At 47.0% G+C, this 288358-nt stretch overlaps 1 protein-coding gene across 4 annotated transcripts; it reads right to left on the bottom strand.

The window, feature by feature from the left end:
• Positions 1-60721: 60721 nt before the first annotated feature.
• On the bottom strand, positions 60722-266184 carry LOC119952435 (oligophrenin-1-like). Of its 4 annotated transcripts, none has more exons than XM_038776185.1 (25): positions 265537-266184; positions 202990-203085; positions 190104-190165; positions 179969-180040; positions 169245-169346; positions 168481-168591; positions 166909-167013; positions 165798-165927; positions 164564-164664; positions 160873-160955; positions 159262-159340; positions 141922-141955; positions 141745-141807; positions 140764-140838; positions 136083-136167; positions 128474-128532; positions 124903-125008; positions 122347-122506; positions 119941-120088; positions 102951-103307; positions 99186-99348; positions 94802-94852; positions 76022-76082; positions 74553-74623; positions 60722-67452 (listed from the first exon to the last, which is right to left on the bottom strand). In XM_038776185.1, the coding sequence occupies exons 1-24, from the start codon at positions 265550-265552 to the stop codon at positions 74588-74590; spliced, it is 2355 nt and encodes a 784-aa protein (XP_038632113.1). In that variant the 5' UTR covers positions 265553-266184; the 3' UTR covers positions 60722-67452; positions 74553-74587. The 4 variants fall into 4 exon arrangements, with proteins under 4 accessions (XP_038632113.1, XP_038632110.1, XP_038632111.1 ...); XM_038776182.1 differs by having other exon boundaries at positions 265541-266182; XM_038776183.1 differs by lacking the exon at positions 94802-94852 and having other exon boundaries at positions 265541-266182.
• Between the last annotated feature and the right edge of the window lie 22174 nt (positions 266185-288358).

Raw genomic sequence — 288358 nt, 5'->3', positions numbered from 1 at the left:
TGGAGGAGTCCAACCGCCTGCAGGACAGGGCGGGGTGCCAACAACGCTTGCCACCCAGGCCAATACCGAATGGGAGTCATTGGCAGTGGAGGCTTTGGGTGCGAGTGTCACAGCCATGGGTCAGGATGTCCAAGGCCTGGGGCACTCTGTGCGGGCAGTGGCCAAGGCACGGGACAGGGCTGCCCTGTCACAGGCGGCCATGTACCAGGGCCACATGGACATTGTTGTGGCGCTGCAGAGTATGACCCGATCACAACGGGCCATGGCTGAAGGCGTTGAGAGCATTGGCCCAGCACTGGCTGACCTGAGCCAGTCACAGCGGGACCTGGCACGTTCCCAGAGGGACATAGTACAGTCCCAGAGGGATGTGGCCAGCGCCTGTGCTCCATGGCCATGAGCATGGAGATTCTGGTCAGCATGAGGGCAGGCCTCCAGGTCTGGCAGTGCCAGGTGACGGCAGACCCCCTGTAGCTCGCTCCAACCTCACCCCTGCCCCAAGGAGTAGTTGAGAGACCATTGACACCCCGAGGAGCTGATGAGGCCTGTGCCAGTGACTCCCGCAGGGGAGGTGCTGGCACACTGCAGCGCCTCTGAATTCTCCCCCCCCCCCCCCCCCCCCCTGTCCCTGTCCCTGGCACATCCAATGGGTGTCGGGCAGTCCAGGGTGGCACCAAGACACTTGTGACACCCGGAAAACTTCCAGACCCAGTCGTTCCAGAGGACGGCCGCCAAAGGGGACCGAGGTCACAGAGTGGGATATGCAGCGGGGCCACCTACACTCTGATGCACCACCAGGGGACCCACCTAGACACAGAATTAGGACAGGTAAGATTAGAAAGGTAGATGCCAGTTAAATTGGCATGGGCGGAGCACACCCCCCTCCCTCCCGTCACCCCCACCAAATACCCACACCGGGCATCCCAGCCCAATCGTGCACAAAAAATATCAGCTTGGCAGTGCCAGATGGGCAGTTCACATGCCAGCTGGGCACTTTGACAGTGCCAGGCTGGCACCCAGGTGGCACTGCCAAGGTGCCCAGGTGATACCAGCAGTGCAGATGGGGGCCTCCGATCCCCTTGTATCCATCCCGTCTGGTTCTGTTTGTGGCGACCAGTACTGAACAACAGTCACCTGAGATCTCTGATGTGAAGGGGTTGAATCCCAAAGCCTGAGGTTCCTCAGGAATCTGCACATTGCAGTGAGGCTTACTGTCTCGCTCTAATATGCAGATTTACCAAAACGTGATCCCACCCACAACGTCTGCCGAGATTGCATTGAATCCTGTGAGGCGTTGAGAGTGGGTAGCTCCCAGGAATGCAACTTGGCCGTAACATCGCACCCTAAGTCTCCCAAACGGAGAATCCGGCCCTCAGTGTTTTCTCTGGGACTGAATAGCGTGAGATTCACAGTTCCATTGGGAGGGATATTTGTTTCATGATTCAGGACATGCAAATGGTCCAGAGCTCTGCCAGCGCGAATTGAGAGCAATTCCTGCCCCAGCGGGCAGTGTAACCACTGGAATTAGCGCCAAAGAATCTGACAAGCTGGAACTGTTTGAAGTGCTCCACACACCACACACTCATTGTAGCCATGAAGGTAGTTCAGAAAAAACATGCCCCCCCCCCCCCCCCCCCCCCACCGATTTTGGGGGTCTGAAGTGGAACCAATGTTTGGTACCTGTGAGGAGTAGAGGGACACCCTCTTCCCCAAAGTAGGTCACAGGCTCAAGCTCGCCCACCGGAACAATGCCTGGGAGGAGGTGGCATCAGCAGTCAGTACTGCCAGCCTCACCAGGAGGAGACAGCTCGTGATCCTGAGGTGCGGGGGTTACTGATTAGGCCTCTGCCCTGAGAGGGGTGTGCTCTGCTAATTCCCTGCTTACTCTCCAGTGGGGCAGCATTTCTGAGGAGTGCCAACACCTGGTGGGCCCTTGATTCAGCATGGCCACGCCATCCCCTTGATGGTGCTGCTGGCGTATGAGGAGCGGCCTGGGTGGGCTCCCACATCACCAGAGGTTCTCTGAACATTTACAGGACGCAGTGAGCAGTCTGAGCAGGCAGGAGCCTAAAGGTAGCACCAGAGGCGTGCGATTAAATCCATATACTGCAGCAATGACGGCCTGAGTCAGGCCACACCGATCGTCAGCCAACACAGAACCTCCCCTCTATGTTAATCCCTTTAATTTTACCTCAGTCCTTCTCTCTGATTTCTATACCCATACCGTCCCTCTCACAGGTGAACACTGACACCAAGTATTCATTTAGAATCCTGCCTCACTCAAATTACCACTGTGGTCCTCAATGGGCCCTCCTCTTTTCCTAGCTATACTTTTACCCTTAATGTACTTGTAACTTAACATGGGATTTTTCTTTATTTTCCGTGTCAGTGCCCTTTTTGCTCTCCTAATTTCCTTTTTAAGTTCCCTTTGCACATTCTGTACCCCTCTTGGGCTTCTGCTGTTTTGAGCCCGCGATATCTGCCATTAACAGTGCTCAGAAGTTTGATGATAGAATTTAATTTCCAACTTTCTAAAGACTAGTTATTGTCTGGGTCAGTAGTTATTAGACAGGTATAAATACATGACTGGGCTGCAAGGTTACAAATAATTAGCATCCCTTTTACTCCATATCCCAGTCTGAATATCCCTCGATATCCATGATTCACTAGATTTGGTCATCCCACCGTTTTCCTTTGTTGGCCCCGCACTCTCCCCATTTCCTTCTTGAATGCTGTTTTGTCACAGATTTACCTAAAAGTGTCCCAGTCCATTCTGACCAAATCTTATCTGATCTTATTAAAATTGGTCTTCTCCAGTTCAGAACTTGGATCTCAGGCCCGTTCTTGGCCTTTTCCATAACAATCTTGAATCTAATTGAGTTATAAGAACATAAGAACTAGGAGCAGGAGTAGGCCATCTGGCCCCTCGAGCCTGCTCCGCCATTCAATGAGATCATGGCTGATCTTTTGTGGACTCCGCTCCACTTTCCGGCCCAAACACCATAACCCTTAATCCCTTTATTCTTCAAAAAACTATCTATCTTTACCTTAAAAACATTTAATGAAGGAGCCTCAACTGCTTCACTGGGCAAGGAATTCCATAGATTCACAACCCTTTGGTGAAGAAGTTCCTCCTAAACTCAGTCCTAAATCTACTTCCCCTTATTTTGAGGCTATGTCCCCTAGTTCTGCTAGTTATGATCGCCATCTGCAAAATGCAGCCCCATTGATACTTCAACCACTTGCCCGGCTTCGTTACCTAGACCGCCCCTCTCTTGTGAGCCCTTCTACATACTGGCTTGAAAAGTTCTCCTGGATGCATTGTAAGAATTCCACTCCCTCTAAATCTTTTGCACTGTGTTATAGTTGGAACGTTGAAATCCCCCGCTTTTACTGTTACTTCTGCACTTCTCTGAAATTTGTTACAAATCTGCTCTTCTATATCTCTTGGACTATTAGGGAGCATATAGAACACTTCCACCAATGTGATTGCTCTTTGTTGGGTTTTATGTTCCACCCATATGACTTCAGTTGAAGACGCTGTTTAAGATTTGCCCCTCCTTACTGCTGTAATTGATTCCCTGGTCAGAATTGTGACACCCCCTCCTCTTTTACCGCCTTCCCTGTCTCGTCTGAAGATCTTATATCCTGGAGTATTGAGCTAACAATCCTGCCCATCCCTCAATCACGTACAGAGACAGCAATGACATCATATTCCCATGTTTTAATTTGTGCCCTCAACTGACCTGAGAGGCAGCGAATTCAGCCTCAAACCTTTACTCTGCAAAGTGAAACACACGTTCTTATTGTGGTCTCTGAGACACTTTTCTAATGTCCATCTGTCTCTGTCCCAGCCACGGAGCAGTGAGACATAGTTGACTGTTGCTCAGGCACACGCTTGGGATTCAGATGGCCCTGACCTCAGGATAGCTGAGCTCCGGGATGTGTGGGTGCATTTTCAGCCTGGTCCTCCCTCTAACCTCTCTGGGAGGCTGGTCTAAGTGTCTGAAAAGACCAGTTATCGTGGGAAAAGCAACCTCTTGTTGTGCAACTGCAGCCAACTTTGCAGATAAGCCCACATTCAAAATGGTCACAAATCAGCGGATCCAACAGGGTCTGAATTTATTTGAGCCCAAAGCTGAGTGTGAACTTTGCGAAGTGGAGCCAAAGTGATGCAGAACAGTGAGGATTCAGCATTGCTGGACATTCGTCCCGCAGTTTCCAGATCAGAACTGGAGTGGAACTAGAATATAGAACATAGAACAGTACAGAACAGGCCCTTCGGCCCTCAATGTTGTGCCGAGCCATGATCACCCTACCCAAACCCACGTATCCACCCCATACCCGTAACCCAACAACCCCCCCCTAACCTTACTTTTATTAGGACACTACGGGCAATTTAGCATGGCCAATCCACCTAACCCGCACATCTTTGGACTGTGGGAGGAAACCGGAGCATCCGGAGGAAACCCACGCACACACGGGGAGGACGTGCAGACTCCGCACAGACAGTGACCCAGCCGGGAATCGAACCTGGGACCCTGGAGCTGTGAAGCATTTATGCTAACCACCATGCTACCCTGCTGCCCCCCATGCTACCCTGCTGCCCCCCATGCTACCCTGCTGCCCCCCATGCTACCCTGCTGACACCAATTGGAAAACTCAACACAATTCACTGATACGATCTTTTCCAATGTTCTTCTCTGCCCCTCACATGTTAAACAAGGACAGCAAGAGATACATATAGGAGGAAAACGAGGATTATGGTGGTGAGGATAAGGGCAATGATGCTGCTTATCCCAAGAGGATGGTGAGACACAATCTGAAGATCTATGGTCATTTGATCTGTGAATGTGCAGTAGCAGAAACAGGCGCTGTCACCCAGCCACACAGAGCTGGAACTAGTTGACTGACCTCACTGTGAACATCACTGAATTTTGTTGCCATTCCCCCCCCCCCCCCCCCCCCCCCCCCCGCCTCACGCTGAATGGACTGCTTTTCAATCCCTGTTAGCCTCACCCCGCCAATCAATGGCCTTTTCCTGGCCATTGTGTGTGGATTTGTCCTGGAACACTATGAACAGCAGCCAATGAAAGTGAGCCACCACAACAGACAACTGATATAATCATCAGACAAAACCGTTCATGAAATGCAGTGTCATGGGCTTGCTGATCTGTGATGGGCAGACTGCATTTCCGCAGTAATGTTTCTGAAGCCTCTTTCAATAATTCCTTTTATTCAGGCAGGCTGAGCAATTAACTTGTCCAAGAAAGATGAAATACTGAAGTCCAGGATCAATAGAACTTGAGTATACAGAAGAGATTAAGCAAACAACCTTGAAGGGGCGTGTTGACAATGGGCCTACTTTCTGAGGTTGCCTTCATGTTTTCCTTAAGGCGAGGATCATTGCCTTACGCAGCAGGTGGCGAAACCATCCAAATGACCCTCCATATGACTGAAGCTACTCAGTTACATTTCGACCTTCATAGAATCATTGAATCGTAGAATTTACAGTGCGGAAAGAGGCCATTCGGCCCATCGAGTCTGCACTGGCTATTGGAAAGAGCACCCTACCCAAGCCCACATCTCCACCTTATCCCCATAGCCCAGTAACCCCACCCAACACTAAGGGCAATTTTGGACACTAAGAAGCAATTTAGCATGGCCAATCCACCTAACCTGCACATCTTTGGACTGTGGGAGGAAACCGGAGCACCCGGAGGAAACCCACGCAGTCACGGGGTGAATGGGCAGACTCCGCACAGACAGTGTCCCAAGCCGGGAATCGAACCTGGGACCCTGGAGCTGTGGAAGGCATCTTTTTATTTTAAAAGCTAGGTTCCTGGTTTGGTTTTTTTTTGGACCTCTTCTCAGCTGCGCATGGAGGCCACCGCGCCCTCTGGCATGATGCTTCCTGATTCCCTCTGTCCACTTTCACTTCACTGGTGCTCAATTGTGGGCTGTGTGTGCTGCTGACTCAGTATTCCAGAGTGGGGGGCTGTGCAGGGTGCTTTGCAGAGTGAGATGCTCTGACACAGGGCAGTGTGTGAACCTGGAAAGGTTCTGCTGCTTCCTCTGCCACCACTGTTCAGACTGGAAGAGGCAGCAAGAGCCTGGCAATAATTTAGTGTGGAGCTGCCTTAAGACAAGCTACTGCCATGGTGCTGAAGGATTGGAGCAGGGTTATTGATGGATAGAGTAGAATTATCTTTGTCATGTGAGCCACACACTGGGACGTGGCAATCTGCTCCCCCAGTTCTGCCCCCCCTGGAAATCTTTGTTCTGCACCCAAGGAAATGTTGAAGCAAGTCAATAGTGGGGCAGTATTCACCATTTAGCCACCATTTAGGTGCCAGCTGCCTGCCGGTTCAGCAATGTCAGACACAGGCTTTGCTTTTAAAAATAAGTACAGTAAGAAGTCTTACAACACCAGGTTAAAGTCCAACAGGTTTGTTTTGATTCACTAGCTTTCGGAGCACTGTTCTTTCCTCAGGTGAATGAAGAGGTAGGTTCCAGAAACATATATACAGACAAAGTCAAAAATGCAAGCCGATACTTTGAATGCGAATCTGTGCAGGTAATTAAGTCTTTACAGGTCCAGACAGAGCAACTGGAGAGAGGGACAATCGCAGGTTAAAGATGTGTGAATTGTCTCAAGCCAGGACAGTTGGTAGGATTTTGCAAACCCAGGCCAGATGGTGGGGGGTGAATGTAATGCAACATGAATCCCAGGCCCCGGTTGAGGCCGTACTCATGTGTGCAGAACTTGGCTATAAGTTTCTGCTCGGTGATTCTGCGTTGTCGCGCATCCTGAAGGCCGCCTTGTAGAACGTTACCCACAGGGAGGGAAATATCCTAGCTTGATCTTGATAAGAATGCGTCCATGACCTGTTTTATGCAGTGATGTACAGTCGGCTGACTTTTGTTACTGATATACCTGCTGACCCCAGGAAGAACGTAAGATGAAAGATTTCAAGGCAGCTGTCACTTTCATTGTCGTTGGCAGCAGATGTCCTCGGCTTCATTCACATCCAAGTATTTCCCAGCCTGAGGAGCGTATGTGCACAGTAAGATTCTGAAATAGGACATCCAGTGAGCTGCTATAGAATGGTCAGGACAAAAAAAACTACAACTCCTAATTGCCGTTAAAAGTCACTGGTCAACGTCAAGCCCAAATGCTGCCAAACGTTTGAAATTTGCTTTACAAACAGCCCAGAAATCACTTTGCCAATCATGATACTTGTTATTACCTCCCTCGTCAAACAACATTGAAATTCAGGTCCTGTTCAGCAATTGAGAATGCACATTTTATAACTGGCATTAAAAGGGTAAATTGTCTTGAAGAGTATTTCTATTCAGCATTTTCAATTTTATACGTACAATGAAACAATAACAAACGACCCAGAACCGCCCCCCCCCTCCCTCCCAACCTACCCAACCCAAAAAGAGACCCCCAACAAACCCCCCCCCCCCCCACAACTCCCTCCTTCCCCTACCTCCTACCTAGCAACTAACTAACAGTGGCCAACTCTTTAAAGTAAAAAATGGCTGCCATCTCCGTAAATTGCCCTCCTCATGGTGTACTTGACTTTCTCAAGGTATAAAAACTCCTTCAGATCCCCCAGCCATACTGAGGCACTGGGTGGAGAAGCTGACCTCCACCCCATCAGCCTTCAAGCAATCAGGGAGGCAAAGACCAGAACATCAGCCCCTGCCCCCGCCTGCAGCTCTGGCAGGTCTGACACCCCAAATATGGTCCCCAAGGGACAGGGCTTCAGTTCAATTTGCAGAATCTCCGACATGGTGCTGAAGAAGGAGACCCAGAACCTCACGAGCTTAGGACACGACCAGAACATGTGCACATTATTAATCGAGCCGCTCCCACATCGCTCACACTTATCCTCCACCCCTGAAAAAACCTACTCATCCTAGACGTATGCATAACCTTCAACTGTATCAACCCGAACCTCACACACGGCGACATAGCATTCACCCTCCGCAGAGCCTCACACTCCACCCCATCCTCCAATTCCAACCCCAACTCTTCCTCCCACTTGGCCTTAACCCCCTCTACCGACACTGCGTCCTCCACCATAATCCTTCCATAAATCCCCGAGGTAGTAAGAGGATAAATGATGCATCACTTGTGTGTCTTTCAGTGGAAATTTAAATATTGGAACCTCTTTCAGCTGCTGGTGCTGCCCATACCATCATGTCTCAATGCATATGAAACACAAATAGGCCAGGTAATGGGTACGACTGATTTCAATCGCATTCTTCTTTGTCTAACACCTAGGAACTAAGACGCACAGACGCACTTTAAACAGAGGACGTCAAGGGTCCAGTCTGTTTCCGTATCATTGCTGTGACTGCTCCTTTATTGCTGCTGGCGTCGTTACCAAATATTTTGCAGACACGCTCCAGACAAGCTTTTCACGTGGCTGAAACGTATTCAAACTAAAATAAGACATTGATAAATATTGACTTGGCATGTAGATTATCGCTTTTGCCTGTTGAATCATAACCCCGTTATTGACCCCGTGGTTCTAAAATTGTATTACTTTGAAAACAGAAAAGGCACGAGCCAGCGTCCAGCTTTTCTCGTGCTCAGTTGTGTGTCAGTGAAACGGTTAGCAGGCAAAAAAAAAATTTGAACAAACAAGAGAAGCAGTACTTTTTTAATGAACCCTTAAGCCAGTCTGAAAGACCACGGTTGACAGCTGCACATTCCATTTCGGCCATGTGTTTGAATTAACTTATGTGCCATTAACAAATTCTGAAAGATAAATGTCAGTGCAGAGGGTTCAGAACACTAAATATATAGTTACAGAAGCAAGGCACCACAACGTACCCTGTGGTGTAAAAGCCAATAACAAAACGCAGTGCAGAGTTCACCCTTACCCAGCTTTGGTTATTTTGCCCCTTCTTTAATAAGTCTGCTGTTCCAATGTCATGGTAATTTTTTTTGTATCCAGTTGTTTAAAAATTGTATTCAGTGGTTTGCCGATACTGTGGAGAAAGAGAAAACCTCTGGAGGCTGATTTCAAGCTTCAGTGAGATCGAACCTGCAACACGTTTCTATACTTCCCTCTTCCCTCGATGGTTTCCATGGAAACTGACCAGTGAAGGTTGAATCGTGGAGAGGCAACTCTGAGCGAGATCCTCCGGCTGTTCATCCGGCAGGATCTTCCAGGCTCGCCGACAGCACACCCCTGCCGCAGGTTTCCCGGCGGTGTTGGGTGGATTCAATGGGAAATCCCATTGACAATGGCGGTCTGGTGTTCCTTGCGTTGCTAAATTCAGGATGGTTAGCGTAGTGTTCACAATGACCACAAAATAGCTTGAACAAAGCTATAAATTTATTAACACCACTAATTTGGATTCGACACGTACTCCTACAGAATGCACAGTTGATTATTAACATTTAAACTACACTCATCTACAACTAATCTTTATACAGATATAAACTATGATCTGCTCTTACTCACACTATCTGTGCTGACTCTCTCTAGCTAACTCCTACACACACTGTCCCACAAGGCTTAGCATCAATGCTTTATATACTTGTAACTGTAGCTCCCTCTAGTGGCTACTCAAGACACTTCATTAACTCTTGCAGTTCTTACATTTGTGATACTAGCACAGGCGTCATTGAAAGCCCCCCCGCCCCCCCCCCCCCCCCCCCCCCCCCCAGCGATTCTCCGGGCTAAGTGCACGCCGAGTTCGGCCGAGTGCCGCCGGCGTGGGTCACGTATGGTCCCACATGGCGGGATCTGGAAGTTCTGTCCTGGCCTTCTTACCTGAGGAAGGATACTCTTGCTCTAGAGGGAGTGCAGCGCAGGTTTAACAGACTGATTCCTGTAATGGAACCCGACGTACGAGGAGAGATTGAGTTGGTTAGGATTATATTCGCTGGAGTTCAGATGAATGAGGAGGATCTCACAAAAACCTGTAAAATTCTCACAGGATTAGAGAGGGTAGATAAAAGAAGGATGTTCCTGATGGAGGGGGTAACCAGGACTAGGGTTCACTGTCTATGTAAACCATTTAGGACTTGGATGAGGAGAGATTTCCTCACTCAGAGATTGGTGAGCCTGTGGAATTTATTTGTTTTTAAATTTAGAGTACCCAATTCATTTTTTCCAATTAAGGAGCAATTTAGTGCAGCCAATTCACCTAGCCGGCACATCTTTGGGTTGTGGGGGCCAAACCCACGCAAACACGGGGAGAATGTGCAAACTCCACACGGACAACGACTCAGAGCCGGGATCGAACCTGTGTCCTCGCCGCCGTGAGGCAGCAGTGCTAACCACTGCGCTGCTGTGCTGCCCCGAGCCTGTGGAATTCATTACCACAGAAAGCAGTTGAAGCCAAAACATTTTTTCAAAGCGGAGTTGGATATAATTCTTGGGGCAAAAAAGGTCAAAGGATGTGGAGAGAAAACGGGAACAGGTTTACAGAGTTGGGTTATCAACCATGAATGGTGCAGCAGGCTCAAAGGGCCGAACGGCCTATTCCTGCTCTTATTTTCTATGTTTATATCTGCACTGGTCCTGCATTCCTTGAGTGATAACAGTGGAGACTTCACGACAAATTACCTGTTCAAACGCCTACCCATAGGAGTGTTTGGCACAAAGAAATCTATGCAAGAAGCAAAATAGGAGGTATAGAACTGCTCAAAGAATGGAAACAGGTAAAATACTTTAATAATTATGCAGTCGGACGATTCCAGACATTTTGGATGACAGGCTGGTCTGGGTGGCTCACGCGCCATCTGGGTAAATGACATCAACTTATCTACCATTGAAGGAGAAAATCCATCTCCTGTGTCTTTTAAAGTTAAAAGCTGGAGGCTTCACCTTCCTTTCCGATCTCCATGAGATGCTCCAGGCCTTCTTGCTTCTTGCAGGTAAGTCTTACATTAGCAAGTCACGTTGGCCCTGACATGTTCTGAAGTGGCGTGAAAGCTGGCTAGTGGCGCGGGCGATTGAACTGGGGGTGCTGGAGAGGGAATACGATTCCAGTCAGGCCTTCATCTTCATCCCATCTCGCCTCTGGCGGGAATGGTGACCCGTTATGACAGGTCGAAGTGCACAATCCCGCCACAAGTTTACACTCGCGGGAAACTGATCCTTCCGTTCCTGCCACCATGGCCCCTCCAGCCGCTGCCATTAAACCCACTTTGGGACGTGGGTCTGGAAAGTGCTGCCCCCAGTAGCTGGGAGTGAGAGTGAGTAGTTTGTAGTGTAAATTAGAGAAGGGAAATGGAGAGGAGCAAAAGTTTCCAAAGCTTTGGCTAGTTTGAAGATACCATTCCAATATTTGAACAGGTATTTGAAGATTGTAATCTTCCTCGTTATGCTCATGGAATAGAAATTCAATTGTTAAAATTTCTGCTGGAGATTTATTCCCCCCTCTGGGGGTGTTGATTTGTTTTTGAAACCCCCTCTAGAACCTTTGAGTGACAGTAACCTTATGAACCTGGAGGGAACCAAGAGCGATCTACGTTCCACCCCTCTCCTCCTTTGCCCGCCATAAGCTGATTATCCAGCAGATTGTTGATCCAACAAGCCACTTAATCAATTTAAGCTGCAAACATGTGGTGTTTTTCCAGTATGTCTAATTTTCCGGCTTTCAATAATGTTCTTTCGTGCGAGGTAAAGTAATTCCTGGTGAGCTGGAAAGAAAGTTCAACTTTAGAATGCTCGTTTGGAATCATTCAGTCACATTTCCACGCTTTGTTATAATTGTACTTTGACCAACCTTTAACGTTTATGTGCAGATTGAGCTGTGGAATGTTTTATTTAGCGACAATTTGGTTTAAATATCAAAGCTTGCATTGGTTGGAAGAGGTGAGGTGGCAGAGGTAGCATCGCCATAAATAATACAGCTACTTTTTGGGAAAGAGTGTGCTCATAGCCAACAAATGGGACACAGCATTTCACCACCTGACTCACAATGTTCGACAAGCAACAGTTGAAAGCAGGCAGAATTCAATTAGAATCATAGAATAGAACCATAGAATCCCTACAGTGCAGGTGGGCCATTCGGCCCATCGAGTCTGTATCCTTCTTAAGCACACGCCTCCACCCTATCCCTGGAACCCAGTAGCCCCACCTAACCTTTTGGATGCCAAGGGGCAATTTAGCATGGCCAATCCACCTAACCTGCAGGTCTTTGGACTGTGGGAAACCGGAGCACCCGGAGGAAATCCACGCAGGCACGGGGAGAAACTCCACTCAGACAATCACCCAAGGCCGGAATTGAACCCGGGTCCCTGGAGCTGTGAGGCAGCAGTGCTAACCACTGTGCCACCCTGCTGCCCACCTGAGTTCACAACAGACACAATTATTTTGGCTGGAGGCTGCTGCTCAATCAATACAGGGGAAACAGAAGGTTGGATAAAATTGCTGTTGAAAGTACCCAATGTGCTGTGTTGTCGCCTCGTTTTGCTCAAAAATACTTTTCCATTTTAACTCCAGAGGTTTAACTTTGCAACATAAACATGTTGAGATGTTGAAAGGAATGAAGTTCTTTGGAATAGATGAAATTACTAGAATTTCAGTATTCCTTAGCAAAGGATCCACTGTTAAACTTGATGAAATCATAATATTTTTAAAGGAAAGGTATAGATTAGTGTTTCACTATTTTGGACCAATTGCAAAATTCCAATCCTCATGCGATCCAGGAGGAAACAGGCCGGTAAGATCAATTTTAGATCTGAATGGAAACATGGCTGAGGGGCAGTTTTGTCTGATGAAAGTTTTATGACTTTACTTGGATCATTTAAGAAAAAAAGGTTTACCGTTCTGCCTTTCGCAAATATTTTTCTTTTTAACCGAAATTGTAGAAATAAGCTCCATGCTCAAGCTACCTGCATCTACTAATGAAATGTCAGGTTTGTCCAAGTTCCCTTTGGTGGTCTTTCCTCACCTCTCGGCTGAAACCTGCCAGTGGCAGCAGGTTTACAATGACCCTCATTTTGATACTTCGCAGCAGCTCAGAAGTGGCTCAACCATTCAGCTCAGAGAAGAACAGCAGTGGCCAAGTCAACCTGCCCAAGGCTGGATACTCAGCTGGACTTTCTGTCAACTGCTAATGCAGGAAAGCACAAGATCCCCTTTCAGTGTTGGAACTCAGCCGACCAGTTGAAATTAGGACACGGGCGACTCAGGAAGGAATTCGCCAGGAGATCAACTCCTCAACTCGAAGGGGATTGGGAAGATATAAGAGCAAAATGTCACAGTCCAAACGGATCACCAAAGTAAGTGATTAGAATGAATGTGCATGGCGGACATTATGTCAGAAGTCCTGGAAGGGAGAGTAACACCCGAGTCCAGGGGGCCAAGGGGGGGAGGGAGGCCGGTGTCCTGGCCTTCTCCTCCCTGGTGGCTCGGAGACGGATTTTGCTGGAATGGAGGGACTCGGAGCCCCCGAAGTCAGGTGTGTGGGTCAGCTATATGGCAGGGCTTCTCAGCCTGGAAAAAAAATCAAGTTCGCCTTGAGACGATCAACTCAAGGGTTCGCCCAGAGATGGCACCCGTTCATTGACTTCTTCAAAGAACATTGAACGTCAGCAGTAAGGGTGGGGGAGGGGGGGGGGGGGGGGTTGGGGGGTGGGGGGGGGGGAAATAGTTTGGCGGGGAGAAAATAAGAGGCATGGCAGTGTTAGGTAGGGACAGGAACTCAGTATACGGGTAATTAGGGAATAGGGCGTGGGCAGGAGGGGACATTGTTTTTTAGATTTTTTTTGCGTGCGCCGGCCCACACAGGTTTATTCTTTTCTTTTAAGAAATGTTCTTGTGTCAAACTGTGAAAATTACAAATGCTTCAATACAATATTTTCTAAAGAAATAGAATTAAAGTGCATGGTCCATTTCAGCCTTTTTGTGCTGTGCATACACAATAGATTAAAGGGGGCAATTTGGTGTGCCAGTCTAGGCCGTTGTGGGAGCTTTTGGGTTGCTGTGTGGCTGCACTGCTTGGATGTAACATTGTTAAGGATGGTATATAGAACATAGAACAGTACAGCACAGTACAGGCCCTTCAGCCCACAATGTTGTGCCGACCATTTATCCTAATCTAAGATCAACCTAACCTATACCCTTCAATTCACTGCTGTCCATGTGCCTGTCTAAGAGTCTCTTAAATGTCCCTAATGACTCTGACTCCACCACCTCTGCTGACAGTGCATTCCACACACCCACCACTCGCTGTGTAAAGAACCTCCCTCTGACATCTCCCCTGTACCTTCCTCCAATCACCTTAAAATTATGTCCCCTCCTGACAGCTATTTCCACCCTTGGGAAAAGTCTCTGGCTACCCACTCTATCCATGTTTCTCATCACCTTGTACACCTCTATCAAGTCACCTCTCTGCCTTCTTCGCTCCAGTGAGAAAAGCTCTAGCTCCCTCAACCTTTCTTCATAAGACATGCCCTCCAGTCCAGGCAGCATCCTGGTAAATCTCCTCTGTACCCTCTCCAAAGCATCCACATCCTTCCTATAATGAGGCGACCAGAATGGACACAATATTCCCAGTGTGGTCTAACTAGAGTTTTATAAAGCTGCAGCAAAACCACGTGGCTCTTGAACTCAATCCCCCTGTTAATGAAAACCAACACACCATACGCCTTCTTAACAACCCTATCAACCTGGGTGGCAACTTTGTGGGATCTATGTACGCGGACCCCAAGATCCCTCTGTTCCTCCACACTTCCAAGAGTCCTGCCTTCAATCCTGTATTCAGAATTCAAATTCGACCTTCCAAAATGAATCACTTCACATTCATCAAAGTTGAACTCCATTTGCCACTTCTCAGCCCAGCTCTGCATCCTGTCAATGTCCTGCTGTAACCTGCAACAACCCTTAACACTATCTACAACTCCCCCAACCTTCGTGTCATCGGCAAACTTACTAACCCACCCTTCCACTTCCTCATCCAAGTCATTTATAAAAACCACAAAGAGCAGAGGTCCCAGAACAGATCCTTGCGGGACACGACTGGTTACTGGCCTCCAGGTGGAATACTTTCCATCCACTACCACTCGCTGTCTTCTTTCGGCCAGCCAATTCTGTATCCAGACAGCCAAATTTCCCTATATCCCATGCCCCCTACTCTTCTGAATGAGCCTACCATGGGGAACATTATCAAATGCCTTACTGAAATCCATATACACCACCTCCACTGCCCGACCTTCATCAATGTGTCTCGTCACACCCTCAAAGAATTCAATGAGGCTTGTGAGGCATAACCTGCCCCTCACAAAGCCATGCTGACTATCTTTAATCAAACTATATTTTCTAAATAATCATAAATCCTATCTCTCAGAATCCTTTCCAATATTTTGCTCACCACCGCGTAAGAATGATGGGTCTGTAATTCCCAGGGATTTCCCTATTCCCTTTCTTGAACAGGGGAACAACAATCGCCTCCCTCCAATCATCCGGTACTGCTCCAGTGGAGAGTGAGGACGCCCAGATCATCGCCAACGGCGCAGCAATCTCCTCCCTCACTTCCCGTAGTAACCTTGGGTATATCCCGTCAGGCCCAGGGGACTTATCTATCCTGATGCTTTTCAAAATTTCCAGCACATCTTCCTACTTAATATCAACCTGTTCGAGTCTATTAACCTGGTTCACACTGTGCTCATGAGCAACAAGGTCCCTCTTTCTGGTGAATTCTGAAGAAAAGTATTCATTTAGGGCCTCCCCCATCTCCTCAGACTCTAGGCACAAGTTCCCTCCACTATCCCTGATTGGTCCAACTCTCACTCTGATCATCCTCTTATTTCTCACATAAGTGTAGAACACCTTGCGGTTTTCCCTAATCCTTCCCGCCAGGGCTTTTTCATGCCCCCTTCTAGCTCTCCTCAGTCCATTTTTGAGTTCCTTCCTGGCTACCTTGTAACCCTCTGGAGCTGAGTCAGATCCTTGCTTCCTCAACCTTACGTAAGCTTCCTTCTTCCTCTTGACTAGAAGCTCCACTTCTCTTGTCATCCAAGGCTCTTTCACCTTACCATTCCTTCCCCGTCTCAGTGGGACAAACTATTCAGCACTCGCAGCAAGTGCTCCTTAAACAATATGAGCATGCAGCTGAGATAACTTTGTACGGTAAGTGAATGATAATGCAAACTATATTTCACCCCACGGAACAGCTAATAATTAAGCACTTAACAGTAGTGAACTTGAAGTACCACTGGTTTATTTAGAGGCCCAAATGGTATATAACAGTGAAACAAGGACTGGTGCTTGTTCTGCTGGGGTAAAGCAGAAGACGCTTATTTAGTTCAGGGTGAAGTTGTTGTTCTACATAAGAATAGAATCAGGTGAAGACTTTTACTTGAGTATTGCTGGTAAAGGCAACATGCTGTAGAAGTTCTCCGCTGTGCGCTCATAACAACAGAATTTGCAAGAATACCCACTGTAAGTTAAGCAACAATTTATACCGCAGACAAAGAGAGTACTGATTTGTGGACTTGATTGGTAGAGGTGTTGCCATGGAGAATGCACCTGCAAGCAATTAACTGCCGAGTTTTTATTTAAATTCACACCAGGCTGGTCGAAGTGATATGAGTAATCTGCATATTGTTAGGAAATAGTTTAAATAGTGTATATTTGTATTTGTGGGTATTATGAATAATGTATAAGTTTAAGTAAGCTTAATTTGAGTTTCTGTGTTTGTGAGCCAAGAAAGGGTTAAAACATCAGCTTAGCTTCATGTTAAACTAAGGTGCCTGCATATCTATAGCTTGGTTTCACTTTAAACTTTGCCTGCATTGTAATTGCAGTTTTATGACATAAAAACGATAAATGGTTTTAAATAAACTAAGCTGTTGCTTAGCAACCAGAGCCCAGAGTGAAAAATTTAAGAATTTGAGTTCAGTTTGAACAAGATGACCCAGAAGCAAGAGGTTTTCCACACAAACTGCCAGGACAATACGAAAGAACATAAAGCAAGTCCCAGAAGCTAAAGGACACAAAGTTCCAGAAACCAGGGAAAGAAAAAGAGGAAAGAATGAAGTCAGAGAGGTAAGGCACTGGAATCGGAACATGGTACGGTTCACTGAAGTTAAACAAAGTGGCAGAGAGAGAGTCTTCCGGTTAAAGACAAAGGTGAAAGGTACAGACCTGGAGATGTTGGCTAGCAAGAAGCCAGACATCTGAGGTAATTCTAAATTTGGTGATAAATAAGCCTGATAAATAATACAGCCTGTGAAACTGTGGCCTTCTGTTGGAATGGCTGGCTATCTAAGTAATTATGTGGAAGCTTGAATACTCATGGGTCTGGATTCTCTAATCCTGCGGCTATGTCCGCAGGATCCATCTGGTCTTACGGCCAGAAAGTTGGCACCACCCCTGCACCAATCCTCTGTCCGATGGGGGGCTAGGAGCCACGTAGCGTAAAGCCTCAGGCGGATACGGCCGGAGAATGGCTGGGTCTGTGGTTGCGCTTGCGCACAGCGGTGGCCTGCGACGGCTGTGCCGTACAACATGGTGCCAGCCACGTGTGGACCCGGCTTGCCAAAAACTGCCTCCCTGTGACCAGCCTCGCCACCCCCAGACCGCCCCCCACCAGTCCCCCCCCAACGAACGCCATCCTGCTAGCGGAATGGCTCCCTCCCCCCCCCCCCCCCACCGACTGTGGCAGCGTGGACACAGACCGCAGCCGCCACGTGAGGTCACCGAACGGTGTGTCCCACGCCGTCGGGGACTCAACCCATCGAGGCGAAGCACCGGGGGAGGGCCTCAGGTGACGTCCTGAGGCCATCCATACGGCGTGCGGCGTACTCCCCGCGGATGCCGTTTTTGAGGGGGCGGAGCATCGCAAAAAGGCACCGCCCCCGTTTCCGGCGGAAACGGGGATTCTCCGGCGAATTGCCGAACGGGATTTCAGTGTCGGTGATCAGTGAATCCCACCCTTTGTGATCCCAGGCAGAGGAATACTGAAAGGAGAGGTTGAATTCTTGGATGTGGGTCCTTGGTGCAGGCATCTGAGAGAAAGTGTTATGTGGTAGAAGATTCCACAATCAATTTTTGGAAAGTGGAGTTTGGAAACCCTTGTTTGGAGTTCCAGTGAGACCAGAAGGCTCACAGTGTGACAAGTTTCTGGGGAGATTTGATGAGAAATCCATAGATGTTGCTGTGGGTGGTATCTGTCACCTGGTGTCAGATTGTGGTGTGTCTGACCACATTTTACCGATTGGTATGCATGGATTATATACTTACTGAAAACATTAGAGTATGAGATAAAGTTGTAACTTGTGTTATCCTTATACATCTGTATGTATCTATAAAGGAACAGCAGGGGTGAGGGAGTATTGAACAATAGTTCATCTTTTCTTGTTTAATGAATGATTTATTATTTTGCTAAAAGTTAATCGGCAGTCCTGCAGCACTGTTTATCCACATCTCGAAACAAAACGATCTATCAAGCTGAGTTCCACTCTGCGAGGTGAGTGCAGTAACATCAGGCGGGAACATAACAATATCAGAAGGTGAGCATCAATCACGTCACAATTTGTGATGCATTCCTTTCTATATTCTTTGGATGGGATTTTCCGTCTGATACTCCCAGCGAGATCTTCCGTTCCCGCTAACAGCGACACCCCCCCCCCCCCCCGACCACCGGATGGTCCAACTATCTGCCAATGGCGGGTCATCCCTGCTGCCACAAAACACACTGAGGAGGGTCTGCAAACTCCCGCCCCAATGTCTCTACACGGGAAGATAAAAGCTTGGGCGCGATTCTCCAGAAAGATTTCTAAGTGTGGTAGTGAGCGGGAACTACCGCGAGCTTCCCTGCGTTCAGGTTGGCGAGGTTGGCAACGCTATTCAACATCAATTTGGCACTTTTTCCATCGGCCAGGAGATACAAAAGTCTGAGAAAACGCACGAACAGACTCAAAAACAGCTTCTTCCCCACTGTTTCCAGACTCTGATGGACTGACCTCATTAGCCCTGGATGCTTCACCCGATGCCAGTGTTATGTCGTTACATTGTGTACCTTGTGTTGCCCTATTATGTATTTTCTTTTATGTCCTTTTCTTCCCATGTACTTAATGATCTGTTGAGCTGCTCGCAGAAAAATACTTTTCACTGCACCTCGATACGCGTGACAATAAACAAATCCAATCCAAGACATGGACCTGGGGAGGCTCCTAAATGTGGTGGAGGCGAGGAGGGATGTCCTGTTCCCCCAAGGGTCCTGGAGGTTGAGCCACAGGGCAGCCAGTGCCACCAGGGACAAAGTGGCGGCGGCCGTGAGCTCAGGAAGTGTGACCAGGAAGACTGGCCTCCAGTGTAGCAAGATGGTTAACGACCTACACCGAGCTTCACTGGTGAGTAAACACCACTGCCTCCTCCACCCCATCCCCAAGACCTTTCCGCCGTCACGACAGCATCTCCTCCCAACCCTCCATTCTACACCCCATCCTCCCTTCAACCCCCTCCCCTCTTCCTTCAAACCCCCCCCCCCAAACCTTCCTTCACATCACACACCCAGTTGCCACCACTGTGAACCATGCATGCAGCTAATGATGCCCTCTCTGTGTCTCCGCAGGAGAAGCTCTCCCACAATCGCCAGGGGAAGGCTGAGTCTGGCAGAAGGCTGCCAGACCGAAGAATCCTCAGCACCTTGGGAGGAACGGGCGACGGAGGTGACTGGAGTTGCCGAGGACAGAGTCACCCAACACCGAGCACCAGCCCGAGTGGCAACTCCTTCAGGGACAAGAGATGATGGGGATGGGAAACACTGAGACAGGCCAGACACCCGTGTTGAAATGGCTGATAGGTGAACAGGTACAATTTTTTTTTTTTTAAATAATTTTTATTGAAAGAGTTTTTCCATACAAACATTTACCCCTACTAATTTTTAAATTATTTACAACACAATCCCTCTAGGCAAATGTCCCTCCCTCGCCCGCCCTCTCGCGCGCACCAGTCCTCCCCCCCCCCCCCCCCCCAGGCAACCTTAACAAACAAGGCAGCCTACAGTTTCAGACATGAGCAGCGAGCAGACTTGCCCGCGTTACAGTCGTGCATGTCCCCCCACGACCCTTGCTGCCCCCCCCTCCCCTCCCCCTCCCTCCCTCCCCCCCCTCCCTCCCCCCCTCCCCCCCCCCCCCCCCGGGTTGCTGCTGCCACGACCCCGAACGTCTATCTCTGATCTAAAAAGTCAAGGAAAGGTTGCCACCGCCTGGAGAATCCCTGTACCGACCCTCTCAGGGCAAATTTGATCCTTTCTAGCTGAATATAGCTAGCCATATCGTTAATCCAAGTTTCAACGCTTGGAGGCCTCGCGTCCTTCCATTGAATTAATATCCTTCGTCGAGCCACTAGGGACGCAAAGGCCAGTATTCCGGCCTCCCTAGCCTCCTGTACCCCCGGTTCTACCCCGACCCCAAAGATCGCAAGCCCCCATCCTGGTTTGACCCTGGACCCCACCACCTTCGACACCGTCCTTGCCACCCCCTTCCAGAACCCTTCCAGCACCGGACATGCCCAGAACATATGTACATGGTTCGCTGGGCTTCCCAGACATCTGACACACCTGTCCTCACCCCCAAAGAACCGGCTCATCCTTGTCCCCGTCATGTGAGCTCTATGCAGCACCTTAAATTGAATGAGGCTCAGCCTCGCACACGAGGAGGAAGAATTGACCTTCTCCAGTGCATCCGCCCACGTCCCGTCTTCTATCTGCTCTCCCAGCTCCCCTTCCCACTTGGCTTTCAGCTCCTCCCCTGATGCTTCTTCCGCCTCCTGCATTATCTTGTAGATGTCTGATATCTTCCCCCCTCCGACCCAGACCCCCGAGAGCACCCTATCACTCGCCCCCTTACTGGGGAGCAGGGGAAACCCCTCCACCTGCCGCCTAGCAAATGCCTTCACTTGTAAATATCTGAACATGTTTCCCGGGGGGAGCTCAAACTTCTCCTCCAGCCCTCCCAGGCTCGCAAACCTCCCCTCTATAAACAGGTCCTTCAGCTGCCGTATGCCCACCCTGTACCAGCTCTGAAATCCCCCGTCGATGTTCCCCGGGATGAATCTATGGTTCCCTCTTATTGGCGCCGCCAACAGACCTCCCATTTCCCCCCTGTGTCGCCTCCACTGCCCCCATATCTTGAGGGTGGCCGCCACCACCGGGCTCGTGGTGTACCTCGTGGGGGGGAGCGGCCATGGTGCCGTTACTAGGGCCCCCAGGCTTGTGTTGCCACAGGACGCCCTCTCCATTTGTTTCCAAGCTGCCCCCTCCCCTTCCATCATCCACTTGCGCACCATTGACACATTTGCCGCCCAGTAATACCCCGAGAGATTGGGTAGTGCCAGCCCTCCACTGTCCCTACTCCGCTCCAAAAAGACCCTCCTCACCCTTGGGGTGCCGTGCGCCCACACGTAGCTCATGATGCTACTCGTCACCTTTTTGAAGAAGGCCCTAGGGAGGAAGATGGGCAAGCACTGAAATAAAAACAGGAACCTTGGGAGGACCGTCATTTTGATTGACTGCACCCTCCCCGCCAGCGACAGCGGTACCATGTCCCACCTCTTAAATTCCTCCTCCATCTGTTCCACCAGCCTGGAAAAGTTCAACTTGTGGAGGGTCCCCCAGTTCCTTGCCACCTGCACCCCTAAGTACCTAAAGCTCTTTCCTGCTCGCTTGAAGGGGAGTCTCCCAATACCCTCTCCCTGGTCCCCCGGGTGTATCACAAAAACCTCGCTTTTGCCCAAATTTAGTTTGTACCCCGAAAAGTCCCCAAACTCTGCTAATAGTTCCATTATCTCCGGCATTCCCTCTTCTGGGTCTGCCACGTACAGCAGTAGATCATCCGCATACAGCGATACTCGATGTTCCTCCCCTCCCCTAGTCAGTCCTCTCCACCCCCCTGAACCCCTCAGTGCCATCGCCAACGGTTCAATCGCCAGTGCGAAAAGTAGGGGGGATAGGGGACATCCCTGCCTGGTCCCTCGGTGGAGCCCGAAATACTCCGACCTCCTCCCGTTTGTCACTACACTCGCCGTCGGGGCCGAGTAGAGCAACTTCACCCACTTAATAAACCCTTCCCCAAACCCAAACCGTTCCAACGTCTCCCACAGGTACTCCCACTCCACCCTATCGAATGCCTTCTCCGCGTCCAGCGCTACCACTATCTCAGCCTCCCCCTCCACTGCCGGCATCATAATTACATTCAGCAATCTCCGCATGTTCGTGTTGAGCTGCCGCCCCTTCACGAACCCCGTCTGGTCCTCATGGATTACCCCTGGCACACAATCCTCTATTCTAGCTGCCAGGATCTTTGCCAGCAACTTGGCATCCACGTTCAGAAGCGAGATAGGCCTGTAGGACCCGCACTGCACAGGGTCTTTATCCCGCTTCAATATCAGGGAGATCAGAGCCTGCGACATTGTCGGGGGCAGAACCCCCCCCTCTCGCGCCTCATTAAAGGCTCGTACCAGTACCGGTCCCACCAAGTCCACATTTTTCTTATAGAATTCCACCGGGAACCCATCTGGCCCCGGCGCCTTCCCTGCTTGCATCTGACCTATTCCCTTGACTAGCTCCTCTAGCCCTATTGGCGCCCCCAGCCCTTCTACCAGCCCCTCCTGGACCCTTGGGAACCTCAATTTGTTTAGGAAGTCCTCCATTCCCCCTCTCCTCGTCGGCGGCTCAGACCGATACAACTCCTTGTAAAAATCCCTGAAGACCCCGTTCACTTCTTGCCCCTTCTGCACTACCTTCCCGCCCCTCTCCTTCACTCCCCCAATCTCCCTAGCCGCATCTCGTTTGCGAAGCTGGTGTGCCAGCATCCTGCTCGCCTTTTCCCCATACTCATAGACCGCGCCCTGTGCCCTTCTCCACTGCGTCTCTGCCTTCCTGGTGGTCAGCAGGTCGAACTTGACCTGCAGGCTGCGCCGTTCTCCCAGCAGCCCCTCCTCTGGTGCCTCCGCATATCTCCTATCCACTTCCAATAGCTCCCCCACCAGCTTCTCCCTCTCCTGCCTCTCCTTTCTTTCTCTGTGCGCCCTTATGGAGATCAGCTCTCCCCTGATCACTGCCTTCAGGGCCTCCCAGACCATCCCCACCTGCACCTCACCCGTGTCATTCACGTCCAGATAGCTCTCAATGCTCTTCCGGACCCTTTTACACACCTCGTCGTCCGCTAACAGCCCCACATCCAGCCGCCACAGCGGGCGCTGGTCCCGCGCCTCCCCCATTTCCACATCCACCCAATGTGGTGCATGATCAGAGATCGCAATGGCCGAGTACTCAGCTTCCCGTACCCTCGGGATCAGCCCCCTGCTCAACACGAAGAAATCGATTCTGGAGTACACTCTATGGACGTGGGAGAAAAAGGAATGCTCCCTCGCCCTCGGCCTACCAAACCTCCATGGGTCTACTCCTCCCATCTGCTCCATGTACCCCCTCAGCACTTCTGCCGCTGCCGGCCTCCTATTGGTCCTTGAGCTCGATCTGTCTAGCCCGGGGTCCAGCACTGTGTTAAAGTCCCCCCCCATGATCAAGCCCCCTGCCTCCAGTCCCGGAATGAGGCCCAATAGGCGCCTCATAAAACCCGCGTCATCCCAGTTCGGGGCATATACGTTGACCATCACCACTTTCTCCCCCTGCAGCTTACCCTTCACCATCACATACCTACCCTCCTTATCCGCCACCACCTCCTCCGCCACGAACGACACCCTCTTTCCCACCAGAATCGCCACCCCCCGGTTCTTTGCGTCCAATCCAGAGTGGAACACCTGTCCCACCCACCCCCTTCTCAGGCGAACCTGGTCCACTACCTTCAAATGGGTCTCCTGTAACATTGCTACATCAGCCTTCAGTCCCTTCAGGTGTGAGAATACCCTTGATCTCTTGACCGGCCCATTCAACCCCCTCACGTTCCAAGTGATCAGCCGGGTCGCGGGACGACCCGCCCCCCTCCCCTGCCGATTAGCCATGTCCTGTTCCCTGCTCGCCCCGGGTCGACCCTCCCCTTCTGACCCGCTCCCCATGGCGATGTCCCCCTCCCCCCACCTCTCCAGTCCTCCACTTCCCGTTTCTGGTCTTTTCAGCAGCAACCCGGTGTCCCTCCCTAACCCCCCTCCCCCCCCCCCCCCCCCCCCCCCCCCAGGCTAGGACCCCTCCTAGCCGCGATGTACCCTCCATCGTACTCCCGTAAGTCAGCTGGTTCACGCTGACCCGGCTGCTCCTGCCACACTCCGACTCCCCCCGGCTCGGGGGGGGGCTTTCCCCCCCCTTGCCACTCCTCCCTGGCCCCGCTCCAGCGCGGGAAAGGTCGCCATTGCTAGCCACGCCCCGCACTCCTCCCCTCCCCCCTCCTCTGCCCCGCGCGCGGGAAAACAGAGGAAAGCCCGCGCTTTCGCCCTGCCACACCCCACCCCGCCATCTTCAGTTCCACCCCCGTCCCCGTCCATGCCTGTAAAGAACCCCCCCTAGGAGCCCATATCCCCGATCTGCTCTCCCCCCCGTCCCGCCTCCCCCACTTAACATTATAAATAACAGATAAATAACAAATAACATTGTACTTAACAGTCGCCCTCTACCAAACAGCATAAATAACCATAAATAACCATGAATAACCACAATAACAATAATTAAGGAAAGTTGGCAAAGGGGGAAAAAACATCAGAAGAAAAACCACAGCAAGAGTTCAAAATCCAAACAAAGAATTCAGCTGAAAGTACCCGAGCGGCTACGGCCGCCAAGTATCCCCTGGGTCTAATTCGAGTCCAGTTTCTCTTCCTGTACAAAGGCCCACGCCTCCTCTGGGGACTCAAAATAGTGGTGTTGGTTCCTGTAGGTGACCCACAAGCGCGCTGGCTGCAGCATTCCGAACCTGATCCGTTTTGCATGTAGCACCGCCTTCGTCCGGTTGTACCGGGCCCGCCGCTTTGCCACCTCCGCACTCCAGTCCTGGTAGACCCTCACCGTCGACTTCTCCCACTTGCTGCTCCTTTCCCTCTTGGCCCACTCCAGCACTCTCTCACGGTCGCTGAGTCGCTGGAACCGCACCAGCACCGCCCTCGGGGGCTCATTTGCTCTTGGCCTCCTAGCCATGACCCTGTAGGCCTCTTCCAGCTCCAGGGGCGAAGGGACGGCCCCTGCCCCCATCAGGGAGCTCAGCATTTCTGCTACATATCCCGGGAGGTCTGACCCCTCCAGGCCTTCTGCCAGGCCCAAGATCCTCAGGTTCTTCCGCCTCATTCGGGTATCCAGCTCCTCAAAACGGCTCTGCCATTTCAGGTGGAGTGCCTCGTGCACCTCTACCTTTCCCACGAGGACCGTGGCCTCCTCCTCCCTCGCAGTCATCTCCTGCTGCAGCTCCCGAATCGACGCCTCTTGGGTCGCCTGCGCTCCCATCAGCCTGGTGGTCGTCGCATTCATTGACTCCAAGAGCTCCATTTTCAGCTCCGTAAAGAAGCGCAGGAGAGCGGCCTGCTGCTCCTCCGCCCATTTCCTCCATTCCTCGGGTGCACCACCGGCCGCCATTTTGGTCTTCTTCCCCCGCTTTTTTTTGGGAGCTGCTGTTGCTTTCTTTACCACCCCACTCCGGGTACCGACCATAAAGTTGGTCTGGTTCTCTTCAGGGAGCCTTCCCCCACCGGAATTTGTCCTTACAGCGCCGTTGGGGCCCTCCAATCGGCCCGAAAACACCTTTGTAGCAGGAGCAGCCAAACGTGCGACTTAGCTGGTCATAGCCGCAACCGGAAGTCCGGTGAACAGGTACAATTGTGGAGTCTTGTCACGCTCTCCGTCCATCATCAGGCAGTAATATGGCAATCAGGTACATCCACCATGAGGGTGTGGGTAGCCATCCCATGTGTGGACACAGGCTCATGCCACACTCTCTGAACAGAGGCAAAGAAGCGATTGTGATATCAGTGTGTTTTCTGCATTAGTGAGTTTGACAGGAGAAACACTTCAGACAATCAACAGGAAGCCCTGCTTCTCTGAAGGGAGAATGCTGAGGTGAGATGGCATGACTCAGGTAGTAAACAATTAAAAAGCACAGTGAAAACAGATATACCAAATGCACTAAATGACCAAATGTACTACGACAGACCCCCAGCAACTTGGGGAGAAGATGGTAATGTCACTGGGCTAGTAATACCACACCCATATGCTCTGAGGACATGGATTCAAATCCCACCCTGGCAGATGGGGAATTTAATTTCAGTTCATAAATTTGGAATTGAAAGCTCACCTCAGTCATGGTGACCATGTAACTACCACTGATTATTTTTTAAAACCCATCTAATATCTTTTACGTTGGGAAATTTGCCATCCTTACCTGGTCTTGGCCCCACAGCGATGTGATTGACTTTGAAGTGACCCAGCAAACCACTTAGCTCAAGGGCAATTAGGGATGGACAACAAATGCTGACCGTGCCAGCGATACTCACATCCTATGAAAAAATTCAATCAGAAAATTGCCATCATGCACTTGTGCACTGGTGTTTTTGAGTAAGGTACTGGTTTCCATGTATATTATTCAAAACAGAAGCAACAATAGCACTTTATTGTTAAAGAGCAGAAAATAAATGGTTCTTCAAGAAGCAGTGTTCAGATTTGACTTATTTTTCAACTGTGAAGTAATTACTTGCGATGTACCAGTCGGGTAAATTGTAGCTGCCTGCGTGCATCTTCCTCATTGCAGTGGTATCTAATAGGAATAGGAGTAGACGATTCCTTAGAATTCCACCAATCAATTAGAATATGGTCAGTTTGCATCTTCACTCCAACTTGGTTCCTCGAATACCCCTGGACAAGAGAATTTTTCATAGAATTTACAGTGCAGAAGGAGGCCATTCAGCCCATCGAGTCTGCACCGGCTCTTGGAAAGAGCGCCCTACCCAAGCCCACACCTCCACCCCATCCCCATAACCCAGTAACCCCACCCAACACTAAGGGAAATTTTGGACACTAAGGGCAATTTAGCATGGCCAATCCACCTAACCTGCACATCTTTGGACTGTGGGAGGAAACCGGAGCACCCGAAGGAAACCCACGCACACACGGGGAGGACGTGCAGACTCCGTACAGACAGTGACCCAAGCCGGGAATCGAACCTGGGACCCTGGAGCTGTGAAGCATTTGTGCTAACCACAATGCTACCGTGCTGCCCTAAAGAGAAATCTAGTTACCCCAATAGTTCTATTATGGTATTATAACATTCCTCCCTGTTATGAACATTTTGCAGAATCTTTCAAAGGAAACGGTCCACCCCTGATGGTTAACCTTGGTTATATTAACGGTCCACCCCTGATGGTTAACCTTGGTTATATTAACGGTCCACCCCTGATGGTTAACCTTGGTTATATTAATATTGGGCCTTGGCATTGGTGCATTGGAGAGATAGATGCAAGAAGTCTATCACTACATATCTCGCAGTCTGGCTTCAGATCACTGATCTCAAATAATAAAAGAGTGGGTAGCAATGACAAGAAAGGGCAAAAACTAATCAGCTGGGTGTCCTGTTTCTCCACTGATACCAACTGGAAAGGAAATATAAGGGATACTTTCCCTCCCAAAGTTGAATACCCTGTGGATGTACACTGTCAATGGTGACATGGAAGCTCGCCAAAGCACATGGAACTAGTTTCAAACATAAATATCCCACCACGCCTTTGTACATTCCGGGGCAGAAATTAAGAGCAGCAGTAGTGGGAATCAGGATTTACAATGACATAGTTGAACAGTAAATTTTACTAAAGCAAGTCCAGTCTCGAAGAGATAAAGACATCTCTTACTGATGGGAAGGGTGAGATGAAAGAGGAGCAGATATGTTCCTGATGCTATCCTTTTGAAATCACGGCCGGGATTCTCCCCTACCCAGCGGGGCAGCAGGTCCCGATGTAAACCACTCCAGCATCGGGCCGCCCCAAAGGTGCGGACGTCTCCGCACCTTTAGGGGCCAAGCCCTCACCTTGAGGGCTTGGTGAAGACCATGGCGAAGGTGGAAGGAAAAGGTGGAAGGCACAGGCCCGCCAGCCGATCGGTGGGCTCCGATCGCGGGCCAGGCCACTGTGGGGGCACCCCCTGGGCCAGATCGCCCCGCGCCCCTCCCCAGGACCCCGGAGCCCGCCCGCGCCGCCTGCTCCCACCGGTAAGGTAGATGGTTTGATCCACGCCGGCGGGAGAGGGTTGACAGCGGCGGGACTTCGGCCCATCACGGGCCGGAGAATCGCCGGGGGGGGGGTGGGGCCCGCCGACCGGCACGATTCCCGCCCCCGCCGAATCTCTGGTGGCGGAGATTTCGGGACACGCCGGGGACGGGATTTATGTCGGCTCCCGGCGATTCTCCGACCCGGCGGGGGGTCGGAGAATCCCGCCCCACATCTAAATGCTGTGAGGCGGATTAATTAGCATCACTAAAATTAAGTCCGATAATAATTATACAGTGCGTGGTTTGACAGAAGATGAAGGCCGTGGCTGTGGTTCAAAAACGCCTACCAGAGCCCCAGGATCGCAGAGCTACCTAGGCCCCAGATAAGTAACATCAGGAAGGATTTTTAAGGTGAGCATCATTGGATGGGGTTGTAGGGGAGATGGCAGCACAGCTGGGTCTCAGCAGACAATCCTTTCCGAATGCCAGGTCCATCAATCGGGCATGGAGTGTTTTGGATTGAAGGGCCCCTCCCCAAACCCACCCCCTGGAGATGACAAGCAGCCTGCACAGGTTTTCTTGTCATTTACCCCGCATGGCAAGACCCATGTGTAAACTCTGTTTACAAAACTGCTTTCAACTTCCCTTCATCTGGACATTTGTCGGAGCAAGGGCAGACCTTCCTCGAATAAACTAAGATAGAAGGCTCCCTATGGCTTATACACTATTAACTCTGACCTTGAAGATAAACATAAGTTACGTTTTAAATGTAATCGCCCCAAACTTGTTGGAATTGTTTCTACATCAGAGTTAATACCAGTTTCTCAATCAGGATTTTCCATTTAGTTTACGTTTAACACTTCAATTCCTAGAGCTAGGACGGCACAGTAGCACAAGTGGTTAGCACTGTTACCTCACAGCGCCAGGGTCCCAGGTTTGATTCCCGGCTTGGGTCACTGTCTGTGCGGAATCTGCACGTTCTCCCTGTGTCTGTGTGCGTTTCCTCCGGGTGCTCCAGTTTCTTCCCACAAGTCCCCGTAGCCCCTGCCTGCTGGCTCTGCCCAGTAGGCGGAGTATAAATATGTGTGTCCTTCATTCAGCAGCCATTTCGCCAGCTGCTGAGGGAGGCCACACATCTTAGAGCAATAAAGCCTCAGTTGTATCCAACTCTAGTGTTTGTACAATTGATCGTGCGTCAATTTATTGGTCTAAGATTTCTAAAAGATGGACCTCCAAATCAAACCGGATCACCTCCAGCTGGATCCACAATCAAGCGATGCCAGAAAGGGCTTTAATCACGGGCTAGCTTGCTTTGAGGCCTACATCAACTCAGCGACCACTACTGTTCCGGAGGCTCAGAAGGTGCAGATCCTGTACTCAAGGTTGATCTCCAACGTGATTCCGCTGATCCAGGACGCCCCGAACTATGCCGAAGCCATGGCACTCCTCAAAGCAAACTACGCACAGAAAACAAACACACTCTTCGCCAGGCACGTACTCGGCACTTGCTCTCAACTCCCTGGTGAGTCCATAGAAGACTTCTGGCGGGCCCTAATCCCACTCGTCCGGGACTGTGACTGTCAGGCCGTTACGGTCACCGAACATTCCAACCTTCTTATGCAGGACGCGTTCGTAACAGGGATTAGGTCGGACCTCATACACCAGAGACTGTTAGAAGGGGCCACGATCGACCTAGCTGAAACAAAGAAGCTAGCCCTCTCCATGACGGTCGCCTCACGTAACATCCAGGACCACCCCTCATACCCCTTGTGGACCCCACAGACGGCCGCCCCAGCGGGGGCCTTACCCAGCCAGTACGCCTGCGCCACACGCCAGCCCGTGCACTCCGGGGGTCCCCAATGTTACTTCTGCGGCCAGCAGAAGAACCCTCGCCAACGCTGCCCCGGCCCGCGCTGCCCTTTGCAAGGCCTGCGGCAAAAAGGTGCAATTTGCCGCGGTGTGCCAGACCTGCGCAGTCGCCGCTGTCGCCCCCACCTATCTCGTCTACACACAATGGGTGCCGCCATCTTCACCTCCCCGGACCACGCGCGGCCAGTGGACGCTGCCATCTTCACCCCCCGGACCACGCGCGGCCAGTGGGCGCCGCCATCTTCACCTCCCGGACCACGCGAGGCCAGTGGACACCGCCATCTTCACCTCCCGGACCACGTGCGGCCAGTGTGCGCTGCCATCTTCAGCTCCTGGGCCACACGCGGCCAGTGGGCGCCGAAATCTTCACCTCCCCGGGCCACACGCGGCCAGTGGACGCCGCCATCTTCAGCTCCTGGGCCACACGCGGCCAGTGGGCGCCGAAATCTTCACCTCCCCGGGCCACACGCGGCCAGTGTGCGCTGCCATCTTCTCCCCCCAGTCCACATGCGGCTCATGGGCGCTGCCATCTTGTCTAACCCCCGCCAGGTGCAGCCCATGGGCGCCGCCATTATGTCACCCACAGGAAATTCAGGCACCGCCATCTTGTCTCCCCCACGGGACATGGACACTGACAGCATTCCAGGACCTGGGCACCCCAGGCTCCCCATCATCCGACTTCAGCGACGACCGACCACGACTCGCCTCAGTGACGATCGGCCAGTCTCGTCTGCACAACTTGGCCACCGCATCGACCAGTGTGAAAATCAACGGCCATGTGACCTCTTGCCTGCTGGACTCCGGGAGCATTGAAAGCTTCATACACCCAGATACGGTAAGGCTCTGCTCCCTCGTGGTTCACCCCGCCAACCAATGAATTTCCCTGGCCTCCGGATCCCATTCCGTCGCGATCCGGGGGTTCTGCACGGTCACACTCACGGCCCAGGGTGTAGAATTCAGCAGCTTCCGCCTCTATGTCCTCCCTAACCTCTGCGCTGCCCTGCTCCTAGGCCTGGACTTCCAGTGCAATCCCAAGAGCCTAACCCTCAAATTCGGTGGGCCCCTACCGCCCCTCACTGTGCGTGGCCTCGCGACCCTAAAGGTCGATCCGCCTTCCCTCTTCACCATTCTAACCGCGGATTGCAAACCCGTCGCCACCAGGAGCAGACGGTACAGCACCCAGGACAGGACCTTCATCAGGTCCGAGGTCCAGCAGCTGCTTCGGGAGGGCATTATCGAGGCCAGCAACAGCCCCTGGAGAGCCCAAGTGGTAGTCGTTAAAACTGGGGAGAAACACAGAATGGTCATGGACTACAACCAGACCATCAATCGGTACATGCAGCTCGACGGCAAACTCAACGAGCCCCCAGATGCCCTATTCTGAGGTACATGTGCCAGCGCACAAGTAGACCGATCCGGGCCCTACATGACAGTCTTTGTCACCCAGGAGTAACTCGTCTGTACTATTTTGTCAAGGCACGCAATCTGCCCTACTCCGTCGAGGAAGTACGGACAATCACCAGGGACTGCCAGGTCTGTGCGGAGTGCAAGTCGCACTTTTACCGGCCGGACTGTGTGCACCTGGTGAAGGCCTCCCACCGCTTTGAACGCCTCAGCGTGAATTTCAAAGGGCCCCTCCCCTCCACCGACCGAAACACGTATATTCTCAGTGTGGTCGATGAGTACTCCAGGTTCCCCTTCGCCATCCTATGCCCCGATATGATGTCTGCCACCGTCATCAAGGCCCTCAACACCATCTTCGCTCTGTTCGGTTTCCCCGCCTACATCCACAGTGTCAGGGAATCCTCATTCATGAGCGATGAGCTGCGTCAGTTCCTGCTCAGCAGGGGTATCGCCTCCAGCAGGATGACCAGCTATAACTCCTGGGGAAACGGGCAGGTAGAGAGGGAGAATGGGACGGTATGGAGGGCCATCCAACTGGCCCTAAGGTCCAGGAACCTCCCGGCCTCTCGCTGGCAGGAGGTCCTTCCTGATGCACTCCACTCCATTCTGTCACTGTTGCCCACCGCTACTAACAACACACCCCATGAATGTCTCTTTGCCTTCCCCAGGAAGTCCACATCCGGGGTGTCGCTCCCGACTTGGCTCGCAGCGCCAGGACCAGTCCTGCTCCATAGACACATCCGACTCCACAAGGCGGACCTGTTGGTGGAAAGGGTGCAGTTGCTCCATGCCAACCCCCAGTACCCCGATGGCCGCCAAGACACTGTCTCCCTCAGGGACCTGGCACCAGCAGGTTCCACACACACACCTCCCCGATCCGGCGCCACTCTCCCCTTCCCCGGCACTCCCAGCATTAACACCACCATTACCATCCGTCCTCCCCCTGCCCACGCCTGAGGATGAAGAGGATTTCAGCACGCTCCCGGAGTCACCGAACATCAGGCCAGCACCGATATCGCCGCCACCGCTACATCGATCCCAGCGGAACATCAAGGCACTGGACCGGTTAAATCTCTAACTGGCACCAGACATCAAAAAACATTTTTTTTTCTGATCAAATACTGTAAATATAAATTCATTGCTGTATATAATTCTCCACCACCCCCGCCGGACTCAATTTTAACAGGGGGTGAATGTGATAAACCACTGTTACATCTGTATTAGGTGATGTAAGGTAGGACCTGTACTACAGGTTCGCCAGTAGCCCCTGCCTTCTGGCTCTGCCCAGTAGGCGGAGTATAGATATGCGTGTCCTTCATTCAGCAGCCATTTCACCAGCTGCTGAGGTAGGCCACACATCTTAGAGCAATAAAGCCACAGGTGTATCCAACTCTAGTCTTTGTACAATTGATTGTGCGTCAGGGGGAGAATCGGGTGTCTGGAAAAAATGTGGACTGGTGCCCAATGCCGATGCTCCAGCCCTCAGCATTTCTGGCTGAAGATTGTTGCGAACGCTTCATCCTTGCCTTTTGCACTGATGTGCTGGGCTCCACCATCACTGAGGATGGGGTATTTGTGTAGCCTCCTTCTCCAGTGAGTTGTATTATTGGAGGAGTACTGATTCATCAGCTGAGGGGTGTTGGCACCTGGTAACAAGGGTGCAATTCTATTCAGGTTTTTGGAAATTGTGTACTGCGGGTGGACACCAGCACAGCCGTTGTCCTCCGGGTAGTTCTTCATCTTTCTAACCCGGCACTAAATCTTGGTGCGTGATTGACATCCACAGTGGAGGTGGTGGCAGCCTGCTGGCTGCTGCACCCTGGTGTCTGTGATGACTTGTGTGGGCATCGAATGGAAATTTGAGATCTGGAGGGCCCCAGCCTGCTTTGGGTGTCTTGGTGTGGGGCACTATCCTCGGCCTGTGGAGCTGCAGATGGTGGGGTCTCTGGCAGAGGGGATTGGAATTGGCTGTGGTTGGCCCCGAGGTGTCCAGGTGCTGGTCCTCATCCCCATGCATGCCCAAAGGTACCTGGAGTGTGATTGTGGTGCCCTTGTCCCCTCTCATGTAGCCACTGCTGGATTCCACCAGTGCCTACAACTATAGATTTAACTCCTGCAGCAGAATATGTGTTTTGCACTGGACCAAGATCTCCATGGTGGCCATTGTCCCATTGATCTCAGTATTGATCACAGTCCACTGGCCTGCTGGCACAATGACCGCTGACGGAACATGGATGGACTCCATCATGTGTTGCAATCTGCAGAATGTACCTGACAGCCCTGCGTGATATTCCTGTCACCGTCTCCGCACCTCCAACAGCTGAGTTATGAATTAAGTCCACATTCTCGCCATCTGACTGAGATTTGGCAGAATCCTAGCAGCCCTCCAAGTGTTAGTGACCTTGGATGCCTCTCCTCCGCCTGCTGTGGACCAGAATTTGTGCCGTGCTCACCAGATTGTGGCACCGGGTCAGATCGAGGTCAAAGTCCCACCAAGCTGAGCTGACATTCCCGGAGCAATTGGAAGTTTTGCCATATAAAGGGAGCAGAGAACTTGTGCATGGCAGCAGATTCCAAACATTTTTTAAAACTATTTTTATTGGAATTTTAATGCTTACTATCAAAATTTACACAACACATGGAAAAAAACAGAGCAAGAACAATAACTATATGAACAGCAGATATATCACAGTTTGTCACAGCGTTTGTGAACATCGTCTTCATAATCTTGTTTCCTTATTTTCAATGGTGTACATTGTTACATAGAGAACAGTTTATTTGCATTAATCGTGATGGGAAGACTCATGTCGAACCGTTGATTTCAGAGGATGAGTCGGATGTTCTGATTCCCCCAACCTTTACATGTGGGAGGGGTCTTTGCACTTCCAGGCGTAGGGCCTTCCTCTCCATCACTCCACTGTGTTATGTGTATATTTCCCTTCACCCTGGTGGTTCTCCCTTCCCCTCTGCCCCTCCTAGCCCTCCCCCCCCCCCCCACCCTCCCCCCCATCTTCCCCTCTATTCCTGTCTCACCCCCTAGTTGCTGGTTACGAACAGGGCCTGGAAAAGGTTGGTGAACCCTCTCCACGTGTCGTGGAATCTCTCCTCGAGCCCCCGATTGAGAATTTTCTTTTTTCCAGCTTCAGGAACTCAGCCAGATCTGAGAGCCATTCCGAGGTTCTGGGTGATGCTGCTGACCTCCTTCCTAGCAGAAGTCACGGGCAGCACGGTAGCACAAGTGGGTAGCACTGTGGCATCACAGCGCCAGGGTCACAGGTTCGATTCCCCGCTGGGTCACTGTCTGTGCGGAGTCTGCACGTTCTCCCCGTGTGTGCGTGGGTTTCCTCCGGGTGCTCCGGTTTCCTCCCACAGTCCAAAGATGTGCAGGGTTAGGTGGATTGGCCAAGAGAAATTGTCCCTTAGTGACCAACAAAAGGTTAGGAGGGGTTACAGAGATAAGGTGGAAGTGAGGGCTTGGGTGGGTCGGTGCGGACACGATGGGCCGAGTGGCCTCCTTCTGCACTGTATGTTCTATGATCTAAGTAACCATTGAGGCAAAAGCCAGGGCATCTGCCCCTTTCCCTGTGAAGAGCTCTGGGTGCTCTGACACCCCGAAGACCGTCACAGCCCTGGACGTGACCTCGAAGAAGGCTGTCCAGTGAAACCCATTGAGTCTGGGGCAGGACCAGAACATGTGGGTGTGGTTGTTCGGGCCGCCCTGACACTGTTTGCACTTATCCTCCACTTCCGGGAAGAACCCACTCATCCTTTTCTTGGTTAGATGCGCTCTGTGCACCACCTTAGGCTGCTTCAGTCTTAGCCATCAGGAGGTGGAGTTGATCCTGTCAAGCTGCCAAGACCCTCGGGACACACCGGCTCGGTACACTTCGATCCAGAGTCCTCTCCCATCGCCATGGCCAGTTCCTCCCTCCATTTCCATTGCGTTTCATCCAGCGGGGTCCTGACCTTCTATATGAGTCGTCTGTATATATCGCCATATTTGTCGCCCCCTAGCCAGTCCAGCCCTACTATCGTGTCCAAAGGTATCCAGGTAGCTGGGGAACATCTTGGTGTCTTTGCAGAGAAAATCACACATCTGCAAGTACTGAAGCTCATTCCCTTTCGGGATTGGGGCTTCTTCGATAGTTCCTGCAGGGTTGCTACTCTTCCGTCAACGTCCAGGTCCTTCACCCTCAGGGGCCCTTTTTCCTCCTTCCATGTCCTAAACATGGCATGTATCCTAGTCGGTGGGATTGCAGGTGGGGGCCTCTATAGACACACCACCGAGTTTGTGGTGGCGCCTGAACTGGTTCCAGGTGTTTAATATGGATACTACTACCGGGCTCCTCGAGCGTGTGAGCGGGCGGTCAGGAGTGAGGTGGTGGACATGGCCCAGAAAGACATCCCCATGCAAGAGGCCTCCTCCATTTGGACCCAGTCCGCCTTCGGCTCTCTCATATCTCACTTTCTCTGCGTTTGCTGCCCCGTGGTAGAAGAGGAGGCTTGGCGGGGCCACATCTCCCGCATGTCGTTCTCTCCCTCCCCTCCACCCCTCCACCCCCCCCTCCAACCTCCCCCGCCCCCCCGCGCCTCATCCAGTTGTGAGCTATCTGTATCCCCAGGTACCTGAACTTGGTTTGGGACATTTTAAACAGCAGTTCCTCCAGCTCTGCTCCTCCCCCTCACGGGTTCACGGGCAAGATTTCACTCAACTCCAGGTTGAGTCTGTAACCTGAAAAGGCATCAAACTCTCTATAGAGTCCCGTTATCTTTCCCAGCTGGCTAGGGCTCCGACAAGTAGAGGAGCAGGTCATCTGCACAGTGTGAAACTCTCTGCTCCCTGAACCCCTCGAATGCCCATCCACCACTCCGCCAATCTGAGGGCGATTGCCAGTGCTCAATTGCCAACGTGAACAGGAGTGGGGATAACGGGCATTCCTGCCTCGTTCCCCCGTGCAGCCAACGTACTCGGAGCTGGTGGCCTTCGTCCGCATGCTCACCATGGGAGCGCAGTACAGACGTTTCACCCATGGTGTGAACCCTGGATCCAAACCCAAACCGTTCAAGCATCTCCATGAGGTGCCTCCATTCTACTCGATCGAAGGTTTTCTCAGCGTCCAGGGAGACCATCAACTCTGGTGTCTCCTCCCCGGGTGGGGTCATTATAACATCCAGCAGGCGTCTGATGTTTGCTGTTAGCTGTCTGCCCTTGACAATGTCTGATCTTCCGTGATCACTTCTGGCAGGCAGCTCTCCAGGCGCTTCGCCAGTGTTTTCACAGGACTTTAGAATCAGTGTTTAACAGAGAGATGGGTCTGTGTGATCCACACTTGGTCGGGTCCTTGTCTGTTTGGGGAATCAGTGAGATTGAGGCCTGAGCCAGCGTGCGTAGCAGGGTTCCCTTCGACAGTGAATTGTTAAATATTTACCGTAGGTGCTGGGCCAGTGCTTGTTGCTAATTCTTTGTAAAACCCATCCGGTCCCGGCGCCTTCGCTGACTGCATGGAATTTAAGCATTCCAGGATTTCTCATCGAGCCTGAATGGTGCTTCCAGCCCTTGTTTCGTGTCCTCCCCCACCACTGATATAGCCAGTCCATCGAGGAATTGTTTCATCTCTGAGTCCACCTCCGGGGGCTTGGAGATGCACAGGCCTCGTTCAAAGTTTGCAACGGCCTCATTATCCTCGTTCGGGGCTGCAACCATCCTACTGCTCCTGTCCCTGACTTGCACTATTTCTCTTGCAGCAGCCTGCGTCCTTAGTTGGTATGTCAAGGCTGGCCTTGTCTCCATCTTCGGACAAGGCCCCATGACTGGTGGAGCTGCTGGACTGCTTTCCCCGTGGAGAGCAGATCAAATTTCACCTGCAGCTTCTTCCTCTCCATTGGGGGCATTAGACCCGGCCCTTCTCCAACATCAAGGGGCTGGTTTAGCACAGGGCTAAATCGCTGGCATTGAAAGCAGACCAATGCAGGCCAGCAGCACGGTTCGATTCCCGTACCAGCCTCCCCGAACAGGCGCCGGAATGTGGCGACTAGGGGCTTTTCACAGTAACTTCATTTGAAGCCTACTTGTGACAATAAGCGATTTTCATTTTCATTTCATTTCACATCATGTCCATGTAGTGGGGCGCCTGATAGGAGATTACAACTGTGGAGTACTCAGCCCTTATTGCACTTGGAAGCACCATTTTCCCTTTGATGGAGAAGTCTGTATGAGTGTAGGCCTTGTGCACATGGGAGAAGAAGGAGATTTAATTATCCCTCGGGTGATTGAACCTCCATGGGTCCACCCCCGCCCCATCTGCTCCATAACACAGTTCCCTGACACGGTTCCCATCTTAGGGTTGGATCTGTCCATTTTTGGGTACAACATGCAATTAAAGTCCTCCCACCACAATAAGTCAGTGGGAGTCTAGGTCAGGGATTTTGGCCATAGTTTTCTTGACAAACTCCGCGCCGTCCCAGTATGGGGCGTACATATTTACCAGAACTACTGGGACCCCTTCCAAGATCCCACTGACCATAACAAATCGCCCCCTTGCGTCCGTCACTGTCTTTGACACCATGAACGCTATTGGCCTGTTGACTAGAATGGCCACTCCTCTCTTCCCTGGTGTCAAAGCACGCCTGAGACGTTTGTCCCACCCAGTCCTTCCTTACCCACAGTCGGTCTCTTTCTCTTAGGTTCATCTCCTGTAAGAACGCTGTGTCCATCCTCAGGCTTTTGAGAAGGACGAGGATTCTGGATCTTTTAAGCAGCCGGATGAGGCCTCTCACGTTCCAAGTAGTTATCCTCATGGGAGGGTTCTGCTCCCACCCCGTCTCCCTCCTGTAGGGTCACCCTGTGGGCCTGGCCCTGTTTGTCCGGGCCGGCCTTTGCTCTCGGTCTTTTCAAAATGGCCGCTTTCTACTTTCACTTTTTCGCCATCTCCACATGCGACCTGTTATGACCAGCACTCTCCCTCCACTCCCCGCCCATCCTCTGCTTCCACCTCTGGCCCCCTCTACCCATGTGCTTCCCCTCCCTGTCCACCCCCTTCCCCACCGCATTCTTGCTCTACCCTCCCTCTCCCCCCACTCCCGTTTCCTCTCACTATGTTTCCCCATAAAGTCTGTTTTTCCTCTCCCTCCAACTAGGCACTCCCTCCCTCCCTCCCGGAAGGTGCGCCGCGGTCTCCTCCTTCACAGTTCCACCATACATCAACCTGTTCGCTAGTGTAACGGCTCCCCTCAATGATCGAATTCTCCAATTTAATCCTGTCTAATTCTCTCCTCTTTACCCTTCCTCCACACCTCTACACGTGGTTGCCCCTATTCCTCTTGAGTTTCGAAAGCCGGTGCTACGATTATTGTCTTCTGCTGTTTCCTCTGGTCATTTTTCTGCACAAACTTGTTGGCCTCCTCCTGGGCAGTGAAGTAGTATTCCTTGCCTGATAGGTGACCCATAGTTTGGCAGGGGAGAGCATGCCAAAATGCACCTTGCTTTTACGCAACAGTGTCGTTAAATTCTGTGCGGCGTTTGACCAGGTCTGTTCCACCGTCCTGGTACAAGCGAATGCAATGTCCTTCCCACTTACACGCTTTTCGCCTTCCTCAGATCAGCTCCTTATCCTGGTATCTGTGGAGTCTCACAAACATCGCCAGCAGTGGTTCCCCAACCATTGCGTTGTGACCTCTTGTTCTTCCAACTTCCGCTCCATTTTGCCTCCTTCATGGGGCCGTCACAGCCTTCAATGCCACCCCCATGGCTGCCATGAGCTCCTCCTTCTTTGCCTCCCTGTGTTTCCTGAACTCGGAGGTGATGAAACTCATCATTTTTTCCATCAGCACCTAGGTCTGCGCTGGGAATTCCGTGGGGTCGGCGGTCGCATGTTCCCTGTCGTCATGCGGGCTTCCATGCTCCGAGGCTGGGGTTTCTCTCGCCTCATTTTTGCTGCTTTTCTGGCTGGGTTGCTGGTTCCTCAGCATTCCGGCAGACGCTGCCAATGATGAGGGGAGTTGCTTTGGGCGATCTTCTGCCCTTTCGGTGCCCGTTTGTTCGGGTTAAAGGGCCTTAACCAAAGTTCTTCGACAAGAGCCACATCTTGTGTGACCGCTCACCTCACGGTCGCCACCGGAAGGGGCAGAATCCAAACATAACAATAGCTCACAGTATCACCGTCTGAAGGAACAGTTGACAGACACAAAGAAACATAGAAAAAAGAAGCAGGAGGAGGCCATTCGGCCCTTCGAGCCTGCTCCGCCATTCATTATGATCAAGGTTGATCATCAATTTCAATTCCCTGATCCTGACTCTCTCTCCGCAACCCCCCCTCCTCCCATATCACTTTAGCCCCATGAGCTGTATCTAATTCCTTCTTGAAATTACACAATGTTTTGGCCTCAACTACTTTCTGTGGTAGTGAATTCCACAGATTCACCACTCTCTGGGTGAAGAAATTTCTCCTCACCTCAGTCCTAAAAGGTTTACCCCTTATCCTCAAACTATGACCCCTAGTTCTGGACTCCCCCACCATCGGGAACATTCTTTCTGAATCTACCCTGTCTAATCCTGTTAGAATTTTATAAGTTTCTATGATATCCCTGTTGGAACCAACAATTCTACGGACACATGCTTGTAGGATTAGAATAGCGGTTTTAATATACTCACAACAGAGCCAGCCTATTAGCCATTGAACTTTCGGTGAACTGGCCGGCTGACCATGTGGCACTGATCTTTTATACAGCAGCTTCCGGGGGAGGAGTCCTGGGCAGAGCCAAGGGAGAAGCCCCGTACAACTCGAGCATTCCCAGAGCTACTCCCCCTGGAGGACAGGTAGTGCAACTGCACTTACAATACAGACACATGGATATACAGATTATAATCCGGTGTGAATCACATTCACCACAATCCCCTCTCACGTCAATGAATATAATCCTAACCGATTTAGTCTCTCCTCATATGACAGTCCAGCCATTCCAGGAATCAGCCTGGTAAACCTGCGCTGCACTCCTTCCTCTGCAAGAACATCCTTCCTCAGAGAAGGACACCAAAACTGGACACAATACTCCAAGTGTGGCCTCACCAATGCCGATACAATTGCAGTAAAACATCTCTATTCCTATATTCAAATCCTCTCACGATGAAAGCCAACATACCATTTGCCTTCTTTACTACCTGCTGTACCTGCGCGCTTACTTTCAGCGACTGATGCAGGAGGACACCAAGGTCTCGCTGAGTATCCACCTCTCAATTTACACTCATTCAAATAATAATCCGCCTTCCTATTTTTGCGACCGAAGCGGGTAACCTCACATTTATCCACATTATACTGCATCTGCCATGCATATTCCCACTCACTCAGCCTGTCCAAATCCCACTGAAGCATATCTGCATCCTCCTCACAGCTCACCCTCCCTCCCGACTTTATATCATCTACAAATTTGGAGATAATACATTTAGTTCCCTCGTCCAAATCATTTATATATAATGTGGACAGTTGGAGTCCTTGCCCAGATCCCTGCTGTACCCCTGCCAATCAGAAAATGACCCATTATTTCCAACTCTTTGCTTCCTGTCTGCTAACCAGTTTTCTATCCATCTCAAGACACTACCCGTAATCCCACGTGCGTTAACTTTACATATTAATCTGCTATGACAGACCTTTTTGACAACCACATCCACCGGTTCTCCCTGGTCAACTCTACCAGTTACAATTTCAAAGAATCGTAGTAGATTTATCAAGCATGATTGTCCTTTTGGAAATCCATGCTGACTTTGTCTGATTACACTGCTGCTTTCCAAATGCTGTGCTACAAAATCCTTGATAATGGACTCCAGCAACTTCCCAACTACCGATGTCAGGCTCACTTGTCTATAGTTCCCTGTTTTCTCTCTACCTCCCTTTTTGAATAGCGAGGTTACATTTGCTACCCTCCAATCTGTAGGAGTCATTCCAGAGCCCAAAGAAGTGAAGGGTCCTCACATGGATCTGCGACGCCGAATCTATTGCCACCATCGCCAAAAGTGCACTCTACCTAGGCCCAATCCCCAACCCTATCCCCGCAACCCCATCACCCCACCTAACCGTTGGACACTAAGGGGCAATTTAGCATGGCCAATCCACCTAACCTGCACAACCTTGGACTGTGGAAGGAAACCGGCGCACCCGGAGGAAACGCACACAGACACGGGGAGAATGTGCAAACTCCACACAGACAGAACCTGGTGCTGTGTGGCAGCAGGGCTAACCACTGCCCACCATGTGCCGTGAGCTGTGGGTACCTTGGGAGATTTTGTTATGTCAAAGGCAGTGGGTTGGATTCTCCGTCCCTCTGCGCCAGATTTCTGGTTCACCCTGCCGGCGGGATGCTCTGTTTCGCCGGCTGGCCAATGGGGTTTCCCATTGTAGGGCAGCCCCACGCTGTCGGGAAACCCTCGGGCGCCGGCCAAACGGAGCATCCGGCCGGCGGGGAATCCAGCCCAGTATATAAGAACAAGTTGTAATCAAGTTTTCAGATGATAGGAAACTCAGCAATGTAGTAAACTAGAAGAGGAAGATAGCAATAGACTTCAGGAGGACAGGGAGATTGATGCATGGGGCAGGCCAATGGCAGGTAGAGGTATGAGGTGATGGATTTTAGTAGGAAGATTGAAAAGAGGAGAACTGATACATTTTTAAAGGGGAAATGGAGTAGAATGACCTGGGGCTGCCGGTTCATAAATCTTGGAAGGTGTCAGGATAAGTCGAGAAGACCATTTTTAAAAAAGCACATGGGCTCCTTGGTTTTATTACTAAAGAGAATATACACTGGTTAGATCTCAGCTGGAATACTGGAAAACACACTTGAACGATATGTCGGCCTTGGAGAGAGTGATTTACAGAAGATTTCCAGGAATGGAACAGGGATAAAGGATTTCAGTTCTGCGGAGAGACTGGAGTGATTGTTGTTCTCCTTAAAGAGGAGGATGTTAAGATATTTGACAGGCATTTAAATGTTTTTTGTTGTTGGATACCATTCAAAGTCTTTGTTAGACATGCCTCCACGCTTGCTTATACACACAGCTTTGTTCAACACTAGATCAACCCCTATATGTAGATCTCTAACATCACTATTTGGTCAATACTACAGTCCCACATTAACCATATATGTGCTAGACCCTTATATCCCCCCCTCCCCCCCCCCCCCACCACCAAGTCTTTATCCAATGCATTTCAAGGTTTACTAGTTTACCCCATATGGCTGCATCATTGTTACATCCCCATTTCCCCATCCAAACCTCTGAGTCGATAGGTTCAGGTACTCTGAAGGTCTTCTCACACAGCCGTATCATACCATCAAAGGAGCGGTAGGGAAACCCTATTGATGTGGAGGTTTTCAGGCATCTGGGTATCTCAATGCATGCGCCAGATTCTTATACCATGGGCAGAATTCTCCGTGCGGTGACGGCAAAACCGTGAAATGTGATCAGCCGGAGAATTGGCTCCGACGCTGAAATCTGGGTTGACGCGATTTTGTGCCGATACAGAATTCTCCGGAACCCCAACGCCACAAAATTGCGGCATGCGCCGCATGGCCCGGAAGTACAGTATGCATCTCATTATTTGCTCTGACAACCGATTCTCCGGTGCCTCAGCGATTCTGCGCCCCGGATGGGCCGATTTCCCAATGGCGTTCTGGCTGAGGCGGCTGTGAGAGGAGGTAGGAGGTGGCATGGAGGGACTGCGGGCTCCCAGATCAGATACCGGCCATGCATTTTGCAGGGGCTGGGGGGGGGGGGGGGGGCAGACGGAGCAGCCGGAGAGCCCCCGACATGACAGAGGCGGTGCCTAGGCACCAAGCGACATTACGGCGGCCATATTGTTGGCCACCCACCCGGCGCCTGGGTAGACACTGAGAAAACGGCTGTATGGGTGGGTACAGCCCCCAGTGAGGGCAGTGCCATCAAACGGTGGCCCTGGTAGCAGGGATGGGTGCCAGAACCGGGGGCACGGATGGCGTGGAGGTAGGGGACATGTGTGGCTGGGGTGCGCGGTGACAACCATGTAGACCATGGACCACCATGTAGACCATGGACCACCATGTAGGCCATGGACCACCATGTAGACCATGGACCACCATGTAGGCCATGGACCACCATGTAGACCATGGACCACCATGTAGGCCATGGACCACCATGTAGACCATGGACCACCATGTAGACCATGGACCACCATGTAGACCATGGACCACCATGTAGGCGATGGACCACCATGTAGACCATGGACCACCATGTAGACCATGGACCACCATGTAGACCATGGACCACCATGTAGGCCATGGACCACCATGTAGACCATGGACCACCATGTAGACCATGGACCACCATGTAGACCATGGTACCTGGTTGTGCACAGGTGTATGCGCCATAATGACATGTTTTCCCCTCACCCCCTGCAGATAATCATGTTCGGTCATCTACCAGCGATGTTGGCCGCCATGGGGGGGCCGCTGCCCTGCATGCAGCCCGGTGGCAGCATCAGCACAGGCGGCTCAGAGAGGAGGCGGAGGATGCAGCAGAGGAGCGGGCTGCAGAGGGGCAGGGGGTAGCCGCTCCCTGGGGGAGGCTGATAGATCCCTGGAAACTGGTAGATCACAGGAGGCCAGTAGATCCCGGGAGGTCGGTAGATCCCGGAAAGCTGGTAGATCCCGGGAGGCCGGTGGATCCCGGGAAGCTGGTAGACCCCGGGTAAGCCTGCCTACATAGTTTTAAAACCTACTGAGGGAAAAGGTAGGTTTTTTTGGGGGCCCTGATTCTGGCGCCTCGTGGGATTTGGGTATATCCCACCAGATGTAAAGGCTGCTGGGAAGCCTGCGAGAGTCCTCCCCCGGGATCTCCCGGCCGTATTTCTCCCTCGCGTAGATCGCACCCAACATCGGGAAACATTTTGACTTTGAGCTTTTAGATCTTGGAAGCACGTACTGAAAGGCTAGAGGAAGCAGATTCAATAGCAACTTTCAAAAAGGATTTTGATGAAGACTTCAAGGGAAAAAATATCCAGGACTAGGGGAAAGATCAGGGGAGTTGGATTGATTTCACAGCTCTTCCAATTGGGGAAATAACTGCCTTTTGCGCCGTATCATTCTACAGTCAAGACTGGGCTAACAGGGGCGGCATGTGGCGCAATGGTTAGCACTGGTACTGCAGCGCTGAGAGACCGGGTTCGAATCCCGGCCCTGGGTCACAGTCCGTATGGAGTTTGCACATTCTCCCCATGTCTGTGTGGGTTTCACCCCCACAACCCAAAGATGTGCAGGTTAGGTGGATTGGCCATGCTAAATTGCCCCCTAATTGGGGAAAAAAAACATAATTAGCTACTCTAAAAACTAAAAAAAATAAATAGAAAAAGACTGGACTCACAGATGGGTCAAAATTATTGTACACAACTGTTTCAAAACAGTTCTCCCAGACATCATTATGGCACACTTTTGTCTTCAGGATTGATGAGCCGATGCTCTCTGCGCATTGTGTTGGATGTTTAACTGCTGCACAGCACTGCTGAATTTCCAGGTGCCTGCATGGATCACGAGTAGTGTCAACATTGATCTTGTTGCCTTTAGAACAGACCACCAAGTTTCACTACATTGACTCATGAGGAATGGAGTGCAGCAGTCGTGGAACTGAATGTTATTGAGCGGCACTTAGGAGGGGACAGGAAACAAAGGCTCGAGTTAGCCTGACTAGTGGGGGTATAAAACACCCAAATTGAGCCACTGACAAGCATGAATGTTGCTTGGCAGGAAAGGTGATTAATGTAGCTGTTCATTTTGTGCCTATCAAATGTTACACATGCTGTGGGGAAGTACACCGCATCCCTGTGGAAGTTTTATTTGGCCCTTTCGGTACATGTCATTACTGAATGTTCTTTTGTCTTCATCAGGATTTTTTAATACAAAAGTTGTTAATTTCAGAGTAAAATCTTTACCAGTTTGCAAATAAACATGCTTTTCAACTTGTTCCTGTTACTTAACGAGGATATTTTAGTACCCAGGCTGGGACCTAGACCCAGACTCAAGTAATGAACCGAACAAACTGAGGTTTACAGAGATTAAGTGGTTTCCATCTCCGGAATAAACTGGGCTGGTTGATTTTTCCCGTTTGTAAATTTGTCCTTAACATTTTCAGGGGTGAAACTATTCCAGTAGTGGGTGGGGCTGGGGGGGGGGGGGGGGGGGGGGGGGGGGGAGGTGGTGGCAGGTTGGGGTATTGGTCTAAAAGGCGGAGCCTGGACACCGTTTTGTATTTTGTACCCCGTTCAATACTCCTTGCCCATGAAACCTGATTTGTATCCCCACATTTCTCACTCTCTCTGATTCCTCATTGGTCCTGGCTCAATTTGCTACTGCATTCAGTTAGAGTGTCTGATGAGCCATCAATTGCACGAGAGACGAGTTGCTATACAAAAGTTAGGCTTTAATAAGCTAGAACTTAGCCCTGCGGTCGACTACAATAAAATGGACGATCGCCGGGCGTTCTGACTATTTATACCTCGGTATGGAGGCGTGGTTAACTCAGCCTCTCGACCAATCGGAGAGCCGTCACATGACTGGTCTCACCCAATCGGTCGAGAGGCACATGACTGATCAGGGCCAATGGTAAGCCAGTGTTCTGCACCAATGGCAGACAGCTATGCAAATCATACCACCACAGTGTCTGACTGTAATATTAGCCGCAGACTGAACCAAGTACAATGGACACCTCTCCCACCTGCTGGAAACAGGAGCATCAACATGACCAGAGGAAGCTTACGGCAGCTTAAATCCCTGAGTGTCTCCAAATGCTTCTTTGGGAAGCCAGGAGGTGTACTCCTTCAGGTCACCTGATAAAACCTAGAGCCTCCCCTGATTCCCTCACTGATCAGACTACAGGAGAGACGATGTACTAAAAAGGTCATCATTACTGAAGGTTGGTAAGTCACCTTATCCAGATGGAATGCATCCTTGATTCGTATAAAAAGCAATGGCAGAAATAGCAGAAGCAAGGGCAGCACGGTGGCGCAGTGGGTTAGCCCTGCTGCCTCACGGCGCCGAGGACCCAGGTTCGATCCCGGCTCTGGGTCACTGTCCGTGTGGAGTTTGCACATTCTCCCCGTGTTTGTGTGGGTTTCGCCTCCACAACACAAAGATGTACAGGCTAGGTGAATTGGCCATGATAATTTGCCCTTTAATTGGAAAACATTAATTGGGAACTCTAAATTTATTTTAAAAAAAGAAATAGCAGAAGCAATGGTCAGAATCTAAGATTCTCATCAGATACAGGAATAGTCCTGGAGATCAGAAAGTTTTGCTAATGCACTATTCAAGAAAGGTGAGAGGAATAAACCAGATTAACAACAGCCTAACATCAGTGTTGGAAAGGCTATCGAAAACTATTATCAGGAACAAAATGAGCTTTCATCGATTAATCTTCGAGAGCCAACATTGATTTGTTTGTAATTGATGGGATTTACATTCAATTAAGAAATAAATCTGGAATTGAAAGCTAGTTTCAATAATGTTGACCATGAAACCATTGGTGATTGGCATTAAGACAATTCACTACTGTCCTTTAAGGAGGAACATGTGCCAGTGTGTTTGACTCTTAAAATTCCCTCAGAAATGCATTGTGTTCATGGGCAATTAGGGACGGACAATAAATGCTGACAATAAACAGTGATGCACATTCCATGAATTAACAGAGAAAAAAAATCGTAAAAAAGAAACGGTAAAAAGAATGCCTTTAGGGGAGGAAATCGGTTGTCCTTACATAGTGTGGCCTAAACGTGACTCTGGGTACATAGCAATGTAGTTGAATCTGAACTCCCCTCTGAGATAGCCTAGTAAACCACTCAGTTATATCAAACCACTAAAATGCGGAAAAGGAATGTAAATGGACAGACCACCGGGCATCTGCCTCGCCACCCGAAATGCTGATGCCACACCCAAGCCTGTCAACTCTGCAAAGTTCTGTTTAATGTCTGGGGGCAAAATTGGGAGAGCTGCCCCACAGACTAGTCAAATAACAGCCTGTCGTTGTCATACTCATTGAGTTCTACCTGTACCGAAACACAAATACTTACCTTCATTTTTGAATTGGGAGCCGGAGGTGGGGAACTCCAATTCACAGTGTGCCTCAGGCCTTCTGTGTGTGCTGGGAAATGGCTGCTTGTGCTTGGTTTGTGTCTTTTCAAGTTCTGTGAGCTGGGAACCAGTCCCATCTACTGCGCAGAAGTAATGAAGTGAAACAGCACAAAACTGCAGGTCAGGTGACCTGAATCAGGGCGCCCTTGTACTGTGTCCCATTGAAAAAGACACGAGGGAGACACGGAAAAGATCCCAAACCAGGAGAGGTCCCAGACGAGACGGGAACAGAGACAGGGATCAGAAATCGGACCGGAGAGGCAAGGTTGAAAGAAAGGAGCAGGGTAATCGGTTCCACGTTAAAGGGAAAGCTGCAAGGAGCAGACTTGAAGCAAAGCGGGCTAGAGATAAACCCTGAAGATCCGAGGAGGTAGCCAAAGGTTGGTAACTCCTTCCTGCGGGATCTTTGGAGCATGGCCAAAAATCTGAAATTGGGCTTGGAAAGTGAAGCTTGAGCATACTCAGAGATCTGGGGGAAGGAATTGTCATAATATACACACAAGTATATGATGGTGCACAGACAGACATTGATTGACACACAGGATGACCAATTAAAACACAGAACACAGCAGCCAATCACTAGACAGGACACGGCCACTATAAAGCCAGAGGGCACTAGTTTTCCCGCTCTCTTGGGGTGCAGCCTCTGAGACAGTCAGAGCCCGTGTAGCAACAACACAAACATCCACCATGTGGTAGCAAGATAATCTGGTCAGGTTAGCCTCAGGTCTCCAGTAAACTCAGCATAGTGTCAACCCACAGTTAAAGTATGTTTAACAGTTGGTAGTTCAATAAAATAGAGTTGCATTTCTCCAAGTGTTGGAAGCCTGTCTCACTGCTATGGTAAACGCAGTCCTCACAGACCCAGCATACCCAACACATCACAGCATACCCAACACATCAGGAATCTTGGCAGGTGAGTTTGAAACTCTGGAGGTGGATCCTTGTTGAAGCTACCTGAGCGGGAATGATGGTTGGAGAGAATTCCAAGGCCTGATCTCAAATGTGGAGATAGGTATCCCTCGTAAGAAAGGAAAAGTTTCAGTTGGACTGGTTGGCTGGCAGTGTGACAATTTGCCTGAGTGGGTTGTTGAGAAACCTATGGAATCTGCTTTAATTGCATCTGTCATTTACTTTCGAGTATGGTGTGTCTGATGACACATGTATCTCATACTTACTCTGAATATTAGAGTATAAGATAGATATTGTAAATTGTTTCATCTTTCCGAATTTATATGTGTTTGTAACGATATTGCTGGAGTAAAATAATAGTGTCGCAGTTTGAATCATTTTCTTGTACTTTTCACAGAATCGGAATCACAGAAAAATACTGCACACAGCACTCCAGCTGTGGCCTCACCAATGTTCTGTACAACTCCAACATGACTTCCTTGTTTTTGTTATCTATGCCATGATCGATAGAGGCAAGTGTACCATCTGCCTTTTTCACCACCCTATTAACCTGCTCTTCTGCCATCAGAGATCTATTTACAAACAAGCCAAGGTCTCTTTGGTCCTCAGGACTTCCCAGTACGGTGCCATTCATTGAATATTTTTGTGTCAAATTGCTCCTTCCAAAGTCTAACACCTCATACTTTTCAGGATTAAACTCCATCTACTGCTTTTCTGCCATTTGACCATCCCGTCTATATCATCCTGTAACCCAAGACTCTCAGCCTCACTGTTCACCACCCGGCCTATCTTTGTGTCATCTGCAAACATATTGATCCAAACCCCCCCCCCACGTAGTCATCCAAGTCATTTATACAAATGATGACTAATAGAGGACCCAAAACAGATCCCTGTGGTATGCCATTGGACACTGGCTTCCAGTCATTAAAGCAGCTGTCTGTCATCACTCTCTGTGATCAACTTCCGCAAACGAACAGTGCCCCACCGAGAAACACACGGCTGGGGAAGAGGAGAATCCAGTGCACTGTGTCCCTTAATGTGTCTCTGGTTGCTGCTGTTCCTGGATAAGGCGGCATTTTACAAGAAAAGGTAATTAAGCAGTTTTAAAGAAACTGGAAACCTCTTGACCCTGGTGGACTGTTTACAAAAAGTTCACGTGTTGCTTTATTTTTTTTTTATATTTAAAATTTTTTTTTAAAATTTAGAGTACCCAATTCATTTTTTTCAATTAAGGGGCAATTTAGCGTTACCAATCCACCTAGCTTGCACATTTTTGGGTTGTGGGGGCGAAACCCACACAAACACGGGGAGAATGCGCAAACTCCACACGGACAGTGACCCAGAGCCGGGATCAAACCTGTGACCTCTACGCCGTGAGGCCGCAGGGCTAACCCGCTGCGCCACCGTGCTGCCCCACGTGCTGGTTTATGACTGGTTTATGAAAAAAAACAATGGGCTGGATCTCCGCCCCGAGACGCCGGCAACGCAGGGTTTCGTGCAGTGAACTGCTGGCTATGCTACGGCCTCCACTGGCGGTGGGATCAGAGTTCAGTCCCGTGCGACTGCGGGAGGATGCTAATGGCACTTGGCAGGCCTGAGTCTCCAGGCCTCATAATTCTCTGGTCCTCGGAGCCGGGAATCACGTGGGTGCAGATCACTACTGGTATTTACCAGTGTGGCCCTGACATGCTGGTCCTTGCCAAGGTCCAAAGAGGTAACTCCTTACGGGAGCTAGGGGACCCTGTCAAGATTCACTAACTAAAGCGACCTCCCAGAGATACTCCTAACTAAAGGGAGCCCCCACAGAAGCTCCTTAGCCAAAGGACCCCTCCCTCAGAGATTCCCTAATTAAAGGAACCCCCCCACTGAGGACCCTTAACTAAAGTAACCCCCCCCCCCCCCAGAGACTCCCGAACTAAAGGAACTGCCCCCCTCCTCACAGACCCGCTCCCACCAGAAAAGAGAGCCCTGTCTGGAAGCTAGCAAGCAAGCCAGACAGGGGCAGTGAAATAAGCTACTGTTGTAACACTCACCTGGGTGGAAGGCCCCATTCCTGGAAAGAGAAAAGCATTGACCTGTGTTTAAACCCTTCAGATCCTTCGGCCACAATCCATTCATTCATTTCCCTTAGTGGGCCTGTGATTGACAACATCCACTAATACAGGTGTCAGCCTTGCTTCATTCACCCTTATGGAGGAAGATGAATGCCCTTATGGAGGAAGATGTCTTTCCAGGAATGGTGCTTCCTCTGTCTGAACCAGTAGCTTTATTGCCCAGGTAAGTGTCACCATAGTAGTTGTTTTCATTCCCCCATTGGAACTGCACTCTCGCTTTCAGACGGGGGCCACTTTCCTGGGGGTTCTGTGGGAGCGGGGGTTGGGTGGGGGGGGTGGGGGGGGGGTAGGTTACGTTAGTTGGGGGTCTCTGCGGGGGTCGCTTTAGTTAGGGGGTCTCTGGGAGTAGTCCCGCTAACCAGGGGACCTCTGAGGGGGACGTCTCCCCCTTCGGGGGGGGGGTCCCTGTGGGTGTCCTTTTGGTTACGGTGTCTCTGTGGGGGTCCCTTTAGTTAGGAGTTCCCTGTGGGGTTCCCTTTTGGTAGGGGTCTCTGGGATGGTCCCTCTATTCAGGGGGTCTCTGTGGGGAGGGGGGGGGTCCTTTTAGTTAGAGGGTCTCTGGGGGGGCCGGCTGTTCAAGGGGATACTATCCAGGGGGTCTCGGGGATGTGGGGGATTCAGGTCATCTCTGGGGGAGGGGCTTTTCATAGTAACTTCATTGCAGTGTAAATGTAAGCCTACTTGTAACAATAAAGATTATTATTATATTTGCAAGGCGAGGTGGAAGTGCAAATCAGTTCCAATTCACCTCCAGCGGGAAAACATAGTCCAGTTACCCCCCCCCCCCCCCCCCCCCCCCCCACACAATGGACAATCCTAGCCAATGTCTTGAAAACTGTGATTAGAAGCTGGTGGGTTGTTTTGCTTTGGGGAGGAAATGAGACGGACCAACTATGTGGGCAAAGAGGACAATAGCTCATGAAGCACCTAACCCAGCTCAAGCAAAAAGTGAATGAAGTTGCTTCTCATTTCCTCCTTATTTTGAAATGAAATGGCCGCAAGTTTTCCTTGAAGTCTGCTTGAAAGGTAGAGCAAAAGCCATCGGGTTTCTCCCAGACCAATGCGGAGAGACCAACCATATAACCCAACATTTCAAGGACACGACTATCAGACATTTCCCTGTGAACCATTGACCTTTAACCATTTGACACACTTTAGTTTGTGTGAGAGAGAGTTAGAAATGTTAGTAATTATACTTTCACGTTTCATACTGTATGTAAATAAGCATTGCCTTTCTACTGGGCATATCTGGTGTTATAATAAACTATTTTGTTGTTCAGTGAAGAAGCCTGGGCATTGAGTGGTCACTGTGAGACGCACTTGGTCATCAGCAAAGGGCTGGAATGTGTCGGCGACAGTGCGGCATTTACTCAGCAATAACCTACTCACTGATGGACAGATTGGATTGTGCCAGTGCTACTCAGCCCCTCGCCTTCTCACAGCCTTGATCTAAACATGGACACACATTCTGAACTCAGGAGATGAGAGTGATTGCCCCTGACATCAACGTAGCTTTCGAACAAGTGTGGCTTCAAGGAGCCGTAGCAAAACTGAAGTCAATGGGAATCCGGGGGGGGGGGGGGGGGGGGGGGGGGTGGAGTGGAACTCTCCACTGGTTGGAGTCATACCTGGCACAAGGTAAAGTATTACAGGTCAATCATCTCAGCCCCAGGATATCACTGCAGGAGGCCCTCAGGGTAGTGTCCTCGGCCCAACCATCTTCATCCTGAGGGCAGGAGTGGGGATGTTCACGAATGATTACACAATGTTCAGCACCATTTGCAACTCCTCAGATCATGAAGCAGTCCATAAGTAACATTCGTGACACACAAGAGCCAGGGAATAACCCAACACGAGAAACATTACCCGGCCTGGACATGGAAAGGAGTGACAGATTGCTAGTTCTTTTTCCATTCTTGGAAAGTCAATCACTGAATCCCCCCATTATCACCATTCTAGGAATTACCATTGACCAGAAACTAAACTGGACTAGCCACATCAGTACTATAAGAGCAGCTCAGTGGGCTAGGAATCTTGCGGAGAGTAACTCACCTCTTGACCCTCCAAACCCTGCCCACCATCTACAAGGCACAATCAGGAGTTTGATAGAATCTCTCTCTTTGCCTGGATGAGTGCAGGTCCAATAATACTCAAGAAGCTCGACAACAAAAGAACAAAAGCAGACTGCTTGATCTGCACTCTATCCACATTCACTTTCTCCACCACAGTCATACAGTAACAGCGGTCTGTACCATAAAGAAGAAGTGCTCCAGCTACTCGCCAAGCCCCTTCAACAACACCTTCCAAACCCCTGACCTCAACCACCTGAAAGGACAAGGACAGCAGATGCATGGAAATACCTGCAGTTTCCCTCTGTAGCCACCTGGGGTGGCCACGTCCCGATTCCAAAATGGATATTCGCAAAGAGTACAGGGAAAATTGGACAGTGCTAGGAAAACAAGCAGGTGCAAGGTTTGCCTGTGGATTGGAACTTGCAGGTCCCAGACAGAACTGATACTACAAGCCATTAGCATAGTAATGAGCTATCTCCGGGGACAAAAGAGAAACATTTAAGCAATTGGTACCAGGGCAGACTTCCCGGCGCCAGTGGAGACTAAAACAAAGGCAGGCCAACGGTTACCTAGAGCCCGCCCAGTGATCGAGGAACGGCCCCTTTATTGGAGAGAATCGATACAAATGATTGGGACAAGGTCCAATTAATTGGGACTAAGTCCAGGATCCGCCCAGAAAGGCGCAAAACCCTCTGGGATATAAAACAGAGTCCCCAAGGTCAGAGCGCTCTCTTAAGAACTCTTGAACTCTTCATCTTCACCTTGGTATTTGGCTCTCAGCGACGAGAGGCCCGCCAAGCACTAGCCAAGTAAGTCTAAGGTCAACGCACGCTACGAGATAGACGCTCCTAGCTACTATTCTATACCAGTTCGAAGCCAGCAGTATCAGAACCGGACAACGGCCATTGTTCGTCTGACTGAGTGGGCGCCCAAAGCTAAGTATAGGCTTTTAGTAGTAGTTGTAGTTTAGTGAGTAGAGTTTGTGCATGAGTAATAATTGACTGTGTGTGTAAATAAATGTGCATTGATTTCAAACTTACTAACTGGTGTATCGAGTCATTGATCAGTATTCGGTTTTGAACCTTGTGGTGGTATCAGAAAGATACCTGGCGACTCTTGAGCAAAGGTAATTAAAACAGAGCAAATTAAGGGAAAACATAACGAGCAACACCTCCAAACCACACACTGTCCTGACTTATCATTGTTGTTCCTTCACTGCTGCTGGGACAAAATGTTGCAACTTCCTTTTTAACAGCATTGTGGGTGCGCATATGCCACATGTATCGCAGCTGCTAAAGAGGGCGGCTCACCACCACCTTGTCGAGAGCGATTAGGGATGAGCAATGAATGATGGTCCAGCCATTGATCCCCACACCTCATAAAAGTAAATAAAGGCAAATCATGTCTGACCCACTTGATTGAATTTCTTGATGAGATGACAGAGAAAGTTGATCAAACTTGCACAGGAGATGTTGGAGAAATATCAAATGTTATCCCAAAGCCCCAAGTGCCAAACAACAGAGTTGCTAAGAAAATGAGAGCTCACAGAGTAAAAGGGAAAGTGATGGTATGGATATGGAATTAGCTTTGAGACATGAAGCAAAGTGTTGCGATAGACCGATTTATTTGCATATTGGATGCGGCTTATGTTGCTGCTAGTAAAGAATCAGTTTATGATCCATTACTCATTTCAATTTTTTATCAAATATCTAGACCTGGCTTGTAAGAAGAAGCATGAAAGAGCTCAGAGAGGGGGAGTTCCCCCTCTCTCGGCGGTATGTAGGGGGAAGATGTGCACGAGGAGACTCCTGCTTGCGTAGTATTCTTTGAGCCCTTTGCAACCAGTTTCTGGGGGTATTTTTGTTTAAAAGCCCACTCATGTATTGGAATAAGGTGCCTACATAGAGGAAATGTCCAGGAAGACCAGGGGGAAATGGCCAAAAGCAGAGGTTCGTCGACTGAATCAAAGGGTTCTCGGGGCCCGTTGGTGGAGAAAATGGCAGATTCAGCTCCTCTGACTCTGGCCATTACACTAACGGCCGAGATGTTTACCAGCATCTTGACAGCGGAATTTGAGAAGTAACGGCGGGGAGTATCGGGGATCCTCCGCAAGTCGGTGGAAGAAGCTCTGGCTCCATTCGGTTGGCGTTGAAGAAGACCAATGAGATGGTAAAGCGCATGGCGCCATGACACAAGGCATGGAGGAGTGCCTTTCGAGGCATAGCGATCAGATTGCCTCTTTGAAAGTTGCGATGTCTCTGATGGCTGATGTGAATAAAGCGCTGAAGACCAAAGTGGATTTGGAGAATCGTTCAAGGAGGCAAAATATCCGAATTGTGGGGTTGCCAGAGGGGATAGAAGCCCCGACTCCCACAGAGTATTTCACAAAGAAGTTTGGGCGTCTGATGGGGGAGGGTAGACTCACATCCCCTCCCGAGCTGGATCGAGCCCACCAGACACTCCGACAGAAACCTGTCCCAATTAATCACCATGAGCAGTAACTGTGATGTTTCACAGCTTCCAAGGAAAAGAGCGGGTCCTGAGATGGGCAAAGGAGCATCGTGACTACAGATGGGACGGATACGCCATAAGGCTTTATCAGGATGTGGGGAGCGGAACTGGCAAAGAAGCGGACAGTGTTTAACAAGGCCACCCTGTATAAAACAGTAAGAAGTCTTACAACACCAGATTAAAGTCCAACAGGTTTGTTTCGAATCACTAGCTTTCAGAGCACAGCTCCTTCCTCGGGTGAATGACCCTGTCCTAGAGGAGTCCATTTTGGGATGGTATACCCAGGATGGCTAATAGTGATTTTTGAGGAGAAATACTATTTTTTCTGATACATCAGAGGTCTAGACTTTTGTAAAAAGGTATGGGTTGAGTGCTAATTCATTGAGGGTTTTTGGGATGTTGGGCATAGGCATATGGATATGAGGAATTGTTGGTGTTCCTTGTTCATGTTTGCATTTTTTTTGTCCTTGTGTGGGTTGAATGCTTGACAAATTGAACTTGGATGGGGGTTTTGAATTCCATGGGGGATTTTGATCTATTTGTTATAAATGTTGTGAAAATATAGAGCTCTCTGATGGAGTACTGTTTTAAGCACTTTTTATATTTTATGTCCTTTTTCTGTTAGCATTTTTCTTCACTCTGGGCGGGAGCTGCCCTGGTATGAAATGAAATGAAAAATGAAAGCCAAAGAGTTAGCTAACAGGAGTGGTGCAGTGGGGGTGACTACAGCTTATTATATTAGTTTTGTTTTAGATAATGAGCTTAGTGATTTTGTTCTGTTTGGCGTTAGGTTTATTGGATGTAGGTTGCAGTGGTTTTTGTTCGTCTTACTGTTTTTTGTATGTATATTTGGGTGTGATATTTTGGGGAGGGGTGAGAATGGGGGCAGAGATAGTTTGCTGACCTTGACGTAAGATTTCTCTTTGTTTAGCTTTGCTAGTGGGTTTGGCGGCCATCTTGGTTGGGTCCAGCAGCCATCTTGGTTGGGTCTGGTTGCTGTAGTCTCTATGGATCTGTTGGATAATCCCTCTTGGTGGAAATGGCTGATTCTGGATTGAAGGGGGGGGGGGGGGGGGGGGGGGGGAGGGTGGATGGCCCCCAATTCATTTGGTCACCTGGAATGTCAGGGGGTCGAACGTCCCAGTGAAAAGGTCAAGGGCATTTTCTCACCTTAAAAGTTTGAATGTTGATGTGGTGTTTTTGCAGGAGACTCATTTCCACCTCAGAGACCAGACAAGGTGCGGAAGGGGTGGGTGGGGCAGGTTTGTCACTCGCGCTTTGATGGTAGTGCTTGGGGCGCAGCAATTTTAATCAATAAAAGGGTTCAGCTTTCTGCTGATAAGACTTTGGCAGACCCCAGTGGTATACATGTTGTTGTTTGTGGATCTTTGTGGGCACACTGGTGGTCCTAGTTACTGTTTATGCGCCAAACTGGGGCAATACGGGTTTTATTAACAAGCTACTAGCCTTCATTCCGGATTTCAATTCGCTAATCCTGGGGGTGACTTAAACTGTGTTCTGAACCCCAAGATAGATCGGTCCAGGACCAAATCTGTGATTCCATCAGCGGTGGCAACAGCGTTGATGGATTTCACGGAGTAGGTGGAGTTGGGGGGGTGGGGGGGGGGGGGGGGGGGGGTAGGGGGTTGCAATCCGTGGCACTTTTTGCATCCGGGTGATAAAGGTGTTTCTTTTTTTGCCCATGTCCACCAGGTAGGTGTTGACTTTTTTGTGGTAGATAGGTCTCTCCTCCCTTCGGTGGAGAGGGTGGGTTACTCGGCAATTGCGATTTCAGACCATGTGCCACATTTTTTTACTCGCCGATTGTGATTTCAGATCATGCGCCACATTTTGTGCACTTGGAACTGGAGTCTGGTCCTTCCACATGGAGATTGGTTACGGTATTGTTAGCAGACAAAAGATTTTGCGAACACATATCCGTTACCATTGAGGAATATATTAAATTTGATAAAAGTGAGTCTATCTCACCTTTGACGTGAAAATTCCTTAAGGTGGTTATCGGCAGGGGGGTGATACTTTCCTACAAAGCACACATGGAAAGGACTGCGAGGGTGGAGCAGCAGTTGGGAGTTTAAAGTTGGGAGAGATTAAAAAAACTTGGCAAAGTAGAAGATATTGATGAGGATGGTGGCAGACTACAGGATGACGAGGGCAGAGGTGTGGTAGATGCAGTTCAATGCAGCAAAGTGTAAAGTGATGCACTTTGTGAGGACTATAATTATTATAATAATCTTTATTGTCACAAGTAGGCTTACATTTACACTGCAATGAATTTATTGTGAAAACCCTCTAGTCGCCATATTCTGGTGCCTGTTCGGTACACAGAGGGAGAAATCAGAATATCCAAGTCACCGAACAGCATGTCTTTCGGGACTTGTGGGAGGAAACCGGAGCACCCGGAGGAAACCCACGCAGACACAGAGAGAAGGTGCAGACTCCACACTGACAGTGACGCAAGCAGGAAATCGAACCTGGGACCCTGGAGCTGTGAAGCAACAGTGCTACAATGCTGCCCTAAAATGGGAGGCAGCAAATTATACATGATAAATGGAACAGAGAGACCTTGTTGTCCAGGTACATAAGTCCTATAAAGTGGCAGAGCAAGGGAGAAGGTGATAAGTTGGATACAAAAACACACAGGTTACATAGGTTTAAAAACAGCGAAAAGGAATCTAAATGCAGAGATTACCCGAGCACTTTACAAATCATTAGCTAAGCCACTGCTGCGGTGTTGTGGACAGCTCTGGGTACCACACTTCAGGAAAGATGTGAAGGCCTATATGACCAACGACAAGGGACTTCACTTATGAGGAGAGGTCAGAAACAGGCGTCTGTTTTCCTTGAAACAGAGAAGATTAAGAGGTGAGCAAATAGAGGTTTTCAAGAAGAGAGGTTTTTGATAGACAGAGAAAAACTATTTCCTCTGGGGAGTGGGTCAATAGCCAGATGTCATAGATTTAAACTCATTGAAAACAGACCCAGGCAGGAGCTGAGATCTTTTCTGGCAAGGTTTGGCACATTCAACTTGAGAAGGAGATGGAAGCCATTTCATGAATAACTTTAAAATGGAATTGGGCAGACACTTGAGGATGAAAACTTGAGGACCAAAAAGAAAACAGGGTGTGGGTTGTTCGTTTCTCTGACACCAAGTGGCAGAAAAGTACCTAAACTGAGGAGTAACTACAGCAGTTTTACTCCAGTGGAGAAAAGATCATGACAAGCACAACCTTTGCCAGTTTTCAGGAGCCTCTAGGAGTACAATCATCAGAACAAATTAAGTACAGTTCCTTAATTAAAATCTGGTTCTCCTTCATAAAAAGAAAGCTAAGCGCTGGGAATTATAAATACTTACATACCAGATGTGTGCTGTTTGTTAGCTTTTCTTCCTTTCCAAGATTCGGTTTATAAAATCCGAATTTTAATTGCTCCTCTGTTAAGGTACATAGAATACTGAGAGAGGAAATGGCGGGTGCCAGGGGTACAGTTGTGTGTCAGGAAGCCAGCCTGGAAGAGCAAGGGTTCCTCAGATCTGCCGCCAGACTGCTATCTGCCACCAGATCTAACGGCACTGCCGGATTGCTATTTTCTGAAGCCCATTGCGTGGCTGCAGAGACTGCCCGGCTACCAGGAGGGTACACCTTTGACAGCAGGCACCAGCCCACACAGCACCCCCAGGGAGATGGAGCAGGAGCTGGGCGGGAGAATCATGTCTGCCCGGTGTAGCGATCCTTTCTCCCTTTTAGCTATCGGGCATCCTGCGGCCCAGGGAAACCTGCCCTGCTAGTGTTGATGTCAGAATGATGGAGACGAAAACAATTAGAGATGTGCAGCTTCATTAAAACATATCAATGAGTGACCCTCCTCCTTCGGGTCAGTCATTCACCATGAACCCCAACTTCCACCACCAACCCCTGTTCCGTCCCCGATAATACCAGAAATGGACGAATTCGAAGTGGATCGTGTTAGCTCTGAATTTTAAAAAAATGTCTTCCTGTTTTGGGGGGTTAAAATTCCCTTTTCAGTGCTCCGTTTACTGAGTGAGGGGAGAAATCACTGTCAGGTTAACTAAAAGGACTGTACCTGCCCTAAAATGATGCAGGCCCAGATTTTCACTCCTGGGTCAGGTATGCAGAGACAGAAGAATAAAAATGGCTGCCCGCAGTTATGATCGTCCATGAGACCGTGTGACCATCGGAGCAGAAGAAGGCCATTCGGCCCATCGAGGCTGCACTGCAATTTAATGAGATCATGACTGATCTGATATGATAATCCTTAACTCCACTTTCCTGCCTTATCCCCATACCTCTCGATTTCCTTACTGATTAAAAATCGGCCTATCTCAGCCTTGAACATACTTTAAGCACCCGGCCTCCACAACTCTTTCGAAAATAAGAATTGTCATTTTTGGCAAAGTGGGGCTTAGTATTTTCAGCCATTTCTGCTATTTTCGCCATGACAGAAAGTCTCCCCATCATAGTGAAAATCTGGGCCATAGGCTCCCTTTAGCATTGGGATGATGTCAATTGTCCGATGGAGAATTTTACCTGAAATCATACCCTATCTTGTTGGAGATAATGACTGATGCATTTCCCAAATCGTATATGCTTTTAGTTTCCGATTCCAACATTTTTTTCAATCTTATTCACGCCGTAGATTGACACATTTGATTTTTACAGCAGCAGTCTTTGAAAATTTGTCAGAAAAATACTCCCCTTTTAACTTTTGTCCAGGCTATTTAAAAAAAAATGAAAGTTCGCATTGATCAGACCAAATTGTCGTCAGTTTCATTCCCAGACTAATTCCCCAAGTGTTTTTGTTAACAGTCCTGATTTGGTTGTTGGCAGGGAAGAGGAAAATGTTTCTGGTTACCTTAGAAATTCACAGAAATCAATAAATGCCGTTTAAAATCTTTCGCCAAATCTTAAATTAAGTTCATTTACAATTATAAAAGGGCAATTGGAACAGAAAAAATTGTTAGGTCGTGTGATCAAGTCTGCACTATTTTGACTACCCACTTTCCCATTGTATACTCATCGCTTCATTCTGGAGCTAGTTTAGTAAAGTGATCGTAAAAACATACCGATGGAAACAGGCCCCTTTTCTGGAGGAGATGTTTGGCGGCAGCGGTGGGGGTGGGGGTGAGGGTGGGGAGGGGGGGGGGCAGTGGGAGAAGGGACGACAAATTTATTTGTTTGGCTATTTTCATAAATTGGACACTGGACTAGCTCTCTATGAGTATAAAACCCTTTTGACCCAGTTATGTGATCTGCTTCAACTGAGATTATTCCAAACGCTCATTAAACATTTGTATGAAAAAAAGTTGGGCCCAATTTCCTCACATTAATCTGGCATGTTTGATACCTGCAATGAAGTGAGCAATTACCTTGAACACAACATCATTTAGTTCAATTTGGAGTAATTAGCCAGCTGGCATCCATGGATAGATCAGTGCTTCAAGAAAAATACTTGATTTCCATTTAGTTCTGGAAAGGTAATGATGTTGCACAGGTGAAAGCAATCATTCACCTAACGTGGCCTGGGAGCAGGAAGCAGACACGTGATCACTGTTTGAGGTACTTACTGTAAGTTGCAAGCACCCACTTTATTTCCATAGTAAACATGTAATATTAAACACAATATACACTTAAAACACAATGTACATGCATTTCAATGGCACCACCATCACTAAGACTCCAGTATATGTAGAAGGAAGTGCTAAGGGTTAAGAATGCAGTGTACTTTAATGTCTGTCTACACGGACTACTGCATTTCATTTGCACCTGACAATCAAAATCTAAATCTCAACCATCATTATTTTGACGGTACTAAGCGGAGGCAAAGCCCTTTTCCATTGAGGAGGGCGGGCAGATAAGACCCCAAAATAAACCTGTCCATTCTGATGCACCTGCGACCAGCAGTCACCATGTTGTTTATTTAAAGATCTAGAGAGGTAGGGGTCCTCTTTAGTGTTTGGTTAAAAATAAAAGTAGTGCGTGAGCGATGGTGGGGAAAGTGAAGAAAGGTTTGCATGTTGCTTCTATTTGTTAATCAATTAGTCATGTCTGGCATGCACAAGCACGTCAAGGGAATCTGATACTTTAAACTGTTTGGATGGGTAGTTAGTTGGGAAGGTACAATATCTTCATCAACACTTTCTCCAAGGCCTCATCCTCAAACAAAACAAAACAAAACAAATGATGTTTGAATCGGCATGAGTGCTTTAGAGTGTTTGCCTCCACTTGAAGCCTGAGCACAACTTGCTCAAAGATGTATTTTAATGAACCAATATCCTGCAAAAAAACTGAATTTTACATCATTGGCAAGGAGGAAAACCAACGACCGGCAAGGAGGAATTTCTCATTCCTTAAAAAGGGGACCAGGTCAGAAATTCAACGAGCCAGTCAAAGAAGGAATACAATACTGGGAGCATCCATCAGTTTAGGTAGCTAACCCAGTTTCCACCTTCACTGATGCTGCATGTCCTGCCAAGTGTTTCCAATGCTTTCTGTTTCTCATTAAATCCCCGGCCTTTGCAGTATGTTGCTTTTGTTTTAACTAAAGAGGGATTCTAGGAGAATAGATGCAACATTTAACATATTACGTTTTTGATAACAGCACAGAAAATAATGCTGAATTGTGTTGCCAAATTAGTAACACGTAATTCATAGGGTGCACAGTTCTCTGCAACACTGACTACTGAATCCAGATTCAGCTACTGACAAGCAGCAGTAATGTTCAAACCTTGTTCAGGGAAGAAGCAAGAGTCTGATCCAAGATGTCAAATGAGCTACGGGTGAAAATTGGAGCCCTTTAAGCTTTAACAGATAACCAATTATCTTAAATACTTCCATGAAGTTTCCTCTCAAAAGGTATTAAATGAGAAAATTCAGTGACCCCTCCATGGTCCATCATAATTACTAAAAGTGGATTCAAACTGGATACTGAGGAATCTAGAACTTCTACCAGGATGAGGAATCAACACACTGAATAAACTTCTGGGCATAGTGTCATAAGTAGAAAATCATAGCCATTTAACAGTCAACTGGTGCTGCGCTCGAAAGATGACAGGCATCTAAGCAAAATACTGTGAGTGCTGGAATCTGAAACAAGAGCAGAGAATGGGGGAAGAAGCCATCAGGTACGGCAGCATCTTTAGGGACAGGAAGCAGAGTCAGTTTGGCTCGATACATTAACTCCAATTTCTCTCTCTACAGATGTTGCTGGACCTGCTGGGGTTTTTCCAGCATACTCTGTTCTTGTTATCTCTTTCTAGATAGCTGGGTTATGAAGGGCCAATGCCCTATTTATCCTGAGAACATTTTGTCGGTTATCATCGCATGCTGTGCCTTTCCTAGAATATCACTGCCCCATTAAGTGACTTGGTAAAGAGCCTGAATGAAACACTGCTGCCATTTTCAGTGAACAAAAAGAACCTAAGTAAAGGAATTGGACCATTTCTTGGACATTTCTGCTATTTCTCAATTCTGCATTTTTTTTTTAATATAAAGTGTTTACAGTCTAAAGTATTATCTTTCTGTCTCTGCCGTTTTTCTATCTACCTTGACGGTAAAGATTCATGAGCTAATTAAACCCTATCAGCCTCCACTTTTATTGTGTAAGCAAAGGTACTTGTGCCTCTCTTTAGTACGTGATATTGAAAGGGTGGTAAAATTTCAGATTGTAAAAAGGGGAATTTCTTTTTGGTTTAAATCCTCCTTTCCCACAGAACTGCTGTTTTGCAGGTGTGAGGACCAGGTAATTGGCAACTGCACACTCCAGCCCACCTGACACAAATCGGGAGAGATGAATTCCATCTGCAGGAGAGAGTGTGCAAAGGTTTAATCTTTCTCTCTTTGAAGACTAAAAATGTGGCTTCCTGCCTGGTACAAATATTGTTTATGTTTTCACTCACTCACATATTTCAATGGGAGTGTAATTATAACTATGATCTATCAAATGCAAACCTTGTTTTTAAATATACTATTTTCCAGAAATGATATTGAAGTTAAGGTGATGTGTTTCTGTATGGAAGTCCCACACATGTTGTTGGAATCCTGTGGTTACTACACCTGTCGCAGAAGAGCACAGCTTGAGAATTCACCGACACATCAAAAGCACAATCAACATGGCGGGCAGAGAAATTCTGTCCAATCACGCCAGATGCAGACGACCAAGAAGCCAGCGCAACAGTTTTAAAAAAGCAAAGAAGAGGAAGTATCCACAATGTGATACAGAACATTCAACCGCACATCAAATATATAATGATACCCATTTTACAGTGCCAAAGCAGATGTGTACAGGAACAAGGTGAGAATAGCCATCAGCAGACGGACATTGGTTTCTAGCTTGGCGTTCTCTTTATTAGCAATCGTGTAGAAGTCATTGCATCTCTGTTTACATAGGTCAACATCTTCCAAGATCTTCTCTTCAAACCACCCACCCCACATAACTCCTGCTTCGATTTAGTAAATTGCTTTCCACGTTTTGAATCAGAATTCCCATATGCCTTGAATTTGCTCCAGTTCATCACCTCAGTTTAATTCTGTTGGAATCATCGTGCAGTGCAGGAAATTATAGAAACAAAACTGTCCCTTATTGTGGGTAAGATTGAGTCTGGAGTGGAAATCTCATTGTGACTTCTTAAAGGTCCACCATTTGTGGAAAACAACCCACAACATCCCATTTAAAATATACAGGATAAAATATTAAATTGCTTGATGATGGGGAATAGAAACTAAAATCTGAATAGTAGATGATCCCAAGAAGTGAATTTCCTTATTCAAGGCACCCCAACAAATTCTTTCCACTTTGGTCACCAAGGCATCTGTAGGTTTTGAAAATGTCTCTTTCTTAAAACCCACCAAAGCCTGCTACTGATTAGTGTTTGCACATTTACCTTTCGAATTTGTTTACCCCATTATCTCCCACTTTACTCCTCTTCTGCTGAATACAGCAGCTCCTATTGGGTTAAAGGGTTGTCTTTCAACCGATTGGTTGTCTTTCATTTGCAATCACGGACAGCGAATAATTTCAACCCATTAAGTCACAGGTGAGCCAATCCTACTTTTTGGAAGCTATCAGGAACAAGAACCAGATTGATTCTATTCCCCACCTCCTTCATTTAGGAGGCTAAATGTGACAACCCATAAAATGTTTCATATTAACATATCCAATAGAGTCATGAAGCTGGTCTCTTCATAGTCTTGATAGTTCAGTGCCACACAATATGCCAGCTGGGCCATTAGGAGAACAGACCGAGATTGTAGAGCTTCAACACCATTAAAGCTCCTACAAGGTCAACATGCAACAACTGAAGCTAGTTAAGAATGATCACCAATATTTTCCCCGTCACCAAACAGCTCAGAACATCTTTCCATCAGCTTTCACGGCCATTTGGTCACTCCATTGACAAAATGTGCACAATTAGTGCAAATACATTTGAGTGATATCCTGAGAGTTGTTCCTCAGACAAGTGTCAACTATCCAACATTATGATTACAGAGCTGGACATGTTCTAACTCGGCACATCAGGGGATCACAGGCAGACCGGCTTTCCAAAAGTCAGACAGTTCTGAATACAATATCACAGCATTTGACAGAAAGCACCTTTCTCACCTCATCGCTTAACATTTGTAAATGCTTGGCTTATAGAAAATGGAGGACTTGTAAATTAATTAATAAATATATCCACCTCCTAGGTATTGGCCAGCTGAAATGTTGCCCTTCTACAATGCTTCACATTATTTGAGGCGATGGCAAACACTTGTTTTATTGGCCAAGAGGGTAGGTTTGAAGTAAAGGCTTCCAAATAGTCACACTTGCAATTTGCCTCTGCCAAATATATCAAGATGTGAAAACAACAGGGAAGAAATAACACTTGTACATAACCTATCATGTCTCAACAACGATTGTAATATTTTGAAGTGCATTTTGTCGACAAAATAATTGTGCGCAGCTAACAACAAAATAATTAATTACTAAAGAAAGAGAAAGACTGATCCAGTAACAACAATAGATATTAATTACAGGGGCTGTGTCATTCTACATCAGTAATACAGCTAGCTAGGCTGCTCGGCATACATGAGAAATGGGAGCTTCAACCATTTGTTGACTTTGCCAACAATATGAAGACCAATTTGCAGCGTTACACCCATCAGTGAGTAAAGAAACATTGATAATCCAGCCATGTCGCAGTACCAGAGTTTGAGCTCCCACCATGATCGTTGAGCTTCAGAAAACATTTTAAGTAGTTCTTAGGATTCAATCCACACAAGTTTCACAGAATCTCCAGCTTTTCAATCTGCCTGAATGCTCCTGACAGTCCCCCTTCCCGGGTTTTTTTTAAATGGCCAGCCTGTAAAGGTTCTCACACTAACTAGGTTCCACATTCTGCATCTGCACTTCTTTTTACCAAACTTTCTACTCAAACTTTTCAGCACAGGTGCTCCCTCCCATTCCTTCGCCCAGTGGTTCAAAGGCCAAACAGGAAGGTCTTCCACTTGGAAATCTGAACTCAGCCCACTGGACATCATTTTCCACAAAAACAAAATATATATCTTCAAAATATGCTGTGCTATATAAAAGGAGAGATTTATCCGTAGATTTTAAAAATTAAAATGACCAAGTAAAGGAACAACATATGTACAGGATTTTGCCAGTAATATTAAGTGCCGAATAATTTAATTGTACTTTAATTTACAAATTGTACAGTCCAGTTACCTCTTGAAAATCAGTCATTTACACTCATTCCTTTTGTTGAAATCCCACACATGTCTGGGCATGAAAAGGCTGGATATAACAGCCGTTTTAAATTACAATCACTATTTGGCATCTTCCTTTCTTCATTTGTGAACTTCTCTTTTCAAAAAAACATCAGCCAGGGTGTTAGAGCTGAGAATGGGAAACCTTCCCACCTCTGGCACCGCTGCAGCAGAAAACTCTTTCAAGTTAGATCTGGTGCAGATTCCTCCGCATCCTTTGATCTGCCCCAGTAACACATCTCATACTCAGACTTAGAAGATGATAGTCATCAGTTTATTTATCATCTCCATATTCAAATCTATTTGACTGTTTTGTTAGTTGGTGGCAAATGAAGGACCAATCCTCATAGGCAATTGGACCGATGCTCTTAACTCCATTTTCATGGAACCCTTAGATACAGCAGCAATGCAAACTACTCAATTCCCATAACCCTGAGGTAGAACCAAGAGCTAGAGGTGAAAGTATAGTGTTTGTCCCACTGCATCACACTCTCTCAATCATTAGTTCTATAGGAATTTAGTCAACATTTTTGAAAGGAAGCCTCTACTTTAAAAAAAAGTGAATGATTAGGAATTAAAAATCTTACTTTCCACCCGTGTGTGACAGATGAGCTTGTTGGCCATATCCATTTATATGATTCTATATGCCAAGGTTGTTTTGCCAATTTGCTGTATGTAGCTCCACTCGACTGACACAAGAGTGGAGTAAAACATTCTCTCAGTCAAAACAAGGTGGATTGGAAAATAGTTTCCACACACGCAGGTTGCCAATGTCACAATGGCCCAGTTCACATCAAGAGTAACATATCTCCAGAGTCATGTGCCTTTTGATGTCACAGAGCAACGATTACTGCCTCAGGTACTCTGAACAATGACATGGCTTCGCTTCAAAGGACCTCTCAATGCCCGCCCTGCCCTCGCTTCAATGAATCTCTCAATGCCCGCCCTGCCTCAACCGAGTATAAACTATTTTAATTGATAATGCCATCAAGAGAAACAGCCCTCACATTTTGTATATTTAACCACAATTTACAGAATTTCTAAAAATCAATGGACCAGCCACCTTTTCTTTTTTAAACCTATGTGGAGTGATAGTCAAGCAAAATCTTCTGTAAGCTGGTCCCTATTTTTAATGGGGCTTTTTGTGGTAAAGTACATTGCACGTTTAACGAAGCTTGTGTGGATGACCAGCAGCACTTTAAAGTTTTAAAACTTGTAGCTGCCCTCGCACAAACTAGTTGCTTATTCTTCTCCCAAAAAGGTACATAATAAAACACATCAGAACTGAAATAAAAAAGCAATTCAAGAAAAATAAGCCCCAAGAACACTACCACTGATACTCGTGGTTTAATACACTGCCCCGGCGTTGCTGGGGTGGAACATTTCCTCGTTAGAATCCATGTGGATAATCTGGAGAATCTTTGGTGTTCCCGAAGAGATCTTGAAAAGTGCAAGTTAGTTCACAGAAATAACCATTCCAGTTCAGATGCAGCAATGTCCCTGAAACCAGCCAGGCCTTTCTCACATGAAATCTGTAAAATAGAAATGACACATGGAAGCCATTGCCCAACACTGACAACAAATGAATAACATACATTCGAGACTCAAACTGTTGCAAGCACCCCTTGGCTAAAAAACACACACCTTGCTGCTTCTGTGGGCAACTGCACTGTGTGCCCCCCCCCACCCCCGCCCCCTGCCCCTCCCCCCCCCGCCCCCCCTGCCCCCTCCCCCCCCCCCCCCCCCCCCCCCCCCCCCCCCCCCCCCCCCCCCCCCCCCCCCCCCCCCCCCCCCCCCCCCCCCCCCCCCCCCCCCCACCCCCGCCCCAGCCTCCTGTGTGTGGTTGAACGCCAAGATAAACAGCTGACAGACGCCATCTCAGCTCACATGTTAAGAATTGTCACTTGGGCGAGATACTGGAGGACAGCTGCTCCTTCCAGAATTATACCCCAGGTAGAATCTTCAGCGACGGACAGAAGAAGAGGAGTAAGGGGAAGGTGGAACCAAACTTGGAATACTCTGAACTGTTACTGTGAATAGCGTGGCAGAGCACCAGAATGAAGAAATTCTATCTCATTTTTGCCGTGGTTCGAACTGACACTAGCATACTTTGAGGTCGTATTACAGTTTTCGGCAAGTGGATAACTAAACTCAAGATGCAATCCTGGAATTCCGATAATTACATCAAAAGCTCACGGTTCTGCTCGGGGTTTATGATGTCCAAATCCCATCAATAAATTAGCTCTGTTGCTCATTCCAAACATTTCATGGTTCTATCTCCTTCACTCCCACCAGCAGCATATTATTTATTATAACAGTTTGTAAACTTGCCCAAAGTGCTGAAAACTGCCAGTTTGCAATTACTGCATCTGAAGCCACCTCCTCCCTCTGCTATCCCGCAGAATGTACACTGCACAAAAATTGCATCTGATATCATGAGCGATGGACTGTAATTATTAGATTCTGGCCACGCAGGTACAGGTGACATTCGGTTGAACATTAACTACCATTCACCTTTGAACAAACCAACTGCCATTAAAGCCAGATATGAATTCCAGTTGTTTTCATTCAGGTTAATCTCGGACAGCATTAATGGGCAGCACTCTCACCAGAGTGATAACTGAGCAAGGACAACACTTCAGTGCAGTACTGCGAGGAGGTGCCGCCTACCATTAAGCATAAAACCAAAGTTGGGGGGACTTCCGGTGGTGGCATGTAGAGGGCATGTGCACACGAGGTGGCTCCCACCAGATTACCTTGGTTTTGGCCCTTTCCGCCTGGTTTTTGGGGGCGAGTTGGGCTGGAACTTTGTTAGTTTGATGGGATAAGGTTCCCGCGTAAAAGGAATGCCCCCAAAGTACAAGACAAGGCAGCAGACAAGCAAAGAATCGTGGTCAGACTCAGAAGCCCCTCGGGCCTAGTCTGCTGAGAAAATGGTGGAGGTTCCTGCTGCGACTTTGGCATGTCTGCTGACGGCACAGATACTCTCAGGCATCTTGGTGGTAGAACTTGGGAAGTTGCAGCAGGCTGTCTCGGAAGAGCTCCACAGAGCAATGGAAGGGGCCCTGGCCCCCACTTGTGCGGCCTTGGTAAAGACAGGTCAGACGGTAAAGGCGCGAGGCGCGGTGATACAGGGTGTGGAGGTGGCCCTCTCGAGGCAGAGCGACCTTATCACCTCCCTGGAGGCAGAGGTGGCATGGCGTGACCAGGGATAATGAGGTGCTGAGGACCAAGGTGGACAATCTGGAGAATCGCTCCAGAAGGCAGAACCTGAGAATCGTGGGGCTGCTGGCGGGTCATTGACTGGGGTCAAGTTAACTGTATTTATTGTATGGCAGCACAGTGGCACAATGGTTACCATTGCTGCGTCACGGCACCAAGGTCCCAGCTTCGATCCCGGCTCTGGGTCACTGGCTGTGCGGAGTCTGCACGTTCTCCTTGTGTCTGCGTGGGTTTCCTCCGGCTGCTCCGGTTTCCTCCCACAAGTCCCGTAAGACTTGCTTGGTAGGTGAATTCTCCCTCAGTGTACCCGAACAGGCGCTGGAATGTGGCAACTGGGGGATTTTCACAGTAACTTCATTGCAGTGTTAAGCTTACTTGTGACACTAATAAAGATTATTATTATTATTCCACGTTTAACGATTCTATGTCCCAGGGTGTATTGTCGGTCACACTGGTGTCGGCATCGATTTTCTTGAGTTTGAGCTAATCCTTTCTCACTGCACAACACCCAGTCCAAGATTGCCTGTTCCCTTGTTGGTTCCTCAACGTATTGATCGAGGAAGCCATCCCACATACACACCACACATCATCAAATGCCTTCTGGAAATCTAGCACATCCATATGTCCTCCTCATCCACAGTATGTATTTCTTTCAAAAACTCCAATAAGATGGTTAAACATCATTTCCCACTCACAAAACCATGTTGACTCTGGCTGATTACCTTGAATCTGTCCAATTTCCCTGCTGCAGTTTCTTTAATAATGGCCTCGAACACTTTCCCTGTGACAGACGTTCAATTAACTGGCCTTTAGTTTTCTGTTTCTATCTCCCTTTTTGAATAAATGAGTTACATTTGCTATTTTCCAATCTAATGCGACCTTCCCCAAATCTAGAGAATTTTAGAAAATTAAATGCATCAACTATTTCACTAGCTACTTCTTTTAAAACTCTAGCATGAAGTCCATCGGAACACAAAGGGACTTGTCAACTATTTGCTCAGTAACAGTTGTCTGGTGATTGTAATTTTCTTGATTTCCTCCTTTGCTTTTATTTCCTGACAGCCATTCCTGGGATGTTACTTATAGCCTCCATAATGGCCGATACAAAATACCTGTACCATTCATTTGCCAGCTCCTTGTTTTTCTATTATCAACTCCCTAGACTCACTTTCTTTAGAACCAATGCTCACTTTGTTAACACGTTTCCTTTATAAGTTTCTGCAGGAACTCTTACTGTCGTTTTTGCACATTTCCAACCAGCTTTTCCCCTTAACTCTTAATTTATCCCTCCTTATTAATAGTTTTGTAATTCTTTGCTGTTTTTCATTTGCTGCCCAATCTGTCACCCATCTCTGCGCAATTATACGGTTTTTCTTTGTACTTGATACTATCTTTAACTTCTTTAGCTAAACTCAGATGGGGGGTCCATCCCTTAGTTTTATTTTCTCCTTGGGATTTATTTACTCCGTGTATTCTGAAATATCTTGTTAAATGCCTCGCACTGCATCCCTAACCTAGCCCTTGACCAAGGCTGCAATTCTCCATCCGTTCCACGGCAGCTGGATTCTCTGTCCCGCCGACAGCCCACCCCCTCCCTCGGGTTTCCCAGCGGTGCAGGGTGGTTTCAATGGGAAATCCCATTGGCCACGGAGGGAAGAGTAAATCCAGCCACCAACAAGCAGTGCACTGCCTCCCTGTGCCGAGAGGAGGGAGGAGGCCAAAGAAGCTAACCTCCTCCCACTATCCCCTCCCCTCTCCTCCCACCCCACCCTAATTTTCAAGTGCACTTTAACTAGCTCTGCTTTCACACCGTCATATTTCCCTTTATTCAAGTTTAAAATACTACTCTTGGACCTATTCTTCACTCCCTCAAGCTGAATGTGAAATTCAAGCATGTTCTGATCGCTAATAATGATTGGTGACTTTTCCATGACTTTTCCAAGGTTCTTCCAGTTTAGAAACTTTCTAACTGTCCCAAAGCAATTGATAATTTCAAATCTTTATTTATCCTTTTGTGATCATCGGAGAACTTCATTTCATATTTCGAATCACATCCTCACTACATGTTTTAATTTGCCTTCCCAGGACCCTAACAGTCACTTTAAACATCGGGTACTTAATGCTTCCTTCAGCTGCAGATGATACGTATTAAACTCTGGTATGTAGGCGGCCACTTCAAAGATGTTATTTTCAAGTATTTCCTGATGACTCTCTGCTTTGATATTGTTCTATTCAATTTTGGTCAACTTCACATGTTTGGGCACAGTCAGACAAGCAGAGATGTCTTTGAATTTTACTACAAGTGACAGCTGTATTTATCATAAGGAAACACTATTCTGAATCTATGAACTATCTAATGCAGTTGGAGCAGCACGTTGGCATAGCGGATAGCACTACTGCCTCACGGCGAGAAGGACCCGGGTCGATCCCAGCCCTGGGTCACTGTCCATATGTTGGACAAGGGTCGAAAAGGAAAAGTTTATAGGGAAGCAGTATTAGAAATTGGAGCCTAGACAGCCAATATTATTCATTTTTTTCTTAGGGTTTAGTACATTTATCCCTCCACCTACCAAAATGAGAACAGTTACACGAGGTTGCATGGCATATTAATTAGAACCCAGTGAACCACATTCTCAAGCGGACGTCTGGAGCGGGATTTACTGGCTATTAACGCCGGCAGGAAACTCCGGCCCCACACCGATGCATGGGTTTCCCGATGATGAGGATGCTGTCAATGGGAAATCCCTCTGATATTGGCGGCACCGGTAGATCCCGCTGGCGGGTTGCCTCCGCCGCCAAAAAAGACAAGGCGGGGTGGTGGGAAAATCCTGCCCCTGCTGGACTTGCAACACTTACCTAGATATTGGACAATTAAAAATTATTTCTCCGGCTCTTTTCTTGACTGCCTCCATACTATCAGGCTGCTCATCGACAGCATGTCCAAATCAAACACAACCTCCTCGAGCTCAACATCCAGACGAACAAAGTAAATCACTATAAGCTCCTGCTAAATACTCCAATCCCGTATCTCAGAGATACATTCCTCTTTGCCTACCTGGCTGAAAACAGGCCATCGGCAATCTTGGTATCTTGTCAAACCCCAAGCTGATTTTTCAATTCTACATCCTATGCAGCACCAAGACTTTGTGCTCCTACCTCTAGCCTATTGTCCAACACCACCTCAGCTTGGCCCCTCCACTACTGTTCCCCTAATACATTCCACTGTTGTGTCCAAAGTCAAATATCCTGATGGCCTGCTTGCCATTCTTCCATGAAGTCGAAATTTTTGTCCTTCATTTCTTGCCGAAGTTCTATTTTCATTCACTTTCACTGTGCCCCACTTAATTAAATTTAAAATCATCAACCTCGTCTACAAATCGCTTCATGGTCTCACAGAAACATAGAAAATAGGAGCAGGAGTAGGCCATTCGGCCCTTCGAGCCTGCTCCATTATCATGGGCTAACCACTGTGCCAGCCTTTAGCTGCCTTGGTCCAATTCTTTGAATTTCTCCCTAAACTTGGGTCACTTTTAAAAGATAAGCTTTCTATGAATTCTCCTAATGTCTCTCTCTTGCTTGACATCTGTCTTCATCTCAGAACCCCCCCTCTGGACATTCCTCATGTTAAAAAATGTGACACAAATTCAATTTGGTGATCCTCTTGGTTTACAGCTAGCAACACCTTGCCCATTATTTGGATTTCAGGGTTATGTTATGCGAAGCAGAGAAACTGTAGATTGATGACCCAGAGTTACAGGCCAATTGTTAATGGTGTCCTCTAGTACTGCAGACTTCCCTGTTTCAGGACAAGTGCTGCCAAGCTTGTCATGGAATATTAACTTAATTCTGATCTTTCATTACTAGCTCTACCATTTGGAAGCCATCTCGATCCAAAGGAGATCCCTATGTATTCCATCAGAGTGAACCGTGATAAGGTTGCTGACTAGCACAGGCAGGTAGCAGCAAACCGAGAGTCCACGCAAGTAACTTGGCAAACTGAACAACTTACCAGGTGTAGGTGGTACTGTGGCCACCCTCCTGACTACAACATGGATACATACAACAGCCTCTCAAACAGCAATTTCATGGTGGACAGCAAGCCACAATTAAACAAAACTATAATCAGGCAGGTGTCGCTAATTCCACATCCATGCCGTCACTTTCCCTTTAATTCTATGAGCTCTCATTTTCTTAGCAACTCTGCTGTTTGACATTTTGGCCTTTGGGATAGCATTTGACATTTCTCACGGGGCGGCACAGTGGTTAGCACTGCTGCCTCACAGCGCCGGGAACCCGCGCTCGAGTCCGCCTTGGGTGATGGGCAGTCTGTGCGGAGTCTGCACGTTATCCCCGTGTATGCGTGGGTTTCCTCAGGTGTGCAGGCTAAGTGGATTGGACGTGCTAAATTGCCCCGTAGTGTCCAAAGATGTGCAGGTTGGGTGGGGTTACAGGGATGGGGCTGGGTGTGAGGGGGAGTGGACCGAGGTGGGGGTGCTCTTTCAGAAGGTCGGTGCAGACTCGATGGGCTTCTTCAGCACTTTAGGGATTCGAGGCTTCGATATGCTAGACATAGAACATAGAACAGTACATAGAACAGTACAGCACAGAACAGGCCCTTCGGCCCTCGATGTTGTGCCGAGCCATGATCACCCTACTCAAGTCAACGTATCCACCCTATACCCGTAACCCAACAACCCCCCCCATTAACCTTACATTTTAGGACACTACGGGCAATTTAGCATGGCCAATCCACCTAACCCACACATCTTTGGACTGTGGGAGGAAACCGGAGCACCCGGAGGAAACCCACGTACACACGGGGAGGACGTGCAGACTCCACACAGACAGTGACCCAGCCGGGAATCGAACCTGGGACCCTGGAGCTCTGAAGCATTTATGCTAACCACCATGCTACCGTGCTGCCCTAGTACATGCCAAGTACCAAGTTTATTCACCATCAGGCCAGGTCCTCAAGCGAGATGCTTTGACAAAGAGGTGAACCCAATGTGAAGTGTAGAACTTCCCAATCACAACCTTACAATTTGACTTTATTAAATGAGAAATGGGCAAGAGGAGCTGAAGAAAGTGAAGAAAACAGCAAGTTGCTGTGAACTTGAAAGCTTTACAGGGCTGTGGGGAACTTGAAAGCTTTACAGGGCTGTGGGGAACTTGAAAGCTTTACAGGGCTGTGGGGAAAGAGCAGTGGAGGGAGGCTTATTGGAAAGCTCTTCCAAAGAGCCAGCACAAGCAGGATGGGCTGAATGGTCAAATTTTATGCTGCACAACAATGAGCCTAATAGGAAGAGAAGAAATGAAAAAAGAAAAAGAAAATAGAAAATAGATTAACCCTAACCTCATTATGACAGAGGCGGGCACAACAGAAAACCAAGTGAAATAATTGTAAACTTACCACAAAACTATCTCAACAGGAGTGAGAATCCATGACTATGATCGACTGGATGAGTGCATGGTGCTTGGGTTCTGAAAAGACAGAGGAATGTGCAGCAAATTAACACTGGGCTCGAGTGAAAACTATCCAGAAAATTTCATCAAGTTTTAATCTGGTGCATTAGTTATCGGAATTACTATAATCACATCTCTAAATAGTAGTTAGTTTGCTGTAGGTTATACCCAGAACAGATTTTTTTAAATATACAAAAATGCAAAGAATCTGTAATTACAAGATTCAAAATCACCAGCCTCAATTTATAGTGGGCACCTTGGCATTATTTTCTTTTCCTGCTTTAATTGCCATTTACAATATTTCCAAAAGACAGTAATCCGTGATGATATATAGGTTCTCACATCACACCTGCCCATTGAAAAAGGGTGATTAACTTTAGCATCTTTCAGCTCCACTTTTGTCTATGTTAAGCATTTTATTCTACCCTGCTCTCCCACCAGGAGTTTGAACCTTTGCTGTGTCGCTCAGTGAGTGATGCCAGACAATCTGACTGATGGAGTATTAGAGCTGAATCTATCATTGTGCTCATCTGATGTCCGATTGTCCACTTTCTAACATGCGTAATTCCACAAGAAGTCGCACAATCGACTTCTGTGCTACCGGGATGACAAGCAGGACAATTAATCAGAATTCTGATCACCATCCAATGAAAAAAATCCTGAAAAAAATAAATCAGTCTCGACTCCAGCCCTTATTCCCATTCAAGATGAATCTCACTGTGTTAATTTGAACAAAGTACAATGTTGTCATTAGGCCTAATAAATGGATTGGTATCAATAAAGCAGAGGGAATTCATGTATAAAACAACTCTCTACTCTTGTGCAATACATTACTTCCACAGTTCTAATTTGACATCTCCACTATTAACTTTCGCTATAAATACTATTCACCCTCATGCTTATCGTCTCTACAGCTACCTCCCACGTTTGGAAGGGCAAAACCCATAATTATCCTGCTGAATGTACAAAATGTTTCACAAATCAATGATCACATGTCACTACAGTCCCAGTGACAACACTGAAGTTGCTTTCTTGAATGGCTACATACGCCCCTTGACCCCTGTCTATTATATTATGATAGTAAGCAGCAGGAAAATGGATTAATTTGTCATTTCTTAATAAGTATTGAAAAACAAAACAATCCAATCAGAAAATTCAGAGAAAATATACAGACAACTAGCAAATAGAGGACCTCAATACTATTTGTTTAATGCTTTGAATCCCAAAATAAATGAATTCTGCACACACATATATTGAGGTTGAGGTTTCAATTACTAGAGTCATAGCAAGCACTTTCAATACTTTATGCTCTTTTTCTGAAACTATACAAGATCCCATATTCTAATCATAGAACAGAAATAAAAATAACTCCTGTACCTAAACATTGGAAGTCATCAATGCAAATACCTGACCTACCTCGACTTTCGCAGTAATGGTGCGTGCTACAAGGGGAGATCGTGGCGGAGAACTGTTCACACTGTTGAGAATGACAAAAGGATTATTGGGATATACAAAGTCACACACTAAATGTGGCACAAGATGGGAGTCTTGTTTCTCCCTCTTCCGGAAGGTACTGAATTTTACAGGAATAGGTTTCCAACAGTTGACTCCTTCTTGGAACCTTATGCGAATGATCATTCTTCATGCATGAGCCCAGTAAACAGTGGACACCCACGCCAAGCCCAACAGGAATCATTTGAGTGCGACCTGAAGACAAAATGATCAGATAATTTCATAGTTCAGGATTTAGACACCATCTTTGCTTGACTAAGTTTTTAAAATTCTTAACTGGAATGTGGACGTCACTGGCAATGCCGTTGAACGGAGTGGCTTGCTTGGCCATTTTGGAGTCACATGTAGGCCACAACTGGTAAAGATAGCAGATTTCCTCTCCAAGAGACGTTAGTGAACCAGTTGGGTTTTTACTGTGACTAGCTTTGAATTCCAGGTTTAACTGATTGAATTTAAATTCTGCTGTGGTAGGATTTGATCCCATATCCCCAGAGATCCCCAGATGGGATCCCCAGATCCCATATCCCCAGAGATCCCCAGATAGGATCCCCAGATCCCATATCCCATATCCCCAGAGCACTAACCCAGGTCTCAGTGACATTACCATCTCTTCTAATCAGTGAATGCTTGCATTAAACCTGGGACCATTCCAGCTTTTATGGTTTACCATACACAAAGAAATATATTTACACATTAAGCCACAAGCAAAATGCACAATTGGCATAAATCTGCACAATACTAGAAAATTAAACTCATTGTTCTCCATGTCCTCACTGTTATGGTGAGGTTGAAGTTTGGCGAAATGCACATGGTGGATCTTAGTCTAAATTCTGGGTTTGCTTCTGGGTTACAAAGAACAAAGAATAATACAGCACAGGAACAGGCCCTTCAGCCCTCCAAGCTTGTACCGGTCATGATACCAACCTTGGCCAAAACCCTCAGCACTTCCTTGTGTCGTATCCCTCTACCCACCTTATCCATATATTAGTCAAGATGCCTTTTGAACGCTGGTAATGTATCTGCTTCCACAACCTCCCCTGGCAACGCGTTCCAGGCACTCACCACCCTCTGCGCAAAAAACCTGCCTCACACATCTCCTCTAAACCTTGCCCCACGTACCAAAAACCTATGCCCCCTGGTGACTGACCTCTCCACCCTGGGAAAGAGTGCCTGCCCATACACTCTATCCATGCCCCTCATAATCTTGTAGACCCATATCAGGTCACCCCTCAACCTCTGTCTTTCTAATGAAAACAGTCCGAGTCTATTCAGCCTCTCCACACCATTCTTGGTGTAAAAACTCACTGAATTGACGCTAAGAGGGAGAGCAGAACTTTCAGAATCCTCCGGATCCAAGATTTAAGGAACAACGCACAGAAAGTCATCCCCGAAATTGCCATCACGGATCGGAGTTCCTCAGGGGAGGACACTTAAGGGGTTGCCTGCAGGGAGAGCTAATGGCAGCATGGGAATCATCCCTGCCCTTCTTCACCCTCGAGCACTGGAGGGGATGTGCCAGCTGGCCTGTGGCATCGCAAACCGCAGTTGGACCTGTTGATGCCACCAAATGATCTTGAGTGGCGGTGGAGGAATCTTCTCCATAGACTTTGGAATGCTGAAGATTTACCGGCAGAGCTTTCTTAAAAACCTGCAAGGCAACTTCCAACTCTAGCACAGTGTATGGTGCCAGTCCCACCACAGCCATCACGTGATGTGGGGCTACCTTCCATCAGAGCCGGGCCCATCAGCTGCATCCATCAGTTTGCCACCATGTAATCGGTTTCAGCCAACCACTGCAGATTCATGCCAGATCACGGACTTCCAGACCTATGGGCAGATGCCACTACAGTATGACTTAATCCAGCCAGCAGTATCTTTCTCTGCATTGTCGCTGTTGTGAAATTGAGATACTGTCTAATTACAGCTCTTTCTCAGAATCTAACACCTAGTAAGCTTTAAGCCATGTATACCATCACCAAGCCACTATTTGACTGATCAGATACCACATTATGTATTTGCATTAATTTTTATTGGCTCGAGTGAAGCTCTGCTGTATTAGTATATTCACTGGAAGTGATGTCATAAGTCCTACCACAGGAAATGAGAGAAAAGAACAGCCATGTAAGTGATAACACACAGTTAACTAAAGCTCCGTTGTTTTAAACCACTGTGCTCCCTAGAATCACACCTCCAAAACACAACATAAAACTGGCGATGAGGACTACAAATCTACGGGAATTCGGGAAGAAGAAAGTTACCGAGGAAAGTTGGAAAAACAAATGCTAGAAGGAAAACCTTTCATCCGGGGTGGCACATGTTATGGAGAACTAACGGGCTTGTGAACATGAGTAATGATAATCTTCCTGCAGAACAGATTAGACAGCTGTCTGTGATAAATAAGAGGCTGAAGCTTGTGTGTGAGGGAATCAAGGTAGCTGCTGAAAAACCAGTTGCAGAGTGTGTGTACTGGAAACTTCCATCGGTAGAAAAATGGTGTGTGGGGGGGGGGGGGGGGGGGTGGTTTCGCATCGTGGGATGCTTTGATGGAAATGCAGAGCGATGGAGCTCCTATTCTGAGAGTTTGACTATTTTCTGCAGGCAAACAAAATAGATAAGGTTGTTATGGTACCCAATTTCCTGAGCATATTGGGAGGGGGGAAACCAGAGGAGCTAGAAAGTAGATTGTAGATATTTGCAAGCAGCTTAATTGCCAAACACTTACTGATTGTACAGAGACTTAGATTCCATAGAGGAAACCAAGAGTGGGAGTCAATCGCACAATTTGTAGCTGTGCTTAGAAGACTTGCAGAATATTATGATTTCGGAGAGGTGCTGAATGACACGATTCGGGACAGATTAGTTTGTGGTCTCTGCAGCGAAGCGGTACAGAATCGTTTGCCAACTGAGAATAATCTAACTCTGTAGAAAGCCGTGGAAATCATTGTTCCTCTGAAGCTGACTGTAAAGAAAGCTCAGCAATTGAGTTTGTGTACTCAAAGACACAAAATGGCTGCTGAATCGACACCCAAGAATCTCGACTTTCGCACATGTTATCATGTGCAAAGCCAGGGCACTCTGCTGCTGAATGTTGGTGTGAAGACATGATAAGTCGAAGCTGTGGAAAAAAAGAACACAGAGTGTGCCTGCTAGAAGAAAAAGCAAGCTCTAAGTAAAATAAGAACAACAAATCAAGGCAGAATTTAAGCAAAGTAAAAGGAGGAATGTCCATGTTGTACAAAAAGGTCGAGGAAAATGAAGCAACTCACAGTCAGAGGAGGAGTTATCACAAACATCCTAGTTAGCCATTTCTGGTACTACACACCAATACTGGGTCACTCAACTATGGATGGACAACCAGGAAGGATGGAGGTTGACACTGGGTCAGCAGTCTCGATGCCAGAGATAAATTTAAACATATTCCCTTAAGTGCATCAAGGATATTGATGAAGACACACTAAGGAGAAGTGGTTCCATTCAAGGGCCTCATTGAAGTAGCTATGCAACGTAATGGGCAAACAATAGATTCTTTTCTACATGTAGTAAGAACAGAAGAACAGAAAAACATAAGGACTGGGAGCAGAAGTAGGCCATCTGGCCCCTCGAGCCTGCTCCACCATTCATTAAGATCATGGCTGATATTTTTGTGGACTCAGCTCCACTTACCCACCTCTTCACAATAACCCTTAATTCCTTAACTGTTCAAAAATCTGTCAATCTTTGCCTTAAAAACATTCAACAAAATAGCCTCAACTGGTTCATTGGGCAGGGAATTTCACAGATTCACAACCCTTTGGGTGAAAAAGTCCCTCCTCAACTCAGTCCTAAATCTGCTCCCCCTTATTTTGAGGCTATGCTCCTTAGTTCTATTTTCACCCGCCAGTGGAAACAACCTTCCTGCTTTTATCTTATCTATTCCCTTCATAATTTTATGTGCTTCTATAAGACCCCTCCTTTTTCTTCTAAAGTCCAATGAGTATAGTCCCAGTCTACTCATGTCTCTCATCTTAAGCCAATCTTCTCAACTCCGGAATCAACCTAATGAATCTCCTCTGCACCCCCTCCAGTACCAGTACATCCTTTCTCAAGTAAGGAGACCAAAACTGCACACAGTACTCCAGAAGTGGCCTCACCAGCACCCTATAGAGCTGCAAAATAATCTCCCTGTTTTTAAACTCCATTCCTCAAGCAATTAAGGACAGAATTCCATATCCTTCTTAATTACCTGCTGCACCTGCAAACCAACTCCTTGCAATTCCTGCAAAGTGAAACTATCCGGCATTGATGGGATGAACATGGCTGGAGAAGTTTCGATTGATCTGAGCTAAAGTCAACATGATGAACATTGGAGAATCGCGCCTCTTGAAAATTTCAAAGAAAAACACTTGTGTTCTATGAGGAATTAGGGAGCATGAAAGATATTACACTCAAACTGAACATAAAAGAAAGATGCATGCAAAATGCTTGAAGGCAAGGTCTGTACCTTATGCTATTAGGCCAACGATGGAGGCTGACTTTGAACGGCTTGTACGTCTGGGGTCTTGGAACCCGTTTCAATGTCAACGCCGATTAAACCAAACACCGATGATGTTAGTGCAAAGAGGAAAACTCCAGAGGTTATCACAAGTGTGAAGAAGACGCCGCCTGAGGTTCATAGGGATTATCTTTCAGTTTTTAATATCATTTTATCGAGTGTGAAATGAAGATTAGAACACCCATTTGGGATAGGGGTAAAAATAAAAGCTTCCTTATTTTTAACAGATACCTGCTTCGATCAATTTGTTATCCACTTCCAGATTAAACTTAAACTTTACAGTAGCAGCCTTTCACAAGAAATGCTATTTGATGATCTATTCCATGTCATTTGGTTTTCCATTGTTTAATAGGAATGTCAAATTTCACAAAGAAGTCAAGGCAAGATTTTCCTTGTCTAAAGTGATGTTGGGATGTGTTTATTATTTTGATACAGATAAACTAAAGTATTGATACAAAACTGAGAAAAGATATTAGTACAAATGATGTGGAATCTGTCTGGGTCAAGTTAAGAAACATCAAGGGGCAAAAATAATTCGTAGAGGTGGTATACAGACCACCAAATTGCATTGGTAATGTTGGGAATAGCATTAGACAGGAAATCAGAGATGCACGTGATAAAGGAGCATCTGTTATTATGGTGACTTTAATCTGCATGTAGATTGGGTGACTCAGATTAGTCATAGTACAATAGAGCGTACAGGGGATGGTTTTCTGGACCAGAAGTTGAGGAATCAACAAAGGAACAGGCCATCTTGGACTGGGTATTGTAGAATAAGAAAGGATTAGTTGGCAATCTAGTTGTGAGAGAACTCTTGGGGATGAGTGACCATAATATGGTAGAATTCTTTACCAAGGTGAATAGTGAGGTAGTTGATTTTGAGACCAAGGTCAATAAAGATAATTATGATTGTCTAGGCATGACCTGGCTATGACAGACTGAGAAACATTACTGAAAGGAAGGACAGCGGACAGGCAATAGCAGGCATTCAAGGAACTAATAGATGAACTCCAAAAATTGTTAATTCCTATTTGATACAAGAGTAGAAAGGGAACTGTGGCCAAACCATGGCTTACAAGGGAAATTAGAGATAGTATTAGATTCAAAGAAACGGCATACAAATTAGCAAGAAAAAGCAATAGACATGAGAGGTTTGGGAACAGTTTAAGGGATTGATTGCGAAGGGGAAAATACAATGTGAAAGTAAACAAGCGGAGTACATAAAAACTGACTATAAAGTTTCTATAGGTATGTAAAGAGAAAGAAATTAATAAAAACTAATGTAGGCCATTACAGTAAGAAATGGGGGAAATCATAACAGGGAACAAAGAAATGGCTGAGGAACTAAATTCGTACTTTACTTCACAAAGGAAAACATGAATAATGTACCAGAAGTTCTGATAAGTACAAGTTTTAATGAGGAGCTGAGGAAATTAGGATTAGTAAATAAATTATTTGGGGGGAATTAAAGGGATTGAAGGTGGACAAATCTCCAGGGCCTGATAATCTTCATCTCAGAGTAATTAAGGAACTGGCCCTGAATTGTGGATCCATTGGTGGTCATTTTCCAAAATTCTTTGGATTTGGAATGCCGAGGTAGGCAGGGGAATGTGGATGAGAAAAATAGCAGCCATGATTGAATGGCTGAGCAGACTTGATGGGCCGAGTGGCCTATTTCTGCTCCTATGTCTTATGGTTCCTACAGATTAGAGGGTAGCTAATATAACCTCACTATTCAAAAAGGGAAGGAGAAAGAAAACAGGGAACTATAGGCCAGTGAGCCTAATGTTGGTAGTAGGGAAGTTGCTGGAGTCCATTATCAATGATTACATAGCACAGCATTTGGAAAGCAGTGGTGTAATCAGACACAGTCAACATGGATTAGGAAAGGAAAATCATGCTGGACAAATCTACTAGAATTCTTTGAAAGTGTAACTAGTAGAGTTGACCAGGGAGAACTGGTGGACATGGTTTATTTAGACTTTCAGAAGGCTTTCAACAAGATCTCACAAAGCAGATTAATAAGTAAAGTTAAAGCACATGGCATTACACGTAGTGTCTTGATATGGATAGAAAACTGGTTAGCAAACAGGAAGCAAAAATTTGGAATAAATGGATCTTTTTCTGATTGGCAGGCAGTGACTAGTAGGATACAGCAGGGATCTTGGCTAAGACTCCAACTGTTCACATTGTAAATAAATGATTTGGATGAGGGAACTAAATGTATTATCTCCAAGTTTGCAGATGATGCAAAGTTGGGAGGGAGGGTGAGCTGTGAGGAGGATGCAGAGATACTTCAGCGGGATTTGGACAGGCTGAGTGAGTGGGTACATGCAGAACAGAGGCAGTATGATGTGGATAAATGTGAGGTTATCCGCATCGGTAGCAAAAATAGGAAGGCAGATTATTATTTGAATGGATGTAAATTGAGAGAGGTGGATACTCAGCGAGACCTTGGTGTCCTTGTGCATCAGTCGCTGAAAGTAAGCGTGCAGGAACAGCAGGCAGTAAAGAAGGCAAATGGTATTTTGGCTTTCAATAGTGAGAGGATTTGAAATAAGGAAGAGAGATGTTTTACTGCAATTTATAGGGCAATGGTGATGCCACACCTGGAGTATTGTGCGCGGTTTTGGTGTCCTCATCTGAGGAAGGATGTTCTTGCTCTGGAGGGAGTGCAGCAAAGGTTTACCAGACTGATTCCTGGGATGGCGGGACTGTCATATGAGGAGAGACTAAATCGTTCGGGATTACATTCATTGGAGTTTAGAAGAGTGAGAGGAGACCGCACTGAAACTTACAAAATTCTAACAGGATTAGACGGGGGTGGGGTGGGGTGGCAGGGTGGTGCAGTGGTTAGCACTGCTGCCTCGCGGCGCTGATGACCCGGGTTCGATCCTGGCCCCGGGTCACTGTCTATGTGGAGTTTGAACATTCTCCCCGTGTCTTCATGTATTCCACCCCCACAACCCAAAAAGATGTGCAGGGTAGGTGGATTGGGTTCGCTAAAGTGCCCTATAATTAGAAAAAAAATAATTGGGTGCTCTATATTTATTAAGAAAAAGAGAATTAGACAAGGTAGATTCAGAAAGAATGTTCCCGAAGGTGGGGAAGTCCAGAACTAGGGGTCATTGTTTGAGGATAAGGGTTATATCTTTTATGACTGAGGTGAGGAGAAATTTCTTCACCCAGAGATTGGTGAACCTGTGGAATTTGTTACCACAAAAAGTAGTTGAGGCGAAAATATTGCATAATTTCAAGAAGGAATTAGATACAGCTCCTGTGGTCAAAGGGATCAGGGATATGGGGAGGAGGAGGGTTCAGGGTATTGAACTTGATCAGCCATGATCATAATGAATGGCGTAGCAGGCTCAAAGGGCTGAATGGCCTTCTCCTGCTTCTATTTTCTATGTTTCAATTCAATTCATTTAAAAAAAAACATGGCACTACCGTTAAACATAGAAACCAGGAGCAGGAGTAGACCATTCAGCCCTTCGGCATTGCTCCGCCATTCAACAGAGGGTGACCCTCTATCTCAACGCCAGACTCCAGCGCTCTCCCCATACCCCTCGACACCTTTGAACTTCTAGATATGTGAGGGCTCAAGTTAGCTATGTTCATGAAATGATACAGTTATAATTCTTTAACTTAGTGCAATGAACTTGACCCTTGAAAGGCCTCTTGATTTCAGGCTCCAACTTACATTGGAAAAACGCAGGAGTTTGAAAAGACTGCTGGTTACACAACTTTAGACATACCGATGGGTTATGTTGTGTCCATTAATGTATTGATCCGCAGAAAAATAACTTCCCTTTAATCTCATAAGCACTTCAGTTTTTATTCCTGTAGTCTGAATAAAAGTACCTGCACCACCTCACTGGCTGAATTAGCTAACCACAGCCCGTGTTTGCAAAGATAACTGCCTTTATTTTCTCATTTAAATATAATGCTTCTTTACTCAGCTCCAGTATGATATTCTGAGAAACGAAATGTGTTGTAAAAGGAGCGGGAGAGGGATTCTGATGGTCCATACTTTCTAGAATGTTGTAATTTGTCAGCGATGAACTTGGTGTTAATGAACAACCCTGGGGACTTGTTTTTGCCAATCAATTGCTGCCACACACAAAACAACTGGCTGGAAACTGGGAGGAGACGAAAAATAATCAGTCAAAAACTCCAGTCCCTTTTGTACCCTCATGCAAATAACATGCTTGACCTCTTATTGGAACATGCACATTCCAAGTTCCAGTTGTTTGCCAGTTTGTGGGATACAGGAGACACTGCTGAGGTACATTTGCTTTGCTGTGGCAGAGATTAGTGTGGGGTTTTTTTTCAAACCTCTGCAATCCCTGTGAGGATTCTATTAGTTTGGCCCAGCGATGATGAAGGAATGGCAACATTTGTCCGAGTCACGATAGCAGGCGGCTTGGGAGGAAAATTGGGATAAGTGATAGTCGGACCAGAACTTTTCCACTCATCTTCTCAGTGGTGGAGGACATGGTGGCAGGGAAGATGCTGTTAAAATAAGCTCAGCCACTTTGTACTGTGAATTCCATTGATCATGCATTCTGCAACCATCCAGTGGTGAATGGGTGTTTGTTGAATGGCAGTCAAGACGACGCCATTTTCCTGGATGGTGTTGAGCTTAAAAGTGGTGTTGCAACCAAACTCAACAAGGAGAATGGAAAGAATTTCATACTGCTGACTTGAGCCCTAGAAATGGTGACCATGAGGTGAGCTGCACATAGAGTGTATCCGGCCTTTGTTCTCTTCTTACTGCGACCCTATCAGGGTCCAGACTATGGAGACCTCCAATATTGGTGGTGGGTTACTCGCCAGTGGTGGTGCTTTTGAAGGTCAACAGGAGGTAACCTGTTCCTTTGCATTTTGGAGACAATACATTCAAGATCGCAATCTTCAGTGTCCAGTGCTTTCATTATGTTTCAAAACGGAACCATCCAATGATGTACTGGGGGCCATCAGCAGCAGCAGAATTGTATACAACCACAATCTGTAAACCTCCTGGTTTGGCATGACCCCATTTTACCCCATTAGCAAAAAGCCGGGAGACCAACCCTAGTTCAAACAAGAGTGCAGGATGTTAATTCGGTTAATTGCAAGTTATGGAAGAATGAGTCTGAAGCTAAGCTCTACCTCAAAACAGTTTTATTTCCAAGACAACAAAGTAAAGTCACAGACTCTCCCAGTTCTTCCCCGACACCCAGAGTGAACTAGTTCATAGACATTTCCAATCCTTCCCCCATTGGGGTCAGCTGTGCTTAATCACCAATTTAATGCATGTATTCTGTTGTAGCACAATTTCAACATTAACGCAGGAGAGCATGCCAGGAGCAGCATCAGGCATGCCTAAAGGATTGGCAACCTGGTGAAGCCACAACAGGATGACATGCATTCTAACCAGAGGAAGCAGCATGCCATAGATAAAGCTAAGCAATCCCAAGGATACATTCAAAGTTCTGCAATCCTGCCACATCCCGTTGTGAATGTTGTGGACAATTCCATAGACTCCCTACAGTGCAGAAGGAGGCCATTCGGCCCATCATGTCTCCACCAACCCTCTGAAAGTGCACCCCCCACCTCGCTCACTCCCCCGCCCTATCCTTGTAACCCCACCTAACCTTCAAATCCCAGGACACTAAGGGGCAATTTTATCACAGCCAATCCACCTAACCACAAATCTTTGGATTGTGGGAGAAAACTGGAGCACCCGGAGGAAACCCACGTAGGCACGGGGAGAATGTGCAAACTCCACAGTTACCCAAGGCTGGAAATGAACTTAGGTCCCTGGCACTGTGAAGCAGCAGTGCTAACCACTGTGCCATGCATATTCAACAACTACCCGGAGGAGGCAGCTCCTCAAATATTCCCATCCCCAATGGGTGACCCCAGCACATCAGTGCAAAGGAGAAAGCAGAAGGATTTGCAAACATCTTCAACCTGAATTACTGAGTAAATACCAGCCTCTTTCTGAGGTGCACAGCATCGCATGTGCCAATCTTCAGCTATTTTGATTCACTCCACATCACATCAAGAAACGGCTAAAGGAGCTGGATGTGGCAAAGGCTAAGGGACCTCAACTTCCTGGATGTAATACTACAGTCGTGGCCATGGCCAAGCTATCCCAGTGCAGATGCAAAACTGGCATCTACTTGACAATGTGGAAACTTACCCAGGTATATTCAATCCACAAAAAGTAGGACAAATCTAATCCAGCAAATTACTGTCCCATCAGGTAACTCACAATCATCAACAAAGTGGATGCCTTCAACAGTCCTGCTCACCGATGCTCAAGGCAAAGATTTAATGCAGGCGATGGGGGTCTTATCCGCTGATTTGGGAGCGAGAAGTCCATGTTGCCCCCTTTGTAGTAGGCTCACCACATTAAGTGTCTCTTAGGCATTTAAGTGGCCAGCAACAGGACTGGTCTTGGATAAAGGATCCGGTTAGTTGTTGAATTTGCGGTGGCACAGTGGTTAGCACTGCTGCCTCACAGCGTCAGGGACCCGGGTTCAATTCCGGCTTGGGTGATGGTCTGTGTGGAGTTTGCACTTTCTCCCCGTGTCTACGTGGGTTTCCTCTGGGCGCTCCGGTTTCCTCCCACAATCCAAAGATGTACAGGTTAGGTGGAAAACTGCCCCTTAGTGTCCTGGGATTTGCAGGTTAAGTGGGGTTACAAGGATAGGGTGAGGTTGGGATCAGGTGGGGTGATCTTCCCCCCCCCCCCCCCAGCAAGAGCTTCTGACACTGCTGGCTATGTCCCAGAGCAGGGGGAGCTGCCAGCAATGCATCCACAGAGGCCATGGATCAAAGAGAGACAATGCAGGGTGGGGAAAGGGGTCAGTAGCAATGGTGGGCAGGGGTAGTGGTGGGGGCTGGCACAACCATGGCACCTGGCACTATGTGCCTGACAACAAGGGCCCCTTCCCAGGAGCCCATAAACATCTTTGAGACGGTTAGTTTTTCAGATTTCCTTTGTAGTGACTACCCCACTCACATACCAGCAGCAGCAGAATGAGGCCCTTGACATTAATTTCCCACTTAAGCGTCTCTCCTCGAGCCTTTCCATCCCAAAGGCTAATGCAGGAGAGCTCCCCACCCACCACCTTCCACCCGTCAATGAAATGCCCCACCTCTCAGCCTGCCTTGGGGCAGGGCCTACCCTCAATTCGAGTGTTGCAGGCTGAAAATGCTCGCAAATACTTCAGCCATGTCACTTACAATCACATCGTAGGCCTGGCCCAGGTTGACAGTCAGAAATGTTAATGGAGTGTTTTCTGGTACCACATTTTCCACCACCATTCTTCACTGGCTTTAGTCTGTCCCCTGGTTCTCTTCCAGCATATTCTCTATGGAGAAGCACTGATTTGCAAGCTGGGTGGAGTAAGCTGTAGATTGTAATCAATAGAACATTTCCTTGGCTTTGATCATGCTGGTAGAGGGTAAATGTCCAGGACCTGCAGACCCATTGGGTTGGATAATATGCATCACCGCGGTGACGGGCCTTGCACGCAGAAGCAGCCAGCATTTAGACTTCTGAGCCTTCTGCCAAAGATGCCAGATAAAATTTCAATTCAGCCAATTAAGAATGCTGGGCAGGTTCTGGGCCGCAGACTGAGTATCCCCTACTCAATCAGAGCAGTAGGGCAGGATATCTGGCATTGGGGCTCATCACCCATGACCCGGATAGAGGTCATGACCTGTAATTTAAAGAGCCACTCTGACCTCTTGAGCAACACAAAGCAGAAATGGACCACTCTGCCCGAGGTCTCAGGTTCTTAAATCATGAATTCGAGTCAATACACATTCTTCCACAAAACACTTCAGGCAACTGAACTGCCAAGATTTAATTGTGCCCTCAGACAGCTCACCCATTCCAGTCTGCCCAATGGCAAAGTGGGAAACACAGCTGGCGCAAATCCTACGCTCTTGAAAGTGTTTTATTCCATTCTGCACAATAGTGGCAGTCAATTGCCTTTTTAATGAGCACAACTAGTCTTATTACCTTCTATTGGCTTAATGTGGGCGAGCGCCCAATTTCCAGACCCACCCATTAACCTTATTATCCCAGGGGGGCGTGGGATACCCAATCCACCATGGCCGGCAGCATCGGAAGATCCCGGTGTAATTTTACGTTGGCACGAAACAGATGTCTGGACCTTGGACCACCCTCCGAATTCGCCACCCTGCCCGTGACCTTTATTCTGCTATTAACACATACTCTGGACCATTGTGTTTTACTTTACCATTATCACCGCCCTTTCCTTTTTTGTTCCATGACATCTTCTCCATTTAATTGCTCCTGCTCGTTAACCTATCCCTGACCTTCCCTTTGGCTCCTCCTGAACCACCTCCTCACCACCATTTCCAACAGCAGAAAACATCATGGGCTGGATTGTCTATCCGCTGACGCCAAAATCGCGTTCATCGATTGGCCGGAGAATCAAAGTTCCTGACCAAATTGGGGGCGGCACCACTTTTACGATGCTCTGCCCCCTCCAAAGCGGCGTACTCGGAAAGTACGCTGCACCACGTATCGACAGCCTCAGGACATTGCCTGACGCCCTCCGACCGGCCGAGTTCCTGACGGCGTTGGTCACGTGTGGCCGGGAACTCGGCGTGACGGCTGCGGTCTCAGTCCAGCGCCGCCACGGTCGGGGGAGAGCCGATCAGAGGGCGGGGGGGGGACTTCATCAGGGGCTGGGGCACGGAGGGGTGGGGGTTGTTCTGGGGCGTGCGAGCTGGCCGAATGGGGGGACTATTTCGCGGGCCGTGTCTGCAAGTGGCCGGCACTATGTAGCACTCTGCGGCCGCTGCAGGCCGCCACCATGTGCATGCGCAGCCACGGACCCGGCAATTCTCCGGCCCGTATCGGCAGCTAGAGCCGGGTGCGCTACATTTCCAACATGCTAGCCCCCAGCAAAACGGGGAAATCGGTGCCCGTTTTCCGTCATTGTTTCTGGCGTAAAACGCCACCGTTCCCACGCAGCCTGGGGGACATCGCCCCGAAATCGGAGAACCCAGTCTCATATTTCTACCTCTTGAAACGTGAAGTCTCTCCACAGATGCTGGCAGGCATGCAGAGTTTATCCAGCGCACCCTTTTTCATAATAAACAAAGGATTGGATGATTTTTCTGTTGCTTGCTCTCTTACCAGAGATTTATTTGCCGGTTTTGTACCTCAGGGTGAATCCCATTGAGTACTACATATACATTATACCCCTGCATGTTTTAATCAAAGAATAATTGTAATAAAAGCATTTCTACAAAGGTTTTGGGACCCTGAAGAGGAGGGATAGATTAGATGTTGGTGGGATCAATGCTTATTACGTTCAATTCAATCTTCCCAACACTCTTCAATTTGTTCAACCTACAGAAATCATGCCATACAATGAAAACAGTGTGATGAGCCATCAATTGCACGAGAGACGAGTTGCTATACAAAAGTTAGGCTTTAATAAGGTAGAACTTAGCCCTGCGGTTGTCTACGATAAAATGGACGACCGCCTGGCGTTCTGACTATTTATACCTCGGTATGGAGGCGTGGTTAACTCAGCCTCTCGACCAATCGGAGAGCTGTCACGTGACTGGTCTCAACCAATCGGTCGAGAGGCACATGACCGACCAGGGCCAATGGTAAGCCGGTGTTCTGCACCAATGGCAGACAGCTATGCAAATCATATCACCACATTCACCCCTTGCGGAGAAAGAAGCCGGGGGGGGGGGGGGGGGGGAGGGGGAGGGGGGAGAACTGGTGATATGAGTAGCAGCCGGGAGAACAAAAAACTCGATCCGCCACCGTAAGATCTTGTCGTTCTTAATCTTGCCCCTTTGTGCATTATCGAACATGAAGGCTACTGACCGTTGGTCTGTGAGGAGGGTAAACCTCCTGCCGGCCAAATAGTGCCTCCAATGTCGCACCGCTTCGACTATGGCCTGGGCTTCCTTTTCCACTGAGGGGTGGCGGAGTTCGGAAGCCTGGAGGGTTCTGGAGAAGAAGGCCACGGGTCTGCCCGCTTGGTTCAGGGTGGCCGCCAGAGCAACTTCTGATGCGTCGCTCTCGACCTGGAAGGGGAGGGACTCATCGATGGCGCGCATCGTGGCCTTTGCGATGTCCGCTTTGATGCGGCTAAAGGCCTGGCAGGCCTCCGTCGACGGCGGGAAGGTCGTGGTTTGAATGAGGGGACGGGCCTGGTCAGCGTAGTTGGGAACCCATTGGGCGTAGTACGTGAAGAAACCCAGGCAGCGTTTAAAAGAATCTGAGGGTATTGGGGAGAGGGAGTTCCATCAGGGGGCGCATGCGTTCGGGGTCGGGGCCTATCACTCCTTTACACACTACGTAGCCGAGGATGGCTAGACAGTCGGTGCTAAACATGCACTTATCCTTATTGTATGTGAGGTTAAGGAGTTTTGCGGTTTGGAGGAATTTCTGGAGATTGGCGTCATGGTCCTGCTGATCGTGGCCGCAGATGGTGACATTATCGAGATACGGGAAGGTAGCCCGTAATCCGTACTTGTCGACCATTCGGTCCATCTCCCGTTGGAAGACCGAGACCCCATTTGTGACACCAAATGGAACCCTAAGGAAGTGGTAGAGGCGCCCATCTGCCTCAAACGCGGTGTATTTGCGGTCACTCGAGCGGAGGGGGAGCTGGTGGTAAGCGGACTTAAGGTCCACAGTGGAGAAGACCTTGTATTTCGCGATATCGTTTACCATGGTGGAAATACGGGGGAGAGGATACGCGTCCAGTTGCGTAAACCGGCTGATGGTCTGGCTGTAGTCGATGACCATCCGGTTTTTCTCCCCAGTCATGACCACCAGCACTTGGGCTCGCCAGGGACTGTTGCTGGCTTCGATGACCCCTTCCGTCAGCAGCCTCTGGACCTTGGACCTGATGAAGGACCGGTCCTGGGCGCTGTACCGTCTGCTCCGTGTCGTGATGGGTTTGCAATCAGGGGTGAGATTAGCAAACAAGGAGAGGGGGTCCACTTTGAGGGACGCGAGGCTGCAGACAGTGAGGAGGGGTATAGGGCCGCCGAATTGGAAGGTCAAGCTCTGCAGGTTGCACTGGAAGTCCAGTCCTAGGAGTGCCGGTGCGCAAACGTCAGGGAGAACAAGGAGTTTATAATTTTTTAAAACCTTCCCTTGGACCGTGAGGTCCACGATGCAGCACCCGGTGATGCGGACGGAGTGCAAACCTGAGGCTAACCCGATTTTGTGTTTTACAGGATGGACAGGGAGCGCGCAGCGTCTTACCGTGGCAGGGTGAACGAAGCTTTCCGTGCTCCCGGAGTCCAGCAGGCAGCCCGTCTCGTGCCCGTTGAGGTATATCAGCGTTGTTGTTTTGGCGAGCGTGCGTGGACATGACTGGTCGAGCTGAATGGCCGCGAGCCATGGAGAAAATCCGTATTCGTCGTCGTCGTCCGAGTAGATGCTGGAAGAACCTTGCGTGCCAGTCCCGGAAGGTGGTGCCCAGGATCCGCACGTGGAGTCGGGATCCCAAGATGGCGGCGCCCAGGACCCGCACGTGGAGTCGGGGCCCCAAGATGGCGGCGCCCAGGACTCGCGCGTGGAGTCGGGGCCCCAAGATGGCGGTGCCCAGGACCCGCACGTGGAGTCGGCGCCCCAAGATGGTGGCGCCCGTGGGGCCCTCGTGGGGTCGGCGCCCCAAGATGGCGGCACCCAGGACCCGCACATGGAATCGGCGCCCAAAGATGGCGGCGCCCGTGGGGCCCTCGTGGTTGCTGGGGGCGGGGTTAGCGGTGCTGGCGGGCTGATCGTAGCAGCTGGGAGCGGGGGCAGAGAGGCGCGCAGGCCAGGCGCGGGGGCCTGGGGGGGAGAGAGTAGCGCAGCGTCTAGGAGGGGACCGGGAGGGCCCGGAGGAGAGAGAGAGACGCGCAGGTCGGGCGCAGGTGCCCGGGGGCGGGGGGTGGGGGGGGGGCGGGGGGGAAGAGAGTTGCGCGGCGTCTAGGAGGGGACCCCAGGAGGGCCCGGAGGAGAGAGAGAGGCGCGCAGGCCAGGTGCAGGGGCCCGGGGGCGGGGGAAAGATCGGCGCGGCGTCCAGGAGGGGCTAGCACGGGCCCGGAGGTGGCGATCCCTGGTCGCTGCGCGGAACTGCAGCGACCGTTTTGGCCTGGCAGACTGTGGAGAAGTGGCCCTTCTTCCCGCAGCTCTTACAGAGGGCAGAGCAGGTTGGGCAGCGCGGGTGAGGGTGTTTCGCGAACCCTCAAAAGTAGCAGCGGGGCCCCGTGGACTTGTCGGGGCGTCCCACGGCGCAGGCCTGAGGGAGGTCGGGAGCGGCGGATGGCGGTGGGGAAGCGTGCCAGGAGGCCCAGGATGGTGCCGCACAGCTGGGGACATAGGCGCGAGCGTTTAGATCGGCGACCTCTAGGGAGGTGGAGAGAGTCCGTGCCTCAGTTAAGCTGAGGTCGTCTTTCTCCAGCATCCACTGGCGGATAGCGGGGGACTGCATCCCAGCCACGTAAGCGTCTCTGATCAGCAGTTCCATGTGTTCCTTAGCTGAAACTGCAAGGCAGGAGCAGTTCCTCCCCAGGATGGTGAGGGCCTGGTAAAATTGGTCTAATGACTCACCGGGGTGCTGTTGTCTGGTGGCCAGCAGATGTCGGGCGAATACTCTGTTGACTGGTTTATGAAATTGTCCATTCAGCTTTCGCATGGCGGCATCGTAATCTTTCTCTTCTTTGATCATCGCGTAGGCTGCTATACCCACACTGGAGTGGAGGATGTGAAGCTTCTATGCCATGGTGAGGGTGCTGGTTGCAGACTCCAGGTATCCTTCGAGACATGCCAGCCAATGTTGAAAAAGTTCTGCAGCGTTCTGAGTTTGCGGGCTGATGCGGAGGCATTCGGGCTTGATCCGGAACTCCATCTTCAAAATTCTAGCTTATTAAATTGATGAGCCATCAATTGCACGAGAGGCGAGTTGCTATACAAAAGTTAGACTTTAATAAGCTAGAACTTAGCCCTGCGGTTGTCTACAATAAAATGGACGACCGCCTGGCGTTCCGACTATTTATACCTCGGTATGGAGGCGTGGTTAACTCAGCCTCTCGACCAATCGGAGAGCTGTCACGTGACTGGTCTCAACCAATCGGTCGAGAGGCACATGACCGACCAGGGCCAATGGTAAGCCGGTGTTCTGCACCAATGGCAGACAGCTATGCTAATCATATCACCACACAGTGAATGAAACATTTAACTTCATCATCGAGACTTGGAATTTTTTCCTGGACATTAAGCGCGATGCCAGATTTGTCCAACACCCTACACCCTGTAATAAAAGTTCTACGAGTGCACAGTCAGTGTAGACGAATGTCAGCATCTACCAACAGTGTTAAAATTGCACCTGCATTGTTAAACTAGATGCTTCCAACATGCCCGCTTTAAAAGATAATCACCAGAGGTTTCCTCAGGGGTTCACCTGAGCAGCCATTACAACTCCAGCACAGGATCAGGAAGGGAAACTTGTTTTTTATTTTGTTGCACGCAGCAAGGTTTCTGTCCATCTTCTGCAGAAGGCAATCGCTTGGAGAAAACTCCATTTGTTTGATCGATCTGTAAGCACTTACATGTGAATACATTTCATATTGGGCAGTAAACCGAGTGCCCTGGCCAAAAAAAAACAGCTGTCTGCAAATCGCGACCTCAAGGCAATGCAGCCAAGATCGATATCTTAGCAGCATAGGAGGAATTAAACCTTCCTCGAATTCTCGCACTCTCTTGCCATGCAATAGCATACTTTTCGTTAGCACTCTGCACACAGTACAAATAGTAAATTAGCTTCCTAAATTTGATGCAAGTATTTATGATGAGATGTGCAATATGATTGGCCAATATGTTTAACCTTGAGCGTTTTTTAAGCAGAAAGTTTGATCATGTGAGAACCTGGGCACAAGACACTGTGAGGAATAGTCTTGGTTTTGAAATCCTGATGGTTTAAGCTCTCCTCATAGAATTTATTCCTCCGTAACACATTCATTTAAAAAAAACTTTTGCTCAAGATCACCATGAAAGGTGTTTTTGGGAACAACAGGATTTCTGCCCTGGGTTTGAGCAAAGGGGCGAGTGATTATCCATGAGTTATGGAAAGGCATCAATAGTAATTATTGTCTCTTACCCGCCTGTTTTTCTAGCAGCATTTTCGAAAAACTTGGCTCTGGAAGCAACCCTATAAATTAAAACAGCAAAGTCTAAGAATTCCCTTGCAAAAAGCGAACTATCATAAATCCAAAAGGAAAGATCATATGTTCCAGTGGCTGCCTGCTAGAACTGTATTCTAGTCCAAGAGCTTGATAGTTACTTAATATTTCATTTGGTGATAGGAGTGAAATGGATGTTTTTTTTTAGCATACATCAAAAAGGCGTACCTGTAGAACAGATGCTCACAACACACCACTAGAATTAATCACATTCATTAAAAAGCAAAGGCTTGAATTTTGTCACTGTCACCGCTACGGATAAAGGAGTCTATAGACGCCTGGTATGGCTGCTAGGAGCTGGCACTGTGTTGCCTACCCCAGGCGCCAGGGTGTTGCTTACCCAGAAACTGCTTGTAAAGGCAATGTGTGGGCCAAAGAAAAAGAGCAGTCTGCAGTTTCTTTCAAAGAAACGGTTTTAATTTTGTTGACCCGTCTAAGACTGAAATGCGAAACCCAAAGCAAAAAAAAAAAAATCACAAGATTCGCACAATGTGCTCGTGGATAATATGGTTCTGGAAAATCCTCCGCAAAGCAACTTATTAAGATTGTCCCTACCACCCCTCCAAACTCCGAACGAGAAACTGCTCTACGAGTTAAATGTAGAATACAATCAAAAGTCATCAAGTACCAATGGCTGCCCTCATCAAAAGGGGGTGAGACACTCGAGAGAGAGAGAGAGAGAGAGAGAGAGTGTTCAGGTCACGATACATTAGGGGGAATACAGACAAAGCCAAACATTCCTTTTACTCATTACCTACTTTGTGCACAGGATGGGGTGCAGCTTTGCTATCACTTTTGTTATATAGCTTATCAGCTCATTCAGGAAGGGCCGCAGTTAAAATATACCCCCGGCATAAATCACTGGTTTCAGAAGATGGAAAAAATGGAAAGAGGAGGAGAACAAAAAAAAAAGGGCTAGAAGAACATGAGGGTCTCAGTGATGTTGTGAGGTGATGGACAATAATCTTTCATCTTTAGCACCACAGTTCCAATTTAGCCCAAACTTATTTGGTGAGAATCCTTCTGTGAGGGTACAATAATAATAATCTTTATTATTGTAACAAGTAGGCTTACATTAACACTGCAATGAAGTTACTGTGAAAATCCCCTAGTCGCCACATTCCGGCGCCTGTTCGGGTACACCGAGGAAGAATCCAGAACGTCCAATTCACCTAGCAAGCATGTCTTTCGGGACTTGTGGGAGGAAACCAGAGTACCCGGAGGAAACCCAAGCAGACATGGGGAGAACGTGCAGACTCTGCACAGACAGTGACCCAAGCTGGGAATCGAACCTGGGTCCCCAAATGAGTTGGAGCAATACTCAATCCACTTTCTATTGGGAGAAATGATACTTTCTCAAAGTCAGGGCTGAGACACACTGTGGGAGAGTATTAAGATGGCTAAAAGGACCACATTCGTCATGGTGGGAATCACTGAAATCGCACTGGGAAAATCCAAAGAAATGGTTAAATAAACCTCTGGAGAGGCTTATTTCTTGTCAGCTGGTGTTCATATAAAACCAGAGCACCCATTTGTTTGTGATAGCTATGAATAACTGTTAGTACATTAGTAACTGGATCATTAACTGTTAGTACATTAGTAACTGGATTCTAACTTCATCAGTGCTATAAAAAGTTATCCAGCAATTTTAGTGTGAATTTTAATGACTGAATCAGGATAGACCCTTGATCTGGATAATTAAACAATGAATAAATTGTCACCTTTTATTGCACCATTTGATTCTTTAAAGCACAAGACGAGAATGATGATGGCACAATAAGGTGGAATACTAAGACATGGTTTCACATTTCACCATTTTGGTTCTAACTCAAGTTAAATCAACCTACTGCAATCTCACTCCAGAGGTGAGGCCAGCGCTAGGTTGGGATGTTTGAGGTGACCTGCCATCTCCTGGTGGTCGATAGAGGAAACTGGGTAGACAATCTGTTCCCTTAGAAACAGGAGTTCACGTCCAGGTGGACATAAAGAATTAGAGCGAGCAATCTGTAATAGAATTCCACCTTAGTTGCCCCCCAAAAAAAATAAAAATTAGCCAAAGATGTAATCAAAGTAACATTTTATTCTAAACAGATTCAGAATGTCATACGCAACACTGATGCATGCAGAAATGCCCGAGGTTATATACACCAACCTAGCAAGTGATTGGAAGTTTTAACACTGTAATTGGTAAAGATTCTGACTGTGCTAATTGCCAGTGAAACAGTGGCACTCATCCAGCCTTTATTGCGAGCACATCTAACCTGAGACCCAAGAGAAACATCTTTGCATTCGACTGCATAACTTGAAAAGAAAATTGCATTTGAGCTAAACCTGAGGGAGACCATGAGCAATAATTTGCTACAAACAGTGAAATAACCAATTCTCAGACAATGAACAGTGCAGCACTTCAGATGCCAAGTTCACACTGTAAAGGTTACAAGGTCTAATCCCTGCGCTGTGTAAATTAGTTTCAACTTCATTTAGAAAAAAAAAAGCAAAAAAGTATTGGCAAACTGACCCGTATTCATAGGAATGAGGTGGAAAATAGATTTGTGATTCTAGTTCCCAATTTTCTCTTTGGTGGAAAAAATATATTCATGAGTCTTTCATGGTCTGGCTTCGACAGAAGTTTAAGCTGGTTTGAGCTATGATAGACATGGGCTCAGGACACTGCCTTCTAAGGACTTCCCTCCAAAAGTCCCTCGGACGGACAAGAGGCCATTTAGCCCCTCAAGTCGGTTCCGTCATTCAACAAGATCGTGGTTAAACTGTAGCCTAACTCCATTTGCGTGGGAGCAGGCAACCAGTTGAGATAAAAATGTACCAAATTAAAAGAGTTTAGCTATTCATCCTCTCACCACAGCCAGCTCAGAATAACAGAGTTTAGCTCTCTTGGGCCTTGTTCTGTTTCCCTGATGTTTGTTTTTCTTGTTTTCTGAAGTTTTCATTGAATTTGTTTCACGAAACAGTCTTGTGTGTTTGGAAAATCAAAAATACCAGAGCAGTGCATTAACATGGCCTGGAATTTCCTCACATTACAAGCGGCTCTAGTTAGTAGAAGGATCTTTAACAGCCGGGTCGCCATTTTGTATCTAAACAAGGAATAAAGGAGGGCAGTGGGATTTAATTTCGCAAAAGCAATAATTACAGAATTTTTGTGAATGGATAAATTGAAATTATAATCCTTTCGCATATTAAGGCGCATAAAAATAGTTCAGCCAGCTTAATTTATCATTCGATAGCAGAGCAATGGAGTGCAGTGTTCCCCGCACACATTTCACCTCTTCCCCCATCCACCCCAACCAAAAGGTCAGTGGGGAGCCTGCCCACAAAAAAAAAAGAGTTCCCCACCAGCTATTTAACTTTTGGTTCTGGATTACTTAGCTCAAGGCGTGACTTCTGCCCCCATTTGGGGAAACAAATCTCACCGTAGAGAGCTGCCAGGCAAACCTTTTGGCCGGCTGCTCTGGTCTCAGAAGCACCAGGTTTGAGTGGTAGCGACTGCTGGGTCTACAGACGGTACCTGAAGAGGAGGCATCTCTGAATGATGAACTGAAGACAAGTCCAGAGTATCGTTGGCCCCCGCCCCCCTCCAGCCCAACGTCAGCCCATGCAAGTAAAGCTGCTGGCATGATGCATGGCCTAGGCCTCGCACTACCATGGGTAAAATAGTGGCGGGGGTGGAATGAGGCACATGAGTGGCCTTGTGAGACTCAATAGGCCCAACGGTGGGCGAGTCACCCAACACCTCCACCGTGCCCCCCCCCCCCCCTTTCGCTCTCCACAGCCACCACATTGTAGGCAGATAGGTAGTAGGCAAGTCACATGCTACATACTACAAGCCTCAAACACCCCCGATTCCCCCACAATCACCTCACACCCCCCCCCCCCCCCCCCCCCCCTCCCAGTCACTGTTCAAAAATAAGGGGATGGCCATTTAAGGCCAAGATGTAAAAAAAAATTTCTGAGTGTTGTGGATCTTTGGAATTCTCTTCATCAAATGGAGGTTGAATGCTGACAAGTGGTGGTGGGGAAGGGGGGGGGGGGGGGGGGGTGACGTGCAAATGGGAGAGAAGGGAGCAGGGGAGGGTGGAGATAGAGGAAGGAAGCAGAATGGGGGGAGCACGGCAGAGAGAGATTGGGAGCGAGGGCGTGTGAGGAGCCAAGAGTAAATGCTGTCTGAGGGCATCTTCCTGTGAAGCTATACTTCATTGTGAGCCAATGTCTGCAGAAGCTTGATGCGGGACAATTGGAGAGGGAAGGAAAAGAAACAAAATTACACTTCAAAAAAAGGACATTTACACAGAAGATGAAGTATCTTCCATGCTAGTAGACTGCTCTACTTTCAGCGGTGGAGGGACTTTATCACGACAAGGAGGATCTGGTGGTCTCATGGGAGGACGCTGCAGGCCAGATGAGGTCTTCTCCTGGTGGCTCCTTTGTACATTAACGTTACTATAATCGCCTGAAAAAGATGAAAAATAAAGTTATTTCACATGGAAAGTTATTTAATGCGGGCAAATATGGCCCAAACATTGAGAATTTACTGCCTCTACCATCAGCGGAACCTGTTTGGGGATCAGGAGAATACTTTGACCCTCCACTGAATCACCGAAATTGTTACAGTGCAGAAGGAGGCCATTCAGCCCATCGTGCTACATTCACAGAAAAGGGCAAAGGTGAGCCCACCGCCAAACCAAATGCTCGATAGAAATGGCAGCTTGAAGAGGCAGCCTGCAACCAGGGCAGTTGTGTGTTTTGCAGATGCAAGAGTCTGTTGTGAATGACCTCCCCCAACAACGGAGCAACAAATCAAACCTGCTCGACAGCAAGTTCGCCCTCTTTCTGAGGAACATGTCATTATCGGAACAGAATCATTTACGTCCTGCCCTGCCTAACTGGAGAAGTTGCTGGCAAACTCATGGGGCACGAATTGAGCACAAAAGGTTTTGCCCTTAATTTATTTTTTGCGCATTCGGTTCTTGGATCTTAAATGGTAACCAGAAATCTCAAACCCGCAGCAAATTTTAAAACTGCAATTTGCCTGAACCAAATGCCCATGCATGAGACTTTTCATTGTGGTGCCAGTGGGATTTACTGAGGTCACGGTTCAGGAATTGAGCAGAGAGTCTTAATGGAATCAGTTATCTGGCAATGTAAAAAAAAAAAAAATCAAAAGCAATAAATCCAAATTACGAAGCATTGAACTGCTGGGTCTAAGCACAAAGCTCTTTTTGAAGGCGTTGTGTGTAATCTGGAAGAATAGTGCAGTAGTACGAAGGATTTTCTTTAAAGCAGTTTTAGATCAGCGTCCTCAAATAGAAATTGTTGACTAGCCACAGGTGACCACAGCAACACGTTTACCCTCGCATACTAATCCTAGTAGAAGCCTCTGAAATACGATGTGCGAAAATATATATAAAAGCAAAATACTGTCGATGTTGGAAATCTAGAAAATGTTGGAAAAACGTAGCAGGTCTGGCAGCATCTGTGGAGAGACACAGAGTTAATGTTTTGAGCATAAATGACCCTTCTACAGAACTGAAGAAAGTTAGAAATGTGAAGAACTATATGATGTGTTGGGTATGCTGGGTCTGTGATGGCTGCGTTTACCAGAGCAGGAGAAGAGACAGGCTACCAACACTTGTAGAAGTACAACTCTATTTTATTTAACTATGAGCTGTTAAACATACTTGCACTATGTTAGGTTGACTGAAGACCTGAGGTTACCCTGACCAGATTATACGGCTAGCACATGGTAGATGTTCGTGCGACTGACTGCGGGGAAACTAGTGCCCTCTGGCTTTATAGTGACCATGCCCTGTCTGGTGATTGGCTGCTGTGTTCTGTGTGTTGATTGGTCTTTCAGTGTGTCAGTCAGTGTGTGTCTGTGCACCATCATATACTTGTGTGTATATTATGACACTATATAGTTGGAAAGCGAGCAGAGGAGGTGGGGGAAGAATAGAAGACCAGGGATGAGTTGAGCCAAAGGAGAGATTGGCAAGTTTGTTATAGACAAGAGTGTTAATAGTGCCATTGGGTGGCAGAGTGGTTAGCACTGCTACCTCACAGCTCCGGGGACCCAGGTTCAATTCCTGCCTTGGGTCACTATGAGTGTGGAGTTTGCACTTTCTCCCCATGACTGCGTGGGTTTCCTCTGGGTGCTCCAGTTTCCTCTCACTGTCCAAAGGTGTGGTTAGGTGGATTGGCCATGCTAAATTGCCCTTAGGTGTCCAAAACGTTAGGTTGGGTTACTGGGTTGCGGGAATAGAATGGAAGCGTGGGCTTAAGTAGGGTAGCTTTTCCAGGGACCAGTGCAGATTTGATGGGCTGAATGGCATCCTTCTACACTGCAAATTCTATGATTAAGGGAAGAAGAGTACCAACAGTGGCAAAAGGCAAGGGAGCAAAATGTGTTAAAGGGAATAAAACTAAACAAGGGACAGGTCGGGGAGGGTTGGGGGTTCTGTTGGGGCAGGCCAGGGAGCTGAAAACCAACTAGCAACAAACTATAAAAGGTGAGGGGTGTTAAGGTGGAGGGAAAAGTTCACAGCCTAAAGTTGTTGAACACAATAATCGGAAGATGAGGTGTTGTTCTTCCAGTTTGTGTTGGATTCCATGGGAGCATTACAGCAGGCCTAGGATGGACATGTGGCCATGGCAGCACGATCCTGAGTTAAAATGGCAAGTGATCAGAAGGTCGGGGTCATGCTTGCGGAGAAAGCAACGGTGTTTCACAAAACGCTCACCCAGTCTGCGTTTAGTCTCCCCATTGTAGAGAAGCAGCGAATACGGTAGACCAAATTGTTGGAGGTGCAGGTGAAACACTACTTCACAGGAGAGGAGAGCTTGGGCCCTTCAACAGTGAGGATGGGGGAGATAACGGGGGCAGGTGTTGCATCTCCTGCGAGTGCAATGGAATGTGCTGTGAGGAGGGGGATGAAGGGTCGGGGCGATGGAAGAGTGGTGTCATGGATGGAGTGTTCCCTGCCGAATGCTGACCGGGGAGGGGGGTGCATTTGGTCATGGCATCATGCTGAAGCTGGTGGAAATGGTGGAGGGCTAGGAAATATATAATTATCCTAGAAAGTGTATTTTACCCATACTGTATATATACTTAAACATCTACGACCATCACTGAAGGATTGTGCAGTCTTTTCTCTTTCAAAGTTTGGAATTGTGGCAGTAATTTATCAGACACCACCACATTTTAGCACACTCTCTAGGATTTTGTCCAACAGGTGCACACGATACTGAGTTCAATGACTCACAACAAGAGGAGCACCAGGCTGGCACCCCACCCCCACCCACCATTCTCCACCGACCCCTCCTGCTCACTACTCAGTATATAGTTAGATTCTGCTTGCCCTTTGCCACAACGCATCTTGTTGTCTGCTTTTGGCCAAGTTACTTTGTTCTGCTGAACTCAAGCAGTTATTTGATTGGTTAACCTACCCACTCCAGACTGTTAGTACATCCATGGCACACCATGTTGAGCACCATTTGAACAGATGACAAAGAAGGTTAAGCACAGAAAAACAATCACTGCATGCTCAGCTTTGCATTTCACCAACAAATACATAGAAAAGTTGAAGTACACATGCCTAAACTATGGGAAAACGTATTGGAGATCACGTGCCAGTCATGGTATTTATGACTCATTTTTTTTTAAAGTGCAATTAGCCACATCTGGATTCCCAATTTTCCACATGGCTTGTAGCCAATGTATTAGATAACGTTGCTCCAGACCCTGTTCTCAGTTAGCCACGGCCTTTTTTCAACAGAAAAAAAATGTATTGTATGCAGTTGCATGATTTCCAAACTCATACCATTTGTCTTGATTGCTGGACGTAACAGCAATTATGATCCACTGAAATAAAATCCAGTGAAGCCCCCTTCGTGGGTACAATTGATTTTGATGAGCCTCAATTCACATTAAAATGGCAAAATGAATTAAACAGATATGAGAAAGGAAAACACACTATTGTACCAATGTGTTGAGCAAAGTTGCAATGTTAATATCTCATGCCAATCACTACTCTAAATTATATCAAGTGCATTTACCATCTTCAGTGTAAACCATCTTGGAAGAAGTAGGCTTTGAGCGGAAGGATGATGCTCGAGAGGCATTGGCAGTGGTCTGATCAGACAATGGCACCCCATTTACAGACTTGGTTGCAGGCTTCAGACCTCCATCTTTTGTTTTTGATGCGAGCCTCCCCATTTCCGACTCCGAGTGCAGTCTCCAACTCTGGTTCCCCGCAGCCTGACGAAGAGGAGAATCGGTTTCTGCCACCTTTGGGCTGCCCACGTTTGGCCTAGTCATTCGCTGCAATGGTACAGGGCTCAATAGGGAACCCACCCCACCTGTCTCTGGGCTATTGGCACCGCTGGCATTATGGTCTGGGTTCCCGGCATCATCTGCAAAAGAAGAGTTTTTTGTTTTGCTTTTAAGAACTTTACTTCAAAGAGGGTCAACAAACAAAAAAGGGGCAAGAGGATGAACCATTTTACTGCAAACTGACTGAACATCGCCACCTGATCAGTAGATGACTGCCGCCCAAACCCTGGTTGGAATCATTTGCTGGTTTGTGCATAATTACAGCCAATTACTGTGGATCTATATCCACACTGCTTCCCGCAGCCATGCCCCAAACGTTCCGTTGAAGAGGGCCGATTTCATAGATGTCAATCCTTTCTGACATTCAGGGTAAACCCTAATTACTCAACTAATGAAATTTTCCCCAGAGAGAGATGGGGAAATATATTCAGCTATGAGATAGGGTAACCAGATCTGCTAATATTACAGAAATATCTTTGAAAAGGTGCAACTGGTCCATGGTCTCGGTATCTGGATAGATTGCAGTAGCACCTCTAAATGAACAGCATTGTCATTTGCAGTCCCATTGATAACACTAATCTGAATACATTTTAAAACTAGGCTAGGATGAGGCTGTCAATTCTTCCACATTCTCAGTGTTGGGTAATGGAGTGCATCAGTCAAGTAAACCATGCAGAAATGGGATCGGCCTTAAGCTGCTTTGTTTTGAATGTTACCTTGTAGCCAATATGCAGAGGCTTCCTACTACTGCTTTTCAGTGACTCCATTACTAGTTATTTCAGTGAGTTCATTAACAGTTATTTAGGTCCAACCTCCTTCTTCCTTTCCCCAAGAGTGTCCCACAAGGTATTGGATTCATTATAAAATAGAGCACTGAGTATTTTGCCCACATATTAACTGGATGCAAGTCTTGCTGCATTGTCAAAGGTTAAGTAACTTTGGCTCTGGCCTCCAATGAGAATAATAATAATAAAAATATTTAATAATAATAAACAATAATAACAAAATAATAATAAAATTAAAATAATAATAAAAATAACAAAAAATAATAAAAATAAGTAATAATAATAAAAATAATCTTCAATGAAGTTACTGTGAAAAGCCCCTGGTCGCCACATTCCGGCACCTGTTCAGGTACATGGAGGGAGAATTCAGAATTCTCAGCTGGTACGGGAATAGAACCCGTGCTGCTGACCTTGTTCTGCATCACAAACCCGCTGTCTAGCCCACTGAGCTAAACCTGAATAAATAATGTATGTGGGCGTTAACGTGGAAGTCTGCATGCTTTCCAATATGCCCCTCCATGTGGTAGATTATCACAGTCAGTCACTGCAAATACCAATTCCGTTTGAAAAAAAATGGATCAGAAATTTCCTGCAATGTCGCATCTCCACGAGAGTCCAGCCTAACTGCTTTTGCAGAGATTCACCTCATTGCACCTGGCTTTCAATTGAGAGCAGTTTCCTTAAACCCTGCCACCTTAAACCTGTGGGAGAAATATCAGGATTATCCCAGAGTTGGGCAAGTATCCAAAAGGATGAACACATCCTCCCAAATCCCAGTTCAGATCAGTGCAGATTGTTATCTACATTATAGCCCTCCATATAAGTTAACCCAAGTCATATGGGAAGCAGTGATATAGTGGTATTGTCACTGGACAATAGAGACCCGGGTTAATGCTCTGGGGACCCGGGTTCAAATCCCATCATGGCAGATGTGATATTTGAATTAATTAAAAATCTGGAATTAAAAGTCTAATGATCACCATGAAATCATTGTCAATTGTCATAAAAACCCTTCTGGCTCATTAATGTCCTTTAGAGAAGGTTTTCCACCATCTTTACCTGGTCAGGTAAGTCCTTGTGACTCCAGACCCCCCCAGCAATGTGGTTGACTCTTAAACGTCCTAACAAAGTCGCTCAGTTCAAGGGTAATTAGGAAGGGGCAATAAATGCTGGCCCAGCCAGTGATGCGCATATCCAATGAATAAAAAACAAAGTTGGGCATCACTCACCCTAGATCATAAAGATGTGCTGTGTCACTGTAAAAAAAGGTATTGACGAAACAGTTACAGAAATACAGCGAGTGCAAGGCCCACTCCAGGACACAGTCTGGAGATACTCAATTCTGAGATACTCAACTCTATTCCACTCATGCAGATTTACATTTAAAACGGGAAAACTTTGAGAGGGCTTGGCAATATTCCTGCACCATCCCCACAATATTCCTGCACCATCCCCACAATATTCCTGCACCATCCCCACATATGCTGCTGCTGGTGGTGGTGCAGTAATATTGCTGGACTGGTAATGCAGAGGCCCAGCCTGATGCTCAAATCTCCCCAGGCCAGCTGGTGGAATTTCAATTCTATTAATAAATCTGGAATATAAAGCTAGTCTCAGTATTGGTGACATCGAAATTATCAACTGCCGCAAAAGCCATCTGCTTCACTAAAACTGCTTAGGGAAGGAAATCTGCTGTCCTTGGCTGGTCTGGCCCACATGTGACTCAAGGCCCACAACAATGTGGTTGACTATTAAACACCTTCTGAAATGGCCTAGCAAGCCACTCCGTTCACAGGCCATCAGGAATGGGCAACAAATGCTGGCCTTACCAACGATGCCCACATCCCACAAAAGAATTTTGAAAAAAAACACTGGCCATCCACAGCCAAGACAATCCAATTGTTCACAAAGCAGACTTGAGCTGCCCTGCAGGATAAAGGACAACAGGTTAAACAAAAGCCTGTCGCATTTTAAAATGATTATTAAGAAATAGGTGACGTGCCAAGGCTCAGAGGACCAGTCACCAGCAAGGTTGAAAATCGTAAGAGACATGAGCCCAGGAAACGAGTCGCTCATTATTGACGAACACTAAAATCTGGGTTTTAAAATCTTCACACAAAAGGAAAAAAAAATAAAGAGAGTAATTGCAGTTTGGTCATAACACAGGGAGGGTGCAGAGAATGGGCCAATTACATAATAGGGATTTTTTAAAGTTAAGTGAAATAGGAGAGGAATTTTAAAGGAGTAATGCCCATTACAAGCAGGGTTTCAAGCAGGTGGAAGTCAACGTTTTGTTGAAGCCAACTGCCTCCAGACAACTGTTGATGACTGACAAGCCAGTTTGGGTCATGAATGAATCTTGGTGGACTAAACGAGTCACATGGGTGCTGGGAGGGGAGCGGGGGGAGGTGGTTTGAGAGAGGCACTTTCTGTCTAGTTCCAGATATCTCTGCAAAGTCAAAGTTCCAACTGGCAAGGTGGTCCCCATTGGGTTTGCAATGGTACAATACATGGTTTTAACTGCTTAAGCTCCACTGCATTTGAGTTTGTTTTCTCTTCCCCAATAAGGTGTCCTACTGACCCCAATGAAGTGACCACAGTATAATGGGCAACTTGAAGTCCGAAAATATAACGCTTGGACACTCAAAATAGGGATTTCTGCCCATATCAAACCACCGCCCCCATTTACCCCTACTCACGCCGCACCCCCCCCCCTCCCCCCCAGAATGTTTACCAAGCAAACAAAATAAGGGTTCTCATCTAAATGCGAGGAATGGCCCATATGCTTGATGCAGGAACTCTTGCAATTCTAAAGGTCAGTTAAAATCCTTGAAGAAGTTCACACCTAGAGCGGGAAATGAGAAAATGTGAAGCAGTGCAACAAGTTTCACTTCAAACATATTCTTAATTTAACAGACAGCATAAATCAGATACTGGGTGGCACAGTGGTTAGCAGTGCTGCCTCGCATGCCAGGGAACCAGGTTCAATTCCGACTGTCTGTACAGAGTTTGAACATTCTCCCACTATCTGTGTAGGCTTCCTCGGGGTGCTCCGGTTTCTTCCCACAGTCCAAAGATGTGCAGGTTAGATGGATTGGCCGTGGTAAAATTGTCCCTTACTGTCCAAGGTTGTGCAGGTTAGGTGGGGTTACAGGGATTGGGCAGGGGAGTGGGGCTAGGTAGGGTGCTCTTTTAGAGGGTTGGTCCAGACTCAATGGGGCAAATGACCACCTTCTGCACTTTTTTAAAAATTTAGGGTACCCAAATATATTTTTTCACAATTAAAGAGCAATTTAGCGTGGCCAATTCACCTACCCAGCACATCTTTGAGTCGTGGGAGTGAAACCCATGCAGACACAGGGAGAATGTGCAAACTCCACATGGACAGTGACCCAGGGCCAGGATTGAACCCGGGTCCTCGGTGCCAAAAGGCAGCAGTGCTAACCACTGCGCCACCGTGCCTTCTAAAAATGAGGCAGATCTGTGTCGTCCAAGGAGTGCAACTGAAAATATTCACCACAAATGGGAATAAAAGGTAGACGTCTCTCATTAACACATGCCCGCTGAATAAAAGTCCTTTCATGCCAACCCTGTAATTAAGGTTAAAACCCAAAGACTGCAGTTAAACTGCAGAACCGTATTAAAAAAAAGGGAAAACAGGGATTTTGATAGTTTATCCAGCTAACAGCTGCAAGCAATTGATCAAACCAGACACCACTGGTCTCACGAAAGAGACAAACGCTGGCGCCAAGCGGCGAGAGCTTCAGACACGTATAACGATCAACGCTATAAAAGCGTCGTCCAGCACTGCCGGCTGATAAGTGTCTGGTTAATAGAACAAAGTCTGTGTGCACAAAATCAAATTTTAAAAAACAGTCCTGTTTCAACATCACAGGACCAGGCGCAGGATCGCGTTAACCACCTTAAGTCCCTCAGCGCAGTTGTTGATTAACTATATGAAAGAAATGGGAAAGGGCAATGTTGGTGAGCTCAATGCTGGAATCACGTCACTTTGCACAGATGGCTGGGGGTTTAATTATCATTCCAAGCCCATTGAAATGGTCGGACAAAGCGGAAAGCAACAGTTCACTCTTCAACAGAGATTACTGATCGAGTATTGGTTGACTGAAATGAAGGAAGGGGTACGGGAAGAGCATGTCGCAGTATTCATAGTTCACTGACATGCTCACTGCTTAGAATGGCTAGCTTTAATTCTTCATCCCAGAGGCCGACTATTTGCCATTGGCTCAGTGGGTAAGTCTGCCAGAATGTTAATTTCAGTCATAAATCAAAACTAAACTGTCACACAGGTTAACGTGATGTCACCATGAATTTTGTGAAAAAAATGACAGACAAGTAGCTCTTGGTTGTCATGTCAACTCCATAAAAATGTAAAACGATCTTTGCAGGAATCGATGGCCAGCGGCTGCCTCTCTCCAGAAAGTTGTTGGGTGGGTGTGAACGAGAATGTCACGCATCAGACTATATATCGATGCTGGTAAAGCATCACATGATGTGTAGTGACGCCAGCAGAAGGTTTGCGTGGGCTTTAGACAGTTTACCATCTTTGATTGTGTGAGCAACACCTCTTAAACCTCACGTAATGTTTTTCAGAAATCCAGAGTGTGGGAACCTCCATACTATTTTTTTCTTTGCAGCAACGAGAAATCTAACAAAAGAGGGGCGGCAGAGTGGTGCAGTGGTTAGCACTATTGCCTCATGACGCCAAGGACCCAGGTTCCATCCCAGCCCTGGGTCACTGTCCATGTGAAGTTTGCATTTTCTTCCCGTGTCTACTTGGATCTCATCCCGACAAGGCAAAGATGCGCAGGGTAAGTGGATTGGAGATGCTAAATTGCCCCTTAATTGGAAAAAAAAAGAAATGGGCACTTTAAATTTAATAAAACATTGGTATCTACCCTGCAATGTGGAAAATTGCTCATGTATGTCCTGTACACAAGAAATAGGACAAATCCAACCCAGCCAATTACCGCCCTATCAGTCTACTCTCCGTCATCAGCAGTGATGGAAGGATTCATCAACAGTGCTTTCAACGGCACTTACTCAGCAATAACCTGCTCATGGACGCTCAGTTTGGGTTCCGCCAGGGTCACTCAGCTCCTGACCTCATTACAGCCTTGGTTCAAACATGGACAAAAGAGCTGAATGTCAGAGGTGAGGGGAGAGTGACTGCCCTTGACATCAAGGCAGCATTTGGCCGAGTGTGGCATCAAGAACCCCTATCAAAACTGGAGCCAATGGAAATAGGGGGAAAATTCTCAGCTGGTTGGAGTCATACCTTGCACAAGGAAGATGGTTGTTTTGTTTGAAGGTCAATCATCTCAACCCCAGGACATTACTGCAAGGGTTCCTCAAGGTAGTGTCCTAGGCCCAACCATCTTCAGCTGCTTCATCAATAACTTGCCTTCCATCATAAGGTCAGAAGTGTGGATGTTTGATGATGACCGCACAATGTTCACCACAATTCGTGATTCTTCACATAATGAAGCAGTCCATGTCCAAACGCAGCACCACCTGAACAATATCCAGGCCTGGGCTAACAAGTGGCAAGTTACATTTTCACCACACAAGTGTCAGGTAACGACCATCGTCTACAAGAGAGTATCTCACCATCATCCCATGACATTACCATCGCTGAATCCCCCCACAATCAATATCCTGAGGGTTACCATTGATCAGAAATTGAACTGGACTAGCGATATTATTGAAATGAATTATGCTAGAAGAAGAAGAGGCTTTGAGCATCATTTTTGGTGTAAGGGTAAGAAGGTTCCGCCATTATCTATAAGGGCGTCGTTTTAGTTTTGATGGATTAGCGACCTTTGACTAAAAATCTTTGGGCCAGAAAACCTTCTTTGGAAGCTTGTAGATTGTAAAGATGGTCATTGATATTGTCAGCACAATATCCAATATCGCACGTCAGAGCAACACGTACATGCTGATGCTTTGTCGCAATTGCTGTTACAAATCAAGCTTGACCCTGGTGCTATAGAAAAGAATCTATAGCACCAGCAAACCTGAAGAAGATTTTGTCAGTATTTTGTATTTCTCACTTGTGGATATGTACCGGTGGCTTCATCACAAGTTCAAAGATATACTAGAGTCGATCCAGTGATGGGAAAGGTGATGGACTTGGTCCAAAAGTGAACGCTGTCAGACGTTCATAGAAAAAAATCTTTACATCACTCGAAGACCTGAGTTGACAGTGCATAATGAAGTTCTATTGTAGGGAATCCATGTGATAATTCCTCCGTGCCTGCATAGTAGAGTCCTTGACCAACTGCATGGGGATATCCTGGTGTGGCGAAGATGAAGGAATTGACATGCAGTTATTATTGGTGGCCAGGGTTAGATGCTCAAGTTGAAGAGAAAGTAGCACAATGTCAATCCTGTGTAAAACTAAGGAACACTCCATAGCCGACAAAGCCATGGCAGAGAATACACATCAATTATGCTGGTCCACTGAAGGGTCACATGTTTTCGTGATTGTGGACGCACAATCTAAATGGCCAGAAATCGAGATAATGAAGTCAACAACAAGTGAATAGACCATTGAAGAACATAAGAACATAAGAACATAAGAACATAAGAACTAGGAGCAGGAGTAGGCCATCTGGCCCCTCGAGCCTGCTCCGCCATTCAATGAGATCATGGCTGATCTTTTGTGGACTCAGCTCCACTTTCCGGCCTGAACACCATAACCCTTAATCCCTTTATTCTTCAAAAAACTATCTATCTTTACCTTAAAAACATGTAATGAAGGAGCCTCAACTGCTTCACTGGGCAAGGAATTCCATAGATTCACAACCCTTTGGGTGAAGAAGTTCCTCCTAAACTCAGTTCTAAATCTACTTCCCCTTATTTTGAGGCTATGCCCCCTAGTTCTGCTGTCACCCGCCAGTGGAAACAACCTGCCCGCATCTATCCTATCTATTCCCTTCATAATTTTAAATGTTTCTATAAGATCCCCCCTCATCCTTCTAAATTCCACGAGTACAGTCCCAGTCTACTCAACCTCTCCTCATAATCCAACCCCTTCAGCTCTGGGATTAACCTAGTGAATCTCCTCTGCACACCCTCCAGCGCCAGTACGTCCTTTCTCAAGTAAGGAGACCAAAACTGAACACAATACTCCAGGTGTGGCCGCACTAACACCTTATACAATTCCTAGTCTTAAACTCCATCCCTCTAGCAATGAAGGACAAAATTCCATTTGCCTTCTTAATCACCTGTTGCACTTGTAAACCAACCTTCTGTGACTCATGCACTAGCACACCCAAGTCTCTCTGAACAGCGACATGCTTTAATATTTTATCGTTTAAATAATAATCCCGTTTGCTGTTATTCCTACCAAAATGGATAACCTCACATTTGTCAACATTGTATTCCATCTGCCAGACCCGAGCCCATTCACTTAACCTATCCAAATCCCTCTGCAGACTTCCAGTATCCTCTGCACTTTTCGCTTTACCACTCATCTTAGTGTCATCTGCAAACTTGGACACATTGCCCTTGGTCCCCAACTCCAAATCATCAATGTAAATGAAGAAGATGCAAGATTTGGAGCACCAGAGCCGATTGTTAGTGATAATGGAACAGTTTTCCTCGAAGAAGTCTGAGGATTACATGAAGGGAAACGGTAAACACCATTGCTAGGAATGTAGGAATTATTTTCATTGAGGTTGTGTTTTATATATATCTGTTGCAATAATGTTATTAAAAGCCTAGGTTAAGGTATACACATATATATATATATCTGTTGCAGTAATGTTATTAAAAACCTGGGTTAAGGCATACGTGTATATATATATATATAAAATATATATATATCGGTTGCAGTAATACTTTTTGGAAATCCTGGTTTAACATATAGGCAGACTCTGGGCGCGATTCAACTAAATAGGAACAAAGTCCCATAGTGAGCGCTCTCAGCTTCGAGAATCACATGGCTATACAATGCCACCTGCATAAAAGAAGGGGCATCAACCGGGAACATGTGGCCGACATCATTAGGATCTTGCTATCTTGCAGTGACTTACCATTCGAGATTGTTGAATCCAATTGATTTTTGCTATTAGGTGCACGAACCTGTCAGGATCTTCTAATGAAAATAATCTATAGTACCAGCAAACCTCTTCCACATGTACAGGAAGATATTCAGGGGATTCTCAATCAATTTCCTCACATCTTTGAAGGTATGGGTACTCTTCCTTTTCAATACAAGATACAATCGAAACCAAATGTCAAACCAGTGGTACACCCTCCTAGAAGAGTTTCTGCTCCATCACGTGAATGTTTAAAGCAAGAACTTGCACGCATGCAGAAACTTGGAATCATCTCCACGATTACAGCACCGACCTGATTGGGTCACTTCGATGGTGTGTGTCAAGAAACCTACTGGAGAATTAAGAATCTGTATCGATCCAAAAGATTTAAATAAGAATATGAAGCATGAACATTATCCAATACCAAAGCGTGAAGAGATTACCAGCTAGATGGCAAATGCAAAAATTCTCTCGAAACTGGAGGCTTCCGGAGGATTTTGGCAAATGCAGCTGGATGATACAAGCAAGAAATTGTGTACGTTCAACACACTGTTTGGTCATTACTAATTCAACAGAATGCCATTTGGCATAATCTCCAGATATTTCTTCGTGCCGTGGAACAAATGGCTGAAGGCATAGATGGAGTCCGAGTGTATGTTAATGACATCTTCGTACGGTCACCTACACGTGAAGAGTATAATGCAAGGCTGTTGAAAGTCTTCCAGAGGATACACAAATTTGGCTTAAAGCTAAACAGATCCAAATGCAACTTTGGCATCTCAACTTTAAAATTCCTGGGTGATCAGGTCTCAGAGCATGGTGTGCAACCAGACGATGATAGGATTGCTGCCATTCAGAAGATGACAGTCCCAGAGGACAAGAAAGCAGTGTTGAGATTCCTAGGCGTTGTAAATTTACCTGGAAGGTTCATGCCAAACCTATCTTCAAGAACTGCAGCTTTGCATCACCTTATTAAGAAAAGCTCAACGTTTCCGTGGACTGATGAGCACAACACAGAATGGCTCGACCTCAAATCAGCATTGACTACCGTACCTGTTCTTTCCTTCTTTGACCCTGAACGAGAAACAAAGATTTCTATAGATGCAAGTCAAAGTGTTGGGGCAGTCCTACTTCAAAGAAATGATGATTCTTTGTGGACACCTGTTGCTTATGCATCGCGATCGATGACTTCCACTGTGCAAAGGTATGCTCAGATAGAAAAAGGATGTTTAGGCTTACTTACTGGAATTCTCAAATTCCATGACTATGTCCATGGACTACCAATGTTCACGGTCAAAACTCATCACCGACCACTAGTACACGTCATTCACAAAGATTTGAATGACAGGAGTCCTAGACTACAACATATTCTCAAGAAGTTAAGATGGTACGATTTTCAACTTGTCTACGCTCCGGATAAAGATCTTATAATTGCTGATACATTATCTCGTTCTACCAACACCTAAGAACAACAAAGGAGTTCATTCAACAGATTGAAGCTCAAGTGCAGCTTTGAGCTGAAACTCTTCCAGCTTCGGACGACAAAATCAACTTCACCAGAGATGAGCTAAACAAAGATGAAATGTTGCAATGTGCCATCGACCATTTGAAAAATGGTTGGCCAAAAGGACACTGTTCAAAATTCTGAAACATTCAATCTGGACTCACTGTTGTAGATGGTTTTCTACTCCGTCTCATAGAACATAGAACAGTATAGCACAGTATAGGCCCTTCAGCCCACGATGTTGTGCCGACCATTTATCCTAATCTAACATAGATGATTTGGAGTTGGGGACCAAGGGCAATGTGTCCAAGTTTGCAGATGACACTAAGATGAGTGGTAAAGCGAAAAGTGCAGAGGATACTGGAAGTCTGCAGAGGGATTTGGATAGGTTAAGTGAATGGGCTCGGGTCTGGCAGATGGAATACAATGTTGACAAATGTGAGGTTATCCATTTTGGTAGGAATAACAGCAAACGGGACTATTATTTAAACGATAAAATATTAAAGCATGCCGCTGTTCAGAGAGACTTGGGTGTGCTAGTGCATGAGTCACAGAAGGTTGGTTTACAAGTGCAACAGGTGATTAAGAAGGCAAATGGAATTTTGTCCTTCATTGCTAGAGGGATGGAGTTTAAGACTAGGGAGGTTATGTTGCAATTGTATAAAGTGTTAGTGCGGCCACACCTGGAGTATTGTGTTCAGTTTTGGTCTCCTTACTTGAGAAAGGACGTACTGGCGCTGGAGGGTGTGCAGAGGAGATTCACTAGGTTAATCCCAGAGCTGAAGGGGTTGGATTATGAGGAGAGGTTGAGTAGACTGGGACTGTACTCGTTGGAATTTAGAAGGATGAGGGGGGATCTTATAGAAACATTTAAAATTATGAAGGGAATAGATAGGATAGATGCGGGCAGGTTGTTTCCACTGGCGGGTGACAGCAGAACTAGGGGACATAGCCTCAAAATAAGGGGAAGTAGATTTAGGACTGAGTTTAGGAGGAACTTCTTCACCCAAAGGGTTGTGAATCTATGGAATTCCTTGCCCAGTGAAGCAGTTGAGGCTCCTTCATTACATGTTTTTAAGGTAAAGATAGATAGTTTTTTGAAGAATAAAGGGATTAAGGGTTATGGTGTTCGGGCCGGAAAGTGGAGCTGAGTCCACAAAAGATCAGCCATGATCTAATTGAATGGCGGAGCAGGCTCGAGGGGCCAGATGGCCTACTCCTGCTCCTAGTTCTTATGTTCTTATGTTCTTATAAACCTATCCAACATCCCTTCAATTTACTGCTGTCCATGTGTCTGTCTAAGAGTTCCTTAAATGTCCCTAATGACTCTGACTCCACGACCTCTGCTGGCAGTGCATTCCACACACCCACCACTCTCTGCGTAAAGAACCTACCTCTGACATTTCCCCTATACCTTCCTCCAATCACCTTAAAATTATGTCCCCCCGTGACAGCCATTTCCACCCTGGGGAAAAGCCTCTGGCTACCCACTCTATCCATGCCTCTCATCACCTTGTACATCTCTATCAAGTCACTTCTCTGCCTTCTTCGCTCCAATGAGAATAGCTCTAGCTCTCTCAATCTTTCTTCATAAGACATGCCCTCCAGTCCAGGCAGCATCCTGGTAAATCTCCTCTGTACCCTCTCCAAAGCATCCACATACTTCCTATAATGAGGCGACCAGAACTGGACACAATATTCCCAGTGTGGTCTAACTAGAGTTTTATAAAGCTGCAGCAAAACCTCACGGCTCTTAAACTCAATCCCCCTGTTAATGAAAGCCAACACACCATACGCCTTCTTAACAACCCTATCAACCTGGGTGGCAACTTTGAGGGATCTATGTACGTGGACCCCAAGATCCCTCTGTTCCTCGACACTTCCAAGAATTCTGCCTTTAACCCTGTATTCAGCATTCAAATTCGACCTTCCAAAATTAATCATTTCATATTTATCAAGGTTGAGCTCCATCAGCCGCTTCTCAGCCCAGCTCTGCATCCTGTCAATGTCCTGTTGTAACCTGCAACAGCCCTCAACACTATCTACAACTCCCCCAACATTCGTGTCATCGGCAAACTTACTAACCCACCCTTCCACTTCCTCATCCAAGTCATTTATAAAAACCACAAAGAGCAGAGGTCCCAGAACAGATCCTTGTGGGACCCACTGGTTACTGGCCTCCAGGTGGAATACTTTCCATCCACCAACCACCCGCCGTCTTCTTTCTGCCAGCCAATTCTGTATCCAGACAACCAAATTTCCCTGTATCCCATGCCCCCTAACTTTCTAAATGAGCGTACCATGGGGAACCTTATCAAATGCCTTACTGAAATCCATACGCACCACATCCACTGCCCGACCTTCATCAATGTGTCTCGTCACATCCTCAAAGAATTCAATGAGGCTTGTGAGGCATGACCTGCCCCTCACAAAGCCATGCTGACTATCTTTAATCAAAACATCTTCAATGTTTTTCTAAATAATCATAAATCCTGGGCGCGATTCTCCGAGGCCGCGTCGGTTGGGAGAATCGGCGGGTGCGCGACGCCGGTCCGGCGGCGTCCCACCATTCTCCCAACCGGCGAGAACGGCCCCGTCGGGTTCTGCGCCGCACCAGCCAGAGAATCGCCCGAGACACTCAAAACGGTGATTCTCCGGTACCCCTGCTATTCACCGGTCCGGATGGGCCGAGCAGCCGCTCCGACCCGACAGGTTCCCGCCGGCGCCGCCGGATGCTGCCGGAGGGAACTGTGAGGGGGGAGGGGGGGTTTCCTTCACCGGGGGGGCCTCCGATGGGGTCTGGCCCGCGATCGGGGCCCATCGATCGGCGGGCCGACCTCTCTAAAGGAGGACCTCCTTCCCTCCGCCGCCCCGCAAGATCCATCTGCCATCTTCTTGCGGGGCGGCCTCGGGGAGGACGGCAACCGTGCACGCGCGGGTGACTTCACTTACGCGACGGCGGCTGCATCATTTACACGGCGCAGCTTTTAACGTGGCGCCAAGACCCAGCGCACGTAAAATACGCGACGCCGCCCCTAGCCCCCCGGGGGCGGGAGAATAGGGAGCTGGGAGCGGGCTCTGACGCCGGAGTGAAACACTCCGGTTTTCACTCCGCCATCGGGACTTTGTCTCCATTTCTGAGAATCGCGCCCCCTATCTCTCAGAATCCTTTCCAATATTTTGCTCACCATAGACGTAAGACTGATGGGTCTGTAATTCCCAGTGATTTCCCTATTCCCTTTCTTGAACAGAGGAACAACATTCGCCTCCCTCCAATCATCCGGTACTACTCCAGTGGAGAGTGAGGATGCAAAGATCATCGCCAACGGCGCAGCAATCTCCTCCCTCGCTTCCCGTAGTAACCTTGGGTATATCCCGTCAGGCCCAGGGGACTTATCTATCCTGTTGCTTTCAAACTTTCCAGCACATCCTCCTTACTATCAACCTGTTTGAGTCTATTAACCTGATTCACACTATTCTCATGAGCAACAAGGTCCCTCTCTCTAGTGAATACTGAAGCAAAGTATTCATTTAGGGCCTCCCCAATCTCCTCAGACTCTAGGCACTATCTTTCACTATCATCCCTAATCGGCCCTACTGTCACTCTGATCATCCTCTTATTTCTTGCATAAGTGTAGAACGCCTTGCGGTTTTCCCTAATCCTACCCGCCAGGGCTTTTTCATGCCCCCTACTAGCTCTCCTAAGTCCATTTTTGAGTTCCTTCCTGACTACCTTGTAACCCTCCAGAGCAGAGTCAGATCCTTGGCGCGATCGTACAGTTATTCCTATGATACTAGACCCGTGATACTACAGAAAATACACGAAGGTCCATCTCGGCATAGAGAAATGCAAACGAAGAGCGAGACAGGCAGTATATTGGCCAGGAATAAACAAGGACATAACAAATGTAATTTTAGAATGTGAAACCTGCCAGTGCAATCAATCAACTCAAAGTAAAGAAACACTTCTACTTCATGATCTTTAGAAGATTCCTTGGTCGGAGGTTGGTATCGATCTTTTTCACTTTCATGGTCGTGATTATATTCTAATCATTGATTATTTCTCAAACTATGCCGAAGTAATCAAATTGTCTGACTCCACTGCAAAATCCGTGATCAAGGCAACAAAAGAGATTTTTGCTCATCATGGGACTCCTTACAAAGTCATAGCAGACAATGGACCTTGTTTTGATAGCTATGAGTTGACTGAATTTGCTAATACATACAATATCATTCACATAGCTTCCAGTCCTCTCTATCCGCAATCCAATGGCAAGGTTGAAAAAGGCGTTCACATTGTGAAACAACTTTTCAAAAAAGTTCTCGACTCTGATTCGGGCATGTTCTTAACTTTATTGAATTACAGAGCTACTCATCTTGCAACTGGTTTATCTCCTGCTCAATTATTGATGAACAGAACATTGTGTACAACTCTTCCATGCATACGACTTCCTGATCCAGATCTTCAGCCCGTCATAAAGAAAATGCAACATCAACAGAATATTCAGGATAAATACTACAATCAACATGTGAAACCACTGGAACCATTTAATCCAGGTGATCAAGTGAGAATTCGTATTGGAGGATGGTCTGATCTAGCTACGGTCATACATCAAGTAGCACCTCGTTCATGCATCATTCAGACGAATGAAGGTTCAATTGTTAGTAGAAATCGTAGAGCACTTCTGAAAGTTCAATCTTCCAATACGTTATTTCCTCATCTTCAATTCAATGAGAGCTTATTTCGTACTACAACATCTTCCAAGACACCAGATGACTTCCTGAAGACATTCAAGACTTCTAGCACTCCACTGACTGGATTGATGAGATCGTCCAGAATAAGAAAGAAACCAGACAGACTTAACTTGTGAAGAAACATAAATTAACTGTTTGAATATTTTTTTTCTGACTCACTTGTTAACTTAGTATACATATCAATGTATTCTTTACTAATGTTTTCATTTTTTTCTTTAGTCATGTAGAAAAGAAATGTCTAAAGAAAAAGATGATGTAATGATATGTATAGTACAAGTGTAGTAAAGGGTTAACAACAGAGACTACGTGTAACTCAACACTAGATGGTGTTACTAAGTGATTGTATATTGAAGGCTGCATCTAGGAATTCTGGGAGAAGCTGATAAAGAGAGAGAAAGCTGAGGGAGATTTCATTGTGGAAGTATAGCATGAGGTAGAGTTATAGTGTAGTTTAATAGTTAGAGAGAATATTGATTACTGTACTACAGATTCAGTATTACTTTATTATTTGTTACTTAGTAAAGTGTGCAAACCAAATCAAGTTAGTAGTGTAAAATAAATTTGTTTTGATTTAATCTTCTTAGTTTTATATTCTTTGTCAACACTACATATCTGGCTATCTTGGAGAATAAGACAAGGAATATAACAAAGTTCACAGATCAATATTCCACAACTGACCGGTGACCAGAACGTGAAATGGACCAGCCACATAAATGCTGCGGCTACAAGAGCAGCTCTGAGGCTAAGGACTCCGCAACGAGTAACTCACCTCCTGATTCCACAAAACCTGCCCACCATCCACAAGGCACAAGTCAGGAGTGTGATGGTGGAATACTTACCACTTGCAGGTCCAACAACTACTCAAGAAGCTCAGCATCATCATGCTTGATCAGTCTCCCATCCACCATCTTAAACAGTCGCTCTCTCGGTCACCAGCAGTGGCTGCAGTGTGTCGCATCGACAAGATGCAACTCCCCACGCCACCTCTAACAGAACCTTCCAAGCATCCTACCTCTACCGCTTGGAAGGGAAGGGGCAGCAGACGAATGGGACCACCTTGGTTTGAAAGTTCTTCTCCAAGCCACACTAATGTTAAATTAGAACTGTATAGCCATTCCTTCACTGTCGCTGGGTAAAAATCCTGGGACTCCCTCCCTGACCGCAGTGTGGGTGCACCTACACCAGATGGTTTGCAGCGGTTCAAGAAGGTGACTCACCACCACTTTCTCAAGGGCTTTTGGGGATGGGAAACTGGCCTAGTCAGTGATGCTCATCCCCCATGAAAATGAAGGGCGGGTACTTAGATGAAGTGAAAGAGAACTATTGACATACATGAACCTTTACAAGAGTGACTGCATTCACAAGAGAGGAAGAGAAAGAAATGGATGAGTTTTAAGCAGGACGAGACCTGGGATACCAAATAGCAGGACCAGCCTCTTCCTTCTCTCACGCTTTGTCCCCCCCCCCCCCCCCCCCCCAGCCCCCCCCCCCACACACACAACAAATATCAAATCTTTGCAGCATCTTATACTTAAACTTGTCAGTCACACCATGACATGCGCGTAGAGTTAGGTGGAGTGCGAGCAATGGAACCGATACTGACCTTCCACATCCTCAGAGATGGAAGAGTTGAGGTTCGGCCGAGGTCGGGCAGGCCGTTTGGAGATTGTGATTGGCTGGCGTTTCCTGGGCGCCGCTCTGGGGGGCGGCACTGGAGGAGCAGCGTTCTCCTCCGGCGGGAACCGAAATATCTGAAAAAGCAGAACAAGAATGGAGACATATTCCCAGAATCCCTTCCCAAAAATTCTAATCAGCCTACCATCTTTCCCTTCAGCCGATCTCTTCAAAGGCTATAAAAGGTCTGAAAGTTAGAATTTCCATCCCCCCCCCCCCCCCCCCCCCCAATCGCTGGCTCCTCTGCAGACAGAGTGGGAGGTCAGGACCAGAGCTGAAGAAATTCCAAGATGCAGATGCTCCAGCAGGGATCTGAGGCGAGGTTCCAAGTTCCAGATCATGAGAGCACTGGATTAACAACAGCAACAGTGCAATCATTAGCGCAGGTTGCTGCCTGCCAGGAGTTACTGAGCCACAGAAGAGAGGGGGAGCCGGATTTGTACAAATCCTTAACAAAAGTTTGAGTTTACACAGCGTGTTAATCCAGCACACTCCGGTTCAGGTACTCAACCAGGTCAGTTCAAGCAGGATCATCAGGACTCACTGTTAACTAGATTTATATTGAAATGTATTTATTCAAAGATCACAGCAGTTCTTTGTAACACCGTTGATCTTTAATAAGGGGCCCTGATGTTTCAGCATACTTTTTTTGAAAAGGACTCTTGATAGAAGAGAGGAACTAGTGCTACAATAACTGGGGATGTGGGTTGACACCATGTTGCTTTATATGGTGAGCTTATGTTCTTAATAGTGTTGTGGAGCAGATGTGCTGAGTTCCAGCCATGTGCTTTATTACTTGGATGGCAAGAAAGAGCCTATTAAATCAAGTAAAAAATAATATTCCACCCTGCAGAGGCCTTTATTATGAATGTGTAAATCGTGGCTCGGTGATAACATTCACTCAGGAGGGCGCTCATTCAAGTCCACTCCAGAGACTTGAGCAGATTATCCAGGTTAATACTCCAGTGCAACACTGAGGGAGCGCTGCATTGCTCAAGGTGCTGACCTTTGGTCCCACTGTCCTCTTAGCTGGGCACTGAAGATCCTATCAATTTGAAAAGCAGGAGCGTTTACACGAATATCTCAGCCAATATTTAATCCTTCAACCAACAGGAATGAAAACAGATGACCTGGAGCTGGTTTAGCACACTGGGCTAAATCGCTGGCTTTTAAAGCAGACCAAGGCAGGTCAGCAGCACGGTTCAATTCCTGTACCAGCCTCCCCGAACAGGCGCCGGAATGTGGCGACTAGGGGCTTTTCACAGTAACTTAATTGAAGCCTACTTGTGACAATAAGCAATTTTCATTTCATTTCATTTATAATGGATCCTTGCTGTGTGCAGTTTGGTTCCCACATTTCACAGTGACTACACTTCACTGCCTGTAAAGCATTCAGATGTCTCAAGGTTATGAAAGGTGAAATGGAAAGTTTTCCTTTCTTCCTGATAGCTTCTGCCTGTAAAACATAATTGACAAACTCCTTTGCCACCCTGTTTGACAACTGGCAATGCGTGGGCAAAGAAAACTTTTATCAGCCACTGCCTGTGTCATAGAACAATGGACCACGTAGACCTTGTTTAGCTGTAAATGCAGAGCCAGAGTACATGGATACAAGGATAACAAAGCGTAAGCAAGACTATGCATGGTGTCTCTCTCTCTCTCCTCCTGCCCTTCTCCCACCTCCACTCCTCACCAACTCTTCTAGGTGCTCCCTTCCACATACATATAACACTTTGCAGTCGGGTGAACCATCAAGAGATGAAACCAAAGTCACTTTTTTCCCCTCAACCATTGCCCAAGTTTGGGGGCCAGCCAACACAAGAAAGACCGGTTGTGAGTTGCAAGGCAGCTTAGTATTAATTGTTATTAGCAGTTTAGCTACAATTAGTAACATTGTTATTCACTTGGAAGGGAGAATACTGACAAAAAATATTTTTTTGCTTACATAACTATTTAATTGACTCAGCAATCCCCAACATTATAGTAATTCCTATTTTGGAATCAGGTCTCTAGAATTCTTAAACGAAAGGGACAATGCTGGAAAATCTCAGCAGGTCTGGCAGCATCTGTAGGGAGAGAAAAGAGCTAACGTTTCGAGTCCGATGACTCTTTGTCAAAGCTTTGACAAAGTCATCGGACTCGAAACGTTAGCTCTTTTCTCTCCCTACAGATGCTGCCAGACCTGCTGAGATTTTCCAGCATTTGTCCCTTTCGTTTCAGATTCCAGCATCCGCAGTAATTTACTTTTCTCTAGAATTCTTAACCTGCATTAACACGAGCAGAAACAGTGGTAGAAATGTCAGACACTTTACTTCTGGTCAAGACTAGGCTTTACCTTTTCGTAATGCTCGATCAGGATTTCCACAACTATGTTCTGAAACTTGATGTTTATCATGGCCGCAACTGTATCTTCTTGCGCTCTCATTAACGTTGGTCCAAATATCACCCCCATGTTGAAAGCCGTCATTAAGTTCTCCTTATTGTGGCTACAAACGCTGCACAAACACAGAATGGCATCACTGATACGGCAAAGCCCACTTTGAAAACCTCAACAGGGGTCTATCCGAGTCATCGACCACAGGATTCAGGTTGCCTGCACAGGGTATGGCCGCGTACTGGTTCTGAAACCAAACTAGTAACTCTCAGGGCAATAATCATCAGCTCACATCCCACCAAGGTTGCCTGGTAATGTGTTTTTCCTACAAAAGCTGGGATCAGCAACAGTGGCCACAAGGCCGTTGAGTTGTCATTAAATCCAACTGCTTTTCTGATAGCCTGTAGGAAGGAAACCGGCCAATCTTGCTCAGACTTGCCGATGGGTGACTCCAGTCCCACACCTATATAGTTAACTCCTCAAATGGCCAAGCAATCAATTCAGCTGTATCATCAACTAGGGATGAGCAATAAATGGCGGCTTTGTTACAGACACCCACATCGCCAGAACGAATGGACAAAATAGAAAAGATGAATAGTAGGTGAGAGAAAGGCAAGTTACTCTGCACAAAGTAACTGAATACTCATCCACAAAGTGACATTGCCGTAAACATGGACATGTCCTTCTCATCGTAATTTATAGCACAAGTATCACAAAGGAACACTTTTAAAAATAAAGAGTTTGGTGATCATGATAATGTCAAAATTCGTCAGTGCCTCAAATGATCGGGCATTAAACATTTTCTATGAGGAAGAACCAGATGAAGTTTTTTCCCCCCCCCAGACATTATCAAAAATCAGTGAGTGCGGCACGGTAACACAGTGGTTAACATTGTTGCTTCACAGCTCCAGCGTCCCAGGTTCGATTCCTGGCTTGGGTCACTGTCTGTGCTGAGTCTGCACGTTCTCCTCGTGTCTGCGTGGGTTTCCTCCGGGTGCTCTGGTTTCCTCCCACAGTCCAAAGATGTGCAGGTCAGGTGGATCGGCCATGCTAAATTGCCCCTTAGTGCCCAAAAAGGTTAGGTGGAGTTACTGGGATAGAGTGGAGGTGTGGACTTAAGTAGTGTGCTCTTTCAAAGGGCCAGTACAGACTCGATGGGCCGATTGGCCTCCTTCTGCACTGTACATTCTAAGATTCCACAAAGTCAACGTTTTGCCCTCTCAAAGAACGGCAAGTATATAACCTCCACAGCATAACTGTAACCTAATACTGGAACAAAGATGTGGTGGGGAACAATATTAAACTTTGGTGATGGCAAACTCCACTTCTCCCTTCAAGTTTCCAATGGAATTACGTGCACCTGTCACTCTCACTCACCATCACCAGTGACACACAGCACCAGCAGAGGAATGGAAGCAAGTTTCCCATCTGATTTGTCAGATAAGGGAATCTGCAGCATGGTAACACTCAGGTAGCAGAACATAAAAACGTGTAGATCGAAGCCAGAACGACAAGGGTATGAAGAAGCAGGGGAACAGATAGAATATATCTGATGGCAGGTAGCACAACTGAGTCCTACAGACCAGGACTGCCCCAGTTATAATCTCCAGTCTGGAGCACAGCCAATGGATAGTGTACCTAATTGTACCCGGGAAACTCAAAAGCGAAAGTTTGTCAGATAGGACTACAGACTTACCCTATGTGGATAATAAACAGCATATTGTGGAAAAGAGTAGCTATGTATGCCATACATGCAGAAGGGGGATGGATGCTGGTGGTCGTGCACATCTTTTTTGTATTGACTATTTAAAGAGAAATTTAACTTTTTATGTGAAGTGTCATTTGCTTGTTAATTCAGGTTGGATTTCACCCAAATCAGAATCAATGTAAAGTAAAAGTGACAAAAAGTGAAAATTGTTTGGTAATTTCTTCACTTGGGGACCATTTGGTAAATGTGGTCACTTTGTTTTACGTTTTCCCCCACAGCAATCGTAACAATGTGTAGTGGAGTGGCTTCCACAAAAGCTGAAAAATGAATGACACTCATTGGAGGCAGGCGCAAGTGCTTCTGTACAGACAGGACAACAACTGGAGGGTAAAAAACAAACATGGGGCGGGATTGTCCAGCTCTTACCACCGTCACAACCCTCTAGTTCCACCAAATCCGACCCCCCCATGACGGATTCCCCGGCAGCCAGGCGGACCAGCCATACAAGATCCCGTTGACTTTGAAGGGACCGGAAGATCGAACTGGCGACTGTGGCTGTGGGATTGGGAGGTGAGGGGGGGTGCAGCGGCGGCCGGGGGATGGGGGGGGGGGGGGGGGGGGGGGGGGGGAGTTTGCTGTAACATTCCGGACGTAGACAGAAATGCACCAATGGCTGGGGTTTGTGCTGTACATTCGGTGTTCCTTTTTTAAAACCGCTGACACATCAATATATCTCCCCAAGTTCACAAGCACAGACAATTTCGAAGTCATGATCTTGATGCTGAACAATTGGTTCCTGTGATACTTACTTCATTAGATGTTTAATGATGAGTTCCAACATTTCCCGATTTTTCTCAGGTAGTTTGTGTACCAAAGAGTGAATGGCACCAAGCCTATAATCCAGGTTGTCGGATTCTGCAACATATGAAACATCTCGTCACAACAGGACAGTTAGGTATTCAACCTTTTAATTTCCAACTTCAATATCCTCTAACCTAGTCTAGTCTTTACACCTTCAGATTCATAATATAATATACTATAACCATAATTATCCTCAGGCAGAAATCAATTTAACACCCTTTTCATAACTGCATTCATTAAAATATTGTATCAAAGGCTAACATGTGACATTTGTCGGGTTTTGTTGCTCTGCCGACACACTTAACAGATACAGAGGAAGGGATTTTCTGGCTATAGCTGCCGGTGGCGTCTTCTTATCCTGCCGATGACAATCACCTGCCGCGCGGGCTCCCCACCAGCCGAGGGTGCAAATAACAGGAAACCCCATCGACAACGGTGGAACAGGAAGAACAAAGAACAAAGAAAATTACAGCACAGGAACAGGCCCTTCGGCCCTCCCAGCCTGCGCCGATCCAGATCCTTTATCTACTTCCCTCTGTTCCCGCCCATTCATATACCTGTCTAGATGCCTCTTAAATGATGCTATCGTGCCCGCCTCTACCACCTCCGCTGGTAAAGCGTTCCAGGCACCCACCACCCTCTGCGTAAAAAACTTTCCACGCACATCTCCCTTAAACTTTCCCACTGCCGGCCAATGGCCTGCCGCAAAACACACTGCCGAAATCTCAGCCACTGTCAGGTTCTTTTTTCCCACCTTCCCTTCTTCGCGCAAACTTTCGCAGCTCCCTTCCCTTTCTCAACAACAATGACTTTTCTTCGGTAACTTGGTAAAACGCAAGCCTCGGTACCTTACCAAAGTGGCCATTTTGCAAATCCTCACCATGGGAGGTTTCAGCAGGCTACCCAGCTCTCAGGTCCCATGACAAACAAGGTTGTTCCAGTCCACAACTGACAGCCACTCTCGTGTCCATTGCTGATTACTGATCGGGAAGACAAATCTGGCAAATTTTCCCCACTCCAAGTCAAGGCTCCCAAACCAGATATAATGCATTTTTGTGTCTGTGCGAACAGTTCAGTCCTGAAGTCCAACACAGGATTTTCTTCAATAGCATAACCCCAAACTTCCCGTCACTTTGTCATATTAGTTCTCCCACTCCAACCTTTCTGTCCTTGGCCTGCCTCAGTGTTCCAATAAAGCTCAAGCAACAGTATCTCAACTTCCAACTTGGCACTCTCTTTGGACTCGAGTTCAACAATTTAACTTTATGACCTCTGCCTCCATCTTTTTTTGTTTTGCACATTTATTTTGCTGGGTCAGATTCATCTAATTTCTTTCTTTCTCCCTTCCTGTTACATTCAAATGGTTGTTATGTCGCGATTCTCGCTTCATCGGGACACAGCTTTAGTTTTTTCACTAACCCAGCACCACTCTCTTTAGCCGCTGCACCATGATGGTTTAGCACACTGGGCTAAATTGCTGGCTTTGAAAACAGACCAAGGCAGGCCAGCAGCACGGTTCAATTCCCGTACCAGCCTCCCCGAACAGGCACCGGAATGTGGCGACTAGGGGCTTTTCACAGTAACTTCATTTGAAGCCTACTTGTGACAATAAGCGATTTTCATTTTTCATTTTAATTCTTCTGCCCACCACCCTGTAAGAGACCTTCCTTCCTCTTCCCTTTCTGTCCCCTCTCCACTGGCTTAAATCTTATTACATTTCTATCTTTCCTCAGTTCTGAAGAAACAGGTCATCAACCCGAAACGTTAGCCTAGATTCTCATCCTCAAGATGGGTAGCTGCAGGAATGCAGATAATCTCTGGCTCACCCCACCTGTCTCAGGACGATGATTTCATTGGGAGAAGGGGATGCAGTGCAATGCGGCTGGAGTCGGCCCAGCCGACCCTGGAAGAATCACAGAGGCAGCCACAGGGACTACTGGTTGCAGAGAGGGGCTATTTAAAAGGCCCACCTCAGAGCTATGGGACTTTTGTCCCAGTTAAAAACCTCCAGCCTTCACTCCTCACTCACTCCCCATGCTGCATCTACGTCACCTCATATTACCCCCTTGGCTCCCAATGAATTTTTATTGCCACCTAATTTCACTGTGCCAAGATATGCCCTCAAAAAACCTCAATGGCTCCCTCATGCCTCCTATGCCAAGCTACACCACTTCCATGCCCATTCTCTCACTATATACCACATATAAACAAGGAACTCTGTTGTGACAGTGGGATGCTTTCAGGAAACAGGTAATGGATGAATGAAAATAGCTTTTTAGCACAGCCCAATAAAAGTGTCAATCATTCAGACCCCTTTAAAGTTTTAATATCCGAAACCACAAGCCCATGAAATCTCTTTATCCTGTGTAATAAACATTGTGACAGAAGAGATCAGAGGGCCAGAGCTGTCAATCAAGCAACTTTTTCTCTGGGGCTCGGGTGTTTTAGCGCTCTAATGGATGTCTGGACCCTCAGCCAAGAATACATAATGAGGCTTGGCTGAGAGCCCAGAAAAACATGAATCTGTTCAAACACCTGCTTATCCCCACAATAGAGCTGGTCAGGTTGGGAAGGCAGGTTTCGGGCTTTAGATCCATCCCAGGCCACACTCTTAAAAGGCACTGGTGAAAATTGGAAACCCGAGGAATGCAGTTATGAATCTCAGAATCTTGACCAATTTTTAAATGGATCCCAAGTCACCCTGACTCAATGAAAAATCCAGACTATTAACTGATTCTATCCACTGATGCTGCCCTCAGGTGTTTAAACAGACTAATATTTTGGGGGGCTATCAGCCAAGCTTTATTATGTATTCTTGGCTGAGAATTCATTAGAGAAGCAAAACACCGGAGCCCCAGAGAAAACATTGCTTGACTGACAGCTCTGGCCCTCTTGAACTCGTCTGTCACAATGTTTATTTACACAAGATAAAGATATTTACGGGTTTGCAGGTGCAGATATTGGAATTGCCTAACCTGCTGCGTGCTTCTAACATTTTCTGTTCTTATTCTTGACAGCTTGACTAAGACAATTTTTCTTCTTAAAAATTGAATGGGCATGTCTTTGCAAAGCCAGCATTTATTGCCATCCCTAATTGCCCTTGAGAGGGCAGTGAGCCACCTCCTGTAGGTAAATTAGGTGGCTTGCTCAACCATTTCGGAGGCTAGTTAAGAGTCGACCACATTGCTGTGGCCCTCGAGTCACATATTGACCAGACCAGGTAAGGATGACAGATTTCCTTCCCTAAAGGGCATTCGTGAATCAGATGGGTTTTGATGACAAGTTGGTAGTTCCAGTGTCACCATCACTGGTCCCGGAATGTTATTCCAGATTTAATTAATTGAATTAAATTTACCAGCCGCTGTGGTGGGATTTGAACTTGTGTCTCTCGATCATTAGTCCAGCCCTCTGGATTACTAGTCGAGTAACATAAACACTATGCCACCATGTATCCCAATTTAACAATTAAGCCATGCAGTGCGAGACATCTTCAAGGGTGAACAAGAAAAGAACACTTACTGGATGCAGATACTAGTTCTCTATGTAGCTTGTAGGTCATCACTGGCTCTTCCAGATTCCTGCATTGATCAGAGAGTGGGGGTTTTAATACTTGACCTACAACAAAGTGTTGTGGCTGTATGAAACAGAAATATTAGCAGAGCTATAAAAACAAAATGCAGACTGTACCTTCATCCTCACCTACAAGGCAAGACATGTTTAATTGGGGAGGCGGGGGTGGGGCAGGGGGCGGCAGATGTCATTTGTCCTAAAATCACGGTCAACAAAGTTTCAAACTCAAACAGTGCCAATATCTTGAAGCAAATAGGCGATTGAACATCCTCTGCATTCACACAGTGTTACATATATCAATGGAAATTAGGTCTGTTTTGCTCATGTGATACTAGATTAGGTAATACATCATTGTCAAGTCCAGGTGGAAAAGTTAACATTAGTCTGGCTATTAAAGAGAGATTTGCTGAGGATACAAAGATAGGTGGGAAAATGAATTGGGAAGACACATGGGGCAGGAATTTAAACATTTTGAAGGTGCGTGGCTCACCCACCTTCGGACTAATTGAGACCCTCCAGCGTGAAAGCCGAGAGAATACTCAAGAGGATGTTGTTAACCATTAGCAACCTTTCCCAAGACTCAAGGGAATTAGTTACTTTGCCAAGGAAGGATATTCCTGCCCAAGATGAAGTAAAACAAAAATTCCCAAAATGAGGAAATTGTCCTTTGAGGTGGGATTCCGTTGACCAGGCCTATATTCCCTACAATTTAGAAGTCTGAGAGATTATCACGTTGAAAGGGCGGGATGCCGAGAGCACCTTTCTCCTGTCTCAGAGGCGAGGGCTCACTGAACCAGAAAAAGGGGCTCGGCCATTTCAAACTCAGATGAAGTCAAATTTAATTAGCCGAAGAGGTGTGAATTTCGGAATTCTCTACCACCAAGGGCTAGTGGATGCTCAGTCATCGAGTACATTTAAGACGGAGATTGATTAATACTTACCTGGGCATGAAGGTAATTAATGCATAATGCAGGAACGCAGATTAACCATGAACTTAGAGAATGGCAGAGCAGGCTTGAAGGGTCCATTTCTTATGTAACAGGGAAAATATGCATAAGATGCAGATATTACAGAGCAACCAGATGCTTCTCCCCACCTGGTGATGACTGAACTGAAAGTGGAGCTGTGCGAGATACTTGCAAGAGGAATGCAATTTCCACTGTGCTGTTTCACATCTCCCCCCTCAATGCTGAGCCAAGTTTCAGGCCACAGCAGCCCCCACTATAATCAGACGTACCAGTCCTTTGCAGCATCAATCAGCAAAGCTCTCGATCTTTTGCTGTGACAACCTAGAGCCAGAGATGTCAACTTCCTCATTAATTGCCAGGTAGACATACTCTGGTCGGAAGTGCATTGCCTGGAAGTGTGTTGGAAGCAGATTCGTAACTTTCAAAATAGATTTGAATAAATACCTGAAGAGGATTGAACTGCAGGGCTATGGGGAAAGAGCAGTGGAGTGGGACTAATCAGATAGCTCTTTCAATGAGCCAGCACTAGCATGATGGGCCAAATGGTCTACATCCGTGCTGTACGTCTAGCTGCTTCCAACAGCAGAGTCCTTCTCAAGAGGAGATTCCTCTGGTGACACGGAAGGCAAAGTGTGACCCGTGCCAAAGGCCACCGAATCCTGTTGACCAAACTTGCATTGGGTCCAGCATTTTCACTTTGCCCAAGGACATCACTCAGCTATATTGGCAATCAGTACTGACCCCACACTGTTCACCAAGACAGACTCCTGACAGCAAACATGATGTGTAGGAAGATTGAGAAAACGGTATAGGCATAATGGATCCTGGTGTTGCCAAATCCACCCAACAGTATTAACAAGGCAAATTCAAAATCAAATGAACCAGATCACACTGTAAAACTGCTTAGAATTGGAAGTGTTATTACACTATTAAACTGCACTCAAGGAAGGCTGAAGGGACAGATTCAAAGCAAACTGGATGAATACAAAGATGTCGACAGCTTCTTCATCAAGGAGGATTTGCATAAAAAATCAATTTTCCAATGTACTCCCATCTACAATGAGTTATTAAAATGCTGACTAAATAAATTTCTTGGCTTTACTGGTTTCTCAGCTAACACTGCTCTATTGATCCACAGCGAGCGACATAAAAGTAATATCTCAATGTTATTTCCTCCCCTCAATGTCAAGCATCAGAGGGTGGAAAGGAAGTTCCTGTCAAGGCTGTGCCTTGATACGTGAATAGGGTGGGAACAGAAGGATACGGACTCCGTTAGTGCAGATGCTTTTAGTTTAGACAGGTACCATGGTCGGTGCAGGCTTGGAGGGCCGAAGGTCCTGTGCTGTATTCTTCTTTGAAGTCTAATAACTCCAAATAGTTTTGCTTTTTTCTATGTGCCTGGTTTCCCAACAGCCACTCTCTTAATACCAGCAACTCACTATGCGTGACTCGTGGGTGCAAACCACCTCTTGACATTGGGTGTCACTTAGCAGAACAAAAACAATCCAAATAGATTTCAGTCTGACTGGTTTTAATCTTTCAGCAATTGAAATTAGTCTCACACCTGTCATACGCTGTAAAGGATTTGCTCGTAAAGAACACTTAAGTTTCACTTCTGAAGTTATTAATTGGTTGTTTGTTCCCTGCTATGATGCATAAAACAAGCCCATATCTGCACTGCTCTCATCAATAATAGAATCACAGAATGGTTACAGCACAGGAGACCATTCGGCCCATCTACCAGATCTCTGCAAGAGCAGCTCAGCTCGCTGCTATCCACTGCCATTATCCAGACCCCTGCAACATTTCTCTCTCTTCGGATGCTTATCCATTTCTCTTTTGAAGGAAGACCTCTGCCAAGCTCTCAGGCAGCGCATTGCAGATCCAAACCACTCACTGTGTAAAGTGGAATCTTTCAGCAAACCACCCCTGTTTAAGAAGCACTCATGTTGCTGTTGCTTTGGGCACCATTTAATGGAAACGTGTCGGGCGCATTTAGTTGGGTATTTCCCGGGACTGGCAGCACCTAGAATGATCCTGCTATTAAATGGGACTCTGCTTCATTTCTGGGCCTTGGCGAGGAACGTCCCACTGAGACTACACTCAAGTCGTTTTTCCTGCGCTAACAGGCCCTGATCTCTAGACACCACATGGCGACCTGCAGATCCCCCCAAATCCCCCACTTACCAATGAGTGGGGTCCTCGAGCCCCTTGCACACCACCTCACAGGGGAAGGGCACCCCTTGGCTCCTTCCCCAGCACGGGCAAGATGCCATTGGGCACCTTGACACTGCCACTTGTCAGTGCCCCTGCCAGCACCACCTGGGCATCTTGGCATTGCCAGGGTGGTACCGCCATGGTGCTCAGGTGGCATCAGGGGTGCCAGGGTACCACTCTGTCCAGAGCCCAACCACTCAAGGGACACATTTCCCCCCTTGCAAGACCTCATTGCGTCCCGAGTTGGGAACATTGACGCCGACAGATTGTGCCTGTTGTTGGCAAACCATCTTTAATCTGCGTCCTTTGGTTCCCAACTCTTCCATCAATGGGAACAGATTTCCCCTTCTCCCGAGCCCCCACCTACTCTATCCAGACCTCTTAAGACTTTGACCACGTTCACAGTGTCTCAACTCCACCTGCTCTTCGCTCAGCTTTTCCAATCCTTCCTTCGGACTGAAGACTCTCATTCCTGGATCCATTCTCGTGAATCTTTTCTGCACCCTCTCAAAGCTTTTGCATCCTCCCTAAAGTGTGATGCCAAGAATTGGACACAATACTGCAGAATGACTGATTACACTAGCTTTTGGATGGACGAAGAAAAGAAAATTGGATTTTTCCGCTCGTCTGAAGCCACAAAGCCTGTTTTTTTTTTGATCAAATTTGTTTCCGCATCAAGGCTGAAAGATGACAGGAAGTGGGGAAGGAGTCAACTTCTGGAGCTTAAGTGAAATATGCAGAGTTTTAGCAAGGTAGCTAGATTGGAGAGGAAAAAATAAATTGAAAAATTAGAATAGCGAATGAGAAAAGGGGGAGAAGAAATATTCAAGGAAACAACAGAAATGAGGATTTATAATGTATTTTTTGGACAAAAGACTATCCGGAGATGTTTGCAAGAATTATAATTAGATAGAAATTGATGAAGAGTCAAAGGGGCAGATATTCGGAGTCTTGGCTAAAGGTTGCTGTGAAGGTGTGAAAGGAAAGGGAGAAGAGGAGAGGCAGAGACATTTATGGAGGGAATCCCAGTGTTTAGGATCCAGATTGCTCAGTTGTCAACGTTGAGACAAAGGGACAGGGAGGTGGGGGCCGAGGCCAGAGTTGATGAAACGTAGAGCTTTAAGAAAGTTAGAACGTTAGCGAGATAGGGCGGGAAATGGTCATTAAAGCATTTAAACAAGAAGACGAGGCATTAATTTTGAGGTAAAACATAAAGAGAAAATGCTGGACAACCTCAACAGGTCTGACAGCATCTGTAGAGAAGGGAGCCAACGTTTCGAGTCTGGGTGATCCCTTTAGGGCGGTAGCACAGTGGTTAGCACTGTCGCTTCACAGCACCAGGGCCCAGGTTCAATTCCCGGCTTGGGTCACTGTCTGTGCGGAGTCTGCATGTTCTCCCCGTGTCTGCGTGGGTTTCCTCCGGGTGCTCCGGTTTCCTCCCACAAGTCCCGAAAGACGTGCTGTTAGGTAATTTGGACATTCTGAATTCTCCCTCCGTGTACCCGAACAGGCGCTGGAATGTGGCGACTAGGGGCTTTTCACAACAACTTCATTGCAGTGTTAATGGAAGCCTACTTGTGACAATAATAAAGATTACTATGATTACTTGTGAAAGCTGAGAGGTGTTATGAAATTTTGAGACCCGGCAGAGGTCTGTGAGCACAGGGTGATTGGGTATTGGTGAAAGATGGGTTACAAACTACAGAGAGTTGGAGGAGATGGAAGTTTCTGAATGTTGGCCAGGCGAGGACTTGGGAGATGACAACAGGTTTAAGGGAGTTTGGAAGAAAATGGAAATTGGAGATGAGACGGTAACTTGCAAGGACAGAGGGACAAACCTTTTGAAAGTGACGTGGGGAGGGGTTCAGAACCCGGGATAATGGAAGCGTTTATGGTGTCCCTTAGTTCTGGGGACTCGGAAAGGAGAATGTGCAGTCTGCAGTCCAGGGGAATGGCTTCATGAAATCAGGAGGGAGGTTTCATGAACAAGCTGAGCTGAAAGAGGCATGAGGCGAGGTGAGAGACAAAACCAGAGAAAGGTACAAGTTCACGGCTAGGTAGGGGAGAGAACCGATGTGTGGTTTTTTGAAAACTGAAAAATAATTGATTGAAGGATTTATTGCAGCCTGCCACAGTTAAATATCTTCTTTTAACTGCAGCAATGTGAAGATGGGCAACTTTACGTGTGCAAATACAGCCATGCAATTTTCCTGGAACCAAGGATTAAAATAACAATGGAAACAACTGTTCTGAAGGACTGTTCTCTGCAGCACCAGAATAAATTAAGTTATCGGGAGAAATTCAATTCCTTCTGGACGAGCACTTTCATCTTATAAAGAGCACTCGGAACCTGTGATGTATATCCTTCAGGGAGCCTGACAGATAAACGTTAAATGGAGCCATTAACTGTTGATTTCTGCCTGTTGCGAAACAGCAGTTACCTTTCGAACCCTTCTCTTTCGCCACTTAAAACCAGTTTCATAGTCCAACAGCCTCTCTTGCAACAATCCAAAACTCTTGCCTCATGTGTGAAATAACCTGAGATGCCCTGGAACAAACATCAGACCCACTGTCGTCTCTGGATTTCTAAGTATTTCCAAGCCATTTCAGAGCGCCATTAATGTCAGTTACTTTAATGCTATTACCAGACACGGAGGTATATTTCCCAGACAAATTTGGAAACAACAATAAAAATGCAGTCAGCTGTCCAAGCTAGCTCAAATAAACCTGACGATGCTCAGAGCTAAGCAGACAATTTGCAGGTTAGGTTCCTTTCAATCGGCTTTCCTTACCGTCCCCACCCTGGGTGTGTTTTCTGACAGCGCAGGCTACTCACCACTGGCTGCCAGTGGGATCTTCCAGTCCCATTGATATCTGTAGCGATTTGTGGTGTTCGCTGGCTGCGCACCAGGGAATCCGCTGCTGTAGGGGAGGTGCTAGGATGCTCTTTCCAAAAGCCGGTCCAGACTCGATGGGCCGTATGGCCTCCTTCTGCACTTGTAAATTCTATGATTCTATGAAACAGCATCGCAGGTTCCAGGGAGCCAATTTACACCTGCAGCTAAAACCTTCCTTTGCCAGAACCTCACTGGCGATTCCACTGGTCAGTGAGTGAACAGGGGCTCCGATGTTTACACACACTTTTAACCCGGATTTATTCAGAGCCGCTCCAGCACCCCATCTTCTCCATCACCCTGGGTGCTGCTCACCACCTCCCCCCCTCTCTCACACACCTGCCCCCTGGCATTGCTCACCCTCACTGTCAACACTGCTGAACACCCCCACTCACTGCTCGTTATACCGAGTGGAGCCAGGCGTGAATGGGAAGGGGGAGTGGGAGATGGGGCTAGAATTTAAAAACAGATAGAAGTCTTACAACACCAGGTTAAAGTCCAACAGGTTTGTTTCAAACACGAGCTTTCGGAGCGCTGCTCCTTCCTCAGGTGAATGAAAGCTCCGAAAGCTCGTGTTTGAAACAAACCTGTTGGACTTTAACCTGGTGTTGAAAGACTTCTTACTGTGCTCACCCCAGTCCAACGCCGGCATCTCCACATCTTAAAAACAGATGACAGATACATTTATGAACCGCACAGTTTACCATTTACCAGACGTCAAGGTGCATGTATTTAGTTTGTGATGGGTAAGAGAAGGCCAAGAGGGAGAGGGGGGGGGGGGGGGGTGGAGAACTGTTCCTCGTCACCTGGACTCACGACACCTCACTGATGGGTCCATGTCGCAGTGGGTCAGAAGGTCCCAAAGACTCAGCTCAAAAAGGCAAGGCTGCAGTTCCAAAAACTATCAGCAGGGGACATTCCTACTCCACTGCTGCCCAGAGGATCCGGGCCTACATCTGTTCCTAAGCAAATGTCTTTCTTAAAACTAATATACATCAGGCAAGACTAGAGAAGTATAAAAAATTTCAGATGACCGTCACCTTTTTGAAGGCAGTACCCACCCCTGCAATCTGCCTTTTAAGCTTCTTAGATGGGGAGAATGTTTTCAAAAAGTGAGTGCTGATAATCTGGGGTGAGCTGGCTGAAATGGTGGAGGAAGTGGATTAAATAGTAATTTTCAAGAAGAGACTTGAATACATACTGGAGAAGAAAGGAGTTGCACATCTTTGGAGAAAGGGTGTGCGGGGAGGGGTGTCAAGTGGGTCGAATTGGATAGCTCTTTCAAAGAGGCAGTACAGGTGGAATGGGCGGAGTGGCCTCCTGCTGCACTGTTAAAGTTTTATGACGTAACACACCAGCAACTTTTAAACTATTAATAAAAGATGGACAAATATATCCCTTCTGGCAACGTGTAGTCGTCGATGGGGGTGCAATATCGACCGCACCGTTCTTCACTCAGTGTGAGGTAAGGCCTCTTACCTGAGGTAGTGCTTCAGTGCGCTGGTGATTGTTTTTATATCCCACTCGGTGTTCTGGAGATCAGCATCACCAGGATGATTTGGATCTAACAGGGGGGGAAAAAAAAAATAAAAGAAACCACAATCATTGTAAAGGTTGATCAGTCGGCAGTTTAATAAGCTCAGGGGCACCGTGATCTCATTTTGTAGGTGCTCACAGTTTTCACATGCAAGCAAGGCATCGCGTATTGAGACGGGGCACGTCACCTGAGTGCAAGAGCTTCCCAGGCCCAGTGTAACTGGAATGGCCTGTAACAAAAAAACATTCCCTCAATCCCGCGCAGCCTAATGCTTTGCCACATGATGTTTCCTCTCGTACTTTCACATCAAACATTTTACTCCCTTCCCAATTTTCTGCCATCCACTCCTGGAGGTGTGGGTAACCCTCTGGCACGTCCCCCATCAGTCCAAACAACAAGTGGTGGATGCCCGCAGGTTTGCTGAGGGCAAAACCGGAGTGAGGGGGGGGAACTGCACCAAAATACTCAAAACGCAGTTTGACAAGTGCAGTGTACAGTTCAGTGCGATTTCCACTGACTATATATTAGGAGGAGATGATGATGTGGCGCCAATGTCCCTGGACTGGTAATGCACTGGGGCATGGGTTCAAATCCCATCAACGCAGCTGGTGAAATTTTAATTCAGTTAATAAATCTGGAATATAAAGCTCGTCTCAGTAATGGTGACCATGGCAACTATCGACCAATTGTTGTAAACATCCATCTGCTTTCCATTTAGGGAATGAAATCTGTCATCCTCGCTCAGCCTGCACGAGAATTCAGATCCACAGCAGCATGATTGACTCTTAAGTTCCCTCTGAAATGACAGAGTAAGCCATTCAGTTCAAGGGCTATAAGGGATGGACAACGAATACCGGCCTCACAAGTGGCGCCCACATCGCATGAATAGCATGAATACATTTTTTAAAAATCTGGTACTGTTTTCAATATTATTGATTATTTCAGTGAACAAACTGACTTGCTGAATCTCCTGAAATTGTTGGAAAAATGGGCGGAATTCTCCAAACCCCGGGGGGTCGGAGAATCGCCCGGAGCTGGCGTCAATCCCACCCCCGCTGTGTCCCGAATTCTCCGCCCCCCAAGATTCGGCCGGGGCGGGGAATGCACTGCGCCGGTCGGCGGGACCCCTGCGGCGATTCTCCGGTTCGCGATGGGCTGAAGTCCCGCTGCTGACAGGCCTATCCCGCCGGTGTGGTTTAAACCACCTCTGGTACCGGCGGGATTAGCAGCGCGGGCAGGCTCCGGGGGCCCTGGGCGGGGGGGGAAGGCACAGGGCGATCTGACCCCGGGGGGTGCCCCCATGGTGGCCTGGCCCACGATCGGGGCCCACCAGTCGGCGGGCAGACCTGTGCCGTGGGGGCACTCTTTTTCTTCCGCCCCCCCTCCCCTGAGGGGGAAGAGACCCCCCTCCCCTGCGCATGCGCCGGTGGTGACGTCAGCAGTCGCTGACGCGCCGGTGCATGCGCGGACTTCCGCCGGCCGCCGGGGCGCCAAAGGCCGTTCGTGACGGTCGGCGGAGCGGGAGCCACTCTGGCGCAGGCCTAGCCCCTAAAGGTGCGGAGAATTCCGCTGCTTTGGGGAGACCCGACGCCGGAGTGGTTCAGCCACTCGGTCCCGCCGGGACCCCCTGCCCTGCCGGGTAGGGAGAATCCGGCAGCACAGTGGGGGGCACGGCAGCACAGTGGGGGGCACGGCAGCACAGTGGGGGGCACGGCAGCACAGTGGGGGGCACGGCAGCACAGTGGGGGGCACGGCAGCAGAGTGGGGGGCACGGCAGCACAGTGGGGGGCACGGCAGCAGAGTGGGCGGCACGGCAGCAGAGTGGGCGGCACGGCAGCACAGTGGGGGGCACGGCAGCAGAGTGGGCGGCACGGCAGCAGAGTGGGCGGCACGGCAGCAGAGTGGGGGGCACGGCAGCAGAGTGGGGGGCACGGCAGCAGAGTGGGGGGCACGGCAGCAGAGTGGGGGGCACGGCAGCACAGTGGGGGGCACGGCAGCACAGTGGGGGGCACGGCAGCACAGTGGGGGGCACGGCAGCACAGTGGGGGGCACGGCAGCACAGTGGGGGGCACGGCAGCACAGTGGGGGGCACGGCAGCACAGTGGGGGGCACGGCAGCACAGTGGGGGGCACGGCAGCACAGTGGGGGGCACGGCAGCACAGTGGGGGGCACGGCAGCACAGTGGGGGGCACGGCAGCACAGTGGGGGGCACGGCAGCACAGTGGGGGGCACGGCAGCACAGTGGGGGGCACATCAGCACAGTGGGCAGCACAGTGGGGGGCACGGCAGCACAGTGGGCAGCACAGTGGGGGGCACGGCAGCACAGTGGGGGGCACATCAGCACAGTGGGCAGCACAGTGGGGGGCACGGCAGCACAGTGGGGGGCACGGCAGCACAGTGGGGGGCACGGCAGCACAGTGGGGGCAGCACGGTAGCACAGTGGGGGCAGCACGGTAGCACAGTGGGGGGCACGGCAGCACAGTGGGGGGCACGGCAGCACAGTGGGGGGCACGGCAGCACAGTGGGGGGCACGGCAGCACAGTGGGGGGCACGGCAGCACAGTGGGGGGCACGGCAGCACAGTGGGGGGCACGGCAGCACAGTGGGGGGCACGGCAGCACAGTGGGGGGCACGGCAGCACAGTGGGGGGCACGGCAGCACAGTGGGGGGCACGGCAGCACAGTGGGGGGCACGGCAGCACAGTGGGGGCCACGGCAGCACAGTGGGGGGCACGGCAGCACAGTGGGGGGCACGGCAGCACAGTGGGGGGCACGGCAGCACAGTGGGGGGCACGGCAGCACAGTGGGGGGCACGGCAGCACAGTGGGGGGCACGGCAGCACAGTGGGGGGCACGGCAGCACAGTGGGGGGCACGGCAGCACAGTGGGGGGCACAGCAGGGCAGCACAGTGGGGGGCACGGCAGCACAGTGGGGGGCACGGCAGCACAGTGGGGGGCACGGCAGCACAGTGGGGGGCACGGCAGCACAGTGGGGGGCACGGCAGCACAGTGGGGGGCACGGCAGCACAGTGGGGGTGGCACGGTAGCACAGTGGGGGCACGGCAGCACAGTGGGGGGCACGGCAGCACAGTGGGCGGCACGGCAGCACAGTGGGGGGCACGGCAGCACAGTGGGGGGCACGGCAGCACAGTGGGCGGCACGGCAGCACAGTGGGGGGCACGGCAGCACAGTGGGGGGCACGGCAGCACAGTGGGCGGCGCGGCAGCACAATGGTTAGCACTGTTGCTTTGCAACGCAAGGGTACCAGGTTCTATTCCCGGCTTGGGTCGCTGTCTGTGCGGAGTCTGCACGTTCTCCCCGTGTCTACGTTGGTTTCCTCCGGGTGCTCCAATTTCCTCCCACAAGTCCCAAAAGACGTGCTGTTCGGTGAATTGGACATTCTGAATTCTCTCTCTCGTGTACCCGAACAGGTGCCAGAATATGGCGACTAGGGGCTTTTCACATTAATTTCATTGCAGTGTTATAGTAAGCCTATTTCTGACAATAATAACGATTATTAATTGTCAAAGTCCTAAGCTCTGGAACTCCTTCCCTAAACCTCTTCACCTCTCTTTATTCCTCGAAATGTTCCCTTTATGACCGAGTACATAGAACAGTACAGCACAGAACAGGCCCTTCGGCCCTCAATGTTGTGCCGAGCAATGATCATCCCACTCAAACCCACGTATCCACCCTATACCCGTAACCCAACATCCCCCCCTTAACCTTATTTTTTAGGACACTACGGGCAATTTAGCATGGCCAATCCACCTAACCCACACATCTTTGGACTGTGGGAGGAAACCGGAGCACCCGGAGGAAACCCACGCACACACGGGGAGGACGTGCAGACTCCGCACAGACAGTGACCCAGCCGGGAATCGAACCTGGGACCCTGGAGCTGTGAAGCATTTATGCTAACCACCATGCTACCCTGCTACCTGTCGTAATATCTCCTAATCTGGTTCGATGTCAAATCCGTCCTGCTGAAACACCTCAGGAGGTTTCATACTTAAATGCAAGGATTTGCACCGTCTTTAATACACTGCAGCAGAATGCATCATCCCTGCCCAGAGTCCAGACCTTCCTCATCAGGTTTTCCTTCCAAATTCTCAGATGTGCCCCCCCCTCCCTCACTTTTAAAAAAAATATATAAATACGGATCATAACAAAACTGTGAATAAGAGAAAAGGGAATTGAACTGGAATTAATTAACGTTAAGATTTGTTTTTTTGAATAACACTTCAACCCCTGCCAAAGGCCAGGCTGAGAGTGTCGGAGAATTTGAATTGTAAAGTTCACCAATCGCCTCGGGCCTCTCCGAACCCTTTTGTGGCTCGGAGGAAAAAAGAACTCGGGGAAAATTCAACACCTTGGAACTTTGAACAGAAACAGTGCGAGTGGCCGAGCGTACGAGAGTCAGCCGGACCCGACACCCCCCCACCCCCTCCGTCCCCACCACAGGACATCGGAGGTAAAATCCCAAAGATCAGTATATTGCCAGTTCCTGACACTGGGGTGTAGATGGTGCCCAGCCCAGTCCAATTCCCCAGAACAGGTGGTGCAGTAATGACAAGCGAGTGAGTGTCAGCGGGCATCAACTTTCTTATTAAATTGTGTTCTCACCAAAATACTGAGATAGGAGCTTCTGGACTTGGAGATTGCTGCCAACAGTTCTGTAAACACCTTCTGTGGTGATTCCTGCAAAGAGCAAATAAATCCAAATTCAATATTTCATTAAAATAGGGCTGAACATTAAAAATCAGTAGCCTTTAATTCCTCAGATGAGATCATTGTATCCATCAAGATAAAAAGGAAGCTTATTCTTGTAGTGACCTCTGAATGAAGCAATACATGATCAGGCTATGTTAAGCTATGTTCACCTGAGGGAGGAGGAGTGCTCCGAAAGCTAGTGTTTGAAACAAACCTGTTGGACTTTAACCTGGTGTTGCAAGACTTCTTACTGTGCTCACCCCAGTCCAACGCCGGCATCTCCACATTATGTTAAGCAAGTACAGGCAATTGAACACGAGATGGCCACACTATTAGGACCTATTAGATAAATGTTTTCCCGCTCTTTCCTACAGGAGTGTGTGTCAGGATTGCAGAGGGAAGAGAAGTGAGAAAGCTAGAAATAAATAGTTATTAGTTATCAGAGTATTGTATCATATAATTTAGTTAGTTTATTCTACAGTTGTTTGTTTTACTAGTTCAGTCTTAAGTAAAAAGAACTCACAAGACTATTTTATATTACTCCATAAATTACTTTATCATCATTGGAAGACTCCGGCTATATTTCAACAACTCGGCTAGATAAAAAGAGTAATATATATATTACACATGGTAATATAACAATTCTTTTAATGGAGGAATGGAATGGTAGGAAGCAGGACTGGAGAAACAGTGTGATTCATGCTCAAGCCTGGTATAAATCTAGCTCTTGGAGTGGGTTAAGTGGGTGATGCAGTGGGTTAGTGTTGGGTTGGATGAGGGCCTGTGCGAGGGACAAGGACAAATCTGCACAGTGGGCTCCTTTCACATTCTAACACTGGATTGACATTCGATTGGGATTTATTAATAATGGGAACAAAATGCTAATTTTCCCACCTTTGGTCTCCACAGCATTAATACATCTCTTCACAAACTTTGAGCCAAGTTCATTCAGTTGCACTGTGCAAGAAAAGAATTAAAACCAGTGAGGATTCACAATTAGTCTCATGATTTAATCTCCAGTGCAGAATTTCAAAATGGTCAAAAGTAAACAAAAAAGACTGGGTTACATACTTTGCTCTGGTTTTGCATTCGGTGTGATGTAGATCTGGAAATCAGAAACAGAGAGACAATAGTTGGTTAACTCAGGAAAGATTCTCCCGTAACATATTAATATCTCCCCACCATCTCCTCTCACAATTAAGGATGGAATTGCCTGGTGTTGTCCAGGATTCCTAATCATTAACCTGAACAATGCAAGCTGGCAGCTTGTGTGACTGGAGAATTCTATCCTCAAATGAGGACTCTTTCTTGTTTGGATCATTGTATAGCTATGAAGACCTAGACATCTAGCTTCCCTAACCAAGGGCACCAAGGCCATTTTTCACAAAACATCACCAGCTGTGATCAACTAACCAGCCAGTGACCGAGGTCAAAACTGGGACATTGGAACTGGAGTAGCCCATTCAGCCTCTCCTGGACTTTGGGTGTGGAAGAGAGTCTTTTCATCACTGGTTGAGTAGGGTTCAGTGATGATAAAGGCATCACTGTCTGCAGACAGACATAACTAGCATCATACAGAACATTCTAGAAGTGATCAAAGCAACAAAAAGGGAAGGACCCAGAAATGTGCTGGAACAAAGCCTATTATGGGGTGCTTTAAAGCATTTCATGACCAACTTTTAAACAGTTGAGGAAGGCCGATGTCTTGGTCTTCGCCTCTCTGATTGCACAGCAGCAAACTTTGCTGGAGTGGTGGTCGGCATCGCCACCGGGGGGTAGCAGCATGGTTGGGTGACCTGTATGATTTCCTGCAATTAGAGAAGACAAAGTAGGAGTTAACGGGCTCCTCAGCTCCAGGACATCACAGCAGGAGTTCCTCAGGGTAATGTCCTTGGCCCAACCATCTTCAGATGCTTCATCAATAACCTTCCTTCTATCATAAACTACAGCTTCGGTAGCAAAAGTAGGAAGGCAGATTATTATTTGAATGGATGTAAATTGAGAGAGATGGATACTCAGCGAGACCTTGGTGTCCTTGTGGATCAGTCACTGAAAGTAAGCAAGCAGACACAGCAGGCAGTAAAGAAGGCAAATGGTATGTTGGCCTTCATAGCGAGAGGATTTGAGGAAAGGAATAGAGATGGTTTACTGCAATTGTATAGGGCATTGGTGAAGCCACACCTAGAGTATTGTGTCCAGTTTTGGTGTCCTTATCTGAGGAAGGATGTTCTTGCTATGGAGGGAGTGCAGCGAAGGTTTACCAGGCTGATTCCTGGGATGGTGGGACTGTCATATGAGGAGAGACTAAATTGGTTAGGATTATATTCATTGGAGTTTAGAAGTGTGAAAAGGGATGTCAAAGAAACTTACAAAATTCTAACAGGGTTAGACAGGGTAGATTCAGAAAGAATATTCCCGATGGTGGGGGAGTTCAGAATTAGAGGTCATAGTTTGAGGATAATGGGTAAACCGTGTAGGACTGAGGTGAGGAGGAATTTCTTCACCAGACAGTGGTGAATCTGTGGAATTCACTGCCACAGAAAATAGTTGAGGCCACAACGTTGTGTAACAAGAAGGAATCAGATATAGCTCTTGGGGTTAAAGGGTTCAAGAGATATGGGGGGGGGGGAAGATGCGGGCACAGGGTATTGAACTTAATGATCAGCCATGACCATAATGAATGGCTTAGCAGGCCCGAAGGACCAAGTGGCCTCCTCCTGCTTCTATTTTCTATGTTTCTAAGTTCGTATGACTGCACAATGTTCAGCACCATTCACGATTCCTCAGATCATGAAGCAGTTCATGTTCAAATTCAGCAAGACCGTGACAATATCCATGCTTGGGCTGACAAGTGGCAAGTAACATTCACACCAGGCAATGACCATTTCCAACAAGACGACCTAACCATTGCCCCATGTCATTAATTGGCATTACCATTAGTGAATTCCCCACCACCAACATCCTGGGGGATACCATCACCAGAAACTGAACTGGACAAGCTATAGAAATACTTTGCCAACCAGAGCAGGTTAAAGGCAAGGAATCCTGCAGCGTGTAACGCACCTCCTGACCCCCCCAAAGCCTGTCCATCATCAACAAGGTACAAGTCATGATGGCAATGAAATATTCTCCACTTGACTGGATGAGTGTATCTCCCACAACACTCAGAAGCTCATCACCATCCAGGACAAAGAAGCCCGCTTGATTGGCATGCCTACCACAAATATTCATTCCTCCCCCACCGACAAACAGTGGCAGCAGTGTGTACCATCTAGAAGATGCACTGCAAGAACTCACCAACAGTAGTGGACTCGCCAACACTAAGGGCATTCAAATGGTCATTGGATAGACATATGGACGATAAGGGAATAGTGTAAATGGGCTTTAGAGGGGTTTCACAGGTTGGCGCAACATCGAGGGCCGAAGGGCCTGTACTGCGCTGTAATGTTCTATGTTCTACGTTCACCAAGGTTCCTTAGGCACCTTCTAAACCCAAGACCGCTGCCATCTAGAAGGACAAGTACAGCACATACCGAGGAACCCCACCGCCTGCAATTTTCCCTCCAAGTTACTCACTATCCTGACTTGGAAATATATCGTCATTCCTTCAATGTCACCTGGTCAAAATCCTGGAACTCCCTCCCGAACAAAACTGTGGGTATACCTGTACCACAGCACTGCAGTAGATTAAGAAGGCGGCTCACCACCACCTTCTCAAGTACAACTGGGGCTGGGCAACAAATGCTGACTTAACCGGCAGTGGGCAACGAAAAACTCACCTGCCTGTTTCCAAAGCGATCTGGGGCCTTTTGCACCCTACCGAAGAAGCAAGCAAGTCTTTGACTTGAAGCCTCACTCAAATGCTTTCACTTCTCACACTGAAACACACACTGTCCAGTCTTGCTTGCAGTGACTGCTACTGCTTCACACAATCACTTACATTCCTGTTACAACACAAACATTGTAATGCACACCAGCCTCAACAGAAAATGGTCTGGAACCTTAAACCGGGCAATTGTAAACAGAAATCAGCCAGCTTTAACGAATTAACATCACAGCGTAGGGTTGCTCTGCATTGGCCTACATGGAAAGTTGACTCGAGTCTGTCGAAGTCACCGCAGACTTCTCTTGTTGAAACTTGTAATCACAACGACAAACTATGGACAAGCAAGGTTCTAAACGCAGATTTCACATCAAGTGAGGACATAACCTCAAGCATGTTCAATAGTTCTGTTTCTGCATTTGGAGAGGATGGATATAGGTTGCAGATAAAACAGTTTTCAGGCAGAGAACTAGTACTAGTTATTTTCCAGCCTTGCAATGCAAAAAACCACTCCAGGACTGGATGCAAACTATTCAATGCACTTTTCCAACTCTTCCATTAGCGAGTGCCGTCAGCAGTCCCACTGCTTCCCCCATCTGCAGAAGGGCTTCTTCTGTGTCGTCTCGTCTTGATTATACAAAGCAGAATCTTTCTCTTTTTTTTAATGTATGTGTTACAGGCCAACATTCCACATTCGAGACACATTCTGGGAATCAATCATGGTTCTGTAACCAGCACACTCGCATGCTTTCTCTTAAGATGGTTATTTGAGCTAAAGCCAGATGCACTATGTTTCCAGCGGAGTGCACAGGCCCAGCCAGGATGCTGCAAGGAGACCTACTTTAGGTTTTAATGGGCTGTTAATATTGGATTGCAAAGAGGCATTTTTGATGAAACGTCTTGGCTCATTCCAGTACATTACTGGATTTGTAACAGCACCAACCCTTCCACAATGACTCTTTCTGCTCATATAGCTTGGGCGAGGTAATAAACAGAGGGGGTGGTAGGAGTTACTCTCCTTTTCTTTGAGAGAGGCACACAGATGAAAACAATAACCTGATACTGAATGATAGAGGTGAACAAGGTCCCAGGTTTGGCCATTGTGTCAGTCAGGGCCCAAGTGAGTAATGTACTCGTCTCCAAGTCAGGAGGCAATGGGTTCAAACCCCACTCCAGAGCCTCGAGGCTGACTCTCCAGTGCGGCAATGAAGAGCTGCTACGTCTTTCAACGAGATGTTAAAACAGGGCCCTGCCTGGTAGATGCAACGGAGCCCCTATTTCGAAGAAGAGCAGGGGAGCTTTTCCGGTACGCTCAACTGGATCCTTAACTAGAATCAACCGGATCATCCCATCACCATCGAGTTGCTCTTCGTGTGCTGATTGGCTGCAGAGTCTCCCACATTACGAATGGTTCCAGGAATGAGGGATTTCATTCATGTAGATAGATCGGAGAAATGGGACTATTCTCCTTGGAAAAGGGATGATTAGGAAGCGATTTGATAGAGGTATTCAAAATGATGAGGGGTCTTGACAGAGTAGATAGGGAAAAGAACCTTCCCATTGGAGAAAGGATCAAGAACCAGAGGACACCGATTTCAGCTGTTCGGCAAAAGAAGCAACGGCAACATGAAGAAAATTTTTTTTATTTTTAAATTTTGGGCATTCTCCGCTGCCCACGACGGGTCGGAGAATAGTGGGAGGGCCTTGCCGACATTTTTCCCACCCTCCCGCTATTCTCCCCCCCCCCACCCGGCCGCCCCACGACACGAATCGCTGCTCGCCGTTTTTTACGGCGAACAGCGATTCTCCCCAGGCCGATGGGCCGAGTTCCCAGGCCTTTCCGGCCGTTTTCACGAACGCAAACACACCTGCTCTTACCGTTCGTGAAAACGGCCGCAAAGTGCCGTCCCGGACAACCATGGCACGAGTGGCACGGCCACACCACGACCGTGCCAAGGGTGGCATGGGCCTGCGATCGGTGGGCACCGATCGCGGGCAGCGGGTCCGATACCCGCGCACTATTTGTTCTTCCGCCGCCCCGCAGGATCAGTCCGCGGGGCGGCTGAGGGGCATGACAGCCCGCGCATGCGCGAGTTTGACGCATCTGCGTGATGACGTCATCCGCGCATGCGCGGGTTGGAGCCGTCCAACCTGCGCATGCGCGGGTGACGTCATCGTGCGCGTCAGCCGCCGTGATGCTTGGCGCGCGGACTTAGCGACGGTCGCTAAGCCCGCGATGTCGTGCTTCACGGAGCCACGCTGCTAGCCCCACCCGGGGGGGAGAATCGGGTCCTGGGAGGAGGCGCGGAGGCTGCCGTGAAACACGGCCAGTTTCACGGCAGCCTTTACGACTCGCCGCATTTGCGGAGAATCGCGGCCAGAGATTTGCTGAAGCTTTTCATCTTAAGCACAGCAGGACAAACACAAGAATGCCAAATTTCAAAAGCACAACAAAACATTTTTTTTTTTTACACATTGAGTGTTTAGGTCTGGAATGCGCTGCCTGAGGGTGTGGTGGAAGCAGATTCAATTGTGGCGTTCAAAGGGGAATTGGAATATTATCTAAAAAGAAAATAATTGGAGGGTTACAGGGAAAGGGTGGTGGAGTGAGATACAGAGCGCTGCTCTTGCTGAAAGCCAAAAGACACAAGGGGCCTTCTTCCATGCCACGACCATTCTATGACCATAAAATCAACAAATACAATAAGTGAAAATCGCTTATTCTCACAAGTGGGCTTCAAATGAAGTTACTGCGAAACGCCCCTAGTCGCCACATTCCGGCACCTGTTCGGGGAGGCTGATACGGGAATTGAACCGTGCTGCTGGCCTGCCTTGGTCTGCTTTCAAAGCCAGCGATTTAGCCCTGTGCTAAACCAGCCCCCAATGACTTGGAGACAAGTACATTACTCACTTGTGCCCTGACTGACACAATGGCTAAACCTGGAACTTTGTTCACCTCTATCATTCAGTGTCAGGTTATTGTTTTCATTTGTGACTACATTTCAAAGAAATCAGCTGCAAAACACTTGGGGATATCGTGAAGAATGTGAGGTGAGGTGAGGTGAGCTGGGGTGAGGTGAAGTGAGGTGAGGTGTCCCCCTCCCCCCCGTCCACTGATATGTGTTCAGTCACTCCTGTGGAACGTGCGTGTTTACAGATGTTGGGATTGAACAGTCCAATGTTCATCACCTGAGCTTAGTTATGAGCCTTTGGAGGAGATGCGCGGGAGTTACGGGAACCTGTGGAACTGGAATCATAGAATTGTACAGTACAGAAGGAGGCCATTTGGCCCATCATATCTGCACTGGCTTAGAAAGAGCTACCTACTCGCATTCCCTAACCCTATCTTCGTAGCCCTCTAAATTCATCACTATCCAGCTCTTTTGAAACCTCCTACGGAATCCACCTCCACCACTCTCCTAAGCAGCACATTCCAAACCACAACAACTCTCTGAGTGAAGACATTTCTCCTCATCTCACTCCCAGCTCTCTTGCTGACCACCTTGAAACTGTGACCCCCTTGTCACTGACTTACCAACTACTGGAAACAGAGGGTGCAATTTAATGGCCTTGTCGCGCCCGACTTGCTAACGCGACGAGGCCTTTGAATCTCGCGAGAATGCTCTGAAGGAGTTACTCCGTTGGGCCACCGCAAGGTCCACCACGTCAAGCTCACATTTGGTGAGACCTGTTGTAAATCCTGCCAATGTGATTCCAGGTCCAGAGGACCATGCAGGGCAGAAGAATGCGGTGCCTGACCCACTAAGTGGGCTCGAGGACGTGAACCCCAATCCCACCGGGGCCGGAGCATAGCGGTGGCATCAACCTAGATTTTGGCCGGACGCCCGATTCTCTGCCTGATATTTCCGATCCTGGTGCCAAGGGGGGGCGGAGCTTCCGCCCCCCACACGCCCCATCTCCCCGTCTTTATTTCTCATGGGTACATAGAACATACAGTGCAGAAGGAGGCCATTCGGCCCATCGAGTCTGCACCAACCCACTTAAGCCCTCCCTTCCACCCTATCCCCGTAACCCAATAATACCTCCTAACTAACCTTTTTTGGACACTAAGGGTAATTTAGCATGGCCAATCCACCTAACCTGCACGTCTTTGGACTGTGGGAGGAAACCAGAGCACCCGGAGGAAACCCACGCAGACATGCGGAGAACCTGCAGACTCCGCACAGACAGTGACCGAAGCCGGGAATCGAACCTGGGACCCTGGCGCTGCGAAGCGACAGTGCTAATCACTTGTGCTACCATGCTGCCAGTACGTACCTAGCTTGTACCCTTTTCATCTCTCCTTTGAAATTCTCCCAGTTTTCATTCACTGTTTTATCCACAAAAAAAATAGGTTCCTAATCAACCTGCTCTAGTTCAACTTTCAGACCCTTAAAATTTGCCTTTTTCCAGTCTGGGACTAATTTATATCCTTTTCCAACTTAATATTGAACCTTATTATATTATGATTGCTATTTCCCAACTCCTCCCCACTCCTACATTCTCCACCTTGCCTGGCTCATTTCCGAGGACCAGATCCAGCACAGCTTCCTCCTCAGTAAAACTGAAAATGTACTGTTCCAGAAAGTTCTCCTGCAGACACTGCAGGAATTTCTCTCCTTCTGTGGCCCACACTCTACCCTTCTCCCAGTCTACCTTAGGGTAATCGAAATTCCCAACTAGCTCAACCCTATTTGTCCTGCACATTTCTATAATCTGCCTACAAATACCCCCCTTCCACATCCCACTGTTTAGAGGTCTATAGTAAAGGTCACCTCTCAATTCTCACCTCCAACCATATTGATTTTAATTCTGGAACATCCTTGCGTTCGAGTGTTATTCGCTGGGCTGGATCCTCCGTTTGGGAGACTATGTGCTTACGCCAGCGTGGGAACAGTGGTGTTTTATGCCCAAAAAAAACATCGCAAAAGCTGCACCGATCCTCCTTGTGGTGGTGGTGGTGGTGGTGGTGGTGGGGGGGGGGGGGGCTAGCGGGCACGCAATGTAGAGCCCCCGGCTCTAGCTGCGGATGAGGCCAGAGAATTGCCGGGTCCGTGGCTGCGCATGCACACGGCAGCGATAATGGTGCCAGCCGCGCGCAGACCCGGCCTGCCAAATAGTGCCCCCCTTTGGCCAAGCTCGCCACCCCCAGACCACCCCCCACCAGTGCCCCCCAACCCCCTGCCTGCGGATTGGCTCCCTCCCGACTGTGGCGGTGCTGGACTCAGTCTGAAGTAACCACGCCGGTTTCCCGAAAGAAAATAGCACACACGCCCCACGCTGTCGGGAACACGGCCCATCGGGGATGGAACATCGGGGAAGGGCCTCGGCTAACGTCCTGAAGCCGTCCCGACAGCAGGCGAGGTACTCCTAGAGTACGCCCCTTTGGAGGAGGCGGAGCATCGCAAAATCAGCGCCACCCCCGATTTGGCCGCCAACAGGGATTTTCCGGCCGATCGGCAAACGCGATTTCGCCGTCGGAGACCGGAGTATCCCGCCCACTATCTTTGACCAAGACTGCTCCGCCTCCTCCCTTTTTACCTCTCCGGATTCTGCTAAAAACCTCCAAATCCCGACAGTGCCGGAGGCTGGTCAGCCCATCGAGTCGACACCGATTTCTGAAAATGCACGTTACCTTGGCCCAATCCCCCGCCCTATTCCTGTGACCCCCAGCTAACCATTAGACATGAAGGGGAAATTTAGCATGGCCAAGCCAGCTAACCTGCACATCTTTGGACTGTGGGAGGAAACCGGGGCACCTGGAGGAAACACACACAGTTACGGGGAGAACGTGCAGACTTCACACCCGAGGCCAGAATCGAACCTGGAAGGTGACCATTTCTTTGTTCACTCAAGCCTTCTCCCACATGCTTTTCCCTATTCCCCCTCTTCTCTCCTTTGCCCACATTACTACTTCTAGAACTAGGCCCATTAGTCAACCCCCCCCCCCCCCCCACGTTACAAGTTTAAATGCACCCCCACTACACTATTTACCCACTCAGCCAGGAAATTAGTCCCATTTCAGCACAGGTGAGGCCCATCTCCTTTCCCAAAAGTGATCCCAATGTCCCAAATATCTACACCCCTCCCTTCTGCACCATCCCTCAAGCCACGCATTTACCTCCCCGATCTGCCGTTGCCAAAACAGTGAAACGCTTGGCGCAGGTGGTATTTCTGAGACTACTACCATGGAGGTCCTGCGTTTCAACCCACTCCCTAACTACTGAAACTGGTCGTGCAAGGCGGTGAAACTGTCCCTCCCTATATTGTTGGTTCCCACATGAACCACAACCTCTGGTTGCTCACCCTCCCTTTCCAGAAGTTTGTCCAGCCGATCCATTATGTCCCAGACCCTTGCACCCATCAGACCATAATCACAATCTCAGCTGCAAACTAGACTATCTATCCCTCAAAGTGCCGAGTTACCCACTACTGCCACTTATCTAATCTGCCTCCCATCTTCCCTCGCTTTTCCCAGAATAACCTTGGGCACCGTACTGTTGTTTTCCCTCGAGTCATCTACCCCTGACTCAGTCGTGTTACTCATTTCATAAGACATCTTAAGTTTCATACCTGTTGGGTTGGATTTTGGTTATTGTCACGTGTACCGAGGTACAGTGAAAAGTATGTTTCTGCGAGCAGCTCGACAGCTCAGTAAGTACATGGGAAGAAAAGGAAATAAAAGAAAATACATAATAGGGCAACACAAGGTCCACAATGTAACTACATAACACCGGCATCGGGTGAAGCATCCAGGGTGTAGTGTTAATGAGGTCAGTCTGTGAGAGGGTCCTTTAGGAGTCTGGTAACAGCGGGGAAGAAGCTGTTTTTGAGTCTGTTCGTGCGTGTTCTCAAACTTTTGTATCTCCTGCCTGATGGAGGAAGTTGGAAGAGTGAGTAAGCTGGGTGGGAGGGGTCTTTGATTATGCTGCCCGCTTTCCCCAGGCAGCGGGAGGTGTAGATGGAGTCAATGGATGAAAGGCAGGTTCATGTGATGGACTGGGTGGTGTTCACGACTCTCTGAAGTTTCTTGCGGTCTTGGGCCGAGCAGTTGCCATACCAGGCTGTGATGCAGTCAGATAGGATGCTTTCTATGGTGCATGTGTAAAAGTTGGTAAAAGTTAATCTGGACATGCTGAATTTCCTTAGTTTCCTGAGGAAGTATAGGCGCTGTTGTGCTTTCCTGGAGGTAGCATCGACGTTGATGGACCAGGACAGAGTTTTTGAGATGTGTACCTCTAGGAATTTGAAACAGCTAACCATCTCCACCTCAGCCCCGTTGATGCTGACAGGGGTGTGTACAGTACTTTGCTTCCTGAAGTCAATGACCAGCTCTTTAGTTTTGCTGGCATTGAGGGATAGATTGTTGTCGCTATACCACTCCACTAAATTTTCTATCTCCCTCCTGTATTCTGACTTGTCGTTATTCGAGATCTGGCCCACTCTGGTCGTATCATCAGCAAACTTGTAGATGGAGTTGGAATCAAATTTTGCCACGCAGTCGTGTGTGTACGGAGAGTATAGTAATAATAATAATAATTGCTTATTGTCACAAGTAGGCTTCAATGAAGTTACTGTGAAAAGCCCCGAGTCACCACATTTCGGCGCCTGTTCAGGGGGCTAAGTACATAGGCTTGCAGGCCCCGGTATTGAGGAATATTGTGGAGGAGGTGTTGGCGCCAAGTCCTAGGCTTTAGAGCTTGGCTGGGATTATGGTGTTGAAGGCAATAAATAGGAGTCTGATGTAGGAGTCCTTGTTGTCGAGATGCTCTCGGGATGTGCGTAGGGCCAGGGAGATGACGTCTGCTTTGGAACGGTATGCAAATTGCAGTGGTTCAAGGCGTTCTGGGTGTATGGAGGCGATGCGCTTCATGACCAACCTCTTGAAGCACTTCATTATGACTGAAGTCAGGGCCACCGGACGGTAGTCATTGAGGCACATTGCCTGGTTCTTCTTTGGCACCGGTATGATGGTCTTCTTGAAGCAGGTGGGGACCTCGGAGTGGAGTAGGGACAGGTTAAAGATGTCCGCGAATACCTCTGCCAGCTGGTCCGCACAGGCTCTGAGTGTATGACCACGGATCCCGTCCGGACCCGTCGCCATCCGAGGGTTCACTTTCAGGAAGGCCGATCTGACTTTGGAAGCTGTGATGGTGGGTATGGGTGAGTTATGGGCTGCTGGGGCACTCGACAGCGGATTGTTGGTTACCTGCTCGAACCGAGCATAGAATGCATTGAGTCCATCGGGGAGGGGTGGGCTGCTGCCAGAGATACTGCTCGGCTTCGCTTTGTTAGACAGTTATGTTGTTTAGGCCTTGCCACAACCGCTGAGTGTCTGTAACGCAAGTCTGACTCTAGCTTGGTCTGATATTCTCTCTCAGCATCTTGGGTGGCTTTGCGGACAACTTCAAGGAATCCTGGGTTTCCTGGACGCGTTCTCATCCTTTCGACGGATGGTCACCCACTCTCCTGCCATCCCTACACTCCTGCCTATCACAATGTGGAGTGACCACTGTCTGGTACGACTGTTCCAGAAACCTCTGTTCCTCTTCTATGATGCGCAGTGGAGACAGTCACTGATCCAAATCAGCTGTTCAAGGACTCCTACCCTCGGGCTCTTCAAGGGAATGGGCTGTCCTGGTTGCCTTGTGGATCCAAAACCTCCCACATCTTGCAGGCCACACACGTCACCGGCTTTCTCAGTATCCCTGCCATCTTTACTGGTCACACTGCTGAGGCTCTGCTGTTTCTCAACTACAAACTAATATATAGTTTTTGTGCCCCCCCCCCCCCCCACTCCATTCAGAGAGGGAGCAGTGTGTTTGGGAATGTTTACATTGGCATTTATAATTACATAACACAGGCAACGCTGGCCGCAGACACTTTCTCGCTATGCACAGCTGGTTAAACTAATTAGGTCCAGTTCCCTTAGCCTCATTGTAAACCAACTCATATCAGCCTGTGCCATGAACAGACTCATCTGGGGTGCAGATTGTGGTGGTTGTTGGGGGGGGGGGGGGGTCCATTCTCCTGAAGGATTTTAAACACAGACCCATTGACGGTGTTGACACCAGCAGCTTATTTGATAGAAACCTTGAGCACAATTTCAAAAGTAACCAGCTCCAGGCAGTATCAGAAGATTTCCTCTTCTTCCACTGCGGGAGAGATCGGGGATGGAGTCTCAGTGAAAGCAGTTTTATATGATGTTGATGAATCCAAGAAAGATCAGCTAAAGACATCTGGTTAGGAATAGAATTGTAGTGGCATACCCAGAGCAGTAGGTGGCAGCAATTACTCATTTTTCACTCAGCAACTTTCTCTCACACACACACACATGTCACACACCCCGAACGAAGAGAAAAATTTAAAATCAGGTATTACTGGAAGATGCAGTATAAAGATTTCCTCGGCTCTTCTCAATGGCCTCAAATCCATACCATCCCCACATCATTGATGAACCTGGATGACACAAGTGAAGGAACTCACCTCAATGAGCACTGAGCCACGTGGGCCAGAATTGCAGGTTCCAGCTACAGATCCTGGTCATGGCTCTGCTCACTAGGCCAACATTGCAAGTGCTACCATTGTTTCCTATCCTCCCTGCAAAAAGAGAGTGGAATGGGGTGGGGGTAATGGATGCACTACCCATCCCCTATTTTAAGGGCTGGTTTAGCTCGCTGGGCTAAATCGCTGGCTTTTAAAGCAGACCAGCAGCACGGTTCGATTCCCGTACCAGCCTCCCCGAACAGGCGCCGGAATGTGGCGACTAGGGGCTTTTCACAGTAACTTCATTGAAGCCTACTCGTGACAATAAGCGATTTTCATTTCATTTCATTTAAATGTCACTGTGTTTAAAAAGTTTGTTTACAATCTCCCTCTAGCTGCAAGGGTAACCGCAGCAACATCGGTGCTTCATTTCCCAATGCTTTGGTCGACATTGAACGGATGTTGCGACACTTGCTTTTGCCGGAGCAATGATCTAACCGGTTTTCCACACTTCTATGTTTTAAACTTTATATCAACCGAAGCTTCTGCTTTCGGTAACCTGGATTCGGAAGATGTAATGTTGTCTCGAAATGGTATCCGATTCGCATTCAATCACCAAAATACAGGCATACATTGGGCTGGATTTACAGGTACAAATTGGGCAGACTAATCCCTGCTCTCCTCTCATCCCCCCCGCCCCACACCCACCCCCACCCGCAAGGCATCACCATGAACAAAACAAAGGTGAAAACAAAACAAAGGTGAACGATAGGCTTCCCGCACGCCTCAGCCAATCAGCACGCTTCTCTCCCGCAGGATGAATTGTGATCCTTTCAAAATTTGGCATTCTTGAATTTGTCCTGATGATTGCAAAACAAAAAGCTTCGGCAGCATCTCTCCCTTCTCAGCAAAGTTCCATGCGGGAAAAGCAATTGCAGGTCCCTGGGGAGGGAATGGCGAAGTGGGACTAATTGGAGAGCTCTGAGGAGCTGGCGTGAGAGGTGGAATGGCGTCCTGTGCTGCCACACTCTCCGATTCCATCCAGGTATGCCAATCACTACAAACCTGTTGGTCCAAACCCCACTGCACCAGTGTCCGTGTTTAGAGGATGTGGCACTGGCTACACTCCTGCCAGGAGAAAACGCTGATGTGGAATGCACAGCCAGATGGCCAATCTCTGGCCTTAGTCTGTCTGTCTACCTTATATCAGCCACATCCTCACGTGTAACAAGTATGGTGATAACACTCTTAAATTTTGCTACAAAAAAAACCTGCCAAAGAACTCTACAGAAAAGGAGCTTTAATTAATTTTAACACTTATTTTAAATTGCCTCATTTGATTTTAATTTTTAGCCTTATATACCAAAAGAACAACTCGAGTTCAAAAGAGAGAAGGTGAAAAATCACAGAAAGACAGTTGATGCTAGTGTTACAACCCGAAACTTTCAGAAAGTTGTCTACAGCCGACACAATTCAAAATGAAGTTATTAACTCCTTTGCCATAACAAAAGAGAATTTCTGAAGAAGGCCAGTCGGTCGATAGCAGTTTTCCCCTTCAAGAAAGTTGAGGGAAGAAAAAGATAAGACAAGAATCCAGAGAGATATTGAGGTGATTAAACAAACAAAGAGAGAGAGAGACAGGGCATAAAACTAACAAATGAAAACTCAGGTGCATCGAACCAAACTCTATGAGCTCATGGGCGGCACAGTGGTTAGCACTTCTGCCTCACAGCTCCAGGGTCCGAGGTTCGATTCTGACCTCAGGTGACTGTGGAGTTTGCACTTTCTCCCCATGTCTGCGTGGGTTTCCTCCGGGTGCCTAGGTACCCCGGAGTCTAAAGATGTGCAGGTTAGGTGCTTTGGCCATGTAAAATTGCCCCTGAGTGTCCAAATTATTACCTAAATTGCCCAAAGGTTAAGTGGGGTTATGGGGAGGGGGCGGGGGAAGCAGGCCTGGATTGAATGCTCTTTTGGAGGGTGAGTGTCGACTCAATGGGCCGAATGGCCTCCTTCTGCACTGTGGTGATTCTATAGGATTCAATGGCAAATTGGATCCAAAATTGGCTTAGGGGCAGGAGGCAGCGGGTGATGGTTGAAGGTTGTTTTTGTGACTGGAAGCCTGTGTATAGTGATGTTCCGCAGGGGTCGGTGCGGGGTCACTTACTGTTTGTGGTTCACATTAATAATCTGGACGGCAATGTGTGTGGGGGGGGTATGATCAGTAGATTCGCAAATGGCACAAAAATTGGTGGTGTGGTAAATAGTGAGGAGGAAAACCCTTAGATCATAGGACAATATTGACGGGCTGGTCAGATGGGGAGAAGAGCGGTAATTGGAATTTAACCCCGAAAAGTGCCGATTTGGGAGGAATAACAAAGCAAGGGAATACACAATGAATGGTCAGATCTTTGGAAGTAGAGAGGACCAGAGAGACCTTGGTGTGCATGTCGAGCAGTCCCTGAAGGCAGCTGTACAGGTTAACAAGGCATGTGAATACTTGGCTTTATCAGCCAAGGCATAGACTGTAAGAGCAGGGTAGGCTATGATGGTGCTGTATAAAGTGCTCGCTAGCCCACAGCTAGAATAGTGTGTGCAATTCTGGTCACCACACTGTAAGAAAGATGTGACTGCCCTGGGGAGGGTGCAGAAGAGAAGTTCAAGCAAGTGACCGAAGCTGGAGTGTTTCAGCTATGGAGAGAGGTTGGTCAGGCTGGGGCTATTCTCCTTAAAAAGAAGAGGGGGGGACCTGATTGAGATGTACAAAACTTTGAAGGACATAGATAAGAGTAGATAGGAAGGAATTTTTCCCCTTAGTAGAAGGGTCAATAGCCAGGGTGCATAGATTTACGGTAATGGGCAGGAGATTTAGAGGGAATTTGAGGAAAAGCTTGAGGATGATGGGAATCTGGAATCACTGCTGGAAAGGGTGGTAGAGGCCGGAACCCTCACCAACATTGGAGAAGTATTTAGGTGAGCACTTCCAAGTTCCTGAGCATACAAGGCTACGGGCCAAGTCTGGAAAAGAGGATCAGAATAGATAGATGGTTGATGGCCGGTGCAGACATGTGGGCCAAAGGACTTCTTTCTGTGCTTCTGACCCTACCAGGCCGTCAGATTCAAATACACCCAACAGATCAGCAGCAAAGCTAAAAATCCAAATAAATACACCTCTGTCTCAACAATGACGTGAACACCAACAACAGAGAAATAAACAGAAATTAGTGGATGCAACACACAGATCAACAGGAGACACATCCTAACGGTAGCCAGTGATAAAAGCTCGGAGTAGCGCCTCCTGCTGCTGATTCTTCCCACCTGCCTTCTTTTTCTGCTCCCCCCCCCCCCCCCCACAGCTTTATAGTGACCTCACATGTTTGTCACAAGATTCACTAAATTGATGAGCAATTTGAAAACAAAAACCCCACACACCACCCTCTTAATACAATAAATAAGGGAAAACAGAAACTTATTTATTGGTCACCCCCACTCTCTCTGTACCAAACTCTGGAACAGGATTTCTGCTATAACATCGTTCCCATTCCCAAAGTCCCATAGCGAGTGCGTTTAGCCCGGTGTTTCCTGGCGCTCACAGCGCCGAGGAACACAAAGCTATAAACGACATCCAGGTTAGATCGGGAGCCTCAGCCAAGTCAGCACTTAGAACATAGAACATACAGTGCAGAAGGAGGCCATTTGGCCCATCGAGTCTGCACCGACCCACTTAAGCCCTCACTTCCACCCATCCCCGTAATCCAATAACCCCTCCTAACCTTTTTGGACACTAAGGGCAATTTAGCATGGCCAATCCACCTAACCTGCACGTCTTTGGACTGTGGGAGGAAACCGGAGCACCTGGAGGAAACCCACGCAGACACGGGAAGAACGTGCAGACTCCACACAGGCAGCGATCCAGCGGGGAATAGAACCTGGGACCCTGGCGCTGTGAAGGCACAATGCTAATCACTTATGCTACTGTGCTGCCCAGTGCACAGAACAGGACCCACTTGGTCCCGTTCTGTGCAGTGAGGAGCTCCACTCACCTGAATTCCTCGATGTAGCGCAAGATCGGGACGCCATTTTTAAATGATGCCCGATCTCTGGAGCCACCGCCCCCCCAAGTGATCCCCAAATCTGCCCCAAGTCTCTGCGCACTATGGAAGGGTCTCCAGCACCCTCTCCCCCCCCCTCCCACCCGTGCAGGACACCCCCGGCCTAATCGCCACCGCGTGTTGGCCGGGTGTGGGGCCAGGACCATTCCATAGTGCATTGGGGCTTGGGGCAGGGGTCAGAGATCGGTTGGGGGGGTTCCAGTGATCGGGACATCCCGGCGAGCAGAGTTCCTCAGTACACAGAACCGGGCTGAGTGGCCTCGGCCGTGGGGTCCCTGCTGAGTGTCCCTGTCTAACCCAGGTGCCTTTTTATAGCATTGTGTTTCCCAGCACTTGCAGTGCCGAGGCCAAGCGATGGGAAACACACGGCTAAACGCGCTCGTTATGCGGCTTTGTTCCCATTTAGTGAAATCTCACCCTAAGGGGAAATTGATCATTTTTTATCCACCCGAACTGCAGACCTTTGGACACCAAGGGGCAATTTAGCATGGCCAATCCACCGAACCTGCATATCTTTGGACTGTGGGAAGAAACCGCAGCGCCCGCAGGAAACCCACGCACACACGGGGAGTATGTACAAACCCAACACAGACAGTCACCCAAAGCGGGAATCGAACTTGGGTCCCTGGTGCTGTGGGGCAGCAGTGCTAACCACTGTGCTACCAGATCCATGAGGTCCATGTTAGATTTAAGACTGAAAAAAGTTAAAATATTCTTAAGTGAAGAAAATCTGTGTGTCTCGGTTTTGACTTCACTAACCGGCTTGGATGCTATTAACACATAGTTGGCCTCAGCTATCAGAGCTCAGTTCAGGTTTCTGTTCATTGACTGGATCGGTTGAAGAAGCTGGAATTTTATCTGCACTGGAAGGATTCTCAGAATATTCTCCTGCCTGGGAAATAGTCAGCTCCATGAAAGGTGGGAACAGGGAAATGCAATACAACCAATTTTTATCAGATAAATAGAGCAAACAAATTATGGCCAGATACTCACTGGCTCTTTGCCATCCATCGCTTCAATCCATAAGCTTCTGTTGGCTTCCGAGAGAGCCTGGAGTGTGACGGGGCCTTGCCTGTGAAAGGAAGATTTGTTTTGAATTTACTGGGGAAAGGAAAAGAAATAAAGGACTTGCCTTCATACAGCACATTTCACAACATCGACATCTCAAAGTGCTCCGCAGCCGATGAAGTACTTCAACAGCGAAGTGTCATCAGTTTGTAAATGTGGGAACTGCAGCAGGCAATTTTCGCACAGCACGATCCCATGAAGAGCAGCGTGAATAATCTGTTTCTCATCTAGGTTTGAGGGATAAAGATTGGCCAGGATTGTGGGTTGAACTCTCCAGCTGTTCAAGGCAGGGCTACGAAAACGTCTGCATCCTCTCGCGATGACAGACACAACCTTGGCTTAACATCTGGCCTGAGGATGGCACCTCCGACAGTGCGGCACTCCCTCAGAACTCCACTGGAGGAGTGTCGGCCCACATTTGCTGCTCAGACTTGCTTGAACCCACAACCTTCTGACTCGGAGGAGGGTGCCACGGCTGAGAGGACACTGGCCGCGATTTGACGGCCCAGCTGTGCCCAAAAAGCAGCTCGCCGCGGCGCAGCGTGGCCGATATAAGGCGGGAGACCCCGTTCCCTGGATCTACCCAATTCGCAAAGCTAGATGAGATCTAGTGCGGTCTCGCGGGATGTTGCGATGTGAATCCTGCCCACGTGGGCAGGATAATGTTTTAGGAAATCAGCATATTAAAGCCCCCAGGAAACACGCAGCTAAACGTCCTTGCTGTGGGACTTTGTTCCCCTTGAGCTAAATCGCGCCCATATTTTCCGGTTTACTAGCCGTTTTGCTTCTGGAACAGGCTCCCAGGTGCTCTGCTCATTATTAGGATAACAACTGGAGTTGTGACCGAACAAAAAGCGTTCTATCTGGTTTTATTGGCATGCACGCAAACCACAACTGCCCATCTTTCCTCTCAGTCCAAGGTGCACACACCGGCTCTCAAAACAGAGATGTTAATTCAGACTGACATGAGAGATGGAATACTAGATTTCCCTTTAACATAAGGGCAGCCACCGTTAGCTCAACAACTACACACAGCGAAGCAGCAAGATGGCCACAGCTGGGGATGGGGGATATAACATTCACCTCCCAGGTCTTGAACCGAGATGGGATCAAGACATAAACGTCCCACCAACGTGCAGCAATGATGCTTACGGACATATATTCAGGGCTGATTAAGGATCAACTCCATGATTACAGGCTTAAAAAAGCAAGTTAAAACCTCTGGCCAAGTAAATATTCCACTGTCACTGCTGTTATTGGCGATAACAGCAAGCTTTGACTAACTTCAGCAACTCTTTTTTAAAAGTTTAGAGCACCCAATTATGATTTTTATTTTCCAATTCAGGGCAATTTAGCGTGGCCAATCCACCGAGCCATCTTTGGGTTGTGGGGGCGAGACCCACTGGGAGAATATGCAAACTCCACACAGTGACCCGGGGCCGGGATCAAACCCGGGTCCTCAGCCGTAGGGCAGCAGTGCTAACCAATCTTCAGCAACTCTAACAATTTTTGCCCTGATCAGTAACGTTCCTTTACCTTTCGGACATCTCGATGTCAAAGCAGAATCGCTTGTCAATGGATTCGGATTTCCTTCGAATGCAGGACTTCAGTTTAAATTCCTGGAGAAAAGTACATAAGATGACAGCTCCAGCAGTTCTTTTTTGGAAAGCTATTCCTGTGAGCCCAATGAGTTGTCTAAAGCCCCAAGACCAACAGTGCAACAACCTGCATTTACATAGCACTCTTAATGTAGCAAACCACCCCAGGTCCTTTTGCAGGAATTGTAATCAGGCAAAAATCAACACCGAGCCGAAGGATGAGGCACTGGGACAGGGAGAATGTGGCAGCTTTTATAGGAGGATCTTAATGGGGAGAGAGGTTCAACGAAGGAACTCCCAGGCTGCTTAAAGCGCAGCAGCCAATGGCAGTGCGATGAAAATGGGGGATGGTCAAGAGGCCGGAATGCAAGGAGTGCAGATTTCATGGAATCAGACAATAAGAGACAGGGAGGGCCGGAGGCCATGGAGGGATTTGAGCAAGATAAATTCCTTTCCTTGTTGAAAAAGGGGACATTTTACTTTGATTCGCTGAGGTTGCTTTAAAATTCAGACTTTGATAGCCCCCCCCATCGATGGACTGAAAGCCAGTGTAGGTCAGTGAGCACAGGGTGACGGCATGTGGACAGTTATTCACAATTAGAACTGCTGCGTTTGAGCGTGCCATACGTTAGAAGCAAAACACTTCCCCACGTGAAAGAGGACAATAACCACACACGGATCAAATCGATTAAACCAGGGTGTTCCACAAATGAGAAGTCTCTTTCTCATTTACAATATGGAGACAGTTGATCAGAATACCCGGTTTTTTCCTCACTAGATAAATGATGAGAAAGGAGGGTAAATAATTTTCGCTTTCACAGCTTCGGAAGCTGAGTGACACATGGAATGTCCGCTGACGACCGTTGTAATGTGCCTTTAAAGGATGGCAGCGTAACATCACTAGAAAGGAAATGTGTCACGTGATCCAATTATTTTCACTTTTGCTTTTAAATAAAACACAGCATACACAGCCCTGCTGATGATGTCTTCAAGCGTTCTATCTATGTAGATGTTTGGTTCCACTTTCGACACAACCAAGATTCTATGTGCGTTATTTACTGTCAGTATACATCGTCCCAATCATTGATTTAACCACATATTCCCCTTTGCCCATGTGGAACATTGTCGACAAACATTGTACAATTTGTAGTTCCACTGTTTATCCTTGGTCAAGTCTGAAATAATCACATCTTTAGACACAAACATTGGAGCTGACATGGACGTCTAGATTTTCGTTCTCGAGGAAGGTAGCTTGAGTTTGAACATTTACCGGTTGTCCTCAACCACCTCAGGAGAAACTCCACAATGTGTGATTTTCTTTGCAGGAGAACAGTTGTGGGACAGAGTCAGGCCTGTGGGACAGAGTCAGGCCTGTGGGACAGAGTCAGGCCTGTGGGACAGAGTCAGGCCTGCCAACCCCACAGTTCAGATCAGAGGTAGACACAGAGGCTGCCGAATGTTGAAGAGGGCAGTTTACAAGGCCCACCTCAGTTCTCTGGGATTTTACCCCAATTCTTACAATACATTTTTAGGTCCTCTCGCCCTCATCCCTCACATTCCGTCATTTCCACCACCCCGCCTCTACCCGCTGCCCTGCCTCCCTCGATACACATCTCCCTATGCCACATCCATTAGCCTCAAACCAATTTGTTGCCAAACTATACTCTCCACCCACTCTGGCTGCCCATAATATCCTCCATAGTAACTTAATGCTAACCCAGTCACCTCCCATGGTCCTTGCATCCTTCATACCAACACACCCAGTATCCACCATGGGAAGACCTCAGGAGCCATGTTAAGATGCAATGAAATGAAGGGCGCGATTCTCCGCAACGGCCGACGCCGGCGTGAAACCCAGAGTGTTTCACGATGCCGTCGGAAGCCGCTCCTCGCCCCCTATTCTCTCCCCCCGGGGGGCTAGGAGCGGCGTTGCGGGGAACTCGGCCGCCGGGCCTTGAAGCTGGCGTCAAGGCGGCGTACCGATAATTACGCGGCCGGCGGCGCCTAAGTGACGTCAGCCGCGCATGCGCGGTTGCCGTCTTCCCCTCCGCTGCCCCGCAAGACGTGGTGGCTTGATCTTGCGGGGCGGCGGAGGGGAAAGAGTGCGTCTCTTAGAGACGCCGGCCCGACGATCGGTGGGCACCGATCGCAGGCCAGTCCCCTCCCGAGCACGGCCGTGGTGCTCGATCCCCTCTCCGCCCCCCACAGGCCCCAAACTTACCTTTCGCGCGATGTTCACGCCGGCAGCGACCAGGTGTGGTTGCCGCCGGCGTGAACAGGTCGGGAATGTCGGGCCGGAGAATCGCGGGTCGCTGTGAAAAACGGCGACCCGCGATTCTCCGAGCGGCGTGTCGCAAAACGTGAGACGCCATTTTGGGGGGGTGCCAGAGCGGCCCTCCCGCGATTCTCCCACCCGGCCTGGGGAGTGCAGAATCGCGCCCTAAGCTCTAAATATCTTTCACAGCCTTGACAATTTTTTTTTTTTTAAACTGCCATTCGTGAAAGATTTTTAAAAACATTTAAATCTCAAGGGCTTAATCTCTATAAAAACAAACAAAAATCTATTCATAACCTCACCAAAGACAACTTCTTTGAGCTGTCAATCAGGGCATCCCTGCTCAGATAGTTATAGCTTGTGGAAAGCAGTTATGTATTTATAATTACATTAAATAAAAACCCTTGGGGAAATGTCAACAAATTGTAATTAAAACTGCTAGACCAGTATTTTTTTTTAAATCTTTCTGACACACGCACCTTGTTTTTTTTTTAATAAAAGAGCTAAGGATTTAAATATCTTCACATCATGACAGTTCTATAGATCTTTGCTCTCCTATGAGAGCATTTAAATCTACTCTAAAAATTTGTGACTCCCAAGCTGCAGGATGAGGGCCTTTCTACAGCTAAATAGGGGTCTCGGCACCAAGTTCAAGTGGCTCTTGACAAAGAGTCATCGGACTCGAAACGTTAGCTCTTTTCTCTCCCTACAGATGCTGCCAGACCTGCTGACATTTTCCGGTCTTTTCTCTTTCGTTTCAGATTCCAGCATCCGCAGTAATTTGCTTTTATTTTTTCCTAAGTGGCTTTGTTGCATTCTGGGTTCCCCTGTGTGAGAGTCACCCACAGCTCGCTTCCCTTACTGAAAAATTGTGGGATCAGTCGGGAACGGGGCAGGATATCCACTTGCAGCTCCCCGTCTGCTATCTTTAAAATGTCCGCGGAGTCATGATCCAAGTGCATTTCCCACATCTCACCGTGTCCTCCGGAACGATACCTTGTTGCTTTGTTGTCCACCCTCTGTAGTGCAGTCGTGAGTGATGTGGCATTCTGAATATACATCTAGACGTGCTCACAACATTGCAGATCCTAACTTTTCAAACAATATAACAAGAGAGCATCACTCTCCCCTGAAGCAATTTAATTTGCCATTTTTGCCCCAAAAGCTCCAAAAGAGAAGGGGAGTGTTAAAAATGTTTGCGCGAGGGCCTGACCGACGAAACGCTAGCTGGTTCTGAACCGATTAGTCATAGCATCTCCAACATTGTCGGCCATTCCAATTCTCTGTCGTGGGATGTGCCATGCGCCTGTCCATTATCCTACAATCTGGGCTCTTGTGTTAATATTTTACTCACTTGCTTTACTCCAGGTTTTGGATCACACGGGATCATGCTTAGAATTTTGGTGTCTTTCACATATTTGCAGTAGTATTTCACCCAGGAGAATCCCAATGCCCCTGTGGAGAGTCAAGAATAGATTAGAAAGCCCTGCACAACTGGGGATCTACCCCGACATTACTGTACTGCAGCAGGTTTCCTAGGCAACAAGGCCTACTAATCAGGCTGGTCTCAGGTTTCCAGTTTTACTGCTCGTCTCCTGCTGCCAAGAGTCAAGTTGTCTGAACTGCCCCTAATCATTCCACCACCTTTGCCCCATACCCTCTCGACCAATACGAGTGACATGTCTCCACCCTCACCCTCGGAGCCTTGCATTTTGTATAAAACAATTATAAGATGGATTTTTCTGCCAGAGAAAATCCTGACACAGTTGGCAACAAATAGCCAGGTTGCTAAATGATTGCAGAAGTTATGTTGGCACTGCTATGGTTATCTCTGTTATGCATCTAATGGCCAATTGGATATTCAGACGGCAAGGCAAGTAGATAGATAAATGAATGGAAGGCCTAAAATGTAGCAAAACAACTGGAATAAGAAGACGTGAAGTTATGATTGGAATCCATGTAGAATGAGCAGGAATGAAGAATTTTTAAAACTGCTGCAGTACTGAAATGAGACACTAGATGGCACCAAGACACGCAGTAACAATTACATCCCATCCATTCGGCTAAATCACAAAAGCCTGAAGATGGGTCATCAAAACCACATCATGGCTCAGCCCTCAGGTCTAATTCTCTTAGACATTGGTCAGGGAGATTCTGAATGGCTTATTTCAGAAAGGCTGGCCCGGCGATGACCCAATTCAGGAAAGGAAAACGCAAAGAGTAACAAATTTGGAGGTCCAGCAAGACACGTGCGCGGAGGCACAGTGGTTAGCACTGCTGCCTCACAGCGCCAGGGACCCAGGTTCAATTCCGACTTTGGGTGACTGTGTGGAATTTGTATGTTCTCCCAATGTCTGCGTGTGTTTCCTCCAGGGGCTCCGGTTTCCTCTCACATGTTAGGTGGATTGGCCTTGCGAAATTGCCCCTTAGTGTCCAAAGATGTGTAGGTTAGATGGAGTTACGGGGGTAGGGCAGGGGAGTGAGCCTAGGTTGGGTGCTCTTTCAGAGGGTCTGTGCAGACTCGATGGGCTGAATAGCCTCCTTCTGCCCTGTAGGGATTCTATGATTCTAAGACGTCTCATCCTTACGTTTCTCCTGAGAATAGAGGTAGCCTTCAATGGTGGGCTGGCCCGGCAGCTTGCAGGTTTGTGGAGCTTCTTTCATTCTTGTCATGAGATCCTCCATCTCCGCCCGAGTGCCCATGAAGTGATTCCTTGTCTGTGAAAACAACCAATGCCATTACAGAACCTGTGGCCTGCCGTATGACTCCATACTGCTGTGTGTGGAGGTATCTCTCAATAGGTCAAGTTCCTGAAATGACCAAGAAACACTAACTCATAAATCCCCGTGTATTCCATCCATATCACAGCCGACAACAAAGACGGGAGTGAAGGGGATGTAGGTTGGAATTCTGCGGCCGTTGAAATCCTCTGTTCGCCCCGGCAGCGCACCCAACATGTGGGGGGGGGGGGGGGGGGGGGGGGGGGGGCTTCAATGGAAACCCCATTGACATGCGGCAGGAAGAGAATCCCGCCGCTAGCGAACAGCGCACTGCCGAGTAACATGTGGCCGGGGGACCGGAGAATCCAGCCCATAATGTGCGCTTCAGCAAGGACACCGATTTTGTGAAGTGGTCCCATGACATGGGGAAAAGAAGTTGGTTTTGTGGAAAGAGGACTGAGCTACAATAAAGGTTGGGCAACAATGGGCTGGATTTTGATGACTGATGCATAAAGAGACTTGGCTGAGAGCATAAACTCTTATAAAAGGAATCTGGGGGCGAGTTTGTTTACTGATGTGCAAAGAGGTGTTGACTTTTTTTGACTAACATCCCCATGTGTTCGTAATAATTGGCTGGCGGGAAGTGAGGCGCAAGGGCTAGAGGGCCTTAAATGTAGCAAAAGAACTGGAACAAAGTCCCGAAGAACCTTTTAACCAGCCCGCCCCGGCACTTGACCACCGCTGTGACCGCCTCCAATCTGCTTCGAAGGCAATGAGCCTGACACCAACCTGCACCTGCAACCTCCGCAACCCCCCCCCCCCCCCACCGCCACCGACCGACAAGAGCGTCTAAACGGACACTTTACGCCAAGGCGGGTCTGGCCCCATTGAAAAAATTCCCAGACTCACGCGACTTGACTCAATTGCCCCTGTGCCTCTTGACGTTCAGTCACAATTATACATCAGAACAGAACTCACATGTTGCAAGCTTAGTTGAAGCTGCTGCTTATAGGGCAAGAAATCCTGAGTTAGTTCAAAGGTCAAGTGATGGAAGGTGAGTAGGCCATGTAGGAATGCCAACACCTGCAGGGAGGGAAAAAAAAACATCATTTGGGATTTTGACTGGAGAAATATTCTCCTACCTTCCTCATCAATGGGGGGAAATCCTGGCCTAGACCAGGTGGATATCTCTCCACCCACCATAACCATCTTCAAGTGTTGTCAAGCCAACCACAATGTAATTGGAATGTTATGATTACACATGAAAGCCAGAAGATTGGAAATGCTGGAGACCAGAACACCTTTCTATTGCCCATCCAATTGTCAGCCATATTGGATGAGGTACATCATGTATTAGATCTGGAATAACATTTCACTCTACTTTGGCCTCAGCAATAGGCTGTAGCCTCCAATTTGAGACGGGCACCACCCTCATTAGTGTGTCGATAGTGTCGTACATCGGGCAGCCCGTGGCCTCAGTGAGATCAGAAGTCTAGCATTGAGCAAGAAGACCATGTTGAAACATGGTTCATCCTCACCAAGACATCAAATACCTGAGGCCCCTCATCTCACAGTCTGAAGACATTTCCACCATCACCTTGGGTCTAATTCAAACCCGGATATGGAAAGTCAGTATTTGTTTAGTCCTGCTGAAGAGCTCAGCATCTATTGCTGGTCCAGAATGGAGTGGATGCGTAATAATCCACGGTCTGAGCCAAGAAAGACATTCTTGGAGATTTGGACAATAGAGGAGAAGCATTGGCCAGCCAGGAAAGGGCAGGGGAGTGGGCCCAGGTTAGGGTGCTCTTTCAGAGGGTCACTGCAGACTCGATGGGCCGAATGACCCCTTTCTGCGCTGTAAGGATTCTTTGATTCTATGTTAAATGGCTGCAGGGTGGTTGCGGACAATGAGAGATAATGCACCATCGCCTCAGTCACAGGGAATGTCATTTCTGACTTTGGTAAAGGCCTTTTGGTCTGAAGGCAGGAAAAAATTCAAGTGGAGATCTGGGAGGTAACAACACATTCAAGGACGTGCGAGAGGAAAGGAATTTTGGAGATGGAGCAGGATTTTGCCAGGGGGCTTTTTGGAGGCAGGGGTGACTGGAGGGTTGTTTGCCCTTTCTCCCAACGTGGCTCTTGTGACATATCCGCGCTCCTCTGGCCAATGGGCATCGCCGATATTAAATTGTTCCATCGTTGACAGCCGTGCCTTCAGCAGCCAAGGTCCTAAGCTTTGGAATTCCCTCCCTGATCCCCTTTGCCTCAATTTCCGCCTTTAAAACCTTCCCCCCAGACCAGAATTTGGGGTTGTTTGTCCTTTCTCTCGACGTGGCTCTGTGACATATTTTATAATGCTTCAGTTAAAGGTGCTGCTATATGAGGTGTTGCCGAAAAGTGAACGTATTAACTAAGGATCCAAGTGACACCAATGATCTGCCACTGCCAACGTGAATCAGCACCATCAAGAGGAGAAGGACTGAGAGAAATGCATTAATAAATTTCCTGTAAAACAAAAAAAATATTGGAAAAAAACAGGATCTAACTTACTGGCTCTACCACTTCAAACTTCTTCCTCTCATGAACCTCCTGAATCTTGTTCACATATTCCAAAGATGCCTCGTAGAAGTTCTGTCTCTCTTTATCAACCTGCACATCAGCCTGGATTGAAACAAAACAGAACATCGTTCAGATCCACCTAAACAAACTGGGGAAAGCACACAGCAAAGGGCCCCAGCTATGGGGATGAGATTGGCAGCGGAAAATAATTTCAGAACTTTTAAGTGTTTTTCAGCATATTGCAATTAAATCAGCTTGGTACAACCATTTTTAAAAATTGACCGCTGCTTTTAATCTAGTTTCGACCCATTCATTATCTATCTCAGTGCGACCGTCTGATCTTTATAACTTCAGGATCTGTCCCAGTGCCACTCCCCCACCCCCGAGTAGATGTTGTTACGTACGAGCTCCTGATCTGATTACTGTGCAAGACACAGCACGCAGTGCATCAACAATTCCACATATTCAATAGTTGTGGGGTGCAGGGAAGGGGGGCGTGTGGGTGAAAAAGCAAAGGGCTTTACAAACTAATAAAAATTTGATGAAACGGAGAACAAAAGCAAGCTGTGTGCTTTGTTGCACACGTGGTGCAAGCAACATTTAAAAGATTTCCAACTCAGCACATCTGGGCCCTGGCTCACAGCTTCCCTTTCCTGACGGAACTTTCTCTTTCCCCAAACAGGATGAGGAAAGCAAAAGGTTGGTGTGCCAGGCTGGATGAATTCTGCCACTGATAACAATCGGAAGACCATTACCTCCTGGAGCTGCGATTCCTTCTTCTTGGAGGATAGACCCAGATGTCGGTCGAGCGCAGAGTAGAACTTCTCGCTCTCTTTTTCAAATTTTTTCTTTCTGTCCTGTGAACAGAAAAGACGAGTCACTGGGATTCCACCCCAAGCCCCGCGGGTAACACGGGAGTTCTCCTGGTGCCCTGGCTATTGTTTCTCCCTTGATCAATATCACTAGATCAAGAGTTCATTATCACATCGCTGCTTGTGAGATCTTGCGGTGTGAAACCGCTCTGCCACGTTTCTGACATTACTCCAGTAACTTCACAAGTACTTCATTGGTTGTAAAGCACTTTGTAACATCCTGATCTTGTGAAAGGACCCATATATAAAACGGTCCTGTATTTAGATACACCTTGAAGACTTAGCACTGTTGCTTCACAGCGCCAGGGTCTCAGGTTCAATTCCCGGCTTGGGTCACTGTCTGTGCGGAGTCTGCACGTTCTCCCTGTGTCTGCGTGGGTTCCCTCCGGGCGCTCCGGTCCCCCCCCCCCCCCCCCCCCCCCCCCCACCCCCACATAAGTCCCGAAAGACGTGCTGTTAGGTAATTTGGACATTCTGAATTCTGTAGACCCGAACAGGCGCAAGAATGTGGTGTCGAGGGGCTTTTCACAGTAATTTCATTGCAGTGTTAATGTAAGCCTACTTGTGACAATAAAAGATTATTATTATTCTAACTCTAGAAACGCAACATAGACATCTGGGCGACACATGTTCAGAAGAGACCTACTTGGAGAAACCTCCTGACTGAAGGGATACTACATCCAATGGCAGGTGGAGGCTCAGAAAAGGAACCTGGGAAAGGATCAGCGATCCAGAGTTTAAGGGCCGATTCCACCTCCTGGAAACACCTGCCAGGTGAATAATCATACTCATTAATTAGCGAGTGATTATATAAAAATGGTCCCATGCAAATTGTTCAAACACCTATCTCTGGTGGAATGACTAGCCAACCTATAATGGAGATCAGGGGCGGTATTCTCCCCTACCTGGCGAGGCGGGGGGTCCCGGCGTAGGGGATTGGCGCCAACCACTCCGGCGTCGGGCCTCCCCAAAGGTGCGGAATTCTCCACACCTTTAGGGGCTAGGCCCGCGCCGGAGTGGCTCCCGCTCCGCCGACTGGCGCCAACGGCCTTTGGCACCACGCCGACCGGTGTCGGGGCTGGCCGAAAGGCCTTCGCCGGCCGGCGTGAGTCCGCGCATGCGCCGGAGCGTCAGCAGCCGCTGACGTCACCACCGGCGCATGCGCGGTGGAGGGGGGTCTCTTCCGCCTCCGCCATGGTGGAGACCGTGGAGGCGGCAGAAGAAAAAGAGTGCCCCCACGGCACTGGCCCGCCCGCAGGCCAGGCCACCGTGGGGGCACCCCCCCCCCCCTCCCCCAGGACTCCAGGGCCCGCTCACGCAGCCTGCTCCCGCCGGTGCAGAGGTGGTTTAAACCACGTCGGCGGGAGAGGCCTGACAGCGGCGGGACTTCGGCCCATCGCGGGCCGGAGAATCGCTGCGGGGAGCCCCGCCAACCAGTGGGGCGCGATTCCCACCCCCGCCGATTCCCGGGTGGCGGAGAATTCCGGCCACGGCGGGGGCGGGATTTACACTGGCCCCGGGCGATTCCTCGACCCTGCGGGGGGGAGAATTCCGCCCCAGGAGTCTGACACAAATCTTCCACCTCGCAAACCGGTGATGTTTTTACAGTTCTGTCCCTTGGCAAGCAAGACAATTGAAAACAGATTCAAAACCCAAGAATAACTCAACAAGATCAGGAAGGATGTCCAAGAGAAGAGATGGAAAAAAATAAAAGGGGTCAAGATGGTAACAATTTATCTTTGAGATCTGCAGTTTGCTGCGAGCTAGAATTTAGATATTTACAAATCGGCAACTTTAAAACGAGGAATGAAATGGTGAGCAATTTAAATGTAAAACAGATTTAATAAGCAGCCAGATGCCAGGGTTTAGAGTGCAACGGTTTAGAGTGCCAATTCACTGTGTTAACTTGGAGCCCACAAAACCCACATCTCCAAAATCTCAGTCATTTCACAATTGGGCATTGCGAAACAGAAGTGATGATGCACATATTTGAGCCTATGATGACTTTGTATGTGTGCGCACCATTGCGTGCAGAACTGGATCACATACACCAGAAAGTTTCACAGTTCATTACTCTGTGTTTGCACTCTGATACAATAGCCCCATTGGAGCTGTGGGCGAGGGACAGCTACACACCAGTAAAGTCATAGTTCCCAAATAAAAATAAAAACTGAAAATACTGAAAAACTCAGCAGGTCAGGCAACATCTGTGGAGAGAGAGAAAAACAGAGTTAATGTTTCGAGTCCGTATGATTCTTCTCCAGAGCTAAAGGGAGGGAGAAATGTGATTAATTTTGCACCAGCAGAGAACGGGGCACCACCCTTCCCAATGGGCACCCAGTTGGGGGCCACTGATGCCCTTGGAGAACCCCACGAGTGCCGTTCCATCTTGTCGCCGTTTGTGGGGACCAGTACCAAACGGCGCTCACCCAAGGTCCCTGAGGTGAAGGGATCGAATACCAAAGGCTCAGGCACCTCAGGAATCTGCACATTAGAATAAGGCTTAATGCCTAGCTGTAACATGCAGATTCACTAAAAGGTGATCTCGCCCATTGTGGGCGGGAGTCCCCTTGCAACGTCTCACGAGATTACGTTGAATCTCACACGGCGTTGCGAGCCGGGTAGATCCCGGGAGCGGGGTCTCCCGGCTTTCACTGGCCACGCTGTGCCGCGGCGAGCTGATTTTCCAGTCCAGTGTGGCCTGAGGAACGCGCCCAAAGTAACTGGCAGGAGAATTAGAGGGAAGTTTAAGAGGGACTTTTTCACCCAGGGATTGCCCGAGAGGTTGGGGGAGGAAGAAAGCCTAATCACACTTCACAAATACTTGGATATGTACTTGGAAGTGCCGCAACCTACAGGTTTACAGACCAAGAGCCGGAAAGTGGGATTAGGCTGGATAGCTTCTTTGTTGCTTTGATTTGATTTGATTTGGATTTATTGTCACATGTGCCGAAGTACAGTGAAAAGTAGTTTTCTGCGGCCGAGGAACGTACACAGTACGTACATAGCAGACAAAAGATTAATCAACAGGGAACATTGACAAATGGTACAGCGACAAAACAGTGACTGGTTAGTGTGGAACAAGGGGCCAAACAAAGCAAATACATGAGCAAGATCAGCATAGGGCATCGTGAATAGTGTTCTCACAGGGAACAGATCAGTCCGATGGGGAGTCGTTGAGGAGTCTAGTAGCTGTGGGGAAGAAGCTGTTCCTATGTCTGGATGTGCGAGTCTTCAGACTTCTGTACCTTCTGCCTGATGGAAGGGTCTGGAAGAAGGCAATGCCTGGGTGGGTGGGGGTGGGGGGGGGGGGGGGGGGGGGGGGGGGGGGGTTGACATGGACATGATGGGCCGAATGACATCCTCCTGTGCCAGAATTTTCTATTTTTCTAATCAGGTAGTAGCGTGAATTTAGGAATATGACAGAGAATGGGGCCATTTTATTAATGGTAGATAGCTTAAAAAGCTTCCCAATTAGTCCTTTGCTCTTTCCCCATAGCCCAGGAAATTTCTTCCTTCAAGTAGTCACCAAATCCCGATGGAAAATTATTATTGAATCTGCCTCTACCAACCATAATGGTCGGACATTTGAGGAAATAACTTGCTGGTCTGCGTTAATGCTCTCATGGTTGGGCACCATGGCAATACACAATGAAACATGGCCAGATGAGCTACTGGAATAAAAACAGAGGGCGCGATTCTCCCCCCCCCCCCCCCCCCCCCCCCGCCCCCCCCCCCCCCGAAACCAGCGCCACGTGAATCGCGCCAGGCCGCTCAGAGAATCACTGCAAACAGCGAGCGGCAATTCTCCGGCCCGTATGGGCCGAGCGGCCACATGTAAACGGCCCAGTCCCACTGGCGCCATCCACACCTGGTCACTGCCGGCGGGTACTCGTCGCGAAGGCCTGTGGGGGAGTGGGGCTCCGTTCCCAGGGGGGGCCTCCGATAGGGTCTGACCCGTGATCGGGGCTCACCAATTGGCGGGCCGGCCACTCCCACCCCGGGCCTACTTCCTTGTGCAACCAGCCCCAGAACCCCGGCGCCATGTTGGTGAGGGGCCGGAGCACTCCGCGAGGTTACCGTGCACGCGTTGGTTGGCATCGGCGCCACTGAGCATGCGCTAGTTGCCGCCGGCCCAACTGCGCAGGCGAGGTACCCAAGGCGCACGTCTTTTATGCGGCGCCGGATCTCTGACGCCATGCCGAGGCCCCGCCCCTGTAAATTGCGCAGTGCCCCTGCTCGCCCCACACGGAGGGTGGAGAATAGAAGTCTGAGAACGGGCGCCAACGCCGGAGCAAAACACTCCGGTTTTTACTCTGGCGTCGGCACTTAGACTCCCATTGGGAGAATCCCGCCCAGAGGGTGCTGGAAATACCCAGCATGTGTGGCAGCATCTATGGAGGGAGAAATGGGAGGTAAGGTTTCAAGTTGAACGTGACTCTTCTCGAGAACTGAAGGAAGGGCAGGAACATGGGTTCTCAGCTGCCGAAAGGGAGAGAGGGAGGGAAGAACAAAAAAAAAGGGAGGTGTGCGATAGGTTAGAGGATGGGAGAAATTAAATAACACAGATATTATAGAACAGAAGGCAAAGGGAGTGGTACTGGGTGTAGTAAAGAGACAAAGCATTGGTCCAGAATGAGTGTAATTGCCAGAATAATGAGCCGTTACTGGAGGCAACGCTTACACGGCCCAACATTGCTTATCAGGACCGGCCACAGAGCAATGGGGAGGGGGATAATAATATTTGGAAAATCAACATGGCAAAAGCAAGAAATATGTAATTTTTTGGCAGAAGTTAAGAGCAGTGTTCAGATCAACTGCAATTCTCACTGTTTTGTGATGGGAGGCAGCTCCAATCGATTCTCTCCTGCCCGATTCGGAATGGCAGCTGCTGTCTCGGAATTCATTAACTACAGTCTGGCACCAAATTAAACTGACAGCACATTGGACAAAAGACGACAGATTGCCTGAATTAATTATGCAACATTCAGTACAGCAGCACTTAGCACACGGTGGTAAACAGTGCATTTGCCCACAATGAGACAGACCGCCAGTTTCAGATATCAAACTTTAGAATATCAAAAAAATACACAAAGAAAATGAGAGGAAGTGCTGTTACGGCACACTGGTTTCTTCTGACTTCAAGCCAGATATTTGCAAACACCATCAGCCTCTCTGACCAGCAGCAATTGACCTCTAAATGTCCTGCAGCGGAAAGAGAAGGGAACTAACGTGGAGACTGGATGACTCTTTTGACACCCAGACTCCCTTCTCTCCCCACAGAGGCTGTCAGACCTGCTGTGATTGTCCAGTATTTTTTGTTTTTGTTTCCCATTCTAGCACCCGCAGTAATTTGCTTTTATCCTATTTCCAATAATTTGGCTTTGTGCCTTGTGAAAGACCGATTTCTCCGAACACATTTGTACCCGAGATAATACATGGTCCATTTCATATATAACATTCTGATAATTACAAGAGTACCAGACAAATGTGTTATTTACATTACAAGGATAGCCTCAGTGGTATCAGTTCCGAGGGACAAGCTGGTGACTGCTCCATTTAATACAATATCCTATATTTACACGGTGCCGTTAACATCATTTAACGCCCCAACATGCTGCTCAGGAACATTCTAAAACAAAGCAGCCGCATGAGGCGATACAAGGTCAGTGGGCAAAAGCTTGGTCAAAGAGGTAGGTTTTATGCAGTGCCTGAAAGGAGAGGAAAAGAGAGATAGAGAGGCAGAGAGGGGGAGGAAAGATATTCCAGAGCTTGGGGACCAGACAACTGAAGGCACAGCCACCAATGGGGGAGCAATTACAATTGGGAATGAACAACAGGCCCAAAATTAGAAGGGGTGCAGATTTCATAGAATTTACAGTGCAGAAGGAAGCCATTCAGCCCATCGAGTCTGCACCGGCTCCTGGAAAGAGCACCCTACCCAAGGTTAACACCTCCACCCTATCCCCACAACCCAGTAACCCCACCCAACACTAAGGGCAATTTTGGACACTAAGGGAAATTTATCATGGCCAATCCACCTAACCTGCACATCTTTGGACTGTGGGAGGAAACCGGAGCACCCGGAGGAAACCCACGCACACACGGGGAGGATGTGCAGACTCCGCACAGACAGTGACCCAAGCCGGAATCGAACCTGGGACCCTGGAGCTGTGAAGCGATTGTGCTATCCACAATGCTACCGTGCTGCCCCGTGCAGATATCTCGGAGGGCTGTGGGGTTGCAGGAGAGTACAGAGCTAGGGAGGGGTGAGGCCGCAGAGGGATTTGAAAACAAATATGTGAATTATTGCCGTCCACCAACACTGCGAAAACGAACTGAAACACTACGAGTGGTCTTTGTCAGGTAAGGGGAAGGAAGCACCAGAATAAGTTTCTCCACTTTGTCCACAACAGCAGAACCAGAGGACACAACCTGGGCCCTCAGCAGACAGAAATTCAAAACTAATCTGCAGACATATTGACCGGAATTTCACCAATTGGCAAGTTGCCCGCCTCCTGGATCAGAATTAGGACCCGTCTCTCCGTGGGCGGGTGACAGGACCCAGGGCAGCATTTTACCGCCAATTAATTGGCCACCCTTGCCCAATCAATTATCGTAGCCAATTAGAGGGCCAGAGGCTTGGCAGCACCACCGTTGGAGGAGGCCTTGCTGGGTTTGCAGGAAGAAGGAGAGGGCACAGTCATGCCAGGACACCTTTACAGCCAACGGAAGTAACTTTTTAAAAACACTACATCATCATAATTCACTGCCACAGTAGAGTTCACTACCTAAGATCAGTGGAGGAAACTAATTCAAAAGTAGGAATTGGATTTATACTTGAAAAATAAATCTTTGCAGGGCTAAGGACCAAACAGATCACTCTGGCACAAGGGTTGATTGGTCTATTTGTACGCTATATGATTTATCGGACAGGCTCCCTACAGGGAGACAATGATATTTCCTGTGATATTTAAAAGCACTAGAACTATAACTTACAAATGAAATAGAGAATGGAGTTATAACCTGAAACTGAGACAGAAGATCACTTCCCCCTCCACTTCTCCCAATGGCCTCATACTTAACCAGTATTGAGCATAGAGTTGAGCCACACAGCCCAAAAGTCCCACACTAAATTCACCAATCAATAGCATTGCCTTGATTAAGGTGAATATGTTGTCTCGGCTACTTTATCCTCAATAAGTGCTGTCCATTCTATCGTCTGTGGAGGTCCTTAAAGAAATTTCTGGTTTGTTTAGTTATTTGGACAAAATCTTATTTAAGGTTGACTAAGCTGCAGTTGATCTGGTTCTAAAGGATTGCTAGTGATGCCGAATACCATATACGTGAATGGGTTAGGGGTGACCTTTCCTCCACATGGCTTGATGCTGAAGTTGACCAGTCCTTGTACCCCTTGCAATCACTTTTATTATTTAGGTACCCTAAGGTGGGATCAGATAAGTGTGGTAATCCTATTGTTATTAACATTCTTAAAGGCATGGTGGATGGTCTGTGAGTTAACAGGGAAGATCTAATTTAACTTCCGCCCTTTCTCCAATTCAGGGTATTCCAATTTCTCAGCTGGGTCTTCATGGAGCATAGTTTCGATATCAGGAGGGTTAGAAGGGTCTGTAGACTAGGGGACGTGTTTGATGGTGCGACCCGGTTATCTTTTGAGCAACTGTGTCAATGGTTTGATATTCTAAAATGCTGCTTTTTTGGATATCTGCAACTTAGGGATTTTATCCTCAGTAAGACAATTCTTCTCTTTGATGCTAAGATTTCACCGGTATTAAAAATCCTACTTTCTGTGGAGCCCTGCACTTCTTTAGGCCCTGTGTCCAGATTAAAGCCTATTGGTTGAATGTCCTTAAAGAGCTTGAGAGGACCTTTGATACTTCGATCCTTTGCATCTGATACTGGGTCTTCCAGAACAAAAAAATGATGATGCAAATGGGAAAAGGCTGTACAATATCCTAACATTTGCAGCACAAAAGAATGTCCTTTGTTCATGGGTTAGTGATAAGCCTCCTTCAATTCGGAATTGGCAATAAATCATTCCGGAATGTATACCAATGAAATTTTTCACTTGTTTACTTTGAGCTAAATCGGATACGTTCTGTAGAGTTTGGGACCCTTATCTTAAATTTCTGGGCTCTACCTTGTCTAGTTTATTCCTGCAAGGTTTTCCATAAATTCTGTGGCTCTGTCGCCATTATCTTGTGAACTTGGTTGCGCACCATTGGGGTAATTAAGGCTATTCTGATATTTCCCTATCTGCTGATATATCCTTTCATGACTTGTACGGTGGAAGGTGCTGGATACAATCAATAATCCAAACCAACTGTGTTGATCATCGTGAGTTCTCAGTGCTGATAATTGGTCTCAGAATTACTGGGCTAAAGAGGGAGGGGGAGAGGAGGTGGGATCTGCCACTGGCGTTTATTTCTAATCACTGTCCACTTATCCTTGCTGCAAAGTGATTCTATGCACAAGTCAGGTGTCCAGAGGAATAAAATAAATAAATAAATAAATAAATCTTTATTGTAACAAATAGGCTTACATTAACACTGCAATGAGGGGCTGGTTTAGCTCACAAGGCTAAATCGCTGGCTTTTAAAGCAGACCAAGCAGGCCAGCAGCACGGTTCGATTCCCGTACCAGCCTCCCCGGACAGGCGCCGGAATGTGGCGACTAGGGGCTTTTCACAGTAACTTCATTGAAGCATACTCGTGACAATAAGCGATTTTCATTTTTCATTTGAATGAAATCACTGTGAAAAGCCTCTAGTCGCCACATTCCGCACCTTTTCGGGTACACAGAGGGAGAATTCAGAATTCTCCGCTAGTCCGGAATGGGCTCAGATGTGCATCAAAGAGCCGAGTGATGCACAACACACAGACTCCAGCATTAAAACGGAATAGATTTTTTAAAAAATCAGACTCAGAAGTGGTCAACACAGAACCATCCTAAGAACCCTAAAAACAGGCTGGAAAATAAAGGGGAGTCGGTATTTGTTGTTCATTAATGAAGGAATAGGCGTAGGCACCTTTGTAACAGCTAATTTACCCATCTGCAGTTCAGTAGAGAGCAGAGTATGCCAACGCCCACTCAGTTTTCCAGCAGTGTAACACCCAACACGGTTCACAACCAATTCAAATGGCCACAGTGGACATACTTCAAACAATAGAAAAATGCAGTTTAATAAAATTACTTCATGAAAGTATTACCACCAAATGAATACAAACTGAAAGTAAACATGTAATTATCTGAAAATGTTGATATTTAGCAAAGTTTGCCAGTCAGGACTCCTAATGGTAAAGCCTTGAGAAGAAGTATTATCACTTTAATCACTGAATCATGTCAGAATTATCTACGTATTGAAAGCAAGCTGCAGTGGGGATTGATCTTCCTATGTCAGATCTGTGCTGTTGGAGCTGTTTTTCTGGTTGAATGATTGGCAAGCAATCATACTCGTCATGTTTGCAAAATAAAAGTGAGCCCATGGGTTTTAACCATGGGAGGGAGAGAAGGGGGCAGCACTAACTCAACATCGCAAATGCCTGCAATGGACCTAGATTAAATCAATAAGCAGTCAACAAAGAGCGAGAGAGAATTCAGCCCCGTTGATTACATGATCGGCCATGATAGGGTGGATTCTCGCCAGAAAGTACTTAACGGAGAAAATGTTGGACTCCAACTTCCCTGAACGAAGGGCTAATGTGAATCTAAATCATCTGCACCATTAATTTCAAGCAATGTAACAAACACTCACATTGATTCTTCCCCACCTACGCAAGAAATACCAGTCCCACTGAGAACATGATCATCAGGAGTTCATGCTTCCAACTAAGCACAGAGCCTTGGGTTTCATCCATATATTTACTGGCTCTTTTCAGTTAAAGAGGTAATTATGTTAACAAACCGCCTTCAATAAAACAATACTTTGCATTTGAATGGACAAATTAATATATTACCCAAAAAACATCCCAAAATCAATGAGGATCACGATCGATCACGATCACATGCACACACCCACGGTATTCCTCTGCAGCACAGATTCACAACAGCATTGCAAACTGTTACCAATCTGTCCTTTGGCCAATAGCAAGTGCATGGCCTCAAGAGACCATGAACAAGAGAAAATTATTTTCAAAATCATCCCAAAATTCAAGCAACGGCTTGGAACTCATACACCGTGCACCGATCCAGGTCTGTAGGTCTCCAAATGGAGCAGCACCGTTGCTGGTCCACACTATGTCACTTGGCTATGAGCTATATGTTAGTTGCCAACCCATTTAATGGCAATAACAGCTGCAGCAGAACTGAACAGTTTATTCAAGGCAGTAAAGTTGTAAAGAAAGCAGAGGGAGAAGAAAAAAAAAGTATAGCACATTGGAAAGTTGCACAGACAGCAATGTTTAAGAAAGAAACAGATAGACTTCTAGATACCAAATATGTCACGGGGTATGGGGAGAGAACAGGAGTGTAGCATTGAGATAGAGGGTCCGCCCCGATCATTCTGAATGGCAGAGTAGGCTCGATGCGTCGAATGACCACGCCTGCTCCCATTCTCTACGTTCAGCAAAGTGTTTCAAAATGCTTACCTTCGCAACTCCGATGTGGTCTTTTTTAAAGGTCTCCAAGGGTTTAATTAACAGGTTACTGGAGTTCTGAATCTGTAACAAAGGCAAGTAAATAAATTCAGATTCACAACCTTTTTGAACTTTAGCCTCAAGATCAGGGCAAACAGATATAGACAGACGTCCATCGCAACTTACTGATCCAATCTCTGATTGGAAGTGGTAGCAAAACAAAAAAAAAATCAACCTACCCAGGATCGAGAAAAACCTGAAAAATCTACGGAGATCAGAATAGGGGAGTAACATTATGGGAAAAACTCAATTCTGTAAAAGGAAAGGCCACACAGTTTAATGTGTTTGAAGTTTTCCCCACTCAATCAGATTGATCACAACGGACTGTTGCCAACCTGTGACGCTGTGCGCCAAGTTATTTTTTAAAAAAGGAGTTGTAGCTTCTTTATTTCACATTATCTGCATTCATTTATTTTCTCACTAACCAACACACACACAAAAAAGAGGAAAAAACAATTATCAGCTGAATATAAAGCAATATCTGTCTGGGGGAGATCTTTTCTTGAGAAGAATGGTACTGTCCAGCACCACAAGACAGGGGAAATATAGAAACACACGTCGTCTTTATTAGAAACTGAGTTTCAAATGCAATAAAGCAATGGAGCGCAATCAGACAGCGCCATTAAACATAGGAACGGGGGTAGCATATTTGGCTCTTTTAGCCATCTCCACCATTCAAGAAGATCGTTAAGATCGTGGCTGATCAAGTGGTGGTCTCGGTTTCACTTTCCAGTATGCCCCCCATAACTCTCAACTCCTTGCCCAACAGAAATCTGTCCCAACCCTGCCATGACAAGTTCAAAACCCCAAGTGAGCAGGGGATAATCAATCCTACAATCGTCCATGCACTGATAGATATATCTACATCCTGCCATTAGTCCATCGACATTTAGCGGTTACAAAAAAAAAAGATTGTGGTTAAAGATTTTTAAAAGCTTTCAAACTTACAACAAGGGATAAATTGGACAGTGAATTAACTAAAATACTCGAATTTTTAAAATCCTTTATTTCCTCATTGGAAAGCTGTGACCAACAAGATGATCCACACCTTGAGCATGGATTTTTTAACCAAAGATTTGTTTCATCCCACATGCAAGAGCAGTTTAACGTAATGCACTAACTCAACATTGCATTGAAACATTTACTGAAACAGTTAGGGGGTGGTTTAGCACAGTGGGCTAAACAGCTGGCTTGCAATGCATAACAAGGCCAGCAGCGCGGGTTCAATTCCCGTACCAGCCTCCCCGAACAGGTGCCGGAATGTGGCAACTAGGGGCTTTCCACAGTAACTTAATTGAAGCCTACTTGTGACAATAAGCGATTATTATTATTAAAACATCATATAGCAGATGGAGGAGGAATTCAAAAGGTGGGACATGGTGCCGCTATCGCTGGCGGGTAGAGTGCAGTCCATCAAAATGACGGTTCTCCCGAGGTTCTTGTTCCTCTTTCAGTGTTTGCCCATCTTTATCCCTAGGGCCTTTTTTTTAGGAGGGTGACTAGCAGCATCATGAGCTTTGTTTGGGCGCATGGGACCCCGAGGGTGAAGAGGGTCTTGGAGAGGGGTAGAGATGGTGGGGGGCTGGCGTTACCCAATCTCTCGGGGTATTATTGGGCGGCCAATGTGTCGATGGTGCGCAAGTGGGTGATGGAGGGGGAGGGGGCAGCATGGAAACAGTTGGAGATGGCGTCCTGTGGAGATACAAGCCTGGGGGCCCTGGTAACGGCATCGTGGCCGCTCCCTCCTACGAGGTATACCACGAGTCCGGTGGTGGCGGCTACCCTCAAGATTTGGGGGCAGTGGAGGCGACATAGGGGGGGAAGTGGGAGGCTCGATGGAGGCTCCGTTAAGGGGGAACCATCGGTTCGTCCCGGGGAACATTGATGGGGGGTTCCAGGGTTGGCACAGAGCGGGCATCAGATAGCTGAGGGACCTGTTCATTGATGGGAGGTTTGCAAGCCTGGGGGAGTTGGAGGAGAAATTTGGGCTCCCCCCGGGGAACATGTTCAGGTATCTGCAGGTAAAGGCGTTTGCTAGGCGGCAGGTGGAGGGATTCCCTTTGCTTCCCGCGAGGGGGGTGAGTGACAGGGTGCTTTCGGGGGTCTGGGTCGGGAAGATATCGGATATCTACAAGGTAATGCAGGAGGTGGAGGAGGCGTCAGTAGAGGAGCTAAAGGCTAAGTGGGAGGGGAACTGGGGGAACAGATCGAAGATGGGACATGGGCTGATGCCCTGGAGAGGGTTAACTCTTCCTCCTCATGTGCGCGGCTTAGCCTCATCCAATTCAAGGTGCTGCACCGGGCCCACATGTCCGGGTCTAGGATGAGTAGGTTCTTTGGGGGGGAAGACAGGTGTGTCAGGTGTTCGGGGAGTCCAGCGAACCATGCCCATATGTTCTGGGCATGCCCGGCACTGGAGGAGTTCTGGAAGGGGGTGGCGAGGACGGTGTCGAGGGTGGTAGGATCCAGGGTCAAGCCAGGCTGAGGACTCGCGATTTTTGGGGTTGGGGTGGAGCCGGGAGTGCAGGAGGCGACAGAGGCCGGTGTGCTGGCCTTTGCGTCCCTAGTAGCCCGGCGAAGGATCTTTCTACAATGGAAGGATGCGAGGCCCCCAAGCGTGGAGACCTGGATCAATGACATGGCGGGTTTTATTAAGCTAGAGAAGGTCAAATTCGCCCTGAGAGGATCGGTACAAGGGTTCTTTAGGCGGTGGCAGCCCTTCCTCGACTTTCTGGCTCAGCGATAGGGTACTGGGTCAGCAGCAGCAGCAACCCGGGGGGGGGAGGGGACGTTGACTATGTTTGCTTACTTAATTTTAATTTAATTTATTTTTAAGTTCTCTTGTTGTTTACTGGGTTTGGGGGGGGTGGGGGTGTGTGATACATGCGTTTATACGGTCTTGGGGGTGTTACAGTTATTATGGTGTTTATTGTTGCTTTTCATTGTTTGTTGTTATATTTTCTGTAACAAATTCCAATAAAAATTATTTAAAAAAAAAAAAATAAAACATCATATGACTGTCAAAAATTACATATCCTGCTAGTGCTGAAAGATCGAGGTGGCAAACATATTTGTAAAGTTGCAAAACTTGCTTCAGATGCAAAATCCTGATTCAAAACCTTCTATTGCACAGCATCTCTCTTGCCTCGCCTCCCAAATTGATTTATTCCCTCAGAAATAATCCAGCCCGGGGTGGACAAATATCCAACACTTCAAACATCTTCCCTGAACCCAGTGTCAACAGGTCCGACAGAAAAACCTCAACCCAACTCCCCCTCTCTTGCCACCTGGCACCAGGTGTATTGGAAAGATGTACAGGCTGACAAGCAACCCGTTTGGCCAGGTAGGGGCTCAACCCACTGCCCCACAGGACCTCCGCCCACCTTTCCCCACATACTTTAATACCTTTGCTTCCAAAAATCTAGTAATTGTGGATTTAAAGTGAACAATTAATCCCGCATAAATTACCATTTTTAGAAGAGAATTCCATACTTCTACTTTGTATGTAGAAGCGTTTCTTAATTTCACTCCTGAAAAATCAGGCTCCAATGTTTGAAGACTAGGACCAGAATTTTCTGGCCGTTCAGTGGCAGCGGCATTCTCTGGTCCCACGGGCAGCGCACTCCCGCCCGCAGGTTTGCCGGTGTTTAGAATTCCCACTGACTGCGGCAGGAGCAGAGAAACCCGCCGTCAGCAAACATCACACCTCCTCCCGCTGCCGAGAAACACGTGGCCGGAAGGCCAGAGAATCCCGTCCGAGATCTCCTGCACCCGGTCTCCCCAACCAACAGAAATAGGGAGCCATCAAGCTGCCCTGCTCACCACAGGCTCAAATCCCATCATTGCCGCTAAATCACAGGAGGGGGCCAAAACAGAGTTTTCACAAACAATGAGGGCATGAGCCCGATTTTTATGAATTTAGATACATTTTAATAAAATTAAAGCAGTGTGTGCCGCAGCGTCCGCCCAAGATGAATACAACCCCACCCTCCCTGGCAGCGTGACGTCATGCATTCCAAAGCAAAATCTCTTCATGATGCCTATGCCAAAGGCATGAAGGTACTGGGGGCCCCATTAGTGGAGGGATAAGGCCAGGCATTGCCCTCTGGCAGCCCTGGGAATATTCCGCCCACAGTAGCATTGTGGATAGCACAATTGCTTCACAGCTCCAGGGTCCCTGGTTCGATTCCGGCTTGGGTCACTGTCTGTGCGGAGTCTGCACGTTCTCCCAGTGTGTGTGTGGGTTTCCTCCGGGTGCTCCGGTTTGCTCCCACAGTCCAAAGATGTGCAGGTTAGGTGGATTGGCCATGATAAATTGCCCTTAGTGTCCAAAATTGCCCTTAGTGTTGGGTGGGGTTACTGGGTTATGGGGATAGGGTGGAGGTGTTGACCTCGGGTGGGGTGCTCTTTCCGAGAGCCAGTGCAGACTCGATGGGCCGGATGGCCTCCTTCTGCACTGTAAATTCTATGAATTCTATGATACCTGCTCCCCTTAATATCTTGAATCAATCCACATTTCTTCAGTAACTAAAACTTTGAAATTAAGGGCTGAATTATAGGTAGCGCTGTTTCCCCTGTAGCTTGCTGAGCCAGTTCGGAGGGCAGTTAAGAGTTACCCACATTGCTGTGGGTCTGGAGTCACATGTAAACAAGAACAGGCAAGGACGGCAGATTTCCTTCCCAGACGGAGATTAGAGAACCAGAGGGGTATTGAACATCACAGTGGGAAAGTTTTTGGAAGCACCGATATACTGACTTCAGTACAGGATGCTTTGCATGAACTAGTTGTCTGTAATTATTAATGGTTAATGAACGATAATGTATGAAAAGATAGGATTTGATTGCTCAATTTTCTGATGGTTACTCATTTTTTCGCTGGTTCCTTAGGTTCATTCATTCGGACTGAATTGTAAATGTGGAACTTGTATTTGCACCAATGACTATGTTATTTCTTGACAAATATTTTTTTTAACACATTAGGCCAGAATTTGCAGTCAAGTAACAGCCAGGCTAAGGGTGCTCCCTGTTATCTACGGATATACGGTACAGCATCTTCAGGCAAGAACCATAGGAATGGTTAAAAGTCAGTGTCCAAACGTTGCTGTCCCAGTAGCACCACTCCAATTTTGGCTTTCCGAAAACAGTGGCCTGAATTCCCTGCCTCCCGCCGCTGCTATATAGAATTACAATCCGGCGGAGAATAGCGGGTAATGTAAAAACCACGATATGCGTCCGATGCTGATTACACTGGCGGCTTTAGCGAAGTTCGTGCCCCATGTGTTATGGGAGAAGCATTTTCAGAACCTCAAAATGTATCACAGAGTTCAACCAACCTCTCCCTTTAATGTATTGTTGCTTTTGAAGCACACGGCTTGTTCCCCAGGTATGGTATTACAATTAAGGACACGTGGGTTTTTAAACACAAAACAATGTTTATTCCATGAATTCAACTTAACCTTTTTAAATAAACATTGGATCATTTACCACCCCTTACTTCAAAGATAACCCCGAAAATAATACAACACTAAATAATCCCTAAAAATGTTCCTTCAAACCTCCAAAAGACTTAACGCCTTTAAACAGAAACACATCAGGTTGAAGATATTATTATTATGAGTTTAAATCACCCAAATGATTCCGAGATAGTCTTTCCTGGCAAAGATCACAGCCGATCCAGCTCACTGCAAACACAGACACACCCAAGCTCTTTTCCTCAAAACTGGCTCTTCCTTTCAAACAGCTCACAGCAAATCAGCCAGGCACTTTTCAGCTGCTCTCTCTCAAACTGAAACTAACAAACTCCCAAAAAGCAGAAGTGAGCTCAATTCAGCTACCCCCACCCTCTGACATCACTTCAGTAATATGAGCTGCTCCATTCCTTAAAAGGTACATTGCTTAAACATCCATTTCTTAAAGGTACTCTCACATGACACATGCAAAACCCTAATTCGCGTGGATTTAAATCTCATTAGCATGTTGGACACAAGTGTGCTCCACCCCCATTTAGGCAGGAGTCAGATGGACACAAATTGGTGGAAGTATTTAGAAACGGGGCCTGGACGCCATGGCCATTGAGGGAGAACGAGAAAATGAAGAAACTCAAACTCTCAAAAACGTGTTGGGCTTGCTGGGGATAGCTTGGCACAGACCGCCATTGCTGTAGTAGGTGATTAAACGCACTCCTGGTACTACCTACAGGCTCCTGGCTGTTCACACAGGGTCCTGTAAATGCTCAGTAAGCCTCTGGTGATGTTGGAGGCCACGCTGGCTGCCCCTTTGGAAACCCTCATACCCCAGCAGTATCGTCAAGGGATAACGTGGCCATCACCGGCTCCCCCGGGTTTTGCCACTCCTCAGAAGCCCAGCCCCACTGTAGAGGAAGGAGGGGATTAGCAGAGCTCACCCCAACCATAGGGCATCTGCACAGTGGCCTTTGGAACCCTCCCTGGCACACTACCCCTCTCCGGGCAGAGGCTTCAACAGTGACACCCACCCCTCAGGATCACGAGCTGTCTGTCTCCCCCTGGTGAGACTGGCAGCACTGACCGTCTCTGCCACCTCCTCACTGGCCCATCCAGGGGAAGAGGATGTCCTTCATCTCCTCAATGACATCAGGCAGTTGGTCCACTTAAAATCAGGAGGTGGTGGTGGTGGGGGGTGGGGGGGGGTGCTGAGCCATCTCCGGGCTGGAATGAGAGTGTGTCATGATTGGGGCGTTTACAAGCAGCTCCAGCTTGCTAAGCGTGAGTTCTGGCCCCAGCTGAACCGCCGGCAGCAGGAAGGCGCATTTCACGCTATTCAGTTCCAGCCGGAACACTTACTCTCCCAAACTGAATATTTCTGGCTATTTTATTTGAAACAAAGGAACTTTCTGCATTTGTCCATTAAGCTAACCCAGGTGGAACAAACCATTACAAGGGGACATACATTTAAGGTAAATGGTGGAAGATATAGAGGGGATGTCAGAGGTAGGTTCTTTACCCAGAGAGTAGTGGGGGCATGGAATGCACTGCCTGTGGAAGTAGTTGAGTCGGAAACGTCAGGGACCTTCAAGCGGCTATTGGATAGGTACATGGATTAGGGTAGAATAATGGAGTGTAGATAAATTTCTTCTTAAGGGCAGCACGGTAGCATGGTGGTTAGCACAATTGCTTCACAGCTCCAGGGTCCCAGGTTCGATTCCGGCTTGGGTCACTGTCTGTGCGGAGTCTGCACATCCTCCCCGTTTGTGCGTGGGTTTCCTCCGGGTACTCCGGTTTCCTCCTACAGTCCAAAGATGTGCAGGTTGGGTGGATTGGCCATGATAAATTGCCCTTAGTGTCCAAAATTCTATGATTAACCTAGGACAAAAGTTCGGCACAACACGTGGGTCGAAGGGCCTGTTCTGTGCTGTATTTCTCTATCTCTATTGGCTGGCGGTGGGATCTTGTCAACAGGGCTTTGCATTTTATGCACCCCTCACCGGGAAATCCACAGCGGGGGACTGCCATCAGCAGGAACGGAAGATCCTGTCAGTGAGAACCACCGGAACATTCCGGCTGATAGAGGTGGGTGGCTGCCCATCAACCTCTCTGGCACCGAAACGCAATTATTAAAAATATGGATTTTAATTCCTTAACGTTTTTGATTTTTTTGGAGCGATTTTAGAAATGCTAATTTTATTTTTTTCTCTCTTACTTTTCCTTGGTCTTTTTACTCTCTCCCAATCCAATCTTTCTTTCCCTCTCCATTTCTCTTCCTGTACCTTATTTGGAGATGCCAGCGTTGGACTGGGGTGAGCACAGTAGGAACACCAGGTTCAAAGTCCAACAGGTTGGTTTCGAATCACTAACTTTCGGAGCACTGCTCCTTCCTCAGGTGAATGAAGAGGTAGGTTCCAGAAACAGATATATACACAAAGTCAAAGATGCAAGACAATGCTTTGAATGCGAGCATTTGCAGGTAATTAAGTCTTTCCAGATCCAGAGATACGGGTAACCCCAAGAGGTGTGAATTGTCTCAAGCCAGGACAGTTGGTAGGATTTTGCAAGCCCAGGCCAGATGGTGGGGGATGAATGTAATGCGACATGAATCTAAGGTTGTCGCGCGTCCTGAAGGACGCCTTGAAGAACACTTACCCGGAGATCAGAGGCTGAATGCCCTTGACTGCTGAAGTGTTCCCCGACTGGAAGGGAACATTCCTGCCTGGTGATTGTCGCACGATGTCCGTTCATCCGTTGTCGCAGCGTCTGCATGGTCTCGCCAATGTACCACATTTCGGGACATTCTTTCCTGCAGCGTATGAGGTAGACAACGTTGGCCGAGTTGCACGAGTATGTACCACATACAGGGTGGGTGGTGTTCTCACGTGTTATGGTGGTACCCATGTCGATGATCTGGCACGTCTTGCAGAGATTGCTATGGCAGGGTTGTGTGGTGTTGTGGTCGCTGTTCTGAAGGCTGGGTAGTTTGCTGCAAACAATGGTTTGTTTGAGGTTGCGCGGATGTTTGAAGGCAAGTGAGGGTGTGGGGATGACCTTGGCATCGTCTTGCAAATTTGACTTTGTCTACATATTTATATATATTAATATATATATATATATTTCTCGAAAAGCTAGTGATTTGAAACAAACCTGTTGGACTTTAACCTGCTGTTGTAAGACTTCTTACTGTACCTGATTTGACATTGAATTAATCTCCTTCATTTGTCCCCTTTCTCAGTCTTTTCAGTGTTTTCTCTCCCCAATCCTGAATTCCCATTTGGCACAGAGAGAGCCTGCTGATTGCTCGATGACTCAGGTCCAAGGTGCCCTCTTTCATTGCCTCACTGCTATCATTCTGACCTCCAGCAACTTTGGGGGCAGGCATTTTTTGAATGAAAGGTTGCAAGAGCAGCTGCTGTTCAAAGTTCTGCAGCAAACTCTGGCCCTGAACATTTTAATGATCACACCACCAAATCTTGGTGATACAGAGCTTGAATATTGCTGAAAAGAGAGAGACAAGTTGTCAAATATTTTCATCTTGCACTCACCAGGACAAGGACAATAATACCAAAGTTCAAACAAGCAACCACAGCCATTTATAATACAGGAAAGCAGTTGGAATGTTGGCCAAGACGTTGTCATGGAGACACCAACGGGGATCTAATACTCCCAAGGCGTCCTGGCAATTCAAAAAAGACGCAAGGCTTGAATTTATTTGTTTTGCTTACAGACAGACTGGGTCCCTGTGTGTAAATGTATATCACTTCTAGTAGGCATAGATTTTAGGAGTTCGACTGACCATCTTCAGTCGGTTGTGAGTGTAGCTGTTAGCGTACTCAGGAGTATTCAGCAAGTGCTGCCCAATCATGGAATCACATCTGACAGCAAAGGTTTCTCTTGGATTTTGCAAGCATGAGATTTAGTTTCCTGTTGTTTTCTCCGTGACAATGCCTTGGCCAATCAAAGTCAAATTGCCAACCAATCAGCACCATTTTTTCCTGCAGTCTAAATTGTTCTGATCGTTTGAAATATAGCATTCCTCCATTTGTCCTGATGAGCTTACGATGCAAGCCTTCGACAACGTGTCGAATCTTTCACTAAAATCGTTCACTAAAACAAATCTTTTAGTGGATGGGATTTTCCAGGATCACCCGGACCCGCCAATGGCAACCCCCCTTGCCATGGGATCCCCGGTGGCGGAGGGTATGAACAACGGGAAACCCCATTGACAGTGACGGGACCAGAAGATCATGCTGCCGGTCAAAGGCAGACCATCTCACCGCTGCAGTACATGCCGCAGGGAGGAGGGGGCGGAATCCCACCCTCTTATTTAAAAAAAATAATAAAGTACGACCTAGCATTTGGAGAAAACCAGGGATTCACAAATTGCTACCAATCTACAGAATTCTTTGCCCAGCAACAGAAATTGATCGCACTAACCTCAGAATCTGCCATGGGCATTGATATCTAACAGATCAGTATTCCCTGATGGAGAGATTAAATGATCCCTGCCACATACACTGTGGCACATACATTGATCAGGGAAGCAATCAATTTGTTGGCTAATTTAGATAACCTTCGACATGCTGCATCTTTGTAGGTATGGCTTGAAGTAAACTGCTTACCATCATTATTCTTTCGTCTTCCACATCCTGCAGTAGTTCTGCAAACTCCTTGAAAGATTCAGCTGAAAGAGACAAGGAAATTAACTGTGAGGATCAGAGCCTGTATCCAGAGGGGGTATTTCAATAGGAGTCCAGCTATCAATTGTTTAGCATTCCTAGATCGATCCTGAAACATGACATGCCAAATGAAAATCACTTTTCAATAAGGAAACATGTTATATGTTAAATCATAAATACATTAAAAGCCTATTGGTTCCTATTGTGTTATGCTTCTTCACATGGCATAAGTTGCTTCCTTGATGTGCACTCTGACAAAGGAAGGTTCAGTCTTGGAGATAGGTTTAACACATTTATTGAACAGTTAACAATTCTCCTCCTTGGGTTCGACTCTCCTGCTAATGTTATTATAGTGACACAATCTAACTAACCAGTCTGCTCTAAGCCATGCGGTGGATGTGATGCTTCCTGACCTGCCCCTGTCTCTCTGAGCGTCGCCTATGGAAAGAGAAAGAGCATGTGTGCCCTGTCCTTTTATACAGGTAGCCCCCTTGTGATAAGTGTCACCTCTGGGTGTGTCTTGACTGCCCATTGGTCGTGTCCTATCTTATTGATCTATTAGTTGAATGTCTGTGTGTCACAATGTCTCTGGTACTCCCTCCAGTGTTTATTTAGTTCTAGTGTATCTACATTAACCCCTTGTGTATTTACAGTGCCCTAGTGTATCTACATTAACCCCTTGTGTATTTACAGTGATGCATACCACCACAGTTCCCTTAAGCCTAATTAGTGAAAATTATTCTCCATCCAGTTCGAAAAAGTAAACTTACAACTCTTAGTAACATGTAGTACTAAATCTTTCAAATTACCTCCACTTGCCATCTCTCCCAACTTTCCAGCCCGCTAGTTTTCTTGTTCGTCACCACTCCCTCAACCCTTTGCTCAGCAACCCTCCACCACTCTCCATTAACCTTCCCAACAATCCCCCCGAGTCTTCTGCACCCACTGCATGACCACATCAACAGTCCTGCTCTTCCTCACCTGCCTTTTCCTTTTCCCAACCTTGGCTGAGTGAGGGCTTGTTGGAGAGACGCGAGGAAGGAGGAAGAGAGCGAACAAGAGAGAGACAGGAGCTGCAAGTGGGAGAAGCAAGTGGAAGGTCAGTGAGCTGGTTTGTCAGGGAGGGAGACGGTGAGTCTGGAGGGTCAGTGAGTAGCCGGTCGGGGAGGGAGACGGTGAGTCTGGAGGGTCAGTGAGTAGCCGGTCAGGGAGGGAGACGGTGAGTCTGGAGGGTCAGTGAGTAGCCGGTCGGGGAGGGAGACGGTGAGTCTGGAGGGTCAGTGAGTAGCCGGTCGGGGAGGGAGACGGTGAGTCTGGAGGGTCAGTGAGCTGGTTTGTCAGGGAGGGAGACGGTGAGTCTGGAGGGTCAGTGAGTAGACGGTCGGGGAGGGAGACGGTGAGTCTGGAGGGTCAGTGAGTAGCCGGTCGGGGAGGGAGACGGTGAGTCTGGAGGGTCAGTGAGTAGCCGGTCGGGGAGGGAGACGGTGAGTCTGGAGGGTCAGTGAGTAGCCGGTCAGGGAGGGGGACGGTGAGTCTGGAGGGTCAGTGAGTAGCCGGTCAGGGAGGGAGACAGCGAGTCAGAAGGGTGAGTGAGCGGGCGGGGAGCGAGTCTGGAGGGTCAGAGAGCATTAGTATGTTTTATTTGTAAAAGAATGAGTATCCTAGGGCAGCACTGTGACGCAGTGGGCAGCACTGTGGTGCGGTGGTTAGCATTGCTGTCTCCCGGCGCCGAGGTCCCAGGTTCAATCCTGGCTCTGGGTCACTGTCCCTGTGGAGTTTGCACATTCTCCCCATGTTTGCGTGGGTGTCACCCCCACAACACAAAAGATGTGTAGGGTAGGTGGATTGGCCACGCTAAATTGCCTCTTAATTGGAAAAAAATAATTAGATACTCTTACATTTACTGAGTATCCTCAGTAACTGTTAAACAAAAAAAGGGCAACAACACTATTAGGAAACATGCCAAATTTACCACCCATGCCAAAACAAGCATGTGCTATTAGAGCGGATTTCAAATGGCGAATACCTGTAATATATTAGATAATTCATTCATGTCTGAAATTTCCCCACGTGTGTTTGACTTAAGTGTTGATTAACTTAATATAATAGAAAATGGAGCTGGACAATTATCGTAGGAAATGAATGAAGGTGATGTTAAATAATTATAGATGTGATTCACAACAGCTGAAATCCCAAACAAAATCAAAAAGGTGGCGCTGACTTTCAATTACATATTTAAGATGGAAATTTCATTCCAAACAGTTTGAGAGTTCACATTAATTTAGATCAGGCAGACATTAACAGTCCTCAGATGAATAGAAGAGAGTACATATAAAATCTGACATTGTACCCTTCCTAAATGGAAGACAGCCAAATTGAGAAAATCAAAGAGGCACCCAGAGCTGCCTCATTTAAAAAATGTGTTCATCAAAGCCAGCAACACCCTCCTGAAGAGGCTGGGGTACATAATGACAGAGAGCTACCTCCAGTGATTGGTAAATGTCAGGATATGGGTAGGAAAGGAAGACAGGTGCTCACCCTCCCAGCCCTCTTTGGAGAGGAACAAGATCAGTTTTTAAGTAAGAAAAAACACTGCTGAAAGGGAGACATACTGTTGAAGTTTTTCATCTTGCACTCATCAGGTTAAAGGCAAGCTGCATCAAATAGTAGTGGTATTGTCGCTGGACTAGTAATCCAGAAACCCAGAGTCATGCTCTGGGTTCGAATCCTGCCATGGCAGATGGTGAAATTTGAATTCAAAAGGCGACCATGAAACCATTATCGATTGTCGTAAAAACCCATCTGGTTCACTAATGTCTTTTAGGGGAGGAAATCTGTCATCCTTACACGTGACTCCAGATCCACAGCCAAGTGGTTGACTCTTAATTTCCCTCAGTGATGGACAATAAATGCTGGCCCACCCAGTGACACCCACATCCCATGGTCGAATCTCAATCTGTTTTTCAGTAATGTTGGTGGAGCAATAAATACTTGGCAGATCATTCGGAATAATTCCCTTGCTCTTTGTCAAAATAATGTCTTAGAATTTTCAACATCTTCCAGAGGGGACTGATGGTTTAACCTTTTATTTTTGTCAGACATGCATCGATGCGAGTGCAGTACTGTCATTGGTGCACTGGAGTCAAATACCAAATTTCAAACAATCACAATAATTTATGCTACAGGAGAAAAAGGTGTATATTGGATGTCAAATCAATACTGACTGGCCAAGGTGTTGGCATGAAGTAAGCAATGGGGAACTATAGGCTCCCTAAGTAGCCTGGTATTTTCAAAAAGGCGCAAGGCTTGAACATATTCTTTTTGTTTGCAGAGAATTAAAAATTTGACTAGTGTCTCAGGTCGGTGATATATCCCTCACGGAAATTGGTTCAAGCCCTACCCCAGGAATGGAGCACAAAACACAGGCACTCCAGTGAGAGTGCTGCATTGTCAGAGACGCTGATTTTCAAAGAAGATGCTAAACAGAGGCCCCTCAGGAAGATGTAGAAAATTCCTTGGCATTATTCTGAAGAAGGGGAAGGACGTTATTCCTAATGATTTGCCCAATCTTTATCGCACAGCCAACATTACTGAAAAAAAACATTGGGCCAGATTTTCATTGAAGCGGCCATCACATTTGGATGGCCACTCCAATACTATTTACGGACTGGAGTTCAGCTGTACCTTCCAACTCGGGTTGGGCGGGAATCATGCAGTGTGATGGTTTCACAAGTCCATCGGTCAAATTCCCGGCCCAACTTTGGGGGGGTGCCTCCCAAAGTATGACACCCGGAGATCGGACCTAATGGGCCATTATCCTGTCATGATCATATTGTTATTCGCGGAACTTGCCGTATGCAAATTGGCTGCCACATTTCCTACATTACAAATGGAGACTAAACTACAACTGAAACTGCGTTTTTTAAATGTAGTGATGTTCCAAGGTCATGAACGGCACTGTATAAATGCAAGTCTTTCTTCGTCCCAAATTGCTCAGAACACCACTAAAACAGAAATTAGGAGAGTAAACTCGATGAGGTAAAAAGTAGTGCTTGGGTGATGGAAAGTCAGGATCTTGAAAGATGTTGAGAGAAAGTGAAGCATAGGTATTTAGTGCAGCAGTTTTGGGTGTCCTAGAAAAGAATAGAAGATAGAGCGATGTTATTACAGTAACTCTTTTATCAGCCACCCCTTCCAGTAGAAATAGTTCCAGTCTCAGACCCAATCATGAATTATTTAACCAGTTGCAGGTCCCAACAATCATGGTGTTTGATTATTCAAAATGGCGGCTGGTTGCTGGTCACATTTATGTTTTGCTGAAGAGTGAGGTAATTTGGACATTCTGAATTCTCTCTCAGTGGACCCGAACAGGCACCGGAGTGTACGACTTGGGGATTTTCACAGTAACTTCATTGCAGTGTTAATGTAAGCCTACTTGTGACACTATTAAAAATTATTATCACTGTAACGACATCAGTATTTTGGGTTTTAACTGCATGGAAATTTTGATCCTGATATTTGCAGTCTGCAGAGACAGGGTGGCAGGGGGCACAGGTCAGATTATGGTGGTACTCAAATTTAAAGCAGAACCTAATCAGTAACCTACACCGAAGAAACATCGAACATCAGTTTGCTAGGCCGGGACAACAGCTTGAACTTTGTTGAAGAAATGAAACGAGATCAGTAAGCCTGTTTGGAAGCAAAGCCTAACACTTTCCAAAATCCCACTTCCTCATTCTCGGTCATACATAGATAGGCACACTCCTCAAAAACAAAAACTGGAAGTTTTATTGAAGGAAGCTGTCAGCAGATTTCAGATTGAGGAAGCACGGTCAGACATGCAATCTTGCATTGCGTTCATCAATTGACTGTCTTTAGGAAGGAGCATGGGGAGAGGGAAGGGGGAAATGTATTACAGTGAATGACAGTCACGTGCATGCTGTACCAGTGCACATTTTTAAAATCACAATATCACCTCTAGCAACTGGTTGTAAGGGTCTTGGGCAGTCTTGATGCAGTCCCAAAGGGACACAGACCTCCAGCTTCAAATTGAAAACAAGTAGTTATGTCACTGATAAATGCCCAAGTCAAGCTGTGTGAAGAGGAAGTTCTGAGATGCACAAACAATTTTGTGAATGATGAAAATAAGTTTTTGTTCTTTCTTACTTCCTTTTCTCTTGGCCCCGACTCTCCTGTCTCCTCCCCTTCTACTCAGCCATTCCCTTATCTCTATATCAATATCCATGTCTAGAGCAAAATCTTTACTCTTTTCCTTCCTAGCCATTCCCCATCTTCGGGGTACAGATGTAGGCACATCTGGTTTAGCCAGCACCTAATCTAAGCTGGGCCACAAGAGAGTCATCAAACAATTGTCCCAAGTGCTCTTTCTCCACTACCAACCCTTAAACTCTGCTTTCCCTCCATAAGCAAGTGTGAGAAGCTCATCGGCATTAGTCATTAACTTTACTCTTTTCCCCCTTGTCTACCAAACCAGACTGCCCTCTATGCTCTCACCTGAAGTTACAACTCTTTGGCTTCTCTTCTACCTGACCCCATGCTTTTGAGCTAATCTGTCCCAAGATCCCCCTCCAACTCCCTTGACTCCATTTCTGCTGATCTGTTGATCACCCAAAACTCCCTTACCCACATGAGCGGACATCAAAAATTATTCCCTGCCCTCAGCCCCTGTTCTTCTGTCATCATCAACTTCCTCCTCTAAAATTCCCACAATCTTTATCCTTGTGAATTACTGCTGCAATGACATTGCACTAGGCTGTTACTGTTGAACTGTTATTTGCATTATTATTGCATTGTTAACCAATTATTACTTAATCATATAATCACCTTCAATTATTAATGAATTGTTATTGTATTATATAATAATTTATTTATTGAATAAGAATACTTCTAGAAAGTTTGTAACACAAAGCTTTGCCCGCTCCATTGTTGAAGGCTGTACTCAAACAAGTGAACCATTAAAGACAATGTGAATGAGTTCTCCTCTGCACTTATTTCTATCCTATAGCATTTCTTCCTTAATTTCTATTTGTTATTTGATTCATCTTATTAATCTTTCGAAGAATCAAAAGGGGGGACTGATAGAAACCAACCTTTTATTATAGGTAAAAAGGTTTAAAGGAAGAAATTATTTAAAGAAATCATATTAACTAAAATTTTTAATCAATATATATTAACCATAACAGTAAGAAAAGGCTGACTGCTTATGAATTGATAGATAAGCTGATAAGCCAATGCTAGAATTTGCAAGGACAAACTGGCAGAAAGACTCTTTGTTTTAGAGAACTGGACTAATCCAGTTCCGTGTCCATGGTAACAACAAGTCACCCCATAGTAAAAATCTTTGGTGGGAAAGGTTTTCTTTGAGTGGAAAAGTACAGAAATCGTTTATCTCTTAATTTGACAGACAGCCACTTCAGCCAAATTAAATGAATTATAGATAAGTTAAAACCAATCACAGCTGCAAAAAGGATGAAATTTTAAAGATAATAATCTTCCTTAAAGTTCAGGTATCGGGATGGGAAAGCCATTCTAGAATCTATTCAACCTATCTTCTGAAACCTATTCTATCTGCTTGCTTTGCAAAACCGCTATTTTATTCTATTTTAAACTGTGCAGCCTTTTTGTATTGTGTATCTTGATTTGAAGAAATTACCACAAGCTATCATTGTATTTTGAATTCAACAATCTGTATTTGCGACAGACAATCATTCTGATTAGCTTGCTGCAGGGATAGTCAGAATGTCTTAAACTTTGCACTTGAAAATTGAAGCGCACCAGTAGACACTACTAGCTGACAAAATAAAAGTTGCAAATTGCTTTTAACCCAAGAAGCCAGTCTTGAATCTCTGTTATTTGGTATATGGTACATTGTTACAGGGATACGAATAGACACAGAGATCCCACAATCTCCAACTTCCTTTTCTCTCCAAAATTGTTGAATGTATTGTCTCCTCCCAGTTCCATACCCATCTTTCCCACAACTCCAGATTTAAATCTCTCTAATCAGGTTTCTGTCCCAACCACAGCACCAAAACAACCCAAAGAAAGTCACATATGGCATCATCTGTGACCTGCCCGAGGAGCTTGTCCTCTCTGTGACCCTTGACACAATCAACCACACCATCCCCTCCTTCAGCACCTCCCATCTAGACTTTTGGGACCTCTTGTGAAAATTGGAGGATTTTAGGAACATTGGGACAAGTTGAAAATTAAAGGCCGGGGTTACTGTAGTTGATATGTTGCTTTTTAAAGAGTTCTGGTCTGCAGGGCCTGGGTGGTTTTAGCAGCCAGCAGGTGAAATTGATGAAGGAATGTGTTTTTCAGTCTGGACTAATGCATAGTCCTGGGCAAGTCCCTGGGGGGTAATGTGCTTTCAAGTCCCTGGAAAGTCAATTTGATTTTTAGCTTGGGGAGATGAGGTCACTGCTGGGTGGAGCTTTGAAAGGTAGAGAGGCAGGGAGTTTGGAGAAGCTTTGAGATAGTGAGGAGCTGAGTTCTGATCTACCTGATCCTGGGTCCAGTTAAAAAAAAAAAGAGTAATAATATTTTAAAGCAGAGCAGCCATGTCGGAAAACAAGGAAGAGGCTGAAACAACCTAGTTGAAGCAGCCATTTGAAGATATTCAGCCAGAGTCTGAAGGGGTTCGAGTCTGAAGGGGTTCTAAATAGCGGCAGAATCTGTTCTGTAATGCAAGTATTACTTTATGGTTTAAGCTGGATTGAGAGCTGCATGTTTATTTTCTTGGTGTTTTAATAGGAAATTGAGTAGGAGTGTTAATGTGCTGTTCTTTTCGGGTGTGAATTTAAAAACTATTAATATTGTAGGTGTAATAAAGTTGTGTCAGAAATATAAAAGCCCTATTTTTTCAAGCAAGCACTCCTGGAATGAATTTCTTCTGCACAGTTTTAAAATAAACTAAAATATTGGGAGTTTCGGTCCAGTGTCCGAGCCACTGTCAGGCTCTGGTCTGAAATCGTAATATCTCCAAACAATGACAAGTTCAATACTTTTTTTAACCACATAAATTTTCCACTCTCCATAAACTTCGGCTCATCGAAATTCAGTTGCTGATATTCAATCCTACGCCAGATCTTGCTCACCCATCAGCAACATTTTCAGATGGCTCCTGGTCTCCCAACGCCTCAAATTTAACATCTGCATTTGTTTTAAATCCCTTAATGCCCTTTCCATCTTCAATCTCAAACCTCCTCCAGCCTAGAACATAAGCTCCAAATGTTCCATTAATTCAAGTAGAGCTTCTTGAGCATTCTGTGCCGTCTTTGCCCCAGAATTAATGGCTATGCATTCAGCAGCATTTATTTCCCTCATTAAACTCTCCTTTTCTAATAATAGAAATAAGACAGACTTGCATTTATATGGTGCCTTTGATGAAGTCCCAAAGTTCTCTAAAGCCAATGAAGTACTTTGGAAATGTGGTCACGACCAATTTGCACACAGCAACATCATAAAAGAAATATGTTGTAGCGATGCTTATTGAGGGATACATATTGACCAGGACATCTTGCATAATTCCTCTATCCGTCTAGTGCTCATGACAACTTTTATATCTAATAGAGTGTACCTCGGTTTAACATTTCAGTCAAAAGACAGCAACTTTTGGTCACTTTTCCCAGTATATACTTTTTCAGTTCAGTGTCCATTTATTTTGCTTTTGGAATTTCTTTTCTACATTGAGGGCACAGTAGTCATTGTTCATATTATTAAATAGTCAGCATTGCATTTCTTTTCTTGGGCACTCACACACCCATCTCCAAACAAGGAACCAATTAAAAATCTACTCCCCAAGCCAATCTTTGCAGACAGAAAATTACAGGATTCATAATTTAGCAAATGCAAAGTCCCTAAGCTAAGCAGTTTCTTCCAGTCCTGCTGTGTTGAGTGCGGTTGGCTTCTGTCGAGTCTGTGGATTGGACATTCTTCTGTGATGTGGTGCATAGTTCTCTGTCTCCCACAGTCATACAGGGGGCGGACACTAATGTCCCAGCTGTGGAGGTTGGTCAAGCAGGGGCCTTGGCCGGTCCTGAACCTATTAAGGGTGGACTACTCTTTCCTTGGGAGGCTACGGCCAGGCAGTTGCTGGGTTAGGTTTGAGACCAGATACTTGTTTGTCATGTCCAATGATTCCCATTCATTTGTCCAGATAGAATTTGCGTTGAAGTCATGTGTGGGAGGGTTTTTCCAGATTGACCTTGATGAAAGTCACACCTTGGGTGGGCTGAATGGATCAGCATGAAGTGGCAGTGGGGACGTTGTGAATATTTTCTATCATTTTATGGGTTGTTCCAAATCGGCAGAGAGGTGGAGGAGTGACATTTTCCCAGGACAAAGAGCCAAGGGAGTGGTGTTGAGCATAATGTTCCAGTACGATGCACAGATTCATCAAACCGCACCAAGCCAATTATTGCTACCATCACTTGAAGATATTTTGCGTAGGTGTAGTGGTGAGACTGAGTCATTGTACGATCTTGCTGTTGGGTAATATTTGTTCAAATATCATTCATTCACAATCGTCCGCAGAAACAAGCATCCAAGGAGGGTGTGCTGATGCAAATGGTTTTAGACATCTTCACTACCTTGCAATCAGGCTCTAGGTTAGAAAATAGCATTGGCCAGCTGCCAAAAATAATATGCTGCTTGCAGGAACTTTGTAATTTCAATAATGACTGCTCAAGGTCTCAGTTGATTACAAAGGAACGTGTGTTTAAAACAACTGGGAGAGGGGAGGAAAATACAAGTCACGCTAGAGAGAACCAGAACAGACAAATGCTATGATTTCAAAGGAAGAAAACAGGGGATTCAGGTGGAGTACAATGAGGAAAATTATAGATACAAGAACGAATAAGAAACGGACTAGCATTACAAAATTCAATAAACGTTGGCGAACCATGCAATGGAGGAAAGTAGACCAAAGTTCAATAATATAAATGAAGCGGTCATGTGAACATTTTGGAATTTGAATGGGTGAATTGGAGGGAGGACCAAAAAATGTCCCATTTAGTAACCTTCCCATTGAACTTGGGTGGCATCAATGATAAGGCTGCTCTTTCTATAATGGTGCAACCTAATGAGTAAACAGCTCTAGGGGAGTTGAGTATGGCAGTGAAATTCATTTTGGATTGCTCCAGGAAAGAGTTGACAAAGGCATAATGGACCAAATGGTCATTTTCTGCACTTTCACCTCTATGGTTCTTTTCTTGTTCCAATGTTTCTTATGCTCATTATCAATAACCACTTTCTTCTCATGAAGAAAATAACAATCAATAGGAAGATCATTTTTTGCAGCTAACTTAGTTGATTTTTATTTTATTTTTGCTGATGGGATATCTATTTAAAATTGAACCATGCTCCGACTTGGCAAATACAACATTTGAATGTTGTACAGTAGAATCTGTAATCAGGCACAAGACTCAAACCCTGTTTGCCGAAACCCATTGAGATTAATTCCACATGTTTTCTATAGTTTTTTGGGGATGTAGGTGATAATCCTTTGCTCGGTTTCAATTATCTGTAACCAAATAGGAAAGATGGACTGGGACCTAGACACAGCTCATTGGTAGACACCACCTTCCATGATAAAGAAACACCACAGTCAAATTTTAGAAAAATTTAGACATCAAATACATAAAAGTTAAAATCCAAGTTAACAAGAGCCTGCTCTAAGCAATGCTGTGCTGTCATTCATTAGATTAATCATCAGTGGTTATAAGGATCATTTGCGGACTTGTACAAATCCATCAGTATAATATGAATGTATCTCAACTTGCATTTATAGATTTATAATTCAGTTGTGAGATGTGGGCATCATGAGCCAGGCCAGCATTTGCTGCCCATCCCTAATTGCCCTTGAACTGAGTTCAGGGGCATTTAAGCGTCAACCACATTGTTGTGAGAATGGAGTCACATGTCAGCCAGACTAGGTAAGGATGGCTGATTTCCTTCCCTAAACATCAATAAACCAGGTGGGGTTTATTTTACGACAATCGACAATGGTTTCTTGGTCAACGTTAGACTTTTGCTGAATTGTATTGAATTTTAATTCATTTCAAATGTCATCTGCGGTGGTAGGATTGGAACCCAGATCCCCAGCGCATTACTCTGGGTCTAGGGGGGGGTCGGTTAGCTCAGTTGGCTAGATGGCTGATTCATAATGTGGAACGACACCAATGGTGCAGGTTCAATTCCAGTTCCAGCTGAGATTTTGCACAAGGCCCTGCCCTCTCAACTTTGTCCCTCACCTCAGGTCAAACCACCACCAGTCAGTTTCCCATATTGCCGATTCTCTATGGACAGGGGACTCAGCCTGGAACCTTTATGATTTGTAAAACCAATAACCTCTGAAGGTGCTGAGCCTCGGGAGTAATGGTATTGTCACTGATGGAACCATCAATTCAGCGAACACGTGGAGTTGGATCTGAACAGAGGCTTTAATACACTTACAATAGAGCCAGCCTATTCGTCGTTGAACTTCAGGTGAACTGGCAGGCTGGCTCTAAGGCACTGATCTTTATACATCGGTCCCAGGGGGAGGAGTCCTGGGCGGAGCCAAGGGAGGAGCCCAGTACAAACTCTCGCGTACTCCCAGAGCGACTCCCCCTGGTGGTCGGATAGCGCAACTGCACTTACAATGGGTAGATAACAAACATATATACATGGAGTGATATTGGCAACTATATATAGTGTGAATCACATTCACCACAGTCACTAGACTAGTAACCCAGAGACCCAGAATGTAATGAAAAAAAAATGAAAGTCGTCTTCGTCCCAGAGGACTGTAGGCTTCTCCCCCTCTTTGGGAGAGAGAGCTGACTGGTGGTGAAAAACATTCAACTGAACTCCAACTTGTTGGACCATAATTTATAATTTGGATCGACCTCTCCTCTTCCACTATTAAACCCAGTAAGAAGTCTTACAACACCAGGTTAAAGTCCAACAGGTTTGTTTCAAACACGAGCTTTCGGAGCACGGCTCCTTCTTCAGGTGAATGGAAAGGCTTGTTCCAGAAATGTTTATATAGACACAGTCAGAGATGCCCCGGAATGCGAGCACCTGCAGGCAATCAAATCATCAAAGATGCAGAGAGAGAGGTAACTCCAGGTTAAAGAGGTGTGAATTGTCCCATACACCTCATACGCTGCAGGAAAGGATGTCCCGAAGCGTGGTACATTGGCGAGACCATGCAGACACTGCGACAACGAATAAACGGGCATCGTGCGACTATCAACAGGCAGGACTGTTCCCTTCCAGTTGGGGAACACTTCAGCAGTCAAGGACATTCAGCCTCTGATCTCCGGGTCAGCATTCTACAAGGAGGCCTTCAGGAGACGCGACAACGCAAAATTGCTGAGCAAAAACTTATAGCTAAGTTCCGCACGCATGAATGCGGACTCAACCGGGATCTGGGATTCATGTCGCATTACATTCGGCCCCCACCAACAAGCCTGGACTTGCAGAGGCCTACCGACTGAACTGGCTTGGGACAATTCACACCTCTTTAACCTGGAGTTACCTCTCTCTCTGCATCTTTGATGATTTGATTGCCTGCAGGTGCTCGCATTCCGGGGCATCTCTGACTGTGTCTATATAAACATTTCTGGAACAAGCCTTTCCATTCACCTGAAGAAGGAGCCGTGCTCCGAAAGCTCGTGTTTGAAACAAACCTGTTGGACTTTAACCTGGTGTTGTAAGACTTCTTACTGTGCTCACCCCAGTCCAACGCCGGCATCTCCACATCATGACTATTAAACCCAGCAGTTAATTGAAAAGACGTAGCCGCAGTTCAGTTCCTTACCAATGTTAATCTCATCGTCAGTCAACGTATCGCCAATAAATTCAAACTGAAATCCATTCAGACTCTGTGAAAACTTCACCACGGCTGAGGAGTAATCTGCAACGCAAAAAAAAACATGTAGACTTCAATGGTTTGAAAAGAAATAACAGCATCCTCGACACTCATCTCCTGCAACACCATACATTGGCAGCAGTCTAATGTGTGACAGCAGTTCAAAGCAATCTCTTTAATTAATGATAAGTCCAACAATTACAAGCCAGTCAGTTTGACCTCAGTGGTAGGAAAGCTTTCAGAAACCAAATTCTAGAAAATAATTAACAGTCACTTGGGCAAATGCAGATAAATTAAATAAAGCCAGCTGAAAAGTAAAAGATCCCGAAAGGGGGGTAGAAACCAGACGAACGTTTCCACTTGTTGGAGAGATTAGAATCAGGGGACATAGTTTAGGAATAAAGGGTCTACCATTTAAGACGGAGATGAGGGGAATTTATTTATTTCAAAGACTCATTGGCATGTGGAATCTGCTTCCCAGAAAGGTGTGGAGGAGACTGGCTGACTGAATTGATTCAAGGCAAAGTTAGACAGATTTGTGATAGATAAGGAAGACAAGACAAAATGGGATTGAGGTTACAACCAGATCATCCCGTACCAGCCTCCCCGGACAGGCGCCGGAATGTGGCGACTAGGGGCTTTTCACAGTAACTTCATTGAAGCCTACTCGTGACAATAAGCGATTTTCATTTTCATTTCATTTCATTTCATTTCATTTTCATCCATGATCTCTTTGAATGGGAGAGCAGGATCAAAGGGCTGAATGGCCTACTCCTGCTCCTATGTCTTGTATTTTCATTACATTTCAAAGTTTTCTCTCCTTGCTAAGGTCATTAGCTATATGCATGCCATGCCATACACCCAACTTTAAAAACAAAATGGTGCTGTGTCTTACTTCCTGTGTTCAATCTGCAAACAAATATCACAAAATCCCCTATTAATGTTCACGATCTTGGATATCAGCATCTTAAATGTGTCCTTCCCATTTTACATCTTAATTGTTTTTGATAATGGGCTCATTTTGCAAACTAATGCCAATAATGAGGAAGTTAACGGTAAAGGAGGAAGTTCGATCATTTTAGAAAAAGGGAAAGATTTTCAATCGGAATGTATGAATATCACCGAGGAGAAGAGGGCTGAATGGATTGGTAGATTAGTTAAGATCTATCAAACAGGGACTGTGTTATGACACCCTGGGCTAATGCAAGTCAATTCCAGCCCACTTGACCTGGAGTCGCAATGTAGTTGAAATTAACTCTTAATTTTAAAAATTCTTGAAATCTTTGATCTTTGGCTGCCCAAAGCAATCTCTTTAATTAATGATAGTCACTGGGTTTGTAAATTTAAACACAATTAGCTTATATTAATAACAATAACTATAATTAAATAGGCAACAAATACAACTGGTTAACTATTATCTAATCCCTCTTATCTGCCACCCCCCCCCCCCCCCCACCCTCTACATACACACACACATAATATATCTATAAGCACGCACAAGACAGGCAAACACAGAGGGGAAAGAAGGGTGTAGAAATAATACTAAAAGAAGATAAAAGTGTCTTTCAGATGGATGTCTTCCAGTTAGATATTTTCAGTCTAAGCCTCCAGTTGGATGTATTTGCCTTCAGCATGTAATGCCTTCAGGAAACATTTGGGAGAGAGCAAGAGAGACATACACACACACAAACTGACAGCCTTTCCTCTCAGCGTCCAGGAGCTTTCTGCTGGGTTCTCTATAAACACCCCCGCCTGGCAGGACCCAATTACTGTCTGTTGCCGGGCAGAATACGGTCCCAGGCCAATCCACTGGCCACCAGCCAACCAGTCAATCCGATTCCCTTCAATCACTTGGGTGCCAAAAAGTCAGAGTTCTTCTATTCAAAATCTAAATCCTCATGGCTTATATATTATTTTGCAACTTTTGACTTCCTCACTTTCTCTGCTGGACATAAATTTCTGTCTCTATTTAAACAAAAACGACACAGTAAAAGAAATAGGAAATAAAGGAATCAACGGGAAGGACCTTTCCAATCGGTCTGGAACTGGAATATTCTGGCACAACAGCCAATCAATAAAAGCCAACGAGTAGATGGACTTTCAGACTAACTAGAGAATATTTGAAACATTTTCAAAACATGTAAATACTGTCAAAAAGCCAAGTCACTATTAACCATATTATGATTATGAACAAGTGACAATTTGGGTTTGGTTCAAATCTAGTCTACACTTAGAATGAAGATAGTCCAGTGATGGGCAACCGAGGCTTAGTAAGTGGGCCATATGAGTGGCCTGCTTCATCTCAGTGGGCTAGGAGTTTGAAATCGGGTTTATGCACAAACTGTGACTCCAGAAACACTCTAAATAGTTCAGAACTATTTCTAGAAAACTTTTAATCATTTATATATTAATTGAGCAATATTAACTTTAAATGGTAATAACAAAATACATATTTACACTTTGGATACAGAGGGAGTGCATGGCTTGCACAGTCAATGTTGTGTGTAATCAACATGCACCTCACTTCACTGATTGTTGCCTTGGTGAACTTTGCATTTTTCTCATTTACAGGATGTGGGCATCTCTAGCTAGGCCAGCATTTATTATGTTTTTGCCTTGTAGGTGATGGACATGTTTTGGGGATGAGGAGGGGAGTTACCTGGTGCAGGATTCCTAGCCTCTGACCTGCTCTTTAACCACAGCACTGGCTGGTCCAGTTCAGTTTCTGGTCAATGGCAACCCCCAGGACATTGATAGTGGGGGATTCAGTGATGGCAATGCCATTGAATGTCAAGGGCAATTCACTCTTGTTGGAGATGGCCAATTTCTGCCACTTTTGACATGAAAGTTACTTGCCCCTTGTCAGTCCAAACCCGGACATTGTTCAAGTCTTGCTACATTTGGACATGAACTTCTTCAGTATCTGAGGAGTCAAGAATGCACAGTGAACATCCCCACATGTGACCTTATGATGCAGGGAAGTTCATTGATAAAGCAGCTGAACATTGGTGGGCCTAGGACACTAATCTGAGGAATCCCTGCAGTGATGTCCTGGAACTGAGATGATTTACCTCATAGCACCACAACCAATGTCCTTTGTGCCAGGTATGACACCAACCAACACAGATTTTTCCCCCGATTCCTATTGGCTCCAGTTTTGCGAGGACTCCATGATGCCATAGTCAGTCAAATGCTGCTTGGTGCCGGGGCAGTCAAGGTCACCTCATTTCTGAGTTCAGCTCTTTTGTCCACATTTGAACAAGGCTGCAATGAGTTGGGTGACCCCAACCATCAGTGAGCAGTTTACTGCTAATCAAGTGACACTTTTCATCACTGTTGGTGACCCCTCACCTCACTTTCCAGATGATAGAGAGTAGATTGATGGGGTGGTTTTTGGCCGTGTTGGATTCGTCCTGCTTGTTATGTACAGGATATAACTGGTGCACTTTCCACCTTGCCAGGTAGAATCCCGTATCGTAACTGTGGTGGAATAGTTTGGCCAGGGCTGTAGCAAATTCTGGAGCACAGGTCTTCAGTACTATTTCTGGAATATTGCCAGTATTCAGTACCTTCAGTCATTTCTGGACATCACTTGGAGTGAATCGAAAGGGCTTCAGTCTGACATCTGTGATGCTGGGGACCTTTCACTCAGCACTTCTACCTGAAAATCGATGGTAATGCTTCATCCTCATCTCTTGCACTAATGTGCTGGGTTCTTCCATCATTGCAGATCGGGATATTTGTGGAGCCTCCTCCTGCAGTTAGTTGCTTAATTGTCCACCACCATTCACAACGAGATGTGGTAGGACTGTAGATCTCACATCTGGCCAATTGATTTAGGCATCATAGGCCGCTTTGTATAGCGGAGCCAGGTTTGAACACAAATTGCTCTTCTGCCATTGACTGTAGGAGCCTCAATCTTCTGAAGTTCATGATTTTTGAGTCTAGCAAAATACGTATAATCAAATCTTTTGGCTGCCCCATACCACGATACCTTACCCACAAAAAACTTACTTTATCAGCAGACTGCAAGACAAGACATTAAATGCAACAAGGTGGTGATAATTTCAAACTATTTTTTTAGATAAAAGTTGTCTTGACATTGACAAAAAAGCAGTCAGCGTGACAACTTGTTGAGATGATGATTTTTGAGATCGATATGGGTAGTAAATGCAACAAAAAAAAAGTCATTCTCACACATAAATTAAAATGAGTGACTGGAACCATATCCAAGCATGTCAATATTGAAGCAGAGAGTGCTACTACACCCAGGGTATTATACTTCGGAGGCCATTCAACCTGCCTTGCTAGTTTGGGTCCATATTATAGCTGCCATGGTACGGTTTGAACTTCCTGGGCTCCAAGCCAATATTCCTTCACACAACCACCAAATAAATATTAACTTTGTCATTTATCTCAACTATTGTTTGTATTACCACGATGCCACATATGCTTGTTTACACAATAGTAAATACACCTCAAAATAACTTGCTGTATGTGAACTGAATCGCAAATTTGAGAGAGATAAGAATGGAAACTGTTTTTTTCACCGTCAGGAGAGGAGGGAAATATACAGAGCGAGACCTGGCTGTTCACGCCGGAGTGATCTTCTGATCCCACTGACGCACACTCCCGCCATGGGGTTCCCGGCGACAGGGATGGGGGTGGATTCAATGGGGAATCCCATTGACAGTGGCAGGACCAGAGGGTCCTGCTGCCAGCCAATGGCAGGCCCCCTCCCACGAGTAACATGTTGCAGGGAGACCAGAGAATCTAAGCATCAGTCTGGCAGGCCCCAGCAAGGTTGATGCTCTGGCTGCCATCAGGAGCTCAAAAAGCTGGAGGTGGAGGGTACTGTGGGGTTCAGCACAGGGTTTTCCAACAGGAGGGGCTCCTACACCCCACGCAAACTCCTGGAAATAAAGCGACCAGCCACTTGCCGCATTTTGTGGGCCCGCCATCACTGGCAAAATAACAATTGGTGAGAGGAGCCCCTTAAATAGCCATTAAGTGACAATTTAATACAGTAAATAGCGAGTTCAAGGGCCTCAGTTTGTCCAAGGATGGATAAGTCACCCAAAACCAACACCCGCCCTTGGCAAAATGCCAGGTGAAGCGACAACATCCCCCAACCATATCACCCAATTCTATTCACCCCACGCGCCCTCACCTGAAAGCCTGCTCCCAGGGCTGGGAGGAGCATTACATTCCAACCATTAAATCAAAGCATTGCTGATCAAAAGTGGTGGCTCCTACAGATCAGCTGCCACATTTACGTTCTACTTTTGAAAACGTGGAGATCATTCCGAGTCATTTTTCAACTCTGAAACTGATGATAATAATAATAACTTGCCACAAGTAGGCTTCAATGAAGGTACTGTGAAAAGCCCCTAGTCGCCACATTCCGGCGCCTGTTCGGGGAAGCCGGTTCGGAATCATGGATTGCTATAGAAGAAGTGCAAGAATTCTAAGTATTTTTGGGACTAGGTGAAGACCATTCTGCCCATTAAGTCAATCTCTATTTTGTTGGTCAATGCACCTATTCATTGTACTCATCAATCCCTTCAATCCAGTGAAAAGGTCTTTATGAAATCACTTCAGCATCTGCTTCAGCAGTGGGACACAAGTCTCTTATCAGATTATTGACAGACACAAATGTATAAAACACCAAGTTTCCATCCAGATTTCAGCACTGGGACTCCCCATTACCCTGAAAAGATTAGTGAATCTTTAAAAATTAAAAACAGTGATATTTCCATAAACAAATACGACACAGAAGTGTTATTTTATATATTTGCTTGGCCATGGGTGGAACAATCAATCACTCTGGACACCTCCCAGTACACTCCCCCTGAAGCTAGTGTGTAAAGTGCCAACATTTTGCTATGGCTTTATTTTTGGTTACCTCCATTTTTTAGGCCCTACACTAACTTGAGCCAAGAGGTTAGGTGTATGAATTATTTCTAGATGGTGTGTAAGATCAACGATGTAGATAATTAACCTGCCTACTTTCTCTTCCTCCCTTCCCTTAGTGAAACAATTGGGAACTGCGCTGTACCAGGGGAAGCAGACTGAGGGATAGAAGTATGTAGGGAGTATATAGGTGTGAACCCATATTCCACTACTATAGTGCAACATATTATTGTACCATGACACAACCAACGTTCTCTCTTGTGATCCCACACCATGCTGTGGATTAACTACAGGGGAGGTGGTGGACTAGTAAACCAGAGACCCAGAGTAAGGCTCTGGGAACCCAGGTTCAAATCCCGCCACTGTAGATGGTGAAATTTGAATTTAATAAAAATTTGGAATTAAAAGTCTAACGATGACCATGAAACCATTGTCGATTGTCGAAAAAACCCATCTGGTTCACTAATGTCCTTTAGGGAAGGAAATCTCCCATCGTTACCTGGTCTGGCCTACATGTGACTCCAGACCCACAGCAATGTGGTTGATTCTTAACTGCCCCCTCGAGGGCAATTAGGGATGGGCAGTAAATGCTGGCACAGCCAGTGACACTCACGTCCCATGAACGAATAAAAAAAAACTAAATGTTAGGCAGATGAAAGTGCACTTTGGACAGTATGCATTAGGTAAACATTGACACTGAATCCAAGACATTATCTAGCATAAATCTAAAAAATTGTTGTCAATGAGCCTACACTCAGAGGTACATTAAGATTCAACAATGATTCCATAACTGACTCTCCCTCTTCGTGAGAAACTGGCCAGTGCTTTCTCAGTCAAAGGAGGTGGAACAATCCAATGTCTGTAAGAGATCATCACCAATCAAACATTAAATATCAGACTGAAAGGGCAGCACGGTGGCCTAGTGGTTAGCACAGCTGCCTCACGGCGCTGAGGTCCCAGGTTCGATCCCGGCTCTGGGTCACTGTCCGTGTGGAGTTTGCACATTCTCCCCGTGTCTGCGTGGGTTTCGCCCCCACAACCCAAAAATGTGCAGAGTAGGTGGATTGGCCACGCTAAATTGCCCCTTAATAGAAAAAATAATTGGGTAATCTAAATTTAAAAAAAAAAATATATCAGACTGAAAGAGAAGACATAGGCGAGATTACAGGGCATAACTAAAGAAAATGCGATAGTTTCAGCCTTAGGAATTCTTCAAGTACAAGCAGAACTGAATGTGTGCAAAGCTGAAGGAAGGACAGCTGTAATTATTGACAGGTAGGTTACGATCCGGTACCTCCCCAGGATTAGATAGTTTAAATGCTGATCTTGCCTTGAAATGCAAGTGCAAGTTATGAACCTCCATGTTACGCTTGATGTAATTCAGCTTCTACAGGGGTCACAAAAAAAAAGTTTTTAAAATTGCCACTACTTCAACTGAAAATGAAATGAAAATCGCTTATTGTCACGAGTATGCTTCAATGAAGTTACTGTGAAAAGCCCCTAGTCGCCACATTCCGGCGCCTGTCCGGGGAGGCTGGTACGGGAATCGAACCGTGCTGCTGGCCTGCTTGGTCTGCTTTAAAAGCCAGCGATTTAGCTGAGTGAGCTAAACCAGCCCCTTATGGGGCAACTTAAGGGGACATTAAATTAATTTAGTGCTGGAATGCCCGAGTGGGATACAAAACTTCCCATCATACTCAATCCAAAAATTGCTATTTTCCAAAAGGTATGATCAATTTTGGGATACATATTGTTTAATTTTTAATTCAATTTTGGGATACATATTGTTTAATTTTTAATTCAATTTTGGGATACATATTGTTTACTTTTTAATTCAATTTTGGGATACAGTTCTGGGAGTAGACATCCTCTGATACTTTTCACCCAGATGGTGGTGGGAATCTGGAACTCGCTGCCTGAAAGAGTGGTAGAGGCGAGAACCCTCACAACATTTAAGATACATTTAGATGTGCACTTGAAACACGATAGTGTAAAAGGCTACGAGCCAAGTGTTGGAAAACGGGATTGGAATAGATAGGTGCTTGATGGCCAGTGGGAACACAATGGGCTGAAAGAACTCTTTGTGCTGTAAAACTCTATTCACCAGGAACCATCCCCTCACGAAGAACTGGACATGGAGGGGCAGCATTTTTAAGCATGTCAAGGAGCTGGTCACAGCCAAAACCCAATATTCTCCTCAAATGACCACAACACCTTCAGCTGAGGTCTTAACAAAATCAAAGGTATGTTTGGTATGAGAGCATGAGAAACAGGAACAAAAGCCAATTAATTCTACTCCTTTTCCTCGTACTTTGGAGTTAGCTAACTCATATCAGATAATGACACTCTTTCCTGATAAACAATCACCTTTTAAATAGTTGTACTGATTTACAAGAATAATATAATAATAATCTTTATTGTCACAAGTAGGTTTTCATTAACACTGCAATGAATTTACTGTGAAAATCCCCTAGTCACCACATTCCGGCACCTGTTCAGGTACACTGAGGGAGAATTCAGAATGTCCAATTCACCGAACAGCACATCTTCCGGGTTGTTTTAACCCCTTATGCCCTGGGGCAGGGAAGAATGGGCTTTTATAATAAAAAAACCAAATGATTATAAATTTCAAATCCTGTTAGCATCCTTAACTTCCATGCTGTGCTACCACTTTAACTCCCAGGTTTCAGGACACATTTGCCACAGGAAGACGAGAACCTCAAATATGTTGAAGGCAGGCCGCTACGATGTAGTTAGGACCACGGTGGTATTTTAATTGGTACCGTGTGAGTCACACCAGCAGAATCCCGCAAGCAGGAGTTTTGCCATTGTGGTTCGTGGAATGCAATTAGATTTAAATAAAATCTCTGGTGGGGAGCAAAATATTGCTGTCACGTTGGTTTCAACTTCAAAAAGCTTGTTCTGAAAGCTTGGGAGAAATTGTGTGTAATATCAGCATGACGTAGAGAAAATTTGACAACTGAATGAATATCCTCTCGGGTGTAACATCTTTTAAAACCGGTTACCCAGAATGGATTATTAAATCATCACTACATTCCATTCAGGCTTTTGGAGGACATGTGCCCTCTGAGACTGTACTTTCCTTCCCAGGATCACCTGTCATGTGAAAGTACCTTTAAGAAATGGGTGCTTAAGAAATGTACCTTTAAGAAATGAAGCTGCTCATGTTACTGGAGTGATGTCAGAATGTGGGTGGAGCTGAGCTCTGCTTCTGCTTTTTAGTTTCAGTTTGAGAAAAAGCTTGGGTGTGTCTGTGTTTTTCAGGGAGCTGCATCTGGAGTTAAAACAAAGCTGTACTGTTGATCTCTGCCATCCAAAGACTATCTATGGATCACTTGGTGAACCCAGCATTGTAAACGGTCTCAGTATTGAATGTAAACCTAACGTGCTCCTGTTTGAAGGTTTGTTAAGTCTTTTGGATGTTAAAAAGACAGCTTACAGGACAACTTAGTGTTGTAGTTTTGGGCTTGTATTTGAATTAATGGTTGCTTCGATGTTAACTGTTTGTTTTTTAAAAAAAGGTTAACTTGCGTTCATAGAATAAACATTGTTTTGTTTTAAAGAAATACTTGCCCTTTTCTGCTGTACCACACCTGTAGAGCTGTGTGCTCCCCATACCACAGTCTATTAAAAGTTGTGGATCAGGTGAACTCCATGATACACTTTGGGGTTTTCTAAACCCTGACCCATAACACACCGTAGAGGTACAGGGTATCCCTCACAGACTTGATTCATCCTATACCCCTACACTCCATCACACATGAGCAATGCAGGAACTGTCGAGGCCTAAACGTTGGTGGTCTCAGCTCTGGGCACCACACCTTCAGAAAAATGGCCAGACCCCCCCAGAGAGAATACAGAGGAGATGTAGGAGTGAAAGGCTTCAGTTACATGGGGAGATGCGATAACCTGAGGGTATGTTTGATAGAGGTGTTCAAAAACCGTGATTGGTTTCGATAGAGTAAACACAGAAAAATGGTTTCCAGTGGCATATGTAATGAGAGGACACAGATCTCAGGCAATGGGCAAAAGATCCAGGGCCAACAGTGGGGAGAAACAAAAACCTACACAGTGAGCTAAGGACATCTGGAATGCCTGAAAAGGATTGCAAAAGCTGATTCAATAAAAACATTCAAAAGCAAACTGCTTATATACCCGAAAAGAAAAGATTTGCAAGGCTATGGGAAAAGAGAAGAAGTGAGGGTGATTGCACAGCTTTTTCTTAGAATTAGCACAAGCACATTGGGCCAAATGGCCTCCTTCTGTCTATATTATTTGACAATAGCATTTTGTGAAAGCTTGAGGAATATTTGTAAAGGCCTGCAAATGGACATCTGCACCAAATTGATCCACAGTCAGGGAAAAAAAGGCATCTTGCGCCAATGGCCGTTTATATTGCTGCTCTGGCAGCGTTGCAGCTGGAAGCACGAGCAGCAAATACTTCTTCAAAAGAACCAAGACTGAAGTTAGTCAAATCCCCCCCTCGCTTTCCTTGATGGTGCTGTTGCTGGCTGCATGCTGTACATTAAATACAACTACTCCCTCGATCAGGAGCAGCTGTGAGGGGCACTGAGGGGAGGAAGGGAACAATGGGATTTTAAAACAAACATGTCGGGTAGTTAAGTCTTGGAAGCTTTGCAGATTCCCTGCTTCAAACACGGAAACATTTTGGCCCGACTCCCTACTAACAGAAACTGTGGACTGGAGGCAGGGTACAGATAAACCATGCAGCTGGTAATATTTACTGTCATTTGAAAGCGCCAACTGATTTCCACAAAACCAGATGTAAAAAAGTTTCAGAGGATATCTGGGCCAATTCCAGGATATGACCTGGGAGAAGGAAGGGACATATCCACGTTAAAAATCATTGCAAATATGCACCTTCAATAGTTTTATGATGTTACGGAATAGCTAATTAGCAACATCTAATGGTTTTCTTGGACAAGCATCTCAAACAAGGAAACTATAGTGGAAACAGATTTATTCTGTTAATAGCTGCCACTTTCCAAACATTAGCTAAACAAGGCCACTCTTTCTCTTCAATATTCTTTCCCCCCCCCCCCCCCCCCCCACCCTTTTCTCTTCCTTCCCTGGAGGCACGGACTCAGTAGGACCGTGATTCTATTGGTTTCAACAGTTTCCAGGCACCTTCAGCAATGCCCATTCTTCACAAGGGCAGCTCATTGAGGATCCACTGCTAGCCCACAGTTTCATTGAGGATCGCAAATCACACGGAGGGTTACATTATACCCAAATTTCTAACTTACACTCTCTCATACCTCGGTTATGTCGATGGCAGCCAGACCCTGCAAAATTACCCTTTGGGAGTGAACCGAAGCAAGATAGGTCTAAATGGGAAAAAATGTCAACTATGCCTATCTGAATCCATTTTAAAAAAAATATATTTTATTAAGGTATTTGAAAATTTTTATAACAGTAACATAGATAATGACATCAACATGGTAAAATAAACATTCCTCCCCCCCCCCCCCCCCCCCCCCAGACCAATCTTCACGCACCTCAACCATACAACAACAATCCGCCCCCACCCCTTTGGACATCTGCTGACATTTTAATTTTCCCCGAGGAAGTTGACGAACGGCTGCCACCTCCGGGAGAACCCCAACCTTGACCCTCTTAAGGCCAACTTTATTTTCTCGAGACTGAGAAAAGCAGCCATATCACTAACCCAGTTCTCTACACTCGGGGGCTTTGAGTCGCTCCACATGAATAAGATCCGTCTCCGGGTTTCTACCTTAAACTGTATCAGGCTAAGCTTGGCGTATGATGAGGAGGTATGGACCCTGCTGAGGGCATCCGCCCATAGCCCTGCCTCTATCTCTCCTCCTAGCTCGTCCTCCCACTTGCCCTTAAGCTCCTCCACCAGAGTTTCCTCTGCCTCCGAAGGCTCCTGGTAAATATCCGATACCTTCCCCTCTCCCACCCAGGTACTGGAAACTACTCTATCCTGCATCCCCCGTGGTGGCAGCAGTGGAAAGGCCGGAACCTGTTTTCTCAGGAAGTCACGCACCTGCAAATATCTAAAACCATTCCCTGCTGCCAATTCAAATTTATCCTCCAAAGCTTTCAAGTGGAGAAAGCTCCCATCTATAAATAGATCCTCCAGCCTTCTAATTCCTGCCCTCTGCCAACTCTGGAACACGCCATCTAGCCTACCTGGCACAAACCTGTGGTTATTATATATCGGGGTCCAAATCGATGCTCCCTCCACTCTCTTATATCTCCTCCATTGCCCCAGATCCTCAGAGCCACCACTACCACCGGACTTGTGGAGTATCGGGCCGGTGAGAACGGCAGAGGTGCCGTTACCAATGCTCCCACTTGGTGTCTTTACATGTCGCTGCCTCCATTCGCTCCCATGCTGACCCTTCCCCCACTACCCACTTCCTAGTCATGTCTATATTAGCCACCCAGTAGTAATTCAGAAGTTCGGCAGCGCCAACCCACGCTCCACCCGACTGCGCTCCAGCAACACTTTCTTCACTCGCGGGGTTTTACTCGCCCACACAAAGCCCAAAATAATCTTATTCACCCGCTTGAAAAATGCCTTAGGGATGAAGATGGGAAGGCACTGAAAGACAAACAGAAATCTGGGGAGGACCATCATTTTCACAGTCTGTACCCTCCCCGCCAGTGATACCGGGAGCATGTCCCATCTCTTAAAGTCCCCTTCCATTTGTTCTACCAGCCGGGATAGGTTTAACTTGTGTAGTACCTCCCATTTCCAATCCACCTGGATTCCCAGATATCGAAAGCTCTTCCCTACCATTCTAAGCGGCAGCTCTCCCAGTCTCTTCTCCTGTCCTCTTGCCTGGATCGCAAACATCTCGCTTTTCCCCATGTTCAATTTATACCCTGAAAAATTGCCAAATTCCCCCAAGATTCGCATTACTTCCCCATCCCCTCCAATGGGTCCAAAATGTACAAGAGCAGGTAATCTTCGTAGAGCGGGACCCGGTGCTCTACTGCCCGTTCCCCCCCCCTCCCCAAACCAGTCCTTTCCAGTTCCTAGAGGCTCTTAACGCCATGGCCAATGGCTCTAGGGAGAGGGGACACCATTGCCTCGTTCCTCTGTGTAGTTCAAAATACCCCGACCTCAGCCGGTTCGTATGCACACTTGCTACTGGTGCCTGATAGAGAAACCGCACCCAGTCAATAAAGCCCTCACCAAACCCAAACCTTCCCAGCGCCTCCCACAGGTAATTCCACTCCACCCGATCAAAAGCCTTCTCCGCATCCATCGCTACCACCACCTACACCTCCTCTCCTTCTGAGGGCATCATAATAACCTTTAGAAGCCTTCGAACATTGGCCTCGAGTTACCTGCCCTTAACAAATCCCGTTTGGTCCTCCCCTATCACCCCCGGGCACAGTCCTCTATCCTTGTGGCCAGTATCTTAGCCAGCAGTTTGGCGTCCACATTCAGTAGAGAAATCGGCCTGTATGACCCGCATTGCTTCCTTCTCCCGTTTCAGGATCAATGAAACTGAGGCCTGCGACATTGTTTGGGGGGAGGAGGACTCCCTTCTCTCTTGCTTCGTTAAATGTCCTCACCAGCAGTGGGCTCAATATCTCTGAAAACTTCTTATAGGATTCCACCGGGTGGCCGTCAGGCCCCGGGGCCTTGCCCGACTGCAAGCACTCCACCCCCTTGATTATTTCCTCAATCTCAATTGGGGCACCCAGCCCCTCCACCAGGTCCTCCTCCACCCTCGGGAACCTCAACTGATCCAGAAATTGCCTCATCCCCTCCACCCCCACCAGGGGTTCCGACTCATATAATTTACTGTAAAAGTCCTTAAACACCTCGTTCACCCCCGCTGGGTCCAGGACAGTATTCACGTCTCTACTCTTTACTTTACCTATCTCCCTGGCCGCCTCTCTTTTCCTGAGCTGGTGCGCTAACATTCTGTTTGCCTTTTCCCCGTACTCATAGATCACCCCCTTGCCTTCCTCAACTATTCCACTGCTTTCCCTGTGGTCAACAGCCCAAACTCCACCTGTAACCTCCGCCGCTCCCTCAGTAGCCCCGCGTCCGGGGCCTCCGAGTATCTCCTGTCCACCTGGAGTATCTCCTCCACTAATCTATCTCTCTCAGCCCATTCCACCTTTTCTCTGTGGGCCCATATCGAGATTAATTCCCCTCTGACTACTGCCTTCAAAGCTTCCCAGACCGTCGCTGCAAAGACCTCCCCCGTATCATTTGTTTCCAGGTAGTTCTGGTTGGACTTGTTAACTCGCCCACACATCACTTCATCCGTTAACAACCCCACATCCAGTCTCAACAGCGGGCATTGCCTTCTCTCCACACGATCCCGTAGATCCACCCAATGTGGGGTATGGTCCGACACTGCGATTGCCGAGTACTCAGTATCCACCACCCCCGATATTAGCGCCCTGCTCAGAACAAAAAAGTCGATGCAAGAGTATACCTTGTGGACATGTGTGAAAAAGGAAAAATCCTTCGCCCCTGGCCGTGCAAACCTCCATGGGTCTACTCCTCCCCTCTGTTCCATAAACCCCTTCAATTCCAATTCCGCAGCTGGCCTACTCCCTGTCCTGGATTTTGACCGGTCCAATTCCGGATCAATGACTGTGTTGAAGTTCCCTCCCATGATCAGGTTGTGTGACTCTAAGTCTTACCTAACACCCACCTCATAAATTCTACGTCGTCCCAATTCGGAGCATATCTGTTCACAAGTACCAATCGCACCCCCTCCAGCTTGTCTGACACGATTCTCCCTGACTCAAATGCCACTCGTTTGCTGATCAAGATCTTTGAGTCTAGTCCTGAGTGAAACACTTGGCTAACCCACCCCTTTCTCAATCTCGTCTGGTCTGTAACCTTTAGGTGCGTCTCTTGTAGCATTGCCATGTCTGCCTTCAGTTCCCTCAAATGCGCGAACACGCGAGCCCTCTTGACCGGCCCATTCAGTCCTCTCACGTTCCATGTGATCAGCCTGGACGGGGGGGCTTCCAAACCCCCCGCCAACTATCCATCACCCTTTTTAGGCCAGCCTTGAGCTCGCGCCCTCCGCTTCCTCGAGACCCCACTCGGGCATTCGCCGTCCCTGACCTCCCATTTGTTCCCTAGTAACAGTTCCTTCCCTGTCAGCAAAGCAGCTCCCCCCCTCCCCCAGCAACAGCACTAGAAACCCAATCCCCCAAGTCAAGCTCCATCTTAACACTTGCTCACCTCCCACTGTGCTTCCGAGAGTCAGCTGACCCATGCTGACTCGATAGCTCCCGCCCCTGGCACCAAGCAGTCTGTCTCCCTATTGTACTCTCCTCTCTCGCCCCGACATTAATAAACATTTTAAAAGCATCACATTCCCCAGTAAACAAACAACAGAACAAACAATGAAGAAACAGTCACTTTAGAAAAATAGTCAGCAGCCAAAAAGCAGAACTAAATTCAAAGCCCACCCCCCCCCTCCAAAAAGGTCCCTGCAAGACAGATCAACCTTTAACCATCCAAATAGCCCATCATTTCACATAGAGCTACTTAAATTTATACAATCCAGTGGTTTGGTTATTCGTTCTGTTTTTACTCTGAGGGCCGTCCTGTACTGTATCGTTCATTAACGGCAGCGGAGTGGTGAGGGTAACTGCAGGCCATCTATGGGGGGGGGGGGGGGGATTTTAAAGATGAGCTTGGGATTTTTGTTTCTGTTTTGCTTGGGGTTAAGGATCGCCGAGGGAGGGGGGCTTTGGGCTATGTTTGCTGTGTTGTTTGCTGGTTGATTTGGGTGTGGTAATGATGGGAGACGGGGAGGAAGGCGTGGTTAGCTCCATGACCATGGCTATAACATGTTCTTTATTCTGTCTTGATGGGGGATTTGGAGGCCATCTTGGGTGAGCTTGGTGTCAGCTCGGAGTAGTTGCTGGACTACCCCACATAGTGCGAATGGGGGGGGGGGGGGGGGGGGGGGGGGGAGGAAAGCGTGGAAAGGACTTTAATTGCGTACTGGACCCTCAACTGGACAAGTCGAGACCAAAATTCTTAGAATCATAGAATCAGACAGTGCAGGGTTCTGCACCAACCCTCTGACAGAGCACCCTACCTAGGGTCAGGCTCCCACCCTTTCCCTGTAACCCCACCTAACCTCTTGGACATTAAAGGCCATTTAGCACGGCCAATCCACCTAGCCTGCACGTCTTTGAACTGAGAGAGGAAACTGGACCCAGAGGAGATCCACACAGACACGGGGAGAGCATGCAAGCTCCATTTAGACAGTCACCGAGGCCAGAATTGAGCCCAGGCCCCTGGCGCTGCAAGAGGCAGCAGTGCTAATTACTGTGCCGCCGTGCTGCCCTTGAATCCTTCGGGGGTGGAAAAGGCATTACTAGCCTTTATGGAACAGATTGGTGGGCAGTGGGGGGGGGGGGGGGGGGGGGGGGGGGCAGATCCATAGCGACTTTCACATCCGAGGGAGAAGATCGTTTCTTTTTCTCTCAGGTTTATTCTCGGAGTGACTTTTTTTTGTGGTGGGTCGGTCTCTCCTTCCTGGGGTGGTGGGGCAGGGAAGTCGGCAATAGTGATTTCTGATCATGTTCCACATTTTGTGGATTCGCTCAGCATGCCCTGTGGAAGCTGGATACAATGTCGCTGGCAGGCAAAAGATTCCGTAAGAGAGTGTATCCTCTGCCACTGGGGAGGACATTGAGTATAATAGGAGTGTGAGTCGAGCTCACCGTCCATGTTGTGGGAGGCTCTGAAGGTGGTTATCAGGCGGGAGATAATCTCCTGTAAGGGCACATAAAGAGAAGAGTGAAAGGCAGAGGTCAGTGGATTCCATCCTGGAGTGGGCCGCCAGTACTCGCTTGCCCCGACACCGAAATTGTTGGCGAGCAGGAAGAAATTACAGATTGGTTTGGACTCCTCTCAACGGGCAAGGCGGTGCACTAGCGGCGACGCTTGAGGCTGGCTCCCGGGAGATAGTGCAAGTGGAGGACTCGGGTGGCAGGTTGGTGACTGGCCTGGGAAAGGTCAATGAGGCTTTTTGAGGCCTTTTACCTCAGTCGGAGCCCTGGGGGATAGGTTGACCATGATGGAATTTTTGGGTGGCTTGCCTATCCCAGTTGCAGAGCGAGAGAGAAGAGGAGAGTTGGAGCCTGGAGAAGATCATGAAATGCATGGGTTTAATGCAGTGGGATCCAGATGGATTCCCGATTGAATTTTACAGGAAATGTGCAGGTCAGCTGATCCCACAGCTGTGAGATATGTTAATGATTGCATGTCCCGGGGAGGAAGGGTATTGCTGGCTACACTGGTACAGGCACCAATCTCCACAATTTTGAAGAAGGATAAGGATCTGACAGTGGGCCGTTTCTCCCTATTTCGTTATTGAATGCAGGTGCTAAGCTGTTGGCTAATTTTGGCAATGCGCTTGGAGCCCTGCCTTCCAGGGGTGATATCGGAGGGAAAGATTGGGTTTTTGTTAAGGGTAGGCAGCTTTCAGCCAACATACAGCGACTGCTTAAAATTATTTTGTCCCCCTCTCAGGTCCTTGAGCCAGAGGTTATTATTTCAATGGATGCTGCCAAGGCGGTTGACAGGGTGGAATGAGGGTATCTGTTCGCAATCCTTGGAAGTTTTGGGTTTGGACCAAAACTTGGATCCATCTTTTATACAGAGCCCCCCACGGCGAGTTCATACGAATGCCTGGAGCTCAGAATAGAGGTATGGGGCAAGGTTGTCCATTGTCCCCCATATTGCTTGCCTTGGCAATTGAGCTTCTGGTCATAGCATTGGGGTCACCAACGGGGTGGAGGGGAACAGAGAGGAGAGGGAGGGGGCATAGGGTGTCCTTGTATGTAGATGATCTGCTGTTGTATATGACGGATCCTCTCTCCAATGTACAGCAGATGATGATCATACTTTGAAGTTTTGGCCCTTTCTCGGAGACTGGACAAAAGCAAATATTTTCCGGTGAACTCCCCAGGGAGGGGAGCCGATTTGCGGACATTGGCTTTCGCTTGGCCAGGTCAATCTTTCGTTATCTGGGAATCCAGGTGACCCATGACTGGGCCTCAGCTCATAGACTGGCCTATTGAATGGGCTTAAATCCAACTTGAAGAAGTGGGCCAACCTCCCTCTGTCCTTGGCGGGCAGGGCCCAGTCAGTTAAAATAAATGTCCTCCCAAGGTTGTGTCACGCCCTTTTCCATCCCAAACCTTTCTTTATGAAGGTGAGTAAAATTATATCTTCCTTTATCTGGGCGGACAAGACCCCACGGATTCATAGAACGTTTATGCAGAGAGAGTGGCGTCCTTACGTCAACAAGAAATGGTGGACACGCAACAAACAATTATTTTATTATTGGGCTGCAAACATTAAGAAAGTACGGGGGTGGATTAAAGATCCTGATTCCATATGGGGGCGGATGGAGGTGAGCTCTTGTAGAGGAACTAGTTTGAGGGCCTTGGTTACTTCAACGCCGTGTCAGGGATTCTGGGATTGAGCTGGAGCCTTGCCCTCTGGTGGCCATTTCTGAAGACCAGGGCGGCACAGTAGCACATTTGCTTCAAAGGATCCCAGGTTCGATTCCCGGCTTGGGTCACTATCTGTGCGGAGTCTGCACGTTCTCCCCGTGTCTGTGTGGGTTTACTCCGGGTGCTCCGGTTTCTTTCCACAGTCCAAAGATGTGCATGTTAGGTGGACTGGCCATGCTAAATCGCTCTAAGTATCCAAAAAGGTTGGGTGGGTTTAATGGGTTAAGGGGTTAGGGTGGAGTTGTGAGCTTGGGTGGGGTACTCCTTCCAAAGGCCGGTGCAGACTCGATGGGCTGAATGGCCTCCTTCTGCACTGTAAATTCTATGATTCTATTCTATACCTATATCGGAGCTGCATATAGGGTTGAAGGCGGATAGATGGTCTCACCTTCACTTCGTTAACAGCACAGACGCGAGTTCAGCTTGGGTGGACGGTTCCTTTTACAGCTTCAATTGTCTCTCCCAGTCCTTTTTAGTTATGCCTCTGCATCTATCCATGTCAACCACCCGATCCTATTCCACCATCTCTGGTGCAACCCCACATATAGCCATCAACAGGATCGCCCGCATATCTGTCCCAATGAGCCAGCAGCTATCGAGCAAAGCTTCTCCTCACTGGATACCTCCGAGTTCAACCAAAATTCTCATCGCATATAGAGTCAGAGTTTTACAGCACAAAAAGAGGCCCTTCAGGGAATTATAGACCAGTAAGCCTAACATCGAAAGTGGGGAGAATGCTTGAATCCATTATCAATGACTTTATAGCGGAACATTTAGAAAGCAGTGGCAGGATCACACAGGGTCAGCATGGATTTATGAAGGGAAAATCATGCTTGACAAATCTGTTGGAATTCTTTGAAGATGTAACCAGTACAGTTGACAAGGGGGAGTCCATCGATGTGATATATTTGGACTTTCAGAAGGCGTTTGACAAAGTCCCGCATAAGAGATTATTGTGTAAAATTAAAGCGCTTGGGATTGGAGGAAATGTGTTGAGGTGGATAGAAAACTGGTTGCCAGAGAGGAAACAAAAAGTAAGGATTAATGGGTCCTTTTCAAATTGGCAGGCAGTAACCAGTGGAGTGCCACAGGAATCGGTGCTGGGACCCAGCTATTCACAATATATATTAAAGATTTGGATGAGGAAACAAAATGCAACATCTCAAAGTTTGCAGATGATACGAAGTTAGGTGGGAGGGTGAATTGTGACGAGAATGCAGGGATCCTACAGCATGATCTGGACAAGTTGGGCAAAAATCAATGGCAGATGCAGTATAATTTGGATAAGTGTTAGGTTATTCACTTTGGAAGCAAAAACAGGAAGACTGATTGCTATCTGATTGGTTGTAAATTGGGAGAGGGGAGTGTGCAGCGGGACCTGGGTGTTCTTGTGTACTGGTCATGGAAGGTAAGCATGCAGGTGCAGCAGGCGGTAAGAAGGCTAATGGTATGTTGGCCCTCATTGTGAGAGGTTTTGAGTATAGAAGCAGGATGTGTAACTGCAATTATACAGTGCCTTAGTGAGGTCACACCTGGAGTATTGTGTGCAGTTTTGGTCTCCTTCTCTGAGGAAGGATGTTCTTGCTCTCGAGGGAGCGCAGTGAAAGTTTACCAGACTGATTCCAGGGATGGTGGGACTGTCAACCTTGACTAGGTTGGGATTGTTCTCGCTGGAGTTCAGAAGAATGAGTGGGGATCTAATAATAATAGCTTATTGTCACAAATAGGCTTCGATGAAGTTACTGTGAAAAGCCCCTAGCTGCCACGTTCCGGCACCTGTTTGGGGAGGCCAGTACGGGAATTGAACCCGCGCTGCTGGCATTGTTCTGCATTGCAAACCAGCTGTTTATCCCACTGTGCTAAACCAGCCCCTCTCATAGAGACTTATAAAATTTTAATGGGACTAGACAGGATAGATGCAGGGAAGATGTTACCGTGATTGGTGTGTCCAGAACCAAGGGTCACAGTTGGAGGATTCAGGGTAAACCATTTTGGACAGATAGAAGGCGACAGTTCTTCACACAGAGTGGTTGGTGAGCCTGTGAAATTCATTACCACAGGAAGTAGTTGATGCTAAAACTTTGAATATATTCAAGAGGCGGCTAGACATAGCACTTGGGGAGAATGGGATCAAAGGCTATGGGGAGAAAGCAGGATTAGGCTATTGAGTTGGATGATCAGCCATGATCCTGATGAATGGCGGAGCAGGCTCGAAGGGCCAAAAGGCCTCCTCCTGCTCCTATCTTCTGTGTATCTATGTAGCCCATATTGTTTGCGCTGTCCATCAAGGAACTATCTATTCTAATCCCATTTTCCAGCACTTGGTCTATAGCCTTGGGTGCTCTAGCATTTCAAGTGCTCATCTAAATGTTTCTTAAATGTTGCGAGGGTTCCCGCCTCTACCACCCTTCCAGGCAGTGAGTTCCAGATTCCCACCACCCTCTGGCTGAAATTCCTCAAATCTCCTCTAAATCCCCTACCCCAACCTTAAATTGTGCCCCTGATTATTGACCCCTCTACTAAGGGGATCAGTTCTTTCCTTCCTATCTACCCTATTTATAGATGTCCCTCATAAGGCCCCTCCTCAGCCTTCTCTGTCCGAAGGTGAATAACACCAGCCTAACCAGCCTCTTTCCATAGCCGAAATGCTCCAGCCCAGGCAACATCGTGGTGATCATCTCTGCACCCTCTCTAATGTAATCACTTCCTTCCTATAGTGTGGTCCCTAGAACTGCACACCCCCACACTCTAACTGTGGCCTAACGAGCATTTTCATCAGCTCCATTATAGCCTCCCTACTTGTTTCACAGTTGAGTATCGTGAGCCACATTTCCATACAAAAGAAGCTCATTTTGAGTTAAGCTACATCCAAATGGTAATTCATGACACAACTGCTGACATTAGATCTTCTACAAATGATCACACCCGAGATGACTAGAAGGTATACAAACGTGCCCAGGTAGGAAATGTGGGGGATAAAACTGCCCATCAGTTTTGCTTCATGTAGTCAAAACAACATTGATGTTATGCCCTGCCAAAGGTGCTGAACCCGACTTTCCATATTTAACATTCTGGTTTCTTTCATCTAAAGTCACTTCTTAGAAAGAAAGCAAATTGCTTATGGTTTTAACATGTTGATACATAAAGTAGTCATGGAAAGAACGGGTTTCCCAGTGATAAAACGGTTTCTTTCCAGCTCCTGCCACTACTTGGAAAATGCCATTTTTTTCAAGCAGACCACAGCGATGGAAGTAATAAATCCCATCTAGATTAAAGAAAGTTCTCGCTGTAAATCGATGATATGTTGTGGAGGCATTTTATATGTGAAAATAAATGCATCGTACGTTTTTCAAAATACTCTATTTAGAGTCTCTCTTAAGATATGAGAATTTTTTTTTAAAGTACAAAAGCGTGCAAGTCTCACACCAGACAAAAATTCTATTCTCATCTCATAGTCGAACCCGACGTGTACTTGCCAAATGTCCATACATACAAGTCTCTCCAGCAGTAAGTCACTGAACTGCAATTTGGAATGAGGAACATGGCAGCAATCACACACGCATCTGCTGAATCAGCACTTCCATTCCTCTATTTGGAGGCGCAAAATCAACAGATTTCTGTTCTGTAAGGCTCAACATACATGAAGTGGTGAATTTAAATACATTCATGAGTGGGAGTGCTGAGGGAAGCAGAGTCATCTTGATCAATGGTAAAAAGCAATGTTTACTGTTGCACCCAAAGTCAGGCTTCACCACAAATAGTCCATGTTAGGGGCTGCACAGTGGCACAGTGGTTAGCACGGTTGCTTCACAGCGTCAAAGACCCGGGTTCGATCCCACCCCTGGGTCACTGCCTGTGTGGAGTTTGCACATTCTCCCCGTGGCTGCATGGGTCTCACCCCCACAACCCAAAGATGGGCAGGGTAGGTGGATTGGCCACCCTTAATTGGAAAAAAAAAACGGAATTGGGCACTTAATTTTTTTTTTAATAATAGTCCATGTTAAAACATTGGATAGTCTCGACATCGGCATCCTTCTATCAACAAGAAATGGTGGACGCGCAACTAACAATCCATTTAGGCGGGGTTTCTTAATACGGTGCATGTTTGCTGATGGCTAACAAGGCCAACACTTGAAGCATTCCATAAGGTGTCACACAAAAGGTTAATTCACAAGATAAGGGCTCATGGATGGATGGAGGAATAGATAATGGACAGGAAGTAAAGAGTAGGCATAAACAGGGCATTAGGAAGTTGGCAAGCTGCGACTAGTGCAGTGCTACAAGGATCAGTGCTGGGGCCCAACTATATACAATCTATAGCAATGACTTCAATACATTACTCATCTCTAAAGTTGCTGACATTAGATGTTTAGCTGGGAATGCAAGTGGTAAGGATGACACAGAGCCTACAAAGTGAGATAGACACTTTAAGTGAGTGGGCAAAAGGGTGGCTGAGGACGTACAAAGTGGGAAAATGTGAGGTTATTTGCTTTTAAAAAAGCTCTGCTTCTCTCTTCTCACGGCAAAAAGGCTAACTTGTCAATGTTGATGTTCAGAAAGATTTGGGTGTACTTGTACGGAAGACATAATCTTAACATGCAGGTACAGCAAGCAATTAGGATGTTAACCTAATCGAGGCAAACCTCGACTACAGGGATGGGAGTGCAAGAATAAAGTAATCTTACTACAAATGTACAGGGTTTTGGAGAGACCACACCTGGAGTATTGTGTGCAATTTCGTTCTCCACATTTAAGGGAAGAGGTAACACAGCAAAATTCACTAGATTGGTCCCTGGAATTTATTTTTAATTCATTTTTACGGGATGTGAGTGTTGCTGGCTAGGCCAGCATTTATTGCTCATCCCTATTTTCTCTTCAGATGGGATGAGAGAGTTGTCCTGTGACGACAGGCTGAGTATATCGGGTCGAAATGCTCTGGATTTTAGGAGAATGAAAGATGATCACTTTGAAATATACACGGTTTCAAGGGGCTTGATAGTGTAGACCAGGGGTGGGCAAACTTTTCCGTGCAAGGGCCACATTCAAAAATTCACAATTCACAAAGGGCCGCATAGTATATTAAGTAAAATAATTACTTCACCCGGTTATGATTCTGGGCGCCTCATATAGAACATAGAACAGTACAGCACAGAACAGGCCCTTCGGCCCTCGACGTTGTGCCGAGCAATGATCACCCTACTCAAGTCAATGTATCCACCCTATACCAGTAAGTAACCCAACAGCCCGCCTCCATTAACCTTAAAAAAAAATTAAAAAAAAAAAAATAATAATTTTTTTTTTTTTTTTTTTTTTAAATGACTTGGCGGGCCGCAGAAATACCTTTGGCGGGCCGCATGCGGCCCGCGGGCCGTAGTTTGCCCACCCCTGGTGTAGACCAGGGGTGGGCAAACTTTTCCGTGCAAGGGCCACATTCAGAAATTCACAATTTTAAAGGGCCGCATAGTATATTAATTAATAGTCCCGGTTGTAACCAATTAGCGTGCGGCATATACCTCAGCGCTTCCCCCGGCGGCAACCTGCCTTTAGCCCTCTTTCTCTACTTTTCAAAAATGGCGCTTCACCCGGTTATGATTCTGGGCGCCTCATATAGAACATAGAACAGTACAGCACAGAACAGGCCCTTCGGCCCTCGATGTTGTGCCGAGCAATGATCACCCTACTCAAGTCAACGTATCCACCCTATACCAGTAACCCCCAACAGCCCCCCCCTCCCCCATTAACCGTATAAAAAAAAATTAAAAAATTAAAAAAGAAAAAAAAATTTTAAATTTTATTTTAATGACTTGATCTTGGTGGGCCGCATAAAGACCTTTGGCGGGCCGCATGTGGCCCGCGGGCCATAGTTTGCCCACCCTGGTGTAGACTCTGAGAAATAATATCCCCAGCTGTGAGGCCTAGAACAAAGAGGTACGGTTTCACTCAAAGAATCCTTGGAATTCCCTTGTCCCAGAGGATTGCGGATGGCTCATCAGTGACGATAGGCAATGTTTGGTCTCTCAGGAAATCAAGGGATATGGGCAGTGGAAGAAAGCAGAGCCGAACCTCAAGATCAACAGCGGTTATATTGAATGGCAGAGCAGGCTACATGGGCCTACGGTCTTCCCCGTTCCACCTTTTAAGTTCTTAAGCCTACAGAAAAAAAACAGTGACTTCTTTGTATAGACACTGAAATGTCCCAAGTAATAATAGTCTTTCAGGGCTGAGCAGGAAACTTCAAGGAAGATCTTAGCCGGAATTCCAACTGATACTACCGGAGAGGAGGCTCAGTGCACACATGAACTCTTGTACAGCACTGTTTGTTCTCTGACTATCGGGTGTATAGCTGCACTTCTGTCTATTGTCCAAAGATTTGAATATCAGAAGTAGGGTTCCTGGAGGTTTCAAACATGACTTGTCCCCATGCTCCAGCCAAGCAATTAGCCAATTGGATGCCTGACCATCAGCCAAACAGAATTTTCAATATTGTTATATTGATAAAGATAAATGTTCAAAGAAAGTGACGATAAAATACAATAGTTTTCACTCTCCTGATGACTTTTCTCCAAGATTGCACATAGCAGCACCCTGAAGGCTGATTTTAAATTCCTGGAGACTCCAGGCCAATCCTAGGTTGGCAACCCTAATCAGAAGCTCCTTTTTTTAGGTTGCAAAATTGGCAACGCAGCAAGGCTGCACAGTAACTGAAATGCAGTGTTACATCTCAGAAGTTGCAAGAAGTTTCACTGATCCTGTTGTCGAGCTGAGAAGCACAGAGTTCACTCCAGTCGATGATGACTTCTCCAATTCCTGTTGGGTCAACATTTGGGTTTGATAATTGCCCTAACCCTTTGCCAGCAGTGGAAAATATGGCTCCCGATTACTATCCAGGTATGAGTCCATCTTTATTAAGTAACAGGGCTGTGCCCAGCTGCATTGCCTCGAGATGGTCCGACAACCATCTGACACTTACTGCCGTATTCCATACTTCAATTGGTCAAGTTACCAGAGACTGATCACCCCGTCAAAAGGGGCAGCACGGTAGCATTGAGGATAGCACAATTGCTTCACAGCTCCAGGGTCCCAGGTTCGATTCCAGCTTGGGTCACTGTCTGTGCGGAGTCTGCATATCCTCCTCGTGTGTGCGTGGGTTTCCTCCGGGTGCTCCGGTTTCCTCCCACAGTCCAAAGATGTGCAGGTTATGTGGATTGGCCATGATAAATTGCCCTTAGTGTCCAAAATTGTCCTTCGTGTTGGGTGGGGTTACTGGGTTATGGGGATAGGGTGGAGGTGTTGACCTTGGGTAGGGTGCTCTTTCCAAGAGCCGGTGCAGACTCGATGGGCCAAATGGCCTCCTTCTGCGCTGTAAATTCTATGATAATCTATGAAATCACAAACCTGCAGGAAGTCAACTCCATCAGCAAAAACACAAATCTCTTGAAAGTTTGGCTCCTTTTGTAGGTCACCTGGAGCCCCAGAAATTAGTTTTAGGAAATGAGGGATTTAGTGATTATGCACCCTCTAGAATCCAACATAGCAGCACCTCCTGACTGAAAAAGGACAACAAATGCTTGGAACAGGAACTGCACTTCAATGCACATGTCCCAGTGACTAAATGCAAAACCAATCAAACACTCCCTTCCAATCAGAAGGTAGGAAATCGCATCCAAAATCTTTGTAGAGAAGTGGATTAAAAATGAATAATTCTCCACCACATATTATTATTGGGAGCACAAATCCCTCTGAATGGGAACCTGATTTGAAAAAGAATAAATGTTAAAAGATGTGGGCATCAGAAATGCTGGCACAGATTTCCTGAATCATTCCATAATTTGAAGGCAGGAAAACCTTGGGCACAAAAAGGAAGAACAAAAATATACAAACATTTTGTCTATACAGCGGGTTCTACAAATTCACCCGAAGTGCAGGGGAAATTATTTACAATTCATTTTTTAAACCTTTTCAAAGAAAGGGAAGAATTGGTCACATGTTTCAACAGATTTTCCATACCAAATAGGTATACAGTTGGTTTGTATCTTTCCGAATCATTTTACTTGGTTAGATGTTTCAGTGAATTTGTTGCTTTACAATGTTGGGTGGTGTGGCATTTACAGTACAGCAAGACTGCAGCACAAAAACAGACTCACACTCGAGGCCTGAAATGAAAGTAAGCAACATGACCAGGAATCGCTTTGCGTATTTTAAAAGTGTAAAAATTTAATTACCAACTCATCAAAAAAAAATACAAGCAAACCACTTGGAAGAAGAAAGAGGGAGTTTGAAAAATGCCATTTGAAACATAAGAGAAATGCAAGGTCGAAAACTCCAGTTTGCTCATGCCAAAATACTGCACTTGTCTTCAGAGCTGCCTCCATCTGGTTATAATTTGCCACTGTGTACAGGGGGCTCTGCGGGACACCGTACCGAAGGGCTGGCATGTGCTCAGCAACGTGCTCTCAACATGTGAGCTTCCAATACGTGCCTGGAATATAACATATGATACGAAGATCTGGGGAACAGGTTTTAATGGTTGTGATGCGACAAATTGCAGCTTTCACGAAAGAAAGGCAGATTTGTATCATCCTTTATTCATACTTACATCCAGATTTTTTATTAAGCTTATACTTCAAATCATAGAACCATGGAATGGTTGCAGCACAGAACGAGGCCATTCAGCCCCCTTGTGTTCATCAATGGCAGCTCTCTGCAATAACAACTCAGCTATTCCGACTCCTCCAGCGTTTCCTCATATTCCTGTAATTGTTTTCCTCTTTAATTGTCCAATTCCCGATTGAAAGCCATGATTGAATCATCCTCCGGTCAGGTCAGTCTCAGGTCAGTGAATTTCAGACCCTAACCACTCTCTACATAAAAAAGTGGTTCCTTGTGTCGCCTCGAGTCATTTTGCCGATCTCCTTAACTGATTTAAGGTGCCACCAATAAGACCAGTTTCTCCCTATATACCATGTCCAGGCCCCTCATGATTTGGTGCCTCTATCAAAGTCTCCACTCAACCTTTCCTGCTCCAAAGGAAATAGCCCCAACTTCTCCAATCTATCCTCACAACAGGGACATTTATTGTCCATCTTTTCTGAAACCAGGGGCGGCACGTGGCACAGTGGTTAGCACTGGGACTACGGCGCTGAGGACCCGGATTTGATCTCGGCCCTGGGTCATTGTCCATGTGGAGTTTGCACATTCTCCCAGTGTATGTGAGGGTTTCACCCCCACAACCCAAAGATGTGCAGGTTAGGTGGATTGGCCATTCTAAATTGCCCCATAATTGGGGGGGGGGGGGGGGGGGGGGGGGGGGAATAATAATAGGTTCTCTAAATTTATTTATTTTTAAAAAATCTTTTCTGCTTTCATGTCCTTCCAAAGTGTGATGCTTGGATTGGAACAGTATCGCAGTTCAGGCTGAACTCGAGTTTTACAGACGTTCACCACAGTTTCCTTGCTTTAATACTCCATGCCTCTATTGATAAAGCCCTCGATGCCTTATTAACCACTTTCTAAATTTGTTCTGCCACCTGCAACAATTTGTGCATGTATACTGCCAGGTTCCTCTTCTCTTCCGGTACCAGCCTCCCATGACAGGCGCCGGAATGTGGCGACTAGGGGCTTTTCACAGTAACTTCATTGAAGCCTACTCGTGCCAATAAGCGATTTTCATTTTCTTGCACCATTTTGGAACTGCATCTGTATTTTATATTGCCACTCCTCTTTCTTCCTATCAACATGCATCATTGGGGCGGCGGGGTGGCACAGCGGTTAGCACTGCTACCTCACAGCTCAAGGGACCCGGGTTCAATTCTGGCCTCGGATGACTGTCCATCTGGAGTCTGCACTTTCTCCCTGTGTCTGCGTGGATTTCCTCCGGGTGCCCTGGTTTCCTCCCACAGTCCAAAGATATATGTGTTCGGTGGATTTGCCACGATCAATTGGATAATAATAATAATAATAATTTATTGTCACAACTAGGCTTCAATGAAGTTACTGTGAAAAGCCCCTAGTCACCACATTCCGGCACCTGTTCAGGGAGGCCGGTACGGGAAGTGAACCTGCGCTGCTGGCCTTGTTCTGTATTACAAGCCAGCTGTTTAGCATACTGTGCTAAATCAGCCCCTTCGTGTCCAAAAGGTTAGGTTATGTGGGGTTATTGGGTTAAGGGGATAGGGTGTGTAGCTGACCCTAGGTAGCTTACCTTTTCAGAGGTTTGGTGCAGACTCGATGGGCTGAATTGCCTCCTTCTGCACTCTAGTGATTCTATGACACAGGTTAATGGTGTTTAACATTCACACTTCTCTGTATTAACATTTCAGAACAAATCACGCTCTAGTAATTGAGATATTCTTCCTTTCTTAAAAGGTCAAGGAGACAGTCCCCGCAAACTTCGCCAATTATCTTGCTTTTTACTTCCAAGGCTTAAAACAAGTCCTATGTTTTAGGGTGCAAGGCACAAATAAGTCTAATTTCACATAATAACCCACATTGCGCTATGACAGGACATCCAACATCGCACTTGGAAGTTCACAGATCTTGCACAGGGGGTGCTGCCGAAAGTACGAGTTAATAATGTTGCAGTCAGAGAGAAACAGGGCATTTGGGACCAAAGTAAATAGGGCGCGCAACTGTGTATTCTGCGCCAATCAGATTGGAGGATTGCGAAATAAACAGCACAGAGACTAAAAGGAGGAAGTGAATTCATCCATTCCAATTTCCAATGTCAAATCCAGAACAAAGAGAAGTCAAAGGGAGGGAATTAAATGTTGGATTGAGAGAAAAAAAAAGTTATTTAAAATGTAAAATTTTACATTTTTTAAAATTTCTAACAATTTAATTGTGAAGGAATGAAACTCGACGTTTGTAATAGATACTTTTCAATGCCAGACGCCGATCATCATGAAGTAACACTTATCAAGGGCACTTTAATTTGTAAAGACTTGACTGTCTGTAGAATGTTTAATTCATATTTACTGCACTGCATCCCATTCACTGCATGTGCGGCAGACAACAAATATTTTACATCCGACTGCCCCACAACAACATATCGTCCAAAAGACGACATTGACCTCACAGCACTCCCTAGCACTGTCAGCCTACATTTCTTGCTTAAGTGTGGAAATGGGGATTATATCTAGGACCTTCTGACTCAGATAATAAATACGTTACCACAAAGCCAAGCTGATATTTTACATGCACTGAAATCCCACTCCAGGACTTGCCCACATAGTCTAGGCTGACAGGAACTTTCAGGTGACATGTTGATCTTTGACTTTGTCTGCCTAATTAAATCAGCATAAAAGATCCCACGCTCTTATGTTAAAAAAAAGAGTCAAGAGTCCATCGTTCTGGCCAGCAAGGGGTGGCATGGTGGCTAGCATGGCTGCCTCACAGTGCCAGGGATCTGGATTCGATTCCAGCTCTGGGTGACTGTGTGGAGTTTGTATGTTCTTCACACGTCTGTAGGGGTTTCCTCTGGGTGCTCCGGTTTCCTCCCAGTAGGTTAGGTTGAGGGGTTATTGGGTGGAGTGTTCTTTCAGAGGGTCGGTGCAGACTCGACAGGCCGAAGGGCCTCCTTTATCAGTTGTCCATCATCAGAAATATTAACAGTCCCTTATGTCTCTGCTCTTTGTAGGTTCTTGCTGCGCACAAATTGAACAATGTTTTGACATATGGAACCAATGACATACCAATAAATAATGAATGGTCTTCAACAGTTTGGGATGTCCATGAACATTGCTGTAAAATTACACATCTTCCTTTATGTCCAGCCTCGAAAGTTACTGAGACACAATCCCAGTTTATGACCATCATAAACTGGACTCTTTACTCCCTTTTTTCAATTATTCAACCGAAGAAAAAATGTTATCATGACCAAGCTAAATTTACAACGCTCATCCCCACCCATCATTGCCAAAATGAATTTCCTCTCCAGTTCTGGTATCTGGTGGCGATTTGCAAGCAATGCTGACGTTTGTTTTATGGTTTTGCTCCGTCTATTTTTCTTCATCCTTCCTACTCCCTTATTCCTCCTCGTAGCAGCTCTTGCACATCTTTTATTTTAAAAATACAAAAATTGTGAATCATGCTTTCTTTACTCACTGTCCAACTGGTTTGACCTGGTTTGTACGCATGGTGCGTTTTAGGTGAAAAGATTGTAGATTACAGATTATTTAACAGATATGTATTATAGCTGAACCTGTCTGCCTGGCCCTCCCCCATTTCCAAGAAGAGGTTGCCGGAAAGTAAGTAGATGGTGAGGGGATTAGTAAATTGTCCCCCGGCCGCGCCGGGAGAGACAGATGTCAACCGCAGTGCATCCATGATATCTACATTCATTTGGGGGGGGGGGGGGGAGAAAATAGTGGTAATCCAGAGGCCCAGACTACATGGGTTCAAGTCCCATCATGGCTGTTGGTGGGATTTAAAAAGTCAATTGATAAACCTTGAATATGAAAGTAATGGCGACCATGTAACTACCATCAATTGCTGCAAAAATCCCATCTGGTTTACTCAAGCCAAATCTGCAATCTTTACCCAGGTTGGCCTATACGTGACTCCAAACCTACAACAGTGTGATTGATTCTTAACTGTCCTCTGAAATGGCCTAGCAAGCGACTCAATTCAAAGGAAATTAGGGATGGGCAACAAACGCTGGACTTGCCAGCGATGCTCACATCCCATAAAGGATAAAATCTTTGCCGAAAAGAAATGTTGATGTCTGACATTCTGAACCCAGCTGTTATGAGGAATGTGTAGTTCTACGACACACTTTCATTCAGTAATTAAATTCACAGATCCAGTGTAACTGACTCCTCAGGTGTCACGTTCAGGACACCAGATGACTGAAATGACAGAGCTAGTTTCTTTAAGTTTGGCCCCCACACTTCTCAAAGTGGGTTTCATCGGGTAAACCTCAGGTAGTTTTGGATTCAGAATTTGTCTGCAACAGCAGACGAGCGGTCCCCTGCACTTGCTTCAACTGCACCATGCCTCGAGGGAACAGCTCACATCTGGGACTAGATCATAGCCCATCTGATAACTCAGTTTTCAGTTTTTATTAAATTAAATTAACCCTCCAGCACCAACTAGAAATTTAACTCTTTCTCCCTCGAAGGTTCTCTCATCTCCTGAGTCACGTTAAGATAGGTCACAATCACCGATACCTCGCGGGTACTGTCACGAAGGTGTGCTTGATGCCAAATAATGATTTTTAATCCACCGGCTGGAAATCCAAATTGAACTTTTAAAAAACACAGACCTTGTTAAAAAACACAGACCTTGTTAAAAAAACACAGACCTTGTTAAAAAAAACACAGACTATCTGAATTCTCAGCCCACGGTAGCTAACCCCAATTTGCATCACTGTATGTTTGTTCCACAGTCCAATTTATTTGAGTGGAGTCAGTCTGTCTGTAAAAGCCATCAAGACAGACTTTAGGGTGTGTGAAGGACTCGTATCTTTATACCCTCTAGCTTTAACAAAAAGACTCGAAACGTTAGCTCCCTTCTCTCTCCATAGATGCTGTCAGACCTGCTGGGATTGTCCAGCATTTTCTGCTTTTGACTCATATCTTCTGTCCCATTGGCAAGGCCTCTTATGGCAATCACCTGAAGTATTCAACCATTGCAGATGGGCCAATTGGAATAATTATTTGGACAATTTAGGCTCCAGGGATGAACTTATCGTCTCGCCTTTTCAATACAAGGAGAGTGTCTCTTTTTGAACCTCCCGGAGAAGGACGGTTACATGACAAGCCAACCCTTTGTTTGTTTTAAGCACATGTTTTCTCAGCAAAATGGAGGACAAACAGCTTAGGGAGAACACACGAGTGGGATCCTTCCTGCCTTATTTTGTCTCCAATGCTTTTGCTGACTGTGATTATCCAGGAAAAGATATTTCTTAAAAGAATCCAACCCAGCACTGCCGTCTCCCAAAGAACAACCAACTCAGTCATCTACATTTTTAAATGGGAATCATTGAATTCAGTCTCAAGCCAGCCGTGTCTCCAAACTACAGACTGTTTGGCCTCTGGCTAACCTATCCTTCCCCACTCTGTAGTGTGTGTGTGTGTGTGTGTCAAAGTAAGTGTACATTTTATTATTTTACTTAGCTTGTTTTAAGTGTAATGAAGCCATTCTCTTTCTTAAACTACTTCTTAAACTTTTTTTTAATATCACGGAGCTCAAACCATTATGTAATCAAGGAATTATATATCCTTTCCAAACCAAATAAATCTGTTGCAGTCAACCTAGGAGATGTATAAAGAAGGGAGCCATTCAACCACTCTTCCACTGGCTGTAACGGTACCATAATCAACTGGTTGTTCCTCATTCACTAGTTTACAAAGTAAGTGAATTTTGACAGAGCTTTTACCTGAATCACATTTTTGTCATCATCAAAAGGTTAACGCTGTTATAATCCTAGACCTAACGCCCAGGGGTTTGGTAAGATCCAATCTTAGGGACCAATAATGTTTTGCTTAACTTAGACAAAGTTTTGAGGTTCAAGGTGCTTACTCAGAGAATAAAGCCACAAGATTCCATGGGTATTAAACAAACAAAACTAAATGTTACTATACAAGGTCGGGAAGATACAACAATCTACAATCTCTTATATGCTAACAGTCAGGGTTAACAGGAGATGTGTGTGAATTAAGAGGAAAATTGTGGTTGAACACACAACACTGCACAATGAATAGTAAATGCGACAAAACCAATCACCCAAATTTCTCAGCATCCCACCCAGGTGTCATTAACTACTTTGAGTCAATCAAGCTCCTTGAAACTGTCCCCCTCACAGGGGACTCCAAACTTTTCACTTTCGAAGATCAAGCCTCAGAATTCCCTCAAAGCCATTCCAAATCAGACTCCTTCCATGACTACACACCGCCCAGGGTTCCAAAGTCATCTCCGGAGACTCAGTTCCCTTGGATTTCCGTGTCTGCACTCCAGCCTCTACCTCCTGGTGCAATTTCAGCTCTTTAATTGCCGGCTAGTTTCACTGGGCTGGCACTGCCCCTGGATTTCACCCAGCTCCAATCTCCTCAAATAAACCAAGCTACAAACATCTCCCAGAGTTTCTCCTTGAGCTCTAACCCTTTCCAGCATAAAACCAGTGACCTTCTGCCACCTTCTTATCTTTCTAGCTGTTAGTCGAACACCTTCAAGTGCTTTAGTTGCATTTAATCCATTTTCTAAGCTTCCCAGAATTAAAAATAACCTCTAAAATATTACTGTGAATCATGAACTAGATATTTATGACAACACACTTGCACTCCCTGGATGCGTTGCTGAAGTTTATGGAGAAACGTGCTGTACTTTTCTTTGTTCTTTCAGACAGCGGATGTGTGGAAGATTTTAGTTTAGACGGGCAGCGTGGTCGGCGCAGGCTTGGAGGGCCGAAGGGCCTGTTCCTGTGCTGTACTTTTCTTTGTTCTTTGTTGAGAAGGGGGGGGGGGGGGGGGGGGTATAACTTCTTCTTGCCCTTTCTGACCCATAGGTAGTCATTTTAATCAATTTCACTAGGTGGGAAACCGGCAGGGTTGGGTGGAACATGAATTTTACACTCTTACCGACATTACAGTCCATTGATTTCAATGGGACATAAAACCGGGCAGGCGGTAAAACCGGTGATGCCTCCACCAACAGTTGGGGTTTTCGGTGGCCAACAAATCCTGAGCTGGGACTAGAATTCGAGGCATTCTGGTTCAGACACAGGAGTGTGTTACCACAAGGAAAGAATCAGCCACTGGCGCAGGCAATGCCGCGCTGTCCGCCAACCCAGATAAATGGGGCGGGGTGGCAGCAGCTCGGGTATCTAGTTTTAAAACCACCCACCAAATCTCCAATACCAAGCATTGAGGGGACTCCAGGTAACATGAGAAAAACCGGCAGAGAAAAAGAGAAAGTTAAAACTGGTGTTGCGTGCAGCCTTGTTAACTTCCCAACAAGCAGATAAGGTTAACGTTGTCTGCAAATTAATCGGCAATTAATCGGAGATAAGCAAACTCAGAATAGGGCATAACTAAAATTTAGCAACTTCCTGATCTACCAAGTAAATAGTCAGGGAAAAAAAACACACAATGTGGCACTTGAACCACAGATTTACAGAACAGTCAGATAGCTTTCATTGTGCTTCTGCTGAAAGTTAAAAGGGATGTTGCAGTTGGCGGTTAAGTGGTGCCCAAAATCTACTAGCAGCTGCTTTTCAGTTCAATAAATTTCACATCACACTAAAAACAACGCAAGGTGTTTTACAGAAGCTAGGGAAGAAGGGTGCCCCTCAAACCAAAGAGTTAACATCACAGTACAATATAGGTGACTGCAAAAAAAAACATATTGAAGTGTTTAACAAGAAGAAACAATACTGACCAAAGATGGCTACCACAAGTTATGTATTATTTTAAAACTTGGGATGGGGGTGTGGCAGGGCAGGCCAGTATTTATTGCCCATTCGTAATTGTCCTTCAACTAAATGGCGTGCCAAGCCATTTCAGAAAGCATTTAAGATTCAACCACATTGCTGTGGATCTGGAGTCACATGTAGGCCAGACAAGGTAAGCATGGCAGATAGCATTCCTTAAAACATCAGTGAACCAGATAGGTTTTTACAAAAATCAATGAATGGTTATTGGACTTTAAATCCTGATTTTTATTAAATTAAATTTCACCATCTTCCATGGTGGGATTTAAACCCAGTCCTTGGAGCATTTACTAGTCCTGTGATAATACCCCTGAGCTACCACCTCCCGTTGTAAGCTGTAAATTGTCCAGTCCATCACACGAAATTGCCTCCCATTCATTGACTCGGTCTACATCTCCAGCTGCTTTGGGAAAGCGGACAACATGGTAGCATGGTGGTTAGCATAAATGCTTCACAGCTCCAGGGTCCCAGGTTCGATTCCCGGCTGGGTCACTGTCTGTGCGGAGTCTGCACGTCCTCCCCGTGTGTGCGTGGGTTTCCTCCGGGTGCTCCGGTTTCCTCCCACAGTCCAAAGATGTGCGGGTTAGGTGGATTGGCCATGCTAAATTGCCCGTAGTGTCCTAAAAAGTAAGGTTAAGGGGGGGGTTGTTGGGTTACGGGTATAGGGTGGATACATGGGTTTGAGTAGGGTGATCATTCCTCGGCACAACATTGAGGGCCGAAGGGCCTGTTCTGTGCTGTACTGTTCTAAGTTCTAAGAATAATCAAAGATCCCTCCCACCCGGGTTATTCTCTCCTCCAACCTCTATCGGGCAGGAGATACAAAGTTCTGATAACATGCACTTACAGGTTCAAAAACAGCTTCTTCCCCACTGTTACCAGATTCCTGAATGACCCTCTTATGGACTGAACTCATCTCTCCACACATCTTCTCTACTGAATAGTACGACACTGTATGCTTCATCTATGTACTTACATTGTGCATTTATCCTATGTTTTTTCAGGTATGGAACGAACGTCTGGAATGTATGCAGAATACTTTTCACTGTATCTCGGTACTTTTGACAATAAATCAAATCAAATTTGACCACTTTTCTGGAAAGTTCCGACAGAGCTTGCACTGCAATCCTGCCCCGACATGTTTAATTAGATTTTCCACCAAAAGGAGTGTTAAGGTCCACTTCAGCAAGGGACTATTGAAAGGATGCACATTAAAAATGAAAATGTGCTGGACTTCAATAAACTGTAATTCAATAAAGACACCAGCAGACACGCAAATTACCTGTGGAAAATGGAATACTCTCATCTCCTGTTGGTTTTTATTATCTTGAAATTGTAAGGATCCTTCCTGTTGATTTTTTTTCCCCCCATTCTTTATGTTTGCTGTTATCATTTTGATTCATGGATGCTGAATGGACATATAACTTTAAGTCAAGCAGAAGAAGGGAATTCTAAATTTGCAATAGAGTAGCACTGGACAACAGAACTCGTACTTCGTGGCACGTGAGAGATGGGTGGGTCACAGTTCGATTGGTTGCCTGGTGGCCAGTGAATTGGCCAAAAGACCATATTCTGCCTGGTAACAGGTGATTAGATCCTGCCTGAGTGGGATGATTTCCAGACACCTAAGGAGAGCAGAATTTTAATCCTGAACACTCAGGGGAAAGGACCTGCTCTCTCTCACTCATGTTTTCTCCATAGAAGCTGCTGTATTTCTGAAACTGCAAAGACCTGAATAAATCTACAGACTGGAAAGCAGAAATCTCGACTGGAATGCCTGATCTGAAGGAAGGGCACTAGAAAAAAAACCATCCAAAGCAAATATTCTTATCTTTTGACTTTCATCCTTATTATGTTCACCCCTCTATGATAGATAGATGGATAAATAGAGAGCATTGGGAGGGGGGGGGGGGGGGGGGGGGGGATGGAATTAGGAATTAGATAATAGTTAAACAGTTGTGTTTGCTGAATATTTCATTATAGTTCTTGTTATAAATAACAAATAATTGTGTTTAAAATTTCAAACCTGGGGCTGGATAATCTGTGGTTGTATGTCTATGATAATATGTCCCCATGCCAGCGTCAAAACTGTGAACTTTCACGCCGGAAAGACTGGCATGAAAGGGCCACCTATTTCTAGCCCTGCAGGGGGCCTAGCAGGGACACAGCGTAGATCTAGCATCTTTTGCTGCAGCTATGGGGCCCCCGCACTTCCGGCTCGGAGGCCGCTCATGCTGTGCCCCTTGGCGGACTCAGACCGCGGAGCTGAACCCTGAAAATAGACCTTCCAATCGGCCGCACACCCGACGCTGACCACCCGCACAAACACTGCCCTCCAATCGGCCCGCCCCCGACCAGGGCAGTCGCGGACTGAGTCCGCAGTCGCCATGCTAGTTTCCCGATCCATGCCGTCGGAACTTCAGCCAGTCTGGGGGGTTGGGGTGAAGCGGGCCTCCAGCAATGGCCCCAGGTAGGTGTGAGGCGGCAGGCCCACAGAAACGGGGTACCGGCGCCGGTCCAGAGTCCATGCGGGGAAATGGATTCTCCTCCGCCCTGGCCGCGATTCCGCCGTCGGTGTGCGGAGAATCCAGCCCCTGCCGACTGTAATTATTGAGCAGCCAAAGACTTCAGGTATTTTTATTCTAAGAATTACTGTTAATTCAATTGTGCTGCAACTTCAGGTCAAGGGTGGCTGGAATTGACCACGTCCTAGCCCAGGGCGTCATATGTGTCAAACGTTTCAGAGATGAAACATCAAAATGTGATCACTTGATTTACAATGACTACAGCAGACATGGAATTCAAATCCCTTTCAGATACAGATTTCAAGTGATTTGCAAAAGAAGCAAATGTGAGGTGAGCAAAACCTTTTACCACACAGCGAGTGGTTTGGATCTGGAATGCACTACCTGGGGCCAAGATTCAATCGAGACATTCAAGAGGGCATTAGATGATGAGAATATCAGCAATGCACAAGGCTTATCCAGAATCAAACAGGAGAATAGTGCCAAGTCGTAATGCTCATTTGAAGAGCCAATGCAGACACAATGAGCTGAATACCTTCCAGACATGCTGTTAGGTAATTTGGAATTTCGGAATTCTCCCTCTGTGTACCCGAACAGGTGCCGGAATGTGGTGACTAGGGGCTTTTCACAGTAACTTCATTGCAGTGGTAATGTAAGCCTACTTGTGACAATAAAGATTATTCTTATTCTGCACCATATAATTTCTGTGATCCAGTTTAGGGACACTGTAGAATTATTCATTTTTAATTTAACAACAAGACTAGGAAAACAGCCACAGCCCATGGTGCAAAAATGCTAAAGGTTTAAAAGGAACTTGAATTTACAAAGCACCATCGATGCATTAAGCTTCTTCACAGAGTTAAAATTCTTAAAGGATGCCAAAGCACTCCTGCAGGAGCAAAGTACTCCTGCCGCTTTCTTTGATTATAACAATTCAGAGTCATTTGGGGATTTAACGGATTTATACTGCCGACAACCTGTACAAACTGCCAAGTTCAGACTGGCTTTACAACAATCTAAAATTGTTTAGGATCTCTGCCTGATCAGAAAAAGCTTAGGAAAGGGTTAAAAGTCTGCATCACTGTAGGTTCTTTCTAGGTTTAATCGCATCCTTGCAGGCTTCCCATTGTGATTGCATCTGCTCCTCTCCTCCGCATCCTCCTTGTTTCAATTGGTCTGCTTCCAGATTAAAATGGACTGGACCACAGAGGAAAATGTATTTAGAGGCCAAGGGGCCAGGTCATTGGGAAAGGTTTTCCACCAGTTGCTGATAAACAAGACAATGGTTGGTGCTGTATTCTAAGCGCCTGTAACTTTTTACAAGACTTTTTCAACTTCCATTAACTTTCTCTTTAATATTATACATTTTACCAAAGAGCAATTTGTTCAAAGACCAATCTACATGTGACACACAAGGGCCACACGGGGTTACTGTTTCCACTCCTTGTCTGCAAGCACGAGGCCCCAAACTACAAAAGCCTCTTTTCATTTTCTCCCCTGCAGATTTCTTTAATTAAAACAGAATTTTATGAATAGGTTTTGGCTGCAGACCCAAGATACTGGATTTGGGTCAAGGGACAATTTAAACTAATTATTCAGCATCAACAACAGTGCCGATATTGAACTTGTGCTGGTGGCTGTTGCTTGGGGGCACATTTGACAGCAATTTTGGCATCATCATGAATGGCCAAACTTTGCAATTGGTTTTAAACAAAATGGCTCTCTCAATAGTAGGCTTTGATGCTGCCCACATTTGAATAATTTACCGATGCTCGCTGCCTTATCTCAGGCGCAGAACGGTCAATGGAGTGAGATGTCAGGACGCAGCCAGAACTAAAGGGACCATGTCCAAACACCATCAGTGCCCTTAGCAGAAATAGGGAGGAAAATGACATTCATAGATGTTCAACCACATTCAGTCTGCTGAGCTAGGAGCCAGGCTGTGTGCGCACAATCCAGAAGCAGAAGTTACCACACGGTTACACCAGCAGAGACTGTGGCAGAAGACCTGCTATAAGACAGGCATAGTAATCCCCAAACCACTTCCCATACCAAATTCTCAACAATTGCGCATGGCAAGAGATCTGTAATTAGTATGTAACTATAACAGCAGCAACCCTTCCTTTAAACACCCTTGTATTACTGATTGTACTACGGTTGACATGGGCAGAATGGTGCCAATTTTCCTTTGCTGCCAGGAAATTACCATTTTGCAGGCAAAAACAATCAGCAAAATGTGGTGGGTCCCTCATAGCTGGGTCTCTGCTCTTTTATGTTGCATTTGATTTACAGGGGTACTGCGTGGAGCTAAGTTGGGCCTGCGCCTGCAATAGACATAGGCCAAATCATTTCATTTCAATGGGATAAAAGGGAGCACATCCCAGTCTCCTGCCAAAGAAACTAGGCATCGACAGCAGGACCCCTGTGGAGCCGAGAGAGAGAGAGAGAGAGAGAGAGAAACTTGAACAGGCCTGAAGGTAGTTTTTTTTTTTAATTTTAGCCTCACTATGACCTTGGATCCTCTGCAGAAGCCAAAACAACGGCACTCGCCCCAGCTGGAGGCCAGAGAGACAGCTGCAAGATGTAATCAAGTCCCGTCCTTGCCACCTCAGCTAGTGTTCGGCTCTGCCTAGGTTGGGCTTGGAGCGTCTCGAGGAACATGTTAATGAAATGGAAAAAATACTTTGACTAGTAATAGAATTAATTAAGATTAGATTAAATTAACAATTAATAAATTAATATAATACACTACACTCTGAGCTGGTCACTTCTAACCTCTCGCTGCAATACACACACGCACACACACACTAAGAAAGAGCGGGAAACTCCTTATCTAGTTCCTGTTAGTGTAGCCATCTAGTGATCATCTGACTGTACTGACTGCACATTAACTAATCATGTATTAACATATACAGAGATCACTACAGGAACAAGCACAGTGCATCCCAGAGTGAAGGGCACTGCTGACACAGGTATACCTCCTTTTGGATGCATTGTGACTGCCCAGTGATCAGCCAGGAAAATTTGTCTCAATAGCTCAGTGACAATCAAAGGGTTCTCTCAGTAATCAGCAGGTCACCATCAAACAAAAGAATAAACCCTTCAGTATACAAGAAGTGTGCTCTGTTCAGAGCTGGTTTGTTTAGAGAGAGGGTGCGATCCCGCTCATGGTAAACGACAAGTTCGTATTTGCATTAGTGCAGGAAGGAATTCAATCAAAGTTTACAGGATTTTAAAGGAGGACAGGGATATCTACATCATGTATATTTTCCATTCATCATCTCTGATATTATTAGGTAAAATATCCACTTTACAATTATGTCATGTAACACTTGTAGTTTATGTTTAGGTTCAACATAGTGAGCCGGGATCTCATAGAAGCTTATGGTAGCACAAGTGGATAGCACTGTGGCTTCACAGCGCCAGGATCCCAGGTTCTATTCCCTGCTGGGTCACTGTCAGTGCGGAATCTGCACATTCCCCCTGTGTCTGCGTGGGTTTCCTCCGGGTGCTCCGGTTTCCTCCCACAGTCCAAAGACGTGCAGGTTAGGTGGATTGGCCATCATAAATTGCCCTTAGTGATCAAAAAGTTTAGGCGAGGTTATTGGGTTACAGGGATAGGGTGGAAGTGAGGGTTTAAGTGGGTCGGTGCAGACTCGATGGGCTGAATGGCCTCCTTCTGCACTGTATGTTCTAACAAATTCTGACAGGATAGATTCAGAAAGAATGTTCCCGATGGTGGGGGAGTCCAGAACTCGGGGGCATAGTTTGAGGACTGAGGTGAGGAGAAATTTATTTACCCAGAGTGGTGAATCTGTGGAATTCGCTCCAACAAAATTAGATATCGCTCTTAGGGGTAAAGGCATATGGGGGGGGGGGGGGGGGGGGGGGGGGAGAAGAGAGGTGGAATCAATGTATTGAATTTCTTTTGTCTAAATTTAAAGTACCCAATTATTTTTTTCCAATTAAGGGGAAATTTAGTGCGGCTAATCCACCTACCCGGCACATTTTCGGATGGGGGGGGAGAGAAAGAGAGAGAGAGAGAGAGAGAGAGAGAGAGAGAAAAGAGAGAGAGAAAAAAAAAGAGAGAGAGAAAAAAAGAGAGAGAAAGAGAGAGAGGAGAAAGAAAGGGAGAGAAAAAGAGAGAGAAAAAAGGGAGAGAGGAGAGACACGTAGACATCAGACATTGGGAGAATGTGCAAACTCCACACGGGGCCGGGATCAAACTCGGGTCCTCAGCACTTTGAGGCAGCAGTGCTAACCATTGTGCCTCTTGTGAAATATTTAGTTTCCAGATTATTTGGTCTTGAATCTGAACTGCAGCCTAATTGAAACTTGGAACATTTGAATGCACCAGGGAAATGCTCCACACATTTACATTTTGGGTGTTCGACAAAGCTTCCATTTTGTTTGAATAATATGGTTGCATCTGAAGTGATTGAAACCGCTCTGCAATTCTAACGGCCAGAATGAAGACATTGATTGTCAAATATAAACTTCAGCTTTGGAACAACAAATGGTGACATATAATGTAGGAATCGCAATACAATGAATGCCTTTTAATGGGCGGAACTTAATGAGGCATTAACTGCAACTCAAACTTCAACCACTTCAGAATACATAACCTGCATATAGAGATGTGGCAGGGCTTGTGGTTAATTATCTGCGGTGTTGCTTATTATGAACTGCAGAACGGCACTGTAAGCTGGTCAGTTGCATATCTACTGGAGAATAGCCAAACACCACAGTCTGCACCTCCCACAACCCACCCACTTAGAAAATACACAAACACCCATCACTCCTCACACCCTAATGTTAGCTCCACAAAGCTCCCCCCGCCCCCCCCTCCCCACCTCTACAGACCAAACCCCAGAAACCTCCCTCCACCACCTCTAGACTCAGAGAAACAAAAAGGGAGAACTGAATCAACAGATGAAGCATAAAACTCGTCTCTGGCTCAAGGGACACGATTAGGACTCCAGATGAAAACTGCAGAGATCGTCTTGACAACTTTAACTCTTTTGCTATCAGTTTGATCTTTATGTATTGGTTACATTAGAAATGTTATTGATACATTCCAGAAGCTAACGCCACCAAAATCACTAGCTTTTGAGGGATTCATTTAATGCTGGGTTCTGTTTTATAGCTTTTCCCTGCTTTTTTAAATGAAATTCATGTAGTCTTTTCTTTTTGTTTTAAAAAAAGCCTTTTTATTCAAATTTACAACATTTTCCGTTTTATAATAACAAGAAACATACCCATCATATATTAAAGTTCCAACACAAGATAGTCTCCTCCCCCATCCCCTGCCCCTCCCCCCTCAAAGGTCGACAGTACTCAGCTCTCCAAAAAGCGAAATGAACAAACGCAACTCTTGTGGAACCCACCATTGCTCCCCCCTCACCCCCACTTCTCCAGTGCTAAGATCTCCGTTAGGTCCCCCAGCCACGCCGAAGAACAGGCTGACCTGCACCCCAACAGAACCCGCCTGCGAGCAATCAGCGAGGCTAAAGCATCTGCTCCACACCGGTCTGCAACTCTGGCTAGTCCGACACCCCAAACATTGCCCCCAGGAGACCGAGCTACATGTCTACATGCAAGACCACTGAAACGGGTGCTGAAAAATAACCTCCAAAACCTTTCCATCTTCGGGCAAGACACGAACATATGTACATGGTTAGCAGGGCCCATCCCACACCGCTCACTACCCCCTCAGACACCCTGCTCATCCTTGGCTCCGTCAGGTGTGCCCTGCGCACCACCTTGAGCTTATCAGCCCCAACCGCCCACACAAGTTGAGGCATTCGTCCTTCCCAGCACCTCACACCACAATCCCTCCTCTAATACCATATTCATGCAGTATTTTAAATGTTATTTACAACATGCATCACTATGGCCCAATCAAGATGCTTCATTGGTGTTAGTAAAATGGTCAGAATCACAGCAGGAGACATATGGAGGGACAACAAATAGCTCGATCAAATAGGTAGGCCTGTAAAAGAAGACGGGGTCTGGGGAGGCAATGAGGATTAAGCAGGTGATGGAGTAAAAAGAAAGGGATGCACAAGAGGTTGGAGTCAGAGGCCATGGGGAGGTTAGAGGAAATAAGGAGATAATGTATTTAAACAAACCAGGTATGGCAGCATGGTAATTATGTTACTTGACTACTGATAATAATAATACATTTTCTTATTGTCACAAGTAGGCTTACACTAACACTGCCATGAAATTACTGTGAAAACCCCGAAGTCGACACATTCCGGCACCTGTTCGGGTACACAGAGAGAGAATTCAGAATGTCCAATTCACCTAACAAGCACATCTTTCGGAACATGTGGGAGGAAACCGGAGCATCCGGAGGAAACCCACGCAGACACAGGGAGAATGTGCAGACTCCGCACAGACAGGGACCCTGGCGCTGTGAAGCAACAGTGCAAACCACTGTGCTACCACGCTGTCCTCATCAAACCTCATCACAGCAGGTGGGAAAAATGTTCAATTCATTAAATAAAAAGCTAGTGTGCGATGGGCAGAGCGAAGCAATACCACAGCAAACGCATTAGGTGAAAGATCTGTAATCCTACATGTGGCAGACAATTGAACAACTAACTGAGGCAACAGCTCCATGGGCATCCCCATCCTCAATGGGAGAGGCCAGTGTAAAGGACAAACATTTGCAGCTATCTTCCGCTGGAGGTGTCAAATGAATGATCCATCTCTGCTTCCAAAAACCGCCACTATCACAGATACCAGTCTTCAGTAACAAGAAATGGTTCAGCACACTAGATACCGAAATGGCTTTGGACTCAGACAGCATCCTTGGCTATGGTGCTGGAGGCTTAGATTCACCTCTAGCCAAGCTGTTCAGTATAGCTGCAGTGAAAGCAGCTACCCAACAAAGTGGAATGTTCTGCCCATAAAAAGCAGGACAAATTCAATTCAACCAAACAGTGCCCCTTCAGCTTACTCTCAATCATCAGCAAAGTGTCAGAATGCATCATTGACAATACTCACCTACTAGCCGACTTACCAATGCTCATTTTGGATTCCATCACAATCACTAAGTATCATTCCTGCCTTGATCCAAACTTGAACACAAAGGCCGAATTCCAGAGGGGAAATAAATGTGGCAGTTCTTGACATCAATGCAATGCTGCCCTAACACAATTGAAGTCAATGGGAATCAGGAAAAAGATCTCTCCACTAGTTGGAGTCATGCTTAGCTCAAACAAAGAGAGTTGTGGTTGCTGGAGGCCAATCATCTCACCCCCAGGACATTGCTGCAGAGATTCAAGCCAGTGTCATAGGCTCAACCATCTTCAGCTGCTTCATCCATGAATTCCCCTCCATCATCAGATCACAAGTGGGGATGTTTTCAGATGGTTGCATGGTGTTCAGTTCCACTTGCAATTCCTCCGCCAATCAAGTGGTCCACATGCACCAATATGGGCAACATTCGGGCTCGGAGCTGCTAAGTGGCAAGTAACATCCGTACTACCCGATGGCTGGACAATGACCGTCTCCAACAAGAGAAAGCTTAACATCGTCCCACTACATTCAACAGTATTATCAGCACCAAATCTCCCACCACCAACCTGGGAGGGGTGCACCATTGATTAGAGGAATCAGGCGGGTTGCAGAATGATTGGTCGCGCCTTTCCCGCAGTGGTCCTAATCACGGGAGAAGTGTCCAATGGCCACTATCATCTTTTACATTAAGAATGGGCGGCCACTGACTCATTTTAAAGCGGCAGCAGAGAGGAGATCATATACCCTGCACGTACACTTGACATCAAGCATCTTGTACGTGCTTTTGGCGCCTAATCACAGAGCAGAGTTGCTTCCATTTTTCAGCTGCTGGCAAGAGGACTGTGAAAATGGATCATTTTCTTAAAACTAAGAGACAGCCAGAGCCTGAAATAGCAGTGTACCTACTGGACAGAATCTCACAACAGAATTTGCTGGACAGAGCTGTTCAGGAGAGCCGAGGGCAGGACAGAGCAGTGCTAGTGTCAGCTGTATACAGAGCTCCAGGGCCTCTGATTAACAGCCTACAGAAGGAACTTACTCAGGAACAAAGCAGTTTAAAGATGATTTCTTGGAGGTATGGTTTTGTCAATTGTGCCAACACAAATAAGGATGCAAAGCCCGTGTGTTTCATGCAGGGAATAGTACTGGCAAATGTGGAGAAGTTTCAGATTTTGAAAGAGAAGTGCTGCCTTTTGAAGTTGAGATCTCAAGAGTCAGTTATTAGCTTACAGCTGACTCCAAGCTGCTGTAGCTGACCGATGATAGCACATTCAAAATATGCCAAAAGCCTATGAGACGGTCAGTGTTCTGGAGTAACATCTCTCAGGAGTATCCAATGCTGAGCAAAACAAGAATTTTGTTGCTATTGCCTTTCACGATGACATACTTCGCGAGGTTGGATTTTCCATTTTCATAAAAATGAAGATAGCACAAAACGAACTGGCTGAAGTGTGCACCTAATACGCACAGGGCCCTTTCCTGAACCTGATTCATGTGAGATCATGAGGACCAAGCAGGCTCTTCTTTCACATGGTAAGCGAACACGGCATGTGTCGTGAAGGTCAGCCGGCTGGCAAAAATGTGGGTCCCACTACAAGGTGTACCACAGCAACTTACCAAGGCTTCTTCACCTTCCTCACCTGCTTTGGCAGCTACCATCCCGCCAGGTGGAATTGCTGATGTGTCACGACTGGATGACCTCCTATTGGCCCACCAGCACTGGCTATTAATGGACCTGGCAGTTTAAAAGTAGCTGTGGGTGTCTCAGATCCACACAGGGCAGCCTTGGGGAGGTTTCCTGACGTAGGGTCCCAACCTCATAATAAGGTTTGGATGATCTTCAGTCAAATTCAGAATGCAACGGTGCATTCCCCTCATTGTACATGCAAAACTTGGTCAACCATCAGAGCAGTCAAGAAGCAGATTGCAATTAAGTTATTAAAGCTTGCAATATGATGTCAAGCTCTTCTGTGCCCATGGTTACTATCCCATTCTGATAGGCGGAACTGGCAGCGTGCTCAAAAGCAAACAATAATTGCTTGTTCTCAGAAAATGCTAGGAATCTAATTTGAAACATTTAAAAGGCTCACTGTATCGTTGAAACAATCATTTCTGAATATGAGATAAGGTTACCGGAACTCTATTAATTTGCAGTTGGTTGGGAGCCTGGAGAACAAGTTCCTCTCTCTGAAACCTGTCGGCAGGTTTCGGCTTACTTTGTGAAAGACAAATATATCCCGACTGAGCTACAATGGTCAAAACAAGTTGACCAAACGTGACCTGGTGATTGCTGGATTTATCCAGCAGAGTAAAGAACAGGAGATGAACCTGCAACCCGCAAGACCGAAGACTATGAATCTATTAATGCTCCATGGATCTGCCCACGTGCACGTAGCTCAGGCGCACACACCAGAAAAATCCCAGGAATGATCTTTAACCTGAGCCAGCGCAAATATAGGGGCAGGATTAATTTTGAAACAGCAGTTTGTGTTGAAAACCATTAGCTTCTCACCATATTAGCTGTGGTTATTGGAACACTTTTAATTTGTGACAAGTGAAGGTAAAGAACTATTAAATGTCTAACATAGACAAGCAAACATGAATCTCATTTTTATTGACATTACTCGACATTGATCTTTCCAGTGACGGGAGGCCTCTGCTCTGTGATCTACGCTGGCCTCGATGATGCAAAAATATTTCCTTCCAAAACACTTGCTCATCACTCTCCTTCCTCCACATCTTGAGGGCACTGGCATTTTATGGAGAACAGATTGCCACCTTCTGGAACCTTTCCCCAAGTGACAATCAAACACAGCCTGAACTCTACAGTCACCAAGCTAACTGACCAAAACATCGCAGTCAACTCTAATTCAATGCGCACCAACTTCCACTTAGACATACATTCCAATGAGGATCACTGGATAGTGATCAAGTGACCCCTACTGGAAGTGCACACATTTGATTACAAGACATGATTACATTTTAGCGAGATAGTTCAGCAAAAGTGAACCGGAAACTTGACGGGTGGCCCGGTGGTTAGCACTGCTGCCTCACGGCGCCAAGGACCCAAGTTCAATCCCGGTCCCGGGTCACTATCTGTGTGAAGTTTGTACATTCTCCCCTTCTGCATGGGTCTCACACCCACAACCAAAAGGTGTGCAGGGTAGGTGGACTGGCCATGCTAAATAGCCTCTTAAATTGGATAAAAAGGAATTGGGTACTTTAAATTTATAAAAAAACAGGAAACTTGATTTACCAAAGCAGCCAACACTTGCCTACAATGAATCCCCGTTAACTTGTTCCTCAAGCTCTCCACACATTCTGCAGATTAATACCAAGAGAAAAAAGAGCTCTTGCAATCTTTTGTAACTCCCAGAATAGATTCTGATACATTGTTTCAACTTTACTTTTGAAAGATTTATTAATTTTTTTGTAAATGTAAACTCAACCAGTCATTTATTACTCTGGATAAAACTATCATGCCACCTTGCATCTATTAGAACGGAACTCTAACCAATCTTTTCCTTCAAGTCGGAGAGCAGTTCTAACACCACAATTGGTAAAAGCCAAATATTATACCCAGGATCCCCAGGGTTGTCCCAACTAGGTGAGCGAAAGGGGTTCAGTCACTGCTTTTTCTTTTCATACATAGTTTGCCCTCTGTGAATTGGAAATGTTTTACAGAAAATCAATCACTTAAATCTCTGGTCTGTACTCCTCTCGTCACTGGGATGACATATTGTACAATGTAAGAGCACAATAAGAGTGCACAGCTTTATTTTCTAACTCCCAAGATCCAGAACTACAACAATCTGTCGATGAGTCAAATCCCAGGGGAGCCTCCTTCAATTCCAGATTAAACAGAGATTCGTGAAAGCTGATGAGTCCCAATTTGCCACATGAATGCGTTTCTATGTAATTCGATATTCCTACTGATTTACTATATTACTTTTCAGATTCAAATACCGAATAAAAGACACACAATAAAACGCAGCAAAAGAAAGTGAGAAAGTCTTTATCCCTTTTGTTCTTTCATAGTTGACATTTTGCTATCTTTGGAAAAGCCAGGGATTGTCTTCGAGAAATATCTGTTTCTAGTTGCGCACGATGAATTCCACCAAGTTGTCAATGCAGTCAAACATGTTTTTGCTGTGTTCGTGTTGCAGTGCAAATTCCTGTAGCATCTCCACCACCTCTGCAGCATTGGCTAGGGAAAAGGGAGGCAGGCATTCACCCAAGTCATCAGGGCCATCGGCCTTCTCTGCTGAGGAACGTACTGCATCTACAATGGCATCGTCTGTCAGTTCCGTCATGCAGAGTATGGAGTCATCCATCTCCACGTACATTTGCATGACTGTCTCTGCTGGAATCACCTCCCTCAGGCGAGTGAAAGGTCCCTCGTCATCAGATTGACTGAATCGGGTCACCCTGCTCCTCCTCTTTCCCATTGGTTTAGTGCAGCTCTGGCCTGTGTGAACCCAGTGTGGTTCAAGCAGCTTTGTGATTTGTGGCTTCCTTCACCATCTTCAATGCCCTTTTCAGCATCAACATAGCCTCTAGTACAGAGAGAATGTATTCCTGATTCTTATCGATGGCCTTGATAATCTGAGATTCAGATACTGTCGGTAACGGGTTTTGCAAGTTCCTAATCACCCACTGAAAGTTCCTGATCACACACTGATTTAGAGTCTGGTGTTGGAAGGTCAAGAACATCTCCTCATCAGTCTTGGGATCAGCGATGTCAGGGTACGGGAAGCGGTGGCCTGCAATAATTATAATTTTCCTTTTCTTTTGTTGATCCATTTTTGTCCACTTTCCTGATTCAGAATTTGAGGTATGGAGGTTATCCAGGCAGCCCTCATACTGCATGACTTAAGCACCGTGGGTCTTTGGACTTGCCCATCACAAGACGCTACTGCTTTTCGGTGCCCTCCATGTTGGCATGGACTATAGCACTGCAACGTTTCTTGCCCCGCATTCCAACTTTCCACACATTCCCCTTAAATATCGAAGTGCTGTCTGGCAAAAAATGCTAAAATAGTCTGGTTGCATCCACTTTAAAAATGTCTCTTTGTGCATACTCATTAAAGATGTGGTTAAGGCCAATTCGGCGTCAATCATGTGCCATTGCTGTCGTAACAGTAGCACCCTCACCATTTACCATGTGGAAGATGATGCCGTGTCTTGTCTTGATCAGTCCAGCCATCCATCACTACAGGTGAACTCCAGGTGTCTCAGCCTCTTCACCATGGTGACTCCCCTTTTCTGAAGAATTGGGCCGGACATGGGTATGATTTCTGCTCGGGCTGCCTTGAACCACATTAGCAGAGCTTCCTCAAAAGTCAGGATAGGCGTCATCCTCCTTTTTGCTGCAAAGAATGCCTGCTTGTCAAACTGTTCTGAGATGTTCATTGTGGCTTTCATAATGGTGAACAAACCCAACAATGGAATCTCCCACTGCTTCACAATCTCCACTTTACACTTAATGCTAGGGTTTTTCATTTGCTTTCTAAACGTCACCGTTACTCCAATCGACAGTTTTGACTTTCTCACTGGTTTTGCTGATCTCGCAAGAGAAAAGTCACTTAGGTTCAACCATTCTGCTTTGATTGGTCAGCACTTTCACAAGGCTGTCACATGCCGCCCAATTTTAGCATTATTCCTTTTGCCGCCATCAAACGAAAGTTCACCTAGCCTGGACAGCACGGTGGCATAGTGGTTAGCACAAATGCTTCACAGCTCCAAGGTCCCAGGCTCGAATCCCGGCTTGGGTCACCGTCTGTGTGGAATCTGCACGTTCTCCCCGTGTCTGCGTGGGTTTCCTCCAGGTGCTCCGGTTTCCTCCCACAGTCCAAAGATGTGCAGGTTAGGTGGATTGGCCAGGCTAAATTGCCCTTGGGCTCCAAATTGCCCTTAGTGTTAGGTGGGGTTACTGGGTTATGGGGATAGGGTGGAGGTATGGGCTTGGGTAGGGTGCTCTTTCCAAGAGCCGGTGCAGACTCGATGAGCCGAATGGCCTCCTTCTGCACTGTAAATTCTATGGAATTCTATGAAATCTATGGATCAACCACTGCAGAATTTCAGCAAATCAGAGGCACTGGTCTACAGCTTTTGCTGTTCTGTCTGTGGTAATGGGTGACAACTTTTGTCACCAGCAGAATTGTGTCACCCAGGTTTGGCTCAGAGATTCCACGTTCAGCAAGGTTTGGCAATGGTGTTTAAATTCTCCTTACAATCACACTAAAATTACTTTGATAACAAACTCATGGACTTGCAATTACTGTAGCAAGTTGTGGAATTGAATTCCGTGGTCACATTTTAGCTGATACCAGAATGACAACCATTTGTGGGCAGCATGGTAGCACAAGTGGATAGCACTGTGGCTTCGCAGCGCCAGGGTCCCAGGTTCGATTCCCCGCTGGGTCACTGTCTGTGTGGAGTCTGCACGTTCCACCCGTGTCCGTGTGGGTTTCCTCCGGGTGCTCCGGTTTCCTCCACAGTCCAAAGACGTGCAGGTTAGGTGGATTGGCCATACCAAAGTTCCCTTAGTGTCCAAAAGGTTAGATGGGGTTATTGGGTTTCGGGGATAGGGCGGAACCAAGGGCTCAATGTGGGTCAGTGCGGACTCGATGGGCTGAATGGCCTCCTTCTGCACTGTATGTTCTATGCTCTATGATTGCCGTTGGATCAGCATAGGTCACTAATACCCTCCATGGAAAAGTAACATGCCAGGCCGACACAGAATTACAGTTCCATACTACGTAGCTGACTCCTAATCCTCCCTTAGGTAGCCCAGCAAATCACTTAGCCATGCCTGCAATCAACTGAGGATGTACAAGCAATTTTTTTAAATTCTAGCTGGGGTTGTGGGCGTCGTTGGCTAGGACAGCACGTGTTGCTCATTCCTAACTACCCTGAAACTGATTTGCTTGCCATACTATTTCATAACCACATTGCTGTGGGTCTGGAGACACATGTAGGTCAGGCCAGGTAAGGACAGCAGATTTCCTTCCCTAATGAGCATTAGTGAACCAAATGGGTTTTTACGACAATCAACAATAATTTCATGGTCATCATTACTGATGCTACTTTTCAATCCAGATTACTCGAATTTAAATTCCACCAGTGGTCTAGCACACTTCCAGACAACAGATTTTTTTTTTTTTTTAAAGTAAAGGGTCATACAGTTCGAAGCTGGAAACCAGCAAGTGACATCAACTTCATCTGTCCTGTTTCCAATGATTAGAACATTAGAACAGTACAGCACAGAACAGGCCCTTCGGCCCTCGATGTTGTGCCGAGCAATGATCACCCTGCTCAAACCCACGTATCCACCCTATACCCGTAACCCAACAACCCCCCCCCCAAACCTTACTTTTTAGGACACTACGGGCAATTTAGCATGGCCAATCCACCTAACCCGCACATCTTTGGACTGTGGGAGGAAACCGGAGCACCCGGAGGAAACTCACGCACACACGGGGAGGACGTGCAGACTCCGCACAGACAGTGACCCAGCCGGGAATCGAACCTGGGACCCTGGAGCTGTGAAGCATTTATGCTAACCACCATGCTACCGTGCTGCCCCGAATGAATTGGAAACACCAGCACAACAAGGAAAGGACTGCCTGGAGAGGAGGTTGCAGTGGATAAACAATCATATTTAGTGAAATGTGATCACACACACACATAGTCAAAACACATTACACAGAAACAGGCCTAACTAGTCCATGTCAGCATTCATGCTCTACTTGAACAAAGCTGAAGAAATACATTATCATGCACATGAAGACAAAATAATCAGAAGTAATTAAACCATAGTTCAAAGGAAACTGCAGGGGGATACTGGGAAGGTCAGAGAATGACCAAAGTTGATACATTTTGATAAAATAGCAGCAGAAATTATACACTGAATGAAAGCACAATTGGTGTTGTGGAAGAGCAGAGAACAGATTAAACACGCTATTCAGGACAGCACTGGGGTTGCGAAGGGGTTGTTTCCACCCACAAGATATATACAATATAAAAGCTAGAAGGAAATGATGAGCCTATACGATATCTCAAATTGTTGAACTATATACAGTATTATGCTCTGCTTTGGCGGGAAGAGGTTGAGGATTAATGACACATTATAGATTGAGTACAACTCTGCCAAAGGAGGAAATACAACTACAATGAAATACTGGGAAAATTGAAACTTCCATGAGAACAATAAGATTCAAAGTGTATAAATTGTGAAAGAATGCGGCAGGAGTAGTTAAAAGATCTTAAATGAGGGATGGATGATTAAAACAAAGTGGTGAGGTTGGGGCTTTACTCTCAGGATTTAAAATTGGAGGTAGAAACAATTACCATTCAAGATTGGATTGGAAAGCTGGAAGAAGAAAAATAGACACAAAACACAAGCAAGGTTGGCAAATGTGATTAGGACTGTTTGCTCAGGGAGTGTACATAAATACAGATGTGAACTGGTTGGACAAATAGCCGGTCACTGTGCTGTAACTCCTACATATATCTATAATCGCTGATCTCTTTGTGCAATTTGCATGTGGACCTAAGGCAAGTGTAAACCTGGCAGTTTTTATTGACTGAGGCCTCATTTCATTTCTAAATACATTACATAATCCAGAAGGCCCTGTACTCAGTGAGCAGATTTGATTCTCTGAATGAGTCAACAACGACAACAGTTCCCATTATTCAACCTCAACCCTCTTGACGGAAAGATTACAGCAAAGTTCCTCATTACAAGCCCTCAAGATATCTCAGTGTTTTACTGAGTTGAACATTTTCCTGCACACTAGGTCGATTATACTTTAGTTCACAGGCCACACGATGGCTGACACAGTCCCATATAATGGTTGCCCTAGGTTTCAGGAACAAGCCCTGGGAATGCAGAAGTCTGCTCTTATCACAGCCCACTGCCAGCTATTTTAGGTTAATTGCGCCTCCAATTGTTGGGACAGAACATCTTTGTGGACAGCTTCTGTGGGAGGTTTGGGGCATGCGCACAGGTCACCAAGCTTGTCAAATTCTATAAAAAGGGACACTGTTCTTTTTGGAAAACTATTTGGCAAAACATTTTAAAGGAGTGGGACAGAGACGACCTGGAGCATTAGATGACATTTCAGTAATGACATCATGCATACAAGTGATGCAGTGGTATGTTGTGTTTTAACACAAGTTCGCTTTAGTCATTCTCCCCCCACCCCACTTCCTAACAAGAATCTCAGTAGGGAACAAGCGTGAATGTTGAATTGTGTTTGCTCCCTTTCCTAACCCATTGGTGCTGATGTAATTTGCAACAATCCTACCAGTTACCCATCATGATTGCCTTCTTTTCACGTGGGTTATGCTACGCCAGATAGTATATTTAACCAAGGACACTGGGGTGCTCAACATTTTAGCTTTGCAAACAAAAGGGGAGACCGTTATCCTAAAGCACAGATCATAGCATTAACTGTAACCTGGTGGAGAACCTATTGGAATCAGTTTGACTATGCTGAAATAGACCAGTGAAAGACTGCGCTGCAGACAAATGATTGCTTACAGCAAGATGTTACTCTGCTCAGGGACATCCTTTGCAACATTTGGATCTAAACTATAACATTTATTTCTTCTCTCCAGGAAACAAACTTAAAAGACTTGATTTGATTTGAAGAATTCCTGCAACACTATAAATCAATCAGTCAGTATTCCTAAAATGAATCACATGTGTATCATTTATTATTTTAGAAACTCTTTGATTATTTGTACACTCTCCATGCCAAAAGAGGTTGCACGTCCTTGGAAAATAAATATATTTTGCGGCATCCATCACAGCTGCATTTTTGTACGATCGTGTCTGATCAGGCTCGACCAGTCATGTGGTCTATTGCTGCTTCTTGCGTTCTGTAAGCAAATGAATCTCCTTGTTTGGGCATCATCATTAGCATTGGGGGAAAAGCAGCCACTTTAATTTTGCCTCCATGAGCGGAGCACCTCTGATGAGGACACTCTGAAATTACATTGAAGAGTCACCCTTTTGCAGGGACTGGTCAGGCCCATCTTCAAAAGTACAGTAAATACAGGGGGCATTGCTCTTGAGGTTGCGGAGCAAGTCCATTGTTGAGGTTATGGGGAGCCTTATTCCTCAAGCCGAGGGAATCATACTATGCATTGAAGTCGTTCAAAAATGCAACAGCCAACTTGTGTACAAGATTCTGAAAACAGCAAATGATGACTGGCCAGATGATCTATTTTTGGCAGCTTTGGTTATTGGATGATTTTGACTAAGGATGCTTCCCTTTCAAATAGTGCAGTGGGATCTTTTACACCCAGTTTAACTGCAAACAGGGCCTCAGTTCTAATCTCATTTCGGAAACATCGCACGTAACAGTGCAGTGCTCCCTCAATGCTACACTAAATTGTCAATCTGTCAAGGAGTTGGAGAGGGTTTGTGCGGGGGTTGAGCACAGAGTCTCGCTGTATGCAGACGACCCGCTGCTGTATATTTCAGACCCATTAGGTGCCATTGAGGGAATCAGGAGTATCCTGGAGGAGTTTGGCCAGCTTTCCAGATACAAACTAAATATGGGGAAGAGCGAGGTGTTCCCGATCGAGGCCAGGGGGCAGGAGAGGAGGTTGGGAGAGCTGCCGTTCAAGGTGGTGGGGGTGAATTTCAGATACTTGGGCATCCAGGTAGTGCAAGGATGGGCGTAGTTGCATAAACTGAACCGGACTTAGTTGGTGCAGCAGATGAAGGGGGATTTTAAGAGGTGGGATGTGTTGCCACGGTCCCTGGTGGGGCCGGTGCCGACAGTGAATCTGACGGTGCTGCCAAGGCTCTTATTTGTCTTTCAGAACCTCCCGATCTTTGTCCCAAAATCATTTTTTAAGAAGGTTAATGCTTTGATCTCGGGGTTTGTGTGGGCGGGGAAAACCCCGCGGGTTAAGAAGATGTTGTTGGGGCGGCGGTGGGGAGGAAGGGCTGGGGGGGGGGGGGGGGGGGGGGGGGGGAGAAGCTGGCCTTGCCAAATATAATGAATTATTATTGGGCAGCTAATATAGCCATGGTTAGGAAGTGGGGAAGGGGTCGGGACATGGGGACGGATGGAGGCGGCCTCTTGTAGGGGTACGAGTTTAGGAGCACCTCTGCCATTCTTGCCAGCCAAGTACTCCACAAACCCAGTGGTGGTGGCAGCCCTGAGGGTATGGGGGCAGTGACGGCAGCACCGGAGGTTGGAAGGTGCCTCATTGTGGGCATCGATTTGTGACAATCACAGGTTTGCACCAGGGGGCGCTGAATGTGAGGTTTCGAGGGTGGCGACAGACTGGGATCAAGCTGTTTGGGGACCTGTTTGTGGGGGGTTGCTTTGCGAGTTTAGGGGACCTGGAGGAGGAATCTGAGCTGCCCAGAGGGAACGGATTTAGATATTTACAGGTCCGGGGACAGGGTGTGGGAAGAGGCCCTGAGGAGAGTGAACACATCCTCGTCATGTGCAAGGCTCAGCCTTATCCTGTTTAAGGTAGTTCACAGGGTGCATATGACGGTGACCAGGATGAGCAGGTTTTTCCGAGAGGAAAGAGGATAGGTATGGGCGGTGCGTGGGGAGGCCCACAAAACATGTTCAGGGCATGTATGAAACTGAAGGGATTCGCGGGCATAATGTCCGAGGTGCTGGTGGTCCCAAGTCCAGAAGTAGAGATATTTGGAGGTTCGGAAGACCCGGAGTCCAGGGGGCCGAGAGATGCTACTGTCCTAGCCTTTGCCTCTCTGGTAGCCCGGAGATGGATTTTGCTTGGCTGGAGGGACCCAGAGCTACCAAAACCGGGGGTGTGGCTGAGCGACCTGGTGGAGTTCCTGAAGTTGGAAAAAAATCAAGTATGTCCTGAGAGAGTCGGTCGATGGGTTTGCCCAGAGGCGGAAGCCATTCATTGACTTCTTCAAGGACCATTGAGGTGTCCGCAGAGGGAGGGGGACGGGGAAGCCAGGACATGGCGGATAAGGGAAGGATAGGGGGTGTTGATTAGCTAGTTATTTATTATGTTCTTGCTCTTGTTTATATAAACGCCTTAATTTTTTTAAAATAAATTTAGAGTACCCAATAAATTTTTTCCAATTAAGGGGCAATTTAGCGTGGCCAATCCACCTACTCTGCACATCTTTGGGTGCTGGGGGTGGAACCCACGCAAACACGGGGAGAATATGCAAACTCCACACAGACAGTGACCCAGAGCCGGGATCGAACCTGGGACCTCGGCACCATGAGGCAACAGGGCTAACCCACTGCGCCACCGTGCTGCCCTATAAAGGCCTTAATAAAAACTTTTTTAAAATAAATTGTCAATTTGGGTTGCACGTTCAAGTCCATAGTGGGGCTGATCATGTGTCAGTAATTTAAGCAAGTTGGCACTCAAATAATTGATGTTTTGGGTGCTGTGGATCGGTGGAACACATACAGGCCACCAACACTTAAAATAGTACAGCACTATTTTATTAAACTATAAACTGTTCAACATACTCTTACTGTGGGTTAACACGATGTTAGATTAACTAAAGACCTGAGCCTATCCTAACCAGTCTAATCACTCAGCACATGGTGAGGATCTGTGCTGTAAGCTGTCAGCTCTGTACTTCTGAAAGGTTGCATCCCGAATGAGTGGGAAAACTGATGCCCTCTGTCCTTATAGTAAGTGTGCTCTAACTGGTGATCGGCTGCGGTGTTATGCATGTTGATTGGTCCTACTGTATTGTAGCCACCTGGGGTGGCCACGTCCCGATTCCAAAATGGACATTCACAAAGAGTACAGGGAAAATTGGACAGTGCTAGGAAAACAAGCAGGTGCAAGGTTTGCCTGTGGATTGCAACTTGCAGGTCCCAGACAGACCGATACTACAAGCCATTAGCATAGTAATGCGCTATCTCCGGGTACAAAAGAGAAACATTTAAGCAATCGGTACCAGGGCAGACTTCCCGGCGCCAGTGGAGACTAAAACGAAGGCAGGCCAACGGTTACCTAGGGCCCGCCCAGTGATCGGGGAACGACCCCGTTATTGGAGAGAATCAATACAAACGATTGGGACAAGGTCCAATTAATTGGGACTAAGTCCAGGATCCGCCCAGAAGGACGCAAAACCCTTTGGGGTATAAAGAAGAGTCCTCAAGGTCAGAGCGCTCTCTTCTTCTTCACCTTCATCTTGGCATTGGCTCTCAGCAACGAGAGGCCCGCCAAGCACCAGCCAAGTAAGTCTAAGGTCAACGCACGCTACGAGATAGATGCTCCTAGCTACTATTCTATACCAGTTCGAAGCCAGCAGTATCAGAACCGGGCAACGGCCATTGTTCCTCTGACTGAGTGGGCCACTCGAAGCTAAGTATAGGCTTTTAGTAGTAGTTGTAGTTTAGTGAGCAGAGTTTGTGCATGAGTAATAATTGACTGCGTGTGTAAATAAATGTGCATTGATTTCAAACTTACTAACTGGTGTATCGAGTCTTTGATCAGTATTCGGTTTTGAACCTTGTGGTGGTATCACAAAGATACCTGGCGACTCTTGAGCAAAGGTAATTAAAACAGAGCAAATTTAGGAAAGCATAACGAGCAACAGTATGTCCATCAGTGTGTGTGTCTGCACCATGATATACTGGTGTATATTATGACAATAATCTCTTTTTAAAGCCATTGGGGTAATTTTGAATGCAACAATCATGTTAGTTTCACATCCTCCTCCATAGATAGCTTCCCAGATTGCTACAAAGTTGGAAGTATCATCTTTCAGGTGATGTGTTAAAACAAAATCCTATTTATCTGCCTACTTTCATGTGTGTAAAACATGTTATATGGAGATTTTTGAAGGGCAAGAAAGATTTCTCCATCCTCAGGAGTTACAAATACCACTTTACTTATAAAATGCCATAATTTGGAAGAACATCTGCATGTTAACTTTGTAATGATGCTTCTCTGTACAACTTCCCATAAGGAGATGGTGGCTCTGGTTACATTAATTATTCTTGGCAACTTGTATGGAAAGATGCTGTCATTGAAATTAAACAGACACTGCTTCACCCTAATCCCCAGGTAGAAGCTGCTTCACCCTAATCTCCAGCCAAATTTGTACTCTGTGTATTTTAGAGAGAGAGAGAGAGAGAGAGAGCGAGAGAGCGAGAGAGCGAGAGAGCGAGAGAGCGAGAGAGCGAGCAAGGTGGGTGGAAGAGAGGACAAAGGGAAAGGCATCACAAAAATAATATGCCCCATTAAAAGGATATCCATCTGATACATCTGGGCTCAGAGCATGCAGGTACATAACTTCAAAAAAGGACTCCATCGCAGACGACAGGAAAACATGTAAAGTTGTGGTGAAAAAATGGTAAACGGTTATAAACCAGTTATCCAAACAATCAAGGCCCCAAAGGCAAAAGAAAATAAATTGACATTTTAATCTAATTGATTGGGAAGCCAAATAAATAACTTGGGCTGGATAGGTCCCCACACCGGCGTCAAAATGGTAAAGTTTTACTTGGTTCAAAGGGACACGAATTCCAAGTCCTGCAGAGGGCTAGCAGGGACCTGGAGTAGATCTCGCAGCTTTTGCTGCAGATACTGGCACCCGCACTTGCAGGTTGGAGGCCTTCAGCAGCCGTTCCGTGCTCCATGGTGGACTCAGACCATGGAGCTAGACCCACAATAGAGACCCCCCCTTTCATCCATGCACCCGACCCTCAACCCCAGCACAAGCTATCCCCGGCCAATTATAAAGGTCTCCGATCGGCCCTGCCCCGACCTGGGCGGCCACGGACTGAGTCCACAGCCGCCATGCGAGTATCCCGACTGGCTGGAGCACATTAGTTCCACGCCATCGGGACTTGGTCAATCAGGGGGCGGAGAATGGCTGAGCAGGCCTCTGGCAATGGCCCCAGGTAGGTGCCAGGCAGCACGGTGTACTCCCCGGGTACCCCACTCTTTGGGGGCCCACAGAATCCGTGAATCGGCAGCGGTCAATTTCTTGCGGGAACATCAATTCTCCACCCCCGCACCGGCCGTGATTTGAAAAAAAAATGGAAAATGAAAAACCGCTTACAACCGTCACAAGTAGGCTTCAAATGAAGTTACTGTGAAAAGCCACTAGTCGCCACATTCCGGCGCCTGTCAGGGAGGCCGGTACGGGAGGGTGTGGAGGGTGCCGAGAATCCAGCCCCTTATTTTTTTTTGCGCACTTTCAAGATTAAAAAATAGTCCCAAGGACATCAAAGGAGCTCAAGTCACTGGACCAAAGAGGGCGATATCAGAGCAGATGGCCAACAGTTTGTTAAAGAGGTAAGTTTTAAACAGGGAGCTTACGGAGAGCTCCAGAACCCAAAGCCCAAGGCAGCCATTAAAATTGAAGACACTCAAGAGATCAGAATTAGATGAGCACAGATATCGGACGGTTGTGGAGGAGGAGATTGGAGAGATAGGGAGGAATAAGGTCACAAAGGAACTTGAAAATGAGGATGAGAATTTAAAATGAAGGCCTTGCATAACCTGGAGCCAATTGGGGGTGATGAGTGTTGTTGTGCAGAAGGACATGGGTATAGGTGTTTGGATGATCTCAATTTACTTCTGATAGAATGGGAGGGAATTAGCGGGAATGGGCAAGTGTTTTGAAATATCAAGTCTAGAAGTAAGAAAGGGCTGGATGAGGATATCCGCTGCAGATGAGTTGAGGTGTAACAAAAATTAGGTGATGTTGCAGAGGTGGAAATAGGCTGTCCTCATGATGGCACAAATTTGTGACTGGAAACTCATCTCGGGGTCAAGCATGACACCAAGGTTATGAGCAATCTGATACAATCTCTACAGTTGCTGGAAATGGTAGCTGGGGCATGGGATTTGTAACAAAACCGAAAACAAAAGCTTCCTTCTGCCCAATAATGAATTTGCTTAAGTTAAACCATATTACTTTTTCCAATAGGATCGGCACTCAATTCAAGTTCATTTAAGTGTAAAAATGTTAAATGTTTGTACATTATTTGACTATGGTGACTGGGGAAGGACAAGAGTAGAAAAAACCCACAAAGGACAAACTGGTCCTTGCCAGATAGGAGAGAAAGATGATGACAGAAGATAAACCAGCTACATGGAATATTTATTTTTATAGAACAGCTCCTTAAATACTTCAATAACTGCTTTCACAATGGTATTGAACACTTGGTGGGCAGGCCCCACACAATCCTCCCAAGCATCATAATGAGCAATACAACTTACCACAAAATGTCTCATTACGTTACCACAGCCTGCTGACCCCAAAGTGGCAAGTAACATATGCTGATCCCAAGAGCTGGAAATAAGGAAATGCCCATCAGAAGGCACCAAATCCAAGACATACGAGTAGACGAGAGAGGGGAGTTTAAAGCAGGTGTCAGAGAGACAGACACAGATATTCAAACAAGAGACAAAACACCAGAGTCATGACTTTGAATCAGCTACGTGCTGCTGTTTCAGGTTGGGTTTTTTAAAATAAACTAAAAAAACAGAAAGTATAAGGCACGTGAGCTGTTGAGCAACATTTGTATCTTCAACCATACTGCTTCAAATACCTTCAATACATCAAGGTTGCTCAATATAACAGTATTGTAAATATATCCCTGAAGACCTTCTTTGAGTTAATATTTCTATTAAAGCTCTTAGTATGTGTATTTATGATTTATGAGAGACGTAGAGTAATTTACAGCCATTCAGTCCATCACGTTGGCTATCCTTGGAATCATCCAGAGAATCCCATTCCCCCACTCTATCCCCGCATCCTGGAAGTTTATTCCCTTCGAGTGACCATCCAATTGCCATTTGAAATTATTGCCAGTCTCTGCTTCCACTACCATTGTGAGCAGTGAGTTCCAGGTCATTACATTCGCTACATAAAAAAATTCCACTCCACAATCCCGTTGCATCGCTTACTCAAAACGTATCTCTGTCACTTAGTCTGTCTACCATAAGCCAATGGGAACAGTTTTCCTTGTCTACCTTATTCAAACCTGTCATAACTTATACACCTCTTGTACTCCATAACGTAATTACATCATTGCACATGGGAGGTGACTGTGTTTCTATTTTTTTTGTTTCATAGGGACCAGGATTTTCAGCAGGAATATTGAAAGGTTCACAGCAGCTGACAATCAGCCAGAGGATATCAATTTTAAAATGCTCATCCTGGTGTCAAAATTCCCCTACAGCCTCACCTCAATCTCTGTCGCCTCCACCAACCTTTCCAACCCTCCCAGAATGCAGAGATACTCCAACTCTGACCAACTGTGCCTACACCCACTTAGCCCCCATCAATCTTGTCCTTGCCGTCAGCTGTCCAAACTCTGCAATCCCTCCTTACATCTGGATTAAAAAGGTGCTATATAAATGTTGTTTTACTGTTGCAAGTTGTTGTTGTCAAGTGACAATCATCAAGATTGCACCAACTGATTTAGGAGAGAAATTGGCTACAAGCTGCCCTCGAACATACTGCAGGCTAGCTTTGCACCATGATGCCAGAGGGGTTAGGGGCCTATTGGTTTAGTAAACAGCTCTCATCAACAGGGACCTTCAGTTCCAGCACATAAAGGTCTCTCTGCTCCATCCCATCTGAACACTCGAGTGGCACTAATCGGTTTGGCTTGTAGCAATAGAAATACCCAAATACACCCACACCACCCCTGCACAAAGCAGCTCAGGACGTGAGCTTCCAGACTGCATCCACAGCAGCGGATATTACATCCACAATAACGAGGCTGCCATGCAGTTACAGCCGAGCAAGCTTCTCCAAATTCAGCAACATTTTCCAAGCTAGAGAAACCTAGAGCTTCCGGCTGCTCATGCCGGCCGGATCTTCCGGTCCCGCCGACGGCGCACCCACACGGCGGGTTCCAGGGGGCCGGGGGGGGATTCAATGAGAAATCCCATAGAGAGCGGCGGGACCAGAAGATGCCGCCGTCGGGAAACACGCTGCGAGGAGGCCGGAGAATTTTATCTCCCCCTCCAATATCTCATCTCCTTCTCCCCCTCGATAAAACCATTTGCTATGTCGCCCTCCCTGTGTTTAAGGTTACGCCTGTCGTAAAATACTCACTTTTGATGGCATTAATGAGCGAGGTTCCGTCTTTGATGACTTCCTTGATGAATTTGTTCGTCCTCTCCAGCTCTTGCTCGTAAGATTTCAGCCGCTCCCTGAAATCCGGGCTGTCCAGAGAGCAATCGCTAAACTCCAACGGAGGGTGGCCCATGGTGGGTTTGGAAGCTTATACAGACCAGTGTTTTCTCCAGCTCTCTCCCCTTAGCCTTGGCTTTTGCACAGGCGCCTCGCAGTGTCCTGCCCACCGGTCTGACGCTCCGTCCTGTCTGTTTCTGCAGTGATCAATTACAACTCAATTTCTCCCTTGTCAGTGTCCCGCGGACCAGCTGATAGCGGCGGCTGCAACAATGGGGTTGTTACTAAGTGTTGCCAAATGTATCCCTTTTTTTCTGAAACAGAAGATTCCTCTGGGCGTCTGCGCTACTGATGCAGCAGGATATTACTGCTCCTTCTACCCTCCCACCCCTCACCACCCTCTTTCGTTATCTCAAACTGCAGCAGCTCATCGCCGGCACAGATCGCACCTCCTTTCGGGCCACCCTCCAGTCCGTCAGAGCAAGAAGGGAGGAGCAGGGGAAGCAAAGGGGAGGGGAGTTCCCAGAAGGTGGGGACTTTGACACATACAACCCTAGCTTGACAACACGCACACATTTGCCGGATTAATGGCATTCAATCGTTAAGTGTAAAGGTGTTGACGTTTTGGGGGTTTGTCAGAATGCTCCATTTGGCGAAGAATGATGGGGGGGGGGGTGGCTTCATTGTTTCAAAGCTTAAAATCATAGACTGTGTGATTGTAAATACTACTGTTCACATTCTACCTCAATTCACACAGATTCACCACACAGTGACACTCCAACTTCATGTGGGTCAAACTGTCCCAAATGTGCAAGGCACAGCGGTACTTTCAACAGGTTGAGCTGTCCTAAATGAAAGCTCCCTCCAGTTTTCCCCTCCTTTCAATACAAGGCTGGAGTACAGTTCCATAGGTATCACCATCCTCTGGGTACTTTGGCCAAGAGACCGTTTTTTCCTGTTTACCAGCGGCTGCCACCCTCGGTAACTGGGAATTTACCAAACAATCTTCGTAACAATCTCAGCGTTCCTTCATACTCGTTCCTCCCCATGGCAAGACAGTCTGCTCATTCTGCATTGAACCTGTGACGGCCGCACTTGGCTCCAGCCTCTTGACTCACCTCCACCTGAAACCTTTCTCCTTCAGATAGACCATGTACTGCCCTCCACCACTGTGCCTTTGCGGGATTGCCCCCAAATAAGGGCAGCCTGCTCATGAAATGAAGTATCTCTAAATATCTCCAGACAGACCCTTGATCTGTCAGGTCCACAGGTGTCAGCTTGAGAACCACTTACCTAGGACACCACAGCTGAGACTTTTATTGAACTCTTTCATGTGGGTGCTATAGGCTCAGCCAGCATTTATTGTTCATCCCTATCTACCCTTTAGAAAGTGGTGGTGAGCACCTTCTTAAACTGCTGCAGTCCATGAATTGCAGGTATATCCAAAATGTTATTGGGAGGGAGTTCCGGGATTTTGGCCCAACTAAAGGTGAAATGACAGCAATATAGATGGTTGCAGCTTGGAAGGGAACGTGCAGGTGGTGGTGACCCCATGCATCTGCTGCCCTTGTCCTTCTGGGTGTCGAGATTGCAGGTTTAGTAGGTGCTGTTGAAATTAATGAGTTGCTGCAATCATTGTTTTTTGACATCCACACACACCTTAGAGCAGAGTTAACACATAGCAATCGGGAGTTGGATTGTTTTTCCTTTCTAACAGTTGGGACTTATTTTTCAGCTACTTTCTACTTTCAGCTCCAGCTAGCTTCAGCTAACAACACAGGCCAGCAACTGGAGCAAACCTTTCTGGGAAAAATAGTCCATAATAACTGTGCTTAATATCAACAGCTTTTAACCATGAAGCCAAATCAGCTACAATAGTGTACAAAAATAAACAAGCCATAATTCTTTATACGCTCTGCTGGTACTTTAAAGCCACATCCTTGATACATGGTGCATTGTTGTAGATTCATCATACTGCGCAAAGAACACTGCCTGGCTGCACAGATTAATCATGACTAATTATAGAATGATAAGAACTTCGCCACAAAAGGAAACTACTTGTCCATCGTGTGTCTGTTATGCCAGGCCTGCCTAGCCTTGTCACATGAGAGGCAACATTTCTATTTCTTTTACTCAAGTGGCTGATGTGCAAATTTCAGAAAGATGAGGTTTGGAATAATATTAAACATGAATTTCAAAAATAATGTTGAGGTCTGAAGAAAGGAAGCAACTTGCTGAGCAAAAGAACAACAATGGCAAAGCAATAAATTGATCATTTTCAAAATTAGTAACTAATAAAGATGACCATTAGAGTGAGTGTGTGTGAGGGTCAAGCTCACTCCCTCACCCATGCCCACTGGTGAACCCATCAGCAGCAAATACCGGAGAGAAACGGCCTGTGATTGGAGGAGCCATTCCTCCTACAGCTTTTCACTTTCATTTACCTGTATTTTGAACACTTACTCTGCAGGCCAAAGAAAGAAGCATGGCAGGTCAGATTGTGGCCCATATTGGCCATATGTTGGACAATCTTGTGTTTTACAGATCAGATAAACTATTTCCCTTGCTTTTCCCCTGTACCTTTTAAAATCTCTCTTTGAGCTTTTGCCTAATTCCCTCTTAAATGTGATGATTGGCATTTCAATAGCCATGGATGGTAATGCAATCATATTTTAATATCACATACATGAAAATAACATTTTGAGCCTCCCTTTTAAGTTTTTAATACTAACATTCCAATAAGTGCAAGGAGCTGATAGATTTCTGTCACTGAGATTGAGACTAACATTCACAGGAGTCCCAAGAAGGCTGAAACACATAGGTTTATTCTGTCAAAGAAAAACAAGGCCGCAACCCAGTGTGCAGTACATCAGTCCCAGCCGGGACCATCCCAAGTGTGAGTTCCAGTCCTGGCTGGCTTTTAACTGCCCGGTTGAACAAGGCCCCAGCTGTTAGGCCTTTGACCCTCAGTGAGGGAGCTCATATTCCACGAGCCCCATGAGGAGGTCAGTTGGGTAATTCTCGTGGGCCTTGTGAAAGTCATTACAGAGTCCATCCTTTCATCTAACTCCTTTCCTCTCCAAGCCCACCGAATCAAACCTCCCCAAGATCCTCACTGCCCTAACCCTGAACCCACATCTTTCCTGTCTCCCCTCATTCCCTCACTCAGCTCATCTCCTGCACACTTGATCTCACTCTCCCTAAAATTCTAATCGCCTGACTTCTCTTCCTTGCCCTAGTGTTGTCTGTGATAATAAACACTTCCCTCTTCTCAGTTACTGTCACCCATTGTGTCAAAATTTCCATCATCAATACCACCCCCCACTCCAGGAACCATTCCAACCGACCCCCTTGTAAATTACCACCTCAATTTCAACATCCCGTTATTTCCCAAAGTCCTTATCAGTGTTGTGAATTCTCAAATCCGTGTAAATCTTCCTCACTTCCCTGTTTGAATCTCTCAAATCATGGCCGGGATTCTCCCCTACCCGGCGGGGCGGGGGGTCCCGGCGTGTTGGAGTGGCGTGAACCACTCCGGCGTCGAGCCGCCCCAAAGGTGCGGACATCTCCGCACCTTTAGGGGCCAAGCCCTCACATTGAGGGGCTGAGCCCACACCGGAGTGGTGACCGCTCCACCGGCTGGCAGGGACGGCCTTTGGCGCCATGCCAGCCAGGGCCGAAAGGACTTCGCCGGCTGGCGTAAGTCCGCGCATGCACCGGAGCGTCAGCGGCTGCTGATGTCATACCGGCGCATGCGCAGGGGAGAGGGTCTCTTCCGCCTCCGCCATGGTGAAGACCATGGCGAAGGCGGAAGAAAAAGTGGCCCCACGGCACAGGCCCGCCCGCCGATCGGTGGGCCCCAATCGCGGGCCAAGCCACCGTGGGGGCACCCGCCGGGGTCAGATTGCCTGGGCCCCCTCCCCCAGGACCCCGGCGCCTGCCCGCACCGCCAATCCCGCCAGTAAGAGAGGTGGTTTAATCCACGCCGGTGGGAGAGGCTAGTCAGTGTGGGGGGCCCGCTAACTGCCGCGGGGGGCCCGCTAACTGCCGCGGGGGGCCCGCTAACTGCCGCGGGGGGCCCACCGACCGGCGCGGCGCGATTCCCGCCCCCGCCGAATCTCAGGTGGCGGAGAATTCAGGACACGGCGGGGTCGGGATTGACGCCGGCCCCGGGCGATTCTCCGACCCGGCGGGGGGTCGGAGAATCCCGCCCCAGGTTTCTGACCCTCTCGCAGCACTGATATGACCCTAACAAAGGAAACCGGTTATATCTTCATGATTTTGATTTGTAAATTAATAATCTTTATTGTCCCAAGCAGGCTTACATTAATATTGCAATTAAGTTACCGTGAAAAGCCCCTAGTCGCCACATTCCGGCGCCTGTTCGGGTACACAGAGGGAGAATTCAGAATGTCCAAATTACCTAACAGCACGTCTTTCGGAACTTGTGGGAGGAAACCGGAGCACCCGGAGGAAACCCGCGCAGACACGGGGAGAACGTGCAGACTCCGCACAGACAGTGACCCAAGCCGAGAATCGAACCTGGGACCCTGGCGCTGTGAAGCAACAGTGCTAACCACTGTGCCCCTCCTTTTGCATCTCATCATTAGCTTTGCATGATTGACCACACCATCTTCCTGTCATACACTTTGTCCACCTCAGGGGCACTGCTGTCACCTGATTTCATTTCATTCCGTCCATCAGCTCTGAGTGATGCAATCAGAGTCAGAATATCTTTTGCCATTCCTACTTTCCCCACATCATTACCTCTGAAGCTTCCTATTGCTTGTGCAATGTCTAGTCGATGATGATTCATTACTTGCTTGGTGAAACTTTGGGAAGACCAAAGCAATCATTTCTGATCCTCACCATTGACTCTCTTCCCCTATCCCTTGACACCCCCCACTGTGCAACTCAGACAGAATATTTCCAACTGTTTCAATGAGGACTCCTGGATAGCATGTCAAGAGAAGCACCAGGCATACTTAAAAATAAAGCACCAATCTGGTGAGGTTACAACACAGGACAACAGCAGATGGAGCACGTTATGGACAGTGCTAAGGGATCAGATTAAAGATTTGCAGTCCTGCCGCTCCCAGTTGTGAATGGTGGTTAACAATTAAACAATTCACGAGAGGAGCAGGCTTCACAAACATCACCATCCCTCAATAATGGCAGAGCCCAATAGACAAGGTTGAAACATTTGCAATCATTAGGCAGAAGTGCCTTGTGAATGATTCATCTCGACTACCTTCTGATGTCCCAATTCGATTCACTCCACATGTTAGCAACAAACAGTTGAATGCAGTAGGTTAGGAACTAGGAGCAGAAGTAGGCAATTCAGTCCTTTGAGTCTGCATTCAATCAGATCATGGCTGACATCTTCCTGGCCTCAAATCCACCTTGCTGTCTGTTCCCCATATCCCTTTAACCCGTTTTTAAAAATCAGAAATACATCTATCTCCTTGAAACCATTTAATAATTCCGGTCTACCGCACTATGGAGTAGGGTATTCCACAAATTCACCACCTCCTGCAAGAAATAATTCCTCCTCATCTTAGTTTTAAATCTACCGCCTCTCAACCTATATCTTGTTCTCAATTTCCCCACAAGGGGAACATTTGATCTATGTTTACTTTATCAATCCCTCTTAGTATTTTATATACCTCGATCAGATACCTCGATTAGATCCCCTCTCATTCTTCTAAATTCCAGCAATATAAGCCCAAACTGTTCAATCTCTTCTCACACTTCAAACCTTTCATCCCTGGAATCAATCTGCTGAACCTCCTCTGAACTGAGACCAACACTGGACACAATACTCCAGATGTGGTCTCACCAACACCCTATAGAATTGAACAACATCATAGAGTAGAATCCCTACCGTGCAGAAAGAGGCCATTCGGCCCATCGGGTCTGCACCTACCCTTGGAAAGAGCAACCTACCTCAGCCCAAACCCCCGTCCTATCCCGTAACCCAGCAACTTTACCTAGCCCTTTGGACACTAAGGGCAATTTATCATGGTCAATCAACCTCACCTGCACATCTTTGGACAGTGGGAGGAAACCGGAGCACCCGAAAGAAATCCAAGCAGACACGGGTAGAAAGTGCAAACTCCGCACAGACAGTAAACCAAGGCCCGAATTGAACCTGCGTCCCTGGTGCTGTGAGGCAGCAGAGCTAACCATTGTGCTACCATGCCGCCCTGGGGTCCTTCACTACTTTTATACTCCAGTCCTTTTACAATAAACGCTAAAATTCCATTTGCCTTTTTAATTATATGCTGTACCTGCAAACCGACTTTTTGCGATTCATGAACAAAGACATTTACATTTACATAGAATTTACAGTGCAGAAGGAGGCCATTCGGCCCATCGAGTCTGCACCGGCTCCTGGAAAGAGCACCCTACCCAAGGTTAACACCTCCACCCTATCCCCATAACCCAGTAACCCCACCCAACACTAAGGGCAATTTTGGACACTAGGGGCAATTTATCACGGCCAATCCACCTAACCTGCACATCTTTGGACTGTGGGAGGAAACCGGAGCACCCGGAGGAAACCCACGCACACACGGGGAGGATGTGCAGACTCCGCACAGACAGTGACCCAAGTCGGGATCGAACCTGGGACCCTGGCTGTGAAGCCATTGTGCTTTCCACAATGCTACCGTGCTGCCCCAGATCCTTCATTTTGAATCTGCTTTCCATTTAGATAAGTCACCTTTCTATCTTTTTTGGCCAAAATGGATAACCTCATACTTACCCACATTAAACTCCATCTGCCAAATATTGGCTTTATAGTTTATCTACATCTGTCTATAATCAGTGGCCTCGTTTTGCTCAAGGAGAGAACAACGAGGCCAATGAATAGCAGGAGAGACCAAAAATGAGAACCGCGCCAGACGCCAAACCATTTGCGATGGAACCTACCCGCTCCCGTAGCCGAAATCGGATCCTGCCATAGCATAGTGAGAAACCAATAGTCAACAGCCCTATTTCCATACAATTAACGGGAGCCATCCCAAATCCAACGGCCTCCCGTGATCCAGCGGCCTCACCACCAGGTGGTCTTGTTGGCGCCAATTAGTAAACCTTTTGAAAAATGTTAACCTAGCAGAAGGGCTGCTGCAGGGAACCGAGGAGGTGAGGAGCCATCTTCGCTCACAAGCAATGAGCCCGGGGGCACGGGCATGCTCTCCCTGCGTTCGGAGGGATTGGAGGGGGAGGGCGGAGAAACCCGGGGGTGCTGCCCTGGTGGGGGTGAGCAGTCATGGGGGGCTGGGGGTATCAGGGATGGGGGAGGGGGTTCTGCTGAGGGGGCAACCGTGCGTGGGTCCTCCATGCTAGCCCCTGTATCGTGTGTTCCCGTTCCGGGGACAACACTCGTCCCTGCCTGTCTGTCCCCACCGACCACCCATATCTCCCACTGACCGTAGAGGCCTCTGGCCATATGGCTGAAGGCTTTGTTAGCAGGGAATAGGGCAATTGTGGTTAAATGAGCAACTCACACATCCCAAGTGAATCCCTGTGGGTTGGCAGACCATGTAGCTTGTGGGGCTTATTGTCTAGCATCCCACCCCCCCCCGAAACCAGCGCCGCGAAAATCGCGTCGGGCTGCTCGGAGAATCGCCGCAAATGGTGAGCAGCGATTCTCCGGCCCGGATGGGTCGAGCGGCATGCGCAGGATTGAGCTGGCCCAACTGCGAATGCGCGGGTTGGTGCGGCGCCCATTTGGCACCACGTGAGGAGACTGGAGCGGCGTGAACCGCTCCAGCGCCGTGCTGGCCCCCTGTGTGGGCCAGAATAGGTCATGCTCGGGCCCTGTTCGTGTCATCGTGAAACGCGACGACGCGAACACTTGGCCTCAATATCGGAGAATCGCCCCCAGCATGTTGGGTGGGGGGTTGGGGTTGGAGTAGGTGGGGAGAATCCATGACCCCATATCTGGGGGAGAATGGGGCATGGGATTGGTGGTCGGTCCGCAACGTGGAACAAAGAGCCCGAGGTGTCATACTGGCTGTGGTGAAGGTCCCGGCCGAACTCTAAAGTCTGCATCAGCTCCGGGTAAAGCTCTTCCAGAGGCTCAGAATCTGACTGGGACCCAGCTGGGTCCTGGGATCCAGCAGATCTCCGACTGCTGTTTCACCTGGGGGTTCCTGCCTCCACCTGATGTGCATCAGCAACTGTGTGGTGCTCACCAGGTTGTGCCCTAGAAGCCTAATCTCTAACGTTTCCCAGCGTCTCTGTGCTGGTGGAGGGTGGGGATGACAGCTGAGATGCATCGATGGTTGCATCCTCGGAGCTCTCCTCCGATGTTTCTCCTGGGAAGCTGGAGGGGGGGGGCTCCACCATGGATGGGCCAGGGCCGTCAGCTGGAAGTCCTGCTGGAGAATGGACATGTGGTCAGAGGAGGAATGGGTCAGTCTGTGTGGCAAAAACAATTCACATTTCACCGGTCCTCCAATCGGGGCACGGTGGATCCTCGCCTCTGCGGCATGCACAACTTCAGCATTGGTGACTGCTCTGTCCTCGGCCACCCCCGTCACCTCCACTCCAGGGCCTGTTCCTTGAAGGTGGTGAGGATTCTTATGCCAGGTATTCTGCTGGCTGGCTGGACACTCTCTCGGCGATAGTGGGACAGCTTATCCCACAGTGGGAGAGCGCCAGGAAGCACACGGCTACCACACTTCTACGGAAATCTTTCCGAGAGAATCACATCCTTTATCCTCTCTTCAGTGCCTGATTTCCCACCTATAATAATAATAATCTTTATTATTGTCACAAGTAGGCTTACATTAACACTGCAACGAAGTGACTGTGAAAAGCCCCTAGTCGCCACATTCTGGCGCCTGCTCAGGTACACTGAGGGAGAATTCAGAATGTCCAATTCACCAAACAACACATCTTTCGGGACTTGGGGTAGGAAACCGGAGCACCCGGAGGGAACCCACGCAGACACAGGCAGAACGTGCATACTCCACACAGCCAGTGATCCAAGCGGGAATCGAACCTGGGACCTTGGCTCTGTGAAGCAACAGTACTAACCACTGTGCTACTGTGCTACCCATATTTTAGCATCATCCGCAAATGTTGCAATGTTACTCTCTGTCCCTGCTTGCAGATCATTTATATAGATCCTCAATATATAGATTATATAGATCATTATAGATCATTATATAGATCAGCCGATCCTCAATCCAATCAGGTACTCTACCCCCAATCCCCTGTAATCTCGCTTTCTGGATCAGTCTTTTATGCGGCACCTTGTCAAACGCCTTCTAGGAGTCTAGATATACCACATCCATAGGTTCGCAATCAGCCCCCCCCTCGCTGGTTGCATCCTCAAAGAACTCAACAAGTTTGTCAAGCATGACTTACCCTTCATCAAACCATGCTGACAACTGTGGATTGAGCTTTGTCTTTCCAAATGTTCAGTCAACTCCTCCTGTGGGCGGCACGGTAGCACAATGGATAGCACTTTTGAATAGGAGCATCATATTAGCATGTTTCCAATTGTTGTATCTGTAAAACCTTAGATACTTTTGACTAGTTCATTTACTGAAAAGTTTACCCAGGTGTCTTTAATAATGAGGAGAACAAACCACAAACACAACTTCAAATTCCACAATATTTATTTAACACAATTAACGAGTAAATTACCCACAAAATATACAAGATCTGAGTTACTACCCACAAAGATGGCTCGGTAGGGCTATGGATTTGATCACTGTGTTCCTCTGGTCCGTCTTTAGGAAGGTGGTTCTCGCTAGCAGTCTCTTCCTTTCGTCCTTCCTTCTCTGGCCTGGTTAAGGTCACCTCACATTTCGAGTCTTCGCTGCCGAGGGGTCTGGACTGCCTACTTTTATCCCCTTGGCTTTGTGTCCTTTTCCCTCCACCTGGGGCATTTTGCCAGTGGAGTATAGAGAGAGGGTTTCAGTGTCCAATGAACTAATTGATGCCTAATTGACAGGTCACCTGAGCCCTCCCCGGGTGTCCACCTTAAGTGCCGTTATTCGCACGTACACCTTTACCAAATGAGGTGACGGCGGGAATTCTAGGCGCCGAGAGCCTGGCCCGGCCTGGACTTTCAACATAGCAATCGGATCGATTGTCTCTTGATGGCCGATTGACAGGGCAGGTCCAGACATGACTTGGTAGATTGCCTGACCTTTAGTGTATTTGAACTTGGCCAGTTCGAATTTCTATGGGGCTGTATGCTGGAGTGAAATGTGGGAAATTGCCTGGCTATGTCCTGTCTAAAAAAAGCAGTACAAATCCAATGCAGCTAATTTACCCTCAATTATCCTTCTCTCAATTATCAGCCAAGTGATGGAAGGTGTCATTTACACTGCTACCATGTACACTCTCAACAGCTGCACACAGATGCTGGGTTTAGATTCTGCTGGAGCCACTCAGCTCCACACCTCATTCTAACCATAGTTCTCCCATGCACAAAAGAGCCGAATGCCAGAAGTGAGACAAGAGTGATTATACTTGACAATAAGGCAGCAGTTGACTAATTGTGGCATCAAGGTGTCGTAGTCAATATTTTCCCCGCTTTGGGACTGTGATAGAGAAATTCAAACAGCATTCATTAGGTAAGCAAAACTGAACTTTATTTACGAATTAGAACTGCTGGCAGTAATGGCTGAGACTTGAAGTCGGAAAGCAGTCAAGTACAATCTGCTGAGTCCGTCCCAAGTCTGCGATATTACAGAAGAATAAGGCGATTTTTATACATTATAGGATCACGATAACATGAATACAACTTGGTCAGGAATTTGATCGAAAGTAAAACATAAGTAATAATCGTTACAATGGCGTCACCTTGCTGACCTTTAGGGGACTGGAGTTTCATATCATTATCGTGTCTTTGTTTTAAGAAAGGGACAAATTTGTTTACGTACAGGAAGAGACAGTTTTTCAGCTTGGTATGTATTGAGACTGCTTCTCGGTTCATGACGAACAAGCCTTATCTAGAATTTCAGAGTCACCCAGTTCTCAGGTCATGTTGACCTCGGCTGTATCTGTGTATTTTGTATCTGTGCCTTAGGTTATATGAAATCAGTTTAAATTCAATTGTACTAGTTTTCCCATCATGCCATTATTTGCTTCACACAATACCACAAAGGATCCCTAGCAAAACTGCAGTCATTGGAAATCAAGAGAAACATCTGCACTGGTTGGAATGTAGCACAAAGGAAAGATGGAATTTTTGACTTGGAAGTATGGTAAGTTTTGGGGAGGGTATTTATAAACTTCAATTGGACCTGGACAGGCAAGTGGAAGACATTTGGGAGATGAAAGTTAATGCAGAGAAGTATCAAGTTATACATTTTAATCGGAAGATTGGGGAGAGGCAATATAAGATAAGTTTTAAATGAGGTGCAGGGTCAGATTGACCTGGTTATATGTACACAAACAATTGAAGGTATTAAGACAAGTTACAAAATCAGTCCTTAAAGCACACAGGATTCTGGACTTTATAGGGGGATAGAGCACAAAAGCAAGGAAATTATGATAAACCTGTATAAACATTGGCTCAACCTCAACTGGAGTCTCGTATCTAGGCAGGAGAGAATCTGTTCATTTGCCACTGGAGGTGTTCCTTAATATAATAAAATGATCATCTTTATTAGTGTCACAGGCTTAGATTAACACTCCAATGAAGTTACTGTGAAAATCCCCTAGTTGCCACACTACGGTGCCTGTTTGGGTATACGGAGGGATAATTCAGGATGTCCAATTCACCTAACAAGCATGTCTTTCGGGACTTATGGGAGAAAACCGGAGCACCCAGAGGGAACTCACGCAGACACGGGGAGAACGTGCAGACTCCGCACAGACAGTGACCCAAGCCAGGAATTGAACCCAGGTCCCTGGCATTATAAAGCAAGTGCGAACCACTGTGCTACCATGTCACCCTATGGAATGCTAATATGGCATCCTCAGCAATGAGGAGCGTCTGATGAGGATTTGGCACACCTTTGTCGTGGATCGAGCAAAGTTGAACAGCTTTCCATAAATTCCAGGAAGTACGTAGACACTTTTTGTAGAAGACCCGTAAGGCAGCAGCAAACAGAAAGATATGCCAAAGAGTGTCAGTGGCAGAAGTCAACCTTGTTTGACCCCGCTGTGTATCTCAAAGGGTTCCGATGTTGCCCTGTCATAGCTGACCTTACTCCTCATGTTGGCATGAAAAGAATAGCTCACATTGAACAGTGTGGAAGTCAATTTGCTCCAGCAGCTTAAATAGACAACCTCTGCTCATATGGTCAGATCAATATAGGCAGTACATAGTGACCTCCTGCGTTCATGGCATGTCTCTGAGAAGAACAATTGTGGGTTTCTGGTTCTGAAACCACACTGGAATTTGGGCAGATGCATTCAGCCAGGATCTGCAGTCTGACCAGGGCTACACAGGCCAATACCTTTCTTACAACAAAAGTGAATAATCTCACACTTCTGTTATACTCCATCTGCCACATTGTTGCCAACTATCTTAACCTGTCTATATTTCTTCACAGCCTTGGTGGCCTCCTCACAACTTACATTTCTACCAAGCTTTACATCGTTTGTAAACTTAGATACATTAATCTCTTATCGTTGTCTAAAATATTAATATAGATTGTAAATGACTGAGCCCCCAGCCATTCACTTGCACTCTACTAGCAACAGCCTGTCAGGTTGAAAATGCCCCATTTATGCCTAATCTTTGCTTATGACCATTAACTAATCCTCTATCCATGCTAATATATTACCACAAGATCCATGAGTCCTCATCTTACCTTTTGAGTGATACCTTACCAAATGCCTTATGAAAATATGGACATACTACCTCTACTGGTTCCCCTTTACCAATCTTACTAGTTGCATCTATTAAATTTTTCAAACACAATTTTCCTTTCACAAAACCACTTGACTTAGAAAGTCAGCATATGATCAAACAAAGTGCATTATTAAGACTTCCATACATAGATTCCACCACTTTCCCAATTAGCCTGTAGTTCCCTGTTTTCTTTCTCCATCTTTTATTGGATAGCAATGCTATGTTTGCTAACTTCCAAACTTCTGGGTCTATTCCAGAATCTAGGGAATTTTGGAAAATCATAAGCCAACGCACCGACTATCTCTGCAGCTCTCTCTTTTGGAACTTGAAAATGCAAGCCTTTTAACCCCATAAGTTTCTCCTGTACATTTTCTCTGTTGACATTGATTTTCTTAATTCCTTTGTTCTTGTTAGCCCCTGGGTTACCCTCTGTTATTGGCTTTTCCACATCATTTACCCTCTATTACTGGTCTTCCATTATGAAAACAGACAAAATATCTGTGCAGTGTCTCTGCTGTTTCCTCACTTTCCAACATTATTTTTCCTGTTTCTGATTTTAAGGGACCAATATTTATTTAAGCTGCTCTTATTTTTTATTGATTTGTAAAAGGTTTTATAATCTGTTTTTATATTCGTGGCTAGTATATTCTTTTTTTCCCTCCCAACTTTCAACTTTTTGGTGGCCCTTTGCTGACAAAATATAAATAACAGCAAACACTACAGGGGTAATGATGGTGGGGGGAAACTGATGAGCAGAATGGATGGAACCGTTTAACGATGTATCGAATGTCCCCTGATCCAGAATGCTTGCATCCAAGCTTGCTAAGTCAAGTGAGGTTGGAGTTCGCTGGAGGGCTCGCTATAGTCTTCCCTAGATATAGGGAAGGTGCCAGAAGATTGGAAAGTGGCAAATGTGATAGGCTTGCTCAAGATATGGTGAAAGGACATTCTTGGTCCTACAGGCCGGTCAGTTTCACATCAGGGGTGGGTAAGGTTTTAGGAATAATAATCAGGGAGAAAGTTAACAGGCTCTGGGAGAAGATTGCGTTCATTAATGAGAGCCAGCACACATTTGTAAAAGGTGGAGCGTGCTGGACAAATCTAATGGAACGTTTGTAACGAATGAACAGAGAAAGTTGATGAGGGGAAAGTGGAGAAGATGTTGTCTATATGGATTCTAAGCAAGCTTTTTACAAAGTACACATTAAAAGGCTAGTTAGCAAAACTGAGGCTCAGCGAATATAAGGGTTGGTGTCAGCAAGTCAGGGTAAATGATTGTTTTCTAACCTGGAGGTTGTTGGCCAGTGACATTACCAAAGAGCACTGAGAAAACCAAATCCCAGAGGGAAACTTGACTTATGGACCACAACCCTTTACTCTATTCCGAAAACAAGAAGAAATCTACTGATCTCAGCAACATAGAATTCCAGTACCACTTCTGGGAGTCTAAAGAATTCAAAGACTTATTAACAAGATGAAAATATAGCACACAAGATTACAGTTACATAGTTAAAATAGTCTTACAAAACATCCCAAAAAAACCTACTTGGTCAGACCCACAAGTAAACACCTTTCAGGCAATACCCTCTTATAGATGTTTAACTATAAAAATCCAGTAACATTACCCAAAGCAACTATTGTAAAGGTATACCATACAAGATCTCAGCCTTACTTTCACTCTGCTGTGGGAACCCAAGAAACATCAGAAACAAGACTGCTTTCTGAAATCCGCGACTTTCTTGGTTTTCTGGATGGCTACTTCAGACTTTGCACGTTCTCTGAGGACAAAGCTGTTTCCAGGATGTCTTCCCACACACAACCAACACAACACAACTTAACTCAACATCTTTCTTTAAGTATCCATTTTCCTTTTTATCTTTGATTCCATTGTCTTTGAACGTAACTTCTGCAAAATATAAAAGTCTGTCATGTTTTTCTATTGCTTCCCCTATTGGGTCAAATACAATTCTAAAACCTTCCTTTTTTACTGATGAAACCTTTGCAAGCTGTGAACGCTTTACTCTGTTTTAAAATTTCACAGTTGAAATTCCTAAACTCCACTTATTTATTTATAAATGCACTTGACCCTAGCTTCATTACAAATGCAAGCATTTAATACCTCTATTCCTTTCATCAGTCAATTCTCCCAGACAAATTGTCTCCATTAACCTTTCCCCAGTTTAATTGTATCATTTACAGACACACAGCATTCTTTACAGAATAACACAATATTTCCCCCAAATATTAAACAACATAACATCCATCCTCAGTGAGGATAATACCAATTGACTGCATCAAGATATGTATAGGTTAGTGAAATGGGCAGACTAATGGCAGGTGGATTTTAATGGAGAAATGTGAGGTGATGCATTTTAGCGGAAGGGATGGGACAAAGCAATCCAGATTTTACATCACAGTTGGAAAAGTTGCTCAGGGACAGAGAGACCTGAGGAGTCAATTGCACAGATCTTTGAAGGTGGCAGGGTAGATTGAGGGAGTAGTTCGCAAAATAGAAGTTAAGTGCAAAAGCAGAGAACTTATGTTGTCTTTTATAAAGCTCTGGTTAGGCCACATGTATCATATTGAGAGGGCGCAGAAGATATTTACCAAAATGCTTCCAGGGAGAAGGAATTTTAGCTACAAGGTTAGTTTGGAAAATCTGGGGTTGTTTTCTTTGAAGCAAAAAAAGGCAGAAGGAAGATTTGATAAAAGTGTACAAGATTGTGACAGTTTTAGATAAGGTAGGCAAAGAAACGTTGGTCACATTAGATGGTACAAAACTAGGGAACACGGATTTAAGATTTTAGGGAAGAAATGCAGCAGAGATATTTTTATTCAGCGAGTGGTAATGACCAGGAATTTGCTGCCTATGATCGTCATCACTTCCATCGCTCAATGATTTTAAATGAAAATTGGATGAGCGCATGAGAGAAATAAACTTGTGGGCAACAGAGGTAGTGCAAGGGAATGGGAGAGAGCAGACAGAGACTTGGCAGGACATAAAGGTCTCCTTCCATGCCAAAATGAGATGACAACTCAGTGAAGCTATCAACCAAGTTTTTAATCAAGATTCTCTCTTATGCTGACTTCCGCAAGGAGTGAGAGGTTGCACACAGGGCAGCTCCGGCTCGAAGGCATTGGTTTGAGCTCTTTTTACCCAAAAGTGGGGGGGTTCGGCAGGCAAGTGTAGCAGAAGGTGTGCAGGGGAAGATCTCTCTCCCCCCTCCCCCCCCCCCCCACACTCCCCCCAGAACTGGTAAGACGCTGTTCGCTCCCCGTTTTCACCGTGCAGCAAATTATCTCGCTCGCTTCAGGCTCCCATTCGGTCCAGATCCAGGAGCGCACCGCCGCGACACTCACAATCCGAGGCACTAGCTACTCGAAGGCTTCTAGGCCCTTTGAACGCCTCGCGATTGATTTCAAAGGGCCACTCCCCTCAACTAACAAGAACGTTTACTTTTTAAACGTCGTAGACGAGTTCTCCCGTTTCCCATACGCTATCCCGTGCCCGGCATGACCTCCCACACAGTCATTAGGGCCCTGCATAGCATCTTCACCCTGTTTGGTTTCCCCAGCTACGTACACAGCGACCGGGGTTCGTCCTTCATGAGCGACGAGCTGCGTCAGTACCTGCTCGACAAGTGCATTGCCTCGAGCAGGACTACCAGCTATAACCCCAGGGGGAACGGGCAGGTGGAAAGGGAGAACGCGACGGTCTGGAAGACCGTCCTACTGACCCTCTGGTCCAGAAAGCTCCAAGTTTCCCAATGGCAGGAAGTCCTCCCAGACGCGCTCCACGCTATTAGGTCCCTTTTGTGCAAGGCGACCAACCAGACCCCTCACGAGAGGCTCTTCATTTGTTCCAGGGGCACTACCACGGGGATCTCACTTCCGGCGTGGCTGAGGACACCGGGCCCGGTACTCCTGAGGAAACACGTCAGGGCGCACAAAACCGACCCCCTTGTTGAAAAGGTGCGCCTGCTCCACTCCAACCCCCAATACGCATTCGTCGAGTTCCCTGACGGCCGTCAGGACACAGTATCCCTCCGGGATCTGGCACCCGCCAGAAGGACCTCTACCCCCAGAGAAGGACCTCTCACCCTACATCCCATGCTACCGCCCCCTTGCGCTGCCAAGCCCACGAGCTCGCTCCACCAGTTCCGCGCCCCCGCGCCGGCCAGCCCCCAGTGTCCCAGTCCCCAGTCGAACCAGGAGAGTATGAAGCTCAGATACAACCCTCCCTGGAGTCCGCCATCATACCCCAGCACACAACACCCATCCAGCCACCGCAAGAGGCTGCAACCCCGGTGCTCCGCAGATCACAACGGACAATTTGACCACCGGACAGACTGACGTTGTAGGCCACCACCCCCGCCGGACTTGATTTTTTTGCAGGGGGTGAATGTGGTGAATGTAATATATATATGTATATACGATAATTCACACTGTCTTTGTAAGCGCAGTAGTGCTATCCTACCACTAGGGGGAGTAGCTCTGGGAGTACTCAGTAACTTGTACTGGGCTCCACCCTTGGCTCCGCCCACGATTCCTCCCCCTAGTGCAGATTCAGCCTGAGTTCACTAAGAGTTCATCAACGGGTAACAGGCTGGCTCTGTAGTAAGTTGATTAAAGCCTAGATTCGCATCGGAAACAGATGTCTGGTGAATTGATGGTTCCATCACAGAGGTCGGAAGGTACCGATATTGTGGGGGGGGGGGGGGGGGGGGGGCTGGAGGGTGGTGGTATTAGGGTCGAAAGTTTCTGTTTTCTTACAGGCTGCAAGTTTCCAAGGGAGTAACTGCTGCTCCCCCCCCCCCCCCCCACCCCTGCTCCAGCCATGGGTGGTGCTTTTTCTTTTGGAGGGGGTGACCTGTGATGTTGTGTCTTTGTTTTTGTGTGGGAGGAGGGTGGAGTGTGGGGTCCACAAAGAGCCGTTTGCACAGACCAAGGAGGGAATGGTGGGGAAAGGGTGGAGGGGTATGTAGGAAGGGCCTTCGGGCAGGAGCTGCCACGCTGGCAGGTAATGATTGTGAACGGAAATGAAATGGGGAGACAGCCGTGGGGGTGGGAGGGGAGGAGTGGGGAGGGGCGGGGAGGGGGAAATGCAATGGGGTAGAGTTGGACACTGAGCGTGGACATGAGCGGAGAAGGGAACCATCTTGGATGGGCCCGGTTTAGGGCGAAATTAAAGGAGGTAGAATTGGAAGGGGATGATGGCGGATGGTAGAGGGGAGTGGAGTCGTAACCATCCGGTAAGAATCGTAACATGGAATGTCCAGGGACTGAACGGGCCAGGTAAGAGGTCTCAGGTCTTTGCGCACCTGAGGAGTTTGAAGGGTGGTCTTCTGCAGGAGATGCACGTCTGGGTGAAGGATCAGGTCAGGTTGAAGAAGTGATGGGTGGGACAAGTATTTCACTCATGGTTTGACTCAAAGTCACGGGGGGGGGGGGGGGGGGGGGGGTGGCTATCTTTCTGAGCAAAAGGGTTTGTAGGGGCCAAAGAAGCGCAGGACCTGGGGGAGAGGTATGTGTTAGTGAGCGGGGTGCTGGAGGGGATGCCGGTAGTGCTAGTGAATATAAATGCACAGAACTGGGGCAATGTGGGGTTTGTGAAGGAGTTGCTGGGAACGATCCTGGACCGAGACACTCATCAGCTAATTATGGGGATGGGGCGATTTCAACTGTGTGTCAGAACCAAGGGTGGATAGGTTGAGCCCTAAGTCAATGGGAAGGTTGAGGATGGCGAAGGAGCTGGGAGAGTTTATGGAACACATGCGAATGGTGGACCCGTGGAGGTTTAGTAAACCGGGAGGGGGGAGTATTCCTTCTTTTTGCACATGTATAAGGTATACTCCAGAATTGATTTTTTTTTTGTGGTGAGCCGAGCGGTGTTGGTGGGGACGGAATACGCAGGAATCGTGATCTCAGATCATGCACTGCATTGGCTGGAGAGTTTAGTTCAAGGCAGGAGCAAAGGCCATGGTTGGAGGTTAGATTTGAGGTTTTTGGCGGATAAGGGGGTTCTGTGAGAAGGTGCGGCCGGTGTTCAGAGATAATATGGAGTTGAATCAGAATGGGGAGGTGGCGGCGGCCACGTTTTGGGAGTTGAACGCGGTGGTTCGGGGGGGAAGTTATCACGTACAAGGCGCACAGGGACAGGAGGAGGGAAGAGTATGGACAGTTGTTGGACGAGATAGTTGAGGTGGACAGGAAATATTCCAGAGCTGCCACCAAGGAGGGGTTACAGGGACAGTTTGACGACGTGGAAGGCACTTGGGGCAGTTGCGGAGGGCGATGGGGGTGAAATATGAATATGGAGAGAAGGCGAGCCATATACTAGCCTATCAGCTACACAGGCAGGCATCATCCAGCGAAATTCTGAGGGTGCGGACAGGGAAGAGACAGATAGTGTCAGGTCCGGGCAGGATAAACGAGGTGTTTAGGGAGTATTATGAGAAGATGAACAGGGCCAAGCCGGGTGGTGAGGAGGGAGATATGGGGCGGTTATTTGATGGGCTGGAGTTCCCAAATCTGGAGGAAGAGAGGAGGCAGACGTTGGAAGAGCTGTTGGGGCTGAGGGAGGTGATGGATAGTATAAGGGGGATGAAGTTGGGGAAGGCCCAGGGGCCAGACGGCTACCCGGTGGAGTTGTAGAAGGAGTTTGTGATGGAGTTGGCACCACGTTTGCTCGGGATGTTTAGCGAGGCCCTGGAAAAGGGGGAGCTGCCGGAGACATTGACACAGCACGATTACATTAATCCCAAAGAAGGGGTAGGACCTGCTGGAGTGTGGGTCATATAGGCCCATCTCACTGCTAAATACGGATGTGAAAATGCTGGCCAAGTTAGTGGCAGGGAGGATGGAGAGGTGTTTATCAGGGGTGGTCGCTGAGCACCAAACTGCCAAGGGTCAAAAGAGGTTTTGTAAAGGGCAGGCAACTCTCGAGTAACATCAGGAAGCGGCTAAATGTGATTCTGACCCCGTCGGTGGGGAGGGTACCATAGGTAGTGGTCTCTATGGATGTGATGATGTGGAGATGCCGGTGTTGGACTGGGGTGAGCACAGTAAGAAGTCTGACAACACCAGGTTAAAATCCAACAGGTTTGTTTCAATCACTAGCTTTCGGAGCACTGCTCCTTCCTCAGGTGAATGAAGAGGTATGTTCCAGAAACATATATATTGGCAAATTCAAAGATGCCAGACAATGCTTGGAATGCGAGCATTAGCAGGTAACTGAATCTTTACAGATCCAGAGATAGGGGTAACCCCAGGTTAAAGAGGTGTGAATGTCTCAAGCCAGGACAGTTGGTAGGATCTCGCAAGCCCAGGCCAGATGGTGGGGGGTGAATGTAATGCGACACGAATACCAGGTCCCGGTTGAGGCCGTACTCATGTGTGCGGAATTTTTTACTTTGGACCCATGGCGAAGAATCACTGAAATGACTACACGATGACATCAATAAGTTCCATCCCACCATCAGACTCACCATGGACTACTCTCCAAAATTAGTTGCATTCTTGGACACACTCGTCTCCATCAAGGACGGTCATCTCAGCACTTTGCTTTACCGCAAGCCCACGGATAACCTCACAATGCTCCACTTCTGCGCTTCTATCCTAAACACATTAAAGAAGCCATCCCCTATGGGCAAGCCCTCCGTATACACAGGATCAGCTCAGACGAGGAGGAGCGTGACAGACATCTACAGACGCTGAAAGATGCCCTCGTACGAACGGGATATGGCGCTCGACTCATCGATCGACAGTTCCAACGCGCCACAGCAAAAAACCGCACCGACCTCCTCAGAAGACAAACACAGGACACAACCGACAGAGTACCCTTCGTCGTCCAGTATTTCCCCAGAGTGGAGAAACTACGACATCTTCTTCGCAGCCTCCAACACGTCATCGATGAAGATGAACATCTTGTTAAGGTCATTCCCACGACCCCACTACTTGCCTTCAAACAACCGCGCAACCTCAAACAAGCGTTCTCCAAGGCGGCCTTCAGGACGCGCGACAACGCAGAATCGCCGAGAAGAAACTTATAGCCAAGTTCTGCACACATGAGTACGGCCTCAACCTGGACCTGGGATTCATGTCGCATTACATTCATCCCCCGCCATCTTGCCTGGGCTGTAAGGACATGCGGGGGAGCCTGAAGAGGAGGGGTGCCCTCATTCGGAGGGGGGGGGGGGCTAATGCCCATATAAGTGGGGATGATGCTATTGGGTGGAGCATGTGGGGGACCCACAAGCTCACTTAGAGTTTGGAGCACCCTTTCAAAATGGCGGCCCGGTCTCTGAGGAGCCAGTCTGGCCAGCATGCTCAGCTCCCCACCGATGAAAATAATTCAAAGTGTGGGCCAACCCGGAGGGAATCTCGCCGGGGTCCAGAAAAGTGACTGTCTGGTTAATGGAACCTGCCAGCAGAGCCAGTGGGAAACTCCCAGCAAAACTCACCACAAATGACACTTAGAAACATTTTCTGTTAGATCTCGCCCGTAATCAGTGTTGTACTGCAGGAAACAAGGCAGCTAACTGTGTGCACAGCAAGCTCCCACAAAACAGCAACATGATAATGGCCAAGTAATATTTTTATGAGCTGGAGCTGAACATTGTTCAGCAGGCAATGAGCCACCTCCTTGGCTCTTCTGTGAATTAGTGCTGTGTGACCTTTTATATCAGAGTTTGTAGTTTTGATTCTTATCTGAAAGTCAGGGGGCTGGATTCTCCGCCGGTGGGATGCTCCGTTTTGCCGGCAGCCCGGGGGTTTCCCGACGGCGTGGGGCTGCCCCATAATAGGAAACCCCATTGACCAGCTGGCGTAATGGAGCATCCCGCCAGCGGGCTGAAACAGAAATGTGGCACGGCGGGGCAGAGAATCCAGCCCAGGAGGTTCCATCTATCCGAATGGGAACAGAGTCCCATAGCGCACCATTAGCCAGGTGTGCACGGCCGTTGCTGCTCTTAGTCCCATTTTGTACGCTGAGGAGCTCCATTCGCTGGAACCCCTCAGTGCAGGCAGAGATGGGGTGCAGGCAGAGATGGGGTGCTATTTTTAAATCCTATCCTGATCTCTCAACCCTCCCCCTCCCGACACGACTCTCAAAACACTCCCCAAGCCCCAACTCACCGATAAGGGGGTCCTCAGACCACCCGCATCCCCCACAGGGCACCCCCAGCCCAATCTGCAGCATGGGGGAAATGCCAGGTTGGCACCCTGGCAGTGCCAGCATGGCACCCAACCAGTGCCCCTGCCAGCTGGCAGTGGCACCTGGTGCCAGGCTGGCACTGCCAGGATGCCAACCTGCCATTTTCCCCATGCTGCATCGGCTAGATCCCCATCGGCTAGATCCCGAAAGAGGGATCACCCGGCATCTACTGGTCGCGTTGCTCTGTGCTGCCTTTCGGGGATAATGAGGCTGGTAGATCTCACCCAAGGTCTCTGACAGTGCAGCAAACCCTCACCCTTGATGTTGGTGCTCAACTCTAGTGAGACTTCAACCCATAATCTTTTGACTCAGAAGACAAAAGTGTTGCCAACAGAGCCACAGCTGACACTTGAAGCCTCTTCTGCCCACTTGAGTGGAAGCCAAATATCCCACACAGCTATTTCATAAAAGCAAAGGACTTTACTGGCATCTCGGCCAATATTATTCTTCAACCAACATCACTGAAATATATTATCTGGTCATTACCCCACTGCGGTTTGTGGGATCTTGCTATGGTTGCCCTAGTTCCCACATTACAACAGTAAACATTTGAAAAGTAATTTGTTTGGGAGATGCAGGGCGCATTCAACCCCGGCTGAAATCAAGACTTGTTGGACTGTTAGATTACATTTAGATTTATTGTCATGTGTACCAAGGTACAGTGAAAAGTATTGTTCTGCGCACCATCCAGGCA

Source organism: Scyliorhinus canicula, chromosome 17 (assembly GCF_902713615.1).
Source record: "Scyliorhinus canicula chromosome 17, sScyCan1.1, whole genome shotgun sequence".
In the NCBI taxonomy this organism is placed as follows: domain Eukaryota; kingdom Metazoa; phylum Chordata; class Chondrichthyes; order Carcharhiniformes; family Scyliorhinidae; genus Scyliorhinus; species Scyliorhinus canicula.
Note: the sequence above shows the minus strand (reverse complement) of the source record. Positions and strands in the feature narration are given on the sequence as shown.

Bases quoted from the DNA above. Each gene is read 5' to 3' on its own strand.
- LOC119952435 (XM_038776182.1), bottom strand. From the start codon at position 265,694: ATGGGCCACCCTCCGTTGGAGTTTAGCGATTGCTCTCTGGACAGCCCG. The intron at 141,808-141,921 runs GTATGTAACCCA...TTTCTTGCACAG, and splicing joins GAATGCAAAACCAGAGCAAA to TGCAACTGAATGAACTTGGC. The intron at 76,083-94,801 runs GTAAGAGACAAT...CATTCTCAACAG, and splicing joins GCTGCTAGAAAAACAGGCGG to TGTGAACAGTTCTCCGCCAC.